General features: G+C 37.1%; 32 protein-coding genes, 6 long non-coding RNA genes and 1 pseudogene across 68 annotated transcripts; 11 read left to right on the top strand and 28 right to left on the bottom strand.

The window, feature by feature from the left end:
* Positions 1–868: 868 nt before the first annotated feature.
* On the bottom strand, positions 869–1,919 carry LOC125202667 (uncharacterized). The gene is made up of 3 exons (XR_007173146.1): positions 1,850–1,919; positions 1,602–1,745; positions 869–1,159 (listed from the first exon to the last, which is right to left on the bottom strand). It is a non-coding gene; the product is annotated as an uncharacterized LOC125202667 (long non-coding RNA).
* Positions 1,920–4,630: 2,711 nt separating this feature from the next.
* LOC148932967 (uncharacterized) lies at positions 4,631–5,593 on the bottom strand. The gene is made up of 3 exons (XR_016135080.1): positions 5,508–5,593; positions 5,254–5,397; positions 4,631–4,826 (listed from the first exon to the last, which is right to left on the bottom strand). It is a non-coding gene; the product is annotated as an uncharacterized LOC148932967 (long non-coding RNA).
* Positions 5,594–20,579: 14,986 nt separating this feature from the next.
* On the bottom strand, positions 20,580–21,565 carry LOC148932966 (uncharacterized). The gene is made up of 3 exons (XR_016135031.1): positions 21,473–21,565; positions 21,216–21,362; positions 20,580–20,797 (listed from the first exon to the last, which is right to left on the bottom strand). It is a non-coding gene; the product is annotated as an uncharacterized LOC148932966 (long non-coding RNA).
* A 3,445-nt stretch (positions 21,566–25,010) lies between these two features.
* Positions 25,011–33,275, bottom strand: LOC125201537 (putative late blight resistance protein homolog R1A-3). Of its 2 annotated transcripts, XM_048099693.2 has the most exons (3): positions 33,141–33,267; positions 26,842–30,324; positions 25,011–25,220 (listed from the first exon to the last, which is right to left on the bottom strand). In XM_048099693.2, exon 2 carries the CDS (start codon positions 30,235–30,237, stop codon positions 26,881–26,883), a length of 3,357 nt encoding a protein of 1,118 aa, XP_047955650.2. In that variant the 5' UTR covers positions 30,238–30,324; positions 33,141–33,267; the 3' UTR covers positions 25,011–25,220; positions 26,842–26,880. The 2 variants fall into 2 exon arrangements, with proteins under 2 accessions (XP_047955650.2, XP_088919991.1); XM_089063865.1 differs by having other exon boundaries at positions 26,842–33,275.
* A 1,692-nt stretch (positions 33,276–34,967) lies between these two features.
* LOC125201540 (putative late blight resistance protein homolog R1A-3) lies at positions 34,968–38,266 on the bottom strand. Its single transcript, XM_048099701.2, has 2 exons — positions 35,603–38,266; positions 34,968–35,260 (listed from the first exon to the last, which is right to left on the bottom strand). Exon 1 carries the CDS (start codon positions 38,258–38,260, stop codon positions 35,642–35,644), a length of 2,619 nt encoding a protein of 872 aa, XP_047955658.2. The 5' UTR covers positions 38,261–38,266; the 3' UTR covers positions 34,968–35,260; positions 35,603–35,641.
* Positions 38,267–42,962: 4,696 nt separating this feature from the next.
* On the bottom strand, positions 42,963–44,196 carry LOC148932965 (uncharacterized). The gene is made up of 2 exons (XM_089065302.1): positions 43,926–44,196; positions 42,963–43,673 (listed from the first exon to the last, which is right to left on the bottom strand). The coding sequence occupies exons 1-2, from the start codon at positions 44,194–44,196 to the stop codon at positions 43,009–43,011; spliced, it is 936 nt and encodes a 311-aa protein (XP_088921428.1). The 3' UTR covers positions 42,963–43,008.
* Positions 44,197–44,496: 300 nt separating this feature from the next.
* On the bottom strand, positions 44,497–46,366 carry LOC125200509 (putative late blight resistance protein homolog R1B-13). The gene is made up of 4 exons (XM_048098146.1): positions 46,291–46,366; positions 45,818–46,230; positions 45,497–45,520; positions 44,497–45,303 (listed from the first exon to the last, which is right to left on the bottom strand). The coding sequence occupies exons 1-4, from the start codon at positions 46,364–46,366 to the stop codon at positions 44,497–44,499; spliced, it is 1,320 nt and encodes a 439-aa protein (XP_047954103.1).
* Positions 46,367–46,553: 187 nt separating this feature from the next.
* LOC148932964 (uncharacterized) lies at positions 46,554–48,071 on the top strand. The gene is made up of 2 exons (XR_016134841.1): positions 46,554–47,189; positions 47,286–48,071. It is a non-coding gene; the product is annotated as an uncharacterized LOC148932964 (long non-coding RNA).
* Positions 48,072–49,092: 1,021 nt separating this feature from the next.
* On the bottom strand, positions 49,093–51,028 carry LOC148932963 (putative disease resistance protein RF9; the record flags this gene model as incomplete). Its single annotated transcript, XM_089065748.1, has 1 exon — positions 49,093–51,028. A coding segment is annotated over one exon (822 nt), but the record flags the coding sequence as incomplete, so codon positions are not given.
* LOC125200513 (disease resistance protein RPP13-like) lies at positions 49,093–58,151 on the bottom strand. 2 transcript variants are annotated; one of them, XR_016135820.1, is made up of 3 exons: positions 50,172–50,294; positions 49,748–49,795; positions 49,093–49,360 (listed from the first exon to the last, which is right to left on the bottom strand). XR_016135820.1 is itself a non-coding variant. In XM_048098150.2 (2 exons), the coding sequence occupies exons 1-2, from the start codon at positions 58,049–58,051 to the stop codon at positions 49,307–49,309; spliced, it is 1,251 nt and encodes a 416-aa protein (XP_047954107.2). In that variant the 5' UTR covers positions 58,052–58,151; the 3' UTR covers positions 49,093–49,306. The 2 variants fall into 2 exon arrangements, 1 of the variants encoding a protein (XP_047954107.2); XM_048098150.2 differs by lacking the exons at positions 49,748–49,795; positions 50,172–50,294 and adding an exon at positions 56,855–58,151.
* Positions 58,152–61,448: 3,297 nt separating this feature from the next.
* LOC125200257 (uncharacterized) lies at positions 61,449–62,437 on the bottom strand. Its single transcript, XR_016135086.1, has 3 exons — positions 62,372–62,437; positions 62,135–62,278; positions 61,449–61,607 (listed from the first exon to the last, which is right to left on the bottom strand). It is a non-coding gene; the product is annotated as an uncharacterized LOC125200257 (long non-coding RNA).
* Positions 62,438–66,047: 3,610 nt separating this feature from the next.
* Positions 66,048–69,139, bottom strand: LOC125201539 (putative late blight resistance protein homolog R1A-10). The gene is made up of 2 exons (XM_048099699.2): positions 66,400–69,139; positions 66,048–66,294 (listed from the first exon to the last, which is right to left on the bottom strand). The coding sequence occupies exon 1, from the start codon at positions 69,021–69,023 to the stop codon at positions 66,429–66,431; it is 2,595 nt and encodes an 864-aa protein (XP_047955656.1). The 5' UTR covers positions 69,024–69,139; the 3' UTR covers positions 66,048–66,294; positions 66,400–66,428.
* Positions 69,140–69,908: 769 nt separating this feature from the next.
* Positions 69,909–75,569, bottom strand: LOC125201538 (putative late blight resistance protein homolog R1A-4). Of its 3 annotated transcripts, none has more exons than XM_048099695.2 (6): positions 72,896–75,569; positions 71,814–72,546; positions 71,141–71,369; positions 70,696–70,817; positions 70,248–70,577; positions 69,909–70,176 (listed from the first exon to the last, which is right to left on the bottom strand). In XM_048099695.2, exon 1 carries the CDS (start codon positions 75,533–75,535, stop codon positions 72,899–72,901), a length of 2,637 nt encoding a protein of 878 aa, XP_047955652.1. In that variant the 5' UTR covers positions 75,536–75,569; the 3' UTR covers positions 69,909–70,176; positions 70,248–70,577; positions 70,696–70,817; positions 71,141–71,369; positions 71,814–72,546; positions 72,896–72,898. The 3 variants fall into 3 exon arrangements, with proteins under 3 accessions (XP_047955652.1, XP_047955653.1, XP_047955651.1); XM_048099696.2 differs by having other exon boundaries at positions 69,909–70,577; positions 71,814–71,883; positions 72,348–72,546; XM_048099694.2 differs by having other exon boundaries at positions 69,909–70,577.
* Positions 75,570–91,483: 15,914 nt separating this feature from the next.
* Positions 91,484–95,899, bottom strand: LOC125200507 (DEAD-box ATP-dependent RNA helicase 38-like). The gene is made up of 8 exons (XM_048098145.2): positions 95,783–95,899; positions 95,430–95,723; positions 94,513–94,740; positions 93,536–93,601; positions 92,119–92,535; positions 91,919–92,030; positions 91,732–91,817; positions 91,484–91,660 (listed from the first exon to the last, which is right to left on the bottom strand). The coding sequence occupies exons 1-8, from the start codon at positions 95,897–95,899 to the stop codon at positions 91,598–91,600; spliced, it is 1,383 nt and encodes a 460-aa protein (XP_047954102.1). The 3' UTR covers positions 91,484–91,597.
* A 4,225-nt stretch (positions 95,900–100,124) lies between these two features.
* LOC125212921 (putative late blight resistance protein homolog R1A-10) lies at positions 100,125–104,176 on the bottom strand. Of its 9 annotated transcripts, none has more exons than XR_016135819.1 (4): positions 101,376–104,176; positions 101,118–101,194; positions 100,922–101,028; positions 100,125–100,410 (listed from the first exon to the last, which is right to left on the bottom strand). XR_016135819.1 is itself a non-coding variant. In XM_089065745.1 (2 exons), exon 1 carries the CDS (start codon positions 104,002–104,004, stop codon positions 101,419–101,421), a length of 2,586 nt encoding a protein of 861 aa, XP_088921871.1. In that variant the 5' UTR covers positions 104,005–104,176; the 3' UTR covers positions 100,125–100,410; positions 101,376–101,418. The 9 variants fall into 9 exon arrangements, 3 of the variants coding, with proteins under 3 accessions (XP_088921871.1, XP_088921870.1, XP_047969180.1); XR_007174799.2 differs by lacking the exon at positions 100,125–100,410 and adding an exon at positions 100,621–100,812; XR_007174795.2 differs by lacking the exon at positions 100,125–100,410 and adding an exon at positions 100,621–100,875 and having other exon boundaries at positions 100,964–101,028.
* A 5,845-nt stretch (positions 104,177–110,021) lies between these two features.
* LOC125200506 (low affinity sulfate transporter 3-like) lies at positions 110,022–118,334 on the top strand. 2 transcript variants are annotated; one of them, XM_089065746.1, is made up of 11 exons: positions 110,024–110,396; positions 110,505–110,553; positions 111,068–111,450; positions 112,315–112,380; positions 112,502–112,732; positions 113,052–113,178; positions 113,500–113,786; positions 116,049–116,242; positions 116,326–116,405; positions 116,781–116,857; positions 117,992–118,334. In XM_089065746.1, the coding sequence occupies exons 1-11, from the start codon at positions 110,085–110,087 to the stop codon at positions 118,148–118,150; spliced, it is 1,965 nt and encodes a 654-aa protein (XP_088921872.1). In that variant the 5' UTR covers positions 110,024–110,084; the 3' UTR covers positions 118,151–118,334. The 2 variants fall into 2 exon arrangements, with proteins under 2 accessions (XP_088921873.1, XP_088921872.1); XM_089065747.1 differs by lacking the exon at positions 111,068–111,450 and having other exon boundaries at positions 110,022–110,396; positions 112,497–112,732.
* Positions 118,335–120,057: 1,723 nt separating this feature from the next.
* LOC125211429 (zinc finger CCCH domain protein) lies at positions 120,058–122,480 on the top strand. Its single transcript, XM_048111215.2, has 3 exons — positions 120,058–120,235; positions 122,051–122,186; positions 122,294–122,480. The coding sequence occupies exons 1-2, from the start codon at positions 120,131–120,133 to the stop codon at positions 122,183–122,185; spliced, it is 240 nt and encodes a 79-aa protein (XP_047967172.1). The 5' UTR covers positions 120,058–120,130; the 3' UTR covers position 122,186; positions 122,294–122,480.
* Positions 122,481–122,795: 315 nt separating this feature from the next.
* Positions 122,796–123,761, bottom strand: LOC125200505 (heavy metal-associated isoprenylated plant protein 24-like). The gene is made up of 2 exons (XM_089065921.1): positions 123,499–123,761; positions 122,796–123,219 (listed from the first exon to the last, which is right to left on the bottom strand). Exons 1-2 carry the CDS (start codon positions 123,650–123,652, stop codon positions 122,924–122,926), a joined length of 450 nt encoding a protein of 149 aa, XP_088922047.1. The 5' UTR covers positions 123,653–123,761; the 3' UTR covers positions 122,796–122,923.
* A 2,396-nt stretch (positions 123,762–126,157) lies between these two features.
* On the bottom strand, positions 126,158–130,667 carry LOC125211422 (aspartic proteinase-like protein 1). Its single transcript, XM_048111202.2, has 10 exons — positions 130,185–130,667; positions 128,778–128,916; positions 128,301–128,542; positions 128,002–128,229; positions 127,793–127,931; positions 127,641–127,705; positions 127,467–127,566; positions 126,859–126,916; positions 126,579–126,650; positions 126,158–126,458 (listed from the first exon to the last, which is right to left on the bottom strand). The coding sequence occupies exons 1-10, from the start codon at positions 130,484–130,486 to the stop codon at positions 126,205–126,207; spliced, it is 1,599 nt and encodes a 532-aa protein (XP_047967159.2). The 5' UTR covers positions 130,487–130,667; the 3' UTR covers positions 126,158–126,204.
* A 5,343-nt stretch (positions 130,668–136,010) lies between these two features.
* LOC125200626 (large ribosomal subunit protein eL30-like) lies at positions 136,011–137,790 on the top strand. Its single transcript, XM_048098308.2, has 5 exons — positions 136,011–136,148; positions 136,273–136,378; positions 136,482–136,583; positions 137,380–137,448; positions 137,564–137,790. Exons 1-5 carry the CDS (start codon positions 136,125–136,127, stop codon positions 137,602–137,604), a joined length of 342 nt encoding a protein of 113 aa, XP_047954265.1. The 5' UTR covers positions 136,011–136,124; the 3' UTR covers positions 137,605–137,790.
* Positions 137,791–138,216: 426 nt separating this feature from the next.
* Positions 138,217–139,700, top strand: LOC125200624 (uncharacterized). The gene has a single exon (XM_048098307.2). The coding sequence runs from the start codon at positions 138,404–138,406 to the stop codon at positions 139,526–139,528; it is 1,125 nt and encodes a 374-aa protein (XP_047954264.1). The 5' UTR covers positions 138,217–138,403; the 3' UTR covers positions 139,529–139,700.
* Positions 139,701–142,802: 3,102 nt separating this feature from the next.
* Positions 142,803–145,168, top strand: MUB6 (membrane-anchored ubiquitin-fold protein 6 precursor). 2 transcript variants are annotated; one of them, XM_048100767.2, is made up of 4 exons: positions 142,803–143,400; positions 144,293–144,463; positions 144,772–144,801; positions 144,871–145,168. In XM_048100767.2, the coding sequence occupies exons 1-4, from the start codon at positions 143,271–143,273 to the stop codon at positions 144,876–144,878; spliced, it is 339 nt and encodes a 112-aa protein (XP_047956724.1). In that variant the 5' UTR covers positions 142,803–143,270; the 3' UTR covers positions 144,879–145,168. The 2 variants fall into 2 exon arrangements, with proteins under 2 accessions (XP_047956724.1, XP_047956721.1); XM_048100764.2 differs by having other exon boundaries at positions 142,804–143,400; positions 144,772–145,168.
* Positions 145,169–145,361: 193 nt separating this feature from the next.
* LOC125202662 (uncharacterized) lies at positions 145,362–151,233 on the bottom strand. Of its 4 annotated transcripts, none has more exons than XM_048101108.2 (9): positions 150,897–151,233; positions 149,998–150,109; positions 149,312–149,512; positions 149,113–149,235; positions 148,984–149,021; positions 148,822–148,909; positions 146,056–148,743; positions 145,872–145,976; positions 145,362–145,778 (listed from the first exon to the last, which is right to left on the bottom strand). In XM_048101108.2, the coding sequence occupies exons 2-9, from the start codon at positions 150,073–150,075 to the stop codon at positions 145,767–145,769; spliced, it is 3,333 nt and encodes a 1,110-aa protein (XP_047957065.1). In that variant the 5' UTR covers positions 150,076–150,109; positions 150,897–151,233; the 3' UTR covers positions 145,362–145,766. The 4 variants fall into 4 exon arrangements, with proteins under 4 accessions (XP_047957065.1, XP_047957064.1, XP_047957066.1 ...); XM_048101107.2 differs by having other exon boundaries at positions 150,937–151,233; XM_048101109.2 differs by having other exon boundaries at positions 149,998–150,100; positions 150,937–151,233.
* A 4,582-nt stretch (positions 151,234–155,815) lies between these two features.
* LOC125200684 (uncharacterized) lies at positions 155,816–161,459 on the top strand. 2 transcript variants are annotated; one of them, XM_048098416.2, is made up of 4 exons: positions 155,816–156,761; positions 158,011–158,154; positions 158,850–160,835; positions 160,931–161,459. In XM_048098416.2, the coding sequence occupies exons 1-4, from the start codon at positions 155,849–155,851 to the stop codon at positions 161,275–161,277; spliced, it is 3,390 nt and encodes a 1,129-aa protein (XP_047954373.2). In that variant the 5' UTR covers positions 155,816–155,848; the 3' UTR covers positions 161,278–161,459. The 2 variants fall into 2 exon arrangements, with proteins under 2 accessions (XP_047954373.2, XP_088920300.1); XM_089064174.1 differs by having other exon boundaries at positions 158,011–158,259.
* On the bottom strand, positions 161,369–165,254 carry LOC125200685 (electron carrier/ protein disulfide oxidoreductase). Of its 3 annotated transcripts, none has more exons than XM_048098420.2 (8): positions 165,091–165,254; positions 164,135–164,323; positions 163,044–164,051; positions 162,896–162,951; positions 162,545–162,775; positions 162,165–162,456; positions 161,897–162,093; positions 161,369–161,804 (listed from the first exon to the last, which is right to left on the bottom strand). In XM_048098420.2, the coding sequence occupies exons 2-8, from the start codon at positions 164,267–164,269 to the stop codon at positions 161,651–161,653; spliced, it is 2,073 nt and encodes a 690-aa protein (XP_047954377.1). In that variant the 5' UTR covers positions 164,270–164,323; positions 165,091–165,254; the 3' UTR covers positions 161,369–161,650. The 3 variants fall into 3 exon arrangements, with proteins under 3 accessions (XP_047954377.1, XP_047954375.1, XP_047954376.1); XM_048098418.2 differs by having other exon boundaries at positions 164,135–164,285; XM_048098419.2 differs by having other exon boundaries at positions 164,135–164,282.
* An 860-nt stretch (positions 165,255–166,114) lies between these two features.
* LOC125218166 (putative late blight resistance protein homolog R1C-3) lies at positions 166,115–169,129 on the bottom strand. Its single transcript, XM_048119787.2, has 2 exons — positions 166,358–169,129; positions 166,115–166,260 (listed from the first exon to the last, which is right to left on the bottom strand). The coding sequence occupies exon 1, from the start codon at positions 169,038–169,040 to the stop codon at positions 166,395–166,397; it is 2,646 nt and encodes an 881-aa protein (XP_047975744.1). The 5' UTR covers positions 169,041–169,129; the 3' UTR covers positions 166,115–166,260; positions 166,358–166,394.
* A 2,129-nt stretch (positions 169,130–171,258) lies between these two features.
* Positions 171,259–174,149, bottom strand: LOC125218242 (putative late blight resistance protein homolog R1A-10; annotated as a pseudogene).
* A 2,335-nt stretch (positions 174,150–176,484) lies between these two features.
* LOC125201869 (putative late blight resistance protein homolog R1A-10) lies at positions 176,485–180,158 on the bottom strand. 3 transcript variants are annotated; one of them, XM_048100155.2, is made up of 2 exons: positions 177,298–180,158; positions 176,485–176,984 (listed from the first exon to the last, which is right to left on the bottom strand). In XM_048100155.2, the coding sequence occupies exon 1, from the start codon at positions 180,016–180,018 to the stop codon at positions 177,325–177,327; it is 2,694 nt and encodes an 897-aa protein (XP_047956112.1). In that variant the 5' UTR covers positions 180,019–180,158; the 3' UTR covers positions 176,485–176,984; positions 177,298–177,324. The 3 variants fall into 3 exon arrangements, with proteins under 3 accessions (XP_047956112.1, XP_088921752.1, XP_047956113.1); XM_089065626.1 differs by having other exon boundaries at positions 176,485–176,809; XM_048100156.2 differs by having other exon boundaries at positions 176,485–176,806.
* Positions 180,159–185,452: 5,294 nt separating this feature from the next.
* LOC125201414 (uncharacterized) lies at positions 185,453–192,867 on the bottom strand. Its single transcript, XM_089065301.1, has 3 exons — positions 190,097–192,867; positions 189,578–189,698; positions 185,453–188,249 (listed from the first exon to the last, which is right to left on the bottom strand). Exons 1-3 carry the CDS (start codon positions 192,865–192,867, stop codon positions 186,213–186,215), a joined length of 4,929 nt encoding a protein of 1,642 aa, XP_088921427.1. The 3' UTR covers positions 185,453–186,212.
* Positions 192,868–192,876: 9 nt separating this feature from the next.
* LOC125201412 (putative late blight resistance protein homolog R1A-3) lies at positions 192,877–196,730 on the bottom strand. 2 transcript variants are annotated; one of them, XM_089065597.1, is made up of 2 exons: positions 193,724–196,730; positions 192,877–192,992 (listed from the first exon to the last, which is right to left on the bottom strand). In XM_089065597.1, the coding sequence occupies exon 1, from the start codon at positions 196,582–196,584 to the stop codon at positions 193,762–193,764; it is 2,823 nt and encodes a 940-aa protein (XP_088921723.1). In that variant the 5' UTR covers positions 196,585–196,730; the 3' UTR covers positions 192,877–192,992; positions 193,724–193,761. The 2 variants fall into 2 exon arrangements, with proteins under 2 accessions (XP_088921723.1, XP_047955460.1); XM_048099503.2 differs by lacking the exon at positions 192,877–192,992 and adding an exon at positions 193,547–193,623.
* Positions 196,731–197,373: 643 nt separating this feature from the next.
* LOC125202562 (tRNA(His) guanylyltransferase 1-like) lies at positions 197,374–200,184 on the bottom strand. Its single transcript, XM_048100982.2, has 12 exons — positions 200,040–200,184; positions 199,836–199,970; positions 199,715–199,759; positions 199,473–199,633; positions 199,308–199,393; positions 199,102–199,203; positions 198,581–198,972; positions 198,456–198,500; positions 198,220–198,386; positions 198,059–198,144; positions 197,739–197,852; positions 197,374–197,667 (listed from the first exon to the last, which is right to left on the bottom strand). Exons 1-12 carry the CDS (start codon positions 200,141–200,143, stop codon positions 197,521–197,523), a joined length of 1,584 nt encoding a protein of 527 aa, XP_047956939.2. The 5' UTR covers positions 200,144–200,184; the 3' UTR covers positions 197,374–197,520.
* A 5,058-nt stretch (positions 200,185–205,242) lies between these two features.
* On the bottom strand, positions 205,243–209,131 carry LOC148932962 (putative late blight resistance protein homolog R1A-3). Of its 4 annotated transcripts, none has more exons than XM_048098618.2 (2): positions 206,047–209,131; positions 205,243–205,732 (listed from the first exon to the last, which is right to left on the bottom strand). In XM_048098618.2, exon 1 carries the CDS (start codon positions 208,891–208,893, stop codon positions 206,086–206,088), a length of 2,808 nt encoding a protein of 935 aa, XP_047954575.2. In that variant the 5' UTR covers positions 208,894–209,131; the 3' UTR covers positions 205,243–205,732; positions 206,047–206,085. The 4 variants fall into 4 exon arrangements, with proteins under 4 accessions (XP_047954575.2, XP_047954580.2, XP_047954581.2 ...); XM_048098623.2 differs by having other exon boundaries at positions 205,243–205,552; XM_048098624.2 differs by having other exon boundaries at positions 205,243–205,549.
* Positions 209,132–209,935: 804 nt separating this feature from the next.
* On the bottom strand, positions 209,936–216,773 carry LOC125200830 (tRNA(His) guanylyltransferase 2-like). Of its 5 annotated transcripts, none has more exons than XM_048098617.2 (27): positions 216,599–216,756; positions 216,225–216,372; positions 216,022–216,156; positions 215,894–215,938; positions 215,517–215,686; positions 215,270–215,355; positions 215,123–215,164; positions 214,720–214,991; positions 214,506–214,637; positions 214,384–214,428; positions 214,137–214,306; positions 213,892–213,977; positions 213,604–213,717; positions 213,371–213,515; positions 212,989–213,082; positions 212,788–212,919; positions 212,663–212,707; positions 212,204–212,373; positions 211,973–212,058; positions 211,778–211,888; positions 211,354–211,616; positions 211,139–211,270; positions 211,016–211,060; positions 210,756–210,925; positions 210,583–210,668; positions 210,286–210,393; positions 209,936–210,211 (listed from the first exon to the last, which is right to left on the bottom strand). In XM_048098617.2, exons 2-27 carry the CDS (start codon positions 216,326–216,328, stop codon positions 210,056–210,058), a joined length of 3,144 nt encoding a protein of 1,047 aa, XP_047954574.2. In that variant the 5' UTR covers positions 216,329–216,372; positions 216,599–216,756; the 3' UTR covers positions 209,936–210,055. The 5 variants fall into 5 exon arrangements, with proteins under 5 accessions (XP_047954574.2, XP_047954573.1, XP_088919753.1 ...); XM_048098616.2 differs by having other exon boundaries at positions 213,380–213,515; XM_089063627.1 differs by lacking the exons at positions 211,139–211,270; positions 211,354–211,616; positions 211,778–211,888; ... (1 more) ...; positions 212,204–212,373; positions 212,663–212,707 and having other exon boundaries at positions 216,599–216,757.
* A 2,132-nt stretch (positions 216,774–218,905) lies between these two features.
* On the top strand, positions 218,906–219,485 carry LOC125200504 (putative E3 ubiquitin-protein ligase ATL44). Its single transcript, XM_048098141.2, has one exon. It carries the CDS (start codon positions 218,931–218,933, stop codon positions 219,390–219,392), a length of 462 nt encoding a protein of 153 aa, XP_047954098.1. The 5' UTR covers positions 218,906–218,930; the 3' UTR covers positions 219,393–219,485.
* A 4,836-nt stretch (positions 219,486–224,321) lies between these two features.
* LOC148932961 (uncharacterized) lies at positions 224,322–224,798 on the top strand. The gene has a single exon (XM_089064353.1). The coding sequence runs from the start codon at positions 224,322–224,324 to the stop codon at positions 224,796–224,798; it is 477 nt and encodes a 158-aa protein (XP_088920479.1).
* Positions 224,799–232,220: 7,422 nt separating this feature from the next.
* LOC125196854 (uncharacterized) lies at positions 232,221–234,111 on the bottom strand. Its single transcript, XM_048095547.2, has 2 exons — positions 233,435–234,111; positions 232,221–232,913 (listed from the first exon to the last, which is right to left on the bottom strand). Exons 1-2 carry the CDS (start codon positions 234,098–234,100, stop codon positions 232,515–232,517), a joined length of 1,065 nt encoding a protein of 354 aa, XP_047951504.1. The 5' UTR covers positions 234,101–234,111; the 3' UTR covers positions 232,221–232,514.
* An 823-nt stretch (positions 234,112–234,934) lies between these two features.
* On the top strand, positions 234,935–236,631 carry LOC148932960 (uncharacterized). The gene is made up of 2 exons (XR_016135083.1): positions 234,935–235,296; positions 235,758–236,631. It is a non-coding gene; the product is annotated as an uncharacterized LOC148932960 (long non-coding RNA).
* Positions 236,632–237,367: 736 nt separating this feature from the next.
* On the bottom strand, positions 237,368–239,241 carry LOC125204561 (uncharacterized). Its single transcript, XM_048103284.2, has 3 exons — positions 238,884–239,241; positions 238,382–238,717; positions 237,368–237,916 (listed from the first exon to the last, which is right to left on the bottom strand). Exons 1-3 carry the CDS (start codon positions 239,166–239,168, stop codon positions 237,518–237,520), a joined length of 1,020 nt encoding a protein of 339 aa, XP_047959241.1. The 5' UTR covers positions 239,169–239,241; the 3' UTR covers positions 237,368–237,517.
* A 1,500-nt stretch (positions 239,242–240,741) lies between these two features.
* LOC148932959 (uncharacterized) lies at positions 240,742–242,008 on the top strand. Its single transcript, XM_089063433.1, has one exon. The coding sequence runs from the start codon at positions 240,761–240,763 to the stop codon at positions 241,877–241,879; it is 1,119 nt and encodes a 372-aa protein (XP_088919559.1). The 5' UTR covers positions 240,742–240,760; the 3' UTR covers positions 241,880–242,008.
* The last annotated feature ends 10,337 nt before the right edge of the window (positions 242,009–252,345 follow it).

Below are 252,345 nucleotides of genomic sequence, written 5' to 3'. Positions count from 1 at the left end.
AAGACATAAAAAATCGAATAAAATAAATTTCATTACAATTTAAATAAAATAAAATTACAATTTCATTTTTTTTTTCGAAAAATCAAAATTTTGTTTTTTATAAAAAAATCGAATTATGACGTCATTATTACGACGCTCACTCGCGTGCCGGCGAGTAGGCGTCACGCCGCACGCCAGCGTGCGCCACGTGGCCCGCGCGTAGCTCGCCCGCTCGAGGCCGGCCCCTTCTGCTCGCGACGCGCGATGAGCTGGCTCGTCTCTTCAGGACGAGATGCATGCTGCATCGCCGTCTCATGCCAGCTCGTCTCTTCGAGACGACATAGGGACCGCAGCAAGATGCGCTGCGGATGCCCTAATCACGATTGTGTAAAGAGGAGAAATGGAGGAAAGAGAGAGATTTTTGCAACTGAGATTATCTTATGATAAAACAACATAATCATATAATGACTCATAAATTAATTGATTTGGAGTCAAAATCACCAATCTATTCATTTATTGATAGATATTGGAAACACCATAAAATGGCTAAAATAACATTATAATTTCCCTTATTTCTAAGAGAATTTATGCATACCTTCTACGTACCTATTTTGCATTCTATTATGCAGTCTTCGCTGCTTCTGCATATTGACTTAACTGAATGACACACATAAAAATATAAAATTAAAATAATAAATATATACATTAAAGGGATACTTGTAATATTTATATTATTATTTTTTGCATACTCATGAAACCGGAATATAAAATCATAACTTTACAATTTTTGGCAATTATTTAACAGTGGCCAAAATTTTAAATGACGTGGCACAACACCACATGGTTTCAGACTTTCAGTTATATCAGTGTCATTTATCTAGCACTAAAAATAGAATGATGTCATATTGTCTAAATTGATATACTTTTACAATTACGATTGATAAAACGCAAAGGCTAACATAATCATGTAAAGACTTACAACTTTATTGATTTGGAGACAAAATCTCTAAATTGATAGATATTAGAAACATGGTTAACAAAAATATAATTGCTCTTATTTTGAGTATAATTTTCACTAATTCACTGAATGTTTAATCTCAAGTAGAGCTGCAGACTTCATGCACAGCTTCATACTTATTTTGCATTTAAGTCTGGAGTCGTCACTGGTTTTGGATCTCGGCTATATGAATAACACACATAAAAATATAGAATTAAATAACAACATATACATTCAAGAGAAGAGAAATCATAATTTAAATTGCAATTTTTCTTATAACTTTCAAAATTGAAATATAAAATTATGCTACTTTTTATTTTTTCACAAATCCAACAATGATCAAAATAGTAGAGTAAATATGGCACAAAACCACGTCGTTTTAGATAAATCGACATCGTTTTGATTAACACTAAAAATAAAATGATGTCATTTTGTTGTCATATCATATTCAATTTTTGTTGTTTATTTTTTTGACAATTTTTTGATAATTGTGATAAATTGAAAAATTATGATTTAACATCACAGTTCAAAAGGTACGAGATTGATGATAAAGCCAACGAAAAATTGAGATTTGATTGACAATCATTCGTAAATTATATATTGAAAGAGCCGTCATTGAATTTACCATCAATCTTCTCAATTCCTTGGAAATCATCACAGAGGCCGTGCCTCGTTGTAAAACAAACTGCTTGTTTGTGTGTCTTTTTGCAAATAGGAACTAGATACTCGCAATCTTTATTGGTTGTGCAAAACTTTGCCGACGTGCTTGCTGTGTTTATAAAAAAAGTTAAACCGTGATATATATATAAATAAAGAAAACAAAAGAATTTTGAATGTAAAAGTGATGTTAGAGAAGTGAGAAGAGACACAAACCTATGACAATCAACATAAGGGTGACCAATAAGATGGATTTTTGAGAAGCCATGATAGTTCTTGAATTTTTTTTAGTGAAGACTGAAATACTACAGCTCTCTCTTTATACATATTACTCCCTCCATCCCATAAAGATTGTCCCATTTTTCTATTTTCGTTCGTCCCACAAAGTTTGTTCCATTTCACTTTTACCATTTTTCATAGTGGACCTCATATTCTACCAACTTATTCCTACTTACATTTTATTATAAAACTAATACATTAAAAGTAAGACCCACGTTCCACTAACTTTTTCAACTAACTTTATTACAAATTTTAAAATCCGTGCCGGATCAAAGTGAGACTATCTTTGTGGAACGGAGGGAGTAATATTCAATGGAAAATTTTGAATAATATCGTGCAAACTTTGATTTCCGTCATAATATGAGATTTTTTTACATTAATGACTAAGTTCCCCCGTTCTATTTGTAGTTGTATGTATTCTTAGCTATTTCCTTGCTACATAATTTTGATATCGTTTTTTTTTTTCACTATATTTAAATTCATCAAATACCTTTCTAGATTATAGTAAAGTATTTTTGTAAGCAAAAGTTAATAGATTCTTGAATTTTCTCGACGCACGAAGATGACTGCATAAATGCAATATGAGATGTTGCACAGGATACTTGATTGTTTAGTTTTCTCCGATTTTATGATTTCTCCATCCGACGTCATTAAATATTTTACATTTAATTTTTCGTCACTATATCATTACTAATCTCATTTTATTATTATTTTTGCTAACATCCGAACTACACAATCGATTAACTCATTTCACGCACACTTTATTATGAAATTAATATTTCTTCTGTTTCTTAAAAATCAAAACTCTTTTCATTTTGAATCGTTTCCTACAAATATAAATTCTCCATTTTAGGAAAGTTCTTTTTCTATATGAGATAAGATCTATTTTCCACTAACATACTTTTTCTTCTTATCTATTGCTTATTTACTAATTTTACATTAAACTTCGTGTTACTCTAAAAGTCCCAATTTTAGAAAACAGAGTAAGTATATAAATATGACTCACATTCTACTAATTTTTTTATTTACTTTTCTTTGTATTTCTTAAAAATTGTGTCACAGTTAAAAGTAATATATTTAATCCTCAATCAAAGTAGTATTTCGTAAGGGGGGTTCTAGACTTCTAGTTAGCATCTCTGATCAATACACTCTGTACTTATGCAAGAAGAAAAATTAACTTTTTTGTTATCCGAGCATTAACCTTTTCTCAGCCATTTAAATTATAAATTTGCTTAAATTCTAATCCATTTCATAAATTTTGGTAAAGAAATATTAAATCTTAAGTATCCTATTTAGTATGTATTAACCGTGCCCAATTTCTCGTTTCACATTTTCAAGGCCAACCTTCTCTTTTATGGCTTATCCATGTTAGCAATTACGACTATCAAATCACCATCGATTTTATCCGAATTTTACAGGTGGGTTAATTTTATAAAAAATGAAAATGTTTAATTTAATATTCTATTTTCAGAATATGATTACAGAACTTTGTTAATTTAATTACCTAATTTTTTTCATATACTCAGTTTGGATTTTGGAAATTAGTAATCTTTCAGTTTTTTTTTTTTTTTTTATTTAAATTTTGAACGTTACACGGCGTCGACTAAATAGGTGTAATCATCTAGTAACTGAACTATGCACAACATTTAAATGATAAATAGTTGTTGAACATTGCAGCAAAAAAAGGCGAGTCCGTCGCCTTGGCGGCCCCCACACTCCGGCCAGACATCATGTGAGGGGGGTTAAATCAGGGTACACAGTAGCCCGTTAAGAGGGAGGCCTTAACGCACTGGCTGCCAGAAGCCCATCTCCTAAGGCCTCACATTGTGCTTGAAAAATAGAAACAACTACACAATAATAATGTTTGAACTCAGTCTCATTGCAGCAAGATCTCCGTTGTTCAACATTGATTACACTTTTCGAAGAATCACAAGAAAGGAAGAAATATAAGGTTAGAAAAGAATCACAATCTTTCATTTTAAGCCCAAACAATCAAATCTCAGAATTGGGCCTCCCTCTAATTATTTACTGCAGCTATATAAAAAAAATAAAGAGTTGGGCTCGGATTTATCTCCTCACTCTCTTAGCCCAAGTAAACAAATCAATAGCCCAACAACAAATAAATAAAAGGGACCCACATAAGTTCCCGGCATTCCGGGGGATATGTATTCTTGAGAGGGTTGCATTAGTGCGCTAACTAATTTACAATAATAACTTGTGCTTAGTATAGTTGTGGAACTTGGTTTATCTATTTTATAAAATTGGTTATTTTGAACAATTGTCATGCTACTTAAACACTTGATGATGAACTCAGATTGAACTTCTGTGTGTTGTTAGTTTAACTAATTAGGCTGATTCTAGTTGCCGATTTATATATGCACGCTTGTATATATAGGAAAGAAAGAAAGGCTTGGGCTTGTATCATGATTTTAGAGCTTGTATCATGATTTTAGCATTTAATACAAGCTTGTAATAATCATGAGATATCACTATATGTCTATATTAAGGAAATCCCTATGGAATTGGTAGAGATTTGCAAATCCTTCCTATATGTAAATCTGAAACATGATCTCTAGCTTGATGGATTTTTGGTATTAAATGCTTATCTGATCTCACTTTTTAACTCCCCTTTCATGCACGTCTCCTTTCATTAATTGTAATAGATTAGTATTCAATTATTTTGCAATATTAAACTTTATCGGACTTTTAATGCATGTATTAGATGTTATAAACTTTTATTTTGAATTTATTCTTTTGATAGTCATTGAAAATAGTTGCGAAACAACAAACATCAGCCGCAATGTGTTTTATTCAATCTTGTAAGAATCCTTTCAAAGTTTTGGGGTCGTGACACATCTGCATGCGCCGTTTATGCATACCTTCAATCTGCAGTCGTCACTACGTCCTGACTTAACTGAATAACACACATAAAAATATAAAATTAAATTAATGAGCGTATACATTAAAGAGATGCTTGTACTTTATAATATTATTTTTTATGGACTTGTCAGTCCCATAGAATCATGAAACTGGGATATAAAATCATAAGTTTACAAATTTTCAATTGTTTAATAGTGGTCAAAATTTTAAATGACGTGGCACAAAACCACATGGTTTCATTTAAATTAGTGTAATTTTAATTAGCAATAAATATAGAATGATGTCATATTGTCTAAAACAAGTCATTACAGTATATTTTAGATTTGGACCATTTTTCGACAATTATAAAAAATTGAAAAGTTATGATTTTACTAGTCAGTTTAAAAAGTTATAAGATTGACAAAATAAAGAACAAAAAATTGTATTCGTTGATTAAATATTGAATGAGTCGTTGAATTTACCATCAATCTTCTCAGTTCCTTGCAAAACAGCGCGACCACATGTGCAATACTTATTACAAACTGGTTGTAAGTTGACTCGATGGCAATAAGACTCTAGATGGACGCAATCTTTATTGGTTTGGCAAAGCTGTGCTGATGAGCTTGCTGTTTTAATACAGAAATAAACTAAGAAATTAAGCCATGTATCATTATATACAGACAGTAAAAAAGAAGAATTTTGAATGTAATTTTGATGTTATAGAAGAGATGCTAACCCAAGGCAATTGACAAAAGGGTGATCAGCAAAATCAGTTTTTGGGAAGCCATGATAGTTCTTGAATTTCTTTTTTTTTTGTTTTATTACTATATTTGTTGTTCTAGTGAGGCCTCAACAACTCTCTTTATATAGACATTTTACTAATATTAAATGAAAAATTTTGAATACAAAATTCGAGTTCCATCACATGGCAATTTTGTTTAGTGATAGGATATTGATGACTAATTTTCCCCATTCTATTTGTGGCAATATGTATTAATGACTAATTTCCTCCATTTTATTTGTGGCAATATGTATTAATGGCTATTTTCCTTGCTACATAATGTTCATATTGTTTTTACACTGTATGGAAATTCAGAAAAATACTTTTGGACTATAGTCAATAATTTTTGTAAGCAAGGTTTGGTAAATTTAACTAAGATCATTTCATTAAATTGAGCCAATTAATTAAACTAATGAGAGAAAAAAGATGAAAGAGATATATTTTGCAATTATGATTGATAAAACACAATGAATAATATAATCATATAACGACTAACTACAAATTTATTGATTTGGAGACAATCTCTAAATTGATAGATATTAGAAACATGGTCAATAATTTGCTCTTATTTTGAGTACAATTTTTTCCAACTCATTGAATGTTTACTCTCAAGTACAGCTGCAGACGCCGTTCATGCATGGCTTCGTACTCCCTCTGTTCCACAAAAGATGTAACAATTGTGGAACGACACGAGACTTTAGGTGGTTTTATTTTGTATATTAGTTGAAAAGAGAAAATTTAATATTTATATTATTATGAGAGGGAACTTTTTCTAAGTATGAAAATGTTACATCTTTAGTGGGACAAACTAAAAATGAAAATAAGATATCTTTTATGGGACGGAGGGAGTACTATTTTGCATTTTAGTTTACAAGTCATCACTGCTTTTGCATCTCAGCTATGTGAATAACACACATAAAAATATCGAATTCAGCAATAAACATATACATTTAAAAGAAATCATAATTTAAATTACAATTTTTCTCTGACTTTTGGTTAGTCCTATAGCTTTTAAAATTGAAACATAAAATTATTGTAACTTTTTAACTTTTCACAATTTTCCAACAATTATCAAAATTGTAAATGATATGGCACAAAGCCAAGCCGTTTTCGATAACAATAAAGATATGCAACCAAATTTTGTACAACCAAATTTTGGTTTATTTGAGAAAAAATGTAATTTATTTATACATTTAATTAAAAAATATAGACATATACATAGTATAGGGAACGTTCATAATATTATATGGTATTTGTGTATAATTTTTTAAATTTTTTTGAATTATAAAATATAATTAATGCATATTTTATTTCAAATTTGAAAAATAATAGAGAAATAATTCAAATATAAAAATAAAAAATTGAAAATGAGGCTAAAAAATAATAAAGTGTTTTTCATTTGTTAACTAACTATATTTATTATTTTAATATTTAATTAACACATTAAAATTACTAATATAATCAAAATTTGGTTGTACAAAATTTGGTTGTTTATCATTACTCTTTTGATAAATCGACGTTGTTTTGATCAACACTAGAAATACAATGATGTCATTTTTTTGTGGCATCATATTTAATTTTTGTTGTATTAATTCTGATTTTCAAAAATTTTGGTAAATGCGAAAAATTGAAAATTTAAGATTTTAAATTACAGTTCAAAAGGTACGTGATTGCGAAAAAGTCAATGAAATATTGTGATTTGATTGACAATCATTCGTTCATTAAATATTGAGAGAGTCGTCAATGATTTACCATCAATCTTTTCAGTTCCTTGCAAATCATCATAGAGGCAACGATTTACTACTTTGTTATTTAAACGACTATATTTATTTTTCAATATACTCATTTTGGAAATTAATAATCTTTCACTTTTTTTTTTTGTATTTAAAATTTGAACGTTACATGACGTACATTTAATAGGTCTAACCCTCTAGTTACTGAACTATGCACAACATTTAAATGATAAATACTTGCAAAACATTGATTACAATTTTCCAAGAATCACAAGAAAACAAGAAATAAATGGCTAGAGAATGAGAGATATTAACGTTCACACAACTCAAAATGGTATCATAATTAAGTTGAATTTGTTGTATTAAGAAATAAGAGTCTTGTTTGATTCAAACACTACGACATGGAAAAAGAACCAAACGAAGAAAAATATATGAAGGAGCTTATAGCATGCCACACGTGATAATAACTCGGTTACCAATGATTGAAGGTCAAAAAAGTTAGATTTGGAAACGCATAGCTCTTTGTTGCAAGTTAGGACAAGATACTTTGAACAAAACTAGTTCCAAAATTTCAAGTGGTAAAATTATATTGTACAAACATCTAGTATCTTGAACAACTTGAATCTATGGCATGTATTGGACCATATAGTTGTGGTGAGGACCATGATTAAGGAGAGAACATACAGTGTGTATGTGCAATCACTTGTTTAATGAATCGCATGTTTATTTCAAGGTTAATAAAGTGTTATAATTCGAGTCCATGTCACGCGACCTTAAAATTTCTGTTTATTTGCCTATAGAAAAGGTTTGGAATTGGCATAAACCTCTAATTTTTCGTATCATAATCCCAATTTCGTAAAACATGTAAAAATTTGATCTTGCTAGCTTTCTTATGCAACAAGTGCGCGCACGAAACTTATTCCTCGAGAGCATAGATTCTTAATTTGATTCTAACAAATCAAGATGGTATCCACGAGAGAGCTCCATCGAGCAATCGACCTTCATATATTAGTTTGTCTTCATTTATTGCTCCATATATAATTATGTATGAGTCATTTAATAAGATTATTTAGTAAATGAATGTAGACCAATTAAAATTACAAAAAAAAAAAATGAATTAAAATTCGGTACATCCTTACCTATTTATTTTACACTCAATATTTTAATTATGGGATTCCACAAGTTAGAATTTCTTTTACAATCAAAATTTTAAATCCCGGCTATATTTAAAACAACAAGGTATAATAGTACTCCCTCCGTCCCAAGGTATTAGACCAACTTTCCTTTTTGGGATGTCCCAACATATTAGACTCATTTCTTTTTTTAGCAAAAAGCATCTATCTTATTTTATTCTCTACCTACTTTTTTCTCTCTTCTCTCCTCTACTTTTTCTCTCTCTCATACTTTACTCTCTTCACTTTAACTATTTAAATATCAATTCCTTAAATCATGTGTCCAAAAGAAGTGAGTCTAATACTCCGAGATGGAGGGAGTAGTAAAAAGTAAAATTTGGCGGTCCGGACACGTTGTACTATGGTGTATCAACTATCAAGCTAATCACGATTGCGTAAAGAAGAAAAATGTAGGAAAGAGATAGATTTTTGCAACTGATCATCTGATGATAAAACAAACATAATCATATGATGACACACAAATTTATTGATTTGGAGACATAATCTCCAATCTATTCATTTATTGATCGATATTAGAAACACCATTGGTTAACATAACATTATAACTACCCTTATTTTTAAGAAAATTTTCTCTAACTCTCTTTATGCATACCTTCTTCATACCAATTTTGCATTCTGATCCGCAGTCTTCCATGCTTCTGACTTTACTGAATAACACACATAAAATTATAGAATTAAAATAGTTAACATATATATTAAAGAGGGGGTGCGTTATATTGCTAATTATTTAAGTTGCTAACTCTGCTAACTCATCAATGCAGTATATTAAAAATGTCAACGCGATGACATTAAAATGTCAACACATAATATCAACTCGTTATATTGAAGTTCAACAAAACCATGTGCTGACATTTTAATGTCATCGTGTTGACATTTTTAATACATTGCGTTGATGAGTTAGCAAGTTAGCAACTTAAGAAAGTTAGCAATTGATCACATCCCTATTAAAGAGATACTTGTAATTTATATTATTACTTTTATGGACTTGTCAGTCCCATAAACTCATGAAACTTGAATATAAAATCATGATTTTACAAATTTTAGCAATTGTTTAACAGTTGTCAAAAATTTTAATGACGTGGCACAAAATTACATGATTTCAGTTAAATCAGTGTAATTTTATTTAGCACTCAAAATAGAATGACGTCATATTGTCTAAAACCGGTCATTATATCTTAGATTTGGACCATTTTGGACAATTATAAAAAATTGAAAAGTTATGATTTTACTAATCAGTTTCAAAATCACAAGATTGGCGACATAAATGAGTCGTTGAATTTACCATCAATCTTCTTAGTTCCTTGCAAAACAGTGAGACCACAGGTGCAATACTTATTACAAACTGCTTGTAATTTGATCCGATGGCAATAAGACCCTAGATGGGCGCAATCTTTATTGGTTATACAAGGCTGTGCTGATGAGCTTGCTGTTTTAATAAAGTAATAAACAAAGAAATTAAGCCATGTATCATGATATATAGATAGTAAAAAAAAGAATTTTGAATGTAATTTTGATGTTAAAGAAGAGATGCTAACCCAAGGCAATTGACAGAAGGGTGACCAACAAAATCAATTTTTGATAAGCCATGATAGTTGAATTTCTTTCTTTTCTTGTTTTACTACTATATCTGTTTTTTTAGTGAGGCCTCAAACAACTCTCTTTATATTGACATTTTACAAATAGGGTAGTGATAAATAAAAATAATTGTATATACAAAAGTGGATATTTTAGGTATTTCATATTTAAAATAAATTTATAATTATTAATTAATGTAATGTATTACATATTTACCCTTTCATTGATCATTTAGGAATGATTAATTTATAATATTGTACCTTGAATGATTTACTACATTATAGTAATTAATTATGTAGATTAACCGTTACATAAATTCTTTCATTAGACCATTAATAAGACTGAACATTTCTTCTCAATTTATCAAATTTTAAACTCTCTCCTACAAATTAGATTCATATTATTCATGATTTTATAATATTTTTATGAGTATCATGAATAGGAATAAGCTAAAATAAATTTTGTAATAAAATTACAATATCTATATCTATATGTATCTATACTAATATAAAAGGCGAGTTTTGGCCATAGTTTTGAATTTTTATAAGTTTTGGGTACCATTGCAATTACGTAAAATTTAAATAATAATTTTAGAAACACATTTAAAATCTTAATACGGCAGTTTCATATGTACTATAACTGTAATCCTCCATAATCGAACAGTTATGTTGACAAAAATATTGATTTTATAACAAGAAGAGGTAAGGTAAAAGCAATATTAAATGTTTGTCGGTTAGAAATATTGACCATTAAAAATGGCAATATGTTACCAGAAGTTTAAATGCATTGCACCATTTAATAGGTTTAATGCTTACGGTTATGCAAATAATTAAGGGGTTTAATTGTAAGAGTGTAATGAGACATGTGTGTCGTTTCTATTACGAGAAGAATGCAAAAGGCTACCCATCTTCTATAAATTTAGTTTGTGTTGGTTTGGTGTTGAGTTGGGGATATTGGAGAGCTTACAGTAGTGAAATGCGATTCAAGTAGGATGAAGAGTTGACGTATGGTGAATGGGGGATGTTAGTGTTGTTAAGGGAGTACTATTTTGCATTAGTTTACGGTCGTAACTGCTTTTGCATTTCGGCTATCCGAATAACACATAAAAATATTGAACTTAACAATAAACATATACATTTAAAAGAAATCATAATTTAAATTACAATTTTTCTTTGAACTTTGGTTAGTCCTATAACTTTTGAAATTGAAACATAAAATTATTGTAACTTTTTAATTTTTCACAATTTTCCAACAATTATCAAAATCGTAAATGATATGGCACAAAGCCAAGTCGTTTTCGATAAATCGACGTTGTTTTGATCAACACTAAAAATACAATGATGTCATTTTGTTGTCACATATATCATATTAATTTTTGTTGTATTATTTCTGATTTTTAAAATTTTTGGTAAATGCAAAAAATTGAAAAATTAAGATTTTACATTATAGTTCAAAAGGTACGAGATTGTAAAAAAGTCAACGAAATATTGTGATTTGATTGACAATCATTCGTTCATTAAATATTGAAAGAGTCATCAATGAATTTACCATTAATCTATCCAGTTCCTTGCAAATCATCATAGAGGCAACAATTATAGGACTATTTTGTTATTTAAACACTATATTTATTTTTCAATATACTAATTTTGGAAATTAATAATCTTTCAGTTTTTTGTATTGAATTTTTTAACGTTACATGACGTCCACTAAATATGTGTAAGTTGTAACCCTCTAGTTCCGTGGTGGACCCATAATTTTTACACTGGGGTCCAAATTACTACTCGCTCTACTCTACTCAATAGTAGTAAAATCACTTCTTTTCGACACAGAAATTTAGAAAGAGATTAAATATATTAAGTGAAGAGATAATAAAGTACGGATAGAGATAATAAAGAAAGGAAAAAATTGTTACTTTTTGCTAAAATTGTTAAACGGAGGGAGTGTTAACAATCTTTGCATATTTTTAGTATTGATGACCCCAAAAACAAGTCAACTTAAAAAACGGATTAGAAGAGATAAATAATTAGAGAATGAGCAATATAAATTAAAGATCATTACTTTATGATTTTACAATAGCAATATTTACACGAATGAAAAAATAAATAAAAATGATAGTATGAGAAAATAAAAATTAATTAATAGTTAATGAATTAGTTATAAAAATAAAAATGAATTAGATTGTAGGGATCAGATCAGTCTAGGTTCACTAATTACCGAGACCTCTTTGTTCTTGTACAAGAGAGCTCAGCCAAACTCTCACCCACGCGGCTGATTTTAACAAGTAATACAAACTAAGATCACTAGAATCTAGTTCTAACTATTACAAGACCTTGAAGCTACGGCTCCAGCTTCAATTGCACTCAAATGTACCTGCACACTCAAGAAACGAGTCAGCACAACAAAGAGAGATCCTCTCGGATCTAAACACAAGCTATTGACTAAAAGTAGTAAAGAGTAAGAGCAAGATATCAAAGGATCTTGGCTCAGAACCCGCCACACAAACACCGATCTATTCGTCCAGAACTTAGACCCAAGAGAGCACAACTGGATTGGATAGAGTTAACCCTCAGACCACCAATACCACCACCGCCAAAGCCCCTCACACCAGATCAAGATCCACCGGACAAAACCTCCACTCACAAACCCTAGAACTTCTCCAAAACTTAAGCAATCGAAGAGATTGCTTCACACCAACACTCACACAAGATCTAGCTCTCAAAGAACCGAGAAAGATCACCAAGAGACAGCCAGAAGATCACCGGAGAAGAGAGGAGAGAAGAGAGAGGGTTCTCAGTTACACACAAGAGAGAGAGAGTGAATGTGAGATATGAAACGGCTCAACAAAGCCAACACACACATAAACCGTCTCAACCCTACATCCAACGGTTAGGATACAACCATCCAAAGAGAGGACACGTGGCAGCATCTGGTGAGAGGGACTAAGTAATTGGGCTCAACCCAATTGATAACATCTGGGCTCAACAAAATAATCACAGCCCAATAAGAGTCCATCAAATATCCAACATACTCCACCTTGGACTTTTATTCTGGGAAACCAATCAAGTGTTGTGGGCTAAGGTATTCTCATCATAGCCTACAAGGTAGATCCCTCAGCACCAAAGGACTAAGTCCACAAGCATCTTGGGAGCTACCAGGTTGCCTTTAGACACCAGAGGGGCTGACACCCATTAGTCTAAAGGACTTCATGCCTCCAGTCACCTACCACCCTTACCACAGCAGATAAGGTGACTGAGGTCTTTCCCCCGGGACATGCAACCTATCCTAGATCAAAGTGCAAGAACTTTATGCAGAAAAGGAGTTTTTCTAAAGGTAAGGGCTTAGTTCCCATGTCAGCTGGGTTTTTATCAGTATGCACTTTATGAAGAAACACTTCACCTTTTTCTACAATATCCCTAATGTAATGAAACCTTACATCTATATGCTTTGTTCTATCATGGAAAACAGGATTTTTACACAACTGTATAGCAGATTGAGAATCAGAGAACAACACAGGAGAGGATTTCACAAACTTAAGTTCAGAAAGTACTCCCTTTAACCATACAGCCTCTTTCATTGCCTCAGTGATGGCAATATACTCTGACTCAGTGGTGGACAGGGCCACAATGTGCTGCAACTGTGATTTCCAACTTATGCAAGACCTACATACTGAAAAAACATAGGAGGTTGTTGACTTCCTCTTATCTCTGTCATTAGCATAATTGGAATCCACAAAACCAGTTAGTAAAACACCATCATCACATTTGGAATAGCATAAACCATACTTAGCAGTTTGCTTCAAGTATCTAAGAAGCCATTTCAGAGCTTCCCAATGAACAGGACCTGGATTAGACATGTATCTACTAAGGCATGACACAGCATAGGCAATATCAGGCCTAGTGCTAACCATTAAGTACATAACAGATCCAATAGCATTAGCATAGGGAATTCTCTTCATAGCATCAATATCAGATTGGGACTTAGGGCACAGATCTTTACTCAACATAAAATGAGCAGCTAAAGGCACAGAAGCAGGCTTAGCATCAAACATGTTGAACTTTTTCAGAATTTTGTACACATAAGGTTCTTGATGCAACACAAGGGTGGAAGTATCTCTATCTCTATGGATATTAATCCCTAAGATTTTCTGAGCATCACCTAGATCCTTCATATCAAAATTCTCACTCAAGGCAGCTTGCACACCCTTAATGGTTTTCAAACAGGGACCCATTATAAGCATATCATCAACATATAATAGAAGAAACACAGGCACAGAGTCAAGGTTCTTCACATACAAGCAAGCATCAAAGGTACTTCTAACAAAACCTAATTTCTGCATACATGTATTAAACTTGATGTTCCACTGCCTAGGAGACTGTTTCAAACCATAAAGAGCCTTTTTCAACAAGCACACATGATTGGGAAACTTGGGATCAACAAAGCCCTCAGGCTGTTTCATGTAAATGGGCTTATCAAGATCACCATGTAAGAAAGCAGTTTTAACATCCATCTGTTTCAATTCCCAATTAAAATGAGCACACAAAGCCAACATCATTCTAACAGTTGTAAATTTAACAACAAGGGCAAAGATTTCTGTGTAATCCACCCCCTCTTGTTGAGTAAAACCCTTTGCAACCAATCTGGCCTTGTACCTAAGGCCCTCCACCTCATTTTTCAGTTTATAAAGCCACCTGCAATCAACCACAGATGCACCAGGAGGCAAGGGTACAAGGATCCAAGTAAGATTAATTTTCAGAGAATGCATCTCCTCCATCATGGCTTTATGCCACTGATTCCAGAATTTAGACTTAGCAGCCTGCTTGTAGGTTTGAGGCTCATCACCATCAGATTCATAAACATTGAAAGCCAGATTTATAAGAGCAACTAAACCAACAAAGCCATCATATCTAGAGGGTTTACTAACATTGACCCTTCTAGTTCTATCTATGGATAACACATAATCCTGCAAGTTAGTATTATCAATAGCATTTTGGATGCCACTAGGGCTATTAATCACATTCTGAGCAGGGACAGGAGGAGATCTTCTAATAGGACTATCATGCAAGTTATGCATATTGTCAGCAACATTTTGGCCAGGATTATGATGCAGCACATTTGGTGTTCCTTCATCAAGTGTCTCATTAGGAGTATAGACTGGATAGGTGTTCCAGAATGGCTGCTCCACCTCACTTGGAGCACCAGAAGGCTGCTCCACACCAGTGAGTGTATCTGTGGACTCCACCTCAGTGAGAGGTTCATTGTCCACATCTATAGGATCTGGGCTCAATGTCAGTCTTAAGCAGGGGAATTCATCTTCATTGAAGACAACATCCCTACTTATTATGACTTTGAACCCAGGTTCATCCCTTAGCCAGACTCTATACCCTTTGACACCCTCAGGGTAACCTAGAAAAACACCTTTTCTAGATCTAGGCTCAAGTTTGTCAGACTTATTATGCACAAAGGCAGTACAGCCAAAAACCCTTAGATGAGAAAAATCAAGAGGCTTGCCATAGAAAACATATTCAGGACATTGACCAACCAGAGGCACAGAAGGACACCTATTTACCAAATAAGTAGCAGTTAACAAAGCCTCACCCCAAAACTTTTTTGACAATCCAGATTTTGAAAGCATGCATCTCACTTTTTCAAGTAAAGTTCTGTTCATTCTCTCAGCAACCCCATTTTGCTGTGGAGTGTAGGGCACATTTCTATGTCTTTTAATTCCAAAGCTATCACATAAATCATCCATCTGATTATTACAAAATTCCAGGCCATTATCAGTCCTAATAGCCTTAATCTTCTTACCAGTTTGAGTTTCAATCAGGATTTTCCAAGTTTTAAGTTTTTCAAAAACATCAGACTTGTGCTTCATCAAAAAACACCACACTTTTCTTGAGAAATCATCAATTACAGATAAGAAGTAAACACATCCAGAGTGAGAGGATACAGAGGCAGGACCCCAAACATCCATATGCAAATATTCAAGAATACATTTACTCACATTAGCAGGAGCAGGGGTATTAGGGAAAGAAACTCTGTGTTGTTTACCCAGCACACAAGAATCACAGAAGGGCAACTCACTTTGGACATCATTATCAGAAAGGAAGGCATGTTTTTTCAGGATACTCAAACCTTTTGCACTTATATGACCTAGCCTATTATGCCACAACATGGTTCTGTCAGTCTTAACTACATTAGCATAAGCTTTGTCACAAGCAAGAGGGACAGCATTACACACATACAAGCCACACTTCTTCTGAGCTTTGAAAAGACACATAGAACCCCTGCAAATTTTCATGCAACCTTCCCCCCACTTCCCTCCCATACCCTCATTTTCAAGAGCAGTACAAGACATCAAATTGTAGCATAGATCAGGAACATATCTGACATCCTTTAGGCTGAGCACATAACCATTTTCAAACTTCAAACACACAGTGCCAATACCAAGAATTTCACACTTCTTGTCATCAGCCATTCACACATAAGTCTTAGTTACAGGTTTCAGCTCAGAAAACACCTCCTTAAAAGGACTCACATGATAAGTACATCCAGAATCACACAGCCAATCATTTGAATTAAAAGGACATGCAGGGGAGGCATTAACAAATTGCAGATCATGCACCATAAAAACAGAATCATTTACATTATCATAGGCAGCAACATTGACAAGGGTTTCAACCTGGGGATTGTTGTTAGGGAACTTATTCTTTTTAGGTTTAGTGCACTCTCTCTTATAGTGCCCAACATCACCACAGTTGAAACACTTCCTATAGGTTTTAGGGTCCTTGCTTCTAGATCTAGACCTAAACTTTCTCCTAGGGTTTGAGGAATTACCAGAACCACTACTGGGTTCATTGCCCCCTCTAGATTTAGATCTACCTCTAACATTCAACACCTTATTATAAGCATTCTTATCAGCAGCCCTTTCCCTAAGCTCAAGTTCTTTGGATTTCAGGGAGCTAATAATCAGGTCTAGAGGAGCAGAGTCTCTACCATACTTAATGGCAGCCTTAACATCACTATAGGAGTCAGGTATGGCATTCATCAGGGCTATACTTGTGTATTCATCTATAGTTTTATCACCTGACCTCTTAATGTCCTGAACTAACTTCTGAAACCTATCCACATTGTCATCAATATCTTTAGCAAGATCAAGCTTAAATTTAAACAATTTTTCAAGCAAATACATTCTGGAAGACATGGAGGTTTCAGTGTACAGAGTATCAAGTAATTTCCACATATCAGCAGCAGATTCCTCATGATCAACTTTCCTAATCACAAAATCAGATAGATTTAACACAATAGTAGCCCTTGCCAATTCATTCATCTCATCAATTTTATCCTGAGCAGTACCATCAGGCAAAGTACCATCAACAACTTTAAACACTTTTTGTTGAATCAAAACACATTTCATTTTCTGTTTCCAAATAGCAAAATCATTTTTACCATTGTAAGGAACCACACCAACAGGTTGAGCCATTTTAACAAGAAAATTTGCAAGAACACAGGAAGCAAGACAGAAACACACAGCCTTACACACCTGAGAGCACAGAGACATACACCAGCAAAGAAGGAACAGACCAAGAGACTTTCACACAACAGAAAGGGACTCAAATCCTTGACTGTCACGAGCAAGGCTGGCCAAGGCTATCCCAGCTCGCAATCACTCACTTCTGGAGGGCGCAGGGGGTCACTTGGGCAGCACAAGATGCATGGTGGTCAAGTGACTTGAGATAACAGATATCAGAGCACAAGAACCAGCGGAAGCAACACAGAGAAAAGAAAGCACAGAGGTCCTAAGTCCTTGCCAAAGACTGTCTACCAGAAACAAAAGCCCAAACCTACAGTTGGCACTAAACAGAAATTAAAGCAAGAAAGAGATTAAGCCAATTTACCAGAGTGAATCCCCTCTCGAAGGAGGATTCCACTTGCCCACCTCCTTAAGCGACTCGGCGTGCTAGACTAATCCCCCCGTGGCTCTGATACCACTGTAGGGATCAGATCAGTCTAGGTTCACTAATTACCGAGACCTCTTTGTTCTTGTACAAGAGAGCTCAGCCAAACTCTCACCCACGCGGCTGATTTTAACAAGTAATACAAACTAAGATCACTAGAATCTAGTTCTAACTATTACAAGACCTTGAAGCTACGGCTCCAGCTTCAATTGCACTCAAATGTACCTGCACACTCAAGAAACGAGTCAGCACAACAAAGAGAGATCCTCTCGGATCTAAACACAAGCTATTGACTAAAAGCAGTAAAGAGTAAGAGCAAGATATCAAAGGATCTTGGCTCAGAACCCGCCACACAAACACCGATCTATTCGTCCAGAACTTAGACCCAAGGGAGCACAACTGGATTGGATAGAGTTAACCCTCAGACCACCAATACCACCACCGCCAAAGCCCCTCACACCAGATCAAGATCCACCGGACAAAACCTCCACTCACAAACCCTAGAACTTCTCCAAAACTTAAGCAATCGAAGAGATTGCTTCACACCAGCACTCACACAAGATCTAGCTCTCAAAGAACCGAGAAAGATCACCAAGAGACAGCCAGAAGATCACCGGAGAAGAGAGGAGAGAAGAGAGAGGGTTCTCAGTTACACACAAGAGAGAGAGAGTGAATGTGAGATATGAAACGGCTCAACAAAGCCAACACACACATAAACCGTCTCAACCCTACATCCAACGGTTAGGATACAACCATCCAAAGAGAGGACACGTGGCAGCATCTGGTGAGAGGGACTAAGTAATTGGGCTCAACCCAATTGATAACATCTGGGCTCAACAAAATAATCACAGCCCAATAAGAGTCCATCAAATATCCAACATAGATCACAGGAGTAGATAAATGAACTAGCAAAGAAAAAAAAAAACCTTCACAAATGAAATTAGTTCAGAGAAAGTATGCAAAGAATGAAAGTTGTAAGAATAAAACTAATTAAAGCAGCAAGAAATGAAAGTTGTAAGAATAAAACTTAATTAAAGCAGAAAAATGTAGATAAGCAGCCTGCAAGAATTGAACCCGTGAACATGTGGTAGCCAGTCGCCTATGATAACTATTAAAGTTATGTATGCATATATAATACTCCTCTGTCCCATTAGAAATGCAACGTTTTCCTTTTTGGATTGTCCCACTAAAAATAAAACGTTTCCTAAAATGGAAGCATCACTCTCTCTACTTTTCCGTCTCTCTTACTTTACTCTCTCTTCATTAACTCACAAAACAACACTGCATAAAATCCCGTGCCGGAATCCAAATGTTTCATATTTATTGGGACGGAAGGAGTATGTAGTAATAGCTCAAAAGGGTGGGGGTTCCAAGGGGCCCATGCCTCCACGTAAGTCCGCCTCTGCTCTAGTTACTGAACTATGCACAACATTGATTACACTTTTCCAAGAATCACAAGAGAAGAAGAAATAAATGGTTAGAGAATGAGAGATATTAACGTTCACACAGCTCAAAATGGTAACATAATTAAGTTGAATTTGTTGTATTAAGAAATAAGAGTCTTATTTGATTCAAACACTACAACATCATCATGGAAAGAGAATCTAATGAAGAAAAACGCATGAAAGAGCTTATAACGTGCCACACGCGATTATAACTCGATTACCAATGATTGAAGGCCAAAAAAGTTAGATTTAGAAACACAGAGCTCTTTGTTGCAAGTTAGGACAAGATACTTTCAACAAAACTAGTTCCAAATTTTCAAGTGGTAAAATTATATTGTATAAACATCTAGTATCTTGAACAACTTGAATCTATGGCATGTATTGGACCATATAGTTGTGGTGAGGACCATGATTAAGGAGAGAACATATAGTGTATGTGCAATCACTTGTTTAATGAATCACATGTTTATTTCAAGGCTAATAAAGTGTTACAATTCGAGTCCATGTCATGCGACCTTAAAATTTCTGTTTATTTTCCTATAAAAATGTTAGGAATGGGCATACACCTCTGATTTTTCGTATCATAATCCCAATTTCGTAAAACATGCAAAAATTTGATCTTACTAGCTTTCTTATGCAACAAGTGTGTGCACGAAACTCATTCGTCGAGAGCATAGATTCTTAATTTGGTTCTAACAAAACAAGACGGTATTAACGAGAAAGCTCCATCGAGCAATCGACTTTCATATATCATTTATTGCTCCGTATAAAATTTATGTATGAGTCATTTAATAAGAATATTTAGTAAATGAATGTAGGCCTATTAAAATTACAAAAAAATGTATTAAAATTCGGTACATCCTTGCGTATTTATTTTACACTCAATATTTTAATTATGGGTTTCCACAAGTTAGAATTTCCTTTGCAATCAAAATTTTAAATCCCAGCTATATTAAAAACAACAAGTATAATAGTAAAAAGTAAAAATTCGATGGTCCGGACACATTGTGGAGTAGTGTATCAAACTAATCACGATTGTGTAAAGAGGAGAAATGGAGGAAAAAGAGATTTTTGCAACAGATATTATATGATGATAAAACAACATAATCATATAATGACTCATAAATTAATTGATTTGGAGACAAAATCTCCAATATATTCATTTATTGATCGATATTAGAAACACCGTAAAATGGTTAACATAACATTATAACTGCCCTTATTTTTGAGAGAATTTTCTCTAACTCTCTTTACTCTCAAGTACAGCTGGAGACTCCATTTATGCATACCTTCTTCATACCAATTTTGCGTTCTGATCCGTAGTCTTTTCTGATTCTGACTTTACTGAATAACACACATGAAAACATAGATTTAAAATAATGAACATATACATTAAAGAGATACTTGTAATTTATATTATTATTTTTTATGGACTTGTCAGTCCCATAGCTCATGAAAGTGGAATATAAAATCATAACTTCACAATTTTCAGCAATTTTTTAACAATGGTAAAAAATTTAAATGACGTGGCACAAAACCACATGGTTTCAGTTAAATCAGTGTAATATTAATTAGCACTAAAAATAGAATGATGTCGTATTGTCTAAAACAAGTCATTATATTTTAGATTTAGACCATTTTTGGACAATTATAAAAAATTGAAAAATTATTACATTACAGTTTCAAAAGTTACGAGATTGACGAAAAAATCAACAAAAAATTGTATCCGTAGATTGAATACCGAAAGAGTCGATGAATTTACCATCAATCTTCTCAGTTCCTTGCAATACAGCTTTACCACATGTGCAAAACTTATTACTACAAACTGCTTGTAAGTTGATCGCATGGCAAAGAGGCTCTAGAAGGGCGCAATCTTTATCAGTTTGGCAAAGCTGTGCTGATGAGCCTGCTGTTTTAATAAAGAAATAAAAAAATAAATTAAGCCATGTATCATGATATATAGATAGGAAAACAAAAGAATTTTGAATGTAATTTTGATGTTAAAGAAGAGATGCTAACCCAAGGCAATTGACAAAAGGGTGACAAGCAAAATCAACTTTTGAGAAGCCATGATAGTTCTTGAATTTCTTTCTTTATTTGTTTTGTTACTACTATATTTGTTGTTCTAGTTAGGACTGAACAACTCTCTTTATATAGACATTTTACAAATATGAAATGGAAGATTTTGAATACAAAATTTGAGTTCCATCACATGGCAATTTTGTTTTTAGTGATAGGATATTAATGACTAATTTCCCCCATTCTATTTGTGGCAATTTTTATTAATGACTAATTTCCTCCAATTTAATTGTGGCAATATGTATTAATGGCTATTTTCCTTGCTACATAAAGTTGATATTGTTTTTAGTTTTTACACTGTATGGAAATTCAGAAAAATACTTTCGGACTATAGTCAATAATTTTCATAAGCAAGGTTTGGTAAATTTAATTAAATTCATTTCATTAAATTGAGCCAATTAATTAAACTAAAGAGAGAAAAAAAAGGAAGATAGAGAGATATTTTTACAATCATGATTGATAAAACGCAAAGACAAACATAATCATACAACGACTTTCAACTTTATTGATTTTGATTTGAGACAAAATCTCTAAATTGATAGATATTAGAAACATGGTCAACAAAAATATAATTGCTCTTATTTTGAGTATAATTTTCTCTAAGTCACTGAATGTTTACTCTCGAGTAGAGCTGCAGACGCCGTTCGTGCATAGCTTCATACTTATTTTGCATTTAAGTCTTTAGTCTGTTGGATATTTTAGTGTAATTGGATTAACTTGAATGATCGGTTATTGTTATAATGATACATCATTTAAGTATGGAGGTGCGAGTGCACGCTTATTTGAATCCGTTCTAATATTAGGAGCGAAGCTCCTAGATAGATGAACGGGGTCCGGGGGCAGCGCCCCCGGGTAGCGGGGTCCAAGGGGCAGAGCCCCTAGCTGGGGTCGAGCTGAATTGCATCCGAAAATAAAATTTCCGAAAGTCAAAGGACTAAATTGCAATTTTGGAAACCTTTGAAATTCGGTTATTTTCGGTTTCATCTCCCAACAGTTGCAATGTTTCATTGCACTGTTTCATCTTCTTCTTCTACTGATCATTTTCTAGTTCAATGATTTATCAAAAATACAAACATATGATCTTCTAATACTCTGAATTTTATCCGATCAAACATTTTGGTTGAACCCTGAAATTGATTTGATCTGAAAGTGATAAACACGACTTTCAGATATCCGATTTTTGTTTCTCTGTTTTATATCTCCCTAACATAGTCGTCATTGGTTTTGCATCTCGGCTATCTGAATAACATAACACACATAAAAATATTAACGACATATACGTTTAAGAGAAGAGAAATCATAATTTAAATTACAATTTTTCTTATAACTTTTTAAAATGAAATATAAAATTATAACTTTTACTTTTTCACAAATTTCCAACAATGATAAAAACAGTACAGTAAATGATATGGCACAAAACCACGTCGTTTTAGATAAATCGACATTGTTTTGATCAACATTAAAAATAAAATGATGTCATTTTATTGTCATATCATATTGAATTTTTGTTGTATTATTATTTTTACAATATTTTGATAATTGTGAAAAATTGAAAATTATGATTCAAACATCACTGTTCAAAAAGTACAAGATTGATGAAAAAGCCAACGAAAAATTGTGATTTGATTGACAATCATTCGTAAATTATATATTGAAAGAGTCGTCAATGAATTTACTATCAATCTTCTCAGTTCCTTGCAAATCATCACAAAGGCAAAGTCGCGTTGTAAAACAAACTGCTTGTTGGTGTGTCTTTTCGCATATAGGAACTAGATACTCGCAATCTTTATTGGTTGTGCAAAACTTTGCTGACGTGCTTGCCGTGTTTATAAAAAAAAAATTAAACCGTGATACATAGCTAAGAAAACAAAAGAATTTTGAATGTAAAAGTGATGTTAGAGAAGTAAGAAGAGACACAAACCTATGACAATCAATATAAGGGTGACCAACAAGATGGACTTTTGAGAAGCCATGATGGTTCTTGAATTTTTTTAGTGAAGATTGAAATACTACAACTCTCTTTATATATAGTTTTGATAATATTAAATGGAAAATTTTGAATAATATCGTACAAACTTTGATTTAAGTCATGATATGAGATTTTTTTTAGTGACAAATATTAATGACTAAATTCCCACATTCTATTTGTAGTTAGAATATATTAATGGCTCTTTCCTCGCTACATAATTTTGATATCGAGTTTATCCGAATTTTACAGGTGGGTTAATTTTATAAAATATGAAATTTTTTAATTTAATACTGTATTCTATTTTCAAATCTAGTGAAACTGACTAGAATACGATTATAGTACTACTTTGTTATTTAAACGACTATATTTATTTTTCAATATACTCATTTTGGAAATTAATAATCTTTCAGTTTTTTTATTTAAATTTTGAACGTTGCATGACGTCCACTAAATTGGTGTATGATACGAGTATTAGCATTATTTAAATAGTCAAATTAGGGATTTGCATATTTTTTCCATATTTTTGTTTTCTTTTCCATAATTTTTGTCTTTTTTTTCCATTTCTTTGTTTTTTTTTTTCTTCTCATATCTTCGTTTTCTTGTTCATTAAGTTAGTTATTAGCATTATAAATAGGACCTATTGTAATCAAATCAATCAATAGAATATCAATATTATCGTTCATTTTGTTCTCCTAAGTGAGAAAATCGTCGTGCTCGACGGGCACTTGCCCGCAACAAGCATTTATCGATCGCCGATCTACGAACGCCGATCAGCCCGATAGGAAGTTTATCCTATCAAATTGGTGCTTTCATCACGATCTTACCCTCCAAAACACCGATCGAATCACAACTATGTTAACACCGATCGAATCACAACTATGTTGCTGCCCGACGGGAATCCACCGCGCACAGCAACTAGCCACACTGATCGATCCATAGCTACGCCGTTGCCCGACGGGAATCCACCCGCGCACAACAACTAGTTATACCATCTCAAACCAAGCTGCGCCGCTGCCCGACGGAAGATGTTCCGCGCACAACACCAGATTTGGTTGCCGAGTTCCCACCTTGAGGACAAGGTGGATTTCAACCGTGGGTGGTTGATACGAGTATTAGCATTATTTAGTTATTCAAATTAGGGATTTGTATATCTTTTCCATGTCTTTGTTTTCTTGTTCATTAAGTTAATTATTAGCATTATAAATAGGACCTATTGTAATCAAATCAATCAATAGAATATCAATATTATCGTTCATTTTGTTCTCCTAAGTGAGAAAACCGTCGTGCTCGACGGGCACTTGTCCGCGACAAGCATTTATCGATCGCCGATCTACGAACGCCGATCAGTCCGATAGGAGGTTTATCCTATCAGTATAAACCATGCACAACATTTAAAAGATAAATACTTGTACAACTTTGATTACACTTTTCCAAGAATCACAAGAAAGGAAGAAATAAATAAATGGGTAGAGAACGAAAGATACTAACGTTCACACAGCTCAAAATAGAATCATAATTAAGTAGAATTTGTAGTATTAAGAAACAAGAGTCTTGTTTGATTCAAACACTACGTACGACATGGGAAAAGAACCAAACGAAGAAAAACCCATGAATGAGCTTATAACATGCCCACACGCGATTACAGAAAATGACTTAAAAACACATATGACTCAATTACAAATCGACGTCGTCTTACCCCTTCTGATCTTTTATTTTTTGCTGAAAATGAAAAATGAAAAATGAATATAGGATGTTAGCATATATATATATATAAATATTATAAACATGTATATTGTCATATCGACATAAACGTGCTCGAAAAATTATGAAATTTGGTCAAATTCTTATCCATCTTAAAACACACATCAAGAAAAGAAGGGCCTACACTTCTCATAATCAAAACATCAAAAAACATGAGTTGAACATACTGTCAAAAGTAACTATGCCAGCTACTATGCTACGAACCTTCGTTTAGTTTAGATATATTAGGGATTTTCATATCTTTTCATATATTTTTCTTGTTCATTAAGTTAGGGTAGTAGTTCTCCTATTATAAATAGGATATATTATTATCTTGTTATTCATTCAACCAATTAATGGAATCAGTATTTCGTCCAACTTGGCTTGAATCACAAATCAATTGCTGCCGACGGGAATACTCCCGCGCTCAGCCCCGTTCTGCCGCCGACCCTCACGGGCGCCGGATTTATCCGTATTTATCTCTCCGCCGACCCTAACGGGCGCCGGATTCTCTTTATATTGTTATTTTCCGTTTTATCGGTTCGTTAGGAATTTAGGTTCCTAACATACTATCACAATCCTAAGACATTTCAAGGCATTATCCTCCACATCAACAAATATATCAGAGGTTGGACGAAACTTGAACATTAATTAGATGTCAAATTCTCATAATTAGGAGTAAGAAAAAGAGCAGCCAACAACCTAAAACACAAATACAACAATAAGATACATATAACCATAACGCATCAAGTTTAAATCACAAGCACGAGCATTTTAGGTAAGGAATAAACCATTTTTGAACACAAAATATTAATCATGCTTATGAAAGCTCAAGGGGATTTAAACCTTTTCTGCATCTAAAATTCTTACAACAATTTCTACATACTAGCAAGTATTCTGTTGGTCTTTTTGAACTGTAATTGTGAAAAACATACCTAAAATCTATAGCCACAACATAAACCCACACTGATCTCTCATTGCAAGAATTCCTCAATGTGAATCTCTATAAACATCATAGAAAGAGGTTGAAATCCTATTATACAAATGTGATGATGGTATACTGTATACATACACACTTATCAATCTAATATAAAAACAAAATAATCAAGAATCAAGTAATAATCCCTTCTCTTTTGCTACATTAATCGATAAATAAACATATAAATATATTCTCACCTTGAAAATGAGCTTATTGATGAACTTCGACTAACGAAAACGCATCAACTGATCCACATAGAATCAAAACAAAGTGAAAATCATGCATAACACGGCTTGAACTACATGTATGTTTTCATACAAATCTAACTGACAACAGTTTCGGTTACAAACATAAATCACCGTCTAGGTTTCATGATCCTCAGCAAAATCCAACAATTCACAATCCTTAGATTCAGGAAACACACTGCACGCGCAGTAATAGAAACCACCAAACCACACACACTAGCAAGAAAAAGAGCAGCTAACAACTTAAAACACACGTACTACGATAATATATAACAAAAACACATCGTCAAGTTTAAATCACAAACACATGCATTATAGGTAAGAAATAAGTGAATTTATAAAGTTAGTGCAAATTATATGAAGTAGGGAGGCTAACCTGTTAACCAAGCAAAAGATTCTGGCTACGACTTCTCAGCTAACAAAAAGAAGAGTAGCTACGAACTGTAAACAAAGATTCCGGTAACTGATTGGCAGAGCTTACAGCCATGGGATTGCACTCAATTAATTCAATTGCATGCATTTCAGATTTATATCTTGCTCTACCATATTTCCATTCGAGTTGCTGTAACTTGTAGCAATGCTGTAAACTTAGGAGTTTAAGATTTGAGAGGCTTCGCCTTTGAGCGCTCCATCGCACCAAATCAGTGTCTTGAATTACAAGTGTCTCAAGTTTTGAAAAACACCCAATGACTATATTCCACTCTGGCCCTCGGAAGGCATAGTCATGTAAGAAAAGCTCCTTGAGATTTGGTAGCAACGAACCAATGTCATTCAAGTGCTGCCATGAACACCCAGTGCCACCCAATTTCAACAATGTCAGACTTGATGGGAACATTTTAAAAGGAACCACATACTCAAACATCATCTCAGGGTTCACTACAAGAAATTTAAGTGCCTCCAAATGAAGGAGTTCTTGAGATATATAATCCAATCCACTCAATGGGTCGTCATTATTGTCGTCAGCATAAGGTTCCAACTCCATAATAATTAGTAATGACTTCAAATTGGGGATTCTTCTGAGAACTTTTCTAGTGCAACTCTTCGTACTAACACCAGAAAGAGTGTGGAGTTTGTCCAAAGTAGTATCACCATTAGAGATTGGTAGGTCTCTTCCAATGACATCAATACATATTAGTTCTTGCATGTCCCACATTTCCATCGGCAAATATGACACAACTCCACGCTTTTTAATGTTCTCATGGGATTTGATAAGAAACACTTGAAGCTGAAAAAGGTTGGATATGGAAGATGGGATCTCTCTGGTGCAAGTTAGGGCAAGATACGTCAAACAAACTAGTCTGAAAATTTCAAGTGGGAAATGGTAGAACCGGACTTGGTAAGCATCTAATACCCTGAGCAGCTTGAAATTCATGGCAAGTATTGGCACCGGATAGTGATGGTAAGGACCAAAACAAAGCAAAGAACGGACGGTGGATGCGCCATCATACGTTATTGAGCGAAGCACTTGTTCAAAGGCAAACAACATGTGATCATTGGTACACAACCGACGTTGGTCTTTCAAAACATCATGCCAACTTTGTAAGACATGCAGAAACTTGATCTTACTTGATTCTTTCTTACACAAGTGCTGCCAACATGAATGCACGCGGGACTGTGGCCTTGAAAACCAAGATTTTGTATCTAATCTAAACAGAAAAAGATGATAATAGCTTGCAAGCCTTTCCAAGCAAAATTCAGCAAAAGGCTCCTTAGTCTGTTTTAGACTATGTTCTAGAAACCCTTCAGCATGCAACAAGGAGAACATGTGATTTTGTTCGATATTTTTGTACGGATGGAAAGCTCCAATATAGAGAAAAACCATTTTTAGATATTGAGGTAAGTATTCATAGCTTGGTAAAAGTACCTCATATATTTTACTATATGCATCCACGAAAACTGAATTATGTTTTTTCCCAGCTACCGCAGTCCAGAATTCTGGGGTCTTTTCTTCATTGGATAGGAGCTCGGCAACTGTGACTATCATAAGTGGAAGACCTTCACATTTTTTGGCAATCTTTTCTCCCAATTTCTCCAGGTGGGAAGGGAAACCATATTTACCAAACACCTTCTCGCCAAGTAATTCCTTACTTTCTTCGAAAGTCAACAATCGTACTATGACATGATGCGAAGATTCTTCAATTCCTAGCCTGCTTGTAACCAAGATTCGGACATTATCATGTGGCAAGTAATCAATTATATCTGTGTCCCATTCCCATACATCATCTAACACAATGAGACATTTCTTATCCTTCAATCTCTCTTCCAAGAGTTCTTCCACCTCGTCATCATTATTGTCTGCTGGAGTAAGCATTTGGTTGCGAATGTTTTGATCCACTTGAGCTAGAATACATCGTAATATTTCATTGATTCCACATTTTCTTCCCACTTTCACCCATGCTCGAAAGTCGAAATGTCTCTGAATGGTTGGATCTTCAAATGCTTTCTTTGCAAGAGTTGTCTTTCCAACCCCTGCCATCCCTATAACTAATAGCCAATCCTTTTCATCTACACATCTTTTATCAACTTCAATTTCTGCAAGAAGATAATCCCTTACTTGTCCAAATTCATCAGATAATCCAACCATATTAGAGTTGATTCTATGGCAATCAATTCTTGTGGAAAGAGGTACACCTTTTTCTTCAGGCATATTCAACCGTTCAATATCATACTCTGCCTCCATCACCGTCACTGTCTCGATGAAGCTATCAACACTCTGCCGCAGACTCTGCAGATCCACAGAGAAAGATAAGAGATCTCCCAAACCCTTCTGATTGAGCACCTTCACACCAAGTAATTTCTCACGTTCTTCTTCATTCAGCAAACATACTACTTGAAATGGAGACCCTTTAACTCCTAGCAATCTTCGAAGTGACATTCCATTAGATCTTAGCCTACTTGTAAGCAAGATTTGAATATTCTCCTTTGGCAATCTATCCATTAGCCGTTTGTCCCATTCCCATACATCGTCCATCACAAGGAGACACTTCTTATTCTTCAATCTCTCTTTCAAGACTCCAACTAAAATATCGATGCCATCATCGTCATCTCCTTGGTTAAGCACTTGGTGGCGAATGTTGGGATCCAGTTGAGCTAGAATGCGTCGTAAAGTTTTGGAATCACATTTTCCGCCCACTGTGACCCATGCTCGAAGCTCGAAATGTCTCTGAATAGTTGGATCGTCAAATACTTTCTTCGCCAGAGTTGTCTTTCCAACCCCTGCCACCCCAATCACTGATAGCCAATTGAAATTGCCACGATCTTGTACAAGAATCAAATCCTTGACTCGTTCAAATTCATCAGATAATCCAACCTTCTCAGAGTTGATTCCACCGAAATCAATCCTTGAGGAAACAGGTTCGCCTTCTTCTTCAGGCATATTCTCCAGCTGAACTTTGTACCCCGCCTCCGTCATCGTCACTCTCTCGACGAAGCAATCAACACTCTGCCGACGACTCTGCATATCTGCTAAGAAAGACAAGTGATCTCTCTCTCTTTTGAGCTGTAGAAGAATCTGATTTGTGTAATGGGATTCGAGTAAATCTTCGAATTCCCATACAACCTCTTTGATTCGTTCATCCACAACATTCACCTCCGTCCTGATCTTGCAGTAGCTCGTCTCATCCAGCTTTAGTAAAACTTTCTGCAAGCGAACCATGGCCTCATACGCTCGTTGTAAGATTTGTTGAGAGGGATGAACCAGCGAAATCCGAGACGAATGCAGAATACGATGAATCGTGTACTTAAGAGAAGTGGCTGCACCATAAGCCGCCATCTCGGAGTAGAGTTGCGGTGGTGAAGCCGGAGAACAGGATTTGTCAACGGCGTTAGGTGGTGGTTCCGAATTAAATATGCGTCAACTCTAATACAACAACTATTAATCTTAAAAATATTCTTTCCAAACCAATAAAAATAAATCTCTTACTAAAAATTTTATGAGAACGAAAGCATTGAACAATGACGGAATCAGAAATTTTAAGAAACGGGGCTGAAATTTAGTAAAGCAGTGCAGTGCCGACATCCCATTTATTTTAGGAACTTTCTTTCCCTCTTATGATATGAAACTCATTTTTCACGACATATTTTTTCTTTATCAAATTTATATTAAAATTTATATCATTTCAAAAGTTTATATTTTAAAAAATTAAAAATTATAATCTATCTATAAATATATAAAAGGAGAGTTTTGGGAATAATTAAAGAATGTCATTCATAGTATAAAAAGAATTTTTTCATATACTTACTTTATTTTTAAATTTAAAAATATCATGTTATGTAACTTAAATGAAATATTAATACTAAAACTCTTCATTTTTTTCATGATTAACTATCCACTAATGACATTCATTGCCACTTACCCACTAACTTTCATAATAATAATAATGCTTTAATAATTCTATTTCTCCTTAATTTGTTTGCATATGCAATAGAGAATTCCTCCAGATTTGGTCGACGAATTTGGTGAGAATATTCCGACAAGATGCAACATAATGCGAGGGGAAAGAGATACGAGTTGGGAAGTTGACGTGAAGAAAGTGAATGATTGTTGGTTTTTGGAAAAGGGTTGACCTAATTTTGTACAAGAAAATTCCCTACGACATGTTAGTACAAAATGATACCCCCTCCGTCCCCGATTAAGAGTCACACTTTGATTGGGCACGGGTTTTAAAAAATGTAAAGAAAAGTTGGTTGAAAAGATTAGTGGAATGTGGGACCCACTTTTTATATTGGTTTTATAATAAAATGTGAGTAAAGTGAGTTAGTGGATTGTGGGACCTACTCACCATTTATGGTAAAAATGAAGTGTGACTCTTGATTGGGGACGGACCGAAATGGAAAAGTGTGACTTAATCAGGGACGGAGGGAGTATTAATAAAAGAGTAATGGCCAAAAGTGGTCCCTAACATATGGTTGTTTTATCAATTTGGTCATAAACATTATCTTTTTGATTATTTGGTCCCTTACAAATGAATTTTGACCCGAATTGGTCCCCAGTTAACAGATCCGTTAAAAAATAGACGATGATTGCAAATTTGACTAAATATGAGTAGGGATTCTACTTCTAAAAGCAAAGAGAAAGAAATAGAGAGATGCTTCGGCGAAAACCTATAAAAATCAAATTGAAAGTGGAAGACAAAGAAGAACTCGAAGAAGCCCGCAAACAACGCGCCGCTGCTGCCGCCTCCTCCCTCCTCCACCACTTCGATCGCTCCGCCGTCAACCCCACCTCCAAATCCCACCGCATCGGCCTCTAATCCATCCAACAAAATCCCCAATCACGGCTTCCATTTCTCGATTACTGATGGAAGTCGAAGTGAAGCTCCGATTGCCCAACATATCCGCCCACCAGAAGCTCCTCGCATCCCTCTCCCCATTCCACGCCGCAACCCACCACCAGCACAACACCTTAAACGACGGATCCGCCGCTGATCTGAGCTCCCAGAGAGCCATCCTCCGCCTCCGCTTCCATGAGGAGCCCGACTGCCCCAAATGCTTCGACACGCTCAAGGCCAACGCCGTGCTAGCCAACGGCGTCAGCCGCGTGGAGGAGGACGCTCCCCGGACCGTCTGGTGCACAAAGAACGCTCCATAACTTGTTCACGAACTGCAGCCGTCGCCGGAAGAGAGGAGAATAGAGAAAGGAGAACGAAGAACTGTTCTTCGTCATTTTAGTGTTTTTAACAATTGACCGTCTATTTTTTTAACGTATCTGTTAATTGGGGACCGATTCGGGTCAGAATTCATTTGTGAGGGACCAAATAATCAAAAAGATAATGTTTATGACCAAATTGATAAAACAGTCATATGTTAAGGACCACTTTTGGCCTTTACTCTTAACAAAATATAAGCAGTTTATGTATAAACTTTGTATAAATTAATGATACAATTACATTTATTCATCAGTGTACTCATTCCTTACTCATAAACTCTTCAACTTTAAACAGTATAACTAATTTACAAAATATATAATAAAATAGAATTCATAAAATAAATCACTGTAACTCCAACTTCTCGGCCATTCTTCTTCTTAGTATACATTTAAATTTTTTTTTTTTTAATTCAACACGGGTTTAAATTTAATAATATTATAAAGGGATATTGACATCTAATATCATAAAACTTTCAAATAGTTGGATTTTTCCCACGAACTTTGAAATTGACAAATAATATAACGAACTTTACCCTGAGTTTATTATCCTACCAATGAAAAATTATGGCTATAATATTAGATTGAAGAACAAATTTGGAGGGTGTAATTCTAGAAAAACTATTCTCAAAGATTGAAAAACTTGAAACTCTCGAAGTTGTTGTCAAGAAATTACGAAAAAAATTCATATCTTGATATTATTTTCCGGAATATTTTTATTGGTGGGAAATAACAAACTCGGGGTAAAGTTCAAGATATTATTTTGCCAATTTTTTAAAGTTCGTGGGAAAAATTCAACTTTTTGAAAGTTTTATTATATTAGGTGTCAATATCCCTGTTATAAACATAACTGTAATTGATTCAAACAATTAACCAGCATAAATTTACAATTTCAGCATCGCTATTTTAGATCCCTATGTGTCTTCCAATTTTTGATACTTTAACGCTCAAACCAATACCAGAAACATGTATAACTCATTATATAACAAATTTCATGATTTAAAAAAATAGTAGAGAAAGGAAGGACTTACTTGATTTGTAAGAGTTCTATGCAGTTATCCATTCGATTCAACTATTATGTTGAGAAAATTCCATGGAAGAGTTTTTGGGAGCATGGCTGTCGAGATATGCCGATGAACTAGTATGTATGTCGAGATTCGTCAACGGCGTTAGGTGGTGATTGTAACACCCCTAATCTTAAAATATGCCTCAACTCTTATACAACGACAACTAATCTTAAAAATATTTTCAAACCAATAATGCAGATATATATTGGTTGTTACATAAAAATAAATATCTCTAACTAAATATTTTATCAGAACGAAAGCGGTGATCAGTGACCCAACAAGGATGCAGAGCCGATAAAGAAATGAAGCTAATTTAATCAGAATTCTTAATCCGGCTAACCTTAAGCACGCTCTACACTTCAACTAAAATTCTCCTATATAAATTGTAATCTTTTAAGCTCATATTTTTTTTATCCATCATACCACATTTATTTATCAATAGAATTTAACTCCACCCTACCCGACCACTTTATATATACAACAAGCACATATATACGTGTGTAGCATAAATTATTCTCGTTAGTCATAATTCATCGCATGTTAGCAATGACTGACTATCAATATTTTTTAATAAAATAATGATATTATAATTAAATGTAGAAGACGATAATGTTCATGCATAATTTTTCGGATATCATATCAGATATATTTTCACCATAAATTTTGTGGTGCAAACAAGTTCAAACTGCATGTAGTCTCGTCTTATTTTGAAAACGCAGGACTGGCCGAAATTTTAATTTTTCTCTTAATTTGAACCCCACTTCTAAATAATGAATTGATTTATTACAATTTATTCATAATAATAATAATAATAATAATAATAATAATAATAATAATAATAATAATAATAATAATAATAATAATAATAATAATAATAATAATAATAATAATAATAATAATAATAATAATAATAATAATAATAATAATAAAACATATTTTTTCTCGTGAATAGATAAAAGAGAATTTGTTGAATCGATTTGAAATAATTTGCTATTTTAATAAGTTACAACGGTATTGAAAAAATATTGCATGAAATCGGAAAAACTTAAAGGATATGATATTTTATCAAATAAATAAATAAATGACATTTAGGTGATATGGTTCCATGTAGAGTCATGTGGTGGTAGGCCCAAACTCTCATGAAGCCATATTTCAGCCCAATAAAAACTAAACTATCAGCCCGTCGTCATGTAGGTTAGCCGCCAACAATTTCGGGCCTTCCATTTTCGTCCACAAATCAAACTGATGGAGAATGCATGTCGTAATTTTAGCTAGGCTTAATTTTTTAGTTAATTTCAGATATTTATAATCTATGGATGGACATGAAGCTAAGATAACATTTGGTCAAATTTAGGAAACATATAAATGAAGATAAGGATATTCGCTAAAACAAAAAAAAACTTAAAATGACATTTTTAATGCATTTAAGGATGCTAATTTGTGTTTCTCAATATATCACCAATACTTCAAAGATATCTTTATTATTGGTGTCCCAACTAAAATTAGATGATGAAAATGTTCTAAAAAAAATAAAAAATAAGTTATTTTATCATTAATTTAAGGACGCTTTCTTTTGCGTCCTTAACTATGATATTTAAAATTTTTCTAAAGAAAATAATTGCGTATCGATTTTTATGTTCTTAAAATATAAGTTTTTTTGTAGTGATTTCAGAAACTATGAAATAGAATTAATACACTCGGTACTTCCTTTGCAAACTGATGATGATTGGAACTGAGATATAAACCAAAATTTCGGATATAAATCAAAGCTCGTAGGAATTGCGATGTTAACCTCATAATTTATTGGCCGAATGTGAAAGTTGTTGAAAAGATCGAAATTTAATCACAACTATGTGACATTTTTGACAATTTCGCCATACAAGTACATTGATACAAGTAGCTACATAGCAAGACGTCAACCAAACGCCTATGATCATTGCTTCAAGAGCAACCATTTCTTTGTTTCCATCTATTTGATAATCTTCCATGGCAGCAAAACTTCTCCCAATGTCAACAGCTTCCTAAAACCCTCCAAAACACACATCAATAAGTCGCAAAAGGGCCTACACTTCTCATAATCCAACCTTCAAAAAATCATCAAAAAATCAAGTATTAGAAAAGAAAAAAACTTAATGTCAAAGCAACCAAGCTAACAACTATCACAATCCTAAGACATTTCAATGCATCATATTCCTTAGCGAAGTAAATCTCATCAACAGAGTCCTATTTATGCCTCTTATCCTTAGTGAAGTAAACCTCATCAACAGAGTCCTACGAAACTTGGTCATTTTAGATGTCAAATTCTCGTTAACTCGTAAGAAAAAGAGCAGCCAACAACCTAAAACTCAAGTACTACAATAAGATTTAATCAAAACACATCAAGTTTAAATCACAAGTACAAGCATTTTAGGAGTAGGAAGGTTAACCTGTTAACCAAGTTAAGAGTCTTGCTTTGACTTCACAGCTCAAAAGGAAGAGTGCCAACGAACTGTAAAGAGAGATTTTGGTCTTAATTGCTTGGCAGAGGCGACAGCTAAGGGATTGCACTCAAACAATTCAATTGCAGTCGTTGTGACCATTGAGGGATCACGCGTCCAATCTAGTTGTTTTAATTTGTAGCAATGTTGTATGCTTAAAAGCTTAAGACTTGGAAGGCTTCCATGTTGAGCTCTCCATTGCACCAAATCAGTGTCTCCAATCACAAGTGTCTTAAGTTTCAAAAAACACTCTGATTCAATATCCCACAATGGGCCTCGAAAGGCATAGTGTTGTAACTCGAGCTTCAGAAGATTGGGTAGCAATGAACAAATGTCATTTATGTGCTTCCATGGACACCCAAAGCCACTCAAATACAAAACTGTTAGACTTGATGGAAACATTGAAAGAGGAATCGTAGACTCATACTCCATATGAGGATTCTCTACAGAATAATTAAGAACAACCAAATTCTGTAGTTCCTCTGAGATATAACCCAAGCTACTCAGTGAGTTGTTATCATCTTCATCATCATAAGGCTTCCACTCCATCTGAATATATAATCTCTCTAAATTAGGGATTTTTTTGAGAATTTCTCTAGTACAACTCTTTGCGCTCACGCCAAAAAGAGTGGAGACTTTGTTCAGAGTAGCATTAGAATTAGGGGTAGGTAGGTTTAATCCATATCCCTCAATGTGTTGTAGTTCTTGCATGTTCCATATGCCCACCGGCATATATGACACAGTTCCACGCCTTTTAATGCATATATCTGGTTTGATAATCAAGGATTGAAGTTGGAAAAGGTTTGATATGGAAACTGGAAGCTCTTTGTTGTAAGTTAGGGAAATGTACTTTAGACAAACTAGTTTCAAAATTTCAACTGGGATATGGTAAAATCGGACCGTAAGAGCATCTAGTACCCTCATCAACTTGAAATCCATGGCATGAATTGACATCGGGTATTGGTGGTAAGGACCAAGACAAAGAAGAGAACGGATAATGGATGCGCAATCAATATTTACTGAATCGTATACTTGTTTGAAGGCAAATAAACTGTTGGAATGGGCACACAACCGACGTTGGTCTTTCATATCATCATCCCAACTTTGTAAAACATGCAAAAACTTGATCTTACTTGCTTCTTTCTTACAGAAGTGCTGCCAGCAAGAATGCACGCGAAACTCATTCCTTGAAAACATAGTTTGTTGATTTAACTCTACCAGAAGAAGATGATATCCACGAGCAAGCTCCAAAGAGCAATCAAGTATAAAATTTTCCAAAGTTTGTTTTCCTATGACTTCAACAAACCCCTCAGCAATCAACCGACGTATGAGTTTATGTATGTTGATATCACTATATGGAGGAAAAGCTCCAACATAGATGAAAAGCATTTTTAAAAATTGAGGTAAGTATTCGTAACTTGGGAAAAGTACCTCTGATATTTGATCATATGCATCCATGAATACTGGATTGTGGTATTTTTCAACTACCTCAGTCCAATATTTCGTAGTCTTGTCTTCTTTGGATAGGAGCTCTGCAACTGTGACTATCATAAGTGGAAGACCTTCACATTTTTTGGCAATCTTCTCTCCCAATTTCTTAAGGTGAGGAGGGAAGCCCTCTTCACCAAACACCTTCTCAGCAAGTAATTTATTACTTTCTTCTTCATCCAACAAGCGTACTTTTAGATATGAAGATTCTTTTATTCCTGGTCTGCTTCTTAGTCTGCTTGTAAACAAGATTCGGACATTGTCTTCCGGCAAGATATCAAGTACTCGTGTGTCCCAATCCCATACATCATCCAACACAATGAGACATTTCTTATCCTTCAATCTCTCTTCCAAGAGTCCAAATAATATCTTGTCGTTGATATCATCGGTAAGCATTTGGTGGTGAGTGTTGGGATCCACTTGAGCTAGAATGCATCGTAATGTTTCATTGGATTCACATTTCCGGCCCACTTTGATCCATGCTCGAAGCTCAAAATGTGCCTGTATGGATGGATCATCAAATATTTTCTTAGCAAGAGTTGTCTTTCCAACCCCTGCCATCCCAATAATGGATAACCAATTTCTTTTACCCTCTGCAAGAAGATGATCCTTGACTAATTCAAATTCATTAAATAATCCAACCATCTCCGAGTTGACTCCACCAAAATCAATCCTTGAGGAAATAGGTTCGTCTTCTTCTTCTGGCATATTCACCAGCTCAATATCGTACTCCACCTCCATCACTATCACCCTCTCGACGAAGCTATCAACACTCTCTTGTAGACACTGCAGATCTAGATAGAAATGCAAGTGATTGCTCTCACCTCCTGATGATGAGCTTTCGAGTTGTGGAAGAATTTGATCGGTGAAATGTGATTCGAGTAAATCTTCGAATTCCCATATGGTCTCTTTGATTCGTTCATCCAACGCGTTCACCCTCGTCCTGATCTTGTTGTACCCGGTGTCATCTACCTTTAGTAGAACCTTCTGCAAACGGAACATGGCATCGTAGGTGGGTTGTAAGATTTGCGGACAGGAAGGACCCAGCCAAATGCGAGACGATTCTAGAATACACTCAATCGTATTCTTGAGAGAAATCACCGCACCATAAGCCGCCATATGAATTATCAAACACAACACAATTGTGGTTCTTGAAAAAAGCAGTATCAGAATAGCACCAATAAATGTGACCAATGGCCATTGACTAACTCAGGCACACCATGTTTGACTAACTTTATGTTAAGCAATATGCACATGTCGTTAGTCACAGATAAATTGAAGAAAAGCACGCCATCTCAAAGTAAGTTAATTGGCTGCCTTTGTTTACAAGTCATTATCTTTAATTATATACTATCTTGATTCCCACTAATTTCATTTGCCAATAATAAATTAAGTAAACACCATACCTGCTCATTTTATTGAAGTCAACAATGCATTGCTATAGCTAAGGAGGAAATAATTTCCATTAATTGGATTTATTTTGCTTTTTAATTAGTAGTTGTCTTTCTCAATTGTAAATTTGATGTTGTTTCATTTTCTTCATAGCTAAATGTGTATTGTCAAGATTATTTTTTCATCCCTTCTGTTGAGAAATTGGAGATCACATGCCTTTTGAAGAACCAAGAGTTTCTGTTTGATTCAAATACTACGACATGGAAAAAGAACCAAATGAAGAAAAACCCACGAAGAAGCTTTTAACACGCTCACACAATTATAACCGACTACATAAATTGTTAGGAGTAAAGGCCACTCAATTTGGTTGAGCACGAGCTGTGCTAGAATGTAAACACTGATCGAAGGGAAACAGAGCTCAAGAATATTATTTCTGAAAATGAATGGGAAAGAAAACACAATCCTCACAAGGAGGCCCTACGACAGAGTCGTCCAATATATGATCTGCTCCAGAGATGATTTCCTCTCTTCGCTTCACCCTATTTATAGACTACTCTATAACTATGAATTCAAATTACGAAATTCAAAATACTTAAAAATAGGAAAATGAAATAACAGCCTAACTAATGGAGATATTCTTGCTAACAACTCTCTCGAGAATTCCTCTAGCTGTTGGAGCTTGGCCAGACCACTTCCCTTTCTCCCCTCTTGTAAACTTTCCATTTCCTGACCGTATCAACTGCCGCCCCCGTCGAAACAGCCTTGTCCGCCTCAAACATCTGCCTCATCCATCCAAGTCGCCTCTTCGTTGTCTAGCCCTTCCCATTTGAATAACACTTGGTTCAACTGTTGCCCTCCCGCTCAAACACCCTACGGTCCAGCACGCTTTCTGGGAGGAAAGGGGGTTCGGGATTGATTAATCCTTCTGGCAGGGTCTAGTCCGCCACCTCATCCCCGATGGCCCGCTTGAGCAAGGACACATGAAAGACCAGGTGGATGCGAGCTGAGGCCGGAAGGTCCAACCGGTAGGCTGACTCACCATTTCGCGCCGCGAGCCGGAAAGGGCCGAAAAAATGAGGCGCCAGCTTCCTATTGCATGCGGAGAATAGAGTGGATTGGCGATGCGGTCGGAACTTGAGATAAACCGAGTCTCCCACACTGAAATGGACGTCGCGGCGGTGCTTATTGGCGGTGATAGTCATCCGCTGTTGGGCTCGTTGTAGGTGGTGGCGCAGCAGCTCCAATGCTTCGTCGCGAGAGCGGAGTGTGTCCACCACCGCCTGTGCCTTGACCTCCCTAGGTAGAAAGGCCTGGATGGTCGGGGGTGGCCGGCTGTAAACCAACTCAAAAGGAGTAGTACCCGCTGACGAATGGGCGCTGGTGTTGTAACAGTACTCAGCCCAAGGAAGCCACTTGTTCCATTGCTTCGGCCTATCAAACGAGAAACAACGGAGGTAAGTTTGGAGGCAACGGTTCAACACCTCCGTTTGGCCGTCCATCTCCGGGTGATAGGCCGAGCTCATTTTCAAATTAGTTCCCGTGGCGCAGAAGAGTTCCTTCCAAAACGAGCTTAGGAACAGGGGATCAGGATCCCGATCGGAGACGATCGAACGAGGTATGGCGTGGAGGCGGATGATCTTAGCCTTAAATGCCTCAGCCACCTGGCGAGCCGAGAACAGGTGGCGCAACCCGATGAAATGTGCTTACTTGGCCAGCCGGTCGATGACGACGAAAATGCAGTCAAAACCACCAGCCTTGGGCAGTCCGGAAACGAAGTCCATACTAATATCCTCCCAAACTCGTTCCGGAATTGGCAAAGGTTGTAAGAGACCCGGCGGGGCTTTGGTTTTGGCCTTATGACGTTGGCATGTCGCGCAGGCAGCGATGAAAGCGGTGACGTGACGCATCATTCCCCGCCAATATACATTTGGAGCAATCCTGCGATATGTGTGATATGCTCCGCTATGGCCCCCGGTAGGTGTGACATGAAACTCAGCAATGAGTTTCTGAATCCAAGGTGACTGGGAGGGAACGACAATTCGGCCTTTGTAAAATAGAGTCCCATGAACCAGCTCATAGTGGGGGGAAGAGGGACGGCCAGCCTCCAAGTCCGTTTTAATCTTGGCCAATGTCGGGTCAGCCGCGATGGAGGACTGCACTGAAGTCCACTCCGGCCAGGTAGCTCGCGATACAGCCGACAGTTCGAGGAGGGCCTCGTCACGACGTGAGAGGGCGTCGGCGGCCTTGTTCAGTCGGCCCTCTTTGTATACGATTGAAAAATTGTATCCTAACAGCTTGGCAGCCCAATTTTGTTGCGCCGGTGCTGCGAGAGGGTGGGCTAAGAGTTGGCGGAGGCTCCGCTGATCCGTGTGAACGAAAAAGCGGCGACCAAGTAAATAAGGGCCCCAATGGTGAATTGCGAGCACTAAAGCCATGAGCTCCTTCTCGTAAGCCGACTTGGCGAGCCATCGGGGTGAAAGTGTCTTGCTGAAGTAGGCGACGGGTTGGCACTCCTGCATTAGAACCGTGCCCAACCCGCAACCCGAGGCACCGCATTCACTGACGAACTCCTTTTTGAAATCCGGCATACGGAGGAGAGGCGCCGAAGTCAACGCCTTTTTAAGTGCTTCGAACGCACTGGCTACTTCCGTCGGCCACAGCCACGGCTGTTTGGAGGGAGGTGAGTGCGGCTTCCGCAAAAGGGCTGTGAGGGGGGATGTGATCTTGCCGTAATCCTTGATGTATCGGCGGTAGTAACCCGTCAAGCCAAGAAAACCGCAAATGCTCTTCAAGGTGGAAGGAGTGGGCCATCGTAAGACGGCCGAGACCTTTGTTGGGTCCATCTTCACCCCTTCGTGAGAGACGATATGGCCAAGGTACTCCACGCTCGCCTGCAAAGCCTGGAATACCTGACGTAGATGGAGTAGATGGTCCTCCCACAATTTGCTGTAAATCAAGATGTCGTCAAAGAAAACCAGGACGAACTTGCGCAAGGATGGCCGTAATATATCGTTCATCAAGCTCTTAAAAGTGGCTGGGGCGTTGGTTAGGCTGAATGGCATGACAAGAAACTCGTAATGGCCCAAATGCATGTGGAACGCTGTCTTATGGATATTCGCGGCAGCCACGCAGATATAGTGATAACCCGCCTTTAAGTCAATTTTTTGAACCAACGCGCGCCATGCAATTCTTCTAGTAACTCCTGAATTATCGGAATGGGGTACTTATATGGAACAATACACTTGTTCAATTCCCTATAATCGACGCAAAATCGCCACGAGCCGTCCTTCTTGCGGACGAGCAACACCGGGCTGGAATAGGGGCTGGTGCTCGGCTGTATTACTCCCGACTCAAGCATCTCGGCGACTAATTTTTCCATCTCATCCTTCTGCAAGTGATTATAACGATATGGCCTGACTGATACCAGTTCCGTACCTGGTAATAGTGGAATTTGCTGGTCCACGCACCGGCTGGGGGGGCAGGTCGCCTGCTGGCTGCGTGATAGATGGGAATTCCAACACGAGCTGCAGCAGCTGGGATCGGGCGTCTGGTGGCAAGGCATCGTCAATCCGGAATAGGATGGGCGTCGTCTCAGTTTCGACAGATCGGAGGACCCAGCAACAGTCCTCTTCGTCCAAGGATCGAAGATCCTGCGTTGAACACGCACGCCGCATAAGAGTTGGGTCACCTGTAATGGGAACTGTACGGCCGTCTACTGCAAAAATCATAGAGGAATTCTGCCAGTTAGCCATCACATTACCGAGGGACGCAAGCCATGGTACTCCCGAGATGATATCTATATTCCGGAGTGGGAAAATGTAGCAGGATACCACAAACGTTTCCTTTTCCAGAACCAGCGGGACTCCGCGACAAATCCCTGGTGCTCAGTGAGTGGTCCCATCTCCCAATATAACTGAATATGGCGCAGTGGGAGTGACGGGCAACTGCAGCTGCTGCGCGAGCTGCTCAGAAATAAAACAGTGGCTGGCGCCACTATCCACCATCACCTTAACTTTCTGTGAACTGATCTCCCCAAATAGCTTCATGGTATTGGATGTATCAAGCCCATTTCGAGACAATTCGGACAGCTGCAACTCCACTTTTGCATCCACCTCCTCCGTGTCCTCGAACTCATTGTCATCCTCGGTTCCGTCGTTGTCCTCGCAGATAAGAACATTGAGGGTCTTAGGAGGGCACCTGTGGGTTGGCCCAAACTTTAGGCCGCACTTGACACAGGTACCAGTCGCGATATGCTTCCGATATTCCTCCGGCGACACGTTCCGGAAACGTATGGAAACTGGGCGGGAGGAACCAGTGGAGGAAAATTGAGAGGGGGAGTGCGAGTGCCCCTTCAAGAATGAGCGTCCCGGCTGACTTGTGTAGGCAGGCGTCGGATTGTGGGAGAGGCCCGGCGCTGACCGCGGAGGCGGACCTCAGGGCGAAAGGGCTGCCATAAAGAACCCGAAATATTGATGTCATGATATATCCGGAACTTGCGAGAGACGTGCTTTGAAAGCCGCTACATATTCAGCGAGAGAATCTGTGTGTCGTACAGCCGCAAACGCCTCGTATTCGTCCAGGGCTCCATGCCCCCCGAAACGTTTCATTAACTCCCGTGTGAATTGGGCCCAAGTGAGATCAGGATCCCGTTTCCGCAACAGCTGGTACCAGGGAAGTGCTGGGCCCGCCAGCGCCACCATGGCGACGCCCATCCGTTTCTCGGGTGAAGTCTCCGAGATCAGAAAATATTGCTCTGCGCTTGCTAGCCACGCAAGGGCCTCTATGCCAGCAAAAGTGGGCATGGGGAACGCAAGGGCCTCTGTGCCAACAAAAGTGGGCATGGGGAATGCTGATGTGGCACCTGTTGTTGCCGAATTCGTCTCCGGAGTTGCTGATGTTGCGTCGTCCTCAGGTACTGCCTTGCTCTTCAGTTTGAGAGCAGCGAACCCTGCACGCATCTCCGTGAGTATGGCGGTTGCTTGTTCATCGGTGCGGCGGAACTGGGAATTAAGTTCCTCGACCGCTGCTTCCAACACCGTCTTGCTGTTAGCCAGATCTTCCGTTGCCTTCTCCAACTCCTCCAGTCGCGAGTCCGTCCGAGTCACACGTTCACCGCACCAATTGTTAGGAGTAAAGGCCACTCAATTTTGTTTAGCACGAGCTGTGCTAGAATGTAAACACTGATCGAAAGGAAACATAGCTCAATAATATTATTTCTGAAAATTAATGGGAAAGAAAACACAATCCTCACAAGGAGGCCCAACGACAGAGTCGTCCAAAATATGATCTGCTCCAGAGATGATTTCCTCTCTTCGCTTCTCCCTATTTATAGGAAATTCAAATTACGAAATTCAAAATACTTAAAAATTGGAAACTGAAATAACAACCTAACTAATGGAGATATTCTTGCTAACAACTTCTCTCGAGAATTCCTCTAGCTGTTGGAGCTTGTTGGAGCTTGGCCAGACCACTTCCCTTTCTCCCTTCTTGTAAACTTTCCATTTCTTGACCGTATCAGAAATTGACTTAAAAACACAGTGCGCTCTGCTGCTGCTACTGCTGCTACTACTCTGGCTAATGACACGAAACAACTCAGTTGGAGTCGCGAAAGCAACTCTGTCGAACACACACTCTTTGGAGAGATGCTGCCAGACTGACCGCATTCAACCGTGTTCCTCTATCTCCTCTTGATAGATGTAAGAGTGTAAAAAATCCTTAACAAAATGCCATAATCACTGCTATTTAAGTTCAAATATAAAAAAAATGAATCACAAGTTAAAAAAAGTTCAAATCACAAGCACAAACATTTAAGATAAAAAAAGAAATGAACTGATGTGATTTATGCAAGTTAAATGTGGGAAGACTAACCTAATAAAGTTGACAGTCTATACTTCCATCTCAAAAAGAAGAGTGGCAACGAACTCTAAAGAGAGATTCCGGTAATTGCTTGGCAGAAGTAACAGCTATAGGTGAAGCTTTGGGAGGCTTCCATGTTGAGCTCTCCATCGCACCAGATCCAAATCTTCAATTACAAGTGACTGAAGTTTCAAAAAACAACCAGATTCTATATTCCACTCTGGGCCTCGAAAGGCATACTCTTCTAGATGGAGCTGTTTAAGATTTGGTAGGAGCGAACCAATATCATTCATATGCTTCCATGAACACCCTAAGCCACTCAACCCCAATGTTATCAAATTTGATGGAAACGTCGAAAGAGGAACCATAAACTCGTATGTCATATGAGGGTTCATTACCGTATAGTCAAGTAGCATCAAATTATGGAGTTCAACTGAGATATTATCCAAGCCACTCAGTGGGCTGCGATCATCTTCATCATCGAAAGGCGTCCACTCCAGCATAATATGTAACATCTTTAAATTAGGGACTCTTTTCAAAATTTCTCTATTGCAACTCTTTGCACTCATACCATAAAGACAGGAGAGTTTATCCAAAGTAGCATCAAAATTTGGGGTTGGTAGGTCTCTTCCCGGGATCTTGATACATTGTAGATCTTGCATGCCCCATATTTCCACCGGAATAAATGACTGAGAACCATGCTTTATAATGCCCATATGCCGCCTTATAATTAAGGTTTGGAGGTGAAAAAGGTTGGATACGGAAACAGGGATCTCATTATTGCATGTTAGGGCAAGGTACTTTAAACTTATAAGTTTCATAATCTCAAGTGGGATATAGTAAAATCGAACCTCATGAGCATCTAGTACCCTGAGCAACTTGAAATCCATGGCATGTATTGGCACCGGATATTGCTGGTAAGGACCAAAACAAAGAAGAGAGTGGACAATCGATGCACAATCACTTTTTATCCTACTATACACTTCTATGAATGCAAACAAAGTGTTGCAATGGGCACCCAACCGACGCTGGTGATTAATAACATCATCAAAACTTTGTAAAACATGCAAAAACTTGATCCTACTAGCTTCTTTCATACACACGTACCTCCAGCAAGAATGCACCCATAGCCTGTGCTTTGAAAACCAGAATCATTACTTTTTTCGTGGATAACAAGATGATAACAGTGACAAAGAGTTTTCAAGCAGTCCTTAGTATATCCTTCTTTTATTGTGTGTTCAAGAAATCCTTCAGCAGCTATCTTCTGGTACAGTTCGCTTTGCCAGATATCAATATTAGGAGGGAAAGCTCCCATATAAAGAAAGAGTATTTTCAAATATTGAGGCAAGTACTCATAGCTTGGAAAAAGTACCTTGCTATTTGATCATATGCATCCACGAAAACTGAATTATGTTGTTTTTTAACTACCTCAGTCCAGAATTCTGGGGTCATGTCTCTTTTGGATAGGAGCTCTGCAACTGTGACTATCATAAGTGGAAGACCTTCGCATTTTTTGGCAATCTTTTCTCCCAATTTCTCAAGGTGGGGCTGGAAACCTTCTTCACCAAACAACTTCTCACCAAGCAATTTCTTACCTTCTTCTTCATTCAACAAGCGTACGCATTTGACTATTGATTCTGTGGTTACTTGCCTACCAGTAAGCAAGATCTTGACATTCTCTCGTGACAAGTTATCCATTAATTGTGTGTCTTGTTTCCACACATCATCCAAGACAATAAGACATTTCTTATCCTTCAAACTCTCTTCCAAGATTCCAACCAATTTTTGTTCATCCTCCCCATGGGTAAGCATGTGATCGCGAGTGTTGGGATCCAGTTGAGCTAGAATACAACGTAGTTCTTCATTAGATTCACATTTTCTGCCCACTCTGACCTATGCACGAAGCTTGAAATGTGCCTGGATAGATGGATCGTCAAATACTTTCTTAGCAAGAGTTGTCTTTCCAACACCTGCCATTCCGGTAACTGTGAAGCAATTCCAATTAACTTCATGAAGAAGACAAATTTTGATAACTTCATGTTGGATATTTGATGGACTCTTATTGGGCTGTGATTATTTGTTAAGCCCAGATGTTATTAATTGGGTTGAGCCCAATTACTTAGCCCCTCTCACCAGATGCTGCCACGTGTCCTCTCTTTGGATGTTTGTTTCCTAACCGTTGGATGTAGGGTTGAGACTGTTTATGTGTGTGTTGGCTTTGTTGAGCCGTATCATATCTCACAACCTCTCTCTCTCTCTTCTGTGTGACTTAGAACTCTCTCTCTTCTCTCCTCTCTTCTCCGGTGATCTTCCGGCCATCTCTTGGTGATCTTTCTCGGTTCTTTGAGAGTAAGATCTTGTGTGAGTACTGGTGTGAAGCAATCTCTTCGATTGCTTAGTTCTGGAGAAGTTCTAGGGTTTGTGAGTGGAGGTTTTGTCCGGTGGATCTTGATCTGGTGTGAGGGGCTTTCACGGTGGAGGTATTGGTGGTCTGAGGGTTAACTCTATCCAATCCTTTTGTGCTCCCTTGGGTCTAAGTTCTGGAAGAGTAGATCAGTGTTGGTCGCGGCGGGTTCTGAGCCAAGTTTCTCTGATCTCTTGTTCTTACTCTTTGGTGTTTAGTTGTTTTCTTGTGTTTAGATCCGAGAGGATCTCTCTTTGTATTGCTGACGTGTTCCTTGAGTGTGCAGGTACAATTGAGTGCGATTGAAGCTGGAGTGATAGCTTCAAGGTCTTGTAATAGTTAGAACTAGATTCTAGTGATCTTAGTTTGTATTACTTGTTAAAATCAGCCGCGTGGGTGAGAGTTTGGCTGAGCTTTCTTGTACAAGAACAAAGAGGTCTCGGTAATTAGTGAACCTAGACTAATCTGATCTCTACACTTCAAATACCTCAGATAATCCAACCATGCTAGAGCTGATCCCGCAAAAATCAATTCTTGAGGAAAGAGGTTCGCCTTCTTCTTCACGCATATTCTTCAGTTCATAAATGTAAGCTATCTCCAACGCCGACAACTTATGACTTAAGCAATCAACACTTCTTTGCATAAGCTGCACATCCACAGAGAAAGGCAAGTGATCTCTCGAGCTTTCGACTTGTGGAAGAATCTGATCGTAGAGATGAGATTCGAGTAAATCTTCGAATTCCCATACGACCTGTTTGATCAGTTCGTCCAAAGCATTCACCTTCGTCCTGATCTTGCTGCAGCCCGTCTCGTCCAACTTGACAAGAACCTGATGTAAGAGAAACATGACCAAATAGGTGCGCTGTAAGACTTCTCGGGAGGGAGGAACCAGTGATATTCGAGATGATTCTAGAATAGACGGAATCGTAATCATGAGAGAAGTCACAGCGCCATAAGCCATTGAATTATGGCTAATCAAACACAACACAACAGGTGATGCTATTCAACGAGGGAGGAATTGGTGAAGAGGGAGAAGGAGTAATGTGGAAGTGGGATTTTGAATTTGTGTGGGCAGCAATTGGCTAAGTGAAATCATTGGTCATCAATCAATAAATTGGATATGTTAGAAAAAAAAATCTGGTATAATTTTAACGTTTTGTATTGGTATACAAAGGCAGCGGTAATTATGCTCAATTATTGAAGCCATATACAAGCCAATATGTGTATTTTTCATTTTCGAATATTAATAAAAATATGGGCATTTTCATTTATGGAAAATTATCCTAATTGAGTGACTGAGGCTCAATCTATGTACACAACCTTCGATATAATATAATTCCAATATTCATTAATTTCTCCACTTGTACACAATCCTCGATCTATATTAATTTCAGTAATTATTAATGATTCCGCTTCAATCTAAGCACACAACCATCGAAAGGCTTCGTGTTCTAACCTAAGTTCCTTAAGATTTGGTAGCAACGAACCATACTGTATCTCATTTCTATTGATCAAATGTACTCTCTTCGTCCCACTTTAGGAGTCCTGGTTGAGTTCGGCACGGATTTTAAGAAATGAAAAGGAAAGTTGGTGAAAAAAGATAGTGGAATGTGGTCCTACTTTTTTATATTAGTTTTATAATAAAATGTGAGTAGGAAAAAAGTTAGTGGAATGGAATGTGGGGCCTGATAACATTTAAGGAATATTTCAACCGGGACTCCTAAAGTGGGACACCCGAAAATGATAACCGGGACTCCTAAAGAGGGACGGAGGGATTATAATACTTTGCAACAATTTGCTTTTTTTATTAAGTTACAACGGTAGTGAAAAAATATTGCATGAAATCAGAAAAATTGAAAGGATATGATATTTTAGTAGTACTATGTAAATGAGGTGATATGGTTCCATGTAGAGTCATGTGATAGGCCCAAACTCTGATGATACCATCATTCGGGCCTTAGCCCAATCAAAACTAAACTATCAGCCCATCATGATGAAGGTTAGCCTCCATTAATTTCAGGCCTTCCATTTTCGTCCACAAATCAAACTGATGAAGAATGCATGTCTTATTTTTAGTTAGGCTTATTAATTTAGTTAATTTCTAAAATTTAGAGCACAAGTTTATTGCATAAGTTGACTCTAGTTAGATATAGTCTATGGATTGACTGAGATGAAGCTAAGATAAGATTTGGTCAAATTAATTTGGGAAACGGATGAATGAGGATATGTAAGAAATAAACACAAGACTCTATGTAAATTTTTAAGAACAGAAGGCAAGATTTGTTAGTACTAATGCAACTCACATAAGCCATAGAATGGAGCCAAATTTGCAGAAACAGTATCACGAAACATGACTAGAATGACGAAAATCAGCAAATGTAAAGCGCGTTTATGAGTGATTACACTCTTGAGGGGTGCACAATGTTGAAATTTATTAGCCTCTCCCACGCGGGAAGATCGCCTCGACTCCAAGGAGGATCTTGATTAATCCGAGGATGTTGTGTCCATCGGCTTCACCAAGATTGCAGACCACAGAGATAGAAATGCACCAATGTAGAACTCATGGCCTAATACAATGCAAAATAATTAGTAGCTCAAAATCTACACAAAATCATGCTTATGAAAGAGCTCAAGGGGATTTAAACCTTTTTTGTATCTCAAATTCTTACAACAATTTCTACATGCTAGCAAGTATTCTGTTGATCTTTTTGAACTCTAATTGAAAAAAACTAACCTAAAATTGCAAGAATTCCTCAATGTGAATCTCTATAAACATCATAGAAAGAGGTTGAAATCCTATTATACAAATGTGATGATGGTAGACTGTATACATACACACTTATCAATCTAATATAAAAACAAAATAATCAAGAATCAAGTAATAATCCCTTCTCTTTTGCTACATTCAACACCACAATCTGAATCGATAAATAAACATATAAATAAATTCTCACCTCGAAAATGAGCTTATTGATGAACTTCGACTAACAGAAACGCATCAACTGATTCAACATAGAATCAAAACAAAGTGAAAATCATGCATAACGCGGCTTGAACTACATGTATTTTTTTCATACAAATCTAACAGACAACAGCTTTGGTTACAAACGTAAAATCAACGTCTAGGTTTCATGATCCTCAGCAAAATCCAACAATTCACAATCCGTAGATTCAGGAAACACACTGCACGTGCAGTAATAGAAACCACCAAACCATACAGACTAGCAAGAAAAAGAGCAGCTAACAACTTAAAACACACATACTACAATAATATATAACAAAAACACCACAAGTTTAAATCACAAGCACATGCATTATAGGTAAGAAATAAGTGAATTTATATGGTTTGTGCAAATTATATGAAGTAGGGAGGCTAACCTGGTAACCAAGTTAAAGAGTCTGGCTACGACTTCTCATCTCAAAAAAGAACTGTAACTAAGAACTGTAAACAAAGATTCCGGTAACTGATTGGCAGAGGTTACAGCCAAGGGATTGCACTCAATTAATTCAATTGTATGCTTTTCATCATATGCGTTCCATTCTAGTTGTTGTAATTTGTAGCAATGTTGTAACCTTAGTAGTTCAAGACGTGGGAGGCTTAGCCTTTGAGCTCTCCATCGCACCAAATCAGTGTCCTGAATTACCAATGTCTCAAGTTTTGGAAAGCACCCAATGACTATATTCCACTCTGGCCCTCGGAAGGCATAGTCTTGTAAGACAAGGTCCTTGAGATTTGGTAGCAACGAACCAATGTCATTTAGGTGCTTCCATGAACACCCAATGCCACCCAATTTCAACCATGTCAGACTTGATGGGAACATTGTAAAAGGAACCATAGACTCATACTTCATCTCAGGGTTCACTACACGAAATGTAAGTACCACCAAATTATGGAGTTCCTGCGATATATAATCCAAGCCACTCAATGAGTTGTTGCTATTGTCGTCATCATAAGGTTCCAACTCCATCCTAACCATTAATGACTTCAAATTGGGGATTCTTCTGAGAACTTCTCTAGTGCAACTCTTTGTACTAACACCAGCGAGATTGTAGAGTTTGTCCAAAGTAGCATCACCAGTAGGGGTTGGTAGGTCTCTTGCACTGACCTTAATAGAAATTAGTTCTTGCATGTCCCATATATTTGTAGGCAAATATGACACAACTCCACACTTTTTAATGATCTCATTGTTGAGAAAACCGGGTAAATTTTCTCTCAAATAGTGAAATGAACCGATTCAGTAATTTTAGAGTTAACCCAATGGGGTCTACCTCGATAAAATTACTTCCCCAAATAAATTCTCTGGAAAGACTGGTGGGGACACTGTCCTCTCTTAATTACCAGACTCCAAACAGAATTTATCAGTCGGTGTACAAAACACTACTACAATACCCGCAAATAATATTGAATACAATATCCCAACAGAAAAGCAAACCCAGAAATAAATGCGGAACAAAATAAATAATAAAGAAAGAACACACCCGAAACTTTGATAACGGAGTTCGGCCAAATTGCCTACGTCTCCGAGCACCCTCTGCAGAGCCCGATTATATTAAACGGAGAAGAGAATACAAATGTTTGAGGATGTTTACAAATGAGGGAGGAGTGCTCCTTTTATAGGCAGCCACTCCCCCCAAATAACCAATACCCACCGATGTGGGATTGGAAACTTTGACAATTAGTCAAAGTTTGTAGGCAAACTTCAACAAATCTCCACCTTGGCAAAATTTCAAATCCCACCGATCACGAATCTTCTCCACCCAAACAAATGACTCGCGGTGCTTTCATATTGGCGCTGTCAAGCGCCAACTCCAATTCGCAGAATATTAACCAAGTCCAAACAATGTTCAAACTTGGCTCTCGTCACCACCTTGGTCAACATATCTGCAGGATTCTCCAAAGTCGGAACCTTTCTGATGACAATTTCCTCTTCTTCGAGAATTTCCCGCACAAAATGATAGCGAACATCAATATGCTTCGTCCTTGCATGAAAGACCTGATTCTTTGCTAAATGAATAGCACTCTGGCTGTCAGAATACACTTCAAGTTGTTTCTGACCAACACCCAATTCTTTCAGCAACCCATGAAGCCAAATTGCCTCCTTTACAGCTTCAGTAATAGCCATATACTCTGCCTCTGTCGTAGACAAAGCTACCGTTGACTGCAAGGTAGACTTCCAACTAACTGGCGCACTTGCTAAAGTGAACAAATAGCCAGTAGTAGATCTTCGCTTATCCAAATCACCAGCATAGTCGGAATCACAATATCCGACTACAAAATGACCAAGTGATTTATCCTGCTCAAACAACAAACCAATATTTACAGTATCTTTGATATACCGCAGAATCCATTTCACAGCTTGCCAATGACCCTTACCTGGATCATGCATGTATCTGCTCACAATACCAACGGCCTGTGAAATGTCGGGTCTTGTACACACCATTGCATACATCAAGCTTCCAACTGCGTTAGCATAGGGAACTTTCGCCATATATTCTCGCTCATCATCTGTATTTGGAGATAACTGAGAACTAAGTTTCAAATGAGGAGCAAGTGGGGTACTTACAGGTTTGGAATCATCGTTTATACCAAAACGCTGAAGTACTTTGGTCAAATACTGCTTCTGTGTCAGCCAAAGCTTGCCTCCCTCTCTATCCCTTGTAATCTCCATGCCGAGAATCTTCTTGGCTTCCCCCAAATCCTTCATCTCGAACTCCTTACTCAACTGAGCCTTCAATCTGTCAATTTCAACTTGGCTCTTTGATGCTATTTGCATATCATCAACGTATAAGAGTAGGTAGATGTAGGACCCATCTTGAAGTCTGCGCAAATACACACAGTGGTCGTATTTGCTTCTTGTGTACATCTGATCCTTCATAAATTTATCAAACCGTTTGTACCACTGTCTTGAAGACTGCTTCAATCCGTACAACGATTTGTTCAACTTGCAAACCCAATTTTCTTTACCAGCAACCTTGAATCCCTCCGGTTGGGTCATATAGATTTCCTCTTTCAAATCACCGTGTAAAAACGCGGTCTTCACATCAAGTTGAGCTAGCTCCAAATTCAACTGCGCTACCAAAGCCAACAAAATTCTAATGGAGGAATGCTTAACAACAGGAGAAAATACCTCATTGTAATCAATTCCCTCCTTCTGGGCGTAGCCTTTAGCTACCAATCTTGCTTTGTAGCGAACATCATCTTTGTGAGGAAATCCCTCTTTCTTTGCAAAAACCCATTTGCATCCAATTGCCTTCTTGCCTTTCGGCAACGGCATCAGCTTCCACGTCTTGTTCTTCTGAAGAGATTGCATCTCTTCTTCCAAAGCACCTTTCCAACCATCGCTTTCTAAACTTTCAACAGCTTTCGAAAAGATATTTGGAACATCATCAACAACTGGAAGTGCATATGCTACCATATCCGCAAAACGAGCAGGTCTCTTATTTTCCCGCCTCGTTCGCCTGACTGCAATTGGCTCTGATTGCTGCGAAGGTTCTTGGGGTGGAACCTCTTCATCATCTGACTCTTCTTCTTCCGTAGGAGAGTCATTTGTGGTGTTCGTAGTCGGGATCACAACTGCATCTTCGAACTCCACCTGCTTCGGTGTATACTCCACCTGCTGCGAAGTATCACTACTATTTGGATTTACCTTATTCAACATGGAAGATTCATCAAAGGTAACATCCCTACTAACAATCGTCTTCTTAGACTCCAAACACCATAACCGATATCCTTTAACACCAGCACTGAAACCCATAAACAAAGCCTTCTTTGCACGTGGATCCAATTTTGATTCAGTGACATGATAATATGCAACTGAACCAAAAATACGCAAAGAATCATAATCAGTTGCAGGTTTACCGGACCATACCTCTAAAGGAGTCTTGCCATCAATGGCAGAACATGGCAAACGATTGACAATGTGTTGAGCGTATGTAATGGCCTCAGCCCAAAATTTCCTGTCTAGCCCAGCATTAGACAGCATACAACGAACTTTCTCCACTAGTGTTCGATTCATACGCTCTGACACTCCATTCTGCTGTGGTGTATTTCTCATTGTGAAGTGCCGAACTATGCCACACTCCTGGCATACATCTTGGAAAGGATCACTCTTGTATTCTCCACCGTTGTCTGATCGGAGAACCTTGATCTTCCTCCCCGTCTGATTTTCAACTTGAGCTTTCCATTTTAGAAAAATCCCAAGGACTTCATCTTTGCTCTTCATAGTGTACACCCAAACTCTTCTGGAAAAATCATCAACAAAAGTGACAAAATAGTGTCTACCTCCAAGTGACGGAGTCTTGGCAGGTCCCCACACATCAGAGTGCACATAATCCAGAATTCCTTTTGTATTATGGATTGAAGTGCCAAATTTCACTCTTCGTTGTTTTCCCAGAACACAATGCTCGCAAAACTCTAATTTGCAAGACTTCGTACCTTTCAGCAATCCTTGCTTGGCGAGAATTTGCAATGATCTCTCACCAGCATGTCCCAATCGCAAATGCCAAAGCTTCGTCGCCTCTGCATCCTTCTTGTTACTCGAAGTTGCAGTTGCTACTGTCACAACAACTGTACTACCTTGGTAGTAATACAAATTGTTCTTCCTCACGCCTTTCAACATCACCAATGCTCCTGAAGTTGCTTTAAGAATTCCATCCCGCATCATCACAACTAGGCCTTTAGATTCTAAGGCCCCCAATGAGATGAGATTCTTCTTCAACTGGGGCACATACCGTACATCCTTTAAAATTATGGTGGATCCATCCTGATTTTGCAGCTTGATTGAGCCTATCCCGGCTGTCTTACATGGACTGTCATTTCCCATGTAAACAAGTCCGCCATTGAGTTCTTCGAAATCAAAGAACCACTCCCTGATGGGACACATATGATAGGTGCAACCTGAATCCAATATCCATTCGTCTGGATGCGATGTTGTAGGTGAAACCGTCAAAGAACAATCCGACTCCGCATCATTTTTGCATTCAGCAACATTTGCATCCTGCGAAGCCTTTTCTTTCTTCTTCAACTTTGGGCAGTCTTTCTTCCAATGTCCTTTCTCATAACAGAAAGCACACTCATCTTTGGTAGCTCGTCTTTTCGATTTGGACCTTCCTCTTCTCTCCTTTGATCGGCCTTGTTGACGACCCCTTACTACTAATGCTTCATCTGTAACTGCTTTGCCTTTCATTTTATCTGCCTTTCGCAATTCATGACTATACAAAGCAGAACATACAGTATCTAACACATTCTCTTTACCATGGAGCAATGTGGTCTCCAGATGTTCAAATTCATCAGGAAGAGACGACAACAACATCAATGCCAGATCCTCATCCTCAAATTTCACATCTAAATTTAGCAGGTCTGCTACTAACTGATTAAACAAAGTAATGTGTTCATTCATAGTGGTACCTGACCGGTATTCAAATCGGAACAACCTTTTCTTCATAAGGAGCTTATTCTGACCACTCTTCTTCAGAAATTTGTCCTCCAGTGTCTTCCACAATCTATGTGCAGAAGTCTCATTCTTGACAGCATACTTCTGCTCCCTGGACAGACACGACCGAATTGTTCCACAAGCTAACCGATTTATGGTACTCCAATCTTTATCATCTATATCTTCTGGTTTCTTTTCTTCAATGGCAATGTCAAGACCCTGCTGGAAAAGAGAGTCTAGAACCTCCCCCTGCCACATACCAAAATGGCCAGTACCGTCAAATATCTCCACCGTCAATTTCATATTTGACGGTGGAAACCTTGACCACGATGACGAACTAGCCTTGACTTCTTGATCATTACCCGCCATTACAGACTCAAAATAAAGTATTCAATATTACAAAACAAATAGAACCAAGGATGAACCTTGGCTCTGATACCACTTGTTGAGAAAACCGGGTAAATTTTCTCTCAAATAGTGAAATGAACCGATTCAGTAATTTTAGAGTTAACCCAATGGGGTCTACCTCGATAAAATTACTTCCCCAAATAAATTCTCTGGAAAGACTGGTGGGGACACTGTCCTCTCTTAATTACCAGACTCCAAACAGAATTTATCAGTCGGTGTACAAAACACTACTACAATACCCGCAAATAATATTGAATACAATATCCCAACAGAAAAGCAAACCCAGAAATAAATGCGGAACAAAATAAATAATAAAGAAAGAACACACCCGAAACTTTGATAACGGAGTTCGGACAAATTGCCTACGTCTCCGAGCACCCTCTGCAGAGCCCGATTATATTAAACGGAGAAGAGAATACAAATGTTTGAGGATGTTTACAAATGAGGGAGGAGTGCTCCTTTTATAGGCAGCCACTCCCCCCAAATAACCAATACCCACCGATGTGGGATTGGAAACTTTGACAATTAGTCAAAGTTTGTAGGCAAACTTCAACACTCATGGGATTTGATATGCAAGATTTGAAGCTGAAAGAGGTTGGATATGGAAGCAGGGATCTCTCTGTTGCAAGTTAGGGCAAGATACCTCAAAGAAACTAGTTTAAGAATTTCAAGTGGGATATGGTAGAATCGGACTGGAAAAGCATCTAGTACCTTGAGCAGCTTGAAACCCATCGCATGTATTGGCATTGGATAGTGATAGTAAGGACCAAGACAAAGGAAAGAACGAACAGTGGATGCACAATCACTTTTTATTGTGTCATACACTTGTTTAAAGGCAAACAACATGTGAGCATGGGTACACAACCGACGTTGGTCTTTCAAAACATCATCATAACCTTGTAAGACATGCAGAAACTTGATCTTACTAGCTTCTTTCTTACACAAGTGCTGCCAACATGAATGCACGCGACATTGTCGGTTTGAAAACCAAGATTTTGATTCTCTAAACAGAAAAAGATGATAATAGTTTGCAAGCCTCTCCAAGCAGTACATTACAAAATTTTGCTCAGTTTGGTTTAGACGCAGTTCAATAAACCCTTCAACATGCAACAGGGAGAGCATGCGATTTTGTAAGATATCTCTATATGGAAGAAAAGCTCCAATATAGAGAAAAACCATTTTTAGAAATTGAGATAAGTATTCATAGCTTGGGAAAAGTACCTCTGATATTTGATTATATGCATCCACGAAAACTGAATTGTGTTTTTTCACAACTACCTCGGTCCAATATTTTGGCGTCTTATCTTCTTTGGATAGGAGTTTTGCAACTGTGACTACCATTAGTGGAAGACCTTCACATTTGTAGGCAATCTCCTCTCCCAATTCGTCAAGCTGAGGAGGAAAACCTTCTTCGCCAAACACCTTCTCGCCAAGTAATTTCTTGCTTTCTTCGAAAGTCAACAATCCTACTATGACATGATGCGATGATTCTTCAATTCCTAGCCTGCTTGTAACCAAGATTCGGACATTCTCATGTGGAAAGTAATGATATAGACCTGCGTCCCATTCCCATACATCATCCAACACAATGAGACATTTCTTATCCTTCAGTCTCTCTTCCAAGAGTTTGTCTAATTCCACCTCATCATCATTATCATCTCCTGGAGTAAGCATTTGGTCGTGAATGTTGGGATCCACTTGAGCTAGAATGCATCGTAATATTTCATTGATTTCACATTTTCTACCCACTTTGACCCATGCTCGGAAGTCGAAATGTCTCTGAATGGATGGATCTTCAAATGCTTTCTTAGCAAGAGCTGTCTTTCCAACCCCTGCCATCCCTGTAACTAATAGCCAATCCCTGTCATCTACAAATCTAACATCAGCTGTAATTTCTTCAAGAAGATAATCACACACTTGTTTAAATTCTGTTGATAATCCAACCATGTTTGAATTAATTCCACTGAAATCAATTCTTGAGGAAATAGGTTCGCCTACTTCTTCAGGCATATTCAGCAGTTCAACATCGTACTCCGCCTTCATAACCATCACCCTCTCCACTAAGCAATCAAGATTCTGTTGCAGACTTCGGAGATCTAGAGAGAAAGGCAAGTTATCTCTCTCACTTACTGATGAGCTTTCGATTTGTGGAAGAATCTGATCATAGAAATGAGATTCGAGTAAATCTTCGAATTCCCATACGGCCTCTTTGATTCGTTCATCCAAAGCATTCACCTTCGTCCTGATCTTGCTGCAGCTCGTCTCATCCAATTTTAACAAAACTTTCTGCAAGCTAACCATGGCCTCATACGCCGATAGTAAGACTTGTGGAGAGGGAGGAACCAGCGAAATCCGAGACGATTGTAGCATACTCTCGATCGTCATCTTAAGAGAAGTGGCTGCACCAAAAGCCGCCATCACTGAGTAAAGTTGCGGTTGCGAAGCCGGGGAAGAGGAGGTGTCAACGGAGTTAGGTGGTGGTAGGATTTGTTTTGCTAATCACGTGCATTGATTAAGGTGTGAAATTAGAGATTAAGAAAATAATTGATGGTACAAATGTCACAACCTCTTTATTAAAGAGGTCTCCATGTTTTATTGTATGCTTTTGTTAAATTAGAGAGCCCATTATCTAGTGTTTCTCATGTCATCGATGAGTGTACTTGTGTCGTATTATGGGCAAATTACTGGAATAATATTTGATTAAATTCCCACTTATTCGGTAACTTAAAAATAATTAGAAAAAACTTGAATATGGATTTGTTCACAATTATTGGCTGCGAATGCTTTTCAACAAAACAATGTCATTATCTTTATAAATAGACGACGATGTTCAAGTACAACTTTTTTCGTGCGAACAAGTTCAAATTGCATGTTATTTTTGTATTATTTTTAAAATTACAAGATTGACTAGAATTTCAACTTATTCGGTAACTTTAAAGTTGTCGGTCCTCACTCCTAAATAATGAGATGATTTATTACAATTTATCCGTTCATTCATTCAAATAATAATAATAATAATAATAAAACATAATTTGTCTTGTGGAATTAATAAAGAGAATTGTTGAATCGATTTGAAACGACTTTTTTTTTCATACGATACGATGGTATTGAAAATAAAATCGAAATATTTCATAAAATTGTAAAAATTAATAGGATATGACATAAGAAAATTAATCAATTATTGTGATAGGAATGTGATCAAATGAAAACTCTTAATATTGTACAAACTCAAAACTATGATCTAAACCATTGAAAAATTTCAACATATCACAAAAAAACATCAACATGAAAATGTCAACAAAATTTCAATAGTAGTCAATGATTGATGTTGTGTTGATATTGTGTTAATACTGTGTTGACATTAAAATCTTGAAATTTTACATTGTGTTGATATTGTATTGAAACAATGTTGAAGCTGTGTTGAGGAGTTTTGAGGTTGTACGATATATAAGTTTTCATTTTATCACTACTCGTGATATTTTGATGTTTGTTGATATTTATTAAAAAAAATACTCCCTCCGTCCCATTAAATATGCAATATTTATTTTTTGGCATATGATTTTATGTAGTGTTGTTTTTTGAGTTAATGATGAGAGAGTAAAGTAAGATATAAGAAAAAGTAGAGGGAGTATTGTTTCTATTTTTAAAAACTTTTCATTTTTAAGGACGAACTAAAATGGAAAACGTTGATAATAGGGTTACATGTAGCCCAAACTATCATGCCGCCATATTTTGGGCCTCGGCCCGATAAATACTATACTATCAGCCCATCATAATAAAGGTTGTTCCCCAACAACTTCGGTCCTTCCATTTTCTTCCACAAATCAAACTATGGAGAATGTCTCTTATTTTTAGTTAGGCTTATTTTTGTATCAATTTCAAAAATTTAGAACACACTTTGATTGCATAAGTTGACTCTAATTAGATATAGTCTATGGATAGACATGAAGCTAAGATAAGATTTGGTCAAATTTAGGAAACATTTAGATGAGGATAAGAATATTTCAGAAATATTTTTTCCACTCTAAATGAAGTATTTCTTGTTCGGCACATGATATTGTGCAACATTGTTTTGCGAGTTAAATGGAACGAAGAGCATATTTTTCAAAGCCATGCAAATAAATTTTTGCGATACTTACTACTCGGAGTAGAGTTATCGTAGAAATCGTATGTATAAAATCCACTCTATGGAGAAATTAACCCCACTTAGGAAATACAATTTCCACATCAAATAGGATCTATTCAAGCTCAAATATTTCATTAATCCAGCGATGTGATGCGGTCGTTGTAATACACGATTGAAGGAATGAAAATGATCCTCTAAACATTTCGTTATGAATGAAAATTGTTGGATTTCCCTATCACAACAGAAAGAATGAATGTAACATATACACTTCCAAGGAGAGTGGCTTTGACCATTCAGAAAAAGAGAGAAGAACACTAATTAAAGCAAGAAGCAAAAGCCACATACATATATATGTAGTAATCAAGAATTTCCCCCAAAAAATCTTTCCTTCACAAAATACTGGACCATCAAACAAAATGAACCATCTTCATGTTGTAAGAAACACACAGTCCACGCACTATTCCAAACCTTTATTTATAACTAAGATTTTACATGCATTATATTAAAATTGATTGATATATTTGTTGATAAAAAAATCTATTTATCAACGTATACGAAAACTGAAATAAAAATTGTCAGATTTCATCATCCGAACGTCGTTAGAACATATGCAATTGAGATCTTGTTAGAATCCTTATAAAATTACCTTTCATCTGATATATTTTTTGCGAAAAAATTATTCAAAATCGAGAGAGTTACTTAAATTTAAAGTTTTTGGATATTAATAAGAGAGAATTGACATTAATACCCTATAATTTTATTTAATAATTATTTAAATTTTAAATATACTAATCCACTTGGTCTTATATCAATCACTAGATCTCCTAATCTAATGATTAAGAATTAGTCTTAATTTTAGATTGCTAATTACTCCCTCTGTCCGCGAATAGGAGTCTCGTTTTTCCATTTTGATCCGTCCTTGAATAAGAGCCTGGTTCATAATTACCATAAATGGTAAAGAGGCCCCACATTCCACTAACTCATTTCACTCACATATCATTTAAAACTAATATATACAAGTTGGGCCCCTATTCCACTAACATTCTTCCACCCATTTTTCTTAACATTTCTTAAAACCCATGCCGAAAACAAATGGAACTCCTATTCGCGGACGGAGGGAGTAGTTAGCAAGATCACATCCCTACTTGGGTATGTATAGTAAAGAAAGATAGACGTGGGGTTTACCTTTTGATGATTTGATGATTTGTTGGTGTGTGACTGTGTGTGAAGAAAATTTTGGGTGTTCGATATTTGTAGAGACTTTGGGGATATATATACTTGTTATCTTTGGCAATTGGATGGTATATTTTATTTTTCTTGCTGCTAAAAGATATTGTAACTCTTAGGTCAAGATTTTAGCCTTTAATACAATCTTGAGATATCACACTACTTGCATCTCCACTATATTAAGGAGGTCCCTATGGATTTGGTAGAGATATTTGCAAATCATGTAAATTTGAAAGATAATCTCATGTAGGGAAATTATTTTTGGAGATTTTTCCTTGGAGTGTTGACTATCAAATGGACTGCCTTAGACTTGCGCGTCTCTTTTGTTTAATTGTAATATATTAGGGTTCAATTATTTTATAATATTATACTTTATCGGACTTTTAATGCATGTATTAGACATTATAAACTTTTACTTTGAATTTATTCTTTTGAAAGTCATTGAAAATAATTGCAAAATACTGACAAGCATAAGCAGCAATGTGTTTTATTTAATCATGTAAGAATCCTTTCAAAGTTTTGGGGTTGTTACACATCTGCAGACACCATTTATGCATACCTTCCTCGTACCCGTTTTGCATTCTAATTTGCAGTCGTCACTGCGTCTGCATATTGACTTATCTGAATAACACACATAAAAATATAAAATTAAAATAACGAATTTATGCATTAAGAGATACTTGTAATTTGTAATATTATTTTTTATGGACTTGTCTGTCCCATAAACTCACAAGACTGGAATATAAAATCATAACTTTACAAATTTTAGCAATTGTTTAACAGTAAACCACTTGGTTTCAGTTAAATCAATGTAAATTTAATTAGCACTAGAAATAGAATGATGTCATATTGTCTAAAACCGGTCATTGTATTTTAGATTTCGACCATTTTGGACAATTATAAAAAATTGAAAAGTTATGATTTTACTAATCACTTTTAAGTAAGTTAAGAAAAGTAATAATAAAATAGAAACCGAAAAAGGTGGAGAGAAGAATAAAATAAGAGAGATTAAAGTAAGTGAGATGAAACGTGTTGACTTTTATTAAAAAAAAGAAATTACTCTACTATTATGAAACTTATCAAAATGACAAAATGACTCTACTACTATGAAACGAATGGAGTATAGAAAGAGTCATCATTGAATGTACCATCAATCTTCTCAGTTCCTCGCAAATTATCACAGAGGCAATGCCGCGTTGTAAAACAAACTGCTTGTTGGTGTGTCTCTTCGCAAATAGGAACTAGATAGTCACAATCTTTATTGGTTGTGCAAAACTTTGCTGAGGTGCTTGCTGTGTTTATAAAACAAAATTAAACCGTGATACATAGCTAAGAAAACAAAAGAATTTTGAATGTAAATTTGATGTTAGAGAAGCGACACAAACCTATGACAATCAACATAAGGGTGACCAATAAGATGGACTTTTGAGAAGCCATGATGATTCTTGAAATTTTTTTAGTGAAGATTGAAACACTACAACTCTCTTTATATATAGTATTGATAATATTAAATGGAAAATTTTGAATAATATCGAACAAACTTTTATTTAATTCATACTAATATAAGATTTTTTTTAGTGACAAATATTAATGACTAAGTTCCCCCATTCTATTTGTAGTTAGAATGTATAATGTCTATTTCCTTGCTACATAATTTTAATATCGAGTTTATCCGAATTTTACAGGTGGGCTGATGCAGTTCTAGAATATATGACTTAGAGGCTAAGCAAATTATTATTCTGGTTTTATTTATTTCCTAGTTAATAGAATAGGTTTTCCTTTTTGATTATTTCTTTTTAGTTATTTTTGCTTATTATCTTTTTAGTTATTTCTTTCCATAAGTTTAGGATTTCTTAGTTATTTACTTTCTAGAAATTAAGGATTTCTTTTGCCTATATAAAGGCTTCATTGTAGAACTTAAAAGACAGACTTTGATTATATATTTTGACATTGAGTTTTATACTCTGAAGTTCTCAATTTAGTTGAGTTCTTTTTGCCTATACGTGGAGATGCATGAGTTTAATGATGCATTTGACCAGGATATATTGTCGATGCCGGTGTATGATAAGCCAGTATACGACGAGGATATATTCTATGAGTTCCCTGGATTGCTGAGTCAATCTTTGCCTCCTTCCGTGAAATTTGACGACGTTTCCGAAGACGAGGGCGTTGTCGTCGATGACAATGAGGAGTACGAAGAGGCAAAAGGGGGAAACCATGATAAGCTGATGGAGAATGAAGAAATTGACTTTATCGACAAAATCTGTTTGACATCAACCTGTGATGGTGTAGTTGCTTCAAAACCAAAGAAGTTGAATATGTTGAGCCCTCTAATTTATGTTTGTCTGCATTCTGTTTCGGAGAGGGAACATATGCAAAATTTTGCAAATCTGAAAACTGGTACTCCTACGCAGATAGATTATGTGGCTGGTCCACCTTTACAAATTGTTCAATCTTATGAAAATATCAGATTTGTGGAATTGCCAAAATTGTTGGTGTATCTGAAACGTGACGATCGAGACAAAGTAGACTCGAGGACGAGTCTTTTTCAAGAAGGGGAGTATGATGCAGTTATAAAAGACAAGTCTTGGAGACTAAGAAAAATATATATTTGGTTTTATTTATTTCCTAGTTAATAGAATTAGTAGAGGGAAATAATATTAGGAGGATTTGTTTTTCCTTCTACCAAATTAGGTTTTCCTTTTTTACTTATAGTTATTTTTGCTTATTATCTTTTTATTTATCTTCTTTCTATAAGTTTAGGATTTCATTTGCCTATATAAAGGCATTATTGTTGAACTTAAAAGACAGACTTTGAATATATATTTTGCATTGAGTTTTATACTCTGAAGTTCTCAATTTAGTTGAGTTCTTTTTCTCTACCAGTTCAGTCATTCTCATACGTTTCTCCGTTCATTTTGCATCATTTGGTATCACGATCCAGGTTGATTATCAATGGCTGAACGTAGTTATGGCGGCAGACGTGGCGATGCTCGTAGTGGCGGTCGTGGTGGGGGACGTGGAGATCTCCCAAACGAAGAGGCTGCACGACAGCGTGATCTGCGCGACATTGAGAACAATGATCTGAGACAGCAGGTTCGAGACCTCCAGCGCGACATCGAGAACGGTGATCTGCGACAACAGGTTCGAGACCTACAACGACGATTGGCGCGATTGGAGAAGCGTCGGGGGAAATCCAACCCGATGAGATCTAATGCGTTAGAGCGTCGTTCAGTGGACGATTCGTTATTCAACGACGTCTACGGTGGCCAGTCTAAGCCCGTATACGACAAGGATATATTGTCGATGCCGGTGTATGATGAGCCAGTATACGACGAAGATATATTTTCGGTACCGGTGTATGATAAGCCCGTATATGACGAGGATATATTGTCGATGCCGGTGTATGATAAGCCAGTATACGACGAGGATATATTTTTTGAGCTCCCTGCATTGATGAGTAAATCTTCGCCTCCTTTCGTAATATTTGATGACGCTGCTGAAGGTGATGGCGTTGCCATCGATGAAGATGAGGCTGAAGGGGCAAATCGCCTCCTTGGGTTCAAGTTTGGGATTTTTGACGGCGCTGGTGATCGTCAATTAGTTCACGACTACGCGTGGGAGAATGACCAGGTTAAGTTCTCACGTGATTGTGAATTTCCAGATGGAGGTTTTGTGAAAATTCCTTATAATTTGGTTGTTCTGTTTTTGCCAATTGGCCAATCTGTTGATTCTTTGGTTGATTACGTGGAGATGCATGAGTTTAATGATGCATTTAGCACTGTTCGAGAAGCATTTTCTGTTTGGGATATTCATTTGTGCTGGGTTGCTGTTGAGATTGAAATTGATAAGAAGAAAATTGGGTGTGGGTATAACTTAGTGGCGATTAGGGATGTGATCAGAAAAATTGGATGGGGATTTTGTTCTAGCAATTACATAATAGTATCCTCGGTTTTGTTGCCTCTTGGGCTGATCTATCCCCAAGTTGGGATGTCGTTCGACTTCGCTGATTTTGGTGGTATTCATAGACGAAAATATAGTGGAGAACTGAATCTTGAGATATTGGATGGGAAGCGTTTTGAATCTAGGTGGTCTCAAGCTTTTGTAGCATGGGATTTGGTAGAACTCGTAAAGGATGCTTGCATGATTGCTTTAAATGGAGCCATTAGCTCGAGAGCTTACAGTAAGAGGACTACCAATGGGTATGAAGCATATGGAAAGCCATTTCCAGATGAAGAATTGGAGGGACTCAAATTGACCAAGTTCAATTTTCATTCAGCTAATCACACGGCTTTGCCTAATGTTGAAATGGAAGATTTTTCTAGAGCTTCATATTCAAATTGGGATGACAATGGAGACAAAGTAGACTCGAGGACGAGTCTTTTTCAAGAAGGGGAGTATGATGCAGTTCTAGAATATATGACTTAGAGGCTAAGCAAATTATTATTCTGGTTTTATTTATTTCCTAGTTAATAGAATAGGTTTTCCTTTTTGATTATTTCTTTTTAGTTATTTTTGCTTATTATCTTTTTAGTTATTTCTTTCCATAAGTTTAGGATTTCTTAGTTATTTACTTTCTAGAAATTAAGGATTTCTTTTGCCTATATAAAGGCTTCATTGTAGAACTTAAAAGACAGACTTTGATTATATATTTTGACATTGAGTTTTATACTCTGAAGTTCTCAATTTAGTTGAGTTCTTTTTATCCATCAGTTAATTATTCTCGTAATTTCTTCGTTCATTTGCATCATGGGCTAATTTTATAAAAATGAAAATGTTAAATTTAATTTTCTATTTTCAAATCTAGTGAAACTGACTAGAGTTGACTAGACTACGATTATAGTATTACTTTGTTATTTATACGACTAAATTTATTTTTCAATATACTCATATTGGAAATTAATAATCTTTCAGTTTTTTGTATTTAAATTTTGAACGTTACATGACGTCCACTAAATAGGTGTAAACCATGCACAACACTTTTTCGAAGAATCACAAGAAAAGAAGAAATAAATTGTTAGAGAATGAGAATATTATTAACGTTCACAGAGCTCAAAATGGTAACATAATTAAGTAGAATTTGTAGTACTAAGAAATAAGAGTCTTGTTTGATTCAAACACTACGACATGGGAAAAGAACCAAACGAAGAATAACCCATGAAGGAGCTTATAACATGCCCACACGCAACTATAACTCTATTACATAAAACGACTTTAAAATACAACGGACTCGATAACAAATCACAATCCTTAGAATGATAGGATAACTCGACGTCTTATCCCTTCTGCTCTCTCATTTTACTGAAAACTATAAATGAATAACAAAAACATATCAAGTTCAAATCACAATAAAAATTAAAGTTAAGAAAGATTGATACAATTTGTGCAAATTACATTAAGTAGGAAGACTAACCAGAACCAAGTTGAGATAGCAAAGACTACTCATCTATAAAAAGAAGAGTACCAAAGAACTTTAAAGAGAGATTTCTGTAATTGCCAGGCCGAACCGGCAACTAAGGGACTGCATTCAACTAATTCAATTGTAGTCATTGTGGCCATTGAAGGATCACGCATCCAATCGAGTTGCTTTAATTTGTAGCAATGCCGTATGCTTAGGAGGCGAAGCATTGGAAGGCTTCCATGTAGAGCTTTCCATTGCACTAGATCAGTATCTTCAATTACAAGTGTCTCAAGTTTCTTAAAACAACCATATTCTATATCCCACTTTGGTCCTCGAAAGGCATAATGGTCTAATTTGAGATCTCGAAGATTTGGTAGCAGCGAACCAATATCATTCATGTGCTTCCATGGACACCCTAAGCCACTCAATTCCAACATAAACAGACTTGACGAGAACATTGAAAGAGGAACCATGCACTCGTATTTCATGTCAGGGTTCGGTACATAATACACAAGCTTCCCCAAATTCTGGAGTTCTTTAGAGATATTATCCAAGCCACTTAGTGGGCTTGCCTCACCGTCATCGTAAGGCTTCAACTCCATCAGAATTCCTAATATCTTTAAATTCGGGATTCTTTTCAAAATTTCTCTAGTGCAACTCTTTACACTCACACTACAAAGACAACAGAGTTTTTCCAAAGTAGCATTAAAATTAGGGGTTGGTAAGTCTCTTCCAACGACCTCAAGATGTTGTAGTTCATGCATGCCCCATACTTCCACTGGCATATATGACAAAATTCCACACCTTTTAATGTTATTATGCCTTCTGACAATCAACGTTTGAAGGTGAAAAAGGTTGGATATTAAATTAGGGAGGTCTTTGTCGCAAGTAAGGGTAAGGTACTTCAGACAAACTAGTTTCATAATTTCAAGTGGGATATGGTAAAATCGGATACTATATGCATTTAGTACCTTTAGCAACTTGAAATCCATGGCATGAATTGGCACTGGATAATTGTGGTAAGGACCAAAACAAAGGAGAGAACGGGCAGTAGATGCACAATCACTTTTTATTGAATCATACACTTCTTTGAAGGAAAATAAAGTGTTCCTATGGACACATAACCGACGTTGGTCTTTCATAACTTCATCGCAACTTTTTAAGACATGCAAAAACTTGGTCTTACTAGCTTCTTTCTTACACACGTGCTGCCAGCAAGAATGCACGCACAACTTGTGTTGTGAAAACCAAGAATTTAAATTGCCTTCATGTAGAATAAGATTATACCAGTCAAAAAGAATAGCTAAGCAAATCTTGATATATTCTTGTATAGTGTGTTCTCTAATCGGTTCAAGAAATCCTTCAGCAATCATCTGATGCTCGAATTCAGTTTTATGGATATCAATATATGGAGGATAAGCGCCCAAATAGAGAAAGAACATTTTCAAATGTTGGTGCAAGTATTCGTAGCTGGGATAGAGTACCTCTGATATTTGATCATAAGCATCCATGAAAACTGAATTATGTTGCTTTTCTGCTACCTCATTCCAGTATTGTGTGGTCATGTCTTCTTTTGATAGAAGCTCTGCAACTGTGACTATCAAAAGCGGAAGACCTTCACATTTTTTGACAATCTTCTCTCCTAATTTCTCAAGATGAGAAGGGAAACCATGCTCACCAAACAGCTTCTCGCCAAGCAATTTCTTACTTTCTTTTTCATCTAACTTGCACATTCTTAGAAATGGAAATCCTTCCATTCTAAGCCTGCTTGTAAGCAAGACCCGAACATTCTCTTTTGGAAATCTATCCATTAGTCGTCTGTCCCATTCCCATACATCGTCCATCACAATGAGACACTTCTTATCCTTCAATCTCTCTTCCAAGACTCCAACTAATTTCTCAAAGTCATCGTCGTCCTCTCCTTGGGTAAGCATTTGATGGCGAGTGTTGGGATCCAGTTGAGCTAGAATGCATCTTAGTGTTTCATTGGATTCACATTTTCTGCCCACTTTGACCCATGCTCGAAGCTCAAAATGTGTTTGTATCGATGGATCGTCAAATAATTTCTTCGCCAGAGTTGTCTTTCCAACCCCTGCCATCCCAATAACGGATAAGCAAATTCCTTGATCTTCTGCAAGAATATTATCCTTGGTAAACTTATAACAATTACATGATCCAACCATCTTTGAGTTGATTCCACAAAAATCAATCCTTGAGGAGATAGGTTCGCTTTCTTCTTCAGGCATATTCAGCAGTTCAATATCGTAGTCCTCCTCCATCACCACCACCCTCTCGATGAAGTTATCAACACTCTCTCGCAGATTCTGCAGATCTAGAGAGAAAGACGAGTGATCCCTCTCAAGTTGTGGAAGAATCTGATGGGTGAAATGAGATTCGAGTAAATCTTCGAATTCCCATATGGCCACTTTGATTTGTTCATCCAAAGCATTCACCTTCGTCCTGATCTTGCTGTAGCCTGTGTCGTCCAACTTCAGCAATACTTTCTGCAAACGACACATGGCCTCGTAGGCCTGGTGTAAGATTTGTGGAGAGGGAGGAACCAGCGAAATGCGAGACGATTGTAGAATACACTGAATCGTATTCTTGAGAGAGACCGCTGCGGCATAAGCCGCCATCACTTGATGGAAATATGAAGGACCAAGGCAGAGTAGGCTGCAATTGTTGGTGGTGGCGGATGTGGTGGTGAAGAGGGAGGAGTTGGTGACGGCGGTTGGTTGGTTGTGGTGGTATAATGAAATGGTAGGCTGCAATTGGTAGGCAATGAGCTGGTTAATGGAATAACAAATCAGAAAATACAACATAACACTCATCCTATATTGTTTAATCTAAATTTGTAACAAATGGTCAATAAACTATACCCTTTTAAATAATGTCATACCGAAAATACAACATAAAATCATCCAATCATATATCTTGCTTCTCAATTTGTCTAATACCATAATTTAAATATAACCATAATTATTAAAGTCAACAATCAGCATTGCTAATACAAAAGTCTAACAATAATTTTCAATTGAAACAACCATCTCATTTTATATGCCAAATTCTCATTCATAGACTAACTAGTAACCAAAAAATCACCTAACATCCTACTCCCTCCGTCCCGGCTAAGATGACACACTCCTTAGCCGGCACGGGATTTTAGGAGTAATTGGTTAATGTGTTTAATTGGAGAGAGAAAGGTGGGTGGAAGTATTAAAATAGAGAGAGAAAGAAAGGTGAATATTTTAATAGGGGTGGAAAAAAGTGGTTGAGTGTGTTAATTGAAGAGAGAAAGTTTCCAAAAAAGGAAATGTGTCATCTTGGTTGGGACAAACTAAAAAGGAAAACGTGTCATCTTAAGCGGGACGGAGGGAGTATGTCATAACATTACCAAAAGTCCAAAACACATCCAATGTTATATCAGAGTCAAGCTACGACTTCTCATCTCAAAAAGAAGAGTGGCAATGAACTATAATGACAATTTTACGTGCTAATTTCTTGGCAAAATTCAATCTACGTAAACAAACCTCAATCTAGTATAATTTCATTTTTTTCGATCTAATAAATATATCTTATATCTCAACAAATCCAACAATTCAAGTAATTTCGTTAAATGCCTTCTTGGCAATAGTTGTCTTTCCAACCCCTGCCATCTACAAGAAGATAATTTCCACCATCTTTGAGGAAATATTCCACCAAAATTAATTCTTGAGGAAATAGGTTCGTCTTATTCTTCAAGCATATAAAGCAGTTCAACTCGTACAATATATCTCCATCATCGTCACCCTACAGACGAAGCAATCAGCACTCTGTCACAGACTCAACAGATCCACTGAGAAAGACAAGCAATCTCTCACCTTCGAGCTTCTTTCGAGTTGTAGAATATCTCATGGGTGAGATGGTTCTAGTAAATCTTCTAATTCCCACATGGCCTCTTTGATACGTTCATTTAAAGCATTCACCATCATCCTGATCTTTCTGTAGCCGGTGTCGTCCAGCTGTAGCAGAACATTTAGCAAGCGATCCATGGACTCATGGGCCTGTCGTATAACTTGTGGAGAGGGAGGAACAAGTGAAATTTGGGAGATGATTATAGAATACGCTGAATGGAATTCTCGAGAGAAATGACAGCACGATAACCAACTGAAATATGATGATCTTTCTTGAACGAGCTGCTCACGTTGCCTCTGATTATGACCAGAAAACCCGAGATATATTAGGATTAACCACAAATACCAGCTCTTAATCACTATTCATTCAAATCAACTCACAGGATCCTATGAAATATGAAACATAAAATGTTACCTGCAATCCTGCCAGTGCAGCATCTGCTGTAAACACCGACTTAGATGTTACAAGCTTGCCTACATTCTCAGCTTGAGAAAGATCGAGACGGCCATTTAGAAAAGCCCAAAGAGTGAAGTCACCTGAGATATCAAAGGTCACATATCAACTCCATTAATCATATCAAGAATCAAAAAGGGCAATATTTATTCATATCCTTCAAAAAACATAGGAGGGTCATTTCCACTGATTGTGACACGAATGACTTAGTCCAGTTGCAACCGAACCAGTGATCCATCAAGATTTCAGTGGTAGATCATATATTAGTTCAAGATAAGATGTGACTACAAAGTATGGCTAATCTATGCTCACACACCCCCTCGACATCCAGATATATGTATACATAGATACCAGAACATGAAATGTAACTCATCAATGACATCGCCGTGTGAATCCAAAGCCTCACCTTACTCAACAACATGGCTATTAGGCCAACGATCACCTTTTTCTCCTCTTTATTGACACCGGTCTAAAAACTTCCCCGACTATAAAGACTACCAAAGGACCAGATAACTGACAATCCCCATTCAATGAAGTCACAATTACGGCAAATGTGCTTGAACTCGGAACTGACTCGGCACAGCTCACTTCTACATCCCCCAACCTTTCGTCTTTGTTCAGTACTTCTGTGTTCTCTATGATTAACAAATATTTAAAGAAAAATAATTAACAATGACTTCAGAAATAACGAAAACTAGTTCTTCCACAAGTTTTTAAGGCATCTCTGATTTCTCAGAGAACTTAACAGATAAAGCATATACCAATGTATTATTATTATTATCAACAAATCAAATATTTATGTAAACATAGGTTTCAGCCAGAAATAGCACGCCCAGAGGCCAGAGCTCTCATTGTTCCCAAAATTAAAGATAAACTACCAATTAATCTTTTTATTTATATTCCTCTTTGCAAAATTCAATAACAAGACATAATGCAAGAATCAATCTTTTCTCTCTATTCAATCAAACAGACAATTTTCTAGCTGCGTTTTAGTCAATAATCAGACATAAATCAAAACAACAAACATTTTAACCATCAATAAAACATTGTTGGCATTTATAATATGAGGTGAGAGTTACCTTTGGCGGCGGCGAATGGGAAATTTGTGAGAGGTGGAAAAGAGGAGACAGTCGAGAATTTGGGCATAGACTGAAAACAGAGTGAAATGTAGATTGCAGAGCCTTAGATTTTGCCCTGAGTGCATGCTAAACATAATATCTAACTCGTAGTAGAGTAGTAGTAAAATGTTTTATTAGCAAATTAAAAGTTAGTCAAATTCTTTTCCATCCAATATTCAAGTAAAAAAATTACTCCGTCCGCCTCACAATAGAGTCACATTTGATGTGTGCGAGATTTAACAAATATGAGCTGAGTAGCAATATTGTTGATGTATCGCACAGGTGTTTCAAATTGATGACACGGCCAAGTAGTTGTTAAGTGCGCTGCCACACTAACGAAGATTGAAACGAAGATATAAACCCAAATTTTGGACGTAAATCAAGCTCTCACAACAGTTACAAACAATGTTAAACTTCATGGTTTTTGGCTGATTTAAAATTGAGCATGTCAAAGAATTTAACCAAACTTTATGATTTACGCAAGTACATCAATACATGTAGTAAAATAGCAAAACGTCGTCAAACCGGCTATGTTCATTGCTCCAAGAACAACCATTTCTTCAAGAACAACCATTTCTTCGTTTCCATCTGTTTGATAATCTTTCATGGCAGCAAAACTCCTCCCAGTGGTAACAAACTCCCACATAAACACACATCAAGAAATCAAAAGGTCCTAAACTTCTCATAATCCAACCTTCAAAAAACATTAAAAAAAAATCTATCAAAAAAAAGAATAAAACTTACTGTCAAAACCAACCATGCTAGCAACTATATATCACAATCCTAAGACATTTCAATGCATCATATTCCTTAGTGAAGTAGTATATCTCATCAACAGAGTCCTATTTATGCCTCTTATCCTTAGTGAAGTAAATCTCATCAACAGAATCTATGAAACTTGGTCATTTTGATGTCAAATTCTCATTAACTAGTAAGAAAAAGAACAGCCAACAACCTAAAACTCAAGTACTGCAATAAGATATAAACAAAACACATCAAGTTTAAATCACAAGCACAAGTATTTTAGGAGTAGGAAGGTTAACCTGTTAACCAGTTAAGAGTCTTTGCTTTGACTTCTCATCCCAGAAGGAAGAGTACCAATAAACTGTAAACATAGATTCCGGACTTAGTTGCTTGGCAGATGCGACAAGTAATGGATTGCACTCAACTAATTCGATTGTATGTGTTGTGTCAATTGAGGGATCACACATCCAGTCAAGTTGCTGCAATTTGTAGCAGTGCCGTATGCTTAAGAGGTCAAGCCTAGGAAGGCTTCCATGTTGAGCCCTCAATCGCACCAAATCAGTGTCTTCAATTACAAGTGTCTTGAGATTCAAAAAACGCCTTGATTCTATATCCCACTCTAAGCCTCGAAAGGCATATTGGTATAAATTGAGGTCCTTGAGATTTGGTAACAACAAACCAATGTCATTCATGTGTTTCCATGGACACCCTAAGCCAAACAAATGCAGGGTTGTCAGACTTGATGGGAACATTGAAAGAGGAACCAAGTACTCATACTTCATCTCAGGATTCACAACGTGGTATGTAAATGACTCCAACTTATGGAGTTCTTCCAAGGTACAATCCAAACGAGTCAATGGGCTGCTATCATCGTCATCATTGTAAGGCTCCAATTCCACCTCAATACTTAATATCTGTAAATTGTGAATTCTCTTGAGAACTTCTCTAGAGCAACTCTTCGCACTCACACCATGAAGAGAGCAGAGTTTGTCCAAAGTAGCATCAGAATTAGGGGTTGGTAGATCTCTTCCATTCACTTCAATATATTGAAGTTCTTGCATGTCCCAGATTTGCTCTGGCATATATGACACAACTCCACGCTTTTTAATGTAAAAATGTGGTTTGATAATCAAGAATTGAAGGTTAAAAAGGTTGGATATGGAAACTGGAAGATCTTGGTTGCAAGTTAGGGCCAGGTACCTCAAACAAACTAGTTTAAGAATTTCAAGTGGAATATGGTAGAATCGGACTGGATAAGCATCAAGTACCTTGAGCAACTTGAAGTTCATGGCATGTATTGGCACCGGATATTTGTAGTAAGGACCAAGACAAAGGAAAGAACGAATGGTAGATGAACAATCACTACTTATTGAATCGTACACTTGTTCGAAGGCAAACAACATGTGACTATGAGCACACAACCGACGTTGGTCTTTCATAACATCATCGTAACTTTGTAAGACATGCAGAAACTTGATCTTACTAGCTTCTTTCTTACACAAGTGCTGTAAACAAGAATGCACGCGACACTCTCTCAATGAAAACCAAGATCTTACGGGTAATTTGAATAGAACCAGATGATAATAGCCATTAAGCATTCCTAAGCGTTCAACAATAAAATCTAGCAAAGTTTGGTTTACATTCGGTTCAAGAAACCCTTCAGCACTTAATAGACTAATGAGACGAGGTAGTACGATATCGGTGTATGGAGGGAAAGCTCCAAGATAGAGAAAAAATAGTTTTAGATATTGAGGTAAGTAGTCATAGCTTGGGAAAAGTACCTCTAATATTTGATTATATGCATCCACGAACACTGAATTATGTTGTTTAGTAGCTACCTCGGTCCAATATTCTATGGTCTTGTCTTGTTTGGATAGAAGCTCAGCAACTATGACTACCACAAGTGGAAGACCTTCACATTTGTAAGCAATCTTCTTTCCCAATTCATCAAGGTGAGGTGGGAATCCCTCTTCACCAAACACCTTCTCGCCAAGTAATTTCTTACAATCTTCAAGATTTAACAAGATTACTTCTTGAACCGCAGATTCTTCAATTCTTATCCTGCTTGTAAGCAAGATTCGGACATTCTCTTTTCGCAAGTTATCCATTAGTTGTGTGTCCCATTCCCATACATCGTCCAACACAATCAGACATTTTTTATCCTTCCACCGCTCTTCCAAGACTCCAACTAATTTCTTGTTGTCAGACATTTGGTGGTGAGTGTTGGGATCCACTTGAGCTAGAATGCATCGTAATGTTTCATGGAATTCACACTTTCTGCCCACTTTGACCCATGCTCTAAACTCGAAATGTCTCTGAATTATTGGATCATCAAATACTTTCTTAGCAAGAGTTGTCTTTCCAACCCCTACCATCCCAGTAACCAATAACCAATTCACATGCTCATCTTGGAATTCAAGAAGATGATCCCTCACTTGTTTAAATATTTGAGATGGAGATGATCCAACCATGTCAGAGTTGATTCGATGACAATCAATTCTTGAAGAAACAGGTTCGCCTTCTTCCTCAGGCATGTTCACTAGTTCAACCTCGTATTCCGCCTCCATCACCGCCACCCTCTCGACAAAACAATCAACACTCTGCCGCAGACTCTGCAGATCTATGGAGAAAGACAAGTGATCTCTCACACCTCCTGAGCTTTCGAGCTGTGGAAGAATTTGATCGTAGAGATGGGATTCTAGTAAATCTTCGAATTCCCATACGACCTCTTTGATTCGATCATCCAAAGCATTCACCTTCGTCCTCATCTTGTTGTAGCCTGTGTCGTCCAATTTCAGTAGAGCTTTCTGCAAGTGACACATGGCCTCGTAGGCCGATTGTATGATTTGTGGAGAGGGAAGAACCAGCGAAAGCCGAGACGATTCTAGAATATGTTCAATCATATTCTTAAGAGAAATGGCTGCACCATAAGCCACCATCACTGGCTAGAGTTGCGAGGAGCTGCCAACGGCGTTTGATGGTGGTGGGATTTTGTATTGCCAATCACATGTATTGATTAGGATGTCCATTAGTACTCCCTCGGTCCCCATAGAAGATGTCACACTTGTGGACGACACGGGATTTCTGGTAGTTTTGTTTGTGTGTTAAGTGGAAAGAGAAAATAAAATATTTATATTATTGTGAGAGAGAACTTTTTCTAAAAATGAAAATATAACATCTTTAATGAAACAAACTAAAAAGAAAAATGAGATATCTTTTACGGGACAGAGTGAGTATAAGCTGGCTACATATTAAGAAAATAATTTTTGGTACGAATGTCGCATGCAATCTCTTAACTAAAGCCGTCTCCATATTTTGTTAATAAAGCTGATCGCTTTTGTTAGGATTGGATAAAAAAATTTAAGGATATTATTAAATAATGGCCAGCAATTATTTAGTGTTTCGCAGTCATTGGTGACGCACGCGTGGTTGGTCGTAATTTGAAAAAAAAAAACGTTTCAGTTTGGATTTATTCGCCATTATTGGCCGCCTAAAGTTTTCAACAAAACGATGTCGTTATCTTTTTTAAATAGACGACGTTGTTGACTTACGTTATCTCGGCTATAATATCGGATATACTTTCACTATGAATTTTTGTCTTGCAAAAAAGTTCAAATTGCATGTTTTTTTGTCTTATTTTTAAAATTGCAAGACTAACCAAAATTTATTATTTTTCTCTCAATTTAAAGTTGTCAGTTCTCACTCCTATATAATTGGCTAAGTGAAATCATTGGTCATCAATCAATAAATTGGATATTTTTAAAAAAATAAAGCTACAAAAAAGCACAAATTAAATGGCGTTTTCTTCTTAGAGTGGGGCCCGTCGCCTGTGGGCCCACTAAGATATCTATCTATACATATATAAAAGGCAAGTTTTGATTTTTTTTAAATATTTATATGTTTGTCCTTATTTTGAAATATTTATAAGTTATGAACCAATTTGAATATTTTAAGTAACTCTCATGAATATTTATTTAGATATTTTTATGAGCATTTGACTAATTCTTAAAGCACTACAATGAATCATTGGAGGTTACAAATATTTAAATAGAATAATGAATATTTATCAAATTTGTAACATATATTGTCTTCATTTTAGAATTTTTGATATTTTAATTCTATGATCTCTCATGTACTAATTGTATACCTATAAAAGGCATAGAGTTGTGGATGAAATACACACTAACAAAACATTCTTCATTCTCTCTCAAGCTCTCAACATTTTATTGCACATTTTAAGAATATTGTTTTGCTCGAATTTGGAGCCCCATCAAGTTTATAGGTGTCTAGCAGGTTTGAGACGTTATATATGTTAGGAGGAAGTCGTTTAATCTTTGGGGAAAATACGTCAATCCGAGAGCACTAACCGTGATGTAATTTGTCTTACGTAAAGATGTTTTTCTTGACTAATTTTCTTAATTTCCATTTCATTTATTGTTTTTTTCCCCTTTGATTACAATAGTTAGAGTACTGCGTGTATATGGTTCCAGAATTTTATCCCAATATTTCTTTATCTTCATTTTTACATAATTTATTATTTTTAGTAGAGAAATATAAGGGATTGTTTTAAATATATTTTTCAAAAATGTCAACACTTAATAATATAGTCTCTTTATCATTGTCCAAATAATTGTATTTGTCTTAATTCTATTTTAAATATGTTTAAATTAATATCTTTAGGTGTAAAATGAATTAAGGAGTATATATTTATTGAATTTTTATTTTATAGTAGTATATTTTTCTATTTTAAATCTTATACAATTTAAAATCGTATGACAAAAAAATATTCCGTCGTGCATTGCACGTGGGTTAACACTAGTTTTTATAATTTTCCAGAGATTAGGATGCAGCAATACTCCATTTGACGCTTATGCCCTCACATTAGTACAATATACTCACTCCCGTCCACACAAAAATAGATTACTTTTGTCATTTTAGGACATCCACAAAAAATAGCACCATTTCTAAAAATGGAAAGTTTATTTCTCATACCTTTCCCATTTTTTCTTTCATTTCTCATACTTTACTCACTTTTTCTCTCTATTTCTCTTACTTTATCTACTTTTTCTCATCCTCTTTCTTACTTTATCAATTCTACATTAAAACTCGTATCATACACAAAGTGATCTATTTTTTGTGGACGAAGGGAGTATTATTTATCCGTACCATAGAAAGAAGAAAAGGAAAATTTATAAAAAAATTGACGTGGAGAGGAGTATTATGAGCAAATGTAAATATGATGGATTAGGAACATTAGATATGATCGATTTAGTTGGATGTGATATTTAAATATCAAAAACTATTTTTTTTAAGATAAAATATAATAATGAGTAATTTAGTAAATACGTAATATAAATAATAATAAAACCGGTTCAAATAAAACCGATTTGATCGAATTAAAAATTAGTCAATAACTAATCTATGTACTTAATAGAAAACAAATATACAAATTTAATACTCCACGTATCTAGTAATAAATTAACTAGGAGATATGGTCAGAGGCGGACCTATGCGGGGGTATGGGGGTTCTAAGGAACCCCCACCCATTTTGCTATTTACTATATTATGTATAGTTAGAAAACATTATTCAAGTATCTAGTTAGCTCAGTTGGTTGGTGGTCTGGTCCTGGAGCTACTTGATTGTGTGTTCGAATCCCCTTGCTGGTATTTCTTTTGAATTCTAAAATGGCTCCTTTAGTTGATTTCTCTCTTTTTAATTGTGAGCAATTTTTTCACCTAGACATCCAAAGCAAAAAAACGTAGGCCGGAATAAAAAAAAAAGTAAGAGCATAATATAAATCAAATAAAAATACTCCCTCTGTCCACGAAAAATTATCTCATTTCCAACATAGAAACTTTCTTTCATGCTTTTTTTCACCTTTTCTCTCTTATTTTTTTACATCCCCTCTTCTACTTTATTACTTTTTCTCTCATCTCTCTTACTTTCGTCCACAAATGAGACTATTTTTTTATGGGCGGAGGGAATATAAAATGTATCGGAGAAGAGAAAATGTAATTGATAAATACGAAGCACCACATAAGAGGAGAAAAATGCATCTCAAACCCTCGCAACTTCATAATGTCTCAGGTTGTTTATACAATCGTCAACGCTAAAAAATATGCAACTATCGTTAATGTAATTTGGACCCCCCAGTATAAAAATCCTGCGTTCGCCACTGAATATGGTTATTGGATATGTTATCATGTAGGAATAATATTCATCTTCACTCGTATACGTAATATACACGTACAAGGTTGATATATGTATATGCATAAATAACTTATTAAAAGAGCTAATAGTATAAAATCAAGTCCATAATTAGATTCCGCTGGGCTGGGTCGGGCTTTGAGTGGGCCTAGGCTTGGGCCAGGCCTGGGTTTGTAAAAAGACTCAATTGGAGCCCAATTAATCTACTAAGCCCAACCCAAGCTCGCACCATTTAATTGATGGGTCAGGCCCGGGCTGGGCTGGGTCGGCCCGGCCCATTTGACCTTTCTATCGGTGACGTCGGAAGCTCGAAATAATTAATATATAATATTTTCATTTTTTATGTAATAATAATAAGAGTAATGTCAAAATTGGTCATGAACATATGATCATTTTACGTTTTTGGTCCTAAGCATATGGAAATTGGATTATTTTGGTCATCCGTCAACATTTCCATTAAAAACTAACGGTCAACAGATTTAATCTCGATTTTGACCAAGTTAAACTTTTAATTATAATTTTTTACTCCCTAATTAATTCCCTAATTATTTTTATAAATATTCTAAAACCATCATCAGAAAGAGTAATTAGCTTTATATTTTAGAATATTTAGAATATTCTAAATATTTATAATTATTTTTATAAACCCATCATTAGAATTAAACACTGACTCAACTTATTTTAACACAAGTGATACCCGCAAGTGTACGGGGCTAGTGTAGTAATTAGCAAGCAAGAGTATCGTATCCCACAGAGACAAATTCGTATCAACTTAACTACCACGAACAAACGTTAACTACTATCTAGAGAATCGGGAAAGGTTTGGTTTGTTTTAACACTACGAAAAACATATAATGAGCAATTAATTAAATGAAAACGAGTAAACACGGAGTGAAAAGATATATGGAGAAAATTGTAGAACTCAAGGATCCGATGCACAATTCCAAACTCTTATCCAATCAAATTTCCTTACCTTTTGGTGTCTCTAGAGTTACTAAGTCAACCACATTAATAGATTAAACCCCCTCCTGAGGTGAGAAACCTGTAGATTAGGTGCTAGGATTGAAGTCCCCTTCTAATCCTAAAACCCCTAACTCCCAAAAGCTCGATTAGGTCAAAGACCTCACTCAAAACCTCAACTCTCCCGAGTTTTATTGCATTAAGGTGTGAATTATTCTTATTTCCAGATTAATTATTTCATCTCCCGATTAATCTAATTAATCCTAAACAATCAAGTGGTGATCAAGCAATTGAAAGGAATAAACCCAAGAATAATCAAATAACTACAAGAGCAAGGTAAGAACAAGATTAATTGGATAAAAACTATGAAATTAATGCATCATCACCAAGAATTCTACAAAAAGGTGTTTAGCTACTCGTGTTCTTCACAAAAACCATGTTTAAAACACAAGATTCAATGAAATACATGGAGAAAAGATTAAGATACTCCTGTGAGAATGAATCTATGGAATTGCAACTTCAATCTTCCGATTGGAAGTCTTCAATCTTCAATTCTCTCTCTCAAAGGTGTTCTTGGGGGTGTGTGTGAGTGTTGCAGGCGGTAGATGTTGAATGGATGTGAACCCTATGCCATTTTCCCTTTAATCAACCATAAAAAATCGCGTTTTTGGCAAAAGAATACGCCAAATTAACGTACCCGGCCGGGTAGAATTATAAAGAGGAAATTTCACCCGGCCGGGTGATGATTTTCGACCATTTTCTGACCTTTTTAGCGCAGAATCGTCGTACCCGGCCGGGTGAATTTACAGTGTATAAATTCACCCGGCCGCGTGGAGGTTTCTGGACTACGCAGTGTTCTTATAATGGCCATAACTTCTTCTACCGAACTCCGATTGAGGCGTACGAGATACCCACGCGAAGCTCTTTCGAAGACGAAGAGATTAATATGCATTATAGGCTTATTGGACTTCAAAATCTCCAGTAAATATTGTCCCAAAACAAGGCTGCTGCGCATCCACATATTTTGTACCTTTTTCTACACACTCTTAATAAAATGGTCAACATACCAACATAATGGAGAAGTGGATATAAACATGCCCAATAATAGACAAAATGTGATCAAATTCATACAAAACCACCCTCTAAAACCATGTAAAATCCAAGTATGTCAACTCCCCCAAACTTACATAATTGCTAGTCCTCGAGCAATGAAGAAATAGAACTAATAGAAGACTTGGATTTAAAGGGTTTAGACATCATCATTGTTTCAAAAAGTATGGAATAAAAGAACATATCACAATACAAATTCTATCAAGTCAAGCCGTTGAGTGCACTTTTACTACTAACTCGTATATCACCTTGGATTCATGCTTCTCTCAAAATATGTGTATGTGTATCTCACTCTCAAAAGTGTATATATAGAAATAATACTCTCAAATCAAAATACAAGTAGTGTTTACCATATGCTTGCTCAAAATCAAACATCTCCTCTACTAGAATGTGAATGTGAATTTAAAATCAGAAAGGACTTATTAAGGTTGTAACGTGGCTCTTTGGACGGTAGGGAAAATTTAAGCTTAAGTGGCTGAAAATTATAAGAAGCACAAGTACCCACATACTACAACTCCCAACAAAAGACTATTTTCCAATACAAATCTCAGATAAGTAAGACTTTGTCGAACTTCTTCCTCTCATCTAGCCTCCACTTATTTAGGAACCCAACCAATAACTCTTCTAGACTTCGTCTAGCTTATACCTCCACAAATTTATTGTTTTTTTTTTCTTCCTCTAGACTTCGTCTAGCTTATACCTCCATTTTTTTTTACAACACCCCATATGTGTTTCCAAGTTTGTAGGCTTATCACTTTGACGGTAACTCAACAATTATTTGACATTGGAATACTTTTTAGGCTAGGAGGGCTAACTAGGGATTAAGACAAAAATATACACTTGTGAAGGGAAAAACAAAGAATGCCTAACGTCATCTCCTAAATTCACATTCACTATGTAGATTTAATATGATTAGGAGCAAGTTCTAGAAACAACAACAAGCATATGATAAAATCACACAAAAAAATGAAGTTTTGGCTCAAATCTCACTCGGGTAATAGCATGAATCAAGGCAAACAAGCAATTCGTTACTTATGCACCTGTTACTCAAACTTTTAAATCAAAGACCATGATAGCTTAAAAGATGGATAGAGTTTTTATCATTACAACTAGTCTTTACCCCAAGAAACCAGAATTGTGAGCTGCAAGTGGCTATTCAAAAAGAAGATAGAGACAGCAGACAATGAGCTCATTAGGTTCAAAGCAAGGCTTGTGGCAAGAGGGTTCACTCAGGAACATGGAGTGGACTACACTGAGGTATTCTCACCAGTTGTTAAGCATACCTCGATTAGGATTTTATTGGCTGTTGTGGTTAAGCTGTACTGGGAGTTGGAACAACTAGATGTGAAAACAGCTTTTCTACATGGGGATCTGGAGGAAACCATATACATGAGCCAGCCAGAAGGTTTTGTGAAGCAAGGGATGGAAGACAAAGTATGCCTACTCAAGAAAAGCATATATGGACTAAAGCAAGCTAGTAGGCAATGGCACAAGAAATTTGATGATTTTGTGCTAAGGAATGGTTTTGAAAGATCAATTTATGATGAATGTGTATACATAAAGAGGAAGAAAGGTGTGGCAGTTGCTTATCTGCTACTATATGTAGACGATATGTTGGTGGCAGGTGCTTCAAAGGCTGAGGTTCAGAAAGTCAAGGATGATTTGAGTCTAGCTTTTGAGATGAAGGATTTGGGGGCAGCCAAACGTATTCTGGGCATGAATATTGTGAGAAACAGAGAAAGAAAGGAGATTTGGCTGAACCAAAGTGACTATATCTCCAGAGTCATCAAGAGGTTCAGGATGGAGACTACAAAATCAACTGCAACACCTATGGCCCAACACTTCAGGTTGACTGTGGAGCAGGGACCAAAAGGGAAAGAAGAGAGGCTGGAGATGCAGAACATTCCCTATGCTAACATAGTGGGGAGTGTAATGTATGCTATGATTGGGACCAGACCTGATGTAGCTCAGGCTATTAGCTCTACTAGCAGGTTCATGAGCAACTATGGTAAAGATCATTGGTTGGCCTTAAGGTGGATTCTTAGGTATCTGAAGGGAGCAGGGATCAGGGAATATTGTTTAGTAGCAGCTCATACAATGGGGAAGATGCTCTGGTAGGTTTCTGTGATAGTGATTTTGCAGGGAGTATAGATACCAGAAAATCTCAAACTGGATACATTTTCACTATGTATGGTACGGCTGTTAGTTGGAGATCAAGCCTGCAAAAGGTGGTGTCTTTGTCCACCACAGAGGCTGAGTACATAGCCCTAACTTCGGCTGTGAAAGAGAGCTTTTGGCTCAAGGGTATAGCTGCTGATTTTGGGGTGGAGCAGCAGGCTGTAGCTATTGGCTGTGACAACAATGGGGCTTTGAGTTTGGCAAAACACCAAGTCTTCCATGAGCGCAGTAAGCACATCGACGTGCGGCTATATTTTGTGAGGGAAGAGGTGGAGAAAGGAACGGTAAAGCTGTTCAAGGTTCACACGGCAGATAACCCGGCCGACATGCTAACCAAATCACTGCCAAAGGAGAAGTTTGAGCTTTGTCTAAAGATGGTTGGTATGAAAGGCGGGAATACCGAGTGATTTCATCTAAGCAATGAAGGTGGAGATTTGTGAGAGTTAATTGCTTAGTTGCAATGGCTAAGGCACAAGGAATGAGAGAGAAGGAAGGATCGTTGATGTGTTCAGCTCCTTTGGGTTGGAAGCTTCAGCAGCCGTCCATCTCAGAGATTGTGGGAGATTAAATCCTAGCCATAGGATTTAAGTCTTTTAGTTTTCTGTTAGATAAATGAGATGTCAGTTAGGTCAATATTAACTCCGTGAGTTAGCGTTGTAATCCCCAATTTTTCTCTTAACACAATACACAATAATTTCCCCAAATTCTCTCAATCAAGTTCTTGATTTCTCAATACGAATCTGCTGCAACACCGATCAACACCAACAATCCAAGTATGTCAAACACACAAAATAAGCTTCAAACCCTAATTAGCTTGTAATTCTAAAAAAAAAAAAACGAAAAAAACATAAACAGACAGCCTTATGCAAGAAGGAAATTCCTGAACAATCAAACGTCTAACTTTTATTTTATAGTTGATTAAAATTTCAAATCTTGACGCATAAGTCAAAGCAAAAACACACATTATTCCAAATTCCAACAAATTCAGCTCCCTCACAACTAAAAAGAAAACACAATCTAGCTCAACAACATTAATGATAACATGGAGCTCAATATGGATCACCTAATTCTTTTCCTAATACATTTCCTAATCCACCTCTCACAAACATAAAATATGATAGCGGGCTCCATTACCACGCATGTGAAGGGTGGATTAAAAAATGTATTAGGAAAATAATTAGGTGATCATCAAGGGAGCTCACAATGACAAAGTAAGTGGCCACAAGAAGGAACCCCAAGTAACTAAACGCGTGCCACGTGAGGGTTCCGAGCAAGAACGCCTCCGCAAATCTGGGCGGCGACAATCCGAAGACGAAGATCGCGGCGTTGCTGAGAAACGCGGATTGCCACGTGGGAGGCGATGATTGGACCAGGTGGATGGCCTGTTGAAGGAAACCTGGATCAAAATCAGTTGCTGATGCTTGAATTTGGGATGCCGATTTTTTCTTCAAGACTGGATTTTTAGGGGTTGAGCTGAGAGGGGTTTAGAATATTTATAAAAATAATTAAGGAATTAATTAGAGAGTAAAAAATCACAATTAAAAGTTTAATTTTGTCAAAATTGGAATTAAACCTGTTGACCATTAATTTTTAACGGAAATATTGACGGAAGATCAAAATGATCAAAATTCCATATGTTCAGGAAAAAAAATATATAAGATAATATTTAGAACAAAAAATGTAAAATGGTCATAGGTTGATGACCAATTTTGACTTTTACTCTAATAATAATAATAATATCGATGAAAACGAATTTTCAATTATGTAGGAACAAAGATTAAAATTTAACATAATTGTGGCGTAAAAGAGAAAAAAATCGACATTTTGTTCCAAACTATAGAAAGTAGAGAGAGTTGAATATACACATTATATTACAATAGCATAAAGAAAGAGGAAAAAAGACTAGGATAAATTAAATAGAAAAAGGGATTTATGATGCTAGAGGATTCGAACTTGGAAAACTGGATTACAAGACACCAAGTCAACCAACTGCGACAAAGACATAGGTTTGCATATATTATACTGTTAAGTGGGATTCCCACTTAACGTGATTTATCGAACAAGAAACAGAGGTCGTAGACTTCCGAGCGCCCAAGAGCTTTGGGTCGGCGGAGTTTTCCGACGGAGAAGGCTGGACGCGAGGGAGATCCTCGTCGGCAGCGAGATTCAGGGTGTTTCTTGTGGCACAATTTAGTAGGCCGTCAAAATATGATTCTCATTGATTACCCAAGAATAATGAAATAGGCCTATTTATATAAACTAAGACCCTAGGGTTGGTTCGACCTAACCTATACGTTCGGGAAAGAACCAACTAAGAAAACCCGAACGGAGCTTATAAAATGCTCGACTCAAAATATAATTCAGAAATTACAATTAAATAAAGAATAATGGAAAAGATAATAGAAATAACTACTATAGAATTAGTCGCTACTTAGCGACGTAATTCACAAACTTCTGCGGCTGCTTCAGCTTATCTCTCGGCCGCAGTGCTCTGGTCGTCGATACGGTTGTCGGCGTAGCCTCCTTCCCGTTCACCTCGTGCTCACCGCTTGCAGCTTGTTCCTCTGTCTCCTCTGCTCTATCTTCCTCATTCCTTGGCTCCTCTGTTCCCACCTTGGTCGCTGGCTCGTTGCGCGGGCTGATCTTATCAACTCCCCCCCGGTTAAGAGCTTCCTTGGCCTCAAGGGAGAGGGTTGGAAACCGCTTCTGGATGACCGCCAAAGGTTCCCAAGTCGGAGCATCCACACCATCCGACCATTGGACTAAAACATGCTCCTCTGCTTTGCCTTTGTTCCACATAATCTGAGAATCAAGGAAGCACACCGGCCGCACGATAGGTCGATCACCTATGAATTCCTCTGGCAGTTTCGCGTGTGGCGGAGTATGCTCATCAGCCACGAAATCACGCAGCAAGCTCACATGAAAGACATCGTGGATCCTACTGCCATCCGGAAGCTTTAATCGGTAGGCCACCGGACCTACGCGCTGCAAAATTTCAAATGGGCCGTAGAATCTCCGTGCCAATTTTGCCGAAAGCGGTTTAGCGACTGAATGTTGTCGATAAGGTTGTAGCTTCAGCCACACCCAATCACCCACCTCAAATTCAACATGTCTCCGTTTCTTGTTTGCTGAGTCTCGCATCCGCTGCTGCGCCTGATCGAGATTTCTTCGCAGATCCACCAGTAGCTGGCCTCGTTGGCGAATCAGCTCAGCCACCTTTGGGGGTGTTTTCGCCGACGGTGGGACCGCAACAAGAAGGGGAGGGTCTCGACCATACAAGGCCCTGAAAGGTGAAGTCCCCAATGACGCGTTGTGGAAGCAGTTAAGGGCTAATTCGGCCCATGGCAAAAAATTGCACCATTTGGACGGCATATCTGCTGTAAAGGCGCGAAGATATTGCTCTAAACCCCGATTTCGGACCTCCGTCTGCCCGTCCGACTGTGGATGATAAGCTGTGGAGAAGTTGAGCTTAGTACCACTCAAACGAAGCATCTCCTCCTAAGTGGCATTTAAGAAAACTGAGTCGCGGTCAGAGACTAGCGTTTTCGGGAAACCATGATGGCGCACCACCGTGGTGATAAACAAGTGAGCCACGCGAAGAGCGTCAAATCGGGTCGGCAATGCCGCAAAATGTGCATATTTCGAGAGCCTATCCACGACTACCATGATTGTTGTGTAGCCCCTGGACGGAGGTAGCCCGGTGATAAAATCCATAGAAACGTCTTCCCACACCTGAGATGGCACAGGGAGTGGTTGAAGAAGGCCAGCAGGTCGCTGCGTCGAATATTTGGTGGATTGACATACGGCACAAGAGTCGACAAACTTCCTGACATCGGAGCGCATCTTGGGCCAATAGAATCCAGCAGATAGCAGCCTGAAGGTTCGATCGCAGCCTGGGTGACCCGCCATAGGAGTACAGTGATGCTCCGTCATCAGAGGATGCTTGAACTTGGAATTGTGGCTGAGAAGGATACGGCGGTTGAAATATACCAAGCCATCCACATATGTCAAATGAGGGGGTGCAGAACCACCCTGAATCTGAGTGACCAAGGCCGTCAAATCAGGCAATGTCGACGTCTCCTCGCGCAGAGCCTCGATCAGCCGAGGCACCGGCTGCGCTATTGTCGACAGAAGAGCCCCAGCGTCCCCCAGTTCCTGGTCCGGCACGGCTGTGGAGGAGGTCGTCGGCGTATCAGAATCCTCCCGTCGGGACAGGGCGTCGGCAGCGCGATTGGTGACTCCTTTCTTATACTCGATCCGGAATGTGTACCCCAAGAGCTTGCGAATATAGAAGTGCTGGTCGGGGGTTTGAACCACTTGCTGAAGAAGGTCCTTGAGACTCTTCTGATCGGAGCGTATCACAAATTCCCGCCCCAAGAGGTATTGACGCCATTTCTGCACCGCTTCCACAATTGCATAGAGCTCCTTGTGGTAAGTTGACGCTACTCGGCGACGAGGACCAAGCTTTTTGCTGAAATAAGCTATCGGGTGTTTATCTTGAATCAGCACCGCCCCTATTCCTGTGTCTGAGGCGTCAGTTTCGATGCAGAATGGTTTATCAAAATCTGGGAGACTTAAAACAGGCGCCGTCGTCATTGCCGTTTTGAGGGCGGCAAATGCCGATTCCGCCTCTGCTGACCACGCAAACGCCTCCTTTTTAAGGAGATCTGTAAGAGGTGCTGCAATCATCGCATAATTGGCCACAAAACGCCGATAATACCCGGTTAGGCCCAAGAAACCCCGTAGCCGCTTGACTGTCGTGGGTGTGGGCCAAGCCGTCATGGCTTCGATCTTTGAAGGGTCCGCTTTAAGAAGACCATCGGACACTAGATGCCCCAAATATTCCACTGTCGTACTGCAAAAGGAGCATTTACTGAGCTTAACAAAAAAATTATTATTCCGAAGTAAGGATAGAACCTCAGTTAGGTGATGGCAATGGTCCTCCAAAGTTGGGCTGTAGACGAGGATGTCGTCAAAGAACACGATGACACATTTGCGAAGGAGTGGCTGAAAAATTCCATTCATAGCCGCCTGAAAAGTGGACGGCGCGTTTGTGAGGCCGAACGGCATGACCAAAAACTCAAAGTGTCCATCATGCGTTCTGAAGGCTGTCTTAAAGACGTCAGCGTCATGCATTCTGATTTGATGATAGCCTGACCGGAGGTCCAATTTGGTGAAGAATTTCGCACTGCCCAACTCGTCAAACCGTTCATCTGCAGTTGGAATTGGGAAATGATCAGGAACCGTCGCCATGTTCAATGCCCTATAGTCAATGCAGAAGCGGAATGTCCCATCCTTTTTACGAATCAACAATACTGGCGACGAGAATGGGCTATGGCTGCGTTGTATTATCCCTTGTTCCAACATGTCACGGACCTGGCGCTCTATCTCGGTCTTCTGAAAATAGGGGTAACGATATGGGCGAACATTCACTGGTTTAGCATTTGGCAACAAATGAATGCGATGATCAAACTCCCTCCGCGGGGGCATACCCACCGGAACTGTGAACACTTCCACGAACGAATCCAACACCTGCCTGATCGTAGGTGGAATGTCCTCTGGGAAGGACTCTGCTGTCTCCAGATTCTCGTCGGCGATCATTGGCTCCATCGGAATCAGCTCATAGAATTCGTGCGCCGGAGAATGCGATGCCAACATTGCCAACGACCGTAAAGTCAACAAACGCGGGGATGGCTGAACCCCATGTAATGCCACCTGTACACCGTTCCGGTCAAATTCAAGCGTCTTCCCCGCAAAATCTGCAGACACCTTGCCCAAAGATTCAAGCCACGGCAAACCTAGCACCACATCCGGACCATGAATATCCATAATGTTAAGGTCAATCAAAAATTCCACGCCCTGCATAGTCAGCTTGGTCTGGCGTGCCACGTGCGAACATAAGAGCGAAGCGCCATTGCCAACATAGACACGGAATGGGCGAATCGGGGTCAGTGCCAACTGTAGTTGTGCTGCAATTCGCGGATGGAGGAAGTCGTGGGTACTCCCTGTGTCAATCAACACACTCACGCTTGTTGTCCCAATCGCCCCAATTACTTGAAACGGGCGAGAAGTACTCCCGCCAGCCATAGCGTGAAGGTGAGATAGATCCGCAGTGATGATTGCATCTTCATCCACGCTAGAAGCCGAGGCAGCGTCATCGTCGTCGTCGCCTACATAACACAAAAGTTTCTGTTTGCAAACGTGGCCCGGCACCCACTTTTCCGGGCAATGATAGCATAATCCCTTTCTCGACCTGTCCGCCTTCTCAGCATTTGACACCCGAATGGGACGGAATCCCGACCTACTCGTATCCTTGGCTCCTGTTCCATGGTTCAGAATCGAGGAAGGGCCCCCATTATGGTGCGGTGGCTTGCTGTCACGCGAATTCCACTTTCCGCGAGACGGCTGAGGGTGGTGTTCCTCGTGAGAAGCCGCCAATCGCAGGGCCAGCGCCATGGCTTCCGCAAGAGATGCTGGTTGACGTAACTCGACCTTCTCCTGGATGGGTTCCTGAAGACCTGTAATGAAGATGGGAATCAAAGCTGCCTCCGATAGACCCTGCACACGATTTAAATATTTCTCAAAGGTATCATGATATTCGGCTACCGTCCCTGTTTGCACTAGTTTGGACAAGGGACCAATAAAATTTCGAAAACTCTGAGGGTCAAATCTATGTCGCACATCCTCCAAAAATTCGGGCCATGTCACAAAGGCGTTATTGGCGCGGTAATTGAATATCCATTCTGCCGCGGGTGGCTGGAATAACATGACCGCGTAATGTAATCGGTCCTCCTCCGGCATCTGGAGATGGTCAAAATAATATTCAACTCTAGAGATCCAATTAGAGGCATCAGAGCCATCAAAACGCGGTGCTTTCATACTGAGATCGCGCTGGCGATCAATTCTGGGCAGAGGAAACTGTGAACGCTGGGACGGCGAATCCCAACTCGTCGGTTGGCGATAGCCATGAGAATCCCGTGTCGCATCCATCTGATAACGCTCTAATGGTCGATCCCAACACGAGCGCTGCCTCGGGTGTGGATTGCGGGAACGACGGGGTTCATTCGCGGGAGATTGGTAGGCATAGTGGCCATGGCGTCGCCGGTAGTTGCGAATTTCCCGAGTAGCAGGACGACCATCCCCACCACGGTCACGATGGACGTGGTTGAAGGACCGGGGGATGCCGTCCGATTCAAATCCTAACAGCAGTTCACGGCGATTTCGAAACTTATTATCCAGGGCCTCATCAGAATAATAGGGCGGATCTGGATCGGGACTGGTTGGAACATCACTATGGTTATTGCGACGATCACTGGGGTCAAAGTGGCACTCCAATTTGTCAAGCCTAGCCATTATTTTGTCAAATCCCTGCGCCACCGGATCCACGTGGAGATCCACATCCAAGGGTTGGGTAGAGCTTCCCGGATCGCCTCGCGGTGGGGGGCGCGGGCGGCTCCCAGGTGAAGTGCGACGCAGTGGCTGAGTGTTGCCACCCGTGAGGAGACCAGGCGGCGGAAGAAGATCAGCGGCGCCAGTCATTGAAGCAATTTGTATAGAGTTCGAAATGAAGAAGCACCAGTTGTTAAGTGGGATTCCCACTTAACGTGATTTATCGAACAAGAAACAGAGGTCGTAGACTTCCGAGCGCCCAAGAGCTTTGGGTCGGCGGAGTTTTCCGACGGAGAAGGCTGGACGCGAGGGAGATCCTCGTCGGCAGCGAGATTCAGGGTGTTTCTTGTGGCACAATTTAGTAGGCCGTCAAAATATGATTCTCATTGATTACCCAAGAATAATGAAATAGGCCTATTTATATAAACTAAGACCCTAGGGTTGGTTCGACCTAACCTATACGTTCGGGAAAGAACCAACTAAGAAAACCCGAACGGAGCTTATAAAATGCTCGACTCAAAATATAATTCAGAAATTACAATTAAATAAAGAATAATGGAAAAGATAATAGAAATAACTACTATAGAATTAGTCGCTACTTAGCGACGTAATTCACAAACTTCTGCGGCTGCTTCAGCTTATCTCTCGGCCGCAGTGCTCTGGTCGTCGATACGGTTGTCGGCGTAGCCTCCTTCCCGTTCACCTCGTGCTCACCGCTTGCAGCTTGTTCCTATGTCTCCTCTGCTCTATCTTCCTCATTCCTTGGCTCCTCTGTTCCCACCTTGGTCGCTGGCTCGTTGCGCGGGCTGATCTTATCATATACTCCATCTGTTTCGCCATAGTTGAGGTGAAACTTTTCGACACGGAGTTTTAGAAATGAATATTGGAGTGTTAAACAAATAGATATAAAAGTAACAGGGAGGAAAAGGTAGAGGGAATAAAGTACAAAGTGAATACAGTAGAGTGAGTAAAGTAAGAAAGAGAAAAAAGTTACCATATATAGAAATGACTCAACTATGAAGAAACTTCCCGAAATGGAAAAATGACTCAACTATGGTGAAACGGAGGGAGTACTACATACTAAATCGGAAATTTGTTGGGGGACCAAAGCATGCATTCCCAGTTGACAATAAAAAAATATCTGCTCAAAACATAATCACAATAGCCTAGCTCGCCGTAGAGCATCCTCGAATGCTTCCTGACTATTCCAAGGAGCCACCTGCATTGAAAAGGATCAAAATCATACACAAAAGTTATAATCAAGGCAAATTATGTGGGATTTTTTTTTACCTCAGTAATCTGAGAGTTGAAGTGTTTCTCAATCTTGTCCATAATCATATCATCGCTGTCAAGACAAAGCAAGTTGAACACAGCACCTGTCCAGCACAAAATACAAGTTTTATCCAATCAAAATCATGTTTCAAACCAAAATATTGCCAAATCAAGAAAACAATGTGCATAATTAACAATGAAATACCTTTGCGGCCAAAGCGCCCAGCTCTACCAACCCGGTGCAAGTAAACCTCATTGTCAGGCTCAGAATAACGACCATATTGCACAGGTAGATCAAAATTGATGACCAAATTTACCTACATAAAAATAATATGGAATTATTATAAGAGGTTAAGATCCAAGTTATTGAAGCAAAATACCAAAAGAGATGAGCAATAGCAGCACCTGTTCCTGGTCAAAACCTCGAGCAAGAACATCAGTTGCGATTAGAACATGGGTCAGACCTTTTTTGAACTCTTTTATGATTTTGTCCCTGTCCTCTATAGTCAGAGCACCTTGGATCGTAGTCACCCCATAGCCATGTTTGACCAAAGCTTGGTGCAACATAGATGCAACATTCCTGGATTTGACAAACACAATTGTCTGCCCCACTCTCTCTCCAAGTTCAAGTATTTGGTCTTTAATCACCATGATCTTTGAAAGCTCGTCAGGACAATGAACCTTGTACTGTTTTACGCACTCCAGAGATAGTTCTTCCTTTCTGACAAACATTTGATTAGGTTGTCCTTGAAAGATCTCTCCAGCTATCTTGGATGAAAAGCCCTTCACAACATCATTAAAGGTAGCCGAGAATAACAGGACCTGACCAAATGAAGATTGAATCTGAGATTAAATAATTTCCATTTTCTGTACCAATGTCCCTAACACCAAACATGACCAATAGATGGCAGCATATGAACGGATTGCATAATGTGTTACAAAATTAGGTGTGACACTAGTGGAAATATATAACTATAAAATGAAATAAAAGATTCATAGTGAAGTAGAGAGATAAAATTGACAAGGAACGTCCTCTCTAATAAGCAACAGAGAAGTATATTCATTAAAAAACATGATTATTTTTTGTTAATAGTTGAGCTGATCAAATCATTTTTGGAATCGAGTTTTTTCAAATAATAGAGCCGTTGGAACAGAGGCAGCTGAATTGGGAAAGTGACCGTTGGTAGTTACAACTGATTTGGGGCTTCTTGCTGTGAACGGAATTGGGGTTTGATTCGTTCGGATCTAACTGCATTTATATAGCAGTGAGTCTTTGAAGAAGATCAAGAACTTAGAGAGAGAGATCAAGATAGAGAGGAAAAATTCCAGCTGTGCGTGTGTGCTCTCGAAGCAAGTCGACTTCGAGCGAGCTGAGAGTGTTGCTCATTCTGTGAATCTCCGAGAGCTTGAGAGTTTTGTAATCCTTCAATTGAGAAGCTTTTCAATAAAATACATCACCAGATTTTGCCCGTGGACGTAGGCCTTTTGCGCCGAACCACGTAACCTTCGTGTTCTTGTTCGATTTGCTTTTCTTGCGTTTGAATTCACATTTTTTACTCCCTCCGTCCCGGATAATTCGGGTCACCTTGACCGGGCACGGGTTTTAAGAATTGTAATGGAAAGTGGGTTGAAAAAGTTAGTGGAGAGTGGGTCCTATCTTTATATATTAGTTTTATAATAAAATGTGAGTATGAATGAGTTAGTGGAATATGGGTCCACTACCAAAATTAGTAAAAGTGAAGTGAGACAAATTATGTGGGACGGACTGAAATGGAAAACTGAGACGAATTATCTGGTACGGAGGGAGTACTAAACAACCAACCTGGCAATTGGAAGTGGATTTAGCAATAGCCTTCATTATCTTGATTGATTCATCTCGGAATCCACTCTGCATATGATAATAAATTCACTTAATAAGCTTATAATATGAGATATTATATGCTTCACAAATCACAAATCAGAACATACGCAATACAGTGAACTTAACTTCACCAGGGCACCATAACACAAAATACTTTATGCATAAAAGATTATTTCTCAATTTATTTATGATCTATCCATTCATTTGGATGCATTAGAAATGGATCCAGGAGTGCATGTATCATTAATTTGCATGAGAATATAATCAGACAGACCAATATACAAGACCAGGCATTGACATGGATAGATTGACCTAGACCTGCCCAAGATTTACCGAACCGGCAGTTAAACCGAAACCGTAACCGCCGGTTACAGTTATGAACCGAAATCGTGAGAATTTATCCGAACCGAAACCGTCAATTTTTTAACCGTGGTTCGGTTCAGGTTCAAAAAATTTCGAACCGAAACCGTGCCGTTCCGCCGGTTCCGGGCGGTTTCAAACCGGAACCGCAAAAAACCGCTAGAAAACCGTGAAATCAAGCCGAAACCAAAAAAAACCGATGGTTCGGAACCGTAAAAAACCGCCGGAAAACCGCCGGTTCGGAACCGAAACCGAAACCGTAACCGCGAAACACCCTTGCGGTTCGGTTCCGGTTCAACAATTTCAAAAATCGAAACCGGCATTCCGAACCGTAACCGCCGGTTGCTGAACCGTGGGCACCTCTAGATTGACCTAATTTACCAAGATAGTCAATTGGATGGAAGAATCTAAGTGAAAAATGGAGTATACAGGTCAACCAAAAGGAAAAAGATAAAGCATGTGACTACACAATCGTTACACACAGTACACCAAAATAAAAGGTAATTGTGCAATTAACAATTTAACACCATAAGAAGAAAAGCTCAATAAGAAGAGGCAAATGAAATCGCACAACTCACCATTGCCAACATGCGGTCTGCCTCATCGAACACAAGAATCTTCATTTTACTCAAACCCAATTTCTTGAGCTGCAACCATTTAGAGATTGTGCCTGGTGTGCCGATGATTACTTGCGCTGTAATAGGTGGCCTCTTTTGTATTGGCATGTAGTTTGCTTGATCAGATGGTAAGGCTAATTCTGAGGTTATCCCAGTGAACCTCCCCATCTTCAGAAGCACTTCCATATTCTGCACAATTTAATCAGCAATAATGTTAGGGAGATTCAATATATAGAACAGAAAACGGATATATTTGAAAGTCACTTTCAGATTAAATCAATTTCGTTGGTTCAACCAAACTTATTTGATCGAATAAAATAAAGAGAAATCAGAAAATTCATATGTGTATTCGAGATTTTAGAACCAGAAGAATTGATCAGATTTTGAAGAAGACGAAACGTTGCAGCTGCTGAAGAAACAGTGCATCCGTTGGGAATATTAACCGAAAATAACTAATTTTCAAAAGGTTTCCGAAATTACAAATTAGTCCTTTGACTTTTAGAAATTATATTTTCGAATGAATTTCTAATACAGCTCGACCCCAGCCAGGGCTCTGCCCTTTGGACCCCGCTACCCGGGGGTAGCTGCCCCCGGACCCCGTTCATCTATTAAGGAGCTTCGCCCCTAACATCATAATGAATTCAAATAAGTGTGCACTCCGCACCTCCATACTTAAATGATATATCATTATAAAAATAATCGACCCATCAAGTTAATCCAATTACACTAAAATATCCAACAAATAATTACATAATTATAAGCACTTGACTTGATTGAATTAATTAAATGGAAGACACAAGTATGCAGCCACAGCAAAACAACAGTCTTTTTTTTTTCCAAACAATGTATAGACAGCCAAACAAGCAAGCAAAACAAACCTGAATGGCTAACTCCCTGGTGGGGCAAATGCAGAGAGCCTGAGGTTGAGGGACATCGGGATCAACTCGGCTCAACATACCAAGCACGAAGCAAGTGGTCTTCCCGGATCCATTATGAGCTTGAGCTATTAAATTGTTGTAAGGAGGAGTTAAGATCATGGGTAAGCTGATAGCCTGAATCTTGCTAGGTTGCTCAAACTTCATCTCAACATAAAGCCCCTTGAGCAATTCAGGCGACAAGTTCAAGTCTTCGAATCTCTTGGCCGAGGTATATGGAGTGTCCCCGGACGTAACCTGCAGGATATACGATTATCATGCATTGCAAAATAGCAATAAAAGTAGAGAGCGCTTACCGCTTCAATGGTGGAGTTTGTAAGGCCGAGTGCTCCTTGTTTGTTGGACTCATCCAAAACCAATGACTCCAATTTGATATTCATAGTGGACGATGAAGTCTCGTTCTCCTCAGCCATGGCGACGCTGCTAGATGCCTTTTATATAATCCAACTAAAATAAATCAAAGTAAATAGCTGACCGGCGATGAGACGATTGACGGCGAATTCCTCAGCCGAAATTGAGAGAGAAGAGAGGGGATATTAATTTATATACTACTCCTAGTATAATATTTGGAAACTTTTTTAATTATAATTGATTTCCTTTTATAATCGATTGAATTCTATTAGTACTAGTATTAAGATTTTCAAATCAAGAATACCTAATTATAGAGAAATGATATGCTACATACTTTATGTGGGCTCCTTATATGAGCACCACTCTCGTTTGACACACATTTAACATTGTTCGTTTCGATTTATCTATTTGGTTTTATTCTAATACATTAAAAAATGTTATTACAATTTTTAATTTCACAAAACTCATAAAAATCAAAGCTCGATTTGCTCGATTCCTCCATAATTTCAAATAAATGAATAAAATAATAAATCAAGCTTTGATTTTTATGAATTTTGTGAAATTAAAAATTGCAATAACATTTTATAATGTATTAGAGTTAAACTAAATAGATAAATCGAAACGAACAACGCTAAAAGTGTGTAACGAGAGTGGTGCTCACATAAGGAGCCCACATAAGGTATGTAGCATATCATTCCTCCCTAATTATAATAATAAAAAAAAAAGAATTTAAACAATATAAAGATTTAAAAAATAGAATTGTACTTATCTTGTCTAATTCTAAATAAAGAATTTACTTCTCCTAATAAATGAAATATTTTAAATTCGACAAAAGAATTAGTATTACAAATAATACTACTCAAAAATAAATGAAATATTTTAAATTCGACAAATGAATTAGTATTACAAAATCACGGCCCAAATGTGTAAGCATCCACAGCGGTGTCTCTTATCCGTCTCTTAACCGTCTCATCTCTTCACTATTCATGGGCCCCACTGTACTTTTCACTTCATCTCTTAACTAAGAGATAGCACCCACATCAATCCATCTCTTATCCATCTCTTAACCATCTCATCTCTTAACTATTCATTCAATTTCATTTTTCATTTTTATTTTCAACAAATTCAATTAATAAAAAACACACTTCATTAAATAAAATAAAATTACAATTTAAAATCCTAAAAATAAAAAAAATACATAATTAAAATCCTAAAAAAATAAAAACACACATATTTAAAATCCTAAAAAAATAAAAACACACGTAATTTAAAATACTAGAAATTAAAAACACTTAAAAAACTACTCCGCCGGCGAATCATCCCCCGAAGCCGGTGGCGGTGCACCCGGCTGAAGACCAAGTTGCGTTGCCATCGCCTGCATTCCGAGAACATGATGTTCGTATTGGGTAGGCGTCATCTTGGAAGTGTCAGCCATCGTGGAGAGCATGTATACGGACCACAGGGAAGTGTTCGAGCCCATGCCCGCGCCCGCGCCCGCCTGGCTCGATTCGCCCCGGCTCTTCCCCTTCCCCTTCCCTCTCCCTCTAGCCGCCTTCGCCGCCTTGGTCCCTTGCGGCCGACGTCGTGAACCGGATGAGGAGCCACCGGCTTCAGTGGGCGTGTCCTCAGCCTCATGTGAGGCGTTGCCTGATCCGCCGCCCTCACTAGACGAGTAGCCACCCCCCGTGTGCTTCGTACGTTTCGAGCTCGAGGATTGGACACCGCCAGCCCACCGATCTTCGTTTCTGACCAGCTTCCAAACATCGATATGTTTGAAATCTTTTTTGACGTCGTCTTTAAAGACGTGCATTGCCGCTCGCAGAATGTCGGCTTCACTGGCTCCGCTTTGGTAATGCTTCGCTTCACCCCTGTAAACCGCGCAAAACTTTTTGACATCTTTGTCGACCCGGTCCCAATGACCGCGGAGCATCTTCACGGTGCGGGGGCGACTCCCCCTCGGCTTTGAATCTGTGTTGTAAAGCTCAGTGACCTTCTGCCAAAAGCACAATTTGTTTTGTTGATTCCCGACGATGGGATCGTACGAGACTGTGAGCCAAGAGGTGTATAGAGCCAACGTCTCCTTGGAGCTGTATGGATGACGGCCCAGATCCTCCTCCACCTCCTCCTCCACCGGGGTCTCTTCGTCCTCGGTATCGCGGCTGGCGGAGCCTCTACCGCTGCTGAACGGAACATATTCCGGAATGTGTTCCTCCTGAAAATTCTCCCTAATTTGGGACAGTCCCTGCGTTGCCCTCGGAGGGGGGGAGGGACGATAGTATGCATCCAGATCGAAATGTGGAGCTTGGTACGGCGCCGGCGTAGCCGAGCCTTCGGTGCCCGGCGTTGACGAACGAGCCAGCGAGTTGTACATGCCCCCCCAGTCGCCAAACGCGTTTAAATCGAAGCCACCGGAGCCGCTGGAGTTTCCATCACCGGACATTTTTAAAGAAATTGGAGAGGGAAAGACAAGTGAATTGAGAGAAGAATAGATGTGGTGTTTGTAGTGTTTGTGTGTGGAATGGAGAATGAAAGAGAGTAGTGTGTATTTTATAGAATAAGAAAAAAGAAAAAAAAAATTTACCATTGAAAAAAACGGTAATATTGACGTTAATTTAAAAAAAAATTAAAATCAGATATCACGCACCAACAGCGACGTGCCACGTCGCCCAGCGCGTGGCGAGACCGTCTCGCCAGCTGCCTCAGCGAGACGGGACGCGGGACGGGAGGGGGACGGGAGGGCGACGAGATGGACGCCACAGCGGCGTCTCGCCGGCGTCTCGTCCCTCCGAGACGAGACCGGGCTGAATTTTTCAGCCGCTGTGGATGCCCTAAAGGCGGTCTCCTTTTGCATGGCAAGTTAAAATACTCGGTTTCTTACCACACACTTGTTCTTTTGGGTTTTATTTATTTCATAATTAGAAGAATTAATAAATAAAAAAGCTTGTAGGCTAAAATAAACATATTATTTTTTATTTATATTTATTTACCAGTTACTACCTCCGTCCTCCAAAATTTGCTACACTTTGACCCGACACGGATTTTAAGAAATGTAATGGAAAGTGAGTTAAAAAAGTTGATGGGATTTGGGTCCTACTTTTAAAGTATTAGTTTAATAATAAAATGTGAGTAGGAATGAGTTAGTGGAATATGGGGTCCACTACCAAAAATGGTAAAAGTGAAGTGTATCAAATTTTCAGGGACGGACCGAAATAGTAAACTGTATCAAATTTTCAGGGACGGAGGTAGTAGTATACATGGAAATTTATTATTTTTTTTTCTTTTACCAAATTAAAGTTTCCTTGTTTATTTATTTCCTTTAAGTTTTATTTTTCTAAATTTAGGATTTCCTTTGCCTATATAAATGCCATATTGTTACTCCAAAGTCATTCTCCATACGCATAAGAGACATAAAGAGAGGCGTCGTGGTGATTCAATGTATACGACGATTGGTTGGAGATGGTCTCGTCCTACACAGCTTTCTCGAGGCTGATACTGATTCTACGAGCTCTTCATGTGAACGATGAAAAGGCAAAAAAAATGTTGCTTAAGCCTGATGTTGTCACCGAGCCCCATCATGTATGGCCTAGTTTAACGAATGAAGAGTGGGTGAAGGTTGAAATAGCTCTAAGAGACGTGGTACTAATTGACTACGCGATGAAGAACGATGTGAACGTATTGGCATTGACCAATTCCGAGATTCGTGATATTATTCTTGGAGCTGAAGTGAGATGAAGCGATATTATTCGTTATTTCCTTAATATGTTATTTTTGCTGTGGAGCGACTTGCAAAATTTGTCTCCAACGCACACCATATGTCTCTTGCAGATCTGAGCCCTACAACCAAAGTTAGAGCATTTTCTGACAATGAGGACAGGAGCCATCCAGCCACCCTCCTATCTTGTCTCTGCCAAGTTGTGAAGGCTGGATTTGACACCATTGACTCTTCATCTTGATCTGGAATCAGCTGTGGAGGTGGATCTGTTCCCCTATGATGAATGCTTCAAGGCCATAGCCATAAACTGCAACATCAACTTGTTGTTGCCATATAAGGAAATTTCCATCAGTCAACTTGACTGAGATTGGAGGCAACTGAGAGAATATTGGTGGCAGTGTTGCCACTGGAATGGTTTCCTTGGCTTCTGCCATTTTTTGGAAAGAAAACAAGAAGCTAGACTAAGGAGGTAGGAGAGACAGGATCAAAAGGATCCTGCTCTGATACCTTAAAAGCATGCTGTGGAATTCATGAAGAAGAAAGATAAATGCATATATACTAAAAATATGTAGAAGCAGAAGTCACTATCATTTCATGGTCAGTGGTGAATACAAGATTCCTTACATATACTCTACATTCGAACAATCTAGAATCCTGCTCTAAACCAAACCGGTACAAGATTAAAGCATGTTTATAAACTTAATCAAAACTAACTCTGCAAACTATTGTTCTTCTTCAATCCTTTGATCAACACGTCTCTCCAAGTACGAATGTGGTCCTCCACCTTAGCTATCGCCTTTGGTTCATGTACTGCTTCAACTCGTGTGAGGCTGGTGATTGGTTTCTCTCGTGCACCAAGCTCTGCATCCACACTTTGATCATCAAGACTTGATAACTTGACATTGCACACTGTGACTGGATCATCTTTGCTATTACTTCCAACAGTCAATCCCAGTATTTAATTAAAAAAAAAATACTTGTCGATGTACCGCACATGTGTTTTCAAATTGATGTATCAGACGAGTAGTTGTTAAGTGCGTTGTCACACTAATAAAGATTGAAACGAAGATATAAACCCAAATTTTGGACGTAAATCTGCTCCCACAACAGTTACAAACAATGTTAAACTTCATGATTTTTGCCTAATTTAAAATTGAACATGTCAAAATTTAACCAAACTTTATGATTTGTACATATAGTGAAATAGCAAAACGTTTGATAATCTTTCATGGCAGCAAAACTCCTCCCATTGGTAACAGCTTCCTAAAACTCCCCCAAAAACACACATCAAGAAATCAAAAGGGCCTACACTTCTCATTATCCAACCTTCAAAAAAACATTAAAAAAATCTGTTAGAAAGAATAAAACTTACAGTCTAAAGCAACCATGCCAGTAACTATCACAATCCTAAAACCTTTCAATCAGTGAAGTAAATCTCATCAACAGAGGCCTATATTTGCCTCTATCCATATGTTTCACCTGTTACGACACGAACGAGCTGTATAAGACGAAGACCTTACAGCACAACTACTGCTAGATATATTAGGAGATCATAGAAATTTCATCACCTAAGAATGCCAACAGTGGCATGTGTGATCCCAGCAAAGAAAGTCGGGGTAAAGGCCACAGCCTACAACCTCCACATCTAAAACTTGGTCATTTAAGATATCAAATTCTCATTAACTAGTAAGAAAAAGAGCAACTCAACCTAAAACACAAATACTACAATAAGATGTAACTGAAACACATCAAGTTTATATAGTAAATCACAAGCACAAGCATTTTAGGTAAGAAACTAATGAATTAAATGAAGTAGGAAGTCTAACCTGCAGTTAACAAAGTTAAAGAGTCTTGCTATGACTTCTCATCTCAAAAGGTAGAGTGGCAACGAACTTTAAAGAGAGATTCCGGTTTCAATTGCTTGGCAGATGCGACAGCTAATGGATTGCACTCAACTAATTCAATGTTAAGTGTTCTGACCATTGAGGGATCAGAAGTCCAGTCGAGTTGTTGTAATTTGTAGCAGTGCCGTATGCTTAGGAGGTTAAGCATAGGAAGGCGTCCATGTTGAGCTCTCCATCGCACAATATCAGTGTCTTCAATTACAAGTGTCATAAGTTTCAAAAAACACCTTGATTCTATATCCCACTCTAGATCTTGACAAGCATACATGTGTAACTTGAGTTGCATGAGATTTGGTAGCAACGAACCAATGTCATTCATGTGTTTCCATGGACACCTTGTGCCATACAAAACCAACTTTTTCAGACTTGATGGAAACATTGAAAGAGGAACCATACATTCATACTTCGTCACAGAATTCCGCACACTTATGAAAAGTGTCTCCAAATTATGGAGTTCTTCCAAGGTATAATCCAAGCCACTGAATCGGTTGCTATCATCATCAGGCTCCAATTCCACTTGAATACCTAATTTCTTTAAATTGTGGATTCTCTGGAGAATTTCTTTAGTGCAACTCTTTTCACTCACACCACATAGAATGGAGAGCTTGTCCAAACTAGCATTAGAAGTAGGGGCTGGTAGGTCTCTTCCCCTCACCTCAATATATTGTAGTTCTTGCATGTCCCATATTTCCGCTGGCATATATGACACAACTCCACGTTTTTTAATGTACAAATGCGGTTCCATAATTAGGTATTGAAGGAGAAAAAGATTGGATATGGACATAGGGAGGTCTTGGTTGCAAGTTAGGGCAAGGTACCTCAAACAAACTAGTTTAAGAATTTCAAGTGGGAAGTTGTAGAATCGAACTGGGAAAGCATCTAGTACCCTAAGCAACTTGAAATTCAAGGCATGTATTGGCACCGGATATTTGTAGTAAGGACCAAGACAAAGGAAAGAACGGGTGGTGGATGCACAATCACTTTTTATTGAATCATGCACTTGTTTCAATGAAAACAACATGTGACTATGGGCACACAACCGACGTTGGTCTTTCATATCATCATGGTAACTTTGTAAGACATGAAGAAACTTGATTTTACTAGCTTCTTTCCTACACAAATGCTGCCAGCAAGAATGCACACGACATGCACTCGGCGAAAACCAAGATCCTATTTGTGAGTTTAATAGAACCAGATGATAATAGCGATCAAGCTGTCTCGAGCATTCCATAATATAATCTCGTGAAGTTTTCTTTACATTCGGTTCAAGAAACCCTTCAGCACTCAACAGATTGATGAAGCGTTCTAGTATGATATTTTTGTAAGGAGGGAAAGATCCGAAATAGAGAAAAAACAGTTTTAGATATTGAGGTAAGTGGTCATAGCTTGGGAAAAGTACCTCCGATATTTGATTATATGCATCCACAAACACTGAATTATGTTGTTTTTCAGCCACCTCAGTCCAATATTTTGTGGTCTTTTCTTCTCTAGAAAGCAGCTCAGCAACTGTGACTATCATAAGTGGAAGACCTTCACATTTGATGGTAATCTTCTTTCCCAATTCATCAAGGTGAGGTGGACAACCCTCTTCACCGAACACCTTCTCAGAAAGTAATTTCTTACCATCTTTAAGATTCAACAAGAGTACTTGTTGAATTGGGGACTCTACCATTCTTATCCTGCTTGTAAGCAAGATTCGGACATTCTCTTTTCTCAAGTCATCCATTAGTCGTGCATCCCATTCCCATACATCGTCCAACACAATAAGACATTTCTTATCCTTCCATCGCTCTTCCAAGACTCCAACAAATTTCTTGTTGTCAGACATTTGCTCATGAGTGTTGGGATCTAGTTGAGCTAGAATGCATCGTAATATTTCATTGGATTCACACTTTCTGCCTACTTTGACCCATGCTCGAAGCTCGAAATGTCTCTGAATCACGGGATCCTCAAACACTTTCTTTACAAGAGTTGTCTTTCCAACCCCTGCCATCCCAGTAACCACTAACCAATTCTTAGAATCATCTTTGAATTCTAACCGGCGTCTCAGATGACCCCTCACTCGTCTAAATGGTTGAGATGGTCCAACCATCTCAGAGTTGATTCCACGACAATCAATTCTTGAGGAAACAGGTTGGCCTTCTTCTTCGGGCATATTCAACAGTTCAATATCGTACTCCGCCTGCATCACCTTCACCCTCTCAACGAAGCAATCAACACTCTCCCGCAGACTCTGCAGATCTAGAGAGAAAGCCAAGAGACCTCCGGAGCCCTTTAGTTGTGGAAGAATCTGATCCGTGAAAAGAGATTCTAGTAAATCTTCAAATTCCCATATGACCTCTTTGATTCGGTCATCCAAAGCATTCACCTTCGTCCTGATCTTGCTGCAGCTCGTCCCGTCCAATTTTTTCAGAACTTTCTGCAAGCGAACCATGGCCTCGTACGTTGGTTGTAAGACTTGTGGAGAGGGAGGAACCAGCGAAATCCGAGACGATTGTAGAATATGTTGAATCGTACTCTTAAGAGAAGCCGCTGCACCATAAGCCGCCATCACTGGCTAGAGTTGCGGTGGCGAAGCCGAAAAGGACGAGCTGGCAACGGCGTTTAGTGGTGGTGGGATTTTGTACGCTAATGATCACATGTATTGATTATGATGTAAATTTTGAAAATAATAAGTATGAAGCTGGATGCATATTAAGAAAATAATTGCGTTATTAAAGCTGTCTCCATGTCTTGTTTATAAAGTTGATTGCTTTTTTGTTCGGATGCGATAAAAAAATTTAAGGATATTATTAATAAAGAGGACACTATTTAGTGTTATTTCATGTCATCGGTGACGCACGTGGTGGGTCATATTTTGGCCAAATTACCGGAAAATCACTGTCTCTTATTAAATTCCGACCTACTCTTTAACTTTCAAAATAACTAGAAAAACATTAAATTTGGATTTATTCGCGATTGTTCGCTACCTAATGTTTTTCAACAAAACATTGTCATTATCTCTTTATAAATTGACAACAATATTCACATAAGGTTTTTTCGGCTATATTATTGGATATACTTTCACTATAAATTGTTGTCTATTAGAAATGGGCCACTTATCTCTTAAAAGGCTTCATAAGGGGGAGGGTTATCCACACTTATATAGAGAAGCTATGATCATCACCAAGCCGATGTGGGACAATGATTTGGAAAATTTAACACGCCCCCTCACGTGTGGGCCGAAATGACACATCGGACTTCCATCACGTGGGTAGGCAAGAGAAGAGATAAAGAGATAAACCATCATCGACTTGGGTCCTGCTCTGATACCATATAAGAAATGAGCCACTCACCTTTAAAAGGCCTCATAAGGGGAAGGGTTATCCACACTTATATAGATTAGATTGGATCATCACCAAGTCGATGTGGGACAGAATTTAGAGAATTTAACACGTCCCCTCACGTGTGGGCCGGAACACGTAAGGGGGCGTGTTAAATTCTCTAAATTCTGTCCCACATCGACTTGGTGATGATCCAATCTAATCTATATAAGTGTGGATAACTCTCCCTCTTATGAGGCCTTTTAAGGGGTGAGTGGCTCATTTCTAATATTGTCGTGCAAAGAAGTTCAAATTGCATGTTTTTCTCTCTTATTTTAAAAAGTGCAACACTGACCAGAAATTAAGCAAAAATTATAATTTTGTCTGAGTTTAAAATTGTCAATCCTCACTACTAAATACTGAGTTGATTTATTACAATTTATGCATTCGTTCATTCAAAATTCAAATAATAATAATAATAATAATAATAATAATAATAATAATAATAATAATAATAATAATAATAATAATAATAATAATAATAATAATAATAATATAATAATAACAATAATAATAATAATAATAATAACAATAATAATAATAATAATAATAATAATAATAATAATAATAATAATAATAATAATAATAATAATAATAATAATAATAATTTGTATTGTACATTAATAAAACAGAATCTGTTGAATCGATTTGAAACAATTTTTTTTTTATCAAATTGCGACTACGGTACGTACTGAAAATAAAATCGAAATATTTCATGAAATTGGAAAAATTAAAAGGATACGACTATAAGAAAAATAACAATTATCGTGATATTTGTTGGTACTTTATCAAAAATAAGTAAATGAAGTTTAGATGTTAGGGTTCCATGTAGAGTCATGTGATAGGCCAAAACTCTCATGAATCCATATTTCGGGCCTCAGCCCATCAAGATGGCCTTCCATTGTCTTCGATAAATCAAACTGATGGAGAATAAATGTCTCATTTTTTGTTAGGCTTAATTTCAAAATTTTATTAGAGCATATATTAATTGCATAAGTTGACTCTAGTTTGATATACTCTATGTCCTATGGATAGACATGAAGTTAAGATAAAATTTGGTAAGTTTAGATATACTCTAAATAAAACATTTTTTTTCTGTACGTAATTTTATTCAGTACTTTTGTTTTGTTTTATGAGTTAAGTGAAATAAAGAAAATATTTTTTAATGTCACGCACGTAAATTTCTGCGATAAACATCCGTAATAGCGTATGTCAGGTAAGGTTGGACTAACACGATTTTCGTGGGGTGTTCGCCGCAATAGCGGACAAGAGCACGGACGTCCTATTTTTTTTTTACTTTTTTTATTTATATACTATATTTATAACTCATTGTATTTTATTTTTTATATTTAAACACTAACAATTAAAATGAATTAATCGTAATTTTCAATTTGTTATATTGGCTGGAGCGTCCGGTAATCCTAGTACTTATCCACTACTCCCTCCGTCCGCCATTAGGAGTCTCATTTGTGGGTGACACGGGTTTTAAGAAATGTTAAGAAAAGTGTGTGGAAAAAAGTTAGTGAAATAAGGGTCTCACTTGTATATATTAGTTTTAAATGAAATGTGAGTGAAATGAGTTAGTGGAAGGTGGGACCATATTACCATTTATGGGAAGAGTGAATCGGGACTCTTATTCGCGGACGGACTAAAATGGAAAAACGGGACTCCTATTCGTGGACGGAGGGAGTATTATGCAGTGGGATGTCCTAGTAATGTGGCAGTGCAATGGGATGTCCTAATGACGTGGCAGGAGGTGTTTTTGGGATGTCCTAGTGCTAGTCCGTTGGGATGTCCCCACTTAGGGGTGGGAATATGGATATCGGGTATTGGGTTTACCGGTACCCAACCCGTATCCACCGGGTATTGGATACTCATTATCTAATTTTATGGGATTGAATATTGAAATTAAAGATAAATTGGATATTGGGTAACCCGAATGGGTATCGGATATTACCCGAATATCCAATTTATTATTTAAAGTATTTTTTTTAATTAGGTTTAGTCATTTTAGGCTTCAAGATCTGAGTCAATTTATTTACTAATTACAATTTACTAGGTTAACTTTTTCTAAACTTATATAAATAAGTCGGATCTCTCTTACATATTGCATAATCAACTCATGTGGTTTTATATATTGCATAATCAACTCATGTAGTTTTTATATTTTAGTTAATTATTTTGACTTTTGAACAATATTATTGGTTGCTTCTACAGTTTAATTAAATGCATAACTTTTATTATTTTACTTATATATTGCATAACCAATCCCCATAAATATAATCATATACTTTAAAATAAAAATAACCCATTTTTTTTATAGTTTTATACTACAAAATAAATGAACATTAAAGATATTAGTAAATTTAAATATTTCTATTATATTAATATAATAAAATTTGAATTTTTATAATTAGTTATTAACACATGTAAAGAATCGGGTGTTTGGGTACCCGATACGTCGGGTATGGATACCCAGGGCGGGTATTGGAGTACCCGAAAATATATCGGGTCGGATTTTTGATAGACATTTAGATGATTTTCGGGTTTGGGTACCCAGTTTTTTCGGAGCGGGTATCCATGGATACCCGTATTCCCACCCCACTGTGGAGTTGAGTTATTGTAGAAATCGTATTAATAAAATCCACTCTACGGAGAAATTAACCCCACTTAGGAAATGAAATTTCCACATCAAATAGGATCGATTCAAACTCGAATACTTCGTTAATCTAGCGATGTGATGCGTTTGTCGTAATCTTCACGATTGAATGAATGAAAATGATTCTCTTTGCATTTCAGTTATGAATGAGAAATTGTGGATCTCCCTATCACAACAGAAAGAATAAATGTAACATATACACTTCCAAGGAGAGTGGCTTTGACCATTCAGAAAAAAGAGAAGAGCACTAAATAAAGCAAGAAGCAAAAGCCACATACATATATATGTAGTAATCAAGAATTTCCCCAAAAAAAATCTTTTCTTCACAAAATACTGGACCATCAAACAAAATGAGCCCATCTTCATGTTGTAAGAAACACACAGTCCACGCACTATTCCAAACCTTTATTTTGTGTTTTAAATTTAATAGTATTATGTACTAGTATTTTAATTGCAAGGGAGGCTTTGGTCCCCATATATTAAAAATCCAATAAAAAAATTTAGTTTGTATATGTGAAGGTTGGATGAAATTAAACCCTCTTATTTATGAGAACATGAGAATACTCACACTATATTCAAGCATTTTAATATTTTTACAAAAAAAAAAAAAAAAAATTGGTAGAACCCAATTTGTATAAGATATGTTCATTTTGATTTTTTTTTTCATATATTTTCAAATTATCAATTAGCTAATTATTTAGTGCAATTGACAAGTGTAGGGTTTTTAGCCACAAGACCATGGGTTTGGAATTGGACCAAATTATTCATTCCAAATGGATGGTTCTCTCCAAATTCTATCACTATTACATACCTTATGATAGGCCGCCCTATACTTATGTAGGTCAACTTTTGTTGTATCAAAAGGTAATTCCTTCTAGACGTGGTGATTTATATATAGGGTTAATTTTATATAGTCTGGTCGATTAAATCATGAATCCATTATTTTGAGGGTTAGCTTATTGATCTCATTTCTAAAACATGTTTGTAACTATAAATAGATATTTATGGGAAGTGTTACATTCTACAGTTTGATATATACATTGTAGTCTGATAGAATAAGTTAGAGGAAATATAAAAATGAATAATAAATTGCAATTAATTTGTGGTAGAAGACCCTAGTGGAGAGTTGGCGGAAAAACAAAACCCACCATAGAATATATTATATGTTCGTTAGGTTAATTAATTATTTGTGGGTGTAATTAGGCAACACTTTTCATAATATAGTTTGTCGAATTTTTCAAAATTGTATTTTCGTTTTAAAAAATGATGCAATTAGGCCATAACGTGACTTGCCATAATACCAGTCCAAAAATCAGGTCATGTATTAGTGGTTCAGTGTCGAATTTAATTCACCTAAAAAAACCCAAGTTTCTCTTATGATTATGGAGTATTTATTTGGACTAAAGTTCAAAATTAGAACCGTAAAGTGGCTAAAAGAATTGATTATTGTCATTGCTAAATAATATGTTTTGGTCTATATTGTTGGGTTACAAACCCATCCCACATCAGATGAGTGAGGGAAGTTAGAAGGTGTATATAATTCCTGTCCAACCCCAATTAGTTTAAGGTCTTTTGGGAGTGACCCAAAAGCAAATCCATGCGGGTTTGACCCAAAGCGGACAATATCAAATTATGTTGCAGTCGACGATCCTAACAAGTGGTATCAGAGCCCAGGTGGCTGTGGGTCGTGCCTGGATGAGCCCCGGTTAGGGTCGGGCCCTGAAGGACTCGAGGTAGAGTCGGGCCCAGGATGACCTAGGGGCCAGGGCTGGAATGACCATGTTCGTGTCGACTGCGTCCCCGATGTCTCGATTTGAGGGGAGGTTTGTTAGGTTACAAACTCATCCCACATCACATCGGATGAGTGAGGGAAGTTGGAAGGTTTATACCAGGGCTGGAAAGACCATGTTCGTGTCGACTGCGTTCAAACTAATGTTGCAGTCGACGATCCTAACATATATTTAAATATTTTGTCAACAATTAATGGTCAATCGTGTTTTAAAGTTCAAAACGGACCCAAACATTTGTACAAAAATTTATTTGTTCCTACACATTAAATGCATTAATTTCTGGTCCTAGACAATATGTTTTGATTAATATTTAATTCATTAATCATATATAGCACACTTAATCGTAAAAGTTATAGGCTAATTCAAGATATACATGAACTTGAGATGATTCTTAATTTCTTATTTTATCAACATGTTGACATGTTGCCAAATGTTGCCAAATTCAAAAGTAAAATAAAATCAGACTGACCAGATTCTACCTAGATATAAAATCTAAACATCATGCACATTTATATCATCAAAAGCTAATACTAAAATTACTTTATGCCCACTTTAATATGTCCAAAAAATTAAGATTCTACCTAGATGTAAAATCTAAACATCATACACATTTATATCACCAAAATCTAATAGTACCAAAATTCCTTTATGCCCACATTAATATGACTAAAAAAATTAAATATCGTGGCGATTTCAATGCCCCTCACCCCATGGAGGGTTAGTATTTAAAGTACTCTTCCTATCCCTCTCTCTTTCTTCTAATTAGCTCTCTCTCTCTCTCTAATTGGGTTCACCCAAACACTTCAAATTGCCACTATACATGGCCACCAAGCCAGCCGAGGCCTTCACAATGGAGCTGCAGCCGTTCGACGCCGCCACGGCCGCGTCCGAGAGGGCCAAATGGCTGCTTAGCTCTCCCTCCCCGCCCGCCCCGTGGAGGCAGGTCTACACCTCCGTCAGGGAGTCTGTGCTGCCCGGATCAAAATCCGGGCAGCAGCCTCGTCGGAGCAAGCTTCTAGTTTTTCTAGAAGGTTTGTTTCCGATTCTTAAATGGGGTAGAAACTATAAGGCTACAAAGTTCAAGAATGATCTCCTTGCCGGGTTGACTCTCGCCAGCCTCTGCATCCCACAGGTTTATACTGATGATGTCATTTTATACGCATTTACGAGTTTTGTGCATGTTACATTTTCTTTTCAATTATATATTAATATGTGTATTTTTTTTTATTTTTTTTTTCAGAGTATTGGATATGCTAATCTAGCCAAGCTTGACCCTCAGTATGGACTATGTAAGTATAAAAATACTACAAGAATCATTTAAATATAAAATATGATTCAATTTTTGTTGGTCTCATAAAGTTTTATTGAAAACAAAATATTAAATTATACTCCCTCCGTCTCTAAACAATATGCACTTTGAGTTAAGGACGGGTTTTAATACAATTGGTAAAGTAAAAGAGTGGTAGAGAGAAAAAGTAATTAGTGTATCGTTAGTGGAGAATGAGTCTCACTTTATTAGAGAGAAGAGTTTCAAAATTAGAAAGCGCATATTTTCGTGAGATGGACTAAAAATAAAAGAGTGCATATTATTGTGGAACGGAGATAATATTAATGAAATGTTATCTTACAATTAAAAGAATTATTTTATATAGAGATGACACAAATTAAAAAAAATTGAAAATTTGTAATTTAAAGTACCATGATTTCAAAATTTTACCTAATCAAACCTTTTGATTTAATCGACTATTATCCCTAAAAAATCATCGTGTCTACTCGAACTAGACTAACGATAAATGACCACAGACGCGAGCGTGGTGCCACCGTTGATCTACGCCATGATGGGGAGTTCGAGAGAGATAGCCATCGGCCCTGTGGCCGTCGTCTCGCTGCTCCTCTCCGCCATGGTATCGAAGGTGGTGGACCCCGCGGCCGACCCAGCATTGTACCGGCGGGTCATCTTCACCGTCACCTTTTTCACCGGCGCATTTCAGGCCTTGTTCGGCGTGTTCAGGTTGGGGTTTCTGATCGATTTTCTTTCACATGCTGCGGTCATCGGATTCATGGGCGGCGCCGCCATAGTTATTGGGCTGCAGCAGCTCAAGGGATTGCTTGGAATCAGCCATTTCACCTCTAAAACGGATGTTGTATCTGTTTTGGGGGCTGTGGTCGAAGCCCTTCATCACCAAGTAATTAATCCTTTTTTTTTATTCGTGAATATTGAGATAATTAATATATAATGTGTGGTTAATAGTACTCGCTCCATAGTAATGGAGGCGTTTCTTTTCGGCGCGGGGATTAAGAAAAATTGTGTTAGGTGAGTTAAGTAAAGGGTGAATAAAGTGGAAAATAAAAAAGGTAGAGAGATGAAGAGAGAAAAAAGTAAGAGAGAGTAAAGTAGGTGCGGAAAAATGTGTTGACTTTTACTAAAAAAAGAAATGACTCTATTACTATGGAACGTACCAAAATGACAAAATAACTCTATTTCTATGGAACGGAGGGAGTAGTGTTTGTGGCGATTATTTGATTTTTTTTTTCTTGTACCAAAATTTTTGTAACAATCTGTCCCACGTAGAGCATTTTTATTCCGGCACGAAATTTTATGTAGTGTTGTTTTGTGAATTGTGAGTTAAGTGGATAGAATAAAGTGAGAGAGAGAAAAAAAAGTAGAGATTGTGATGTTTCTATTTTTAGAAATATGTCAAATAGAGTGGAATATCCTAAAAAAAATGATTCACTTAGAGTGTGACGAATGAAGTAGTAAACCATTCACTTATAAACGTTTGTACAATGCTCCATCACCATGTTAATTTCAAACTCAAAATTTTAAAAATATAGCTTCAACTGGATGGTGCTGAGGAAAAATTTAAATTTCGTGATTTAATATTTCATTTACGCGTGACTGATTAAAATTTGACCAAAATTTGTACTCTTAGGTGACAATTATCTCATAAATTAAAAAGGTACTTATACATAAAGAAATTAATTACCTATTATATTTCTCAATAACTTCTTATGTATTGACAAATTTGTTAAAATATTTTATGCAACAGTGGTTTCCACTAAACTTCGTCCTCGGCTGTTCGTTTCTGATCTTCATCCTAGCCACCCGTTTCATCGTAAGTTGATCACAATTAGTCTGAAAAAACATCCATTTTTGACCTAATTTTAAAATGTTAATTAATTAAGTGAGAATTAGTTAATTAATAAATTAATTAAGGTAAGGTGTTGAAAGTGCAGGGAAGAAGATACAAGAAGTTTTTCTGGTTACCGGCGGTGGCGCCGCTCTTCTCCGTCGTGCTCTCCACCTTCATCGTCTACTTAACGAAGGCCGATAAACACGGCGTCAAGATCGTCAAACATCTGAAAGGCGGCCTCAATCCCATATCGGTCCATCAGCTCGATTTCGGAGCTCAACATGTTGGAGAAGCAGCTAAAATTGGATTGATTTGTGCACTTATAGCTCTCACTGTGAGTACATCTCCTCTCATGCATAGTCATTAAATAAAATAAAATACTCGGAAAATTGTCTTTTCGAAAACTGAATTACAAATTTATAATCTCTCGTCCCATAAAAATAAACCTAATTGGTGCTATATGTATATTTTTGAAGGATTAATTGTATAAAATGGCGAAGTTTGATCAAATTCTGGTTTATCTCACACATTTCAGAATCTGACTTACATATAAAGTTTTCAAAAATTCTTCAAAAAGTTTTGATTTTAGCATTTTTGTGAAATAGTTCGATTTATTTTGCTAAGTCTCATTTTATGTATGTTTATGTGGTCAGGAAGCTATTGCTGTTGGGAGATCATTTGCTTCGATTAAAGGGTATCATTTGGATGGGAACAAAGAGATGGTTGCTATGGGATGCATGAACATTGTTGGATCTTTCACTTCTTGTTACACTGCAACTGGTGAGACTTTTAAGATTATTAATTTAATTTCACTAATTAAATTTTGGCTTTATGGAGTAGTATTTGTTTTGCAAACTTTAATTTTGGCTTTATGGGGTAATTTTTATAATTAATTAATACTCCACCTAATTAGGTTATAGTATAATGTTTTATACATTCATAGGGTATATCATTTAAAATTTTTCATTTCTATTAGTTATGATTTGTAGATCATGGGCCATTCTATTAATCCTATCCATATCGATAAAAAAAAATGGGAATTAAATGATCATGATGTCTCATTCAAGTTGTCCACTCATTAAATTTGACTTTGTGATGTAGGTTCGTTTTCTCGAACTGCGGTGAACTTCAGTGCAGGGTGCGAGACCGTGGTATCAAACATTGTGATGTCAATTACAGTGTTGATATCGTTGTTGTTATTCACAAAACTATTATACTACACTCCACTTGCTATTTTGGCATCCATAATCTTGTCCGCGTTGCCTGGACTTATAGACATCAATGGAGCTTACAACATATGGAAAGTGGACAAGTTGGATTTCCTCGTTTCTCTCGGCGCCTTCTTTGGCGTCTTGTTCGGCTCCATCGAGATCGGCCTCCTCATCGCGGTAACTCTTCTCTTTTTCTTGTCGAATTTTTTCTTTTTGTGTTTAGTGTCTTAATTTAAGTATACAATTTCTTGAATAACATTAGTAGATAGGCAGGTAGATAAGCATTTTATACTATTAACTTTTAATATTGTTTTCTTCAATTTTAGGTTTATTATATACTAGTAGAATTATTTTAAGATGATAAACTAAGCTTTATCAATTTTTTATGTTTCCAAATGTTAAGCTGATAATTGGTTATTAGGGATAATGATTAACTAGTTATGATTCTTTGTATAATAAGTTTTTTTAATAAATTATCATAAAATTAATGGTGCTAAGTCATAAAATGTAATATTATGATTTGTGAGAGAAGAGTGCGTCTTGAATTTGATGTGCTTCAAATCACTAGGTATGACCTCTCTAAATTAACATGTGGAGTCTAAAATTCTAGAATTATTAGGATTAAATATACTTTTGAAAAAAATATTGTTTTATTAAGTGGCAATTCCTGTGTGCCTTGTGATCTCATTGACCTTGAAAATGATCAAAATTCAGAAGTGAGAAATGACACCATACAGTACTATTTAAGTCGTATAAGAGACACCCAAATTTATTGGTAGGGCCCATCATTTATTCTACTACTTTGGTCTAAATATTTAAATGTGCATAGTAAACTAAATTCCACAATAGTTGACTCATGCCAATGTCGTGTTGTGTGAGACCAATTTGTTAACATGTGAATTCTTGAATTGTGACACCACTATAAACGAATATACACCCACTAAATAAAATCCATCAACAACCTAAAGAAATACATATATTTCCATCAATCATTTCGTGGTATACAGTATGTTTAATCTTATTAAAATGTCTAGGTTCAATGAATTTAAAATTTACAATACAAAGTCGATTATTTTTTGTGTGTTATACTTATCATGCTTTAAGTTGGTTTTTGTACTTGTTTTTTCTTGCATCTTTTAAAATTTAAATAATAAATCATGAAGTTTCAAAATTTTTGAATTATCCCATTTAATCAAATTTATCTATTTATTATGCTTCTTAGCCTAAAAAGTTATGTTATTTTAGTTGTTCACGTCGCCACATTATTACACGCTTGAACAAACCAATATTTGTATGCTAAAAATGATGTTATTAACCGTTCACGTCTGTCGCCAAAATTTTACATATATGCGTCAATTCATGGTCGCATTTGTTCAGGGAAAAAGAAGTCATGGGATAGTTGCCAAACAGATTGCCCAATTTTTTTATTTTACATTCAATTAATTCAGTTCTTATCTAACATTCATTTTTCAAAGACTTATCAAACATTGATCATTAAACAAAACGTACATTTGATTGCATTATTCAAAATCTTGTCCAGGTTCAATGTAACTAGGAATCTTTTTTTAACTTCAAAATTAGTGGTGGAAAGGTAATTAGAAAGTACTAAAATTCAAAGAGTTATTTGAGTATCAATGAAGCTAGCTTGGCATTGAAGTGTAACTAAGTCGAAAAATATCCAATCAATGTGTCAGGTGTTCAAGTCGGTGCACTACATAATTATAACCCAAAAATGAAATATTATTTGTATTAAATATTAATTGTATTTTTGATACATTTGTGCCAAGTGAGGATTTTCATCAAACGGGTGAAACGCCTATGAATATATATGATTATGTATTTTAGGAGTACATAATTATTGACATTTGGATTTCGTAAAAATAGTTTTCCATTGCACAATATATATATGTGATTATATCAATATTTTTTAAAATTCATTCTTGTATTGCCATTCCCTTTTTTCTTGGAATTGAAACTGACATTTCATTTAGTGGGCAATAATACTGTTGTGTCGAGTGATATTTTTGCTAAGAAACATCATGTTCTGCCCTATGAAACTTCATTTTCTTCTTTTGCTTTTTATAATGGTGAAAGTTGCTTTGTAGTTTGCATTAGTAGAGAGCATAAAATGTCATGTATAAATGAAGATTTTCAAGCATTTCCTAGGAGAATTGTAAAGTGAAAATTGATGATAGGTACAATAAATTTATATGTAAAATATAAAATTTGTTCGAATTACTAATTAAACTTCTGGAAAGGGTCAAACTATCAAACTCGTATCATTTCAAAACTTGTTATTTTTATGGACCGGCCGAGTAACTAGGAATCAGATTATTTTTCCAATACAAAGTTTTTGACAAACAAGAGACCCTTTTGTATATAATTAATAAATTTTTTTATGTGATTATTTATTTCATTTATTAATTTAACTGGATGCAGGTGGGAATTTCATTTGGGAAGATAATTTTGTTGTCGATTAAACCTAGTACAGAAGAACTAGGTAGATTACCAGGAACAGATATTTTCTGCAGCATTAATCAATTTCCTGTTGCCACCAAAATACCAGGCATCATCATCATCCAAATTAATTCTGGAACATTGTGCTTTGCAAATGCTAATTTCATTCGAGAAAGGTCAATTTTTTATTTTATTTTTCGGTTTCAAATTAAAGATCTTATTATCACAATATTTATATTAATTTCTAGTCTTATTTCAGGATTTTGAAGTGGCTGTCTGATGAAAATGAGATCAAAGAAAATAAAGCAGGAGTTCGTGTCATGATACTCGACATGACCAGTAAGTTGTGTTTTATGGTACTATCATTTCACTATTTCATTAGGGAATTGGTCGTTAATATATCGAATTTTAAGTTCGTTCCAAAGATGGATTGGAATTGGAATTGGAATTGGAATCACTAATAAATAGCAAAGATGATGTTTCGAACAGATGGAAACAAGTTGTTTCATGCAAATATTGCGATTAAACATCGTCCCAAATAAAATTAGAGTTCTCATCTAAACTTTTTCTTGTTCTTAGACAAAATTTCTTCTTGTTCTTAGTTGAATTGGAATTCGTAATATTGGTGATTAATAGCCCTATTTATTATTTATCTTGGTTCAATTTTTGTGGTTTCATGAGATTAGTGTGACATTTTTTTATCTTTTATGACAGATGTGATGAACATCGATACCACCGGAATTCATGCTATGGAGGAACTGCACAAGAAACTGATTTCTCGAGGGATAGAGGTAACACAAAATAAAATTTAAATAATGCCCTTTTTCTCTCAAATATCGCATATTTGTATTAACAAATGTCAATCTAACCAAGCCAAACAAATCTAAAAATAAGTTCTATTGGGCCGATTCAAAAATAAAATGGCCGGTCCAACCCAATCCAGCCGAGGTTTTTCTCAAAGCAGGCCGAGCCCATCATGCTTCTGATCATTTTGGGTTGGGTCAGGCCGAAATTCTGCCGGTATTAGAAATGGGCCACTCACCCCTTAAAAGGCCTCATAAAGGGAAGGGTTATCCACACTTATATAGAGAAGCTAGGATCATCATCAAGCCGATGTGGGATAATGATTTGGAGAATTTAACACGCCCCCTCACATGTGGGCCGGAATGACACATCGGACTTCCATCACGTGGGTAGGCAAGAGAAGAGATAAAGAGATAAATCCATCATCGGCTTGGGCCCGCTCTGATACCATATTAGAAATGGGCCACTCACCCCTTAAAAGGCCTCATAAGGGAGAGGGTTATTCACACTTATATAGAAAAGTTAGGATCATCACCAAGCCGATGTGGGACAATGATTTGGTGGATTTAACACGCCCCCTCACGTGTGGGCCGGAATGACACATCGGACTTCCATCACGTGGGTAGGCAAGAGAACAGATAAAGAAATAAATCATCATCGACTTGGGCCTTGCTTTGATACCATATTAGAAATGGGTCACTCACCCCTTAAAAGACCTCATAAGGGGTAAGTGGCTCATTTCTAATACCGAGTCTTGAATCTCTTGGCCCAACCCTACCCGAAATTGGGTTTGATCAGACTAATTCAAAAGCAAGTGGATATTTGTTATATACGACATATTCAATAGCGGGTACATAAAGGATAAAATAGCCAAGTAGGGGCTTGAAAAGTTAAGCCTATACAGATCGACAAAATTTCTTTTTTTCTAGTTATAACATCGTTGAATTTTCGGCAGTATAAATTAGTATTCTACAAAAATTCATAAAAAAATTCTAGAAAATTATTGTCTTCAAATTCCAAAGTCAATTTATTTTTTATAATCTCTACCAAAATTAATTTCTATGTTATTTATATGTTAATGTTATAACAATGTTTTTTTTTTCTTATATTCCATAATATAGTTAGCAGTGGCGAATCCAAGATGGGAAATGATTACCAAAATGAAGGCTGCAAAATTAGTCGAGAAAATGGGATCGGATTGGATTTTCGTAAGCGTAGGTGATGCAGTGGAGTCATCTCTTCGTCGCAAAATGAATGTGAATGGCTTGTATGCTTGTTAAATTTATGAATATAGTGTGAGCTATTGCAATAAGATGGACTTGTGACAATGTTAACATCAAGATTTTGATTCGATGTACACATGTGTGTATTTATTATTGTATAATTTATATGATTGCATAAAGTAATTTTATTGTGTATGAATTATGATTGTCGGATTAATGTATATTGATGTAATTATTTAAAGCTGTTTGGGAACCTAATATTTTTCTTAGAATCGGCCGGAAATTTTAGTGTATAATGAATGATGTGGTAGGCAATTTGTTAGTATAATGGGATCGGAACTAGAAATGCTATCAATTAATTTCGATTATTCTAATTATAAATTATTTTCTTTTGTAGAATGCTTTACAATAACCTACTTTTATCTATTTATCTTTTCAATGGGACCTCCTTTTAAAACACTAGTGAGGTAGTCACTGGATGCTAAGATTAATTTTTACTCCTGATTTCGTAGAATTTTAAAAAATTGGATTTTTCTCTCAAACTTTAATTCAGCAAATAATATTGTGAACTTTTAAATGAGATTTGTTATTTTCAGCAATGCAAAAGTTCCGACTATAATAATGGATTGAAAAACAATTTTGGAGGGTTTGCTTTAAAAAAAAACTATCTTCGAAAAATCGAAGAACTTGAAGCTCTCGAATTAAGTTGTTGTTGCAAAATTACGAAAAAAAAAAATCAATACCATAATATTATTTACCGAAAAAATTTTAGTGGGAAATACTAATAAACTTGGGTAAAAGTTTGTGAGGACTAGTTCAAGTTTTTAGATATGGAAACATTAGAATAAAATCTGATTGGTATTGGGCCATGTACGACCCACCTTTTTCATACCATAAGTAAGCGTTCAGGTTCTCTGTTTTAAAACACACCAAAAAAATTCCTAAATGAAATGGGCATATATGTGAAGGTAACATTGCGGGCCCTAATTTTAACCTCGGGCTTTTCCTTTTGCATCTAATGAATATGAACACCCACTAATCATTAGAATTGAACCCAATTCATGGCATATCTAAAAACTTGAACTAGTAAAGTTTTACTATAATATTTAGCCAAGGGATGTAATCAATTGCTAATTAATTATCAATCACAAATTGAGACCAATTTTCAACCATTAGATTAGAAGATCTTGTGGTTAATATAATGCCAAGTGTAATATATTTTAAATTTAAATAATTATTAATTAAATTAAAAGGGTATTAATGTCAAATTCTATATGTAGTAATTATAACTAACTACTTTCTCTCTCCTTAAAATTATCTCAAATCTTTAAATTTACGTAACTCTCTTAATTTAAATTATTTTTTCGCAAAAAATATATCAAATTAAAGATAATTTAATAAGGATTCCAACGAGATCTCAATTGCATATGTTCCGACGATATTCGGGTGATGAAATTTGATAAATTATATTTCAATTTTCGTACATGTTGATAAGCAGCTTTTATCAACAAATGCAACAAAAAATCTCAATATATTGTAGGCGAAATCTCAATATTATACATGTTCAATCTCAATAAAAATGTGTTGATATTTTCTTGTCCTTGTATTGATATTCTAATGTCATATTGTTGATATTTGTAATACACAATGTTGATATAAAAAAACACCCACGAAAATTATCATATGATAACATAATGACGATATTACCCTTTTGTTGATATTTTGTCTACTATTTATTGAGATTTGTGAACTTTAATCTCATCCACTCATTTTAAAATCCATGGAGATTTAGTCTTAATTTTAGATTAGGGTGCTAAAAGCATTAGAATAGGACCCATTTAGCCAATATCTTTCTTTTTTTTTAACTTTGTTACTTGGTTGTTGGAATTTAATAGAAAAATTAATCCATGCTGAAATATTTACAAAAAAATAAATAAAATATTCACAATTATTATTACGTCAGTTGAATGTTGGAAATTGTTTCTCTTAAATACAACCGCCGCCTCTTTCAATCGGAAACACGAATCGGAGAAAAAAATGGGGGCGGAGGCCGAGAATAATCAGCAAGCACCAACACCTGCGACAAATCCGAGTCCCAATCCTATCACAGAAGCTCAATTCGCTGCCTGGAAACGCCGAAAGGTCCGATCCCTAAATTTCTTCTGTTTATGGTTTCCCTTTCACTTTCATCGGTTTTTGGTAGAATTTCGTTTTATCTCAGCTGTTTTGTATGTATATAATGTCAATTGGTGAAATTTGAAAAAGAAATTAGGAATTTCTAGGTTTAGTGCTGCGGATTTTGTGATTGAAGGCTCCTTTTGGGGTATACTGTAGCTTTTTTTAATTTTAGTTTTAATTAGTGAGATTGTTTTTGATTGAATGGAAATAGGATAGTTTGGGTTTTGAATTGGGATGTGATCTCATTGCTTTGAAATTATCCCTTTGATTGAATTTACTCTGTTGGTTGAGCAAATTTTGATGTTGCTTGCTTGAGATGAGGTGTTGGTCATAGAATCATAGTTTGTTCGAAGCTCAGAAACCGTAGAATTTTCGAGAATAGCTAAGTAAAAGGATCGAATAGTCCTTGTAGCAACACATCGAACAACTTGAGAGTTCGGCATTTGATCGAACATATGGAGGTCGATCAGCATTAGGCAACTGAAATGGGTTTCGGGTGCTGGATTCGGGACAGCGAACACTATGGAGTTCTAGAGAATAGCTTAGTAAAAGGATCGAAATAATCCTAGTAGCAATACATTGAACACCTAGATAGTTCTGCATTTGATCAAACATATGGAGGTCGTGCAGCGGTCAGCAACCGAAAAGGGTATTGGCTGCATTCTTAGAATTAATTCAATAGGAATGGGTAAAGTATATGTATGAAATGTTTGTTCGTGAATTTCGAACACCTATCTTCAAGCCTGCATTCGTTCAAAACCATATTTCCAAGGCCATGCCTGGTTCGGCCCAACGAACACGTTGCATGCACACACTGACACACCCCGCCCATTGTAGAGTGATCACAACTCTATTGTCATCGGTTTCAAACTCCCTACTTTTTATGAAGCTTTCTTCTTCTTTTTGAAGCCCACTCAAGACTTCAGTCCACTCCATTTGGCCTCTTAATCGTATGAGATGGAGAGAACAGTAATTGAAGAACATGAGATACTTCTCTCAATGCACTAATGATACTCTGCTTGCTGGAGTAACAATGATCTCTATCACAAAATCATTTAGTTGTTAGACTCAGTGTCGTGCTGTAGTGCAGAAAGGATCTTGTATGTGTCGAAAAATAGATTTCTGAAGTGGAACAATTAAGGTGTTCTTAAGATTCATTTTATGATAAACTTTTGTTGTCTGTTTCAATAGCCATCTGCTTCAATTTTATCCGTTCTGCTAACTAATGTAGGCTTCAGATGGTGAAAAAGAACTTATTCTGACAAAATGTAGTGAGTTGGTTTTCTGGTCATTATAATTGTTTATGTTGTCTGAATTTCCCCCGAACATGAATGGAACTATTGATTAATTTCACTTCCTCTCTGATCTTGAAGAACGAATTATGAAAACTATTGGGTTGTATCAGCTGTTGTTTAGTTTAGATTCTAACTTCTGGTTTTAGGTCAATGGAAGTATATGTAGTTTGTTTATGGTAAAAGCGTCTCTCCCGCGTAGAGTGCTATTTTATCAAGCCTGGCATGATCGACAAGTATGCCAACGAGGGGGCTATGGGAGATGTGAATCATTCTTCTCATTTGATTTAGGAATAAAACTTTGATGGCCGAGACTCCATATGTCACGTGGTATGTCTAGTCAGTCACAATTGCAGAAATCTCATTTGTAGAAATCTCTCTCTATCTGAGGAGTTATGCAATTGTGATTGGATAAACATACCAAAAAGCAATGTGTAAATTTTTCTTTTGATTTAGATATCTTAAGGCTTGATATCTTCTTGTACAGGATGCAGATGCTGATGCCATAAAAGCGGCAGCTGCAAGGAAGCGTGAGGAGGATATAGCAGCGGGAGTGGTTCAGATGAACGGCCGTGAACTCTTTGAGCGGGAACCATGGGTTTTCGATGACACAAATTACTAAGGTTGGTTTTATTCGTCTACACTTTACACTACACTTTACACATCTCTTACTTAACTTTGGAGACGGTCAATTTTGCTAATTTTTTGCTCTTTTTTCCATTTTTTGTAGGAAGATCATTGATCTTGTATGATGGTGTATTTCAGTATTTGCATGGTTGCAAAATTGAAACGATCGATGGGATTTTGTGTTGGAGAAAAATCTTATACTATACTGAAACAAAGTTGTATCTCAGATTATATTATATGCGTCGAATTTGAGTTTTTATTAGTATATGTGAAGTTTATTACTCTTTTTATTTTATGGCTTAATGTGACATGTTTATGAACAAAAGTTGAAGATTAATAGTAGCTTCTTCTTCGATATTTACATAAGGTAACATAATTCGGGGTGATCATTCGGATTTTGGATTGGATTTTTGGATAATCCAAGCTGATCTCGAAATCCTAATTTAAGAGCATATAAATTCAAAATATTCGTATATCCAAAAGAATTGTATCTACAACTGAACCTTACAAAAAAGAAATTCCAAAATTCCATTTTTTTATTACAATAAATATTAGGTTAGAATTAATTTTGGGACTTTGAAGTACAATATATCAATATCCAACTATTTATTAACATGATATTATTATAATCCAACTGGTCCTAAAATTTTAGGACCGACCCCACATATATTCATATATATATCAATATTCAAATTTCCAACCAAACATTTCCATGTCAATTTAGGTCAAATATCTACATGATTGTGCAAGCGTTGGGGTTATCATCACTAAACATGAGAGCATACTTCTCCTCGACCGGGTTGAGGGTGCCGACCCCGGGCTCATCGGTTCCACGCACGTGATTGGCCGGGGCCTTCTTATCGTAGACGCCACTAGCATAAGGATGAGCAATGAGTCCGTACGGAACATATGGCCACGGCTCACACTTCTTCCCCGTCGACTTTGCCTTCTTCAACACCTTTTTCGCATCCACAAATCCGTACACCGTCGCCTTTTGTTGTTTCCAGTCCACCGTTACTGATTTTGCTCCTGCAACAATTTTTTATTTTTTATCTATTACTCCTATGTGATATCTAACATCGACTAAGAGCATCCACAACGGTCAGGAAAAAAAAGGAGCCTTAAAATAATTTTTTTTTTTAAAAAAGAAGGAATACGAGACGTTGCGCCCCATGCAGCCAAAAAACAATTTCTAGAACTCAAATGTCACGAATGATAGTAACATCGTATACAGTCGAAAACATGACATAAATTTCTTAAAATAAACTGTGATTTTTTTTCTTAAACTGATAAATATATAAACACTACCTTTCATGCCGGAGAGGACATTCTTGATTCTCTCTCCACAGCCTTCGCAATCCATTCGGACTTTGAGATCAACGGTGTTGAGCTGCTTTCTCTTCTTCCTCTTTGTGCTGCTTATCAAATCAGCTATGTAATCAAATGTTCCTTCAACTCCCATTTTTCTTCTCTGTCTCTTACAACCTCAAAATTGTTCAGAGGGATTTTCGAGATTGGGTGTAAAAATTGTTTTGGATGAAATATTGCAGATTTTTCTGTTGATGAAAGTGAAGTTATCTTGCATGCCTTTATATAGGATTTGAGGAGCCATGTAAGTGTGCCTTTTTTTTAATTAAAAAATGTATAAACTAAAGTTGGAGATTTGGCCTACGTTCTAAGTGACTAAGTCACCAGATTCTTCCTTTTATTATTGTGTTTTTATCTCATATTTTATTTATTGTGAATATTTATGGTTTGATCTTTATTATAGTGATATCGTTCTGCATGGGATGGGTTTAATGCTTTGCAAGTTTTTGCTAACTGTATATGTTAAATTTTCCTTTAGTGTATGAATCAAGTGGCCATGAAGATTTTCATGTTGTATTTACATTTTCAGACGCTTAAGCAATTTGCATTTAGATGATACAAAACGTTCAAGCTAAAAAGATGGTGAGCTGGTAGTACATAAACAATTCAGAATATAATCCTTATCCACTAAAGAATAGTGATCTCACTAGAACTCAGCATGAGAAGTTTTTCCCTTGTCCCAGAAAAGTATGAACCATTTTAAAACAGTTATACATTAATTAAAGTATGAATCATTTCAAAATAATTATACTTTAATTATTTTCTTTATATATCTCTCTTACTGTACCAATTATCCATTAAAACTCGTGCCGAACTAAATGTTCATACTTTTAAGGGACGGAGGAAGTATTGTGCATCATTCACCCAGATATAAAATGTGGACAACACATTAAATGCGACCTATCAACATTTATAATGTGCTATTAGAGTAATATTAAAAACTTATATCCCTAAATTTCTTTGTTTTTCGAAAAATACTCCACCAATTTTGAATAAAAAAGTGAGTTATATTCCGAAATGGTTGATATTATCCCTTCATGCCATAAGTTTGTGTTTCAGAGGTTGTGATCAACCGTTAATGTGTTTCAATACTCCATAATCACCTTTTGAATCGAAGTCATCGAAGTCAGGTTGCAACTTGCAAGTGAGACTCGTATAATTTTGGTAGTATTCGTGGATATAGTAGAACAAATAATTTATAAGATATATAGAAAACAACAAAATATAAACTAAAAAGGTTTTCATCTCATACACGTATATATATGCATAATAAAATAGTATTACAAATTCGACAAAAAAATTCAAAATAAAATACTCCTTAGTAAAGAATCTAATGGGGCTTGACTCCCTTAGCCACGAAGGAATATTAGATGGTTTTACTTCACCATCATAAAAAGAAATAGAATGTTCTTGATCGTAGATTCGTGTCACAACTCTTTTTCTCTGCCATGGGGGTGCTTGATCGTCGCGCCATGTGGCGACCCGTGATGATCGAACGGTTACAAGATGAGGACCATCTTTGTATAGGGCGGTGTGGATATATAAAGTGAAAAAAAGGAAATATGCCCCAAAAGTAAAATACTACAAGTATCAATTTGTGTTGTATTTTGCTTTGTAGAAAATGTCACGTTTAAATAATTCACCATCAGTTTACATCAGTTTACAAGAGTTGATTGTAATGTTGTTGAAGAGATGAGTATTCAAGGGGTTGATAAGATATAATGATGATACATATGATTAGAAAGATATGACGTGTGATTGAATAAAGTGGTAATAGTAACAATTTTAAGTTTGAAATTGAAACAAACATCCACTTAGTTTCCCATTTGAGGAAATGATACACAATTATGGGTCATAATATTCATGCATTAACACTACCCCACTTTAGAACATTAGGGTATAGGAATCAAATTCCACACCTTTTGTACTTAAAAAAAGAAACATTTCTAGCCACAATAGTATAAGTTTCAAGACTTTGCATCTTATCAATGACCCACCCGATCCCCAATTTTCGAGCAGTGACGAATCTAGAACATAATTTCGGAGAACAAGTAAGCTAATTTCGGAGAAGAAGTAAGCTAATTAGGGAGAAGATTTTTTTTGCTTTCCTAAGGGGTAAATTTGTAATTTCACAATGTCAGTTCTAAGGAAAATCTCAAAACGATGTCAAAGGCATGGTGTTTACGGCCGACTCTAATGGAAAATTAGGCCCTCCTGGCGGCACTTATTTCAAGCTCATGCATTGAGGATTGACAAAAGGTCGAGCCTCGGCCACGTCCACTTACCAACAAGGACAATTTCGCGATGTTAAGTTTAGGGAAAATATCACAACGATGTCGTTGATGTCTTCTTAAAAAATAAAAATAAAAATGCAAATCGAGGGCATGGCGTTTCCGGCCAACTCTAATGGAAAATTAGGCCCTTCTAGCTGAGCTGATTTTGAATGCACGCATTGATGATTGACAAAACGACAAGCCTCGGCCACGTCCACCGACCAACGAGGTCGATCTCGATGCTAGTGCAAAGCAAGTTGATAAGGCAAGTAATGGTGCAGATGGAATGGAATAACCTTTTTTCAAAATTTGTGACTAAGATTGCATAGATAAAAGGCCAGATATACATATAGATAAACCAGCTGCAAATATTTTAAATTATATAAGTCGCATATGCAATCCACAGAAACAGCAACAAACTCGTCGTCGAACAGAACTCGTACCGGTAGGCAGCAGGCAGGGGAGAAGCCGAGGAGGGTTTCGCAGGAGCCCTACCGGCAAGAGCAGGTGGGACAGCACGTCCACGCGGGCTCTGCTGCTGCTCGTTCGTTGGTAGGGGATTTGGCGACTCGTCGCTTGAAGAAGGTGGTAGATGAAGTCCGTCACCACTTTCTCCGACATCGCGACCTAGTAAAAACACCACAAGTTCGCGAGAACGTCGGATAATCGCCTCAGAATAATGCAAATCTATAAGCCAATCTCTTTCATTTAGCTCAGAAACTTTAAGGAAAAGTCAAAAATACTTACAATCGGAGACGGACCAGCCCAACTTCGTCTTCTCCCAATCAAAAACGAGGCGGTAGCCCATCAGAAAATTTTCTTCAGGGAAAATAAAGCACAAAATGAACAAAAGTTTAGTCAAATTCTGATCAGTCCCGTAAGGTTAGAAAGGAACATTAAATCACGAAGTTTGGTCAAATTTCAGGAGTGAACGGAGTTTCATTTATTATAACCATCGGGACAGTGTAGGTTGTTATATAGTCGAGCAATTAAAATGAGACGGGCGAGAAAGAAATAGAGCACTCACGTCCAATGATACCGAAATCTTCATCAATCCGTTGTATGCCTAAACAATAGAATTCTCCCTGAATAAACATTTCCCATTGAAATATTAGATTGATAGTTTGATACAATCATCATTAGCCATAAAAAGTAAAGAAAAAAACATGAATTCATCACTTGAGAAGTAGCACATACTATAATATAGGATCGATTCCGATATTGAAGAGACATATTGGAGATTCGAATATATAATTGGAACGTTGAATTCGTATATAAAAATAAATCACCAAACCATAAAGGGAAATCCCGTCGTTACTCCGACCACAAAATTAGATGTAATCAATAACCAATTATCATATGATTGCACTTATGTGGCACGATTTGAACGTAAAGTAAATAAATAAAAGAGAAAGCTTGGTGAAGAAATGTCGGAGGGAATGATGAGATAACTTAATGCAATTAAACAGTTATGAAACATGGTAGAAAAAATTGAAACTTTGAAACAAATTGTGATAGCCAAGAAGCACAAAATCATAACAAACTCTTCGAATGATTTGATTAGTAGATGGAAGAATCCGAGAAGTTTACATTTCGTTGTTTAACATGAATGTGATAGGAGATATAAGTACGCACCTGATCATCCACAATGTGGAACAGGGGATTGTCGACTTCAAAGCTCTGGTTAGTGGCGAAAACAAGTTTCGTGCGGGGAATATTTGACATGTCGAGCGAACTAAAGAAAGAGCAAAAGTTAATGAAGCCATAGATGCAAAAATTAGGAAAGATTTTTCGAATTAGTAGCTTTACCTAGCCTTATAACAGCTATCAAAAATTTGTACAGTGATCCTCGTTGCATTAACTTGTCGATGAAACTGAGCATTAAGAAACTCTTTAGAAAACCAAGAGAATCGAAAACAAGAAGTCGAACAAAATACATAAACAGTTGAGGGGGTGAGAACCTCAGAAACGATTTGTTCATAGATTTTGCTGGGAAGATATGTGAATGATGAGCCCGTATCAACTTGCGCTTGGTAGCCCGTTTGCATTAGACAGGAACTCCCGATACAATAATTTTCAACATCAACAAGGTAAGCCGAGCTACAAGATACATCCAAAATCATTAGAGAAGACAGCGTACGATTTTTTCGTTCCAAAATCAATAACATACCTAAATCCTTTTAGATGAACAAAAGAAGTCGATCTTTGAGATGCTGGCCCTTGGTCACCTAGGTAGAGTCTACCAGAGTAGCTCTTATCGTAGCAAAACGAGAACGAATGAGGAATGAGGCCCAACTTTGCAAGCAAACTTGGAACTGAAAGATCTCCTGGTCCTAATCCCATTAGACCGTCGGGAGCAATTCCATTCAAATATGCACCAGTTTGTTTGCTGCCACATCTGCAACCGAGAAAAGATCATTAAAAATCGAATCTTTATCGATAACAGTGTCAATTAGGCTCGATGCGTACCCTACAACTACGGGAGCATGGACAGAGCTTTGCTGTTTACTCCCTCCAACCGAGGCAAGATGCAACTGATCCTCGAAAAGGTATCCAGAGCTTGATGTGTCGTCGGACAAGTACCGGACTGTATATGGGCAACGGCCGTTTGGGGAATCACAGTTAGGCCCCATTTCACAGAGTGCATGGCTGCAAGGTACGTGCTTGCTGGTGTTCGAACGCGACGGGCTGTACTCGCCTAGCTCCTTATCCTGCATAATAGATGCCCCAAAACACAAGGGAGCACCTGCGAATCAATTACTCGAGCATTAACTGCTAAACATGCTATCGGTTACCAGTTGTAGTTCATAGCCCGAAATCTAAAACTTGGGCCTTGCTCTCGCACATTAGCAACATTTGGAAAAAATCAAGAACTAAAGATATAATCTTTAAGAAGATCAGTTCAGGTTTCTTTCAATAAATTATGTGGATTAACGGATACCGTACCAGCATGTTGTAGTAACTTAATGACAGCGGAGCACACTCGACACAATCGCAAGGAACCCAAAGCATATCACTTCCGGTGTCCAAAGCAATGAGGAAAGAGTTATTTGGCGTCCCGATATCAATCCACGTATAGTGCAGCCTGGATCCAAAATGACAAATTTTACGAAAGTTAGAGACGTATACGACACGTGGAAAAGCACGAGCTGGAAAAATAAAGAGCAATTACGCCATCATATGTCAAATTCCGGGAAAAGCAAAAGCTCATTTAGGTAATGCACGTGGTGATAGTTCCGGATTTCGGGAAACAATCGAATAAAACATTAGGAAACAAAGAGTGCTACGTCATGAACACATTAGGAAACAAAGAGTTCTAGTTTGTATTGTAGCGTGCTGTAGAAGCCAGTGGCTTCACGACGTTTCCCTAATTCATTACCACATGATGAAATAAGACAACAAAGGCAGACGTAATCTTTAACTTTTCCGATTCTATACATACAGCCAACGACATATCTGATAAACAACAAAGATTCACTTTTTGCTTTACACAAATGGAAAATCTGGCAGAATTCGCGGGTATGATACACATGGCCACATAGCAGTCGTTCTCCTATGATATTTCTCGTGTCCAAAGGTTACGTGATTGCATCATCTCCATTAGTTTTGAGCATTTCTACCAAAGGGATTCAAAGAAGAATCAAAGGGCACAAAGACCTTTGGATTGTGTAGGGTATAACAGTACTATATCTCAAATCATTTTTAAAAAGTGCCATCATTTCTCACTTTTTCTTTTTATTTTCTTCTCTTTCACTTAGATATTTAACCTAACAAAATCATTTCTATGAATCTTGTAAATCTCACTCTACAAAAGATCTATGAACACATTATTCTACTTCCTAAAAATCAAACTAAAAAATTCTTTAATTTTACATTTTCACACTTAATCTCAAAATAACACAGAACAGAAATGCTACAAACCACAATCATAAAAAAAGCATAAAAACAAAGAAAAATGAAATCCCCATTTCCACCAAACAAAAACACCTACAGTTTCAGTTATCAACACATTCTTCTACTTCCCAAGAATCAAATCAAAAAATCTTTAATTTTACATTTGAACATCTAATCCATAAATCATGAAAAAAATTCTGAAAAAAAAAATCCCCATTTCAACCAAAAAAGAACACACACAAACACACATCACAACAACATCAAAATGCAGCATCACTACCTCAGCAAATTAAACAAGCTCCATAAATCAAACAAAAAAACACTAAATCCTTCTAAACACAACAAATAGAAACAACAACAACAAAACCCCACATTTTCCAAAACAAACATTCAAAAACACACACACAAAATCAAGAATTTCAAAAAGTGAAAGAAAGGAGAAAAAAAAAAAGCACATACCAACCCATGTCATTGCCATAATTAAAGGTCTCCCCGCCTTGTGAGCCAACAAAGACCTGATTTTGAGTCCCAAGTTTCAATCTTTGCCGCTTCAAATCACTCTCCAGCAGCACCCTCATGTGCTCCACCCTCTTCCCCTCCGGCCACGCCGCCGCCTCGCCCTCTCCACCTCCGCCCCTCCGCACCTCCTCGGAGAACCGGTGAATCAGCCGCGAGGAGTAGACGTGCGCCGCCGCAGCAGCGTAGGCGTCGACGGCGAAAAGCATCACCAAAATTGCACCGAAAAAGCTGGTTTTTTCCATGGAGGAAGAAATGCAGGTAGGGATTCGTGTTTCTCTCTAGCGAGATTGATTTTTGGGGGAAATGGTATAAAGGTAAAGTGGTTGGGTTGGGATGAGCAGAGGGAGTTTGGATTGATGTGAGTAAATGTGATTACACGAGAGTTTTCTCAGTAGTGTGGAGAGTTCTTTCTTTTCTTGGATTAAAGAATTATGGTCTTTTTTTTTACTAATGTTTTTTCTTACAATGATTCTGCAAAGTGTGCCAAGTGTCAATCTTTTTTCTTCTTGAGCTCCTAATTTTGCCCCTAGTGTTCATTTTGTATACTAGGAGTAATTTATTTTTCCACATCTTTAAGAGAACAAGTTTAAAAAAAAGAAAATGGAGTAATATTTTCTTAAAAAGTAGTAGTAGTAATAAATTGAAAGAAAAAGGTAAATTGAAAAGCATATGAAACTAACTAACTTTTTATCTTTTCAGTCAAGAAAAAATAAAATATCTTCTCAAAATTAAAGAAAATATAATACATTTTTAAATATTTCTGCACTTGAAGAATAAATTTTTATAAAGAGAAGTAAATATGGTAATTATGTCTATTTATCTCTCTATATACCTCTTTTTGTAGAGATGCTCTTAGTTTGATGCTCTAGTTATTAAGATGTACTCCGTGCATTTTTCTTATCTGGAAGTAAAATTTTCAATGTCAACCGCCTCTGTTTGTCTCCGACATCACCCTGAAGATAAAAAAAATAGCTATATCCGCTCTAAACAAAGCTAGTAGTATACTCCCTCCATTCCATAGTAATGGGGGCAAAACTTTTCGGCATAGAGATTAAGAAAAATTGTGTTAGGTGAGTTAAGTAAAGAAAGAATAAAGTGGAAAATGAAAAAGATAGAGATATGAAGAGAGAAAAAAGTAAAAGATAATAAAGTAGGCGTGGAAAAATGTGTTGATTTTTACTAAAAAAGGAAATGATTATGTTACTATAAAACATACCAAAATGACAAAATGACTGTATTACTATGGAATGGAAGGAGTATATTTCATCCCCTCTATTTCCAAATTCAATCGGCCACTACAATTGCCTAAAGTCATCTTCATTTCAAAAATTCTCCACATATAGTCAAAAAATTCATTTTAAATATTTGAAAATTTTAATTATTTATTTTTACTTTAAAAATAAAAGAAAATATAATCGAATAAAATTAATGTACAATTGGAGAATAATTATAAACAATAAAGTTAAAGTATTGAGTTGTGATTAAATTTAAGGTAAATATTTATATGACAGCTAAAAAAGAATCGTGATTGGATTTGAGTTGCGAAATGAAGCTATGAATTGCCCAAAAGCTACATAAACGTCAATTATAAATTCATATCTTAACATTGAAGATTATGTTTATGTACGATGTTCAAACTTAATTGGATTAATTATTCACCAAACTTTGTACTATACCTAACAACATGTACAAATGCTATAGATAATTAAATTTATATCCGTAATCAACCTGTAAATTACCTAACATGACGAACTAAAAAACCGTGTTATGATTCAAGCATCTGTTAATTGGGTACATCATAGTACACAAAACTTATCATGCATAATAAGTTGGCATCACAATTCACAGTAGCAGAGTTAATAAGTTCGAAAGATTTTATCTCATGATTGTAGGTGCATTATATTTTGTTTATGAGATTAAATCTTACTATTATTTAATTTTAGATGGATAATTGTATGATAATGAGCAACATTTTAGTAAATTGTTGGACTATAGAGCCTTATCAGATAAGAGTATATTTCGTTCGACATTGAATATCTCATTTTGTCATTTTGAATATCCAACATCAAATCTCTCATTTCAATTATTATACTTCATTCGTCCCACAATAGGAGTCACTCTTATTGTGGGCACGAGTTTTAAGAAATGTAAAGAATAGTGAGTTGGAAAAGTTAGTGGAGTATTTGACTCACTATTTTAAATTGATTTTATAATAAAATGTGAGTGGAGTGGATTAGTGAAATGTGAGACCTAGTTACCATTTATAGTAAATTTCTTATTATAGGACAGAGGGAGTACTATTTAGTATGCCCTCAGTCTTAATAAATATGAAATATTTGGTTTCTGGCACGAGATTTTATACAGTATTGTTGTGTAAATTAGTGGAAAGAGAAGAAAGTAGAGATAGTGTTGTTTCCTTTTTAGAAAATATTTCATTTTAAATGGAAAAAATCAAAAAAGAAAATGTTCCATTTTTAATGAGAAAGTCTGTTTACATTTTATTATAACATACATAGTACATAAAAATAAGATTCACAGTAGTATTTCACTATTTTTTCCATTCATATATATTCATTCTTATTTTTAAAATCTTGTGTCGAAATGTACTAAAAGTCTAAAATAATGGATGGAGAGAGTGTTAAATTTTGTAAACAAGCGCGGAGTACTTTTATTGAAAGAATTTTCAAAAATAATCAAGTATAATTATGAGTAAATGCCAAATGTGGTCCCTAACATATGACCGTTTTATCAATTTGGTCCTTAACATTATCATTTTGATTATTTGGTCCCTCACAAATAAACTCAGACCTGAATCGGTCCTCACTTAACAGAACCGTCAAAAAATAGACGGTGATTGCAATTTGACTATATTAAATTACTAATGGTAATTAATTATACCTAATTATAATTCTTAATTCCTATTAAATTACAAATTATTCATTTCATTTTGCAACTGATACTATCTTTTTTTCAATTTTGCTAATAGGAAAAGAATTATAATTAGGTATAATTAATTACCATTAGTAATTTAATATAGTCAAGTTGCTTTCATCGTCTATTTTTTTACGGTTCTGTTAAGTGAGGACCGATTCGGGTCCGAGTTTATTTGTGAGAGACTAAATAATCAAAAAAATAATATTAAGGATCAAATTGATAAAACGGTCTTATGTTGGGACCACATTTGGCCTTTACTCTATAATTATTTATTATCTTTATAATTCGGATCTATTGGATAAAGAGGAATATAAAATTACGTATAGGTCGGTGTAAAGTATACTAGAAAAGGATTAGTATGTGCCATGTGGCGTAGAATTAGATGAAGATATTGCATTTATGGAATTCTATTCCATTTAAATAGTATTATCCAATTCTATTTCTTTTTTTCTTCTTATGGAATTATCAAATTCAAATTAAGGGTGTGATCTTCGAGGTAGCGTGTCACGCGGAGCGTTTTGCGCTTTTTCCTCATATAAATATACTTATTATCAAATTATATATTAATAAATGGTGCCATATTATTTTTACATTTAAATGTGCTACGTGGAATTATTGACACCAATCTTTTAATTTTATACAGTAAATTATAAAAAACTGTAAAGTACTAATGGATACACTGTCACTGTTACCTGTCGCAAATTAGATAAATTTAATAAAAAAATCAAGTTAGTGAGAGTGTATATGAAGCCTCATATTGTCAATTAATTGTTCATTCTATGAATAATTTGGCAAAGTTTTTCTTTTCAACCTTTTGTCAATCAATTGTTCATTCTATGAATAATATGGCAAAGTTTTTATTTTCAACCTTTTAACTTTAAATTGATAATTTGGCATAGTTATAGAATGTTAAATATGCTTGTCAATGTCATATGTGAAAGCTGTAAATGTACTATGTTGCTTGTGCAGTATGCACTTATATACGAATAATTAACATAGATAATATGCTGACAAGTTTAAATGCATTGTTTTTAGTTATAATTCACACTCACATAAGTGCGATCTAGGTCGACCAATTTATCATTGAATAGTTGATTTATAAAGATAAAAAAAAAAACTTCATTAATCCACACTATCATGTTCAAGGAGTACAATAATATTATCCATGTGTGATATAGTATCCACAAACCTATTACTGATTCGATGATTCGTAAGGATCGGCGAACATAAAATACGTCATTTAGAGCTTATGTCAGTCCTTCAGTGCTACAGTTTTAATCAAATTATGAATAACTGAAGTCTACTTTTGTTTTTCTATCTTTCATTCATTGCCAGCGATGTCTAACCACGCTGCTTCTGTTTTTCGATATTGACGACAACTCTTTTCATTGTGTACAATTACCCGAATTTCGTTTCCTGAATTTGTCATTATTCTATACATTAGATCACTTAAATATATCTTCGACCTAATAATAAGACTATAAACAGTTTGCCAACTTATTTGAATGTGAATATAGTTTTGGTTTGGTGGGAATGATTGTCATTTTCAGGAATAGGTTGCATGTTACTCCAATAATTTTAGTGCTTTTTTGATACCACTAATGCTACCTTAATCATTTTTCTTACGATCTTTCGTTTTTTCTTCCCTTCACTTTGTGACTACTTTTTTATTTATTTTAGTTTTGAAGCATACACTTTTATGACTTTTATGAATCTTTACGTGGTACGATTAATGGATACTTTAAGAATTTAAAACTTTATATTGATTGACATATAATCACTCGATGTGATGTTTCTTGTCGTTTATTGTCAAATAAATTGGATATGATTCATGATACAACTGAAGAAGAATAAAGTATTCACTCTGAGAATGATAATGCTCAATCTATCACATAAATTAATACACACGATTATTAACCAAAAACATCAGACATAGCACCATTAACTAACATGAAAAAATACTCCATAGAGTGAAGATTTGTTTTACTTATGAAATCTACCGTCTAATTTTTTTTATTAAAATTCGTGTAAGATACACACATTATTTTCTTATACTATAAAAGAATACTCTCTCCGTCCTCAAAGTATATATACATGTTGGATTCGCCACGAGTTTTATAGTAAATGGTACAGCAAGAGAGAGGTAGAAATTACATGCACCACAAAATTTAATGTTACAATCATCTTGATTCTTGGGCGACCTAATAGAAAATGATACATTTTCATAATTCCATTATCGAAGGTCATATATTCAAATTTCACCAATACCAAAATCAAGAATGTGGGGTTCGTTTGAATCTAACCAACCCTTCATAGGAACGTCAGAACGTGGATATATCTATCGCGCGGTTGTAATATTACGTGAAAACAAAAAAGTTGTTTTGATTAACCTTTTCATAGTCATAGTTTTTGATACTGCGAAACTCCATTGTATTTAAGTTTAGTAACCATGGAGTTCAGGCACAAGACAATAAGTAACTTCTACGAGTGCTCGCTCATACAATGAACGTGCATATTTTCAACCCACATTCGACCGAGGAGGTAGTAGGAGAAGGGGATTATGACGAAATTGCAAACGACGACGTCCAAAGCAGCTCAGACATCGCATCATTGCACCATTCAAAGTATGCTACTTGTTCTCCCACCTCCATCTCGAGCATAGGTAAGGTAATCCATGCCCCCTCCACCCCTCTAGCCAAGTCCACCTCTAGCCACAAAGCTACCTTAATTGTTTTATTTATCCATAATTAATGGAGTATTTATTCCAAACCCATACAAGCCCATGAGTCCTAATTTGGGCCGAATAAACCAAAAAGGGCCCATCAAAAACTAAATTTAAAATCCAAACATCCCACTTCATAAACCCTAACCATAAAAACCAATTTCCACCCAATTATTCCCCTCTCCTCCCATCGCCGCCGCAGCAGCTCTTCCCAGACTCCAACCATGGTGGCCCCCGGAAAGAAGACGGTAGATCTTTCTCTTTCTATCTCGACTCATCAATTACGCATCTGATACTATTTATAAATGTAATTATTCGAATTAATATTGTGGTGATGGAATTTGATTCGATTTACCAATTGAAAAATTGCAGAAGAAGACTCATGAGAGCGTTAACAACAGGCTCGCGCTTGTGATGAAGAGTGGGAAGTACACTCTTGGCTACAAGACTGTGCTCAAGACTCTCAGGAATTCCAAAGGTTTTACTTTATGTTTGTTTTAGGGCTTAATTATTTCATTTTTTTGTCAATTTTCTGATGTTTGAAGAAGCTATTTTTATGATTGGGGCTTAATTTATGACAGGAAAATTGATATTGATATCCAATAACTGTCCACCGTTGAGGAAGTCTGAGATTGAGTACTATGCAATGCTTGCTAAAATTGGTGTTCATCATTACAGTGGGAGTGAGTTTCTTTCCCATTTTTAGTTTATTTTAGTTGGTTTTATTTATATATTTTCATGAAGTGTGATCTGTTGAATTCCAATTGAGTGAGTGGTTTTCTAGTTTTGTTTAGCTCAATTTGGGGATTTCTTGATTGTAGCTTTTATTTTATGAATTGGCTTAACTGTTCATGTCCTTTGCTCCAAAACATATAGTGATTCTAAAATTTTGTGTTGGATATTATTTTTGTTTCTATTGGTTGAACGCCTTTATTTAATTGATTCATATCTAACAATGTAGTTTGTAAGGCGATCATATCTGGGTTATACCACTTTGCTAGAGGTTATATGTGAATATTGTAGTTATGACATGGCTGTAATGCTTGATGTGCTATGTGCGATTGAATCCGATTCCATTAGTATCTTTCCTTAAAGTACATTTGATTGTTTGATCATTTGCAATAGCATCTAAAAGAGACGCACACGATTCACATAGAAGTGCTACATGCTATTGAACTCGGTTCCATAAGTTTCTTCCTCAACATTTTTGCATTTGCATCTAAAAGAGATACACTTCTATTCACATAGAAGTTTCTGATAATTTAGGACGTTATCTTTTCCACCATGCTAGAAACTGATCAATATCTGATTTTGATTGAACGATAAGATGTTGAGTGGCTGCTGAGTTCTTGCCAGCCTCAAGTTTTTTCAGTTTGCTTTTTCACCATTGTTGAGCATTCATCCATCTTGTGTTGATCTTTGAGACATCTGTAGAGTTCATTCTTTGCTTACTACTTACCTATTGCCTTTTCTGCGTAGACAATGTTGATCTTGGGACGGCATGTGGAAAGTACTTCCGTGTCTCATGCCTCAGCATAGTTGACCCAGGTATAACTCCAGTCTTCTCTGTAGACACTACTGCTCATTAATTAACCCCCTAGCAAAAATCGAGCTTTGTGTCGAATGATGCAAGTAATGACCTCTCTGGATTTTTTGTTTACAGGTGACTCGGACATCATCAAAAATTTGTCCGGAGATCATTGAGTCATTGGAACCGTAGTCTTTTCTCTTGTTTGCTTGGGATCCTTCGATTTTTGAAATTTTGCAACGGATTAGAAAATCGTGGTTACTCATACCTAGTTTTGTTGAGTTTTTACATGTCTGGTAATCTTGATTGCTGAATGTGACTATTTAAGTTTTTCGATTTGTTGAATCCTCGCTCTTGTGTAACAGCCTGAGTTTTTTGTGGTTCTTGAATTGCATCTTTGACAAATATTCGGACGTGAAAAATACTGAAAAATGATATATGAAGAAATTTTGTAAAATCAAAATATAGGTTGTAGCGTTTTTAATTGATGTACTCGAGAAATTATGCGGTTATTTTAACCAATCATTTCATGCTCCCTTAAACTAATAAAATGAAATAAAATAAGCGAGTTTTAATGTCATTTTATTTTATCAACAAATCAAGGTCCATAAAAATAATCACCGACATCTTTTATAATAATACATGTAAATAAAAATTGGGTAATGGTTTTTAATTCTCTGTCACAATTTTGTAACCAAAACAGTTACTAAAAAACAAGATTATGCAAAGGCGAAAGAAACAGAGAAGTATATACATAAATTAATTTATTTTACTGTAGTGAAATACTTGTAAATAAAAATGGCACAAAATAATCCAATTTATAAATACAAATACACACACTTCATCTCCACCTTTTTCCATCTGGGGTTAAGCCTCTGAGTGAGAAGAGCTGCGGAGCTCTTCATAAACCCTAATTCCTCCATTAATGGCGATTTTGGCAACAAATTCATAGCTCAAGCTTCAGTCGTTCCTCCAATGGCAGCCACAATTCTCCGGCGCACTCTAATCTCCTTCTACTCCGCCACCAATTCCTCACTCCTGCTCAAATCTCATTTCTCCGCCTCCCCCTATTTCTCAACTACCGCCACAAATCCGCCGCTAGACCACCACAGCGTCACCAAATTCCTAATCGAAGACCACCGCCTCTCCCCGGAGGCGGCGGCGCAGATCGCCTCCCGCAGCCGCATCAGGAACCAACAAGCCGCCGATTCAATCATCCAATTCCTCAAAAACACCGGCTTCTCCGACGCTCAGCTGGAAAAAGTCCTCAAATCATCGCCGCAGCTCCTCTCCTCGCACCTCGAGGCCACAATCAAGCCGAAATTCGAGATCCTCCACGGCCTCGGGTTCGCTCCCGCCGACATTTCCGAGATCGTCGTGAATCAATCGCGCCTCCTCAACTACAGCGCGCCGCGGATCTCGTCCTCGATCGTGACGCTGAAATCCGTGCTCGGATCCGCTTCCTCCGCCGCGAGATTCCTCAAAACCACGGGGCTGTTTTTGAGAGACATGGAGAGCACTCTTCTCCCCAACGTCGAGTCGCTGAAGAGCTGCGGCGTGTCGACGGATCAGATCACGACGCTGATGTGCCAGAATCCGCGATTCTTCTTCCACAAACCGGAGAACATGAGGAGATTCATCGAGAGAGCGGATCAATTAGGATCGGATCGGAAATCGGGGAGATTCATCCACGCGGTGAGGATCATCAGCTCGATGACGAGCGAGACGTGGCGGTTGAAGCTGGAGGCGCTCCGCGATCTCGGATTCTCCGACGAGGACATCGCGAGGGCGTTCAGGAACTCGCCGAAGGTGTTCGCGACGTCGGCGGAGAAGATGAGGAGAGTGGCGGCGGCGGTGGAGGGGAGCGGGGTATATGATCGGAGGAGCATTGCGGAGACGCCGAGTGTGTTCCTGTACAGCTTGGAGAAGCGGATATGGCCGCGGCTGAAGGTTTTGAGAGCGCTGGAAGAGGAGAAGAAGATGAGGAGAGAGAATTGGCCGAGCCTTGCAACCGTAGTGTTCATGAAGGATGCCAAGTTTTTGCAGAAATTTGTGAGCCCTAATTTGGATCTTGTTGGGGGCTTTTTTGCAGAGATTTGACTTTGACAGCCCTGATTTGGGGATTTTTTTGTAGAGATTTTGTGAACCCTTATTTTTGGGGATTGGTTATGAGGTGAAGAAAGGTGGAAATTGGGGATGATTTTGGATTTGCATCCGTTTTACAAATTGTTACTACTTCAATAATAACATCGGCTTTCAATTTGTAGCGAAATAGACGATGCTCGGAGCGGATCTTAGGGTAGTGACTGACGCCTGGCTGGATCGCCTGTGTTGAAATTTGATCGTTATCATGTTGACATGTAATCGATACGTTCAGATAGCTCCTATTGGAATCCGAACACGATCGGCGTAAAATACATCTTGGGTAATGACGTGTGGCTGGACGGCCGGTGTTGAAATTTGATCATTGTCGTGTCGACATGTAATCGACACGTCCCGATAGCTCCTATTGGGATCTAAACATGATCGGCGAAAGATACACTTGATTCGAACTCTTATTCAATGCCAAACACGTTAATAATACGATATCCATTTGTTGATGGGGTTGTTTTGAAATTTAAATTTAAAAGAGGGAAAACTTAGGCTAGATCAACATTTACATGCTACATTTCCTCTCTTTGTCCACTACCCTCTCTAGTCTCACCTCATGTACAAATATGTAGTGATGTTTGAAATCCTACTGAATTTTTAAAAGATTAAGGCTAAAAGTTTTGGCCTGGTAAAATTTTCAAATTCTTGTTGCATTCAACAAGTTAGTAGTAATACATATCTTCAAACTAAAATATCCTCTATTCAGAGAAGATAACTTTGGAGCTGATTTTTTGTTACACTATACATATAGCTATTCCAGAGGAGTTCATGTTCCAGAAAATCCATCGATGGGTATTAGAAGTTGGTTACTTCATGATAAGATTAGGTGTTTCTTATATTTGTTAGTTCCTCCTCTCGGACGTTGCCCGCATTATGTAAAAAAAAAAAAAACCTCTATTCTTATTGTAGTACGTGCTCTTGATTAAATCACTCTTCAAATTGATAATTTCAACGTTAAAAAAATAATTAAAATGCATGACTTAGCATTAAACAATTTAAAAAAGATTACTCCATGAAGTTAATGAGTCTAGATATAAAACATTACTATCAAACTTTCAAAAATATATGAAACTCAAAATAAAATAATTAAATACTATAAATACACTTAATAAAACATTAAGCTAAATAAGAGTATAGAAATTAAACATTAAGATCAAACTTTCATTTTTGCAAACGAATAATTAATAAAATGTGTACTTTATTTAACTATATAAGAGCATCTCCAATGCCGGCTAGCCGGTCGGCTAGTCGAATTATTGGAGCAGGCCAGCCCGAAATCGGCGAAAAAAGCGGCATGGGCTAGCCGATCGCGTGGCGCTGGCCGCCATTGTGGCGTGCCGATCGGCCAGCGCCTTATTTCGATTTTTTTTTTTGAAAACCTATATAAACGCGATTTTAGTTTCATTTTCATTTGCACCACTTGTTTTAACGAGTTTTCTCTCTCTCTAAATTTCTGTACAAGAGCATCATCGAACGATGAGTAACGCGGGTGGTAGCAGTGGTGGTAGTGGTGGGGATGCTGAGGTGTACGAACGGAGGATGAACGAGACTATGGAGGCCTACATGAACCGCGAGATGGAGCGGTGCATGCGTAGGGTGGAACAGCAGGCGATACCTCGCCCCCCACGGGTTGTCCACCGCCGAGCAGTGATTGATCGGGATCACGTAGCTGCACATCAGCGGCTATATGACGACTACTTTTCAGAGAACCCGCGGTTTCCCGCAAACATGTTCAGGCGGCGTTTTAAAATGCGCAAGGAGTTGTTTATGCGTATCGTTGACGCTATGGAGCGTCGATATCTGTGTTTCCGCTTCAGGCACGATGCGGTTGGCAGACCCGGCCACACCCCCTATTCAAAAGTGCACGACGGCAATCAGGCAGTTGGCCTACGGAGGCGCGACAGACATGTGGGATGAGTATCTTTACATCGGTGAGACGACTGCTCTGGATTGTCTGAAGTATTTCTGTGAGGGCGTGATAAACATTTTCGGTGAGGAGTACCTTCGAAGCCTTACTCCCCAAGATTGTCAGAATTTGATGCAGATGCACGGGGAGCAGCATGGGTTCCCCGGGATGTTAGGTAGCATAGAGTGTATGCATTGGGAGTGGAAGAACTGTCCGACTGCCTGGAAGGGGGCCTACACGATCGGCTACAAGTCAAAGAATCCCAAGATGATCCTCGAGGCCGTAGCTAATTACCGGCTGTGGATTTGGCATGCGTATTTTGGGGTAGCCGGGTTGAACAACGACCTCAACGTCCTGAACTCGTCTCCCCTCTTCAACGAGAAGTGCCAGGGCATCGGTCCAGCCGTCTCATTTGTGGCCAACGGCAACTGACATGATATGGGCTACTACTTGGCGGATGAGATATACCCTAGGTAGCCTGTCTTTGTGAAGACGATCTTGCACGCAAGTGATGAAAGGAAGGCCTACTTTGCGGAACGACAGAAGTCGGCGCGCAAGGACGTGGAGCGCATTTGGTGTGCTCCAGTCTCGATGGGAGGCAATTAAGGGTCCAACGCGTTTGTGGGATGTCAAATGCGTTTCTCAAATAATGTACGCCTGCATTATCATGCACAACATGATCGTCGAAGACGAAGGCGTACAACTGACTAGTTGGGCCAATGACGATGAAGCCGGTCCAAGCCACGGAACGACCACCCCTAGCGTACGACGTGGGGTACCTCTTGATGAAGTCGGCCGCCTCAAGGAATATGCCGACATGCGCCAAGTGGATGCTCGTATTCAACTCCAAAAGGATATAATTGAAGAGTTGTGGGCACAGAGGACTGCACGACGATAGATTTTTTTTCTTTATTATGTAATTTTTTTTTATCTATGTACCTTTTTTTAATGCAATTAATGAATTTTCCCGTATATGTCTCGTAAATTTAATTCCCTAATTTAATCATAATTTTAATTCCGTAAATGTAGTATTTCTTGAATTATTTTTATTGCGGCTGGCCTATGGCTGGCCTAAATTTGATGTGACAGGTGAATTTTTAGTGCTGCTGACATGACAGGGAGAGAGAGTGGCTGGCCTATGACTGGTCTATTTGCATGGGAGATGCTCTAATATTAAACATTCCAAAAGAGATAGAACAATTTCCCAATTAGAAATTGCCCAAAATGATGGAGCCCAAGAAGAATTACCTTTAAAAGCAAGGGGCTCTTTGCAATTTCCCCAAGTCAAATATCGCCGGCAGGCAGTCCACCTCCATTTAGCCTACCACAACAGTTAAACCTATCTCTGTCACCTCTTCAATATCTGCATCTTCTTCTTGTAAATTACTAAATCAATTACTCAATTCATTTCCATTATTAAACAAGTTTCTACTCCTTCCATCTAATCAACTGTTCATATCCATAAAATCCCCAATCTTTTCAACCAATTTTCCAACTCAAAACCAACCTTTTTAGCTGTACTATATTCCCCCACAGAAATCTTGCCAATTTCGATCTGTTTTTTTTATAAATTTGTTGGGTGTTTGTGTTACTTGATTTGAAAGGCTGGATTTTTTAAATTTCTGATCTGGGATCTCTGCTATGGTCTTGTTTTCTTGAATTTGAGGTTTTTGTTGTTGTTGGGATGCAATAAAGGTGGAGTCTTTGGAGGTTTCTTGTAATTTGGGGGTTTGACTTCGATTTGATTTGTCGGTTGTGAGAATTTGAGGCTGTGATTTGTATTTAATGGCTGTGCATGAATTGGTGGAGCTCAAGTTTAGGCTTGCTGATGGCAGTGACATTGGGCCAAGCAAGTATAATTCTAGTGCAACTGTGACTTCTCTCAAGGAAAAGATTATTGCTCAATGGCCTAAAGGTTTTTGAATCACATGTTTACTTTGGTGTTGATTTCTTGTGATTTGATTTCCTTATGGTGTGCTTTTGCTTGGATTCTGGTTTCTGTTGTTCATTTCTAGGGTTTCTTGATTCTGCTTTTGGCATTTATAGTGAAGAAATAGGGGCAGAGAATTTGTGTGGAAACAACTCTTCTTGTTTCCTTTGATGTTGGAAGTGAAGTTTTTATGAGGTTTGCGCGAAAATGTTTCTTAGCTGCGAACATGTCAAACGGTACCGTTTGATTTCTTACCTGAAGCTTAAATATTTGAAAAGTAGTGTCATTTAGTAATCTGAGTATATGATTAGCTGATCATTATTAGCTCTAGTATGATGGATAGTGTTATGTCGTAACGTTGAGGATTGTTTGCTTCATAAAGTTGGTAACTTAAACGACATTATGGGCAGAGAGTTTGTGTTGAAAAAACTCATATGATTTCCTTTGATGATGGAAGTGAAGTTTTTATAAGGTTTATGTGTTGATACTTCTTAGTTGCGAGCTATGAAATGATTAGCTGAAACAACATTATGTCGTTGTAATGTGACTTGTTACTCAGCCTTTATAGAATGAAGACTAAGTAGATAACTTTTAGGTCGACTGCTCGAGATTTAAATCTATACAGAAATAAAATGTTCAACACCACATTTTAAATATTTGTGGATCAAAATAAAAAGTTATTCTTGGATTATAATGAATAATGATCATCAAATAGGAACTTTTTCTTCATTATAATTTCTTGATTGTGTATTTGTGTTTGAGTTTGATATCAGTTCCATATTCCATCGGTTGCTTGAATTTTCTATTTTGTGAAGTTGTCATGTGATTTATTGCTTGATGATGACCATGTATTCTCATAAAGACCTCTACTCCGCAGACAAAGAAAACGGGCCAAAATCCATCAATGATATAAAGCTCATTAACGCGGGAAGGATTCTTGAAAACAACAGAACACTTGCTGAATCGCGACTTCCACTCAGTGAAGTCCCCGGAGGTGTCATCACAATGCTTGTTGTCGTGCGGCCCCCCCTTCCTGACAAAAGTAGTGGTAAATATCTTTACTACCTCGATACCGTCATGATTTCTTAACCAGGCTGATATTTTCAGTGAGTTTAATTATCAATGTCAACATAGCCTTGCTTCTTTTCTCGTCTCATCTCGTTTGATGTATGGTCCTTGAAGGTTGATAATGTTTTCATAATTGCAAGAAACTATGGAATCCCACAGAACTCTCTCTGGTCTCAAACTGTTTGAATTACTATGTGCTGTTTTCACCGTTGATGCTTCGTTGTCACTGTATTCTTCACGTGCACTCACACTAGCTCGTTGCCTATTCTGAACATCGTATTGCAACAGATAAACTGCAGGAAAATTCCCAGAAGAAAGGTGGGTGTCTTTGCACTATATTGTAACAGACGGATCTGCTTCGCCTCGTCTCATATGTTTGTACAACAGGTTCTTGATTGCATTTACAACATTACACATGTTAATAGAGCAAAAAAAATGTGATGACATCATAGTTATTGGTCTCGGTTCTTTATACTTGTGCTCGATAAATGGAAGAAAGATCGTTGAGAGACGTTACAGGAGAGCAAAGTCGAGCCTCAGAGAAGTTGCCTGAGGAGAGAGCACACTCCAAAGCAAGCCTTGGTTGTGGTTGAATTGCACTGTGAATTGTATTGTATGTATAATGAAATTTGTTTACTTTGTCTATATTGTTACAGCTTGAAAATGAAGTTGAATTTTGCTCAAATTGAATCTTGTTTTTGTAGTGTAGTTTTTACTGATTTTGAGTTGGAAAGTTGGAATGTAGAAATATGAATTAGTCGTTTCTATACATAATTAATTACTAGTACTATACTCCCTCCGTCCTTAAAAAATAGATCACTTTTGCCATTTTGGGATTTGTGGACGGAGGGAGTATAACATTAAAAAGGCAAAAGAAGTTTCGAAAGTACTAGAAATATGAATTAGTCGTTTGTATACATAGTTAATTACTATTACTAGTACTATATAACATTAAAAGGGCAAAAGAAGTTTGGAAAGTACTAATCTCATAAATTATGACAACTACAAAACATCTATGCAACGTTAGCCACTGCAATAGCCTATCTACGCCGCGCTCTCGGCCGTCGAGGCTCAGCAGCCGACAGCATCGGGGCATTGACTTCTTCAGCTTCATTTGCACCGACAGGCACGCAAGGAGAAAGCAGCATGAAAATCGAAGCAAGACATTGCGCCTACAAAGGATAACGATGGTCCCTCACGTTATCGGACGATGACCGGTCCAACAGCACTAGCCTCTTGCGTATCTTGATCGTCTCCCGTGTTGAAGATCGCGTTTTCATTTTTCATCTTTCCAGCTGCAGCGAGAAAAGGCAAAAGATGTCAAATCGAGGCGAAACTCATAGACCTAAACGTATAGAACCTCAGCTTGTTTTCGAGAAAACGAGTACCTCTTCGTGCGAATACTCGATGCTGGATTTCAGTCTTTGCGCTCCCAAATGCTCGTCGTTAGCATCTGAAGTCTCCCCGTTGATCTGTACGTGCGGAGCAGCTTCCTGAAAAATCACAACATCGCTAATGAACTACACGAAATGCAGATATTACGACAAATTGAAACCGGCACCAAAATTATACCCGAAATGTTTGTAGATTCCCAGTTGAAGATTTCAGATCCTCCAACTGTCCCTTCATCGAGGCGAGTTCATTGACCAGATGAGATTTTTGAGCCTCGAATTCTAGCAATGAAGCAGCGAGCTTTTCGTTTTCCTCCTTGCAGCATTCTAGGCTTAGTAGCGCACGTTCCATTTCGGCCTTTGTTCTGCCATAAGCATTGCTCTTTTCGCGCTTTTCTATGATCACAGAGAGCAGTTCCGCTTCCAATGCTGAGAGTCTAGTCGAGAGCTCTTCGTTCCTCTTCAAGCTCACAGCCTCGGATTTCTTCCTGTTTTCGATCTCATCAATTGCATCTCGTAGCCTCACAAGCATCTCTTCCCCATCCTTTTTCGACATTGAGAGCAGCTGCTTCAGTTCTTCATTTTTCGTTTCGCACTGTTCTAAGTTGGATCTTAAGCTTTTGAGACTCCCCAACAAGCTATCTCTTTCTCGTCTCCAGTCAGATTCACCTGCACGACTATGACTCAGCATCGACTCCATATCGTGAAACCTCTCCTGAAGATCTCTCAGAAGTGCGTCCGAGGATGCAAGCCTCTGCAGTTCCTCCAGTACAGTTTCGTATTTGTTCGAAATATAAACAAGTTTAACATCCGCAGCAAGCGTGTAATCGTGCATATCTGACAACTGGCATTCGAGACTAGCTTGGCACGAGCTGTTTTTCTCGAGTTCCTCCACTAGATGGCCAAGTTTCGATTTCTCCAACTCAAGACGTGATGCTAGCTCCCTAACGCGCACGAGTTCAGCTCTCTGCTGCTCATCCTTGCTCGAACTAAGACTGAGATCTCGAACTTTTCGTTCCAGATCAGCTTTCTGCTCATCGAATTCGGCTTTAAGTTTCTCATTTTCAAATGCTTCTTGTTTTAACTGAAGCGACAGCTCCGTGTTCTCGGCCAAACAAGCTACATATTTGCTCTGGCAGTTTCTGAGCTCCGACAACGTGCTTTCCCGGTCGATCAGCTTCTCTGCGAGAAGACAATTTTCCTCCAAAACGCTCACCAATTTATCTTCTAAAAGCTGGTTTTGCAGAGCCATTTCACTACACTGGGAAATGCTACTCGATTTGAACTCGTGGAGTTCATTTATCTCATCAGTAGCCTTCTGCAGCCGTAACATCAGATGGTTTTGAGAAGCGGTCGAGCTTTTCAACTCCTCCACCAGTTCACTCGTCTTCTCGCGCAAGGACTGTTCCAATGCTTTCGAGTATATATCCAAGTTCAAGTTTATCGAATGCATTTCAACGAGTTCTTCTTCAACCTTCCGATAAAGATCTTCCTGCATTGAGACGGATGTTCTCCCCAAACCCGAATTTTGGTTTTGAGCGAATTTTGTAGCGTCGTCCTCTTCAACTCGTGGATCTGGTTGGGAAGGCAAAGCCTGCTTTATGAGGTTTTCGTTAGCCTCAAACATCGATGTAACCTGCGAAGAGAGCAGCTCGAGGTCCTTTTGTAACTTATCCACTGCGATCGAGTAATTAAGACGGGCTCTTCTAAGTGCAGCTTCTGAACTTATCGCCCTTCTCTCGAGCTCCTCGTTACCGGCTTCCAAACATCGCCTCTCGTTCAAAAATTGAAGCATCTGCTGATTCGTCTCTTCACGAAGAGATTCCGCTTCGGTTTTGCTGGCAGATAGTGCGTACAGGCACGTTGTGTGGTCATTTCTCAGGAGCTGCAGCTCTCCCAGCAGGCGTTTCTGGCTAACCTCGAGCTCGTGAATAAGGGCCTCGTAGTAGAGCTCCATTTGATCCATTTTTTGGGTGAGGCCTTCCTTCTCGACTTTGGCCTCATCCAGCTCCCTCACGAGATCGAAAATTTGAGTTTTCATTGCATCGATAGGGCTAACCACGTCGGACACGGGAGGGCTCAAACTGAAATGCTGAAGGACACTTTCGGGAGGACACAAATCCAAACCAAACACGTTTCCGGACTCAAACTGACTCGTTTCTCTGATCTTCGTCGTCACTTCATCGTTTCCGAGTTTGAAATCATTCAGAAAATCGAGCAACGTCTCGAGCTCTTGATGAATGAATTTCGTGTCTCCGTCGTGGGGGACGACATATGTTGTCTTCTGAAGTTCTCTTATCTTGCCTTCAACTACAGAAATCCCATTTGAAAACTGAAGGCGCATGTCCCGAACAACGCGATCGACCTGATCATCCCGAGCTTCCACAAGAGGTGTTCGAGGGGTCAGCTTCGAATCTTTAAGCCGAGCGATATCATCCTTAAACTTCACGCACTCCGATTTCATAAACAAGACCTCGTTCGTCAATTCTTCAGCCGAAGACATCTCAGCGGCGAGCTCATGTGAGAGCTTTTGCGTTTCAGCGCTTAACTCATCGGCCACGCCTTGCAACGAGCTGACTTCAAGCTTGAGGTTGAACAGAGACGATTCAGCCGATTCTAAGCTTCCTCTGAGTTGGCCGTTCACCAGACAAGCCGTTGCCAACTCATGATCCATGGAATTGCTCGATCTATGCGGAGAAAGCTCGTTCAGACCACCGGATATTGTACAATTGACTCCATCAAGCTCGTTTGTAAAAGACGTCTCATGCTTCTCCGCATACAAACTTCCAGAAGTGTTTGAGGAGCCATCAATCGCCTCCTCTTCGAGGGAAGAGAGCTCGCTAGCATCTGCTTTAAATTTCGTCCTCGCCTGCAGAGGATGAAAAACCAAAAAAAATTAAACTTCTGATTAGCAGAAGAAACTTGAATTGATTGTGATTAATAAAACCTCATCCGTCTGATCATTGACGACTCCATACTGATCGACCCCTGATTCTAATCCTTTTTCTCTGAGTTCTCTCTGCTGCTCGAACTCCCTGGACGTGAAAAGATTACAATTTCGACAATTGCACGAGAAATGAAGGTTAGATTCTACATAACGGTTCAGTACCTAAATCCGGTCTTTGATGTCAGAAGCTGGATGGTGATCTGGAAGAAAAGAAGCGAGTTAATCAAGATACTTCGAAAATAAAAATTAGATCAAGCTCTCAATGGCTACGACATGTGCTATGTTTCGTACATGCAATACAGTTCCAAAGTTGCAGCCGTGAAGAGGAAATGCTTCAACGATAGGCTTGGACGCATCTACATAATCAGCAAGGTTGATTGTAGCCTCACCAAGTACGCTAGCCCGTGAGGATCCCTGTAAACGTGACATTGCATTATAACAGCTCGTACTACACATCTTCGAGAGTTTCTATTTGAGAGAGAAACTGTACCATGGCAACAACGAGGCTGTAGAGCTTCTCATCGTATTGTTTGCTTTTGGAATCTTGAAGAAGCCTCGTAGTTTCATAAATAGGATCGCCCCATTTACAACTTCCGTTTCGTACATTTGCTTTGGTCGTCTTAGCTGTTGGCTTTCCTGTGTCAGCAGGGATGAACGTTATAAACAACTTTTCCCATCCGGTCTGTGGAATCTGCAACATCACGGGCAAAGCATCGGTTATGTATGATGCTTCAGCTAAACGAATACGTTTTCATGGAAGCAAATCCAGCAACACTGGGAAATGCATATTCTATGAGGCGTACAAAGCATTATACGAAAATTCTGCTAGAACGAACGCAGAATGAGACGATTATATGGCTTATTTCCTTGGTTCTACTCAAAACTACGAGGCAACGATATATATAAATCCTACACAACAAAATGAAGAGCCCTATTTCGATCCTTAGTCCACTGTAGCAACTAGAAAGAGGGAAATAACTCAAGCCGAGACTCATCATAGGCACACTGCCAACATAAAGAACTGATCACTAATCAGTCCTACACATATTAAGCTTTGTTGAGCAAATGCATAAAAAAATTTTGAATGAATCAGAAAATCGATTAATGAGCTCTTGGGAACGTCTAATGTTCATCTATACGAAGAATGAGTATATCAGTAGAAGAGCCTTGTCATACATGTGTGGCATGAAATTGGAGGCGGAAGACAACTTTCACTTTCGTCTTCTCAAGCTTCCACTTTGATGTTCTTGACATTATTCACTGGCGGACTAAACATCACCTGCTGACACTGGCACGAGCAGATTACTTCAACACATAACCGAAACTGCAAAATTGGCATTCCGTAGAATACATACAGTGGAAGCTCGCAAAACTAACTGCTAAAGTTCTATCCAGATAAATGGATTAAACAGAAAAATCAAACATGATACAATTTAGAAAATGTGAAAAGCCAAGAACAGAACAAAACAAAACTTCATTGTTCTAACTCAAGAACCAATCAAAATCTTGAGAAATTGGAATCTAGATTGATAATGTATCTAGCACATTGGCATCAATCAAGCAATATATCCAATTATTCATCAGCATTAATTGCAGAAGCTGCTTCAAATTTCAGAAAGAATCATAGAAATTTTATCCAAAATAGCAATTTTGAAGCACAAATTAAGCTAAAAGTAGGAAAACGCCTTTTGTGGAACATAATGATCTTAATTAAACCTCAATTCATTCATTAACATAAAAGAATGAAACTTTAAGCAAAGTCCCCCAATAATTATGACTTGAACCCCACAAGTACTCCAAAATACTCAACAAAAAATCCATCAAGAAACTCACTTCAAACATAAAGGCAGAATCTTGACATTTGCATAATAAATTCAGAATTAGAAACTTTAATTGCTCCCAAAAATTCCAACAACAAGAGAAAAACAGTAGCAATAATTTATTCTCTACACGTAATAAAAAAATTCTTAATGTGTACGGATTATAATCACAAAAAATCACACACTTCTCTTACAAAACGAAAATTGACAGTAACATTGTACACTTAAAAGAGCTAGAAAATTAAAATTTTCTACCATTTATAATCATGGAAATGATATTCATGGGATTATCTACCTAATCATGGATCTGAGGTGGGCAGCTTCAAATGCAAGTGAAAAATGAAAGAGGGAACCTTCAAAACTTGGAATTTTGAAAAAGAAAGAAATGGAATCTTTGTGGAGAAGTGATGTTTTCGAACAGCATCAAGCAGATTGTGGTGGTGGGCTAAAAATTGAATCTTGAAAAGGTTATGAATTCGAAATGCTGGAAATTCTTACAAGTGTGTGAATTTCACTCTTAAACTTTTTTTTTCCCCTTAAAATCTCTGGTTGATGAAGATGAAAAGAATGGAATTACTGTGAAAGGGAGGGAAATTTATGTCAGTATAGTAAATAGTTTTGGGATTTTTGTCAGAATTTATTTATTGAAAATTAGTAAACTTTTTTTTCGAATAAAATAACCCAATAAAAAACTTGTGTGCGAGCATCATAATAAAATACTCCATTTTGTAGTATTTGTTCAAAACCAATATGTAGATGTGAAAATGACAAATACAGCTGAAAATTGTTGCAAAAAAAAAAAAAAAAAAAATGAATAGTGGGGATTAAATACAGATCTTATTTCTCCCTCTTTTTAATTTATGAAATCTAACACAACTTTAAAATCAAAATACTAATTTTGCACGCGATTTTAATATTTATCACAAAATACAAAATTTTTTATATATTTTTCTGCAGACTTCTAATACAATCAACGGTTTTGATGTTTTTACATGTCTGTCATGTTTAATTTTGAATTTGTAAGAAAATCCAAAAAATAGTTTGTATATTTTCGACAAATTCAAAATATTATTTACACTTGTACTTTACGATGCAAAATGGTTCAATTTCAAATGATCATTTTTAAATAAATGAATTATAATGCTTTTAATTTTCTGACTGTTAGTATTCGTAATAATTACATTTAATGAATTCACTAGTTAAATCAACAACACACTAATAGTACTTTAATATAATAGCGTGAATATATATATGGTATTTCATTTAAGTTATATATATATAGTTAATTAATTTCTATATATGTTATATTAACTAAACATAGTAAGTACTCCACATTTTATGGTAAATTTAATGTACATAGTAAGATAATGTAATGTTTCACTGAAAATATTGAAGTAGTCTAAAATTTAAATTGTCCACTAGCACGTGAATATGGCAGGAAATAATCAACAAAAAATTGAAAATTCTTATTAATGGGACAGACTATTACCATCTTATTATTGGTCCACATTTACAAGAGCCATCATTTGCTCTTTGTCCACTTCTTTTTGGCTGTCAACATATTTTTTGGGTCCAAATAAAATATGGCATTATAGAAGTTTATTAGGTATAATCAATTTAATAAGTAGAAATTATACTACTTTTAGTAAGTTTATAATGAAATCAAACGAGTTGTATCACATCAAGTAGAGGATCTTATAAAATTATGGTCATGTATTTATGCAGCCAGTAAAGTACAATGTTTATGTGTCCCCAAATAATACAACAAATATTTGACTACAATTATCTCAACTGAAATAAATAATTGAAAACAATTACTTATGGATTGATTTTATTTCAAGGGAATTTTGTTTGTTTTTTTGTTTCATAGATGAACTTTTGAAATTTAAATATGGTCTCTTTTCTTTATATTAACTTCTTTGTGGAAAATATATCGACAATACATTGAATCAATAAAGTAAGGTACAGAGAATTATGATGTAATTTGAGACGACTTTGGAGTTTGGCCAACTATTTCATGAATTTTGTGTACTTTGAAAATTCTAAAAGGATTTCACTGTAAAATTAATCAGGTTCCCTTTATTTATTTTACACCAGAAAAACAGAGAGATTTAATTGAGGTGACCTTAATTGTAACATTAAAATTAAAAATTGTGCCACTGTAGACAACCATATATTGGACATAATTGTTGTGCGTTTGGTGTGATATATACAAAGAAAAAGGAAAACACATGTAGTACTATATGCTAATTAACCATCTTTTACTAAAATTCACGGTTCATAATCATTGTAGAATGATAGAAATTGGAGACATTATTAGTTCTTATAAATATATTTTGGAATTTAAAAAATAAATTACAATCCTTATACCATTTGGGCTGATGGTAATATGAAGTAGCATCATCATCTCAATGTGAAATTAGGATAAATCAAAAGCGAATTAATCGTTTAATATTAATTATAGGTGAAATCACAACATTATAGTATAAGAATGTAATTAATTAAATATATATAATAAAAAACTGTTACATTACGTTACATGAAGCTCATTAATATATCTCCATCTATAGAAAAATAAAACAAAAAGGAATATAACAAATTCAAAAAATAAAAAAACTTGTGGTACTAACTTCAAAATCAGGTCTTAATTAATTTTGAAGAATCTGCAGAAGCTGTGTTGGGATGAACTTTCTTGAAACTGAACAAGGAAAAGCAGCCACTCCCACTTTTCTCATCACATTTATTTTCTTCCTTTGATTTGAGCTCACAATTGGAATTTGAAGCTTCCATTTTCTTCATCTTCTCCTTGTGAAGCTTCCTCATCATGTAGGCTTCCACAAGCCCAGAATTGGCTGCCGACATATTTGTTGATTAATTTTTGTGTATCAAATTCAAAGAAAGAAGAAGTGTTTGTGTAGTTATTTAATTGGGAAAAATCCGAAGTACTAGTATTTATAGAGTTTTTAGGGCGTGGGGATCAAGCTAAATTCGGTTTAATTGCATGATTTAATGAGCCTTTTCTGCGAAGGAGTTGTTTTTTTTTTTTTTTTTCCTTTTTTGACTTGGATTCTTGTAATAAGATTGAGGTCAACACTGACGTCTTGGTGAATGAGTGTGAGGTCAACACTGACGTCTTGGGGCAGAAGAGAGAGCCGTTCTTGAATATTCTTGAATGTGGGCTTGAAATAGAAATGGCCCAAGAAAAAAAGTTAGCAACCTAGCCCAACAACTAATAACTAAAACGATAAGCCCAATTCTCAAAGTCTTATTCTCCAATTCATGGGCTGTGGCCCACTTCAAAATCCAGATTCAGCTCCGGGATCTCGGCGGAGCCGCGGAGGGCAGCCGTGGGAGGTGACTTGGCCAACGGTACATCCGTCCCTAGCGATGAGTACTAATGTTTGTCGTGCTAGTACACCAAGTTTCGAGTCTGTTTTACTTGTTGGTTAATTGGTGCATACTAATCGAATTGTAAATTTATTGAATTAATAAATTTAGAAGTTCGAATTTTGGATTGGCTAAAAGCTAACGATGAAAATGTATCTTGTATAGTTTTTATTTTAAAATATCATATATTTATAATAAATGAACATATACAAAATTCAAAAATAAATTATGATAAACATGAACTTAAAAATCTGTAGGATGAAATAAAATCCAGACTTACATCAAAATTTCCAATCATAACAGAAACGTTTGGATTTTGCGGACTGAAAATTAACGATGAAAATTAATGTGTATATTTTATTCTTAAATATCCTATATTTGTAATAAATAAATGAATCACATGACAACATAAATTGTTTAACATATTTGTAAATTAGTGCATTTTAGTTTGGCTGGATAGCCTTCCAATCAGATGGCCATGGTCCCAAGGCCAAAGTTAAAATAAGGAAAATATCCTAATTAATGCAGTCTTGATAAACTTAAGAATTATATTTTCTTCATACCCATAAATTTTCTGTCATGTAAATGTAATTTTAGATTTTTTTAAAATATTTTAGACTTTGAATTATATGTTAGATGAATTATGTAATTAAGTTTTAAAATATTTATATATTATACATTAGGTGCTTTGAATTTTGTGATTACACCTAAACGGTGTAGTGTTTAATTATGTAAAACTTATTCCGCCGACCGCCGCCACATAAACTTATTCAAGTTGACTCATTATAGAAAAAAGAAAAATTAAAGAATAATAGACGTAAAAAAAACTTCTTACTAAACAATCAAATGAAAACTTTCTACACATAAGCTTAAATCACGCCATGCCTAACTTTTACTTTAATTATATGAAAACTACAGAAATGAATAGTAAAAAGAATTCATTGAAAGACATAATGCAATATATTAGTTCGCATTAATAATGATTGTATTTTAATAACATTTGTTAAAGAATTTCAACTTATTATTACCTCATGATAAATTTTAACAAATACCAGTAACTAGTAGAACTTTACGAATCATATCTCATGTACTTATTTCGTTCTTGAAAAATATAAATTATTTCCTTTTTATTTTATTTATAAACTTTTAAATTTTAAAAATTCAACTACATTACTTATAATTAATGTAAATCTCACTCTCCACTAACACTATTAATTTTTACTATCATTTTTTTTATCTCTTTTGCTTACCAATTATGCATTAAAGTCCGTGCTCAACCAAATATTCATACTTTTCAGGGACGAAGAGAGTATAATTTTGATTTTTTTTATTAAAAAAAATACTATGTTGGCTGATTATTTGAAAATATATGTTTTTAAAAATCCCAAATTATTGCTATGTTACTAATCAAGGTGTATAGATAATAACAATTTTTTTAATTTATAGTAATGAGTATAGTATTATTAAAGCTAATTTTAGTGGGACAATATACTAAAGTCATGATAGAATTCCCCCAAACTTAAAGAATTAGTATATTTTTTTTATACCCATAAATGTCCTAGTGCCAATCTATATAGTCATTTAATCCATAAATAAATACAACCTCAAATACATTGACTTTGAGACAATGAGATACACCCATAACTATCAAGAATAATACTACTAACTTATAGTGGAATAGTGGAGGGGAGTTGAAGATTATGAAAATGAGGTTTGTGGTCGAAACTATTTGTATACTAAAAAATAAAAACATAATTGTAGAAAATGACTATATATAGATGAATACAAGGCTTGCAGAAATCTAGATTTGTTTTGCAGCCATGAAGAAAAGTTGGAATCATCTTTTATTATATTTACTTTTATTACTATCACTAAAGTTGTCCACACCAAAAACATCTAGCAATCTTGCCACGGATAAATCTTCCCTTGCCACACTAAAATCTCACACAATTTCAGACCCTTCTCTCACAATCACTACAAACTGGAGCGATACCGCTCCAGTTTGTAGTTGGATTGGCGTGACATGCAACTCACGCCACCACAGAGTCTCAGGACTCAACCTCTCCAACATGGAGCTCTCCGGCCCCATCCCGCCCCACCTAGGAAATCTCTCCTTCCTCGTCTCCCTCGACCTCAAGGGCAACAACTTTAGTGGCACCTTGCCACCAGAGTTCTCTGGCTTGCGCCGCTTGAGGTACATTTCTCTTTTTGTCAACAATTTGGCGGGAGAGATCCCATCGTGGATCCCATCGTTATCCAAACTCGAGTACTTAAACCTCAGAAACAATAGTTTCTCAGGCTCCATCCCGAAAACCATCTCCAACTTAACGAACCTTTACTATCTCGATTTCTCCTTCAATTTCCTCGAAGGAGAGATCCCGGCCGAGATGGGAGGCCTTCAGAGGCTGCAACATCTGGCCATCCAGTCTAACCGTCTCTCGGGGACTATACCATCTTCGATATTCAACATATCTTCGTTGCAAAGATTAGCGTTTAGAGCGAATGAACTGAGTGGTGGCATTCCGAACTATCTCTGCTCAAATCTTCCTTTTATTCAAGGGATCTACCTTGCTTCGAATCGATTAAATGGCCAGATTCCATCGAATCTGTCGAGGTGTTCGCAGCTTGAGATTCTGTCACTTTCTTCCAATTCTTTTAGTGGACGGATTCCTGCAGCCATTGGCGACTTACAAGAACTCCAGTTACTGCAGCTTGCAAACAACAATTTAACTGGTAATTATCTCGCTTTCTTTCTCCGCTGATTTAGGTCTTTACCATTAACACTGGATATAGTAAATAAATACTCTCTCTGTCTCATTTGAAATGAAACGTTTTCCTTTTTCGGTTGTCCCAATAAAAATGAAACGTTTCCTAAAATAGAAACAACACTATCTCTACTTTTTTCTTTTCTCTTACTTTACTCTCTCTTTATTAACTCACAAAACAACACTGCATAAAATCTTGTGCCGAAAACCAAATGTTGCAAATTTATTGGGACGGAGGGAGTACATGGTTATTGTGTAGTCAACTTGGTCTTTGGAAAAATGCAATTTGTACCTTTTACTTCTCTAAAGTACTACTCTCTCTGTTCCATGTAAATAGAGTCATTTTTTTATTTTAGAAAGTTCTAAATTAATTGAGTCATTTTTATTTTTGGCAAAATCTAATTCTCTTTTTTACTTTATTCTATCTCCATCTCTCTTACTTTTTCCATCATTCATTTAACACACTATTCTTAAACTCCGTGCCGAAAAAAAATGCTTCTATTAACAAGAAACGGAAGAGTAGCATATTAGAACTGTATAGCAAGGTTTCTAAATTCAAAAAAATATAAATTGAGGCTGTTAATTTCCATTTTACCCTTGAGCCTAATAGGACTATTTTTCTTTTGCCTCTCTGTAGTCTCTCCTCCTTTTTTTTTCATGTGATGTAGCTAGATGAAAATTTAATTTCATACTTTAAGAAATACAAATATTTATATAATTTGCTCTTTGATAAATACCTTCCTACTAAGTCTGAAAATTCAATACTTCGTGCAAGTGTGATTTTATACATTGTAGGAGTATAATTTTATATGTTCATAAACTAAAATGACTCTAAATTTTTATTTGAAGGAAATAACATGATTTTGAGTTGAACGGAAGGTTTAAAATTGAGAGAAAATAGGGTTTATAAGCAAAAACTGAAATTAAAGGCCTAGATATTGAAATGGGTGATGTCAGTGGGCCCCTTTGCTTTCTCAATTTGTTGCGTTTGATGGCCAAAGTACATATAATAGAACGTCTAACTATTTCATCAAAAAAACATTCAAAGTACATATAATAGATTCATCTAATTAATCATCAAAATGACATATGCGTTGACTTGCCATATTAACATGTCATTTAAAGTTGTTACTGGAAATGCCACGTAGGATTTAATTTTGGCAAAAACTTTATAATGAGAAGGTGGCTTGCTAACACTAATATTAATATCTCTGCAGGCATATTGCCACCCAGTATCTTCAGTATCTCTTCTTTGCAACTCTTAGACGTATCAAGCAATAAACTTTATGGGGAGATTTCAAGAGATATCGGGAATCTTACAATGCTAACACACTTGTATCTCGCTGAAAACGATTTCACAGGTAGACTAGCTATTACCTCACCTACAATTTTGTACTATTATGCCCAGGGCTGGCCATTTTTGGCACGACACGATAACACAACACGAATCCGTACGGAATTAATAGGTATGTGTCAAAACTTATTGGGTTCGTGTCCTTATCGTGTCGACACGATAACGACACGAAAATTTCATGTCGTTTTCGTGTAACACGTTAAGAAATAATATTAATATATTATAATATTATTATTATTATTTTATTTATTCTAAAATTTTAAAATTAAAATTTAAAATTTAATATTAGAAATAATATTAATATATTATAATATTATTATTATAGTGTCGTGTCATGTATGTGTTGTTATCGTGTCGTATTGACCCGAAGTGGTTCGTGTCGTGTTCGTGTTCGTGTTTGGAGTTTTCTGTGTTTGTGTTTGTTGTTATCGTGTCGACATGATAACGACACAACACGCACGATTTGTCGCCCCTAACTATGATTTTCTGCTGTAGTTCGAAAATAAAATAAGTATCCCTTAAGTGTTAATTAGACACAGAGATTAAGAAAAAAATATTTAGTATCCGAGAATGTATATTTAAAAAAAATCATAATTTTAGTCAGATATATTCCGTAATTTCACATTTTTATCAATTTTTCCATGAGCAAAATATTTCGATTGCCTAATTGTAATATGGAGTATCAATTTATGTTTGTGGCAGGTGTTATACCTAGAGAAATTGGGCAACGTTTTTCACAGCTCCAATTCCTTCAATTATCCTCTAATAAGTTGAGTGGCTCACTAGCACTGGAGATTTTCAACATCTCATCTCTTACACGTCTTGTTCTTACACAAAACGATCTAACCGGTTCTCTACCAACCCATGTCTGCATTCGCCTTCCCTCTCTCGAGTTTCTTCTCCTCGGTGGAAACCACTTCAACGGCACAATACCTGACTCCATTTCCAACTGCTCTCAGCTCCAACAGCTCGATCTCGGCGTTAACGAATTCACCGGCCTTATACCTCTCTCTCTTGGAGCCCTAACATCCCTTCGAGTGTTAAATCTCCCCGAAAATACTCTCTCATCCTCCTCTTCCGAATTGAGCTTCATTACTTCATTGACAAACTGCACATTGTTAAGGAATCTGGGATTCAACAACAATCCTCTCGGAGGCATGCTTCCGGCTTCCGTTGGCAAGTTATCTCCTCGTCTCGAACAGTTCAATGCGTATGGATGCGGACTGAAGGGAAGCATTCCGGTCGAGATTGGCAATCTGTCCAGCTTGATCAATCTCGCTTTGGACAACAATCAACTCTTCGGGAAGATTCCACGTTCATTAAACAGACTGGTCAAACTCCAAGGGTTGGATTTAGCATTCAACAACATCACAGGCTTCTTCACAGATGAAGCCTGTAATTTGCAAAGCTTGTCTTTATTGAGTTTGAGTGCGAATCGGTTGCATGGTCCAATTCCAACATGTTTACAAAATGTGACATCCTTACGCCAACTTTATCTTCAATCCAACTTCTTGAACTCAACCGTTCCATCGGGCTTGTGGCGTATGAAGGATCTCCTGGAGCTAGACTTGTCCTCCAACTCATTCACCGGCTCCTTGCCTCCGGAGTTTGGTGGATTAGCTGCAGTTATTACGATAAACGTCTCCATGAATCGATTGTCAGGATCTATTCCAAGCACAATTGGTGATTTGCAAAATTTGGAGAGTCTTTCTTTGGCGCGCAATAGGCTTGAAGGTTTGATCCCGGACTCCTTTGGGAGGATTACCGGTTTGGTCACTCTTGACTTGTCCGGTAACAACCTCTCCGGTTCAGTGCCAAAGTCTTTGGAGGCGCTAAAGCGCCTCCAAAGCTTTAACGTCTCTTTCAATGCTCTAAGCGGAGAAATTCCTAATAGTGGCATTTTCCTCAACTTGACAATGGAGTCGTTTAAAGGTAACGAAGCGCTATGTGGAAATCCGAGGTTTGGTGTCCCACCTTGTCATGTTGTCAAAAAATCGAAGAAGAAGAAGGTACAGTTTGCTCTGTTTATTGTTGCAGGGGTCGTTGTTTTCGCCACAATTATGTGTTTGGTGTTTATTTTCCTCGGATGCGCGAGGAGGAAAGTTAAAGCAAGTGATGCGATAGTGTCCACTGTACCTAAAAGAATTTCGTATATTGAACTGTCGCGAGCGACTCAGCAGTTCAACGAAACGAACTTATTAGGCACAGGCAGTTTTGGTTCTGTTTTTAGAGGAATTCTTGAAGATGGGAAGGCTGTCGCGGTGAAGGTGTTTAGGCTGCAGTCAGAAGCCGGTTTGAGGAGCTTTGATGTTGAATGTGAAGTTCTACGCAATATTCGACATAGGAACTTGGCGAAAGTTATAAGCAGTTGCGCCAATGAAGAGTTCAAGGCTTTGGTGCTTGAATACATGCCAAATGGAAACCTCGAAAAGTGGTTGTACTCGCACAACTATTGCTTGGATTTCTCGCAAAGGATGAGCATAATGATTGATGTGGCATCGGCATTGGAGTATCTTCACCATGGCTATTCGACTCAAATTGTTCACTGCGACTTGAAGCCTAGTAACGTGCTTTTGGACGAAGATATGGTTGGCCGTGTAAGCGATTTTGGTATATCGAAACTGTTGAGCGAGGGGGAGAGTCTAGTTATAACAATCACACTAGCAACACTTGGTTACATTGCACCAGGTGAATTCTTATTTCACTAGATCAATATACATATACTTTTCAACTAGATAATGCATGGTTTCTAGCTGATTTTTTATTTTTTTTTTGGTGTCTAGAATACGGGTTCGAAGGGCTAGTCTCCACAAGGTGCGACGTCTATAGCTATGGTGTGATGTTGATGGAAACTTTTACGAGAAAGAAACCAAGTGATGATATGTTTGCCGGAGATCTAAGCTTGAAGATTTGGATTGAAACCGCAATTACACAATCTGCTGCGTACCGAGTTATAGATGCCAACTTACTAACAAATGTTGACGAAGAACATGGCGACAAAATTGTCGAATTCGCATCCTCAATACTGCAGTTGGCTGTCAAGTGCTGTGCAGATTCCCCTAACGACAGAATAAACATGAAAGAAGCTCTTGCAGAGATGCACAAAATTGAACGTCAATTTTCGGGATGATGATGTTGGCTGTCAAGCGCTGCGCAGATTCACCTAGATCGGTATTGTGTTTGCGTGGCGTGGTTCGTTATCATATATTCCCTTGGTCGAATCACATAAATTGTAGTAATCACATAAATTATGCCAGATATTTATATCCATACAACAAATAAATCAAGATTTGAGAAGGCAAAATTTAAGTACACTGTCATCAGCACCAATCCACCAGTGGAACTGTATCTTCTTACATTATTGATATTGTTTCAAAACTAATCCTTTCATGTTTAAATGATCAAAACGTACCATAAACGCACCCATCGCCTCGAGAGGGACGCCATTTACACGTTCATGCTCAACTCTTAGCGAGCGAGAAGGAAAGACAAGAATGGAGATGCTAGTTGTTGAGTTCCCAGTCATAAGGTTGGTAGATCACTTTGAGCTGAGTGTTCGAAAGCACGTCGAGCAACGCTTGAGAGTCGCCCGGCTCCATGTAGTTTACGGCATGCTTGAGCACCTCCACCTCGTTCTTCCCAAAATCTACGCTATACCTAAAAAGATGACAAAGTCGAACCTCATGAATAAGGGTATATTTGATCGGTCAGACGATCTTACACCAGACGGAGATTAAGAGTGAGCTTACCATTTCAGTATCTTGCTAGGATATGCAACATTGGTGACCAAATCAACGTAGAGTCCTCCGTTTCTGAGAAAACTACAAGCAGCTTCGACCAGCTCTTTGTCGATGTTTCCTGGGGAGTAGCATCGGAGGGGTGGCCCCGATCGGGTGCCAGAAACTAGTGCAAAATGAACGAGAGGCTCCACATATGGTAGAGCTACCTGAGAAAGAGAGGACCAACAAGTAAATAAAAGAAAACATCAATTCATTGTCATTCAGGAAGTAATAGGACCTTTAATCGCTTATCTTTCACTCCGAATGGCTTGGTGAGATTGTACGGTGGTCTTTGGTTACCCCTCAAAATGCCGTTGTAGATAGCTGAGAGAGAGTATGCTGATCCACCAATAACGTATTTGAAGTCTCCGAGGAACTTTCTTCTGTCAAGTGCTCCGGTGGGAGGGCCGAGCACCAGTATGGCGTGAATGGCCATCGTGTTGTAAAGATTGATGAAGAAGGATAGCTTCTCCTCTCGAGGAACCTCGTGTAACTCCACGCGCTGAAGCTCCTCAACTATCCTCAAGAACCTACAGCAGAGCATCAGTAAAACTTAGCCTCATGTGATAGAAACTGTCTCTCTGTTTTCATAGTAGATAGTAAGTGTTTTGAACAGACCTTGCGAACTCTTCACTCCCATGGATGCTTGTGTAATCGACACGTTTTCCATCTTCGGAAGTATAAGCTTCTAATATTGCAGATAGCAAAAACCTAAGCCTCGAGGAGATATCCGTGATAGGTTTTGGTTTAACTTCAGTGATGCCTCGCGGGATATTTTGGCACCGGGAAATGACAGGATCGTCATCCAAGAAACGGTACAAGTGGTTTCCGTCTTCAAATATGTTCTCACTGTACGATAACAAGAAAACGATCCCTTGATGAGAAGATTAAGCAACTGTATAAGCTATCCTCGAGAAGGAAAAAATCAGATTGTATGTAACGAATAATCGAATGGTTGTAGAGACTTACTGAGCAACATGTTGGAAGAAGAGTTTGTCTGCAAGCTTACGACCGAACTCAACAGCCTATTAGAAATGGTTAAAACAATCAGAAGATTCGGAACATACGGACAGAGCATATTTATAACTTTGAAAGTGAAAACAATATTGCAACTTACTTCTGCCCTTTCCAAATACTGATCTTCCGACAAGAAATCCACTGCATCTTTGCCTTGGAAACAGTCAGTGTACCTGCGCATTTTATGGAACCGATCCTTTATGGATATCGAACCTTTCATTTTCCGAGCAATAAGAGCAAGCTCGTCAATAGCTCCACCACTCGATTGGTCATCTTCACCGGATAGAGGTGGCAACGGGGATTCATGCGTGGGTTCTTCACTGAAAACATACTCAATCTTCTCCTCAAGTTTACCGGAATCCTCTAACTTCTTCAGCTCACTCAGCCCACCAATTAAGATGTCGTTAAAAAAAACTTTAGGAACAGCTGAAGATCCAGAAATCTTTTCCAGCTCTAGCTTTCTTGACGGGTAAACGTCAATATTGATCTCAACGTACTTGAGCCCTTTCGTCTGCAGATACCTCCTTGTTTCTGTGCAATCCTGGCATCCTAACCTCGTGTAAAAGATAATTCTACCTTTCATGGAAACCGACTTCGTTAACTCCTCAACAGAATCCTCTTTTTCGGACTTGTTTTCTCTTCCAATAAGGCTAAGAGGGTTCCATCCGGATCCCTCGGGTGATTTCAAGGGGACCTTTTGCCCTACACTCTCTGGCAATGAATCTTTACCCTCCTTACTAAGATCGTCATCAGCAACATCCAGCCCATCATTGCTTTTCCCAGAGAGACGACGGATAACAGTAGACATTGCACCTATGCTCTTCTGCTTCACAAACTGCGAGAGAGCAACAGCTTTGTCGGGCCAAGCAGGCCCGTGTGTTTCAGAGTTATTATCCGAGGACCTTGAAGATAAGCTCCTTTTACCTTCCATTCCTGGAACCTCAGTCCCATCAAACACAGGCTCCTCTTCCTCCTCGTATAGAACATCCTCCGGGCTCTTGTTAGCTACCCCTGACTGATCAGCAACGCCTCCTTCTTCCAAGTTTTCCGATATTTTCTGCCCCGCTATTTCACCACTTTGTTCTTTTATATCATCCAGCTCCTTTTCCTGTGTACAATCCAAGTCTCGCGATTATCTACCTCAACCATACCACATTGAAACTATAAAACTTCTTTCTCACTAATACTTACTTTACCCAAGTTGAGCGCTTGAATGTCAGGCGCATCTTCCTTCACTACTGGGCTCTCAACATTTACCGAGGTGTCCTCTTCGTGAGAAACTGGATTGACGGTGTTTTTCTTCTCATCAAAGCTTTCTTTCTCCATCGTGCAAGAAAAACTGCTGGAACAACATTTTCGAGCAGAGCTCAATATCACGAGCTGTAACAACAAGTTCCCAAACAGAATGGATAAAAGTAGCTGTATCTTATTCGTTACTCGATTCATTAGAAAAAGCATCAACACTTGAACCTCGGAGTCATTATCATGATGTGAAACAGCTAATGCACATGTTCAAATCTGGTTTAATACTTATTCCTCCAAAGCAACACTCCTCTAGAGCCCAACAACACAACATACATGAAACTATAATCGACACCTCAACCAAGAATCAACCCTCAACCCCGGAGATCCGTCATCATGATGTGAAACAGTCCATTTAGGCAACTCAAGCACAATGAGGTGAAACAAAAGGCAATGGCTAAAAAAAATCCAAGATAACACATTGACAATTTGATATGGTTCAACTGAGTCAACTGAAGTAATAGTTTCTCCCTAATTTTGCCCTAATTTTAACACAAACACTCTGTTCCAATTCCAATAAAATGAATCAAATCATCAATATGAGATGAAGTATAACCATCCATATCAAATCAATATCTGAAACATGTGTTACAAATCATTCCAATTCAATCCAAATCACAACACATCACACAATGAAAACTAAAAAAAGGCATAATCACTCACAAATCAACTCAATCAATAAGCCTAAAACGCCACTTATTGCATAGCACAACACATTAGAATCTGCCATAACATCAAAATCAGTGGCAAATCCATCAAATCTCACAATCAAATAAGTGATTAGAAACAATATATCATGGAAAATTAATCAACTCATTGAGAAGGGAGAGAAATAAGTGACTTACAGATCTCTGAGGTGAAAGATTCAATCACCAATCTCTGAAGCTATGCAGCAAAAAAGATGAATTCTTGACTGGTGAAAAAATGATGTGATTCAATGAAGATATTTATGTGATTTTGAAGAAGAAAAGGTGTAGACTTTGAAGTTGAAACCGACCTGTTTTGACGAATCAGACCATTCACGGGAGAAGCGGGAAGCTCTTCTTCTACAAGGTTTTTGCTTTTGCACATCAGTCCTTCAAACTACCGATAATGTCAATTTCTACCACAATATTGTGCTCTAATTCAAAATTTAATTTCTTCGGCAACTCATCAAAATATGAAATTTGGTCAAATTTTGGTGTGTTCCGCGACTTTAAACTTCAATAAAAAAATTCTACAAATATTAGATTTCTTTGCTTATTTATGACAAAACTTTTTGGTGAGATTGTACAGATATAATTTTGATAATTTTGTTTGATTGAAAAACATAAATAATCTAGTACTCCCTATATTAGCAGAATATGTAGGCAGTAGAATATTTTCAATATTTCACTGATTTTAAAGACAGCAACAAAAATATGAATTTGAGTAGACTTAATAATTTTTCTTTTTCTAACTATTTGCTCACTTTTTCTATAGTTGTAATTTTTTATTGTTATAGTAGTAGTAGTGCTCCATCCTATACATGGAAAAAGTATGTCAAGGTTGAAAATATTTTATATGTTTGGTAGATAACCAAATCCCTTGACAACAAGGTGGATGTTATAGTATATGTATGATAAATAGGGATTTAATTGGTTACGTTACTATTGGTATAATTGATCATGATATTATTGCATTTAATGACTTTGCTTTGACTAATCTTTTATTTATTTTATAGTCCATATTTTTGATTTGGGATGCAAAATGTCAAACTGAAATCATATAATTATCTTATCCTCCTTATGTTAAAATCTTGGGATGAAGCTCCAAGATATGCATGTGTGGAGTGTAGTGGAAATTTCATCCTATCAAAACAAAGTGAAAACCATTCATAACATGGAGAGGTTATATAAATACAATCCTTGAATTATGGAAATTGCATGTGATATTTTCTCACAAGTTTCTCCCACAATCATAATTTACATTTCATAACCTCTTATGATGTCTCATTTGCCTTTAAACACCTACCCTTTTATGGTCTCTCATTTGCCCTGAAAAAAGGATGTCTGAATTTAGGATGTGAGGAGTATTAAAAAAAGAAATCACTTGATGTGGTTTGTGCAAATTAAATGAAGCAAAAAGGCTAACCTGCTAACCAAGTTGGGTGTAGCTCTGGCCTTTCATCTCAAAAAGAAGAGTGATAACGAACTGTAAAGAGAGATTCTGGTCTTAACTGCTTGGCGAAATCGACAACTAAAGGATTGCACTCAACCAATTCAATTGCAGTTCTCCTCATGGTATGATCACGCATCCAATCGAGTTGTTGTAATTTGTAGCAATGACGTATGCTTAGGAGGTGAAGCCTTGGAAGACTTCCATGTTGAGCTCTCCATAGCACTAAATCAGTGTCTTCAATTACAAGTCTCTCAAGTCTCAGAAAACTCTTTGATTCTATATCCCACTCTGGGCCTTGAAAGGCATAGTGTTCTAATTCGAGGGCCTTAAGATTTGGTAGCAGCGAACCAATATCATTCATGTGCTTCCACGGACACCCCAAGCCACATAAATACAACATTGTTAGACTTGGTGGGAACATTGAAAGAGGAACCATAGACTCGTACTTCATCTTAGAGTTCACCACATAATAGTTAAGGCGATAATACATATGTTCCAAACTTTGGAGTTCTTCTGAAATATGTTCCAAGCCACTCAATTGTTTGCCATCGTCGTCATCTTCATAAGGCTTCATCTCCATCCGAATTTCTAAGCTCCTTAAGTTAGGTATTCTTTTAAGAATTTGTCTAGTGCAACTCATTGCACTAACACCAAAAAGACAGAAGAGTTTGTCCAAAGTAGCATCAAAACTAGGGGTTGGTAGGTCTCTTCCCATGACTTCAATACGTTGTAGTTCTTGCATGTTCCATATTTCCATTGGCATAAGTGACAAGGCTCCACGTTTCTTAATGTTCATATGTGGCAAGATAATCAATGATTGAAGGTGGAAAAGGTTGGATATGGAAAGAGGGAGATCTTTATTGCAAGTTAAGGAAAGATACTTAAGACAAATTAGTTTTAGAATTTCAAGTGGGATATTGTAAAATCGGACCTTATGAGCATCTAGTACCCTCAACAACTTGAAATCCATAGCATCTATGGACAATGGATATTGGTGGTAAGGACCAAAACAAAGGAGAGAACGGACAGTGGGTGCACAATCACTTTTTATAGAATCATGCACTTGCTTGAAGGCAAATAAAGTGTTGTAATGAGCACACAACCGACGCTGGTCTTTCACAACATCTTCGCAACTTTGTAAAACATGTAAAAACTTGATCTTACTAGCTTCTTTCTTACACAAATGTTGCCAACAAGAATGCACGCGAAACATGTTTGTCGAAAACCAAGATTTTCGATTTGATTCGAGTAAAACAAGATGATAGCTGCGAGCAAGCTTTCTAGTGAATTCGGCCACAAAATCTTTCATAGTTTGATTTCCAATCGGTTCAAGAAACCCCTCAGCACTCAAGCGATGACTCAAGCTATGTCTTTCAATATCACTATATGGAGGAAATGCTCCCAAATAGAGAAAAATCATTTTTAAATACTGATGTAAGTAGTCATAGCTTGGGAAAAGTACCTTTGATATTTGATCATATGCATTCACGAAGACTGAATTCTGTTGTTTTTGAGCTACCCAAGTCCAATATTGTGGGGTCTTGTCTTCTTTAGCTAGGAGCTCTGCAACTGTGATGATCATAAGTGGAAGACCTTCACATTTTTTAGCAATCTTCTTTCCCAATTTCTCAAGGTGAGGAGGGAAGTCCTTTTTGTCGAACACTTTTTCGCTAAGTAATTTCCTACTTTCTTCTTCATTCAACAACCGTACTTCCTGACATGGAAATTCCTCGGTTCCTAGCCTGCTTGTAAACAGGATTCGGATCTTTTGTTTTGGCAAGTTATCCGTCTCTCTGAATTCCCACACGTCCTCCATTAGTCGTGTGTCCCATTCCCATACATCATCCAACACAACGAGACATTTCTTACCTCTTAATCTCTCTTGCAAGCGTTCTACTAATTTCTTGTCGTCCTCTTGATCATAGTCTTCTCGTCTTAGCATTTGCTCGCGAGTGTTGGGACCAACTTGCGCTAGAACACATCGTAATGTTTCACCATATTCACACTTTCTGCCCACTTTGACCCATGCTCGATGCTCGAAATGTCTCTGAATCAATGGATCGTCAAATACTTTCTTAGCAAGGGCCGTCTTTCCAACGCCTGCCATCCCAGCAAGTGCATAGCAGTCACCGAGGCCATCATCTTCCATAAGAAAATAATCTCTAACCTTCTCAAATTCCTCCTTCAATCCAACCATCTCTGAGTTGATTCCACCAAAATCAATTCTTGAGGAAATAGGTTCGCCTTCTTCTTCAGGCATATTCACCAGTTCAATAACGTACTCCGCCTCCATCGCTGTCACCCTCTCGACGAAGCAATCAACACTCTGCCGCAGACTCTGCAGATCTACACAGAAAGACAAGTGGTCTCTCTCGGTTTCGAGCTGTGGAAGAATCTGATTGGTGCAATGGGATTCGAGTAAATCTTCGAACTCCCATACGACCTCTTTGATTCGTTTATCCAAAGCATTCACCTTCGTCCTGATCTTGCTGTAGCCCGTCTCGTCCAGCTTTAGCAGAGCTCTCTGCAAGCTGGCCATCGCGTCGAAGGTGGGTTGTAAGACTTGTGGAGAGGGAGGAGCCAGCGAAATGCGAGACGATTGTAGAATACATTGAATCGTATTCTTTAGAGAAATCGCCGCACCATAAGCTGCCATCAACGTCCGATTGAAATATGAATGATGAAACACAGCTGTCTAGGTGGTGAAGTGTGGATTCTCTAGACAACGTCAGCGCTGCACATGTTATCAATTAATGATTGATAAAACAAATCTATTTTTCGATTAGTGTATACTTGATTTCTGAACTTCGTTTCATTCAAAGCTTGACTGAATTTATTAATGAAGATTGTCTCAGATGCTTCCATAATTACCGGGAATTTTTCCTTTAAAAAAGAATAAAATATGTTCAAATCAGATAAATTAAATTAAATTAAATTAAATTGTAGATAAAACAAATATATATATGCCCAGTCTAGGCCCAACTCAGTCACAGGCCCAAATTGTGACAAAAAGTTAATCCATGTATTGTACACATAAAGTTCTCTTTACTTCCAATTGGCAATTGATGAACTTTGTCCCAACTCAAGATTGTCCATTTCTTTTTAGTTTAGTTTATCCTACTCTGGATGTCCACTTTTTACATTTGAAAATAAATCTCTCTCTTCTCACTCTTAGTTAAATTATTATCTTTTTTTCTCTCAACTTGTTCCACCTATCTTCCTAAAATCCCATGTCACTCAAGAATGTGGACATCTTGAGTGAGACGGAGGGAGTATTATATCACAAGAATTTGAAATATATGTTAACTTAATACAGTGAAATGCATGCGGAAAGGTTATACTCCCTTGTCCCACATTACTTGAGTCATTTTTTTTTGCACTCGTATTAGAAAAATGATAAAAATAGTTAAAGTAAAGAGAAAGTAAAGTAATGTAGATGAAAGTCTTCTCGTTCGTATTCTCTCTCTTATTTTACACTCACTCCCCTTTAACTATTCATTATAATTTTTTCAAAACGAGTGTAAAAAAGAAGTGTCTCAAGTAACATGGGACAAAGAGGAAATATATAGTACTCCGTAATATAGGAATGTGATCAAATAAAAACTCTAAATATTGTACAAACTCAAAACTATGTTCTGGATCATTGAAAAATGTCAACAGATTACAAAAAAACATCAATAGGAAAATGTCAACAAAATTTCAACGGTAGTCAATGATTGATGTTGTGTTGATATTGTGTTGATACTGTATTGACATTAAAATCTTGAAATTTTACACTGTGTTGATATTGTATTGAAACAGTGTTGAAGCTGTGTTGAGGAGTTTTGAGTTTGTACAATATATAAATTTTCATTTTATCACTACTCTAGTACTCCCTCCGTTCCATAGTAATGGAGGCGTTTCTTTTTGGCACGGAGATTAAGAAAAATTGTGTTATGTGAGTTAAGTAAATGAAGAATAAAGTGGAAAATGAAAAAAGGTAGAGAGATGAAGAGAGAAAAAAGTAAGAGAGAGTAAAGTAGGTGTGGAAAGATGTGTTAACTTTTACTAAAAAAGGGAAATGACTCTATTACTATGAAACGTACCAAATTTTACTTGGGTTCATTTGAAAAGCGCAATAGTAATGGACCAAAAATACTTTTATATCACCAGTTATCGGCCCAATCCATTTTTAGCCCTATATTGATAAAAAAAAAAGTAAATTAAATACGTAAGCCCATTATACTACATTCATTTACGAATGTCACGTTCCACCAAAATTAGTTCCTATTTTAGGAAAATAATATTTTAATCAATTTTCATTTTATATTAACTATGTAATCAATTTTGTATTAAAGCATGTGCAGTCTATTATTATGATAATAAAAAACAAATTAACATAAATAAAAATTGAATGAAGTGGAAAAGATATTTGTATCAAACAACTACTTAGCACAAGATAGCAAAATGATCATCCTAGCAATCTTGTTAAGCCAAAAATTCAACATGCCCCATATTAATAAACTAATTCACCATAATATAAAAACTAGCTGAAAATCATGCATAGTTGCATAAAGGCCATATATAATCCTTCAAACATAGAAATTAAAGATGAATGTAATGTTTTCACACACACACACACACAGGAATCAAACTGACGACAGTTTCGGTTACAAAGTTCATAATCGTTGACCAAATTTAGCAAATCAAAAAGTTAAGTGCTTTAAATTAACCACTACCATATAATCTTTTGTCCTTATGTTGGGCTTCCAAGTCCCTAGCAACCCACAAAAAACATCTCTTATTTTAGATTTCAAATCCACATTCATACACAAAGTTGTAAAGAAAAGAGCAGCCAACAACCTAAAACACACATACAATAGTATGATATATACTTAACAAAAAAACACTGTCAGGTTTGAATCACTAGCACAAACATTTTAGTTTAAATTAATTTATATGGTATGTGCAAATTAAAATAAATAAATGGGAAGGCTAACCAGTTATCCAAGTTGAGAGTTCGGATACGAATTCCAATCTCATAACGAAGAGTACGTATAAACTCGACATCTCGGTAATCGCATGGCAGAAGAGAGAACTAAGGGATTGCAGTCAATTAAAAAAATTGAAGTTGTGGCCATTGATGGATCACGCGTCCAGTCAAGCTCTTGTAATTTGTAGCAATGTTGTACGATCAGGACCTCAAGCCATGGGAGGCTTCCAGGTTGACCTCTCCATCGCACCAAATCGGTATCATTGATTATAAGTGACTCAAGTTTGGGAAAACATTGTGATTCTATATCCCACTCTGGACCTCGAAAGGCATATAGATCTAGAATGAGCTGCTTAAGATTGGGTAGAAACAGACCAATGTCACTAATAAGCTTCCATGGACACCCTATGCCACTCAACTCCAATGATATCAGGCTTGATGGAAACATTGAAAAAGGAACCATATACTCGTACTTCAGATCAGGATTCTGTACTTCACATATAAGAAGCTTCAAATTCCGAAGTTCTTCTGCGAAATAATCCAAGCCACTCAATGGGTTGCCATCATCGACATCATCATAAGGCCTCACCTCAAGTTGAATACCTAAAACATGTAAATTTGGAATTCTTTTGAGAATTTCTCTAGTGCAACTCTTTGCACTCACACCACAAAGCTTGATGAGTTTGTCCAAAGTAGCATCTGAATTAGGGGTTGGTAAGTCTCTCCCCAAGATTTCAATACGTTGCAGTTCTTGCATATCCCATATTTCCAATGGCATATATGAGTGAACCCCACGCTTTTTAACGTTCATATGTTGTTCGATAGTCAATGATTGAAGCTGAAAAAGGTTGGCTATAGAAGTAGGGAGTTCTCCATTGCAAGTTAGAGCAAGGTACTTTAGACTAACTATCTTCATAATTTCAAGTGGGATATAATAAAATCGGACTGTAACAGCATCTAGTAACCTTAGCAACTTGAAATCCATGGCATGAATAGGCACAGGATATTGGTGATAGGGACCAAAACAGAGGAGAGAACGGGAAGTGGATGAGCAATCACTTTTTATTGAATCATACACTTCTCTGAAGGCAAATAAAGTATTGCAATGAGCACACAATCGACGTTGGTCTTTCATATCATCATCAGTACTTTGTAAAACATGTAAAAACTTGATCTTACTAGCTTCTTTTCTACACATGTACTTCCAACAAGAATGAACACGACACCCTTTAAATGGAAACGTCATAGATAGAAGTAGATTATAGCTTTGAAGTAACTCATAATCGCACATGGCAATAAACTCATCCAAATTGTTTGCTCCCAAATTCGGTTCAAGAAACCCCTCGGCACTTAACTGATGGAATCTGTTGCGCATGTCAACATCACTATATGGAGGGCTAGCCCCAAAATACAAAAAGACCATTTTCAAATATTGATGTAAGTAATCATAGCTTGGGAAAAATACCTCGGAGATTTGATTATATGCATCCACAAAGACGGAATTATGTTGTTTTCTAACAATCTCAGTCCAGTTTTCAGTGGTCTTGTCTTCTTTGGATAGGAACTCAGCTACTGTGACTATCATAAGCGGGAGACCTTCACATTTTTTGGCAATCTCCTCTCCCAATTCCTCAAGGTCAGGAGGAAAACCGTCTTCACCGAACACCTGTTCACCAAGTAATGCCTTACTTTGTTCATAACAAGCATAGTGTTAAAAGTGGAGACTCTTTAAGTGTTAGCCTGCTTGTCATGAGGACTTGAACATTCTCTCGTGGCAAGTCACCCATTAGTCGCGCGTCCCATTCCCATACATCATCCAACACAATGAGACATTTCTTACCCCACAGTATCATTTTCAGGAATCCAACTAATTGGTGGTAGTCATCACCACCTTCTCCTTGATCAGCAAGCATTTGGTAGTGGTTGTTGGGATCCACCTGAGCTAGAATGCATCGTAATGTTTCATAGGATTCGCATTTTCTGCCCACTCTGACCCATGCTCGAAGTTCGAAATGTCTTTGAATGGATGCATCATCAAATACTTTCTTAGCCAGAGTTGTCTTTCCAATCCCAACCATCCCAGTTACCAATAACCAATTCCTTTCCGCTTGCGGGAAAAGAAGACCATTCTTGGCTTCTTCAAACTGATTAGACAATCCAACCATCTTTGAATTGATTCCACTAAAACCAATCCTTAAATAAGTAGGTTCACTATCTTCTTCAGGCATATTCGCCAGTTCAATAACGTACTCTGCCACCATCTCTGTCACCCTCTCTACGAAGCAGTCAACACTCTGCCGCAGACTCTGCAGATCTACAGAGAAAGACAAGTGACCTCTGACGCTTTCGAGTTGTGGAAGAATCTGATCATAGAAACGAGATTCGAGCAAATCTTCGAATTCCCATATGACCTCTTTGATTCGGTCATCCAAAGCATTCACCTTCGTCCTGATCTTGCAGCAGCTCGTCTCATCCAATTTTAGCAGAACTTCCTGCAACCGAGCCATGGCATCGTAGGCCGGTTGTAAGATTTGTGGAGATGGAGGAACCAACGAATAGCGAGACGATTGTAGAATACTCTGAATGGTATTCTTGAGAGAAACCGCTGCACCATAAGCTGCCATCACCCAACTGAATGATGAATTATCAAACACTGCTAAGCTAGCTCAATATTGAAGAGTTGGTGGTGTGGTGGAGAAGAGGGAGGAGTTGGTGGCGACGGTAGGTGGTGGTGTTGCCCTTGTCTCAATTAGTGATGTCCATAGTTAAATTAATGTGCATTATTGATAAGGTCAATGTTCTTATTTTATGTAATTATGACCAGTGGCCAATATAATACTACTCCCTCTGTTATACAGAGCACTTCTATTCTCGTATTGAATTTTTTGTGGTGTTATTTTACGAGTTAAGTGATGAGGATAAAATAAGACAAAAGAAAAAGGTAGAAAGAGTTGTGTTTTTATTTTTAAAAATATTTTATTTAGAGTGAACTTCCTCCGTCCATTAATATGAGTCTCATTTCTATTCGGTACGGGTTTTAAGAAATATTAAAAAAAGTGGGTGGAAGAAAGTTAGTGGAATAGAGATCCCACTTGTATATATTATTTTTAAATGATATGTTAGTGAAATGAGTTAGTGGAATGTGGGTCTATATATTATTTATGGTCATTATGAACCAGGATTTCTATTCGTGGACGGACCTAAATGGAAAAACGGGACTCATATTCATGAACGGAAGGAGTACATTAGATGTCACCAAACCGAACCGGCCCGGCTGAGGCGGTTCGGAACCGTGAACCGGAACCGCGGTGACGGTTCGGAACCGGATAAGGTTCGGCGGTGCCGACGGGCCGGTTCAGGCTCTCAAGAAATAAAGAACCGTAACCGGCGGTTTGCCGGTTTCGGCAGGCTTCAAGTTTATAATTTATTGTTTTTTACTTCAAGTTTTTTTATTTAAATTATTACACAATTACAAGCTAACAAGCATGTATTATGTTATGTATTAAGTCTTTTGACTCTTTTGTAATTTCAATTTTCAACATTTGTATTTATAATATCGACATATCGTTCAAATTTGTATAATTGTATCAATAAAATTCCAATTGTCCAACTCCAACGTCGACTTCTACTCTATTTATCAATTGTCATTCTCGTTTTATTTATTTATTCGATAGTAAAAGACTACAACTACAAGGTGTAATTTGTAATTAGTACTATAAATGAATAATTTAAAAAAAAAAATTTAAAAAAAATGAACTTGAACCGGCGGTCCAAACCGGAACCAGCCCGGAACCGTCTGGAAACCACCGGTCTTGAACAACCGGTTCAAGAACCAGAACCGCCGGAACCTCGGCGGGCCGGTTCAGGTTCGGCATTTTTTCGAACCTGAACCGGAGGTTCTTGAACCGTGGTACCTCTAGTGTATATCCTAAAAAGAAAAACAATTCACTTATAATTGAATAATGGAATGGAGGTAGTATTTTAAAACAATTTATTCATTGGATACTTCTATAGATATGTTACTGGGTATAATTTATATGTCTTGGCTCTCCACTCTGCGAACGGTCGAGTGATTTAATTTTATTGCTCTCTTTTTCCGAGTGAAATTGGATCTGCATTTAAAGGCCCCATAAAAATATGGGCCTAAAATACTTGTGTACTGACCAGTTATAGGCCCAAACAGAAATGAACGAATGTCACTATCGTACTATTGTGTTATCTTGTTGACTTCATGCATCTTGGAGCAAAACTTTTAGGCATAAATAGATTAAAATCAAGTAGAATAAAATAAATATGATAAAGGAATAGAGTAAGAGATATTAAAGTAAATGATGAAATAAAGTAGATGTTTTATTTCTTAAAGTAGAATAAAATAAATATGATAAAGGAATAGAATAAGAGATATTAAAGTAAATGATCAAATAAGGTATCAATAATGAGATGTTTTATTTTTTATTAAAAAAGAGAAATACTCGATATAGTTAGGACTTTAAAAAAATAATAGGATCCAATTTAATTAGCTGGGACAAAGGGAGTATTATGTTTATATACAAAACATATTTTTATAAAGAGCAAATACAATAATTTCATGCAAACCATTATAACACGTAATCAAATATATATTCACAAGAAACTGGTGGAATTTCATAAAATAACACCAAGGTCACATAGTGATCTCATTAAGATATTACTCCCAAGAATATGTGCATTTCAAACAACTAGTATATAGAAAAGCATTAACAGATTAAATATAAAATCGAAACAAAGTAAACCATGCACAATGGAGATGTATATATATAGAATTCTTGAATTTAGGTTTCACAATCCTCAACAAAATTCAACAAATATTCTTAAATATAGAAAAAAAAACATGGTACGTAATACAAATGAAATCATGTACAACGCGGAGAGGTAATATATAATCCTTGAATTACATGTAACGTTTTCACGCAAATCAAACATAAATTAACATTCATGTTTCATAATCCTCAACAAAATCCAACAAATTTTGTTCTCCAATCGGTTCAAAAAGTCTCTCATCACTCATAAGATTGAAGATCTTAATATCACTATATGGTGGGAAAGCTCCCAATAGAGGAAAAACATTTTTAAATATTGGGGCAAGATCTTTAGGTAAATTCTGATTTATTGAATGAATGAGTTTCAATGCACAGAATCCCTATTTATAATAACTAAGGACCCTAGGTTTGGTTCGACTCGATCATTCCGGGAAAGAACCAACAAGAAAACCCGAAACGGAGCTTATAATACGCTCGACTCAAATTGTTTAAAATAAAAATAGTTCAGCTAGACATTAATAATAAAATATCGAAAACAACAAGAAACTTAATCCTGAAGTTGCACGGGCTTCTTTGATTGCCTCTTCGGACGTCCCAGCTTCTTCCACTCATCACCAGCTCCTGTTTCATCCTCGTTGCTGTCACCCGATGCTACTACCAGTATCAAATGTTTCCAGACAAATCAAACATAATCCTCAACAACATATAACAAACCAATACTCTTTAATTACAACAAACCAATACTCTTAAATTAACATAAAAAAACATGGTAATACAAGTGAAATGATGGGATAATGTGGCACCTCAACCCTTCTGCTGTCTTAATTGCCTGAAAACAATTGATGAATATTCAATACATGGTAAGTGATTTAAACAACAATCGTATATGAGCATGTGGTTGATATCTTTGGTACTGTGTTGGGTTTCCGAGTTATAGCAACCCAAGCCGCATAAAAACGATGTAAAAATTCTCTCATTCATAGCCTAGCTAGTAAAAGAAGATCAACCATCAACCTAAAACACACATGCTACAGCAAAATATAACAAAAACACATCAAGTATTTACAAGCACAAACATTTTGTTTAAAAAAAGAAGTGAACTGATGTGGTTTAAGCAAATTAGATGATGTAGGAAGGCTAACCTGTTAACCAAGCTGAGAGTATAGCTATTACGTCGCATCTAAAAAGGAAAATGAGTAACGAACTGTGAAGAGCTCTGCGGGTAAAAGGCTGGTGGGAACGAGAACTAAGGGATTGCACTCAACTAATTCAATTGTTGCTTGGCCCATTGATGGATCACGCCTCCAATCGATCATTAGTAATTTGTAGCAATGACCTAACCTCAGGAGCTTAAGCATTGGGAGGCTTCCTTGTTGAGCACTCCATATTACCAAATCAGCGTCTTCAATTACAAGTCTCTCAAGTTTCAAAAAGCATCCTGATTCGATCTCCCACACCGGACCTCTAAAGGCATACTCTTCTAGGAAGAGACGTGTAAGATTTGGTAGCTGCGAACAAATGTCATTTATGTGCTTCCATGGACACCCTAACCCACTCAACCGCAAAAATGTCAGACTTGATGGGAACATTTGAAGAGGAACCATTAACTCATACTTCATCTCAGGGTTCCTTACAACATACACAAGTCGGTTCAACTTCTGGAGTTCTACAGATATATTACCCAGGGTACTTAGTGTGTTGCAATAATCAACATCATCATCGTCATCATAAGGCTTCAACTCCATGCGGATTACTATATCCTCTAAATTAGGGATTCTTTTGAGAATTTCACTAGTGCAACTCTTTGCACTCACACCCATAACCATGGTAAGTTTGTCTAATGTAGCATCAGAGTTGGGAGTGGGTAGGTCTCTTCCATAGATACCAATATGTTGTAGTTCTTGCATGTCCCATATTTCCACTGGCATATATGAGTGACTACCACGCGTTTTAATATTCGTATGTTGTCCAATAATCAATGATTGAAGGTGGAAAAGGTTGGATATGGAACCCGGAAGCTCGTTGTTGCAAGTTAGTGCAAGGTACTTTAGACAAACTAGTTTCAGAATTTCAAGTGGAACATGGTAAAAACGGACATTGAGAGCATCTAGTACCGAGAGTAACTTGAAATCCATAGCATGTATTGGCACAGGATATTGGTGATAAGGACCATGGCAAAGGAGAGAACGGACTGTTGATGCACAGTCACTTTTTATTGAATTATACACTTTCTGGAAGGCAAATAGAGTGTTGCAATGGGCACCCAAACGACGCTGATCTTTCACAACATCATCACAACTTTGTAAAATATGCAAAAACTTGGTCTTACTAGCTTCTTTCCTACACAAGTGCTGCCAGCAAGAATGCACGCGAAAATTGTTGCTTGAAAACCTAAATCTTGGATTTGCTCCGTATAGAATAAGATGATACGAGTCAGAAAGCTTTTCAACGCATTCTGTTGTATAATCTTTGAATGTGTTTGCTTCAATCGGTTCAACAAACCCTTCCGCTTTCATAAGATCGAAGAGCTTTATTGCATCTATATTACTATATGGAGGGAAAGCTCCCAAATAGAGAAAGTGCATTTTTAGATACTGAGGCAAGTATTCATAGCTTGGGAAAAGTACCTTAGATATTTGATCATATGCATCCTCGAAGACGGAATTATGTTGTTTTTCGGCTACCTCAGTCCAGAATTCTGGGGTCTTGTCTTCTTTAGCTAGGAGCTCTGCAATTGTGACTATCATAAGTGGAAGACCTTCACATTTTTTAGCAATCTTCTCTCCCAATTTATCTAGCTCAGTAGGAAAACCCTTCTCACCGAACACCTTCTCACCTAGTAATTTTTTACCTTCTTCATCATTCAACAAGCTTACTACTTGAAATGGAGATCCTTTATCTCTTAACAAACTTCGAAGTTTGATTAAATAATTCTCTCTACGAAAGGATGGAGATTTTTCATCAAATCTTAGCCTACTAGTAAGCAAGATTCGAACATTCTCTTGTGACAATCTCTCCATTAGTCGTGTGTCCCATTCCCATACATCATCCAACACAATGAGACATTTCTTATTCTTCAATCTCTCTTCCAAAACTCCAACTAATTTCTCAAAGTTGTCGTCGCCCTCTCCTTGGGTAAGCATTTGATGGCGAATGTTGGGATCCAGTTGAGCTAGAATGCATCGTAATGTTTCATTGGATTCACATTTTCTGCCCACTTTGACCCATGCTCGAAGCTCGAAATGTGTCTGGATAGATGGATCATCGAATACTTTCTTCGCCATAGTTGTCTTTCCAACCCCTGCCATCCCAATAACAGATATCCAGTTAATAACATCTTCTTCTTCTGCAAGTAGATAATCCCAGACTCGTTCAAATTCCTCAGACGATCCAACCATCTCTGAGTTGATTCCAGCAAAATCAATTCTTGAGGAAATGAGTTCGCCTTCTTCTTCAGGCATAATCTCCAGTTCAACACCATACTCCACCTCCATCGCCGTCAACCTCTCGAGTAAGTAATCAGCACAGCGCTGTAGGCTCCGCACATCTACGGAGAAAGACAGGTGATCTCTCTCACCGCGTGAGCTTTCGAGTTGTGTAAGAATCTGACCAGAGACATGGGATTCTAGTATATCTTCGAAGTCCCATATGACCTCTTTGATTTGTTCGTCCAAAGCATTCACCTTCATCCTGATCTTGTTGTAGCCAGTGCGGTCCAATATTCTCAGAACTTTCTGCAAGCAACACATAGCATCATAGGCGGATTGTAAGATATGTGGAGAGGGAGGAATCAGCGAGATGCGAAATTGTAGAAGATTCTGAATGGTATTCTTGAGAGAAACCGCAGCACCATAAGCCGCCATCACCCAATTGGAATATGAATTATTAAACACTGCAGAATAGTGGAGTGTTAGGAGATATAGGAGAAATTGAGAATGAAAATTGTTGGTGGTGGTGGCTGACTGGCTGGATATTTGAATTTTTGATTTTGTGGACTGCAATTGGATAAGTGAAATTAGCAGTCATCGTTCAATCAATTGGATATTTCAAACTTTTGTTATATTGCTTCTCGACAAATTTCATGTCTACAAGTTGGCAAGAGAAAAGAAATTTATGGCCTTTGAATTTTCCTCGAATACGATGGAAGAGAAGGCTGTCTGAATCAATATCACTGTATTGATGATATTGTGGTTAGAGGTGCCCACGGTTCAGGAACCGGCGGTTACGGTTCGGAACCGCCGGTTTCGGTTTTGGAAATTGTTGAACCGGAACCGAACCGCGAGGGTGTTTCGCGGTTACGGTTTCGGTTCCAAAACCGCCGGTTTCGGTTTCGGTTCCGAACCGTTGGTTTTCCGGCGGTTTTTTTATGGTTTTTCACGGTTCCAAACCACCGGTTTTTTGTGGTTCCGGCTTGATTTCACGGTTTTCCGGCGGTTTTTCGCGGTTCTGGTTTGAAACCGCGCGGAACCGGCGGTTCTGGCACGGTTTCGGTTCGAAAAATTTTGAACCTGAACCGAACCACGGTTCAAAAATCGACGGTTTCGGTTCGGATAAATTCTCACGGTTTCAGTTCGGAACCGTAACCGACGGTTACGGTTTCGGTTTTAACCGCCGGTTCGATAAACCTTGGGCAGGTCTAATTGTGGTATGTACTTTATTATCATTTAACTATTTTGATCTAAGTCAATGTCGTATTACTTGGGAGAAGTATGTGACTCATGTCCATGTAAAATAATTCGTGAACAATATCCGCTCATATTTACCGGAGAAATTTTACTACTTTATGTAAAATATCTTACATGTTGAAAAACAAAATTTATTATTGTTATTATTATTATTATTTAGATATTTTTATAGGTTGAAATAGACGTTAGAAAGTTTTTTCCTAATCTAAAATAAATTCAACTCCATCAGCAAATGTTTATTAATGTTTTAAATTTACATAAATTATATAAAAACTTTTGTTTTAAGTTAATACATTCTATTAAATAGTTTAAACATCGTTAGTTTGTTAACCAAAAATAAGTAATATGATACATAAAACAAATTCATTATTCTTCAGCACTAAATACGGGGAGAACAGAAAACTTTCATTGAAGAACTAAATTATATAAAAAAGTTTGGCCAAAAAAATTATTACGAAATAGTTTGCAACTCTCTATAATCATTGCAAAATATCACCTCCGACTACGAATAGGAGTCTCGTTTACTTTTTTGCACTTATTTTATAAAAATGATTGTTAAAGTGGAGAAATGGTAAAATGAGAGAGAATCTTACTTTATCATTTCTGCATTTTAACTATTTATTAGTAGTATCATTTTTATAAAACAAATACAAAAAATAAACGAGACTCTTATTCGTGGACGGAGCTAGTAGTTTGCAACTCTATTTTGAAGTCATATAGTTTTTCTTGTAAGCATGAAGGTTTGGATTAAATTTTACAACTCTCTTTTTCCTAGACAAATAGATCTTTATTTTAAAGGCCCCATAAAATAATGGGCTCAAAATACTTGTAAATGAAACCAGTTATTCGCCCAAATTGACTACAAAATGAAATATTTTGACACACATGTGACATTTTATTGTAGCGATAGGTTGACAAAAGTGAGGCATCAAGTTAAACTAAATATAAGAATTTCATCTAAATCCATACATTGCTCTTGTAGAGAGCTTCTAAAACATGCAAATAAAAAAATTATATCATCACACAATTAAACCAATATGTAGAAAAATAAAATGTGATCTTTCCAACACAATATTAACAAGAACAAATGGAATTTCATCTTGAAAGGGGTAAACATTACAATGTACTCAAAAATCAAGATCACGATGTTGAAAAGTTCGACTAAGGGATCTCATTATTACTATATTGCAAGAATATGAAAGAATGCATCGTAATGTTTCATGGATATCGCATTTTCTGCCCACTTTGACCCATGCTCGAAGCTTGAAATGTCTCTGAATTGATGGATCGTCAAATACTTTCTTAGCAAAAGTAGTCTTTCCAACTCCTGCCATCCCAATAATCACAAAGCAGTTCTCTTCATATTCAAGAAGATTATAGTTGAGAAGTTCAAATTCCAGTGAGAATCCAACCATTCTTGAGTTGATTCCCTGAAAATCAATTCTATAGGAAATAGGTTCGCCTTCTTCTTCTGGCATATTTAGCAGTTCAACATCGTACATTCGTACTCTACCTCCATCGTTGTCACTCTCTCGACCAAGCAATCAATACTCTGTAGCAGACTCTGCAGATCTACATAGAAAGACAAGTGATCTCTCTCACCTCCCGATGATGAGCTTTCTGAGTTGTGGAAGAATCTGCTCATACACGCGAGATTCTAGTAAATCTTCGAATTCCCATATGACCACTTTGGTTTGTTCATCCAAATCGTTCACCTTCGTCCTGATCTTGCTGTAGCCGATGTCGTCCAAACATAACAGAGTTTCCTGCAAGCGACACATGGCATCATAGGCCGGTTGTAAGATTTGTGGAGAGGGAGGAACCGGCAAAATACGAGACTATTGTTACTCTGAATCGTATTCTTGAGAGAAATCGCAGCACCATAAGCCGCCATCACCCAATCGTTATATGAAGTATCAGACACAGCAAAATATATGATATTAGGCGTTGTAGTAGAGATTTAGTGGCGGCGGAGGTGGTGGTAAAGAGGGAGGAGTTGGCCACGGCGGTAGGTTGGTGGTGAAGAGGGAGGAGGTAATGGTGGTGGAATCCAACTCAAATAATTCAACTTTTTTTTTTTTTTTCATTTTCGGTAGCAAATTTTGTTGATTAACATATTTCATGACTCTTGCAGCAAACCAGTAGGACAATAGCACACCAATAATTGCGATTAAAAAAACTATAATCTTGAATTAAGTTGGTGGAATTTATATTGTACCTTGCTTTTTGGCAACTTTTATGTCCACTAGTACTACCTCCGTCCCCCAAAATTTGATACACTTTGACTCGACACGAGTTTTAAGAATGTAATGGAATGTGAGTTGAAAAAGTTGGTGGGATGTGAGTCCTTTTTTAAAGTATTAGTTTTATAATAAAATGTGAGTAGGAATGAGTTAGTGGAATATGGGGTCCACTACTAAAAATGGTAAAAGTGAAATGTATCAAATTTTTAGGGACGGACCGAAATGGTAAAGTGTATCAAATTTTGGGGGACGGAGGTAGTATATTTTAAATATAATCTTGAATTAAGTTATTGGAATCGAGAGATAATGTATAGTTTAATCACTTTGGAGGTATCCAACTCAATTTCTCACTTCCCCATAAGCATATGTTCAACCTTTTTTTTTCGATTTTGGTAATTAACATATTTCATGATTCTCGAGCAAAGCAAGAGGACAATAGCATCAATAATTGTGATCGATATATTACTATAATCTTCATTAAGTTAAAGAATTTATACTATGTCTTGCTTTTTGACAAATTCAATTTGTCCACTAGTATAGTTTAATTTTAACCATACCAGCTCAATTATTGAAGTTACTTTAGCTAAAAGAACATACATTACTATATCTTACTTCTCCCCTCCAAATTTACATATCAATTCACTTCACTGCTTGAGTCTTGAAACATGAATATAGGTAGATCAAGATTCTTAATTTATCATTTCCACTTACACATGCAAAACACAAGACGATTAGGGAAAATGCATGTAATTCTTCACACAAATCTAATTGACAACAACAATTCAGTTACAAACATAATATATTCCAACAAATCACTATCCTTAGATTTGGGAAACAACATGGTAATATAAGTGAAATGATCCCCTTCTGCTCTCTCATTAGCCTGCAAAACAGAAAATGAATATAAGATGTGAGCATACATAAGTATTCAAAGCATGTTATAAATATAAGAACAAATAAATTTATGTGGTTTGTGCAAAATAAATGATGCAGCTAGGAATGATTACCTGTTAACCAAATTGAGAGTCCTGTTATGAAATTCTCATCTCAAAAAGAATAGTAGCAACGAACTTTGAAGTGAGTCTTCGGTCTTAATTGCATGGCAGAAGCGACAACTAAGGGATTGCACTCAACTAACTCAATTGTAGTTGAGACCATTGAGGGATCACGTGTCCAATTGAGTTGTTGTAATTTGTAGCAATGTTGTAGGCTTACAAAGTCGAGCCTTGGCAAACTTCCATGTTGGGATCTCCATTGCACCAAATCAGTGTCTTCAATTACAAGTGTTCCAAGTTTCAAAAAACACCTTGAGTCTATATTCCACTCTGGGCCTCGAAAGGCATAATGGTGTAATTTGAGAATCCTAAGATTTGGTAGGGATGAACCAATGTCATTTAAGTGCTTCCAAGGAGACCCTAACCCACTCAAAACTAACTTTATCAGACTTGATGGAAACATTGAGAGAGGAATTGTAGGCTCATACTTCATCTCAGGGTTTGTTATAGAATATGAAAGTTCGTTCAAATTCTGAAGTTCCTCTGAAATAAAACCCAAGCCAATCAGAGAGTTATTGTCATTGTCGTCGTCATAAGGCTTCAACTCCACATCAATTTCCAAGATCTTTAAATTATGGATTCTTTTGAGAATTTCTCTACTGCAACTCCTTGCACCAACACCACAAAGACTGTAGAGTTTGTCCAAAATGGCATCAGAATTAGGGCATGGTAGGTGACTCAACTTTATTTTACCCAATTAATACCCGCAAGTGTACGGGGTTATCGTAGCAAACAACAAGCAAGAGTATATCGTATCCCACAGAGACAATTTAGTGTAAACCTAAGTACCACGAACAAATTTCAACTACTATCCAGACGATCAAGAATTTTGGTGTGAAACTATCAACTACTGAAAACATATAAATCTAGAGAATGAAATAAACTTAGACAAGAAAACAAAGAAGCAAGTTGTAGAAAATGATGAAGAAATATGCAGAATTCAAGGATCCGATGCACAACTCATAGCCTAACCCAATTGAAACCGATTTACCATTTAAAGTCTCCAGAATTGTTGAATCAATCACAAAAATAGATTAAACCCCCTCCCGAGGTGAGAAATCCGTAGATTAGGTGTAATAATTGAAGTCCCCTTCTAATTCTTAGACCTAACTCCTAATAGTTCGATTAGATAAAAGATCCCACTCAAAACCTCAACTCTCCCGAGTTTTATTGAATTAAGGTGTGAATTATTCATCTTTCAAGGTTAAATATTTCATCTCTCGATTATTCTAAGAAACCCTACACTCCCAATTGGTGATCAAGCAATTGTTAGGAAAAAGCACAAGAATAATTCAAACAATTGCAAGAGCAAGATAAAAACGAAGTCAATTGGATTAATACTATAAATCAATGCATCTTCACCAAGAATTCTACATAAAAAGTTTAGTTACTCATGTTCATGGTAGAAAACAAAAAGAAACTAAGCAAAACAATGGAAATCATGATCCGAATTGCAATTGGCGGAGGAATTGAAGCTTGAATCTTCAATCTTCTTCCAAGAGTTCTTCACAAAGAGAGAGATGTGTTTTTTCGCTTGTAGAGAATGCCTAGAATTGACCTAATTCTTCCTTCTTATTCTTTTCTTCAAAAAATTGCGTTTCAGCTCTAAAAAACGCCAAACTGACGGACCCGGCCGGGTGGAATTAATCCACTGGAAATTCACCCGGCCGGGTGGGACTTCTTTGGTACTCTCTGGAATCTCGCAGGCATAATTACGCCACCCGGCCGGGTGGAGTTATAGGTTAATAATTCACCCGGCCGGGTGAGATTTTCTGGACAGCGCAGTGTTCGTATAACGGCCATAACTTCTTCTACCGAACTCCGATTGAGGCGTGCAAGATACCCACGCGAAGCTCTTTCGAAGAAGAAGAGATTGATATACATTAGAGGCTGATTGGACTTCAAAATATCTAGTAAATATTGTCTCAAACCAAGGCTGTTGCACATCCACATATTTTGTACCTTTTTCTACACATTCTTAACAAAATGGTCAACATACCAACATAATAGAGAAGTAGATATAAACACGTCCAATAATAGACAAAATATGATCAAATTCATACATAACCACCCTCTAAAACCATGTAAAATCCAAGTATGTCAGTAGGTCTCTTCCAAATACCTCAATATGTTGTAGTTCTTGCATGTCCCATATTTCCACCGGCATATATGACAAAGCTCCACACTTTCTAATGTGCATATGTGGATGGATAATCAGGAATTGAAGGTTGAAAAGGTTGGATATGGAAGCAGGGAGCTCTTTGTTGCAAGTGAGGGCAAGATACTTTAGACAAACTAGTTTCAGAATTTCATGTGGGATATTGTAAAATCGAACCTTATCAGCAACAAGTACTCTGAGCAACTTGAAATCCATGGCATGTATTGGCACCGGATATTGGTGATAAGGACCATAACAAAGGAGTGAACGAGTAGTGGATGCACAATCATATTTGATCAAATCACACACATGTTTGAAGGCAAATAAAGTGTTGCTATGGGCACACAACCGACGTTGGTCATTCATAACATCTTCCCAACTTTTTAACACGTGTAAAAACTTGATCTTACTAGCTTCTTCCTTACACAAGTGCTGCCAACAAGAATGCACACGAAACTCTTTCTTTGAAAACCAAGATTTTCGATTTGGATCGAATAGAACAAGATGATACCATCGAGCAAGCTTTATCAAGCAGTTAATCATATAATGTTCCAAAGTTAGTTTTCCAATCGGTTCAACAAATCCCTCAGCACTTAACTGACGATATAGGTTGTTTATTTCGATATCACTATATGGAGGGAAAGCGCCCATATAGAGAAAAGACATTTTCAAATACTGAGGTAAATATTCATAGCTTGGGGAAAGTACCTTTGATATTTGATTATATGCATCCACGAAGACTGAATTATGTTGTTTGTCGGCTACCTCAGTCCAGAATTGTGGAGTCTTCTCTTCTTTGGAAAGGAGCCCTGCCACTGTGACTATCATAAGTGGAAGACCTTCGCATTTTTGTACAATCTTTTTTCCCAATTTCTCAAGGTGTGGAGGAAAAACCTCTTCACCAAACACCTTCTGGCAAAGTAATTTCTTACTTTCTTCTTCGTTCAACAAGCGTAGTTTTAGAAATGAAGATTTTCTAAATCCTAGCCTGCTTGTAAGTAAGATTCGGACATTATCTTGTGGCAAGTAATCCATAACTCGTGTGTCCGATTCCCATACATCATCCAACACAATGAGACATTTCTTATCCCTCAATCTCTTCTCCAAGAGTCCAACTAATTTCTCGTAATCATCGTCGCCGATGTCTCCTTGGGTAAGCAGTTGGTCGCGAGTGCTGGGATCCACTTGAGCTAGAATGCATCGTAATATTTCACCGAATTCACATTTTCTGCCCACTTTCACCCATGCCCGAAGCTCAAAATGTCTTTGAATGGATGGATCGTCAAATACTCTCTTAGCAAAGGTTGTTTTTCCAACCCCTGCCATCCCAATCACTAACAACCAATTATAACCCCTGCCCCTGCCCCTGCGATCTTGTACAAGAAGGTAATCCTTGACTTGTTCAAATTCATCACTGAATCCAACCATCTCTGAGTTGATTCCACCAAAATCAATCCTTGAAGAAATAGGTTCGCCTTCTTCTTCAGGCATATTCGCCAGTTCAATGTCGTACTCTGCCTCCATCGTTGTCATCCTCTCGATGAAGCAATCAACACTCTGTCGCAGACTCTGCAGATCTACATAGAAAGACAAGTCATCCCTCTCGCTTTCAAGCTGTGGAAGAATTTGATGGGTGAAATGGGATTCGAGTAAATATTCGAATTCCCATATGGCCTCTTTGATCCGTTCATCCAAAGCGTTCACCTTCATCCTGATCTTGCTGTAGCCCGTCTCGTCCAATTTTAGTAAAACTTTCTGCATGCGACGCGTTGCAAGATAGGCGGGTCGTAAGATTTGTGGAGAGGGAGGAACCAGCGAAATGCGAGACGACTGTAGAATATGCTGGATCGTATTCTTAAGAGAAGTGGCTGCACCATATGCTGCCATTATACAAATTAGCAAGGCTTTCAAAAATAGGATGCAATTGCCAAGATGAAAATGGTAGAGTATGATTTATATTTTGGCTTGATAATATTTGATGATAGAATAGTCAGTTATATTAGTTTGAAACTAAACTGGATTATGCATTAATTAAGTGTGGACGCCACCCACCCGGAAAAGTATTTCCAGGAAGAAAAACAATGAGTTACATGTCGTATACGATTAATCCTTCTATTCTCTTCTCTTCCATTCTTCAACTTAGGACTTTTCAGCCCTCCCATTTTTCTACGAGAATTTGGAAGAAAGAAAAGCTAGTTTTCTAAATTTGTAATTTTATTTATTTCATTTTGCAATATTTTATAGTATTAAACGTTTATTTGTAAGTAGGCATGTTGAGGGAACAAATTTTACTGTTCTCTTTTATGGAATAAAATTGGGTTCATTTTAAAAGCGCATTAGTAACGGGCCAAAAATACTTTTATGTCATCACTTATCGGCCCAAGTCCATTTCGAGGCCTATATTGACAAAAAATTGTAAGTAAGCCCATTATACTATATTCATTTACAAATATCATGTTCCACCAAAATTAGTTCCTATTTTAGGTGAATTTTTATACTCCCTCCGTCATGTCATATTTTTCTTTTTAGTTTGTCCTATAAAAGATGTCACATTTCCTTTTTAGAAAAAATTCCCTCTCACATCAATTATAAAATTATATTTTCTCTCACCACTTAATACACAGAATAACATCTCCTAAGATCTCGTGTCATCTTCCAAAAGTGACAGTATGGGACGGAGGGAGTAATATTTTAATCAATTTTCATTTTATATTAATTATGTAATCAATTTTGTACTCCCTCTATCCCATTAAAAACGAAACGTTTTTCTTTTTGGATTGTCCCATTATAAATGAAACGTTTCCTAAAATATAAGTAACTTTATCTCTACTTTTCCATCTCTCTTGTTTTATTCTCTTTTCCTTAACTCACAAAACAACACTACATAAATTCCAGTGTCAAAAAGCAAATATTTCATATTTATTGGGACGAAGAGAATATAAAGCATGAGGAGTCTATTATTTTGATAATAAAAACAAACCATCATAGAAAAAATTAGATGTAGTGGAAAAGACATGTGTATCAAACAACAACTTGATTTGGCACAAGATAACATAATGATCATCCTAGGCTCCTAGCAATCTTGTTAAGCCAAAATTCAACTAGCCCCATATTGATGAACTAATTCAACATAATGTAAAAACAAGCTGAAAATCATGCATAGTTGCATAAAGGACATATATATAATCCTTGAAATAAAAAAGATGCAAGCAATGTTTTCACACACACAAAGGAATCAAACTGACAACAGTTTCTGTTACAAACATAATTCAGCATCATACTTCATAATCCTTGACCAAATATAGCCAATCAATATCTTTCAATTCAAGAAACAACATTGTAATACAATTGAAATGACAGGGCAACACGGCGGCCTCTGCCCATTTTCGCTCTCTCATTAACCTGAAAAAAAAAACGATAAATGAATATAGAATATTTATATGACCATACATAAATATTCAAAAAAGTTAAGTGCTACAAATTAACCACTACCATATAAACTTTGTCCTTATGTTGAGCTTCCAAGTCCTAGCAACCCACAGAAAAACATCCCTTATTTTAGATTTCAAATCCACATTCATACACAAAGTAGTAAAAAAAATGAGTAGCCAACAACCTAAAACACACCATCAATAGTAAGATATAGTAGTACTTAACAAAAGAACACTGTCAAGTTTGAATCACTAGCACTAACATTTTAGTTTAAATTAATTTATATGGTTTGTGCAAATCAAAATAAATAAATGGGAAGGCTAACCTGTTATCCAAGTTGAGAGTTCGGATACAAATTCCGATCTCAAAACGTAGAGTGTGTAAGAACTCGACATCTCGGTAATTGCATGGCAGAAGAGATAGCTAACGGATTGCAGTCAATTAAAAAAATTGAAGTTCTGTCCATTGATGGATCACGCGTCCAATCAAGTTGTTGTAGTCTGTAGCAATCGCAAAAGCTTAGGTTGTCAAGCCTTGGGAGGCTTCCAGGTTGAGCTCTCCATCGCACCAAATCAGTATCTTTAATCACAAGTGTCTCAAGATTGGGAAAACATTGTGATTTTATATACCACTCTGGACCGCGAAAGGCATAGTCATATATATGGAGAAACACAAGATTTGGTAGAAGCAAACCAATGTCACTAATGTGATTCCATGGACACCCTATGCCACTTAACTCCAATGTTAGCAGGCATGATGGAAACATTGACAAAGGAACCATAAGCTCGTACTTCATATCAGGATTCTGTACTATACATTTAAGACACTCTAAATTCTGAAGTTCTTCTGCAAAATAATCCAAGCCACTCAATGGGTTTCTATCATCGTCATCTTCATAAGGCTTCAACTCCAGTTGAATAGTTAAATCTCTTAAAATTGGAATTCTTTTGAGAATATCCCTAGTGCAACTCTTCGGACTCACACCACGAAGAACGATGAGTTTGTCCAAAGTAGCATCTGAATTAGGAGTTGGTAGGTCTCTTCCTGAGATTTCAATACGGTGCAGTTCTTGCATATCCCATATTTCCAATGGCATATATGAGTGAACCCCACGCTTTTTAATGTTCGTATGCTGTCCGATAGTCAATGATTGAAGCTGAAAAAGGTTGGCTATGGAAGTAGGGAGCTCCCCATTGCAAGTTAGAGCAAGGTACTTTAGACTAATCATCTTCATAATTTCAAGTGGGATATGATAAAATCGGACTGTAACAGCATCTAGTAACCTAAGCAACTTGAAACCCATGGTATGAATAGGCACAGGATATTGGTGGTAGGGACCAAAACAGAGGAGAGAACGGGATATGGATGAGCAATCACTTTTTATTGAATCACACACTTGTCTGAAGGCAAATAAAGTATTGCAATGAGCACACAATCGACGTTGGTCTTTCATATCATCATCACAACTTTGTAAAACATGTAAAAACTTGATCTTACTGGCTTCTTTTCTACTCATGTACTTCCAACAAGAATGAACGCGTATCCCTTTCCACGGATACTCCTTTCGTCGAACTAGATGATACCTATAAAGAAACTCAGCAAAGCATTTGGAAATAAACTCTTCCACACTGTTTTCTCCCAAATTCGGTTCAAGAAACCCCTCGGCATGTAATTGATGGACAATGTTGTCTACATCAACAGCACTATATGGAGGGCTAGCTCCCATATATAAAAAGAGCATTTTAAAATATTGAGGTAAGTAATCATAGCTTGGGAAAAACACCTCGGAGATTTGATTATATGCACCCACGAAGACGGAATTATGTTGTGTTCTAACAATCTCCGTCCAGTTTTCAGTGGTCTGGTCTTCTTTGGATAGGAACTCAGCTACTGTGACTATCATAAGCGGGAGACCTTCACATTTTTTCGCAATCTCCTCTCCCAGTTCCTCAAGGTGAGGAGGAAAACCGTCTTCACCGAACACCTGCTCACCAAGTAATTTCTTACTTTGTTCTTCATTTAACAAGCCTAGTGTTAAAACTGGAGACTCTTTAATTTTTAGCCTGCTTGTGATGAGGACTTGAACATTCTCTCGTGGCAAGTGACCCATTAATCGTGCGTCCCATTCCCATACATCATCCAACACAATGAGACATTTCTTACCCCACAGTATCATTTTCAAGAATCCAACTAATTGGTGGTAGTCATCATCAAGCATTAGATAGTGGTTGTTGGGATCCACCTGAGCTAGAATGCATCTTAATGTTTCATTGGATTCACATTTTCTGCCCACTCTGACCCATGCTCGAAGCTCGAAATGTCTCTGAATGTATGCATCATCGAAAACTTTCTTCGCTAGAGTTGTCTTTCCAATCCCCACCATCCCAGTTACTAATAGCCAATTCCTTTCACCTTGTGGAAGAAGAAGACCATTCTTGGCCTCGTCAAACTGATTAGATAATCCAACCATCTTTGAATTGATTCCGCTAAAATCAATCCTTGAGGAAAGAGGTTCGCCTTCTTCTTCAGGCATATTCGCCAGTTCAACAATGTACTCTGCCGCCATCTCTGTCACCCTCTCCACGAAGTAGTCGACACTCTGACGCAGACTCTGCAGATCTATAGAGTAAGACAAGCGACCTCTGTCGCTCTCGAGCTGTGGAAGAATCTGATTATAGAAATGGGATTCCAGTAAATCTTCGAATTCCCATATGACCTCTTTGATCCGGTCATCCAAAGCATTCACTTTCGTCCGGATCTTGCTGCAGCCGGTGTCGTCCAACTTTAGCAGGACTCTCTGCAAGCGACACACGGCGAGGTAGGCCGGGAGTAAGATATTTGCAGAGGGAGAGGGCGGTAGAATACCCTGAATCTTACGCTTGAGGAAACTCGCCCCAACATAAGCTGCGATCACACGAGACATTTGTGGAAGCAACGAAGTTTGAGACGAGCGCTGAATAGTAATCTTGAGAAGAAAGGCCGCCATCGACCCTTTGAGAAATGGACTATCAAACATGGCAAAACAGGAAGAGGCGAACTGTGAGATTATTGGAGGGGGAGGAGCCAGCGAAACGCGAGACGATTGGGGAATACTTAGAATCGTAATCTTGAGAGAAGTGGCTGCACCATAAGCCGCCATCACCCGATTGAAAATATGAATGATCAAACACAGCTGACTTACTAAGTGGTGGTGAAGAGGGAGGAGTTGGTCACGGCGGTAGGTGGTGGTGGTGGTGTGGTGCAATGAGAATGGTAAAGTCAGCGCTGCACATGTATTGATTAGTGAATTAGCTGAAATATTAATTTGTATAGTATAGAACCATACCTGCTCAATTAGCCAGCTGGGGAAATAATACTATTCAATTTAAGGAGATGAGTATTTTTATTTTATGCTTATATGTTAAATATATTACTTTCTATGTCCCTTATTAAGTTAAAATATATTTATGCAAACAGAAATGAACCAATTACTATATCTTACTGTGTTATCTTGTTCTACTATGTTTATATACAATCATATGCTTGTTAAGTTATTGTAGAGAGCAAATATAATAATTTCATTTAAATTTTAAACCCATACATTGCTTTTGTTGTGAGCTTCAACAACATGCAAACCAATATATTACACATAGTCAAACATTTATTGACAAGAAATAAATGAAATTTCAGACAATAAAACAAAGGAGAAGGCATAACGGAGAAGGCTATATATAATCCTTGATTAGAGAAATATGCATGAAATGTTTTCACACAAATCAATCATAATTTAACATTTAGATTTCACAATCCTCACCAAATAAAACAAATATCCTTAAATGTACAAAAATAACACATGGTAATACAATTGAAATGATGGGATAACGCAGCGTCACAACCCTTCTGATGTCTCATTTGCCTAAAACACACATACAACAAAAATTGCAACAATAAATCATAAGCACAAAAATCTTGATTAAGAAAGTAATGAACTGATTAAATGATATAGGAAGGTGAACCTGTCGATTCAGCTGAGACTCTTGCTACAACTTCTCATCTAAAGGTAAGAAGTGCCCAAATCAACTTTAAAGCCATCGTGATGTAATAGCATGGCGGACGGTATAACACCGAGACTGCAGTTAAGTAACTCAATTGTAGGCGTTGTATCCGTTGAGGGATCACGCGTCCAATCGAGTTGTTTGAATTTGTAGCAATGCCGAATGCTTAGCATCTCAAGCTTTGGGAGGCTTCCATGTTGAGCTCTCCATCGCTCCAAATCAGTGTCTTCAATTACAAGTGTCTCAAGTTTCAAAAAACATTCGGATTTTATATCCCACTCTGGACCTCGAAAGGCATACTCTTCTATCATGAGATCTGTAAGATTTGGTAGCAGCGAACCAATGTCATTCATGTACTCCCATGGGCACCCTAAGCCACTCAGTTGCAGATACGTCAGACTTGATGGGAACATTCGAAGAGGAACCATAAACTCATATTTTATCTCAGGGTTCCTTACAATATATGAAAGTCGCACCAAATTCTGGAGTTCTTCTGATATATAACCCAAGCCATTCAGTGCGTTGAACCAATCATCATTGTCATAAGGCTTCAACTCCATGCAGATTATCATTTCCTTTAAGTTAGGAATTCTTTGGAGAACTTCTCTAGTGCAACTCTTTGGACTCACACCGCGAAGGCCCGTGAGTTTGTCCAAAGTAGAATCAAAATTAGGGGTTGGTAGGTCTCTTCCCAAGATTTCAATATGTTGTAGTTCTTGCATATTCCATATTTCTACCGGAACATATGACTGACCTCCACGCTTTTTAATGTTCATATGTTGTCCGACATTCAAGGTTTCAAGTTGAAAAAGGTTGGATATAGATTCAGGAATCTCATTGTTGCAAGTTAGGGAAAGGTACTTTAAAGACACAAGTTTAAGAATTTCAAGTGGGACATGGTAAAATCTGACCCTGAGAGCATCTAGTACCCATAGCAACTTGTAATCCATTGCATGTATTGACACTGGATATTGGTGGTAAGGACCAAGACAAAGGAGAGAACGAATGGTGGATGCACAATCACTTTTTATTGAATCAGACACTTGTTTGAAGGCAAATAAAGTGTTGTAATGGGCACCCAAACGACGTTGGTCTTTCATAACATCATCACAACTTTGTAAAACATGCAAAAACTTGATCTTACTAGCTTCTTTCCTACACAAATACTGCCAGCAAGAATGTGCACGGAACGCGCTCTTTGATAACAAAGATCCTAGACTTGCTTCGAATAGAATAAGATGATATCGTATAGCAAGCTTTTCAAGACATTCTTTTATAAAATTTTCCAAGTTTTTTTCTCCAATCGGTTCAAAAAATCCCTCCGCACTCATAAGATTGAAGATCTTTTGTATTTCAATATCACTATACGGAGGGAAAGCTCCTAGATAGAGGAAAAGCATTTTTAAATATTGGGGCAAGTAATCGTAGCTTGGGAAAAGTACCTCAGATATCTGTTCATATGCATCATCGAAGACGAAATTATGTTGTTTTTCAGCTACCTCGGTCCAGAATTCCGGGGTCTTGTCTTCTTCGGATAGAAGCTCTGAAACTTTTACTATCATAAGTGGAAGACCTTCACATTTTTTGGCAATCTTCTCCCCCAATTTCTCGAGGTGAGGAGGGAACCCCTCTCCACCAAACACCTTCTCACCAAGTAATTTCTTACTTTCTTCATCACTCAACAGGCGTACTACTTGAAACGGAGATCCTTTATCTCCTAGCAAGCTTCGAAGTAAGATTGAATTATTCTCTCGGATAAATGAGGGAGGTTCTTCATTGAATCTTAGCCTACTTGTAAGCAAGATTCGGACATTCTCTTTTGGAAATCTATCCATTAGTCGTCTGTCCCATTCCCATACATCATCCATCACAATGAGGCACTTCTTATCCTTTAGTCTCTCTTCCAAGATTCCAACTAATTTCTCAAAGTCGTCGTCGCCATCCTCTCCGTGAGTAAGCATTTGGTCGCGAGTGCTGGGATCCACTTGAGCTAGAATGCATCGTAACGTTTCATTGGATTCACATTTTCTGCCCACTCTTACCCATGCTCGAAGCTCGAAATGTCTCTGAATGGATGGATCGTCAAATACCTTCTTCGCCAGAGTTGTCTTCCCAGCCCCTGCCATCCCAATAACAAACATCCAATTAATAACCGCTACCCATCTCCATTCATCTTCTTCTGCAAGTAGATAGTCCCGGACTCGTTCGAATTCATCGGATAATCCAACCATCTCGGTGCTGATTCCTCCAAAATCAATCCTTGAGGAAACCGGTTCGCCTTCTTCTTCAGGCATATTCGCCAGCTCAATATCGTACTCCGCCTCCATCGCCCTCACCCTCTCGAGTAAGTAATCAACGCAGCGTTGCAGATTCAGCAGATCTACAGAGAAAGACAATTGATCTCCCTCACCTCGTTGCGAGCTTTCAAGTTGTGCAAGAAGTTGATCTGCGAGAAGGGATTCGAGCAAATCTTCGAATTCCCATACGACCTCTTTGATCCGTTCATCCAAAGCATTCACCTTCGTCCTGATCTTGCTGCAGCTGGTTTCCTCCAATTTCAGCAGGACTTTTTGTAAACGACACATGGCATCGTAGGCCTGTTGTAGGAGGTGTGGAGAGGGTCGCCGGTGCCGGATCTTGTTCTTGAGAGATTTCGCTTTACCATAAGCGGCCATCATCGCTTTGAAATATGAATTGTCAAACACGTCGGAATACGAAGAGTATGAGATTTGTGGCGAGGGAGAAACCAGCGAAATGCGAGACGATTGCAGAATACGCTGAATGGTATTCTTGAGGGAAATGGCTGCGCCATAAGCCGCCATCACCTAATTGGAATATGAATTATCAAACACGGCAGTGTAGTAGATTTAGTGGTGGTGAAGAGAGAGGAGAAATTGAGAATGGAAATTGTTGATGGAGGTGAAGAGGGAGGAGTTGGTAGGTGGTGGTGGTGGTGATGGCGGGATTTTGGAAACTGTGGGTATGCTTTTTGAAATGGTGGGCTGCAATTGGCTAAGTGGAATTATTGGTCATCAATTGCATATTTCAAAAATTATTTATTTTAAAGTATACAAGTTGAAATTATTTTAATGGAGTATATATCTTCTCGACAAATTTCGTTGGTCTACAAAGGCAGCGCTGATTATGCAGCCATCAACAAGTTGGCAATAGGAAATAAATTTAAGCCAGCTGCGGAAATAATACTATTAAATTGAAACAAATAAGGATATCACCGACAAATTCTAGCGAAATAATAACTCATTTTGCGATTTGTTAAAGTCCACGATTTATTTTAGCACCAAAAAAAAAGTTCAATATTTATAGAATCACATACATCTCTTTCAATTTTAGTTAAATTACATCACACTCTAGCTGCATTATGTTAAATTAGGATTATAAATCATGGACAGTATAAGTATTTGCATTCGATAATTTGTACTCCCTCTCCATCACACAGTTATGTTATGGGTCAATAAATAAACTTGATAACAATTCATAAAATTTAATGAAATATATCAACTAGAAAATTAAACTACTCATTATTCACTAATAACGTCGACGAGACAAAAAAAATAATATCAGCAGCAGCTAAAATGAATCAAATTTCTATATTAAGTTTTGCAATAGTTAAATTAAATTATGGTGAGTGAGCCAAAAACACATGAGTACTCATTAATTTCTACGAAAGCCGAAATGAATCAACTCTAATCATGCATACATTAAGCAGTGGAATTTCAAAACTGGCCACCAAGGAAGTTTCATGGTGCAACATCCGAACCATTCTTACCGGTGGCCGTTTGAACGGCTTTAAAATGATCCGCCTTCTCGTCTAGTATGTGAGGGTTCGTTTCCCAGAAGCCGGTCTCGATTATGTTGCCATGTCCTACAACAACTAGCTCCGTCTCCTACACACACAGGCTACAAGTTAGCCTTGATGCCACAGATAATTAGTAATCAAACGAAGTTTCGTCCTTACTTTGTCCAAGAAAACAGACGAACCCTGGCGGAACATAGGTGGCAATGTATCGTAATAGTTGGGAACACCAGTGAGTCCATCAAGAAGTTCATATTTCGCTGGAGCTTGAGTCCCCTGCAAATTAAAAATAAGAAAAACAAAGGTATGAACCAATATACATAAACTAAGAAAAGGTTCAAAACTTCAGATGCCAGTCAACATAGAGAAGTGCGGAATGAGCATGGTCAAAACCTCAAAGAGACTCGAATAATCCATGTGAGCATTATCAATCATCACAAGAACGTTTTATACATCCGGAAACTATCTAAAGGACTGAATACCTGCAACTCGTTTTGTGCACCGCTCTTGCTCATTCCGGACTTCACGAGCAACCAGAAGCAAGTATTGTACTGATTGTTGATGTGACCTACATACATTAGTAATGGAGCTTCCATTTAAATAAAGAATTCATAGGATTGAGGGACTGACAAACTAAGCTTACAATCAACTTGTCTCCATGCTAGATAATCTTTGATCTCACTGGATAAGTAGCAAACAGCGCGGCCATCAAAATACGGTAGGTATATCATTTCTTTTTGCGGGAAAAACTCATTCCATCTCATCGTGTACGTTGAAGAGAAGAAAGATACTATAGAAGACACTATCTCACTGCACCAGAATTACAAGGAGGATAAGCCGAACAGAGGCAACAAGATCGTAATAGAAGAGATACCATACCTGGCACATCTTTGATAAAGCCGGGAGTCCTTATTCAATACAAAGCTGATGAGAAAGTACCAAACAACTTGTCAAACACATACACACATAGCTAAAGGGAGATCAAGCGGAAACTGATTAACGACCTGTACTCATCACTAACGCCATAAGCAAAAACGACACCCCTAAACTCTTCCAGAACAGCAACAGCGCACGCATTCATCAGATTGAGAGCTCGCGCATCATTTGGCTTCTCAAATTCATGATCATCACAAAAACTGTGGAAACGACAGCCATCAATGCGAACAACGATCCAGGTGGACAGCATCAATCTGCTCTCGTATTGGAAAGATTTGATGTACTGATCAGGTCTAGTTTCGTTCAACTTTTCACAAAACTGTCCCAGCTCTTCTTCCGACAAACACTTATTTTCATTCCAAAACCTTTTCGATGCAATATTTTCCGAGTGAACTGTTACGACTCTGCTCCTAAGTCTTATGATAGGGGAGCCATCTTTGTACTTCACAATTTCTTCAACCTTGTCACAACAAGAGATAGTTTAACTAGTGTAAGTTGTACTTCATCAAGCATCTTCTAGTTAAACACGAAAATCGAGCCATTCTGCTCATTTGAAAAAGCAACAAGAACAAAGTGAATTAGCAACTACCTTTGTCTTGAAAGAGCATGTATCTTGGCGAAACATCTTCGGAATATCGCTGATGTTAAAACACTGGCCAGACAATTCATTTTTGTCCTGTTTAAGCAACCCCTGAAACAACACATTTCCACTTCAATGTACCATTTTCAACAGATGAATACACAATACAAACAAATTGAAATTAATGAAATTTCAAACAATCTCAAGTTTACTACCCTCAGTGTGGCTTGTGCTTCCTCTTTGCTTTTTCCACTCTTAATCAGCTGCCAAAGACAAGTATCGTACTCGTTATTTGCGTAACCTGCCAAAAGGATAGTAAATTTCGATTTTCTACATATCAAGACGCGAGCATTGTATATAGTTCAATGACAGCACATTACATTCATCTTGCCGCCATAAAAGATATGCTTGAAGAAGCTCACAGCAAATAACTCGAGCCCGGAATGAAGGGGCGTATTCCAACTCTTTGTGAGGGAAAAGAGCCCTCCACTTGGTAACATAAGTGGATGCAAAGAAAGACACAATAAGAGAGAGTATCTTGCTGCAAATTAAGCATACTTTTAGTCAGCGATCATGATCCTGATGATCTTGTATCTTGTTGTAAAAATTCTTTTGAATTCACCTGCCACGCCGATTGTAGAACTCGGTTTTCTTTTGAAATATGAAACTACAAACAACCAAGTAAAAGGATCATAGACCAAACAATGGAAAGGGATTTTTGTGTAAGATATGTTGCTGATTACCTGTACTCATCACCGTAACCATACGAGAACATAACTTCTGGAAACTGCGCCAAAACAGCATTGGCACACTCATTCATCAACTCTAATGCTTTCTTCTCATCATTTGGCTTCTCAAACTTATGCACTTGAGAAAACCTACATGAATGAAAAGGACTTACTATTACCTCAAACAACTTTGTCTACAAACTATGCTTCACAACATACCTGCAGAAATCACGGGCACGAACATGGATGATGATGGTGTTGGGCAGCATGATCCTATCCTCCACCTCAAATGACTTCACATATTCATACACGCTATTTGCCATTTCACTAAATTGCACACTTTGCTATTGCTCAATTCATCATCTACGGGTTTAAAGTTTTGCAATTCTTTTAGATGCAACAAAATTCGACAAAATTAGTTAATAAGGGCAATAAAATCATAATCCGAAAAAAAAGTTAGGTTGATTTATTTGGGTGGGCCTGCATTCGGGTTGCTCAATTAAAATCTGAAAAAATTAATAATAATATTCTACCAAAAATATCTAAGAAAAATAAGGCAACAAAATAATAAAAGATCTAGGCTAATTATATAATGTGACGTGAAGTCCAAAGAGTTAGCCCCCTATCAGATTAGCCCAAAGCCAAAGAGATAAGGTTAGGGCTGAAAATTTACGATCTGATCAATAGGCCGAACTTGAATAGTGCGATTGGATTGGCCCGAATACTAGTGTATGAAAAAAGAGGTACTACAATGCTAGAACATAAATTAGGTTAAAAACTATTTGTAGTTTGATTAGCAATTCTATTTAAAGCATTTGCTTAAACGAATGGAAGATTCTGTCAAATATACCATCGCGAGAACCTACCAAAAGAAGAAGAGATAGTTAAGGAAAATATTGGTAATTAATAGTAATTGAGAGGAGAATACATGTCTAGCAATAGAAAGATCTATTACCATAAATATTATTCTCTTGTCCTATTAAAAATGAAACGTTTCCATTTTTAGGTTGTCCCATTAAAAATGAAGCATTTTCCAAAATGGAAATAGCATCATCTCTACTTTTTCATCTCTCTTACTTAATTATCTCTACGTTAACTCACAAAATAACACTATATAAATCTCGTACCAAATGTTTCATTTCTAATGGAATGGAGGGAAGTACTGTTTTGTAAAATCCCTATATAAAGGGTACACAGAAACAAACATTTGAGCCATATATCTACTTTCAACATTCAATAGGTTCCGCTGATTCTTGAATTTTGATGTGATTTCAGAGCTGAACAAGTTGAAAGACTATCTCCAAATGTTACTGAAGATTTGTAAATGTTAGGTGATTTTATAATTAAGATTAAGAAGAGATTTGATCATATATGTTGACCTTTTGAACATTATGCTATAGAAATACTATGTATAATTTGCTCCGGGACTTGAGTTCGTTTTTACAAGTTTTGCACTTGTAGTCAGCAGCGTATTTACATGAGAACAAAATATTTGTTGTTTAATAATATATGTACTCTTCATTTGACAAGCTCCACCGTTGGCCTAGTGGTAAGCATGGTCTTTGTCCATGCTATAGGCCTGTGTGCGATCCTTCTTGGGAGCACAACCAACTTTTCCTTTTTACTCTTTCTCTTCTCCAAATTTACTTTATTTTAATGTATATCATCTTTCATTCAATTTAATTTTGTTTTCAGTTCAAATACTCCAAGTTTCATTACCGTTGTTGTTTTTAACAAATACTACTAGTACTATTTATTAGTTTAACCACTAGCTCTTTTTTATTTTAGTTTTGTATTCTTTCATATTTATTTTCATTACTCATTTTCAGTAAATACTTATATGACTAATATAAAGTAATACACTATATTTTTGTAATAGTTTAAAAAAAAACTCAAAATATACTAAATTGAATTAAGTATAATAATATACTAATATTTATAAAACTAACCTCTTCATATCTATAAAATACTTACATCAAATGTATAATTTGCGTGATACTATAAAATAATTTATTATTATTGAAAATGATGTTTTCCCATAAAAAAATTGAAGATAAAGATTTTTTTTTGTAAAAAATAGAACACTTCAAAAAACATAACAATAAACAAAACAAAAAAAAATTAGTCAACTATAGAAATTTTAACTGGTTACTATTTTTGCACCCCCATATCGAAAATCTCGGATACGCCATTGCTTGTGGTAATGTTACAAAGACTCAAATTATGCCTAACTACTTAAGAGATGGTGGAGATGGTGGAACCAACTAAATGCGATATGATTGTAGGATATGCTGAATCGTATTCTTAAGAGAAGCCGCTGCACCATAAGCTGCCATCTCCAACTGAATTATGAATTATCAAACACTGCTAAGCTAGCTCAATATTGGAGAGTTCGTGGTGTGGTGGAGAAGATGGAGGAGTTGGTGGCGACGGTAGGTGGTGGTGTTGTCCATGTATATGTCCAGAGTTAAATTAATGTGCATAATTGATAAGATCAATGTTCTTATTTTATGAAATTATGACCAATGGCCAATATAAAACTACTTACTTCCTCCGTACCACTTTAAGCAGATCATTTCTATTTGGCACAAATTTTTTTTAATGTATTTTATGAGTTAAGTGAAAAGAATAAGATAAAAGAAATAAAAAAAGGTAGGGACATGCTTCTATTTTTAAAAATGTACTTCCTTCGTCCACAAAAATAGACCATTTTGTGTATGGCACGAGTTTTAATGTAGAATTGGTAAAGTAAGAGAGAGGAGGAGAAAAAATAGGTAAAGTAAGAGAGATAGAGAGAAAAAGTAAGTAAAGTATGAGAGAGGGAAGAAAAAGTGGGAAAAGTATGAGAGATAAACTTTTCATTTTAAGAAAATGATCTATTTTTTGTAGACGTCCCAAAATGGCAAAAGTGATCTATTTTTTTTGGACGGAGGGAGTATTCTATAGAGTTGGATATCTCAAAATGAAAAAATGATTTACATAAGGTGGGATGGAGGAAGTATATTAAAGCAATTTATTCATTGGATAATTCTACTGATAAGTTATTGAGCATTATTTATAGGGATATTGGCATTTAATATCACGAAACTTTTAAAAGGTTGGGTTTTTCCCACGAACTTTAAAATTGACAAATAATATCACGAACTTAACCCCTGGTTTGTTTTTTCCCACGAATGAAAAAATTCATGTTATTTTAATAGATTGAAGAACAATTTTGAAGGGTGTGCTTCAAGAAAAATTATCTTTAAATATTGAAAAACTTGAAGCTTTCAAAATTGTTGTCGAGAAATTACGAAAACAAATCCGGATCATAATTTTATTTGTGTGAATTTTTTCATTCGTAAAAAAAGACAAACCGGGGGTAAAGTTCGTGATATTATTTGTCAAATTTAGTGTGTGAGAAAAATCCAACTTTTTTAAAGTTGGGTAATATTAGACGTTAGTATCCCTTATTTATATGTCTTTGCTCTATACTATCCCAACGGTCGAGTGATTTAATTTTATTGCTCTCTTTTCCCGAGTGAAATTGGATCTGCATTTAAGGCCCCATAAAAAATATGGGCCTAAAATATTTGTGTATCTGACCAGTTATAGGCCCAAACAGAAATGAACGAGTGTCACTATCGTACTCTTGTGTTATCTTGGTGGATTTCATCCGTCTCAATTAAGTTGGAGCAAAACTTTTAGGTACGGTGATTAAGAAATAGTATTAGATAGATTTAAATAAGGTAAAAAAAACTAAATAGGATAGAGAAATAGAGGAAGATATTAAAGTGATGATAAAATAAAGTACTTCATCCGTTCCACTTAATATTACATGTTTTCCTTTTTTCTTTGTTTTAACTAAGATGACACATTTCATTTTTTAGAAATTTTCTCTATCCAATTAATACATCCAAGTCCAACCACATTTTTTCTCGCTCCTATTAGAATACTCATCTTTCTTTCTTTTTCTATTTTAATATTTATTCTATCTAATTAAATACATAAGCCAATAACTCCTACAATCGCGTGTCAACCAAGAAATGTGTCATCTTGCTAAGACGGAGATGATGAGATATTTTGTTCTTTTATAAAAAAAAAAAAGAAGAGAAATACTCAATATAGTTGGAACATCTTAAAAAAAAGAATATAATTCAATTTAATTAGTTGGAACAAAGGAAGTATTCTGTTTATATATACATGCTTTTTGTATAGAGCAGATACAATGATTTCATTCAAACCAATATAACACGTAATCAAATATATATTCACAAGAAACTTTGGTGGAATTTCAAAAAATAACACCAAGGTCACATAGTGATCTCATTAAGATATTACAAGAATATGGGCATTTTAATTAATTAGTAGGAGTATATAAAAACGCATCAACGGATTCGATATAATATCGAAACAAAGTAAAAATCAAGCACAATGGAGAAGTATATATATAGAATTCTTGAATTTAGGTTTCACAATCCTCACCAGAATTCAACAAATATCCTTAAATTTAGGAAAAAACATGGTAATACAAATTAAATGAAATGAAATCATGTACAATGCGGAGAGGTTATATATAATCCTTGAATTACATGTAATGTTTTCACAGAAATCAAACATAAATTAACATTGATGTTTCATGATCCTCAACAAAATCCAACAAATTTTTGTTCTCCAATGCGGAGGGTCTTATTCTAATGCTTATAGCACTCTAATCCAAAATCAAGACTAAATCTCCACTCTTGGATTTTAAAATGAGTGAATGAGATTAAAGCTCACAAATCTCAATAAATAGTAGACAAAATATCAACAAAAGGATAATATCGTCATTATGTTATCATATGATAATTTTCGTGGGTGTTTTTTTATATCAACATTGTGTATTACAAATATCAACAATATGACATTAGAATATCAACACAAGGACAAGAAAATATCAACACATTTTTATTAAGATTGGACATGCATAATATTGAGATTTTGCCTACAATATATTGAGATTTTTTTGTTGCATTTGTTGATAAAAGTTGCTTATCAACATGTACGAAAATTGAAATATAATTTATCAAATTTCATCACCCGAACATCGTTGGAACATATGCAATTGAGATCTCGTTGGAATCCTTATTAAATTATCTTTAATTTGATATATTTTTTGCGAAAAAATAATTTAAATTGAGAGAGTTACGTAAATTTAAAGATTTGAGATGATTTTGAAGAGAGAGAAAGTATTTAGTTATAATTACTACATATAGGAGTTGACAGTAATATCCTTTTAATTTAATTAATAATTATTTAAATTTAAAATATATTACACTTGGCATTATATTAACCACAAGATCTTCTAATCTAATGGTTGAAAATTGGTCTCAATTTTGGATTGGTAATTAGTTAGCAATTGATTACATCCCTGGAAAGCATTTTTAAATATTGGGACAAGATCTTCAGGTAAATTCTGCTTTATTGAATGAATGACTTTCAATGCACAGAATCCCTTTTTATAATAAGTAAGGACCCTAGGTTTGGTTCGACTCGATCATTCCGGGAAAGAACCAACAAGAAAACCCGAAACGGAGCTTATAATACGCTCGACTCAAATTGTTTAAAATAAAAATAGATAATAAAATACCGAAAACAAACAAGAAACATAATCCTGAAGTAGCACGGGCTTCTTTGATTGCCTCTTTGACGTCCCGGCTTCTTCCACTCGACACCAGCTCCTGTTTCATCCTCATTGTTGTCACCCGATGCTACTACCAGTATCAAATGTTTTCATACAAATCAAACATAATCCTCAACAACATACAACAAACCAATATATACTCTTTAATTACAACAAACAAATACTCTTAAATGAACATAAAAAAAACATGGTAATACAAGTGAAATGATGGGATAATGTGGCACCTTAACCCTTCTGCTGTCTTAATTGCCTGAAAACAATTGATGAATATTCAATACATGGTAAGTGATTTAAACAACAATCATAATGAGCATGTGGTTGATATCTTTGGTACTGTGTTGGGTGTCCGAGTTACAGCAACCCAAGCCGCATAAAAACGATGTAAAAGTTCTCTCGTTCATAGCCTAGCTAGTAAAAAAAGATCAACCATCAACCTAATACACACATGCTACAGCAAAATATAACAAAAACACATCAAGTATAATTCACAAGCACAAGCATTTTGTTTAAAAAAGAAATGAACTGATGTGGTCTAAGCAAATTAGATGATGTAGGAAGGCTAACCTGTTAACCAAGTTGAGAGTATAGCTATTACGTCGCATCTCAAAAGGAAAATGAGTAACGAACTGTAAAGAGCTCTGCGGGTAATAGGCTGGTGGGAACGAGAACTAAGGGATTGCACTCAACTAATTCAATTGTTGCTTGGCCCATTGATGGATCACGCCTCCAATCGATCATTAGTAATTTGTAGCAATGACTTAACCTCAGGAAGTTAAGCTTTGGGAGGCTTCCTTGTTGAGCTCTCCAGAACACCAAATCAGCGTCTTCAATTGTAAGCTTCTCAAGTTTCAAAAAGCACCCTGGTTCGATCTCCCACTCCAGACCTCTAAAGGCATACTGATTTAAGGTGAGATTTGTAAGATTTGGTAGCTGCGAACCAATGTCATTCATGTACTTCCATGGACACCCTAACCCATCCAACCGCAAAAGTGTCAGACTTGATGAGAACATTTGAAGAGGAACCATAAACTCATACTTCATCTCAGGGTTCCTTACAACATATACAAGGCTCTTCAAATTCTGGAGTTCTACAGATATATTACCTAAGGTACTAAGTGTGTTGCAATAATCAACATCATCATCGTCATCATAAGGCTTCAACTCCATGCGGATTAATATTTCCTCTAAATTAGGGATTCTTTTGAGAATTTCACTAGTGCAGCTCTTTGCACTCACACCCCAAACACCGGTAAGTTTGTCTAATGTAGCATCAGAGTTGGGAGTGGGTAGGTCTCTTCCATAGATATCAATATGTTGCAGTTCTTGCATGTCCCATATTTCCACTGGCATATATGAGTGACTACCACGCTTTTTAATATTCATATGTTGTCCAATAATCAATGATTGAAGGTGGAAAAGGTTGGATATAGAACCGGGAAGCTCATTGTTGCAAGTTAGTGCAAGGTACTTTAGACAAACTAGTTTCAGAATTTCAAGTGGAACATGGTAAAAGCGGACATTAAGAGCATCTAGTACCGAGAGTAACTTGAAATCCATAGCATGTATTGGCACTGGATATTGGTGATAAGGACCTAGGCAAAAGAGAGAACGGATCGTTGATGCACAATCACTTTTTATTGAATTATACACTTCCTGGAAAGCAAATAAAGTGTTGCAATGGGCACCCAAACGACGCTGATCTTCCACAACATCATCACAACTTTGTAAAATATGCAAAAACTTGGTCTTACTAGCTTCTTTCCTACACAAGTGCTGCCAGCAAGAATGCACGCGAAAATTGTTGCTCGAAAACCTAAATCTTAGATTTGCTCCGAATAGAATAAGATGATACGAGTCAGAAAGCTTGCCAAGGCATTCTATTGTATAATCTTTGAATGTGTTTTCTTTAGTCGGTTCAACAAACCCTTCCGCACTCATAAGATTGTAGAGCTTTATTATCTCTATATTACTATATGGAGGGAAAGCTCCTAAATAGAGAAAGAGCATTTTTAGACACTGAGGCAAGTATTCATAGCTTGGGAAAAGTACCTCAGATATTTGATCATATGCATCCTCGAAGACGGAATTATGTTGTTTTTCGGCTACCTCAGTCCAGAATTCTGGGGTCTTGTCTTCTTTAGCTAGGAGCTCTGCAATTGTGACTATCATAAGTGGAAGACCTTCACATTTTTTAGCAATCTTCTCTCCCAATTTATCTAGCTCAGTAGGAAAACCCTTCTCACCGAACACCTTCTCACCTAGTAATTTTTTACCTTCTTCATCATTCAATAAGCTTACTACTTGAAATGGAGATCCTTCATCTCCTAGCAAGCTTCGAAGTAAGACTGCATTATTCTCTCCGATAAATGATGGAGATTTTTCATTAAATCTTAGCCTACTTGTAAGCAAGATTCGGACATTTTCTTTTGGCAATCTATCCATTAGTCGCCTGTCCCATTCCCATATATCATCCATCACAATGAGACACTTCTTATCCTTGAGTCTCTCTTCCAAGACTCCAACCAATTTCTCAATGTCATCGTCATCCTCTCCTTGGCGAGTGTTGGGATCCAGTTGTGCTAGAATGCATCGTAACGTTTCGTTAGATTCACATTTTCGGCCCACTTTGACCCATGCTCGAAGCTCGAAATGTGTCTGAATGGTTGGATCATCAAATACTTTCTTTGCCAGAGTTGTCTTTCCAACCCCTGCCATCCCAATAACAGATATCCAATTAATAACCGCTACCCATCTCCATTCATCTTCTTCTGCAAGTAGATAGTCCCGGACTCGTTCAAATTCCTCGGACAATCCAACCATCTCCGAGTTGATTCCAGCAAAATCAATTCTTGAGGAAATCGGTTCGCCTTCTTCTTCAGGCATGTTCTCCAGTTCAACACCGTACTCCACCTCCATCGGTGTCAGCCTCTCGAGTAAGTAATCAGCACAGCGCTGCAGACTCTGCAGATCTAAAGAGAAAGGCAAGTGATCTCTCTCACTTATAGATGACCTTTCGATTTGCGGAAGAATCTGATCATAGAAATGGGATTCAAGTAAATCTTCGAATTCCCATACGGCCTCTTTGATACGTTCATCCAAAGCATTCACCTTCGTCCTGATCTTGCAGCAGCTCGTCTCATCCAGCTCCAGCAGAACTTTCTGTAAACGACACATGGCATCGTATACCTGTTGTAGGATGTGTGCAGAGAGTTGCTGGGGTCGAATCTTATTCTTCAGAGAAATCGCTTTACCAAAAGCAGACATCATCCCTTTGAAATATGGAGTTTTAAACACGTCGGGATACGAAGAATATGAGATTTGTGGCGAGGGAGAAACCAATGAAATGCGAGGCGATTGTAGAATACTCTGAATCGTATTCTTGAGAGAAATGGCTGCACCATAAGCCGCCATCACCCAATTGGAATATGAATTATCAAACACAGTGTTATGAACTCAATTTCCACATCAGTTGTGAGTCTTTTGGGATGAGTTCTTTTGTATCACAGAGATTTAGTGATGGTGAAGAGAGAAGAGTTAGTGGTGGAGAGAGAGGAGTTGGTAGTGAAGAGGGAGGAGGAATTGAGAATGAAAATTGTTGATGGAGGTGAAGAGGGAGGAGTTGGTAGGTGGTGGTGGTGGTGGTGGCGGGATTTTGGAAACTGTGGGTATGCTTTTTGAAATGGTGGGCTGCAATTGGCTGAGTGGAATTATTGGTCATCAATAGCATGTTACAAAAAATATTAAATAATTTTTTTTTGGTAACTAGTACACAAGTTGAAATATGTTATATGGTTCTCGACAAATTTCATTGGTCTACAAAGGCAGCGCTGATTATGGCTTGAAGCCATCAACAAGTTGGCAATAGGAAATAAATTAAGCTAGCTGAGAAATAATACTATTAAATTGAAAGAAATTAGTATATCACCGACGAATTCTCAAGAAATAATATCTCATTTTGCAATATGCTAAAGTCCACAATTTAAAGTCACATATTACACTCTAGCTACGTTGTGTTAAATGGGGACTTTAAATCATGGACAATATAAGTATTTTAGATGATACGCAACGCATTTGATGGCTAGGCAGGACGACACACAGTCACGGTGTGGCCCCGTTGCATGGTAAGGAGGAGTGTGGCGGCCACGGTCAGGACAGCACATCACGGTACGCAACTCAATCGACTTTAAAAATTTTAGTCGCTCATTTTCATTTTACAAATAATAAAATTAAATAAAAATAGGAAATTTAATAATAAAAAGAAATAAAAATATCAATATAATTGAAGGAAGGACTCTAGGCTGTGTGGAATTTTACAACTATGCACAAACGTTTTGTTTGATTTATAACTATTCTCTAGGTTGTAATTTATAAATTTAATGAAATATATTAACTAGAAAATTAAACTACTCACTAATAACATTGACAAGGCAAAAAAAAAAATATTAGCAGCAACTAAAATGAATCAAATTTCTATTTTAAGTTTTGTAATAGTTAGATTAAATTATGGTGTGTGAGCCAAAAACAAACAAGTGTAGTAAGAAGTGGAATTTCAAAATTGGCCACCAAGGAGGTTTCAAGGCGTAACATTCGAACCATTCTTACCGGTGGTCGTTCGAACAGCTTTAAAACGATCCACCTTCTCGTCTAGTATCTCAGGGTGCGCTTCCCAGAAGCCTGTCTCGTTTATGTCGCAATGTCCTACAACAACTCTGCCGCCTCCTTCGTTGTCCTACATAAACACGCGGCTACAAGTTAGCCTTGATGCCACAGATAATTAGTAATCAAATGAAGTTTCGTCCTCACTTTGTCCCAGAAAACGGACGAACCCAAACGGAACATAGGTGGCAATGTGTTGTAATAGTCGGGAACTCCAGTGAGTCTATCAAGAAGTTCATTCTTCTCCTCGGTTCGCTGCAAATTAGCAATAACAAAAACAAAGGTATGAACCAATATCTAAACTAAGAAATAGAGAAGAATGGAATGAGCATGGTCGAAACCTCATACAGACTCGAATAATCCATGTGATCATTATCAATCATCACAAGGTCATTTTATACATCCGGAAACTATAGTGATTAACGAATCTAAACGACTGACTACCTCCAAATAACTTTGTGCATCGCTCTTGCTCATTCCGGACTCCACGAGCAACCACAAGCAAGTATCGTACTGATTGTTGATGTTACCTGCAAATCGGGAGTAATGGAGATTCCATTTAATTACACAAGTCATAGAAGAAATAGGATTTTGAGGGATTGACAAACTAAGCTTACAATCAACTTGTCTCCATGCTAGATAACCTTTGACGATCTTACTGGATGGGTAGCAAACAGCACGGGCGTAAAAACATGGTAGGTGTTTCGTCTCTTTTTGAGGGAAAAACTCATTCCATCTCATCGTGTACGTTGAAGAGAAGATAGATACTATAGAAGAAACTATCTCACTGCACCGGAAATGAAGGTGTTTTAAACTACAAAAGAGGATAATCCGAACAGAGGTGTTTTAAACTACAAGATCGTAATAGAAGAAATACCTGGCACGTCTTTGATATAGCTCGGAGTCCTTATTCAATACAAAGCTGAGAAAGTACCAAATTAACTTGTCAAACACATACACACATTGTTAAAATGAGATGATGTGGAAACTGAGTAATAACCTGTACTCATCACTAACACCGTAAGCAAAAACGACATCTCTAAACTCTTCCAGTACAGCAACCGCGCATGCATTTATTAGATTGAGAGCTCGCGCATCATTTGGCTTCTCAAATTCATGAACATCGGAAAACCTACCACAATCCCCAAACAAAGTAGAGCCACTGAGTGCTATTGTTTGACCCAATTTGGAGCTCCACTTGAAGTAAGTAGTTACCTGTGGAAATGACAGCCATCAATGCGAACAACGATCCAGGTGGACAACATCAATCTGCTCTCGTATTGGAAAGATTCGATGTACTGATCAGGTCTAGTTTTGTTCAACTTTTCACAAAACTGTCCCAGCTCTTCTTTTGATAACCACTTTTTTTCCATCCAAAATCTTTTTGATGCAATATTTTTTGAGCGAACTGTTAATAATTTCGTGCAACGTGGTGTGACAGGGTTGCCATCATCTTTATCCTTCACAATATCTTCAACCTAGTCACAATATCTTCTAGTTAAACACAAATTCGAGCCATTCTGCTCATTTGAAAATCAACAAGCACAAAGCCGTAATATTAGGTAACATAGCAGCTCCAGTTCAGCATAGATCTAAAGAAACGAAGAAGGGGAAAAGAAGAAATCGAATTAGCAACTACCTCTGTCTTGAGAATGCATGTACCTTGGCGAAACATCTCCGGAATATCTTTCTTGTAGTTGATGTTAAAACACTGGTAAAGCAATTCATTTCTGTCTTGTTTAAGAGACCCCTGAAACCACATTTCCACTTCAACAGATAAATACACAATACAAACAAATTGAAAATAGCAAAATTCAAATATTCTCAAGTTTACTCTCAGTTTGTCTTGTGCATCCTTTTTACTCTTTCCACTTTTAATCAGCTGCCAGAGACAAGTATCATACAGGTTATTTGTGTCACCTGCCAAAAGGAGAATAAATTTCAATTTTCTACATAGCAAGACCCGAGCATTGTATATAGTTCAATGACAGCACTTCAACATAAACGGGTGCCATAGAAATTTATCACGTAGATTTGCACCGATGTACAAGAAAAATCAACTTACATTCATATTGCCGCCATGAAAGATATGCTTGAAGAACCTCCACAGATGCACAGCAAATAATTTGAGCCCGAAATGAATGGGCATATTTCAACTCTTTCTGAGGAAAAAGAGCCCTCCACTTGGTAACATAAGTGGATGTAAAGAAAGACACAATAACAGAGAGTATCTTGCTGCAAAGTATACTTTTAGTCAGCAATCATGATCCTGATGATCTTGTATCATGCTTCAAAACTTATTCTTTTGCATAATAAAATAGAGTAAATAAAAGTTTAAATTTTATATTCAAAGTTCGAAATTTAGTTTTCAGGGAGATCAAAGTCTACTTGGCAATATTTATACAGACTTTTTTGTAAAAACGCAACAAACATGGAATATTGCTACCTGCCAGAGTAAATGACACATCTTTTATTTAGAGATAATGATCCCATCTTTTAAAAGTAAAAATTCTTTTGAATTCACCTGCCGCGCCGCTGGTAGAACTTGGTTTCCTTTCTGAATATGAAACTACAGACAACCAATAAAAGTATCATAGACCAAACAATGGAAAGAGATTTGTTTGTATTGTAAGATATGTTGTTGATTACCTGTACTCATCACTATAACCATACGAGAATATAATGTCTGGAAACTGCTCCAAAACAGCAGTGGCACACTCATTCATTAACTCTAATGCTTTCTTATCATTTGGTTTCTCAAACTTATGCACTTCAGAAAACCTACATGATAGGACTTATTATCTTAAAGAACTGTCTACACTTGTCTACAAACTATGCTTCAGAACATACCTGCAGAAATCACGGGCATGAACATGGACGATGATGGTGTTGGGCAGCATGATCTCATGCTCCACCTCAAATGAATTCATAAAATAGGATACACCTTCATAAAGATTGGATTGTATATGATTACTCAAACTACTCACTAATAACATTGATGAGGCAAAAAAAAGATAATCCATTAACATCAGCAGCAAGTAAAATGAAACAAAGTTTCTATATTAAGTTTTGTAATAGATTAAATTAAATTATGGTGAGTGGGCCAAAAACACACATGTGCGCTAATTAATTTCTACGAAAGCTGAAATGAATCAACTCTAATCATGCATATATTAAGCAGCGGAATTTCAAAATTGGCCACCGAGGAAGTTTCATGGCGTAACATTCCAACCTTTCTTACCAGTGGTCTTTTGAACTGCTTTAAAACGATCCACCTTCTCGTCTAGTATCTGAGGGAGCGCTTCCCAGAAGCCTGTCTCGATTATGTTGCAATGTCCTACAACATCTGTCCTGCCAGTAGCACCTTGTTCGTTGTCCTACATAAACACAGGCTACAAGTTAGCCTTGATGCCACAGATAATTAGTAATCAAATGAAGTTTCTGAAACATAGAGAGAGTCTTCACTTTGTCACAGAAAACGGATGAACCCAGGCGGAACATAGGTGGCAATGTGTTGTAATAGTTGGGAACTCCATTGAGTCTATCAAGAAGTTCATTTTTCTCCAGGGTTTCAGTACCCTGCAAATTAGAAATAAGAAAAAGTAGGTATGAGCCAATATACAAAACAAGAAATAGAGAAGAATGGAATGAGCATGGTCGAAACCTCAAACAGACTTAAATAATCCATGTGATCATTATCAATCACCACAAGGTCGTTTTATACATCCTGAAACTATCTAAAGGACTGACTACCTTCAAATCTTTTTGTGCACCTCTCTTGCTCTTTCCGGACTTCACGAGCAACCAGAAGCAAGTATTGTACTGATTGTTGATATGACCTGCAAATCGGGAGTAATGATTATACCACAGATCATTTTTCTTTTTGGTATACATGGATGACTTTATAATTCTTTATACACACATTAGTAATGGAGCTTCCATTTAATTACACAAATCATAGCAGAAATAGGATTGAGGGATTGAGAAACTAAGCTTACAATCAACTTGTCTCCATGCTAGATAGTCTTTGATGATCTCACTGGATGGGTAGCAAACAGCACGGCCATCAAAATATGGTAGGTGTTTCATATCTTTTTGCGGGAAAAACTCATTCCATCTCATCGTGTATGTTGAAGAGAAGATAGATACTACAGAAGAAACTATCTCACTGCACCAGAAAAGGTATTGTAAACTACAAAGAGGATAATATGAACAGAGGCAACAAGATCGTAACTGAAGAGATACCTGGCACATCTTTGATACAGCTCGGAGTCCTTATTGAAAACAAAGCTGAGAAAGTACCAAATAACTTGTCAAACACATACACACATAGTTAAAAAGAGATGATGTGGAAACTGATTAATGACCTGTACTCATCGCTGACACCGTAAGCAAAAACGACATCTCTAAATGCTTCCACAACAGCAACTGCGCATGCATTCATAAGATTGAGAGCTTGTGCATCATTTGGCTTCTCAAATTCATGAACATCAGAAAACCTACCATAAGCCCAAAGAAAGTAGAGCCACTGAGTGCTATTGTCTGATCCAATTTGGAGCTCCACTTAAAGTAAGTAGTTACCTGTGGAAATGACAGCCATCAATGCAAACAACGATCCAGGTGGACAACATCAATCTGCTCTCGGATTGGAAAGATTTGATGTACTCAGGTCTAGTTTCGTTCAACTCTTCACAAAATTGTCCCACCTCTTCTTCCGATAAACACTTTTTTTCAATCCAAAATCTTTTTGATGCAATATTTTCTGAGTGAACTGTTAAGACTTCCCTCTTACGTTTTTTCCTACTTCTTTTGACAGTGGAGCCATTATCTTTGTACTTCTCAATATCTTTAACCTAGTCACAACAGGAGATAGTTTAACTAGTGTAAGTTCTATTAATCAAGCATCTTCTAGTTAAACACAAAAATCGAGCCATTCTGCTCATTTGAAAATCAACAAGCACAAGGCCGTAATATTAGCAACTACCTGTGTCGTGAGAGTGCATGTACCATGGTGAAACATCGATCCCTGAAACCACATTTCCACTTCAATGTACCATTTTCAAATTTCAACAGATAAATACACAATACAAACAAATTAAAAATAGAAAGATTTAAACAATCTCAAGTTTACCCTCAATGTGGCTTGTGCCTCCTCTCTACTATTTCCTCTTTCAATCAGCTCCCGAAGAGAAGTAGCATACTGGTTATTTGTGTGACCTGCCAAAAGCATATTAAATTTCAATTTTCTACATAGCAAGACCTGAGCATTGTATATAGTACAACGACAGCACTACAACATAAGCAGGTTTCATTTCCCTGACAAGATCTAGAATTTTATCACGTAGATTAGCACCGATGTACAAGCAAATTTAACTTACATTCACCTTGCCGCCATAAAAGATATGCTTGAAGAACCTCCATAGATGCACAGCAAATAACTCGAGCCCGAAATGAAGGGGCATATTTCAACTCTTTCTGAGGAAAAAGTTCCCTCCACTTGGTAACATAAGTGGATGTAAAGAAAGACACAATAACAGAGAGTATCTTGCTGCAAAGTATACTTTTAGTCAGCAATCATGATCCTGATGATCTTGATCATACTTCAAAACTCATTTGCATAATAAAACAGAATAAATCAAAGTGCACTTGGCAATCAAAGACATGAATTTATACATACTTTTTTGTAATAACACAACAAAACATGGAATAATGACACATCTTTATTTAGAGATAGTAAAAATTGTTTAAAATTCACCTGCCACGACGATTGTAGAACTCGGTTTTCTTTTTGAATATGAAACTACAAACAAGCAAATAAAAGTACTCTTATGATAGACCAAAACAATGGGAAGAGATTTGTGTGTGAGATATGTTGTTTAATACCTATACTCATCACCGTAACCATACGAGAATATAACTTCTGGAAACTGCGCCAAAACAGCATTGGCACACTCATTCATCAGCTCTAATGCTTTCTTCTCATCATTTGGTTTCTCAAACTTATGCACTTGAGAAAACCTACATGAATGGAAGGACTTACTTATTATCTCAAACTACTTGTCTACAAACTATGCTTCACAACATACCGGCCGAAATCACGGGCACGAACATGGATGATGATGGTGTTGGGCAGCATGATCCTATCCTCCACCTCAAATGACTTCACATATTTGTACTTGCTATTTGCCATTTCACTAAATTGCACACTTTCTATCGATCTAGTCTAGTTTGAGACTGCATCAATGGCAACAATCAATGAGTATAAAAACAGCTAGGATTTGAATTCTAGTAAATAAAAATTCCAGCAAATCCAGAAACAATAAAATTCTCGGTCGTTTTAGTTCGAGGTGAGATTTATCATACTTTCCTACAATTCAAGTACAGAAACAGTTAGGCTTTAACGTAGAAATTTGGATTTGATTCATACCTATAATCCAAGAGAAATAGGCTAAATGTTTACCTTGAAAATTGAGTTGGGGAGGAGATGTGGCAGTCGAAAATTGCGACAAATTATTTGAAAGATGCTATTTATATACGTGTGTTTCAGAGTGTTGAGAAAAGAGGGAAGGAAGGGAACAGAGGTGTGGGCGTCGGCTGAGTTAGTTGGCCCGAATAATTGATAAAATTGGGTTAGGGCTATAAAATCGCAACTCTAATACAAAATCGGCCTATTCAGGCTAGCTCATATTGGGTTGGCGGATTGATCGGGCTGGCCTGATAGAGTTGCTCAAATAAAGTAAAAAATTGTTGAGGCAACTTTTGTCTGTGTTTCGCAATAACTAAATCTAGTTGTATGCCAAATAATGTGAGATAGATGTGATTTGTTTCATGAAAAAGGAGATGCTACAAATAAATTAGGTTAAAAAACTATTTGTATAATATACCAACGAGATAACCTACCAAAAGAAGAAGAGATAGTTAAGGAAAATATTGGTGATTAATATGTATAATTGATAGGAGAATACATGTCTAGCAATAGAATGATCTACTGCCATAAATATTACTCTATCTCTGTTCATTAAAAATGAAAGTTTTCCTTTTTAGATGGTACCATTAAAATTTATACGTTTTCTAAAATAGAATAACACCATATCTACTTCTCTTTTACTTTATTCTTTTCTCATTAACTCATAAAACAATACTACATAAAATCTCGTGCTGAAAAGTAAATGTACTGAGAACGAAGGGAGTACTATTTTATAAAAGCCCTATATAAAGGGTACGCAGAAACAAACATTGAGCCCTATATATCTACTTTCAATATTCAATAGGTTCCGCTGATTCTTGAATTTTGATGTGATTTCACAGCTGAACAAGATGAAAGACTATCTCCAAATGTTATTGAAGATTTGTAAATGTTAGTTGATTTTATAATTAAGATTAAGAAGAGATTTGATCATTATATGTTGACCTTTTGAACATTCTGTTATAGAAATACCATGTAGTATAAATTGCTATGAGACTTGGTTCCTTTTTACAGGTTTTGCACTTGTAGTAATGTTATAAAGACTCAAATTATGCCTAACTACTTATACATCCAAAGTAGGAACTAAAAGTCACCAAACAAGTCTCATGAAAATGATGAAAAACATTTTCATCTCTATACGCCTTTGATTTATACGTATGGATCATCAAGGAAAAATTGCTAATAGACAGAATTTTTTTGAAAGTTTTTTGGCCCGAATATTTTTATGGGTTAGTTTGGAATCCGAAGGTTTAGGGTTAATGTTGAAAAATCCACAATAGGATAGCCTACACCTAAATAGCCCGACAATTTGAGTGGGTAAGTCCAATTAACATCTAGCAAACAAATACAAAAAGAAAGAAGAAAGACACAAGAAAGTGAACAACAAACAACCGAGATTAATTGGCGAAGTTAGGGGTTAACGACTTAACGGGGATCAACCGACCCGACTCTAAAGTGCCGCCAGCTTTTCATTTGTGCCTATGCCCCCACACTAACCAGGAAAAAAAATCAATATATATTGAAACGTAACGTATCTAATTAACCAAATTGCACAAACCACTTCTCTCATCCCTATTTTCTCTCTTTCTCCAACTATTATTAATTGGACACACCACGTGCTACTATTTAAAGACACATCAACGAATTGTTACTCTCTTTTCATTAGCATAGATTATAGATGCATACAAAAGTCATAAAATTAGGCCCTTTTTCTTTAGTTGGCCCATTTTACTTACTAGTCCGGAAAAGGTGTTTTTCAGTTCTATGCGGCCAATAAATTATGTAATTGACTTCAATAGTAACATACTCCTATGTAACTGGGTCAACCAAAGGAAAATCATGAATGGATTATTAGTACAGAAATTAGGGTAATTAATCTACATTAGTTTTTAGACCATTCATTAACTTTCTTCAACAAAATATCTGCCATTTATCTTTTAAAGTATACTTAATTAGTACTTCATCAATCCCATAATATATAGATGTCACACTTGATAATGATAAGATTTTAGAAAATATTGTTTTGTATGTTAAAAAGAGAGAAAATAATATATTTAAATTAATTTGAGAGAAAACTTTATTTGAAAAAATAAATGTAACATCTTTAATAGATAAAGTCTTATCGATGATTATGATGAGCATTGTTTGTATCATTTGAAGAAATATAAGTGAATAAAAAAGGCTAGCGGAAAACATATTTTACAGAAATGCCCATGAAAAATTTCAAAGTTGTCAAGACCGATGGCCCCACCCCAGACCCCAAAGTAGCTTCGCCCCTATAAATATTCCAACTTAAACCACATGAGTTATCTGTGATAGAAAAATCATGGGAGCCATAGCAAAACTACTCTCTTATCCCAACAAAATCCTCTCCACTTTCCTCTTCCAAACTCTCCCAAAACTCCTCTACCTATCTCTATTAGCCCTCTGCGTCTTCCTCAAACACTACCAAATCTTCACGAGGCGCCGCAGCTTCGCGGCGGCCGTGAAGAGGAAGCTGCCGGATCCCGGCGAGTGCAGCATCTGCCTGGTGGGCTTCGCCGAGGCCGGGGGCGAGTGCTGCGAGCTGGACGCGTGCGGCCACTCGTTCCACCGGCGCTGCGTGGAGACGTGGCTGAAGGGGTTCAAGGCGACGTGCCCACTGTGCCGGGCTGCGGTGTTTCCTGAGGCGGAGGCGGAGGAGGCCGAGGCGGAGAAGGAGGAGAGGGATTGGATTGAGAAGAAGTTTGCTTTGGCGTTGTTGAATGCGTTGGATGGTGGTGGATGTAATGTTAATGGCTATTTTTAGTTAGGGATTTTTGATTCATTATACACAATTTGAATTTTGAAAGATCTTATTGTTCAACAAAAATTTATCGTAATTTACCGAAAATTTGACGTAGATTGTTGGTATGGTGGCACGGTGGTTGATATTCGAGGTCAAAGATTTTTTGGTATTGAGTTCAGTACTACGTGGTCTTTAAATTTTTATTCATTTATTAATTGATTAAATAAAGTACTACTCCTACAGTAAAATTATTTTATCTGAGACATTTGGTATAACACATGAATTAATGAGTAACTGGTAAGTAAAAGAAAAACGATGAATGATAGTTAAAATAATTTTAGGGGATAGTAAGATCCACATTGTCTTAAGTGTTTATTAATGGTAGATTTTAGTAGTAAAACTTGTAAATAATGAGCTGGAGAGAGCTTTTCGTAAATGAAAATTAAATATTTTTATGGGATGGACAGAAAATAATAGTGTCCCTATTTTCATGTGATGCACATAAAAGAAAAATATTATTATTTTTATGGGACAGAAGAAATATTAATGATTAGTTTTTAATTTTACTCTCTTCATTCTTACTAGTACTATATGTCTATTTTATAAATTCATTTATAGTAGTAATAAATTTTATATGCAAGGACCAACTGTAGAAAAAAGTTAAACGAAAACAACAATTTTAGTTTGACACACGTTTATAAAATGTCACGACTAGTATAAAACAAAATAAATATAATAATAATAACAATAACAATAACAATAACAATAACAATAACAATAATAATATTTTATGGCGTCGCTTGTTACATGTGTCAATAGATAGGATTATCAAAATCTACGACATGTGTGGTTTGAATTCCTCGAAAACGAAACGTCACAAACGGAAATAAAACATGTTTTTAACGCAAAATGTTTTATTTATATGAATATAAACAACACTACGTCACATACTCACATCACATCTACTGTATATTAGACTCAATTCTGGGCCAATCAATTATCCGATGAACATTAGTACACTATCAAAAGTAAAAAAATTATAGATAACAAAAATAATTCGATATATATAGTGTTAAAGAAAAAATTCACTTTATTAGAGGAGGAAACTCAAAAATACAGAAGTTGAAGAATTTTTAATATGAATGATCCAATAATGAAAAACAAAATTATTTTATATATCCTCCTAAACATGTGGGCATAATTTGCAATTTCATTAATATTTTCTAGATGGATCCATTTCAAACAAAGACTTTGATTATATATGTGTGATTTTTTTTTTAAATTTCAAATAAATATATAATTAAATACTCCAATAGTATGAGATGTAGAAAATGACAAAACCAGTTCCAATAGTTCTTCTTAGTATGAAAGAAACTAGATGAAAAGTTTCGATAAATTTAAATTTAGAAGCAATTATATACAACCGATAACATGATCAACACAATTTTATTGACGGTTCTCATAATTCATAAACGGAATATTAATTAGTTGAAAGTTGAAACAGTATCATTATGTTGACTTATTGAAAAATATATGGTCTAAATCTATTCACCAATATATTGGCCGTTAGTTTTAAGTTTTACGATAAAATGGAAATTTTAAGTAATTTTGAATTTCTTAAAAAGTATGTTAAAATTTTTGAATTTCACGTAAACAAATTCGATAATATTTAGCATCATCTTCATATATATTCGGAAAGTGATATCAGTATATTAGTAATATAGTATATGTGTAATATCAGTTTTTTTTTTCAAATACAATATCAATATACACCGTAACAGTTTTCTAAGTTAGTAAATCAATGTATATAGTATCAGTTTAGTATACACCATGAGTCCATAATAGTGTATGTTAGTGTACTGATAAATCAGTGTGTGTAAGCATTATGTATGTATGATAATATCACACATAATTTCAATTTCTTTCGCACATAGCATCCGTATATGCATTGATATTTTTCTTTCGTAACTATTTTAACTTTAATAGACATTTACACCCTTTTCGCATTAACATCATACTTAATTATATATCACATTACATGTGTGTGAATAAGTGGATTATATATAGGGCGGGGGAAAAATACCGAAATACCGAAATACCGGCCTTATTGTACCGAAAAAATACCGAAAATACCGAATTTTCGGTACGGTATGATAACTTGCCGAAAGATTCTGGTAAGGTAACGGTATGAATTTTCAAATACCGCGGTTTACCGCTGCATACCGAAATTCGGTATATACCGTAAATTAAGGTATATACCGTAAACTAAGGTATATACCACAAAAATATAAATACAATTATATATAAAATATATTTTATATATTTTAAAATTATAAAATCTATTGTGAAATATAAATATAATTATGAATAAATTATATTTAACTTATTTTTAAAATTATAAAATATAAATAATATTCTAAAAACTCTAATTTTCTATTTTAATTGATGTTGAAAGTTAGGTATACCGCAAAAGTAAGGTTTACCGAATTTCGGTACGGTATACCGAAAATGAGTTACGGTATCGGTATGGAAATTCGTCATACCGAAAATAAGGTATACCGAACTTCGGTATACCGAAAACTTTGGTAAGGTAAAGGTATGACTTTTTCGCATACCGTATTTACGGTAAGGTATACGGTATGGTGATTTCGGTAAGGTATACCGTACCTACCCACCCCTAATTATATCTAATAGATATGATTGGTTCTACGGTCTTATTTTGAGAAGATTATTCAAAATAATCATCATCCTGCCAAGTAGTATATAGTACTATAAAACTTTCCCATGCATATTTATATATTTTAATTAACATCAATTTTAAATTTCATGAAACTCCCTCCGTCCTACTTTATGAGTCTCATTTGAGTTTGGCACAGGTTTTAAAAAATGTAAAGGAAAGTGAGTAAAAAGAGATAGTACTCCCTCCGTCCCACTTTAGGAGTCCCGGTTTACCATTTTTAGGTGTCCCACTTTAGGAGTCTCGGTTGGAATATTCCATAAATAGTATTAGGCCCCACATTCCACTAACATTTTCCCACTCACATTTTATTATAAAACTAATATAAAAAAGTAGGACCACATTCCATTATTTTTTTTTCACAAACTTTTCTTTACATTTTTTAAAACTCGTGCCGAACTCAACCGGGACTCCTGAAATGGGACGGAGGGAGTATAATGTAAGTCCTACTTTTATATACTCTCTCCGTCCCGGCTAAGATGACACATTTCTTAGCCGGCACGGGATTTTAGGATCTATTGGATAATGTATTTAATTGGAGAGAGAAAATGTGGGTGTAAGAATTAAAATAGAGAGAGAAAGAAAGATGAATATATAAATAGGAGTGAGAAAAAATGGTTGAAAGTATTAATTAGAGAGTGAAAGTTACCCAATAAAAAAAAGGAAATATGTCATCTTAGTTTGGGCAAACTAAAAAGGAAAGCATATCATCTTAAATGAGACGGATGAAATATTAGTTTTATAATAAATGTGAGCGGAAAAAGATTAGTGAAATATGAGACTTATTACCATTTATTGTAAGAATTCGGAACTCCTATAGTGGACAGTTTTAAAAAAAAAATTGATGTGTGAAGATTGAAATAGATTTATATAGCTGGAAAGGAATATAATCATCCACTTGCTACCATAATTATTGTAATCGTGGATACAGATTATAACTTAAGTTATATACATGTGTAACTATATACGGAGTATATTATTTAATGTGCTAATGGTACGAATGTAAATCGACAGTGAAAATCAAATGTTACCTTATTTTTAAGTCTAAGTTTACACTTGGACGTACCAACACAAATTAACGCTAAGGCCATGTTTGATTGACGGGAAAGTAGAGTTGGCAAGGAAAATGATTCCAGTGAATCCTGAGAATATGATTCCTAGTAACTTTACTTTCCTGTGTTTGGAAAATATCAAAATTTTAAATTTATATTTAATTTAAACACCGAACTAAAAATATACTTATTATTTTTTTATTTATAAAAAAGAATAATACTGTAAAATTTTTAATAAATTACTAATTATAAATAATAATAATTATATAATTATAATTATTATTACGATGCATAGTTTAAATATGGATTATCCATCATAATATATTAATATAATTATAATTATAGTTACATAGAGTATTATACTCATTTATTATAATAATAAATATAAATTATTATATTATAATTATAATATTTATGGATATTATAATTGAATAAATTTTATAAATTAAAATTGCACTATGACTTTATTGATTAATTATTAATTATAAAAATTAATTAATTATTATTTATTATACAATTTATATTATATAATTATATTTTAATTATTAATTATTAATAAATTACTATTAATTAATTTTATGAATTATTATAAAATATGGTTATAATTTTGATTATAGTTATTCATTATAGTGAAATTAAGTATGATTTATAATTTAAATTATTTTTAAAATATTGTAATTATTAATAATAATAATAATAATAATAATAATAATAATAATAATAATAATAAAACTATACTATATTGCTGAAATATGTAAGAATCCTAAAACTGGGAATAAGAATACCTAAGAAAAGTTAAGATTCAAAATCCTGGAAAGTTGTTCTAACTTTCCTTATTCTCAGATTCTGATTACTTTCCTAGTTTGATTAAAAACTGAAACAAACACAGGAATTTAAAATTTAACGAATCAGATTACTTTCTTAGACAAAATCCTGACAACCAAACATGGCCTTAGTGAAAATTAGCATAATTCGTAAAATTGTTGATTTTTAAGAACATTTAAAATTTGCGAGATATACCTGTTAGGACCGTCGACTGCACCAAATTTTAAGATGGATAAATCAAACATGCCCAATTCTTTAGTTTTAAAATTATATTTTCAACACATGCACAACTATATATACAGATCCTAAACAATTGTTTTTGTTGATAGTAGAAACATGGGAGCTATTGCAAAACTTGTGTTATATCCCAACAAAATTCTTTCAATTTTCCTCTTCACAATCATGCCTGATTTCATCCATTTAAGCATATTAGCTCTATGCATTTTCTCCAAATATTACCAAATTTTCACGACGAAACGTAGCTACGAGGCGGCCATCGTGAGCAGCCGGAGGAGGCTACGGCCTCCTCCGGCTACCAACGAGTGCAGTGTCTGCCTCTCGGAGTTAGCGGCCGAGGAGTGCTGCGAGCTGGTGGGGTGCGGCCACGCATTCCACCGGCGGTGCGTGGAGAGGTGGCTGAAGGGCTATAAGCTGACGTGCCCGCTTTGCCGGGCCACGGTGGTGCCAGAGGCGGTGGCGGCGGAGTACCGGCGCCTGCTGGCTAAGGAGGAGGATGATTTTGTTGAGAAGGAGTTTGCTCTTGCTTTGTTGAATGCTTTGAATGTTGGGAGATGTAATAATAGTTTTTTTTAGTTTGAGTTAATTTATAATTAGATTATGGATTGTGTTTTTTTTTTCCAAGAAAATGATACGTGAGGATTGAGATATATGTATTGGTCAAAAATATAATGAAATCTGGTGCGTTGAGAATATTGAAATTTCGATATATTGTACTTTAATCAAGTTATTTTGTATCCAGTTATAAATGGATTGATTTTTTCAAGAAATTGATATGTGAAGATTGGATATATGTAGGGATGGGGAAAAATATCATAACTTCATGATATCGTTGTATCGCACTTATTGTATCGAAAACATATTGAGAATATATGTATTGGTGAAAAATATACTGAAATGCTGATGCGTTGTTATAATGTAAAATATATTGAAATTTCGATACATCGTACTTTAATCAAATTATTTTGTAACCAGTTAATGGGTTGATTTTTTTTTTCAAGAAATTGATATGTGGAGATTGGATATATGTAGGTAGAGATGCCCAAGGTTTTCGGTTCCGGCGGTTAACCGCGAAACCGGAACCGCCGGTTCCGGTTCGGAACCGGAACCGTGACAATAATCTTGAACCGGAACCGTGATAATTTGAACCGCGGGCCGGTTCCGGTTCCAAATTTAATGAACCGAAACCGTCACCGAACCGCCGGTTCCGGACGGTTCCGAACCGCCGGTTAACCGGCGGTTTCACGGTTCCGGCGACGTTTTCGAGGCGGCCAGCTATCGGTAGGATGGTCGGCTTTTTCAGGCGGTTTTGCAGGCGGTTTTTTACCAAAACCGCCGGTTAACCGTGAAAACCGGCGGTTAACCGCCAAACCGGCGGTTTTCGGTTTTGGCGCGGAACACAAGGCTGACACGTTGCAGCTTCGATGGGATGTTTGAGTGCAGGTGGTCAGACGGTTTGTTGACCAAACCGGCGGTTTCGGGTGTAAAACCGGCGGTTAACCGGCGGTTCCGGCGGTTAACCGGCGGTTCCGGCGGTTTTTGACCGTTTTAATTTTTTTTTTTTTTTTTTTTTTTTAAATTCGAATTTTGAATTCAATTTCAGATTTCCCCCCAAATTTTTATCTATAAATACCCCCCTCTATCCTCACTTACATTTACCCCACTCTTGTGTTAATAAGAGTTTCTCTCTTCAATCTCCCAATTCTCTCTCTTTGTCTCCCATTTCTCATTGTGCTATTTGTGCTTTCATTTGAATTATTCAAGTGCTACTCTTATATTACGCATTGTTATACTTGATCTATAGTTCTATAAGTTGTCTTTCTCAATTGCTAAAACAAAAAAAAAATTATAAGTCCATATTTCTACTATAATTCCATAAACTATCAAGATGTCTTCATCCCGAGAAGGTCGTATTGATAAGGGAAAAGGAAAGTCCAAGAGGCCAAGTCGAAAATCCGTTATTGATGAGATTTCTCAAAGGAACATGGATATGTGGCAGGTTAATATTTATTATCTACTAATATTATTAATTATGAATTACATTACATTATTGTTCATAATGTTATTTGATACTTTCGCTACAAATATTATTTTGTAGAATCGAGAAGAGCAAGATATGGCCAATGCTATTGCTCTCTCCCGCTCTCAATCCCAAGGCGGACGTGGATATGGAGGCGATGCTTATGTTGGTAGTGGTAGTGGTGCTCCCGGTCCCGGTGCCTATTCTCAACAAATTCCAACCCCGGTGAATCTTGATGACGACGATGATGACGAGGAGGAAGAGGAAGAGGAGGAGGCGGAAGAGGAACAACAACAAGAAATGCCACCCCCACCCCCACCACCAAGGAGTCGTCGTGGTCGTGGTCGTGGTCGTGGACATCCTCCTCAGCCTCAACCTCCTAAACCAGTTGAAAGGACTTTAACCTCAGATATCATGGTCAAACATTTCAAGAAGGTACGAGATAGTACCGATCCGAACACTTTTAATGTGTATTGCAACTATTGTGAAAACGTATACACATTACGAAAGAGTGGAGGATATGGTACATTTACCCGTCACATGGAGAAAGCGCATCCGGTCGAGTTTGGTATCGCTCCAACCCAAACTCAACTCAACTTTCAACATGGAGGCGGGACCGGGAGTGGGACGGGTTCATCCCAAACATCAGGTATGTGTAGCAATACTCTTTTAAAATATGATCATAAAAATGCTCTTAATGTGATGTCTAGATTTGCTGTGATGAAACATTTTCCATTCAATGCTTTTGATAACGATGCTTTTGAGTCGAGTATGCGACAAGTTTATAATGCCGCTGCAAGAAAATTGAGTCGAACTTCTATGACTCGAGCTGTTGTTAGACAATGCATGGAAAAGAAGGTGCAATTAGGTACGTTTATTGTTAACTTGGGTCATAAAGTTTCGATTTGCTCTGATGTGTGGACTGATTGTTTTTGCAAAAATTCATATATGGGCATTACTGTGCATTTCGTTGATCATAGTTGGACTTTGAACAAACGTTTGATTGCATTTCGGGAATTTCCCGCACCACACACTGCACAAGCAATTGCTCAATTGATCATTCAAGTTTTGAATGAATTTCAATTGATCAATAAAATTTTTTCTGTTGGTTTTGATAATGCAAGTGCTAACACTGCTAGTATAGATGATCTCATCAGTGCATGTTCTCCTGTTATTGATGGCAAATATTTTCATGTGCGATGTATTGCTCATATTTTGAATTTGTGTGTTCAAGATGCGATCGATTTGTGGCAAAAGTATGTTGATCCTATTAGAACTGCTGTTAAATTGATTCATAACAAAGCTCCTATTGGTAGAGCTTGGAAGAAATATTGTCATAGCAAGCAGTGCAGGTACACCAATTTTCGTTTGGATGTTTCAACTCGTTGGAACTCGACGTACGATATGTTGGAGTCGACTTTGAACCACATTGAGTATTTATGTGATTTTTTTAGAACTTGCCCGCATGTTCCTTCTGATTTGCTTTTGATACCCTCTTGTTGGGACCACAGCATGGATTTGTTTCGATTATTCCAAGCTTTCAAAAATGCCACTGTTGAGTTATCCGGTGTTTATTATCCTACTTCTGTGCGTGTTTTGGAGCATTGCATGTATGTGGCAATTGGTTTTAAGACATGTGTGAAAAATACTCAATTCATTGAGTTGAAGGCTATTTTGTTTTATATGGTTGAAAAATGGTTGAAATATTTTGCGCGTATTCCAAATGTGTTCTTGATTGCAAAATGCTTGGATCCAAAGTGGAAGTTGCATGGTGTGCATAAAATTTTAGACATGTATTATGGTTGTTTGCACGATTTGGATTTTTCTCAACTTCGCGAAATGGGCTTGACAAGAGGAGAAAGCTTCGAACTAAATCTTCCGAATGTTGAAGAAATCAAACTAAGGTTAGATAGTGCGCTTCGTGCTCTCTTCGGGGAATATGAAATGCGATATAACACCATTCACCAGGTACGTGCTCCTCCTAGTCCTTCGACATTTGATTTTGGTGGCGGGAATTATAGCAATGTCATGATTGATCCCGATGTAGTATCACAATTGCAAGATCTATACGGTGCTACAACCAATAGGACTAGAGCTACTAGTGAGTTAGATATATATTTGGAATCGCGCTCTATTTTTCAAAATCCAGGTCCCCCTACTCAACAAATTGACGTCCTTGATTGGTGGGGAACACATGACAAAGAGTTTCCGATACTTTCGATAATGGCTAAGGAGATTTTCGCCGTTCCCGCTTCCACCGTCGCCGTGGAGCAAGCTTTTAGTGTCGGCGGTTGTGTCCTAGACGACAAAAGGAGCAATCTCTCCGCCAAAAACATGGAAGCCACTATGTTACTTGATGATTGGGCAAAGGCGGACATGAGAGCACAAGAGCCGGATTTCGACTTTCGTGTAGAGAGTGATGGTGAAGAGTTTTCCACCGATGACGAGGTCGGAAGCGAAGGCGCTCAACAATATCAATGACGGGGGGGCGGTGAACAGCGAGCACGGCCGGCCAAAAAGGTAAGCAAGGTAAGAGAACTACGTGGGCTTTGATTCCTCAATAAAATTGTGGATACGTAGGCAACTCAACTTAAATTTGAAAAGTTTAACTTTGAAAGTTTAAGTTGAGTTCAAGCCCTTTTCAATTTTTTCCTTTTTCCCCCCATTTCATGGTTTTTTTTATTTATGTTCCGACGACACTTGTAAATTATATCACATTGTTGTATTATTGTAATGTATTGACAATTGTATTATTGTAATGTATTGACAATTGTATTATTGTAATGTATTGTTGTTCGTTACAAGTTACAACTCAAATTCAATAAAATTGATATGATTTTCACCTTATTCGTCTTATTTCAATTTAAATTATCCATTGCCTTGTTCCAATTTATTGTATAAATCCAAAATTCCAAATTATATAAGCAAAAAAAAAAAAAAAAAAAAAAACCGTTGGAACCGCCAAAACCGAACCGGAACCGTGAGAACCGTACAAAAACCGGCGGTTCGGAACCGGAACCGGAACCGCCGGTTTTGGAACCGGAACCGGAACCGTCAAAAAGCCTCACGGTTCGGTTCCGGTTCCACATTTTGCGAAACCGGAACCGGCGGTTCCGAACCGGAACCGCCGGTTTACGAACCGTGGGCATCTCTATATGTAGGGATGGGAAAATATATTATAAATTCATGTATCAATGTATCGCACTTGTCGTAACGAAAACATATCGAGAATATCAAAATTTCATTGTGTACCAAAATATTGATACGATATTGGTATTAAAAATTGGTCATGCTGAAATTCATCATATCCGAACAATTTTAACGGTACGATACTTACTCACACCTACATTGTATGCAAAACGTACGGTATAACGATTTAAGTAAGAAGTGGGAGTACTTAACTAAATCCTAGGTACTTAAATATAGCTGGCAAGGAATCTGATCATCCACATGCTAATTTGTTGTAAGCATTGATCAAACGTATTACTACAATTGGAGTTGTATGCATGTGTAATTATGTGGCTAATATATTCTTATCATTGAAGCATATTATACTTAACATTCACGCGTATTAAAGCATACATGTGTAATAAAGCGCTGCACATCAATTTATGTTCAATGCCAACTTTCATTTGGTACACCTAAACACGAATGGGAGTTCTAGCTGAAGCTAGAACTTAATTTCGTAATTTAGCAAAACTTTATTCTTTTTTCTATTTTACTCTTTTTTTTCTTAAATATTTTTTTCCACTTAACCTTTGAACATTAATTTATCTTAAAATATGTGCTTAAATGAAATGCATCAACTAACATGGGACGGATAGGGTACTAATAAAAATTTCAGTCAATATGGTAGCAAAATTAAATCGACTGCATTAACACAATTTTGCCAGAATATACAATTTACACAAATTAAGTTGGTCTCCGCCTTTTAATTTACATTATTTATTTATAGTGATTATCTCAAATACTATCTCTTAATTAACTATTTGAAATCTCGTAATTAATATATGACCCAACTGTCCAGCATGTTTGTCACTAAAGTGTTTTTTTGGTCTGTCCTTGTCACATCTGGTGTATATCTTCTAGGGGTGGGAATACGGATATTGGGTATTGAGTTTACTCGTACCCAATCCGATACCCGCCGGATATTGGATATCCAATATCCAATTTTATGGGATTGGGTATGAGATTGAATATTGAAATTTAAGATAAATCGGGTATTGGGTAACCCGAATGGGTATTGGGTATTACCTGAATATCCAATTTATTATTTAAAGAATATTTTAAATTAGGTTTACCCATTTTGGGCTTCAAGAGCTGTGCTAATTTATTTACTAATTACAACTAGGGCTGGGGAAAAATACCGAAAAAATGATATATCGCTCGTATCGTATTGAAAAATATCGAAAAATTATCGAATTTTCGATATATCGTAATTTTCGATACGAAACGATATCGTATCGAAAACTTTCGATACGATAACGATATGAATTTCCTTATATCGCGATATATCGTTTTATATCGAAAATAAGATATATATCGAAAATTTTCGATATATCGATATTTTCGATATATATCGATATTATATTTTCGATATATATCGATATATATCGAAAATTTCGATATATATCGATATTTAACGATATATCGAATTTCGATACGATATATCGAAATATCGATACGATAACGATATGAAATTTTTTTATATCGAAAGTTCGATATATCGAAACTTTCGATACGATAACGATATGAAATTCTTTCATATCGATATTTTCGATACGATACACGATACAACATTTTCGATACGATATATCGTATCGACCCACCCCTAATTACAACTTACTAGGTTAACTTACTCTAAACTTATATAAATAAGTCAATCTCTCTTACTCTACTCTAGGTCACGGCTTCTCCAAACTCTCACCTCGCATTCATCCTTTGGAATAATTATTTTGACTTTTGAATTATATTATCGGTTGCTTCTACAGTTTAATTAAATGCGTAACTTTTATTATTTTACTTACATATTACATAACCAATTCCCATAAATATAATCGTGTATTTTAAAATAAAAGTGACCAATTTTTTTTAGTTTTATACTACCAAATAAATGCAACATTAAAAATATTATTCAATTTAAATATTTCTATATTTCTATTAATATATAAAAGTTATTTTTTTTATTAGTTATTAACGTATGTAAAGAGTCGGGTATTTGGGTACCCGATACGTCGGGTATGGATACCCGGGGCGGGTATTGGAGTACCCGAAAATATATCGAGTCGGATTTTGGATAGATATTTAGATGATTTTTCGGGTTTGGATACCCGATTTTTTCGGGTCGGATATCCACGGATACCCATATTCCCACCCCTAATACCTTCTACAAAGTTTGATAGTGAAAACGCATTCCAGTCATGATCCAAAATTTACAAACTCTTTCATCAACTTTCCACTACATATATAAACCCGAGCCGAGGCATACTGTGATAATTAATGGCAGACGGAGAGATAACATCTTCATAATATAATACTCTTTCCATTCGCCAAAATCTGATACGCATTTCAGACTGTTCGCTAATTCTTGGCTCATTTACTTTGTGCCCATTTTAGTAAGTTAACTATACTTTACTATCTCATTACCCTTACATTCTACCAAAAAAATTTACTGCTCCGTGAATTATTAGAATGAATAGCTAGAGACTTGGCCCAATATTTTATAAAAATATGCCACAATTGTTAACAATAGTTTATACTCGTATTAAAATCTTGGAACCACCACTGGTTGACCATCTTTTAATTATCACTATTTATCTCTTAATCAATTATTTGAAAATCTTCAAAATACATAACCAGACATGCATCAAGACATCAATACACAGGACTTTAACTAGACATGACTTCATTATTTAATAAACTTAACCTTTACTCCCTCCGTCCCAGATAATTCGTCCCAGTTTTCCATTTCGGTCCGTCCCATATAATTTGTCCCACTTCACTTTTACCATTTTTGGTAGTGGACCCCATATTCCACTAACTCATTCATACTCACATTTTATTATAAAACCAATACTTTAAAAGTAGGACCCACATCCCACCAACTTTTTCAACCCACTTTTCATTACAATTCTTAATACCCGTGCCCGGTCAAAGTGACCCGAATTATCCGGGACGGAGGGAGTATAACTTAACACAATTAACATATCAATTAATATTCACCATAAACAATAATTTTAAAACCCTGACTATGAACCGATGAAGCTATCTGTTCATGGTCCAACAAGTGGGTTCCAACTCCATCCGGCCGGAACTAGTGAAATGGAACAAGTTTTCATGTTATACACTTTCCAGATATTCTCCGATCCCTCCGTGAAATACACACGATCATCCTTGCACCATAATTCTTCTGAATTCACCCAACTACAGTTCTGATTCAAGAACATCGCCTTCCCCTGCAGCCTCTCAAACTTAACCCAATCCATCCTAACCAAATCGAGTCGAAAAACCTCAACATCATCCACAATAGCAAGAGATTTCATGTGAATCAAGAAAACCAACAAGATCTCCCCATTCATCTCACACAAATATTCCTTGAAAAACCTCCAGCTCGATCTCGGGACCGCTCTGCCCACCGTCACTCCCGTGATTGTGAGGCGCGTCTCGACCACCTGTTGATACAAATAGAATACGAAAGAGATAGTGAGATCTACACAAAGTTGAGATTTTAGGAAAATAATTGTATTTCTCTATTCATTGTTATAGTAAAAGGTTTCAAACATACGTATACTAGAAAAAAAAAATCAAATTCTAACATTTTCTAAAGTTAAACCATGAAATTAACACTGGATAACATACTATCACAAGGTGCTTTACATTGCTAACTTATGAAGTTGTTAACTCTGCTAACTCATCAACGCAGTGTATTAAAATGTCAACACGATGATATTAAAATGTGAACACATTATATTGAAATGTCAACAAAATTATGTATTAACATTTTTAATACACCGCGTTGATGAGTTAGCAGAGTTAACAACTTTAAAAAATTAGCAATTCATCACACCCCATTTAAAAAGTTCAATTTAATTTTTTCATCATTACTCTAACTTTTTTCGCTCATTTTTAAAACTCGCATCGATTCAAACTGGGACATTATATCACGAACGACATAAGTACATATCCGTATCACCTGCATCACGGCAAGCGCTCCCTGCAAGCTCATCGCGTAGAAATTTCCTCGAAACCTAACCATGCTCGTGAACTCCATCGGCTTCTTTTTCGGGTCGAACGGGTCGGGCGTCACGCACTCATGCCAGACTGCAACGCCTCTGAGCCAGTACACATCGGAGCCGGAGGCGTGCAGGGCGCCGTAGCTAACAACGAGGCCCGAGCGAGGCCTGCCCGGCCCGACGCTGACGCCGCTCAGCTGCAGCTTCGGGCCGAGCGGGTCGGGGCGGAGTGCGGGAGCCGGGTTGGGCAATAGGGCCGCGGGAGAGTGTCGCAGGATGCACCAATATTGCGAAGCGCCGGGCGTTTCCGAGGTGGCTTTGGTGATATCGCGGAGGTAGCGATTGTGTGGATGAGGAGTATGGTTTTGGGGTGGTCCGGCGGCCACGTGGCGGAGCTGGGGTGGTTGGTTGTGACGGGCGTCGCATCGGGTTGTGGTTGGAGGTGGTAGCCATGATTTGGTGATGGCGAGAGCGGAGTTGCGGTGGGTGACTTTGTCCCATAGCTTGTATGCTCGGGGATGGTCGGAAAACGGCCACTGTTGTCTATATGGTGGCGATGGCGGAGGCGGAGGAGAAGTCTTTTTAGTGATGGGTGATTTCTTGGATTTGGATTTTTTGGCTGCCATTGTTGGTGAGATCAAAGGATGTGAATGTGGTGAATTGGTGATGGTTTTTTAAAAAATATATAGGTACGTTTCCTTGGTACCCAAGCTTGATCATCATTATATTGTAAGTACTTAGTTGTAAAAAACTAAAAATGTTGCTTGTTTAATATTGAGTTAGGTCAACGGGAATAGTAAAATAAAATGGAGGACAATTAGCTTAATTTGAAAATTTTGGAAATAAATTTAATTTAATTTATAATAATGTCAGCACAATAATATAAGTATGTTGCATAATTTTATATTGAAGTAGTGTTGTTTTTACAAACCCGTGCCCAAAACAAATAGGCTGCACCCTACAACACATTCTCGGTATCTATACAAACAAAACAGACAAAGCTGAACAATTACAACTTGTGATAGACATAAGAAAAGGTTAATTACACAATCAGCTCTCCATTTCTTGCTTAAAAGGATAAAATTGGAATTTGTAGCAAAATTTCACAACTACCACTAATATATTTATGGATTTGTTACTATTATAGATTATAGATACTTGCCCTCTAAGCACCATCTATCATTTTTTTTTTAATATTTCACCAAATAGTCAACTCTCTCCATACTATATAAATTCTCACCATAATAATTACAGTAAATCATTCTCTCCAAAGTAAACAAGCAACATTTTATAAGTCATTGATTAAACTTGGGTCACAAGGCCACCTACCTATACATATAATGCAATTATGCAAACCATACCATCACCACATTCTTATACCCAAAACTTTGCTTTCACATTTCAATCAACCACCAACAATGCCATCCAAGAAACAAAAGGCCAAGAAATCATCCGTCACTAAAACGCCACCGCAGCCGCCTCCACCGCGACTGCGACTGCCATATCGCATTCAATGTCAGTGGCTCTGGAGCTGGACCGAGCTTCCCCCAACTAATCCTTCCTACCACATCACCGCCGCTCGCAAACTGTGGCTCAACACCTTCACCTCGGCTCACGCCGTCACCAAATCACGCCTACCAACAACAACAACTACGCGATGCGACGCCCATCACAACCATCCGCCCCAACTCCGCCACCACCTCTCCAACGCTCCAACCCAAAACCCTAGCCCGCCAAGCCCGCGCTATCACTACCTCCACGATTCCACCACCATCGAAGCCGCCTCCAAAATGCCCGATGCCTCACATTGGCGCGTCCTTAGGTAAGGACTTTTTAACAATATTAATGACGCTAATTTGTGTGTCTAATTATACAACCAACGCTTCATAAAGTATCCTTATTGTTAGCGTGCCAAACAAAATTAGGGGACACTAATAAAAAAGCATCCTAAGAAATGCAAAAGATTAAGATAATTTACTACTCCCTCCGTTAATGATTAAATGTCTCATATTTGACTGGTATGTGTTTTTAGAAATTGTTTTGATTTTAGTGGGTTGAAAAGTTAGTTGAATGAGTTAGTGAAATGTACGATCCACTTAAGAAATATAGGAAAAGTTAAATTAGACAATTATTGATTGACAGACACAAAAGGAAAAATGAGACATTAATGGCGTACGGAGGGAGTATATTTTGCGTCCTTAATTATGATTATTTTTAAAAATTTCCAAACGCTAGTAATTGAATCTCAATTTTTGTGTCCCTAAAAGATAAGATTTTTTGTAGGCGCGCGACCACCACCCGCATAATCATTCCCAATCCCAAGCCTCAATCCAATAATCCCCTCGGCCCGGTGCAGGTGCTCCACAGCTGTTCTCTCGGCCCAGCCTGGCCGAGTTCCGCCGTCAATGTGAGGCACACACTCTCACACGCCCTCTCCTCCGGCGTGTGTTCAAACACCGGAGTCTCGGTCAGGCACGAGTGCAATGCACCTGACCCGTTCGATACAAAGAAGAAGAAGTAGATGGAATTCTCGAGAATGGTTAGGTTTCAAGGCCGGTACTACGCGATGAGCGTGCAGGGAGCGCTCGCGATGATGGAGGTGGTCGACACGCGCCTCACAATCACTGCGGTGACGGCTACCAGAGCCATTCCTAGATCGAGTTGGAGGTTCTTCAAGGAGTATCTGTTCGAGATGAATGGGGAGATCATGTTGGTTTTCTTGATTCACCGGGAATCTCTTGCGGTTGTGGATCATGTTGAGGTTTTTAAGCTCGGTTCGAGTAGGTTCGATTGGGTTAAGGTGGAGATGCTGCGAGGGAAGACAGTGTTCTTAAATAGAAGGTGCCTTTGGGTGGATTCGGGGTGCGGAGATAATCGTGTGTATTTCACGGAGGGATCGGAGGAGAGTTGGAAGGTGTTTAATATGAAAACTTGCTGCATTTCACCCGTTTCGTCCGGATGGAGTTGGCAATCAAGATGCTAGCTAGTTGACGTTAAAACTCTAAAATCTTGTCCCACATTGACTTGGTGATGATCTTAGCTCATCTATATAAGTATTGATAATCCTCCATCTTATATGGCCTTTTAAAGGGTGAGTGGTATATTTCTAATAGTTGATGTCTTAATTCGGGGTATGAACATCTTATTTGCAGCGTGAGCCTTGTTGGTTTTGGTTTAGGTACTTTTTATTCTAAATCACGTTATTATTGACGTAATTGATTTACACGATCAAAATATTTAGATGTTTTCATACTTTAATTTGACACCTCAGTACGAATGAGAACTATTTGTATTAGTCGTAACTCGCAACTTCCTAGGTTACTTGATATGAGAAGAACGAGAAGTCTAGTTTGGGCTGAAAAATACTCCCTCTGTCCGCTATAGATGACTCATTTTTTTTTCCGTCCGTCCGCCAATAAATATCTCATTTTATATTTGATAGGTGGACTCTATATTTCACTAACGCATTTCCTTCACATTTTATTATAAAATCAATACATAAAAGTAGACATCGCATTCCACTAACTTTTTATACCCACTTTACTTGTAAAGTTTAACAAGTTCTTAAAATCTGTGTCGGTCTGGGCGGAGGGAGTAAATAGATTAATTACTCCATTTTGAAAATCTACATGACCAGACACGTATCAAGACATCAATTTACAAGACTTTTATAATACTCCCTCGTGTCCCAAGTAGTTGAGTCGTATTCCTTTTTAGGTTGTCCCAAGGTAGTTGAGTCATTGCATTTTTTGGTAGAAAGTCTACCATGTCTCATAATTTACTTTATCGTCATCTCTTTTATTTTATCCTTTACTAACTCAATTTCTTAAATGTCTAAACTACCTTGGGACGAAAAGGAGTATATTACTTCATTAGTATTTAATATTCTTAACATTTGTAACCAAACACGATTAAGACATCAATTATTCACCATAAACAATAATCTTAAAAACTATGAACCAACCGAAACACGATTAAGACATCAATTATTCACCATAAACAATAATCTTAAAAACTATGAACCAACCGCCAAAGCTATCAGTTCACGGTCCAACGAGTGGGTCCCAACTCCATCCAGCCGGAACAAGTGAAATGGAACAAGTTGTCATGTTATACACTTTCCAGACATTCTCCGATCCCTCCATGAAGTACACACGATCATCCATGCACCCAAATTCTTCCGAATCCACCCAACTACAGTACTCGCCTAAAAACACCGCCTTCCCCGGCAGCCTCTCCACCTTAACCCAGTCCATCCTCACCAAATCCAGCCTCAAAACCTCAACATCATCCACAACCGCAAGAGTTTCCCGGTGAATCAACAAAACCAACAAGATCTCCCCATTCATCTCGCACAAATACTCCTTAAAAAACCTACATTTGGATCTCGGGACGCCTCTACCAGTCGCCACAGCCGTGATCGTGAGGCGCGTGTCAACCACCTGTTGATACAAATAGAATATGAAAGAGATAGTGAGATACAAAGTTGAGATTTTAGGAAAATAATTGTATTTCTCTCTTCATTGTTATAGTAAAAGGTTTCAAACATACGTATACTTGAAAAAGAAAAATCAAATTCTGACATTTTCTAAAGTTGAACCATGAAATTAAGACTATATAACATACTATCCATTAATCCATTTTGAATTTTGATGTTGTTACAGACTCAATTCCCTCGTCAAATGTGAGAACAACTGATGTGGGTATATAGACTAGACCTCTTAATAGGCTAGTTTTTTGGGATGAATTTTCCATTTTGGTCTGTACCGGATGCATCGACAATTAAATAGCTCAATTTAATTTTTTCATCATTACTCTTTAACTTTTATTCACTCATTTTTAAAACTCAGCGTCAATTCAAAATGAGACATTATATCGCGAACGAGAGAAGTATACATCCGTATCACCTGCATCACCGCAAGCGCTCCCTGCAAGCTCATCGCGTAGTGATTGCCTCGGAAGCTGAGCGCGCTCGTGAATTCCATCGGCTTCTTCTCCGGGTCGAACGGGTCTGGCACCACGCACTCGTGCCAGACCGAAACGCTTTTATTCCTGTACACGGCGAGCGAGACTGTGTGGTCCACCATGAGGCCCGAGCTAGGCCCTTCCGGGGGGCGAAGAAAGCTGCCGCAAAGATTCGGGTAGTAGGGGTGCTCGGTGGGAAGCTCTTGGTCCGGGTTGGTCAACCAAGCCGTCGGGTCGTGCCTCAGGAAACACCTCCTGTACGAAGTCCACTGGCGGACCTACATGCAATGGGGGAGGGGCTTTAGCCGAATTTATTTTTTTAACTTTTTTCTACTATAAAAATCTAAAATTTATTCATATTTTATACATATTATTATATAAAAGCCCCTATTATTAATCTAAATTACCTACAAATTTATTTTTAAGGTAAATTTTGATACTTACGTTAATTTCTGCGTCCTCCACTGCCGAAGTCGAAGCATCTGGCGTTTCTGAGGAGGCAGCTTCGACGACGGTGGTGGAGTCGTGGAGGTAGGGATAGTCTAGGTAGAGAGTAGGGTTTCGGGTGGGGCTGGTGGTGACGTGGCGGAGCTGGGGTGGTTGGTTTTGACCGGCGACGCATCGCGTTGTTGTTGTAGTTGTTGGTAGCCATGATTTGATGATGGGGGGAGCGGAGCCGTACTTGATGAGCCCTGGCTCGTATGGCCGGGGACGGTCAGAAGTATTCATCGGGGGATGAAGGGAAAACAGCGGAAGGAAAAACGGCGGTGACGGTGACGCTTTGTTAGTGATGGATTTTTTGGATGCCATTGTTGGTGTTATGTGAACGTGGTGATGGGATTTCTAAATTAATAGGTAGGTTTCCTTGGTACTCAAGCTTGATCATTCATTTATTAAACGTTGCTTGCTTATTTTATACGGGGAGAGTTGAGTTAGTGGAACTATTAAAAAAGAATAGAGGACAAGTATGCATACCAAATATTCTTGTAAAAAGTTGTACGTATTTAATTTATCGTTGTAAATTGTAATCAAAAGGTGAATGTTGTCTGTCTTTGAGCCATCTCAGATGTAAATGTGAAGTAAGTTGAAATTACAAAAATAATTATATTTTGGGAGGTCAGTGTAGCCCGCAACCCGTGGATTAGCCTGAATAACCCGCCAAATTTATAGGAATAGGGCTAGAAAATTCTAGCTCGATAAAATTAAAACCCGATTAACCCGCAATCCGTTAGGGCCAGACCCGAAAACCGGATAAAATTTCTATTATTCTATTTTTTTTACTCTTAATTCAACACTTCATTGATTAAATTTATAATATAGATAACTAAAAAATTGTCTTTCAATTTTATACTCCTACTAAATATATAAATTATATATTAAATTTTTTATTAATATAATAATTAATAAATAAATTAAAAACTTCAAATATATTTAAATTTTTAAAACATGCATTAAAGTTTCACGAAAAATGTCAAATATTAGTATTTTATCATGTTTATGATTAAGTTTGAGCATAGATCTCAAATTTATCATAATTAAATATTTTACACTTTATGAATATAGTTCATTTTCATCATTATTTATTGGATTGATAGCATGTTAATCTTATCGGTAGTAACCCGATTAACCCATTGGGCTAGCCCGAAATCCGAGCTTTTAGGGTTAGGGTTGAAATTTTATAACCCGAAAGAAATCACAACCCGATTAGCCCACACCGATTAACCCGCAACCCGAGCAGGGCCGGCCCGATTGACATCCCTTCGTCTGACGATTTAAAGATCTATTTTGCTATTTTGATATGCCACGATTTACAGAACCATTTATTTTATTCCACTTTAATTTTTAGTATATGAATCACATATTCCATTAACGTTTTACGCTCACAATCCAACATAAACCTAATACTTTAAATGAGTCCCACGTTCCACTCATTTTCTTTCTTTACATCTTTTCATATAGTTAAACAATTTTTTAAAACTCGTGTCGAGTCAAAAACGGCGATTTAAACAGCGGACGGGTGGATTCCTATTTAATTCATTCATTGTGGCCTTTAAAATACATTACGTGTACTTGCCCTCCAAGCACCATCCTTCAATTCTTTTTCTTTATATTATTTATCTAATTAGTCAACTCTCTCCATACTTTACTTAATAAATTTGCACCAAAATAATCATATCACTCTCTCTCCGTAACAAACAAGCAACATTATATAAGTGATTGATTGAACTTGCTTAACAAGGCCACCTACTTGTGCATAATATACAAGCCATACCATCACCACATTCTCATACCCAAACTTCCCTTTCAATCACTCACCAACAATGGCATCCAAAAGACACAAGGCCAACAAATCATCCATCACTAAACCGCTGCCATCGCCGCGTCGTCCGGGATATTACTTCCTTGTACAATGGCCTTTCCCCGAGCTTCCGCCGACTAATCCTTGTTATCATTCCGCTGCATTAAACAAGCTGTGTACCAACAACAACACCTACCACAACGCTCTCGCCGTCACCAAATCATGCCTACCAACAACAACAACAACAACAACAACAACGCGATGCATCGCCAATCAAAACCAACCACCCCAACTCCGCCACGTCACCACCGCTCCCACCCAAAACCCTACTCCCCACCCACACTATGATCACTACCTCCACGACTCCACCGCCATCACCGACGCCGCCTCAAAAATGCCACACGCCTCACACTGGCGCGTGCTCACCCACGCGCCAAAGGCGCGAACATCAACCAACCCCCCCAATCCCCTCGGCCCGGTATTGCACTCGTACTACGTCACCCGCCCGTGCGGGCCCGGCCCGGCCCTCAACGTAAGATCCACATTCTCACGCGCCATCCGCAAAGGCGTGAATCAATACACTACCGTTTCAGTGTGGTACGTGTGCAGCACGCGCGACCCTTTCGGCGCCGGGAAGGGTAAACAAAAGCCGATGATGGAGTTCACGAGCATGGTTAGCTTCCAAGGGAGCTACTACGCGATGAGCCTGCAGGGAGCGGTCGCGGTGATGCAGGTGGACGTCGTCGACATGCGCCTCGTGATCACGGGCCTAGGCTCGACGAGGGCGGTTCCTTCGTCGAGTTGCAAACATTTTAAGGAATATTTGTTCGGGATGGACGGGGAGATTTTTTTGGCTTTCTTGATTCATCGGGAATCGCTTGCGGTGGTGGATGGTGTGGAGGTTTTGAGGCTTGATTTGGTGAGGATGGATTGGGTTAAGGTTGGGAGGCTAAGAGGGAAGACGTTGTTCTTGAAGGAGAGGTGTATTTGGGTGGATTCGGAGGAGTTTGGGTGTGGTGATGATCGTGTGTATTTCGTTGAGGGATTGGAGAAGAATTGGAAGGTGTTTGATATGAAAAGATGTTGTATTTCACCCGTTTTATCGGGATGGAGTTGGCCACCAAGAGGCTTTGGTCGATAAATATATTGATCTCTTGACGAGAAATGTGATGCGATATTGCTTACATGAGTATCACTCTTGTTTATGTAATATACTCCCTGTGTACCCAATTATTTGTCCCAACATTTATTTTGAGATGCCCTTTATTAATTGTTCCATTTTATTTTTACGTACTATTTTTTTGTTATGGATCTTACATTTTAGTAACTATTTCTATCCACTTTTATTCTTAAAATTTGTGTCAGATCAAATTGAAACACATAATGGGGGATATGTAACTGAATATAAGTATGATATGAACAGGATAGTACACCCTAATTTGGGCTGGACATATGTAACTGAATATAAGTATGATATGAATTAATAACAATAACATTTTGGTATCCAACTCCAAACGATTGCAACAGCTGAAATGGAACAAGTTTTCATAGTAAAAACTTTCCACATCTTCTCCGTTCCCTCTGTGAAATAAACACGATCATCCCTGCACCCAAATTCCTCGGAATCTACACCAATACACTCCGCCTTCAAGAACATCGTCTTCCCCGGCAGCCTCTCAACCTTAACCCAATCCATCCTCACCAAATCAAGTCTCAAAACCTCAACATGATCCACAACCGCAAGAGATTCCCGATGAATCAAGAAAACCAACAAGATCTCCCCATTCATCTCACACAAATACTCCTTAAAAAACCTTCATTTCGATCCCGGGGCGCCTCTGCCCGCCCCCACCGCTGTGATCGTGAGGCGCGTGTCGACCACCCGCATCACCGCCAGCGCTCCCTGCAAGCTCATCGCGTAGTAGTTTCCCTGAAACATAACCATGCTCGTGAATTCCATCGGTTTCTTCTTTGGGTCGAACGGGTCGGGCGTCACACACTCGTGCCAGACCTCAGGGGTTTTATTCCATTTCACATAGCCACGGGAGGTAGTGGTGTGTGAGGCTGTGTACCTGTTATAGACCATGCGTGAGAACTCATCCTAAAGATAAGTCAAAAAGAGCTCATTCAGCCCATAAATCACTGATGTAAGACATTAATTTATTGGAAATTGAAACAAAAAGTACTCCCTCCGTCCAATAAATATTGTCCATGTTTGACTTGACACGAATTTTAAAAAAATATGAAGAAAAGTGAGTGAGAAAAGTTAGTGAAATGTAGACCCCACATTTATATCCTAGTTTTATAATAAAATGTGTGTAATGAGTTAGTGGAAAGTGAGGTCTATTTATAAAAAATGAAAATAAATGCAAAATGGACAACATTTCACGAATGGACAGAGGGTGAGAGAAAAAAAAAAAAAAAAAAACCAACTGAAAGTACCATATAAGTCTTAATGAATTTCTATAACATACCTCACCATGAGGCCCGATTTAGGACAGTTTGGGGGATCGACGAACCACAGGCGCAGTTTTGGGCCGAGGAGATCGGTGTGGGGCTCGGGAGCCGGGTACGTTGACTGGGCGGGCCAACGGGGCGTGTCTCAGAACGCACCAATGCAAAGTGTCTGGGATTATCGCAGCGGCTTTGACGATAGGAGTGGAATCGTGGAGGTAGCGATAGCGTGGTGGTGGTGGGCCAGGGTAGCTAGAGTTTTCGGTTGGAGCGGTTGCGATGTGGTGAAGTTGGGGCGGCTGATTATGATGGGCGTCGCATCGTGTTGGTGGTGGTGGTGGTAGCCATGATTGGGTGATGGCGGGAGCGGAGATTCGTTTGATGACCCCGAACCATCGCGAGAATGCTCGGGGACGGCTGGGGCGGTTAGTCGGGGGGAGGTCGGAAAACGGCCATTGTTGTTGTCTATATGGAGGAGGTGTAGTTTTTCTAGTGATGGATGATTTCTTGGATTTGGACTTTTTTGGTGCCATTGTTGGTGAGATCAATGGAGAGGTGAATGTGCCAATGTGGTGGTGGTGATGATGATGTGGTTTATAAATCCTAGGTAGGAGTATTAATTTTATTCAGGAAAAATATCATTTTTATTTATTATGTTGAAGGAGATTATATATAAGTTATTTTTGTTAGAATTATATACTAATTGATATTTTATAGGAGTATTCATTCGGAGTGTGTTCAGTTTGTAAAATTGTGTAATGTGTTTGGTTTATGAGATTAAGTCACATAACTCAATCCTGGATAGATAATTATGGAATAATTAGTCATAATTAATCCTCCCACTAAAATGATTTCACAACTCAATCCTATATTATATCTTAACACTATTTTATTTAAGAAACCGAACATCACCGAAAATTGATAAAAATCATAAAATGCTTATTCTTTCGTCAATAGATCAGATGGCGAATGGTTGACTTAAAATTAACCAATAAAAAAATGGCCATATTTAATTCATAGTGGTACATTTAAAACAACTAGTATTATCACCCGTGCTATGCACGGGTCATGAAATTTTCACAAAACTCTTAAGATAAGTGAATACTGGGCAAATAATTTTATAGTGTTTAAAATTATGATATGTATAGGGTAAATAAAATACAATAGAGAACATAGATAGCACGGGTCATGAAATTTTCACAAAACTCTTAAGATAAGTGAATACTGGGCAAATAATTTTATAGTGTTTAAAATTATGATATGTATAGGGTAAATAAAATACAATAGAGAACATAGTTAAGACAATGATGCTTATATCTAAGAATACGTGTATATTAGAATAAAATATATACAAATAAAAAAAAATATGCAACTAATAGCAAAAGAATAAATTTATGTAATCAGAAAAATAAAAAAAATATGACAATTATGGTTTTATGTTAATAATTTTTGTTTTAGTCTAGACTTGATTTTCATCATGTAGTCATTTGTGATTGTATGATATCATTAGGCTGCGTTAGATATAATTAAACTAAATAAAATAGAATATGATTTGATCTTGTGAATATATTATTTTATTTGAATGTAATACATCACCAAATACTAATTGATTTGATTAGTGCATAAAACCGTGACTACATCATTAATAGCTGAAATATTAAAAGTTGGAGTATAAATTAAGAAGATCCATTTAAATAAAAACATCACGCAAAATACCCAAATATTTTTAAAAAGAAAAAAAAAAAGATAGAAATACAACAATAAAATTATGAAACCCATACATTTAATTCAAAAAATGTAACAGAAGAAACGAAACGAGGAATACAAATAAGCCCATTAAACGGCGACGCATCCTCACACATCTCAAACGGCGACAAACATTACAGATCGGCGGTGAAAAAGCACAATGACAAAGCACAACAAATAGAAAAATATGCATGTTCCCCAAAAAAACACAATGATAGAAATAACCTTTCATATACGGAATACTCCCTCCGTCCCGGATAATTTGGGTCACTTTGACCGGATACGGGCTTTAAGAATTGTAATGAAAAGTGGGTTGAAAAAGTTAGTGGAATGTGGGTCCTACCTTTATATATTAGTTTTATAATAAAATGTGAGTAGAAATGAGTTAGTGGAATATGAGGTCCACTGCCAAAAATGGTAAAAGTGAAATGAGACAAATCATGTGGGACGGACCAAATGGAAAATTGAGACGAATTATCCGGGACGGAGGGAGTAATAAATAAAAGAATATTAGATAATAAATTATAAAAAAACTAAGCATGTTCAATGTGTAAATTGTAAAACAATAGTTAAGATAAATATTTCAGAAAAATAATACACAGTAACTTATGATTACTACGTATTAGATTGATGTTTACAAAACGTAATAGACACCAATCTAAATCTATATTAGAATCATGATTTAAAAAATTGTTGTAAAAGTTAATTTAAAAGGAACTAAGTAAGTAACCAATAAAAAAAATGCTGAAAACCGATTAATAATAACTTGATTAAAAATAATAAGTTAAATGCTGATAAAGATTAAAAATTGTAAATATAGAAAACACACTTAAACTTATGGTAACAAATAAAATATTAGATAAAAAGATTCACCGGCTTAGTAGCCGCCACATGTGACTTGGAAACCCAATCTATACAAATAATAGAGGTATGAAATCTAAAACTCAATAGATTATAAATGAATCTGATTAAATAATGTATAAGTTACTCATAAAAATCTTTGATGAGGAATACATTATAGTTTACAGATGAGGAATTGATTCAAGATTGAGAATCTGAATAACTATACCATAAAGAATAAAGAAGAAAGAAGAGGAGGTGGAGATAATACAAAAGGTAAAAAACTAATTAGTATAAAAGGGTTTTCAAATATTATGTGAATATAATGAGTATAGTTACATATAAATTCAGTAGTTTATCTAAGATTTCATCACTTCAGTTACCTATGACATAACGAATTTATGTCAGAACTCAATTATTTATAAATTTTTTTAGGTTTAACTCAGAACTCAATTATTTATTGTCCCTTCTTTATAGGAAACAATTCATAAAAGTGTTTATCTACTGTATAATCATTTATTGCAAAAATTATTTCCTAAATGCTTTACTAACATTCTCATGATTTTTTTTTCAGGTACTTCTCATTGGAAACAGCCAAGTGGAGCTGGAACAGCTGTGTCTCTCCTTTCATGGAGTATGTATTGTGTAATAGAATAGCAATAAAATACTGCAAAAAAATTCATGATGTTTCCCGCCTATATTGTGTCAGAGTGGCAGTCACGTAAATTTATCAACAATTCTCCTTTTATATTAGTATAGATTATAAGCACTTGCTCCCCAAGCTCCACATATCCTTTCTATTTTTCTAAATATTTCCATTAAGTCAACTCTCTCTTTTTTTAAAAAAATACTCTCCATAATACCCAATTCTACATTTTATAAATTAATATTTGATCAAGCTTGGGTACCAAGGGCCACCTACCAATATACATACATTACCACATTCTCATACCACAAACCTTACTTCTAACAGTACCTAAGAATTGGGAGGTGTTTGATATGAAAAGATGCTGCATTTCACCAGTTTCATCGGGATGGAATTGGCGACCAAGAGGCTTTGGTCGACAATTGATCTCTTGATGTGAAATGTTACCCGATATTGTTTATATGAGTATCACTCTCATTTATGTCATATGTTATGTCTTCATGTTCTATTCTGTATATTTATTTTATGTTCTAATAGTACCTCGGAAATTATCATCGATGCTATTAATTATACAATTATATAATAGGAGTAACAATTAATCCTAAGTTGATTTATTTATTTTCTTTATAACTCCATGAACTAAAGAACAATATAGGTTTAATATTTTTGTAAGTAATTATGAAATAAATGGAGTTTTATAATAATAAATATCTAAGGTATTAAAATTATACTTAAATGTATAAATGAAATAAACATATACTAAATGAGAGCGATACTTATATGGTGACAAAAAGTAGAACTCACCTTCAATAAACCTTTTTCACCCACTTCCATTATATTTTTTAAAATACGAGCTGAGTCAAATTAAGTTTATTAATGGTCGACGGAGTGAGTATTATCTAATGAATCATAATTAGCCATCACTAAAATTTGAATTAAAATATATTAATACTTCATTTGTACCCAATTATTTGTCCCAATATTTATTTTGAGTTGCCCCTTATTAATTGTTCCATTTTATTTTTACGTACTATTCCCTCCGTCCGCGAATAGGAGTCCCGATTCACTTTTACCATATATGGTAATAGGGTCCACATTCCACTAACCCATTCCACTCACATTTCATTTAAAACTGAGACTCATATTCCACTAACTTTTTTCCATCCACTTTTCTTAACATTTCTTAAAACTCGTACTGCCAAGAAATGGAACTCCTAATGCCGGCCGGATGGAATACTAGGATCTTACATTTCACTAACAATTTCCTTTCATTTTTATTTTTAAAATCCATATTGGGTCAAATTGAAACATATAATGGGAGACGGGAGGGTACACCCTAATTTGGGCTGGACTTCATACGTAACTCAAGACATGAATTAATAACAATAACATTTTGGTATCCAACTCCAACCGATTGGAACATTTGAAATGGAACTAGTTTTCATATTAAACACTTTCCACATCTTCTCCGTTCCCTCCGTGAAATAAACACGATCATCCCTGCACCCAAACTCTTCGGAATCTACACCAATACACTCCTCCTTCAAGAACATCGTCTTCCCCGGAAGCCTCTCAACCTTAACCCAATCCATCCTCACCAAATCGAGCCTCAAAACCTCAACATCATCTACAACCGCAAGAGATTCCCGGTGAATCAAGAAAACCAACAAGATCTCCCCATTCATCTCACACAAATACTCCTTAAAAAACCTACATTTCGATCTCGGAACGCCTCTGCCCGCCACCATTGCTATGATCGTGAGGGGCGTGTTAACCACCCGCATCACCGCCAGCGCTCCCTGCAAGCTCATCACGTAGTAATTGCCTTGAAGCCTAATCATGCTGGTGAATTCCATCGGATTCTTTTTCGGGTCGAACGGGTCGGGTGTCACGCACTCGTGCCATACGTCAGCGGTTTTATCCCATAACAGTATAACACGTAATCACTACGGTAGGTGGTGGTGCGTGAGGCTGCGTACCTGTTACAGACCAAACGTGAGAACTCATCCCAAAAGACTAATACGTTTGGAGAGAGGGCATTTATTTAGTCTATGCCACGTGCCAGGTCGCAACTAATGTGGAACATTTGTTGGCAATTGAAACCATAAATAAAAGAGTAAAGGTCAATATTGGTTGACCAAAATACTAATTTGGTCCAAAATATTCAATTTTTTAAAAACAGGTCTATTGCAAATGAAATTCTCTTCGGAGTGGTCCATTTTTTATGGTTCCGTCATAAAACTAACGGTCATGCCACTGTGCAATTAGCGTTGACCAGTACTTTTTTTACAGAATTGTCGTAAAAAGGACTACTTCGTCGACATTTTCATTTGATATGGACATATATTTTGAAAAGTGAATATTTTGGACCAAATTCGTATTTTGGTGACCAAAATTGACATTTACTCAAAATAAAATATAGTAACTATCTGATGAAGAAGAACTGAAACTACTATATAAGTCTCATGAGTCATTGAGTTTGTAATAGTACCTCACCATGAGGCCCGATCTAGGGCAGTTTGGGGGGTCGACCGAGCGCAGGTGCAGCTTCGGGCCGAGATCGGGGTGGGGCTCGTGAGCCGGGTATGTTGACCGGGTCATTAGGGCGTGTCTCAGAACGCACCCAAGGGAAGTGTCGGGTATTATCGCGGCAACTTTGACGATGGAGGTGGAATCGTGGAGGTAGCGATAGCGTGGATGAGGAGTAGGGTTGTTGTGGCATGGACCGGTGGAGATGTGGCGGAGCTGGGGTGGTTGATTATGATGGGCATCGCATCGCGTTGTTGTTGGTGGTGTGATAGGGAGCCCAACGCCCCAGCCCAATGAGGAGGAGATCAGCCCAGATTCTACCTTGGATGCACCACAAGCCACGGAAGACCAAGCCCGCAAGGGTAAACAGAAACCCACCCAGCACAAGGAAGCCCAACACTCTTAAGAGGCAGCAACCGAAGAGGAATCAGTCAAGGCCATCAAAATACAAGGATTACGTATCTTAGAGATATGCAGCTGAGTAGTTAAGTCTGTTAAGATTATTTTTCCTTAAGTATCGTATTATTTTGTTTAGAGTCAATTTCTCGGGTTTTCTTCTTGGTTCTTTCCTGAGTCGTAAGTCCGAACCAAGTAGGGATGATTCTATAAATTGTGGAATCCCCACTAGATTGAGTCATCGGGAGATAAGAATAACTCTTTTTTCTTCTCGAAACCTGGATTTCATCTCTCCCTAATTACTCATTAGGGATTAAATTATCTTTTCTGTTAAGCATTTGCACAATCACTTTCCAATAGGAACTCGGTTCCTATTAACTGGTGCTTTCTCTTGATCTCTTCACCCGCAGCACACAACCAGATACAATGTCGACTTCCGCAAACAACAACAATGGCATCAATACTTATTATTCCATTCAAGAATTGGGACAAATGATGTTCGACATGTCCTCTCGTATGGCAAACTGTGAGAAAAGGAGTATGTGTGATCAGTTCATACAAGAGGCTTTCGCTAGGCAGCAGACACAGGTGAACAGGAACCTGGACGACACCATGGCAAAGCTCCCCACTGTCGTGGAAAAGTTAAGCAAGGGTCCCCCCGACAATTCTCCGGCAAAAGCTACACCGACTAGAGGCTGGAAGTTGCCGCCATCTCGCACCACCAAACCAGCAACCTTCGATCCGGAGACGTGGCCTAAATTAAAATTTGATCCACCAAGATTACCGGCGACGACGTAAATCTTTGGATCAAACGGATTCAGAAATTTTATAACCACACCTTCACTCCTCTTGCAGATCGATTATATCTCACTGAATTCTTGATGGACGATTCTGCAGCAGAGTGGTTTGGCTACTGGGAGGCAAACAACGAGGGAAAATCGTGGAATGAGTTCCTTATGGATGCTAAGATCCGTTTCGACCCCGACATCCACGAGGACTACGTCGGAGGATTAGCCAACCTCCACCAGACTAGCCCCCTTGATGATTATTTGACGAAGTTTGAACCGATTTTGCAGTGGGGGACGATACCTTAACATCTCTATTTGTTGCAGGACTCCCAGCACCACTTCGGTCAGAACTCCTGACACGTCGGCCGGCATCATTGAGCGATGCTATGGCATTAGCGCAGCAACTCGCTGCTTGTCACGCGACGTCCGCAAATTCAGCATTGTCTGACCGATCAAAAACTCCTTCTTGTGACAGCAGGCCCTCCGGGGAGTCTGTCTAACATCACACTAAGGCGCTAGAACATCCACGCATTAACAACCCCATTGTGAATCGCCAACCCAGAGAAGGCCAACAACCACGTGACTACCCCGTCGTTCGTATCAGCCTGGCAGAAAGAGCAGAGAAAAGAAAGAGGAGCGAATGTTACTGGTGCCCCGAAAAATATTCTCGCGAACATGTATGTGCTAAAAAATTCTATGCACTAATGGGAGAGGAATCAGAGGACGAGGACACTGACATTCCAGCAGACGAGAAATCAGAGGATGACGCCGAAAACATGGTGTTTGCACCCTCGCTCCATCCGAATCACCGCCAAAGTGCACGACAAGACTGTATCTGTACTGATCAATGGCGGCAGTACCCATATCTTTCATCTCGAAGTGGCTTGACAACCAAGTTCGTACCGATGACAACATCTTTTTATTGTTTCCAATTACAAGAATATCATCTACATATAAAACTAAGAATACAACATTTCCTTTTTCAACCTTCTTATACACGCAGCTTTCAGTAGGATATTTTTCGAATCCAAACTTTTGAACAGTTTGATCGAAACACCGGTTCCATGATCTAGATGCTTGCTTGAGGCCATAAAAGGCCATCTTAAGCTTCCAAACCATGTGTTCCTTGCCCTTTACTACATAGCATTCAGGTTGTTCCATGTAGATGGTCTCCTCAAGGCTCCTGTTTAAAAACGCAGTCTTAACGTCCATCTGCCATACTTCCCAATCTATGTAAGCTGCTATAGATAAAAGTATACAGATCGATTTGAGCATGGCTACTGGGGAGAAGGTCTCATCATAATCGATGCCTTCCCTTTGGGTATACCCCTTACCCACTAGTCTCGCCTTGAAGACTTTAACTCGTCCATCGGGTCCACGTTTACGTTTGTATATCCACTTGCTCCCAATGTCAGTACAGCCTTCGGGTAGGATAGACAAATCGTAGACGTCTTTGTCTACCATTGATTGTAGTTCCGAATCCACTGCTTTCACCCATTCGCAATGATCGACATCTGCTTGCGCCTCTGCAAGATTCCAGGGATCAAGTACATTGCTGTCCGAGGAGTGATCCATGCACTCTCCCAAATAAATGTATCTTTCGGGCTCATGTGAGACCTCCCACTGCGACGCGGCACTACAACATTCGGAGTAGTAGTTGAAATTTCTGAAATTGTCGGTACACTAGGTACTTGTTCTTGGTTAATGAAACTTGTGACTGAAGTTAGCTCATCAAGAGCCACCTCACTGCTGGACTTATGATTCATTACAAATTCTTTCTCTAAGAATGTGGTATAAGTGCTCAAAATGACTTTCTTATCTCGAAAGACTATAGAATTCATAAGCCTTCGATCCTCTAGGTTAACCTATAAACACATATACCTCCATCCTAGATTCCAGCTTAGTTGGATCCTTTTCGAATACATGAGCCGGACACCCCCATACTCTAAGATGTTCTAGATTAGGCTTACTCCCAGTCCACAACTCATATGGGGTAGTAGGAACCGATTTAGAAGGTAAATTATCTAATATATGGCTTGCAGATAGCAAGGCATATCCCCAAAATGAAATTGGTAACCGTGCATAACTCAACATCGATCGGACCATGTTTAACAAGGTCCTACTCCTTCTTTCAGCTACGCCATTCTGTTGGGGTGTGCTCGGTGCAGTCAATTGGGATTGGATTCCCGACACTGTTAAGTAGTCCAA

The sequence above is a fragment of the Salvia hispanica genome, chromosome 2 (genome assembly GCF_029641045.1).
Source record: "Salvia hispanica isolate PSC_SH4W2 chromosome 2, Shi_PSC_v1, whole genome shotgun sequence".
Classification (NCBI taxonomy): Eukaryota; Viridiplantae; Streptophyta; class Magnoliopsida; order Lamiales; family Lamiaceae; genus Salvia; species Salvia hispanica.
The sequence above is the reverse complement of the archived record's forward strand: the minus strand, read 5'-3'. Positions and strand labels throughout refer to the sequence as shown.

Excerpts from the sequence above, each read along its gene's own strand:
- MUB6 (XM_048100764.2), top strand. The coding sequence starts at position 143,271 with ATGGCTGTGCATGAATTGGTGGAGCTCAAGTTTAGGCTTGCTGATGGC. Across the intron at positions 143,401-144,292 it reads TATTGCTCAATGGCCTAAAG|ACAAAGAAAACGGGCCAAAA; the intron begins GTTTTTGAATCA and ends TCTACTCCGCAG. Across the intron at positions 144,464-144,771 it reads CCTTCCTGACAAAAGTAGTG|ATAAACTGCAGGAAAATTCC; the intron begins GTAAATATCTTT and ends GTATTGCAACAG.
- LOC125200506 (XM_089065746.1), top strand. The coding sequence starts at position 110,085 with ATGGCCACCAAGCCAGCCGAGGCCTTCACAATGGAGCTGCAGCCGTTC. Across the intron at positions 110,554-111,067 it reads TGACCCTCAGTATGGACTAT|ACGCGAGCGTGGTGCCACCG; the intron begins GTAAGTATAAAA and ends AAATGACCACAG. Across the intron at positions 111,451-112,314 it reads TCGAAGCCCTTCATCACCAA|TGGTTTCCACTAAACTTCGT; the intron begins GTAATTAATCCT and ends TTTATGCAACAG.
- LOC125201539 (XM_048099699.2), bottom strand. The coding sequence starts at position 69,023 with ATGGCGGCTTATGCCGCAGCGGTCTCTCTCAAGAATACGATTCAGTGT.
- LOC125201538 (XM_048099694.2), bottom strand. The coding sequence starts at position 75,535 with ATGGTGGCTTATGGTGCAGCCATTTCTCTTAAGAATATGATTGAACAT.
- LOC125202662 (XM_048101108.2), bottom strand. The coding sequence starts at position 150,075 with ATGTCAAGAACATCAAAGTGGAAGCTTGAGAAGACGAAAGTGAAAGTT. Across the intron at positions 149,513-149,997 it reads TCCAATTTCATGCCACACAT|ATTCCACAGACCGGATGGGA; the intron begins GTATGACAAGGC and ends GTGATGTTGCAG. Across the intron at positions 145,977-146,055 it reads GGAATCTACAAACATTTCGG|GAAGCTGCTCCGCACGTACA; the intron begins GTATAATTTTGG and ends GTGATTTTTCAG.
- LOC125201537 (XM_089063865.1), bottom strand. The coding sequence starts at position 30,237 with ATGGCGGCTTATGGTGCAGCCACTTCTCTTAAGTACACGATTCATCGT.
- LOC125204561 (XM_048103284.2), bottom strand. The coding sequence starts at position 239,168 with ATGAATACTTCTGACCGTCCCCGGCCATACGAGCCAGGGCTCATCAAG. Across the intron at positions 238,718-238,883 it reads TGGAGGACGCAGAAATTAAC|GTCCGCCAGTGGACTTCGTA; the intron begins GTAAGTATCAAA and ends CATTGCATGTAG. Across the intron at positions 237,917-238,381 it reads GAGCGCTTGCGGTGATGCAG|GTGGTTGACACGCGCCTCAC; the intron begins GTGATACGGATG and ends TTGTATCAACAG.
- LOC125200685 (XM_048098420.2), bottom strand. The coding sequence starts at position 164,269 with ATGGAGAAAGAAAGCTTTGATGAGAAGAAAAACACCGTCAATCCAGTT. Across the intron at positions 162,952-163,043 it reads AGTATTTGGAAAGGGCAGAA|GCTGTTGAGTTCGGTCGTAA; the intron begins GTAAGTTGCAAT and ends CATTTCTAATAG. Across the intron at positions 162,094-162,164 it reads TGAAAGATAAGCGATTAAAG|GTAGCTCTACCATATGTGGA; the intron begins GTCCTATTACTT and ends TCTCTTTCTCAG.
- LOC125201869 (XM_048100155.2), bottom strand. The coding sequence starts at position 180,018 with ATGGCGGCTTATGGTGCTGCGGTTTCTCTCAAGAATACCATTCAGAAT.
- LOC125200684 (XM_089064174.1), top strand. The coding sequence starts at position 155,849 with ATGAAGAAAAGTTGGAATCATCTTTTATTATATTTACTTTTATTACTA. Across the intron at positions 156,762-158,010 it reads TGCAAACAACAATTTAACTG|GCATATTGCCACCCAGTATC; the intron begins GTAATTATCTCG and ends ATATCTCTGCAG. Across the intron at positions 158,260-158,849 it reads AATCCGTACGGAATTAATAG|GTGTTATACCTAGAGAAATT; the intron begins GTATGTGTCAAA and ends TGTTTGTGGCAG.
- LOC148932962 (XM_048098618.2), bottom strand. The coding sequence starts at position 208,893 with ATGGCGGCTTATGGTGCAGCCATTTCTCTCAAGAATACGATTCAGAGT.
- LOC125200507 (XM_048098145.2), bottom strand. The coding sequence starts at position 95,899 with ATGGCTGAGGAGAACGAGACTTCATCGTCCACTATGAATATCAAATTG. Across the intron at positions 93,602-94,512 it reads CAGACCGCATGTTGGCAATG|AGTGGATTCCGAGATGAATC; the intron begins GTGAGTTGTGCG and ends TATCATATGCAG. Across the intron at positions 92,536-93,535 it reads AATCCACTTCCAATTGCCAG|GTCCTGTTATTCTCGGCTAC; the intron begins GTTGGTTGTTTA and ends TCATTTGGTCAG.
- LOC125200626 (XM_048098308.2), top strand. The coding sequence starts at position 136,125 with ATGGTGGCCCCCGGAAAGAAGACG. Across the intron at positions 136,379-136,481 it reads GACTCTCAGGAATTCCAAAG|GAAAATTGATATTGATATCC; the intron begins GTTTTACTTTAT and ends AATTTATGACAG. Across the intron at positions 136,584-137,379 it reads TGTTCATCATTACAGTGGGA|ACAATGTTGATCTTGGGACG; the intron begins GTGAGTTTCTTT and ends TTTTCTGCGTAG.
- LOC125200505 (XM_089065921.1), bottom strand. The coding sequence starts at position 123,652 with ATGGGAGTTGAAGGAACATTTGATTACATAGCTGATTTGATAAGCAGC. Across the intron at positions 123,220-123,498 it reads TGTCCTCTCCGGCATGAAAG|GAGCAAAATCAGTAACGGTG; the intron begins GTAGTGTTTATA and ends AAATTGTTGCAG.
- LOC125200830 (XM_048098617.2), bottom strand. The coding sequence starts at position 216,328 with ATGGCAAATAGCAAGTACAAATATGTGAAGTCATTTGAGGTGGAGGAT. Across the intron at positions 214,429-214,505 it reads GGTGTCAGCGATGAGTACAG|CTTTGTTTTCAATAAGGACT; the intron begins GTCATTAATCAG and ends GTACTTTCTCAG. Across the intron at positions 211,889-211,972 it reads ATGCACAAGACAAACTGAGA|GGGTCTCTTAAACAAGACAG; the intron begins GTAAACTTGAGA and ends ATGTGGTTTCAG.
- LOC125202562 (XM_048100982.2), bottom strand. The coding sequence starts at position 200,143 with ATGGCAAATAGCGTGTATGAATATGTGAAGTCATTTGAGGTGGAGGAT. Across the intron at positions 197,853-198,058 it reads GTGCACAAAACGAGTTGCAG|GGGACTCAAGCTCCAGCGAA; the intron begins GTATTCAGTCCT and ends TTTAATTTGCAG. Across the intron at positions 197,668-197,738 it reads CGTCTGTTTTCTTGGACAAA|GAGACGGAGCTAGTTGTTGT; the intron begins GTAAGGACGAAA and ends CTGTGTGTGTAG.
- LOC148932961 (XM_089064353.1), top strand. The coding sequence starts at position 224,322 with ATGGGAGCTATTGCAAAACTTGTGTTATATCCCAACAAAATTCTTTCA.
- LOC125200513 (XM_048098150.2), bottom strand. The coding sequence starts at position 58,051 with ATGGCGGCTTTTGGTGCAGCCACTTCTCTTAAGATGACGATCGAGAGT. Across the intron at positions 49,361-56,854 it reads CATATAATCAAATATCAGAG|GCCATGAGTTCTACATTGGT; the intron begins GTACTTTTCCCA and ends GCATTGTATTAG.
- LOC125196854 (XM_048095547.2), bottom strand. The coding sequence starts at position 234,100 with ATGGCAGCCAAAAAATCCAAATCCAAGAAATCACCCATCACTAAAAAG. Across the intron at positions 232,914-233,434 it reads GAGCGCTTGCCGTGATGCAG|GTGGTCGAGACGCGCCTCAC; the intron begins GTGATACGGATA and ends TTGTATCAACAG.
- LOC125212921 (XM_089065745.1), bottom strand. The coding sequence starts at position 104,004 with ATGGCGGCTTATGGTGCAGCGGCTTCTCTTAAGAGTACGATTCAACAT.
- LOC125201540 (XM_048099701.2), bottom strand. The coding sequence starts at position 38,260 with ATGGCGGCTTATGGTGCGGTGATTTCTCTCAAGAATACGATTGAGTGT.
- LOC125211422 (XM_048111202.2), bottom strand. The coding sequence starts at position 130,486 with ATGGAAAAAACCAGCTTTTTCGGTGCAATTTTGGTGATGCTTTTCGCC. Across the intron at positions 127,706-127,792 it reads ATGAACAAATCGTTTCTGAG|TTTCATCGACAAGTTAATGC; the intron begins GTTCTCACCCCC and ends CTTAATGCTCAG. Across the intron at positions 126,917-127,466 it reads TCCACATTGTGGATGATCAG|GGAGAATTCTATTGTTTAGG; the intron begins GTGCGTACTTAT and ends ATGTTTATTCAG.
- LOC148932959 (XM_089063433.1), top strand. The coding sequence starts at position 240,761 with ATGGCATCCAAAAGACACAAGGCCAACAAATCATCCATCACTAAACCG.
- LOC125218166 (XM_048119787.2), bottom strand. The coding sequence starts at position 169,040 with ATGGCAGCTTATGGTGCGGCGATTTCTCTAAAGAATACGATTCAATGT.
- LOC125200509 (XM_048098146.1), bottom strand. The coding sequence starts at position 46,366 with ATGGCAGGTGTTGGAAAGACAACTCTTGCTAAGAAAGTATTTGACGAT. Across the intron at positions 46,231-46,290 it reads CCAGGCACATTTCAAGCTTC|CTCAACTGGATCCCAACACT; the intron begins GTGCATAGGTCA and ends GTTGTATTCTAG. Across the intron at positions 45,521-45,817 it reads CCCCAGAATTCTGGACTGAG|GCTATGGGTGCATTCTTGCT; the intron begins GTAGTTAAAAAA and ends TTCAAAGCACAG.
- LOC125211429 (XM_048111215.2), top strand. The coding sequence starts at position 120,131 with ATGGGGGCGGAGGCCGAGAATAATCAGCAAGCACCAACACCTGCGACA. Across the intron at positions 120,236-122,050 it reads CTGCCTGGAAACGCCGAAAG|GATGCAGATGCTGATGCCAT; the intron begins GTCCGATCCCTA and ends CTTCTTGTACAG.
- LOC125201412 (XM_089065597.1), bottom strand. The coding sequence starts at position 196,584 with ATGGCGGCTTATGGCGCAGCCATTTCCCTCAAGAATACCATTCAGCGT.
- LOC125201414 (XM_089065301.1), bottom strand. The coding sequence starts at position 192,867 with ATGGCGGCTTATGGTGCAGCCACTTCTCTCAAGATTACGATTCTAAGT. Across the intron at positions 189,699-190,096 it reads GTTCTTACACACTCTACGTT|GTTAATGAGAGAGCGAAAAT; the intron begins TTGAGATCGGAA and ends TTTTTTTTTCAG. Across the intron at positions 188,250-189,577 it reads ATTTGGTCAAGGATTATGAA|ATCATACTCTACCATTTTCA; the intron begins GTATGATGCTGA and ends GCCAAAATATAA.
- LOC125200624 (XM_048098307.2), top strand. The coding sequence starts at position 138,404 with ATGGCAGCCACAATTCTCCGGCGCACTCTAATCTCCTTCTACTCCGCC.
- LOC125200504 (XM_048098141.2), top strand. The coding sequence starts at position 218,931 with ATGGGAGCCATAGCAAAACTACTCTCTTATCCCAACAAAATCCTCTCC.
- LOC148932965 (XM_089065302.1), bottom strand. The coding sequence starts at position 44,196 with ATGCGGTCAGTCTGGCAGCATCTCTCCAAAGAGTGTGTGTTCGACAGA. Across the intron at positions 43,674-43,925 it reads TAGCAAGAATATCTCCATTA|TGGCCTTTACTCCTAACAAT; the intron begins GTTAGGTTGTTA and ends AACAAAATTGAG.